Source organism: Lampris incognitus, chromosome 11 (genome assembly GCF_029633865.1).
Source record: "Lampris incognitus isolate fLamInc1 chromosome 11, fLamInc1.hap2, whole genome shotgun sequence".
NCBI classification, from domain to species: Eukaryota; Metazoa; Chordata; class Actinopteri; order Lampriformes; family Lampridae; genus Lampris; species Lampris incognitus.
In genome coordinates, this window is record NC_079221.1 from 37,419,873 (window position 1) to 37,708,230 (window position 288,358).

The window sequence follows — 288,358 nt, forward strand, 5'->3', positions numbered from 1 at the left end:
TCCCAAGTGCAGTTGAAACTTGAAGTGCCTAAAATACGTTTTACATTTGTAGTAGCAATATCTGTTTTATTTCTTTTCAGATTTTTAGAATTGTAACATTCTGTATGCATTTAATTTTCAGACAAATCATTTGTGTCGAGTTCCATTTTAAAGGAAAAGCAAATGCTTATTAAAGCACTTTATGAAGAGGTTTATTTACAAGGGGGAAAAGGTTGAACTAACAGTAATAAAGTGACTCAACTTGCACACTGTGATAGATTCATTTGTGTTCATTATGTTGTACAAAGAATTTTATTCTGGGATCATTAAATCACAGGGAACATGTCAGCTTTGAGTCAGTCTACCATTCATCAGCCCTGATATCTTGTCATATCGTGCTTTAGGAAAGCAAATTCATTCCGCATTGCACCTTCATTAAAGCTTATGAGGTTATATGTATATGTGCTTTTGTCAAGGAATGGGAAAACCATTGGAACTTCTGAATCAAAACAACAGATCAAACATTGATTTGCAATGATTAGTATGTTTCTCTCTTCCTTTTGTCATTTTTTGGTAAGTTTACTTTATGCTGTTTGCTTTTTACATTTACAACCAAGACCTTTTTTAAAAATATAATCTGTGTAGAAAAAATGCCTCTAGTCACATTTGGTACTCTTAGCTAAGAGTCTGAAGTGAGAGCCAATTTCATTAAAACTGACTGAGGTTTTTATTTTCCAAACATCATCCCATGATATTCATTTACAGACCTGGTTAGAAAGAAATCTGGCATCAGTTAATGTCTAGCTAGACAGGTCCAGAAGACAGCATGGTCCTTTAGATCTCTGTGAGCTTTTGCAAGCCACAGATACCCAGAGACCTCTTCTCTGCATCACAACCTAGAGACGTTTACATGTACCAACGCAGAAGCACGTTTGGCCCTTTACTCCAAACCAATGTGTGTGACCTTTAAGTCAAATTGGATGATACTATTGGTATTGTGTGCTGACAGTGCACAAGGTAGTTTGTGAGAACAGATCTGCACAACATACGACTCTCACACTGGCTTTGGAAACAAAGCCAACGTGAGAGTCGAATGGAGAGGCTTGTCGACATGTATGCTGTACATAGATTTGTGTTGTTTTTCTGTTGGAAAATGAGTATTTCATAGGCGCACAATGGTGCTTCTATGTGCCTAGGTCATATTTTCAGGATATGATCTATCTTTAACCACAGGATGTAGCTTTTATAAGGATAAAGGTAATAGCAACTTCGTTTTAAGATATCCTTTAATGCAATTATAGGCACTGAAGTGCAACATCGGTGCCGCTGACTGAAATCTACTAAGTTATGAATGTCGTACCACTGTCACATCTAGAATCAGAGGTATATAGCACATCTTCTCTGGAATATTTGCTTTAAAATGGGCAATCCCCAGTTCTCAAATATGCTTAAAGCCATTAAAAATACTATTACCATGAATGTTATCACTTTGATATGCTATTACCTGATAATAATAAAATATATTGTATACCCAACTCGCATTATAATGTAGAGTTTTGCGCCGACCAAAAATCATCAATCATACCAGTCACCAACTTACATTTTTTACACTTCATTTAGCAGATGTCTTTATCCAAAGGGACTTGCAAGAGTCAGCAAATAGCAGGTGAATCTGTATGTTACCAACAGACACAGAGCACCTAATAGTAATCATATCATATCATATCACAGTCAACAGTGCATGCTATGTCAAGTGCAAATTGCGTAAGTGTGCAAACTGCAGCTCAGGATAGAGGATTTGTTATAGCCAAAGTAAAAGGACTCTACTCGTGACTGAAAAGATTTCATGAACATCAACAATTTTTTTATTTAGGACAATGGTTTGCTGCTGCAGTCAAAAAACCCCCCAAAACAAACCCAAAAGTTTTCGTGGCAATCCCCACGATCTACACTGTCCATTAGATTTGTATCTTTCGCTAGTTGACGAGCTTTAATGTTCCTCTCTGGTTGGTCCACCGAAGAGGAAGTTCCGCCTTATCCTCTCGTATGGGCCAACCACTGCTGACTGAAGTAAACGTGTCAGTTCCTGATTTGGTTGGTTTGCGCAACTCGGGATTTCTTTCTCTTTTTTGTTGTTGTTGCTGGAAGTCTGACCGACGCCATTTTCTAAAAACGCGAACGTCTTCAGAAGCGAAGGCTTTCACGAACTGTGAGTGAGCTGAGTTATCGTTGTTTTACCAAAGCTGGCGAGTCACCAAACGGTCGTTTGTTTATACGAAAAGGTTCGAGAGGACCAGTTTAACTTTCAGCATGTTTAAATCTCAGGCATTTCCTCGCTAAACCGGCTACCCCTAAATTCAATTTAGTGCCAGTAATCACAGTAAATAACAGCCCTTACAGACAGACATATAGACAGACAGTAACACAGAAAGAATCCCAACCATATGAAAAAGTAAACTAAGATCTCCTTTATTCTTTTTTTTGCTTTGTTTCTCATTTTATATAGTTATTTTTGTTTTATTTATTCATTTATTTTTATTCCTACATGAGTCCTTTAAAAGTTTGTCATCATGCGAGGTGCAACTTCAGTGTGGGTTGTACATGCAGGGTGGTGGATTCTGGCGGACCACTGGTAAAGGGGGGACGGGACGGAGAGGGGGAAGGCTCCGGCAAACGGACCGGAGCGCCGACCCGCTCTGCAGTCACTGAATAAACCACCACAGACGCTACCGGGAACGGGGGGGGGGGGGGCACTAGACCTCTTTGAGGACCGCGAAGGGGGGGGGGGTGAAAGGGAAGCAGTTCAGTTCTTGCTATAATAGTTGCCATCCGATCCGTTGTGGGGGACGGTTTTTTTATCGTGACATCATCAGTTGACATCTTTAGTGCAGTCAAAAAAAAAGAGAAAGAGGAAACATACTCTAAAAGCAGGCAGTCTTTAGAAAAACAAGTTCAGACAGCTTGAGAGAGAACGAGAGAGAGAGAGACAGAGAGAATACATCAGGAGAGGAACAACGACTGGTTAGGAGGAAGGGGACATTCATAGTATAGAGTCCTGTTTCTGGTGGGGGTGTCATTAAAGGGAACACTGGGAGTATTGCTTATGTCTTGGATCTACGTCTGTTTCCTGGGGAGGGCTTGGTCCCACTGTCGACAGGGATGTAATTTTAACATCATTATTTTTTCCCCCGTGTATACATAGGCTATCGCCCCCATCCATTCCCAACAGGAGGTGGCCTTTTTCTTACTTTGTGTTCAAGATGACATCCTGGTTTCTGACTTGAGTTTGGGAAAGGCTTAGAGCATATCTATCCTCTGTTCTCTGTTTCTTGGTGTCCGTCTTCAATATCCTATCCAATATTCTAGCCCACAGTTTACTAGTTTGCATCTGGAGACATGGGTCAAATCGATACATAACTGGTAAAACATACCTTACGATGTAATGTATGCCATTTGGTGGATGCCTTTATCCAAAGCATCTTTGTGCACCAACAAGTGCATACTGTGTTAACATGGTTGACCCCCATGGGCAATAGAAACTGTGCGTCTGGCAGTGCTAGTACCATTCTCCCATCACTGACCTATAGATCACCTTTAACAATGACTTGGTGTAATTTAGAGACAGAGAAAACTTCACTATACCAGCATCTCACTGGAGTAACGGGTGGAGGCATAGGATGGGATCGACTGGTTGTACAAGGAACAGAATTTGCCATTTTCTGTGTCATTCGTCATTATATACACAAAATTACCAAACCGTGGCAGTAATGATACTGCATTTGACTATATATACATCTGGCCAAAGTTACAGACGTACTTAAGATGTTTGACAATTCCAATTTCCTCATACTCACTTAAAGACAATTTTGTTCGTTTTTGTTTTACAAATCAAAAAGTACATCAGTCAATGGATATAGAAAACAAATAATTGAAAATTAATGCCAAGAAATCTGTATAGCAAGAAATCTCAACGAGAAAAAAATCTTGTCTTTCTAAAGAAGGTAGTGGTAAGGAAACATACATAGACATCATCTTTGGTGAGGATTGCACAGAGTATGCTTACAGACTCCTCAGCACGCACATCCAGGTGCCTGTGCGTACACACACACACACACACACACACACACACACATACGTGCACACACATGCACACCCACACACACACAAACACCCCGTACAGCTGGTAACAGGAACTCTTTGCAGTTGATTGGCAATCTGTCACGGGCCTTTTAGTGGAATAGGTCAAAGTCCTGAAAACACACAGAAAGTGTTAGCTGAGCCAACATCAGGGTGTGATGAGAAGAGTGACGTTGCCACACAACGGTCCTCAGTTTGACTGGTTGTAGAGAAATAAGAACTGTGGAGGTCAAGTAGACCCCCCAGCAAATACACCGAAGCACACTGGAACACTTTGGATTGAGTCTGTAGTTGGTGTTGGACAAGAAATGGTACCAAACTTGAAATTTTGCTTGTACATTTAGCCGCTGCCTTTCAGTTATACCTTTTTCTAGGGAGGAAGACAGCGGCCTCCAGGAGGGATGCAAACATTAACCAGGAGTAGATAACATTTCAATCCACCGACATAGACTGGCATGATGGTATCTATCTAATGTAACACGTGGCACTATGTAGACTGTTTCATCCATAGTTTTATAGTCAGGTATCAAGGAATCCTATAGAGAAGTGGCACATTAATCAAGCTGTGAATAAATTCTTTTATAGTCACTATTTCAACTGCTCTGTTCACCTGCCCTGAATTGCCCAATTGTAACAAGAAAAAAAACAACTCTCCCTGACACCTTTCCCTAAACAAACAAACAACCAAACAAACAACTGGAGGGAATCTAGAAAATCTAGACAAAGATTCAAAGCTGCCTGTGGAGGAAGATGCTGGCATTCATTCAGAACTCTTCACTCACGGACGCGCCGGGCTCGCCACCACATACTCTGCTCTGCAGGCCTCCTAGTTCAGTTCCCATGCAAAGCCATGGCTTTTATCAAGGGAAACAAATAAACAAACAAAAAGAAAACAGCAACAACAACGTGCAGCACCTCCCAAGACGTGTCCCGCGACCCAGGCGAATGACGGAAAAACTACATCCACCCCATGGCCCTCTGTTCAAGTATGGAACGAGAATGGTATAAAATAACCAACTAAAAAAAAATAATACACGTCCATGAATGAAAACAAACAAATGAAATGAATAAGAATGTCACAAACAGCTCTGATATATATCCTACATGGCCTATATGGTCTACTTTTATCTATTTTTTTGTTAAGAGTGGATAAAATAATTCCAGGGCCACAATATCTTGGAGCATGTTTATCTTTAATACAGCTGCTAGGGAACACGCAGGTTTCTATCGTAGGGAAACACCAAATGATACAAATTAACCATCATAGTGCAACTACATTACGTATACTCTTCAACACTAGATTTACATCCTAAAGACATATGCATCATTAAATTAAAAGTAATTAAATTTCAACCTTAACGATTACCTTGTTACATGAACGGTAAAATTTTCAGCTCCACAATTACTGGTTTTAGTTTGGAAAGGTAAGCTCTGCGAGTGTCAGTATCCGGACTTGATTTCACCTTAAACTAACTGGTTAGCCTGAATTTGAATTTTCAGTTCAAAAGCATTAATCCAAAGCAAAATGCATTTAATTTGCACAAGGGTATAAATTTCAGGATAAGTCAAGAAAATTCGGTTGGTATTATCCGAAACTTTTTTTCCTTCTACTATTTTTCTTAAATGAGTCTCGGGTCAATCATTTTATTTGGGTGCATCCCTTATTTCATTTCTTTGACTGTTGCAGAAACGCACAAACTGTTCAAAAATTAAAACAGCTGACGGGCATAAAATTCTTTACAGATTCCAGTTAAAAATAGAGAATAGAATCGGAGTATCGTCGAAACAGTAAAAACGCAAATTTAAATAAACATGGACAGCATGAGAAAAGAGGATGAGGTACTGTACGGAATGAAAATGAAGTGACAGGGATGGACGGGGGGAGGGGGGGTGTAAAACTTTCCCCACGAAGAACAAGCGCACAAGGTTTGTGCACAGCGTGGGATGGACGTGAAAGTCTGAGCGGCTGGTTCTTAAAGAAGGGGGCTCATTTTCTTTTTGGGCCTGGGTCAGGGGTGAGGATTTGGGGGGTGGTACGGGGGTCGGGTCGGGTGATCCCTCTGCCCCTACCCACCCTCAGGAGTTGAGGGTGAACTGGTCTTGCTCGATGGGCTTCTTGACCCAAGCGCCGAGGCCAGCCTTGTGGAAAGCCTTGATGAGCGTCTGCTTGGCAGAGTGGTACTCCAAGGCTGCCTGCTTGGCTTCATGGTAGGAGCTGGGTTTGGACATCTTGATCCGCAGGGTGGACGCCAGCTGAAGGGGAGAGGAGATAGAGACGGTTAATTTAAAAACACAGTCAAAGAGAGTGAGCCACTCAAAGATGAATTGTGGAGTTTTTGGTCACTAGTGGGGCTACTGAGCAAAGGAGGTCCCTGTGCCATAACAAAAAATATGAATTTCCTCTCCAAGCCGCTGCGCTCATATCCGGAAGTAAACACTGAAGCCTTGTAGTGTACACATTATAGCTGTCTAAACATTGAAAATTAAGATTTTTTGAAAATCTCTGAAGGTAATAGCTTTTGTAGACGTAGTCAGTGGGGTTTCATAACATACTCTACAAAATCCATCCATCCATTTTCCGAACCGCTTATCCTGCTCTCAGGCTTTGCGGGGATGCTAGAGCCTATCCCAGCAGTCATTGAGCGGCAGGCGGGGAGACACCCTGGACAGGCTGCCAGACTATCGCACAGGGCCCACACACACACACACACACACACACACACACACACACACACACACACACACACACATTCATACCTAGGGACAATTTAGTATTGCTGATTCACCTGACCTACATGTCTTTGGACTGTGGGAAGAAACCGGAGCCCTTGGAGGAAACCCACGCAGACACGGGGAGAACATGCAAACTCCACACAGGATGACCCGGGACAACCCCCAAGGTTGGACTACCCCGGGGCTTGAACCCAGGACCTTCTTGCTGTGAGGCGACCGCGCTAACCACTGCGCCAACGTGCCGCCCTACTCTACATAAGCATGAGTGAAATTATGAATGTTAACCTGTGTTTGTTTACGTTGAAAACTCTGCAGTTTAGCTTTAAGATAGCGTGTGTCCATCCAGCTGACCTATGCAGAGGCCAGACAGACAAATAACACGTATACAGAAAAAAAACTGAGTGAGCGAACTGCATCTTATGCCTCCAATGTTATTGAAATCAATGAATAAGCATTAGATGTCTGAATGAGAGAGCCATCATTCAAAGACAAGAGTTAGGATATGTGTTTGCCCCCTCTCCTCCACCAAAATGATGGAGGAGCTCTTAACTTTGACTGTTTTCTTCGTCTCTCTCTTCTTTCCTTATGAATATTTCATGACACGTCTCTCTTGCTTTATGCTGTTACGACCAAACTTTCTGCTAGGCAAAGCTTTATATGCAGAGGCTCAGCATTTGAAGATCGTATTCTATCTTTTTTTTTGTTGAATTCATATAAGATTTGGTGTTGTAGTTTTTCCTGTTTTTTCTTAAAAATTTTTGTTAAGTGCAATTCAGCTGTATGCAGACGATGTTATTATCTATACGACAGTGCCCTCTGTTGCCTGTTCACAACTTGAATTTGATTTCTTTGCTGTACAGCAAAATCCAATTGAAGTTAAAATACCGTTAAACTCGGATAAAACAAAACCTATGCTGTCCTCTAGAAAACCGACTAACCGTTTCACTGAAGTGAATATTACTACTCTTAATGGGACACCAATTGAAAGAGTATCCACTTATAAATACCTTGGTTTCTGGCTTGATGACAAGCTGTGCTTCAAAAAACATATTAATGAACTGACTAAGTCCTTAAAAGAAAAACTGGCATTCTTTTATAGAAATAAGGTATGTATTACCCAGAATTGCTGAAAGCAAATTATTCAGTCAACCTTTTTATCTGTTATGGATTATGGCGATGTAATTTCTATGTACTCTCCTGCCTCCACTCTTAAACCTCTCAATGCAGTGTATCATTTCGCCCTTAGGTGAAATGATATCCGGGACCAGATAGTTTCTGGAGTGGAGGATAAAAAGGTCAGAGGAAGGCTACCGAGGGAAACGGCGCTAATGCTAGAAGGAGCTATTAAGATCTGCCAGGCGAGCGAGCTGTCCCAAATGCATGTGAGGAAGTTCAGCGGGATGGTGGCGGGCACAGTGACTGTGAGGGACTGCGTGGCTGTTGGTGCGGTCTCAAGCCAAGGAAGAAGATGCACACAGACCCGACCTGCATAGCGGGCAGACGACAGGATGTTCAGCTGTAAATGCTGCGGTTCACAGCACAAGCCAAGACAGTGTCCAGCCTCTGGTAAGCAATGCTCTAATTGCCAGGGAAAGAAGTATTTTGATAAACAGTGCTTCTCAAAAAGAAAAGAGGGGAATAAAGGACAATCTGTAAACATTGTGGATGACACTGATCTAAGTGAGACATTTTTTGTTGGCATAAGTGAACTGTGAAAATCAGCCAGAGAAAGAAATTAATGCTGTGAGAGAAGATAAACGGATAGTACATCTGCAAATAAACGGGACTTTAGTCACAATGAAACTGGACACTGGTGCAAAAGCAAACCTGATCAGCATGTCTGACATAAAAGAAATGAAAGATAGGCCCAAAATACAGAGAAAAACACCTAAACTGAAAGACTACAATGGACAGAGAATGGAGCGTTTAGGCACATGCAAGCTGGTAGTAATGGTGAAAAATAAAACACACCACCTACTCTTCTCTGTTGTTGCTAAGGACTTCAGTCACTACTGGGTGATAAAGCCTGTGAAGATTTGGGGCTGGTGAAAAGAGTGTACTGCATCAACACAGCCATGAGCACACCAACTAACTGCTGACGCCATTATACAGAACTTTGCAGATGTTTTCAAGGGTTTTGCCGTATTGCCATTCACATACAAAATCCAGCTGAAAGAAAATGCACAGCCAGTCGTACATGCTGCTTGAAGAGTTCCAACACCACTAAGAGACTGCCTAAAAAAAGAGCTGGACAGGATGACAATGCTTGGTGTGATAAAGAAGTTTGAGGAACCGACAGACTGGGCCAACTCCATGGTGTGCGCAAAGAATGGTGACCTCAGAATATGTATGGACCCAAAAGATCTAAATGAAAACATCCATCGTGAACACTACCAGATACCCAAGCGTGAAATCATCAGTGAGATGGCAGGTGCCAGATTCTTCATAAAGCTCGGCGCGTCACAAGGCTTCTGGCAGTTGAAATTGGATGAAAACAGCACCAAATACTGTACTTTTAATACACCTTTTGGCAGATATTGTTTCCTCAGGCTGCCTTTTGGAATAATTTCAGCATCAGAAATATTTCACAGAGCAATGGAGCACATCATTGAGGGGCTGGAAGGTGTCAGAGTCTATGTGGACGATATCATCGTCTGGGGCTCCACACTTCATGAACACAATGAAAGACTGAAAAAAGTGCTGGAGTGGGTACTAAAATATGGATTGAAACTCGACAAGAGCAAATGCCAGTTTGGAGCACAAGAAATTGTTTTCCTCAGAGACAAGCTCTCTGCACAAGGTGTCCAACCTGATCAAGAAAAAAATCAATACCATACAAGACATGCCAAGGCCAACAGGCAAGACAGGTGTGCTACGCATCATAGGGATAGTTAACTTCATAGATAAATTCATTCCTGACCTCTCTGCAAAAACTTCCTGCATTCGTGAGCTCCTGCACAAAGGCACTGAGTTCAAATGGACAGCCAGACATGAGCATGAGTGGCAGAAGCTCAGAGACACTCACAACTGCACCTGTGCTGACATTCTTTGACCTGACGAAGAGGGTGAAAGTATCGACTGATGCCTCTAAGGACAGAATTGGTGCAGTACTCTTACAGGCTGAAGGTGAGCATTGGAAACCAGTGGCCTATGCATCCAGCACCATGACAGAGACTGAGTGTCAATATGCTCAGATAGAAAAAGAATGCATGGGGTTAGTGTCTGGCCTAGAGAGGTTCCACGGCTACATATATGGCCCGCCCACCTTCACTGTAGAGACAGACCACCGTCCAACTAGTTGCTGTCATCAAAAAGAACCTGAATGAGATGTCACCAAGAATTCAACGGCTCATGATGAAAATGCAGAGATATGACTTTGAGCTGATCTACACACCAGGAAAGCACCTGATACTTGGCGACGTACTCTCACGAGCACCCACAGGGAAAAGTGTGAGTACAACCGAAGAGGATGTTCAAGGTCACGTGAACATGTTGGTGTCTGCTGTGCTTCCTGTATCAGACACAAAGTCCATACAAATAGCTGAGGAAACAGCAAAAGACACAGAGCTGCAGCGTGTCATTGAGAACATAAAAAATGGATGGCCTGCAGCTTCCTGTCCACTGTTCTACAACATCAGAGGTGAATTGAATGTTGTTGATGGACTGTTGCTGAAGCAAAACAGAATCATCATCCCACAAGAATTGAGACAGGACATACTACAAAGACTACATGAAGGTCATCTCGGTGTCGAGAAGTGCGAAAGCAGGGCGAGAGAGACAGTCTTCTGGCCTGGAATTAATAAAGACATTGAGAGACTGATAAGCAGGTGTGAGACATGTCAGAAACACAGAAACAAGCAAACCAAAGGGCCTATGATAGTAGCAGATGTGCCAACAGCACCATGGCACAAAGTAGGAATGGACTTGTTTAATCTCAAAAGGAAATACTTTCTAGGGGTCACTGACTATTATTCAAACTTTCCTGAAATGACATTGCTGTCAAACACATCGTCAACCTGTCATAACACACAGAAAATAAATTTTTGCCAGTCACGGCATACCAAACACAATGGCGAGTGACAACGGACCATGTTTCAGCAGCACAAGAGTGGCAGAAATTTGCAGAATAGTACGACTTCAAGCATGTGACATCTAGTCCTCTATATGCACAGTCAAATGGAAAAGCTGAGAAAGGCATCCACATTCTCAAACCGCTCCTGAAGAAAGCTGCTGACAGTGAGTCAGATCCCTATCTCACTCTACTCAGCTACAGAGCATCACTACTTGAGTGTGGACTGTCACCTGCTGAGTTGCTGATAAATCGAAAGCTGCGCACCACACTGCCGAGCTACTCAAAGCAGAAGAAACATCCAAAACTGGAACAAAAGCTACAGCAACAAAAGATGAAGCAGAAGTCATGTTATGACAAGACAGCCAAGCAGCTTCCACCACTGTCTAGTAATGATACAGTCAGGATTGAGGATCCTGATGGACGGAGTACGAAAGCCACTGTTCTCCAAGAAGTAGCTCCACAGTCACTCACTGTGAGGATGGAGGAAGGACAGATCTTCAGATGCAATCGTCGAAGTCTGCTCAAAACACAAGAGCCAAATCAAAACAATGACACCTCTGAAAACACCTCTAAAGACACAGTGGGACATGCCAGCAATGAACAGGTTTGTTCTGGTTCCCCGAAGCAAACAGATGCTGAAGGTCCTGAGGTCAAAACATCTGCTGAAACACGCAGCAGACTGAGAAGGCCATATCGGGACATTCCCATCTAATGTGTGTTAGGCATCAGTGTCTGAATGCACTTATCTGGATTTGTTAGGCTCTGATTAACGTAATATCACATGTATATTGGCGTTACTAATGCATAAACCATATCTATAGAATACGTGCATCGGCATAATGTTCATTAAATTATATGGGCAGATCAGAATAGGCATCAGTTTTATATCCGTTTTTGCGTAGTAAAGCTCTTATTTGAGCTTGCTTATTTTAATGCCACAATACAAATTTAGCGTCGTCATAAACCTGACTTAAGATTCAGTTCTCAGACTATAATTGTGCACTGAATTTGTCAAAGGACCCTTAACTCTTTACATTTTTTTTGTAAAAAAAAAAAAAACCAAAACAAAACAATATCTCACCATTTTGGTGGATCTCGTTACTAATGGGGAAAAAATGGGACACATTATTACCATACGCCACAATTTTTTTCCAATTACTGTTAGGTTTTTGTTTAGAGCATCATTTGTGTAAAAAAAAATATTAATCTTATTTCTAAGCCATGAAAACTCATGAGCTCCAGGGAATAAATTCTAGCCACTACAAACCATTTTTAGATTCTACTCTGCTGTCATAAACAAAGTCATTTAGACATTACAGCATAGCGAATTTGACTGGCAGTCAATAACAGTGCCTTTTTTGGACCATCATTTTTCATTTCGGTACTTCACCCCTCAGAGAATAGTTGATCTGATGGTTGGGAGGCAGGAAGAATCAGTAATAGCTCATCTGGCAATGAAGAACCCTTATGGCTAAACAACCTCCTCCTATATGTGCTGTTTTTTTTTCTAAAGGAGAGAAGCCTTTGGACTGTGCTACAAAAAGAAGTGTGTTTGTAATAATGCATGATTACTGAAGGAGGAAAACAGTTTGTGGACTTATGTGTATTATCAGTCTGTGTGTAATTCATTTCCCTGTACCTTGGAATGCAGGCGTATCCAGCGGCTGTAGAGGGTGTGCTTGCAGAGGCGTGAGGCGCGGCCCATGTCATCCTTCCCCGTGGTGGCGTTGATCACCTCCAGGGCTTGGTCACCCACTGTCCAGTTCACGCTGAAGTTGGGTGCCTTGCCGGGCTGTCTGGCCTCTGCGTTACTGATACCTGGACATGGAGAGACCATAGTCAGGATTAAAATTAAACACTGATCCCAGGGTGGTGTTTTTCTTTTTTTTTTCTTCATTCTTTTTTTTTTTTTAAATCACCAGTAAGGGTTTAGCACTGTAGCGATGGTCACAAACAAATTACATGACTGTTGGGTGTTTTTAATTCCTAAATATCTGTTTATACACCCAAAACACATACACTATATATATCCTGTGAGTCAAGTAAATTCTTTATGAGACAGTGTATATATATATATATATATATATATATGTGTGTGTGTGTGTGTGTGTGTGTGTGTGTGTGTGTATATATATATGTAGCCTATCAAATATATAGCCTACTGAGGCAGAAACTACTAAGGACACGTCCTCAATATCCTAAGTGGTAGCTACAGCCATGAATATTTCATATATATATATATACACACACACACACACACACACACACACACACACACACACACACACACACACACACACACACACACACACACACACACTTAGCACAAAAAGTAAGGAAATTTGTGTTTGGTAGATTATTTCTTTGTTGTAACAATGCTTCTTGGCAATAAATCTTATACCATTGGAAAGCCTGTTTATTTCCCTTTTAAATGGGGCCACATTTGTAAGGAACATGCATTTGTGGGATGAGCAGCAGAGCTGAGTATGTGGGTTGCGCCCATGAAAAATTTGCCAAATCTTCTCTGCCAATACCAAACAGCTTATTGTGCTGTTGACTCTTGTTTTGAGCTTCTGGTACCCCAGGTGCTGACAATCAGGTGCCTGATATAAGATTTATTGCCAAGAAGCGTTGTTACAACAAAGAAATAATCTACCAAACACAAATTTCCTTACTTTTTGTGCTAAATTTATAAATATATATATAATCCAGTGAATATTTGGCATATTAATCTTAGTTAATTTTCCCCATAAATATACCACAGTAGTAGGCCTATCATTTAACTCCATATAATCCCCTAAATCCTGTGAAATCTGCTAGACCTTCAGGTGGAAGTCTGCTATGGACTTGTGAGTTGTGAATATTTCCAGCTAGCAGTCTCACAGATTAACTCTTAACAAGCGAGGATGATGACAGTAAAGGTAAGGAGGATTCAGAAGTTCACCCCGAAAAAAACCCAAAAACTATCACGTACATAGATTGTGCAATTCAAAATGACCTTAATGGGATTGTCATGTTTTAATATTTGTAATTGACCCTGTAGCACTCTGCTGGAAAAAAAGAAGAAGCTTGATAGCGTGTTTAGCATTTTGAACTGGCACCGAGGGGGTGTTGCTATCTCGGAGCTAAGGAGCTACTGTATAGTTAGCAACAGATATTTGTTTGAAGGAGAACCAATTTCATGTCTTTTTTTTAAAGGTCCCATTTCTTTCCAGTGTTAAGCAATTTTATGCAACTCCAGGAGTATATATCACGTTACTTAAGCTTCCTTATAAAGGAAAATAAATATCTGAATTCGCAGGTAGTAGCCAGACAGGTTTCTAAATTGATCTAAGCCAGAATGGGGGGGGGGGGGTAAAGAAATAGCTGTCCTGCTGAGTGTGAATGTCTGTGTACTGGCATGCATTTCTAACTTTGTGTGTCTTTATGGGGGAGTGTATGTGTGTCTACAGATGTGTGCAGGAGGCAAAACATGCATCTTTGTGTATAAAGAGGTGTAAACGTGTGTGTGTGTGTATAAGTGGGTTGACACATGCATACGTATTTGTGTGTGTGCGTGTGCGTGTCTGTCTCTTAAACTTGGTTTCATCTGGCAGCACGGGTGGCAGATGATGATTTACAGGGATAAAATGGTGGTCGGCTCAACGCCAGAGTCCTTCACCATTATAAACTCTCTAAAGCGGAAAAGGTTAATAACCCCCTACTATTATTTCCTTTACCTGCAGTTTGGGGAGTGACTAGAGAGGAGGAGCAGAGGGTGCCATAATGTCTCCTCTCTCTTCTTCATTGTGAGTGGGGGGTGGGGGGGCAAATAGTTCTGGGTTTAATCCCAGCTCTTCTTTTTGCAGTTTGCATGTTCTTCTTGTCTGTGTGGGTTTTCTCCAGATATAAAAAAGGGACAGTGTGGCTAACGTGTGAATGATGGGTAGGACTGCCCTGCAGGCTGACGCTGTGCTGCGCCCAATCTGGGCAAAGATGGAAAGCAGGAAAATGACATATACCTGCTTTATCAAATGGCCCGATGAACTATAACTGGACACGGCAATTTTATTGTCTTTCTTTTTTTGATTCCTTCATCTATTTGTCTTTTCAACTCGCTCTTCATCCCCTCACCAACTCTACGTGTGACACTTAGCATGGATTCTTCGTCTATGCTAAGTGTCACACACAACTGCCGGGTAAAATTCAGTTGCTGATTTGATGAAGACGAGGATAAATGAGAGGAGCCAAAAGAGGAGGATTCTAACAATGAAGAGAGGAAATGGCTATAAAGAGAAAGGAGGCTATAGGAGGGAAAAGAAAAAGAGAGGATGGGGGAGAAAACACGGGGAAAAAGATGATGGCAAAAAGAGAGCCGCGTTTTTCACTCTGTTTAATAATTCAGAGAAATACACTTTGCCATGTGATACTCTACACAGGGAACCACATCACCCAAAGGGAGGAAAGGAAGGACGATGAGGACCTATGAGGTGACTGAAATGCCCAAATAAAAAAAAATGGTGAGCTCAAAGTGGGACCTAATGGGCTTTCAAAAACATGAATATTCTTGCAAATCAAACCGCAGGGAATTTTTTTCTGACATACTCCATTGTACTTCAGAGTTCTGATCACAGAAGTAGAATATAAACAGTGCTCATTTAATCCATATTGAGGAATAAACAAATGTCCCCATCCCAAATCCATATGACCTTCAACAAAAGGCCATGCAAATCCTGGAAATTTGCACAAAGCAATATGCAAGTTTTATCTACCCAAGCTCCCCAAATTCCACACGCGGTAGGTAAATGCCACCTCAAATCAAACAGAGGAGAGGTGAGATGACTGTGTTCCTGCTGTAGACTGACAAATGACATGATTACCCACGATCCTCTTGGATGTTTGCCTGAGACCTTGCTGCATATTTGCCAAAGGTACACACTGAGTCCACTTCAAAACGTGAAAACATGAAGAGGATAGCGCTGCTGTCATTTCAGGCCATCTATCCAATAGGTTTAACATATAGTATATACAAAACTCTCGTCCAAAATAACGAAGTCTGACAACAATGCTTTTAGTGCCGAGGGTCATATTGCAAGTTAATGTGTTAGTTTCCAGCTGCAGGAAGCAACAGATTGAGACAGCTTACCCAAACTTAGACATTCATGAATACATTTATGTGTCTTTCCACCTCATATCTTATCGGCTAACACCGTCGGCGTGGACACTGACCGCTGAGGAGAGGTCTGTTGAGGGTGAACTGTTGCGGCAGGTCCTCGATGTCTGCGATGCGCTGGTACATGGCCCGGGACAGGTGGTCGGCATGGTACAGACTTCCCAGGATGATGCTGGAGAAGTAGATGGGCTCTGTGAAGTAGCTCATCAGGGAGCCCTGGATGCCCACCACGTTCCACCTGGAGAGGGAAAAGAGGGTAGCACTTTAGTATGGGGAACATAGTCACCATTAATTAGGTGCTTATTAGCATGCAAATTAGCAACATATTGGCTCTTAATTGGTCATTATTACATACTCATTAATGCCTTATTCTGCATGGCCTTATTATACAACCAGTAAGCCATTAACTATGAGTTTCCCCTCTATAACCTCAGAATTATTGCTTATTAGTAGTACCATCTCAATAAGCTTTGCTTAGTATGGACTTTATAAGGTGGTAGTACCACAAGAAGAGTTATTCTCCCTTACTAACACTTAATGAATATGGTCTGTTCTTACATAACAAAACACAAAACTACAAGTGTTAATAGTGTTAAATTACTCTAAATTAAGTTTTTGTTACTTAGAATATGTTCCCCATACTAAAGTGACATCTTGATCATTACTAATTCACTAGTAATTACATTTTTTTACTTAGAATATGTTCCCCATACTAAAGTGTTACCGAAAAGAGAAAACATTATTACATGTGAACAGCAGGGGCTGGGAGTCAGGCGACTCGTCTGATCCACCCCAGTGGAAGAACAAAGTTCCAGCGAAAAACAATTCCAATAAACACAATACGCTTATAGAAAATGTGCTGCGTGCAGCAGACATGCCAAGTTAAACTCAATTTCAAGTGCGGGAAAAGAAAGTATAAAATGCCACGTATGTAGTATATTGTAAGTCGGTTCTCCTCCCAGGTCTCCGTGGTGATGGTGGCCGCCATTTGGATGCTGCCTGCCCTTCCACTCCTCACCTAAGTTTTTCTTATTACATGATGATGCTGGTTGCGTGGCTTGGGTCCTGGACTGCTCCGTTGGCACGTGGACACTGCTTGGCATCCTGTGCATCATGTTCTTCATAAATTTTATGTCCATTATAATTCTGTTATCCTCTTTCAATGTTGTATTATGTAAATTGCGTGAACACAACATCCATTGCACGCTGTCCGTCTTGGGAGAGAGATCCCTCCTCTGTTGCTCTCCCTGAGGTTTCTTCCTATTTTTTCTCCCTGTTAAAGGGTTTTTTAGGGAGTTTTTCCTTATCCGATGAGAGGGTCTAAGGACAGGATGTTGTGTTGCTGTTAAGCCCACTGAGGCAAATTTGTAATTTGTGATATTGGGCTATACAAATAAAATTGAAATTGAAATTAAAGGTCAAAGGTTGGTTAAAGGATGATAGCCCGTCTTTGAATAAAAAGATGCCCTTTGGTGTAAAATAGAGCCAAACCCTCTGGTAGGCAGACGGTGGCCCGGCATTAGCGCTGGGAGAGAACAGGGAATTCATTGAGCGCCAAAGGAGATTTAGGGCACACAGTCGGCATTTTACACATCGTCGAATCAGGAAATTCTTTATTCGCGTATTTCCACGTGAATCATTTTGGTGTGTGCTTTTCATCGGAGGGGATGGGGAGTATCAGTTAGTAGCACACCTAGAAAAAGGCTGGCGGTTCAGGGGCTTGCTAAACAGCACTCCCTGTCAGGGGACCTTCTCTAAAAACCTGGCACAGAAAAGTGACGCACATGAATTCACACACACACACACACACACACACACACACACACACACACACACACACAAGCAAATAATTCCACACAAGTGTGCGCACACATGCAATCATATACATTGCATACACTCTGAGGTATCCAATTTCATTTCCTCCAAACTTGTGTCTATTTCTATGCTGTGTCATTAGCCACCTCTTCTAAGCCATTTTCCCATTGACATGCTCTGTGAAGCATCACCTGCTTGGGGGGTGGGGGTTAGAAAGTCAGCGAGGAGGGGGAGAGGAATGGAGAAAGATGTTAATGAGAGAGAGAGAGAGAGCGAGCATGGGAGAGGGAAAGTTAATCAGAGAGGGATAGTGATGGAGGGAGAGGGAGAAGAGAGAAGGAGCGAGGGAGTGAGTGAGAGAAGGAGGTAAGGTATGAGATGAAGGAAGAGAAACAAGAGAGAAGGAGCGAGGGGGCAAGTGAGAGAGAAGGAGGGAAGGTATGAGATGAAGGGAGAGAAACAGAGGTTTTAGGGACCATTATCAAGTGACAGAAACGAGATACTGACAAAAAGCGCCGGTGAGGGGCTGGCGGGGCACTTCTCGTCTCTGACCTCGGGCGGAGGGAACGTGTGTGAATTTAACAACACCCACCCACCTCCATAGTAAATATGAAGCCCCACAACCTCAAGCTAGCCAGAAAGAAAAAAAAAAGGATCACATCTTGTGTGTGTTAGAAAGTAGTGAGATAAAGAGTGAGAGAGAGATGGTAATATGAATTTCTTGACACCGCAGCCTGGAGCAGCATAGGACACAGTCAGGGGACATAATCAAACAACAGCTTCATCATAATTTCGTGCCGCGCACATGCGACTGAGGCAACTCACACACACAAACACAAACACGCAAAAAACACATCCGTGCATACAAAGTTTTTGCATCTCTCTGTTGCAAACGAAGTAACATGCTCAAAAACCAGGCTCAGAACCAGCTTCTTTCCCCAAGCTGTTGCCCACCTGAACCAGGACCTGAACCCACTGGATGTCTGGATATTTCTAAATATTTTTGTACTCGTTCTCTTTTTTAACTTATTTTTAGCTTTTGGTCTTCATCTGTGTATATTTTATGCTGTGTTTGTACGTGTCTGTCTGGCACTGTTTGGTGAAGCCGCAGCCCTTATCTCATTTTTAACATGTGCCTGCACACTGTTTTTAATGACAATACACTGAATTGAATTGAATACATTAATGTTTGCATGATCTCAGCGTGACAAACAAAAAAAGACGGATTGACTGTAACCCTTAACACACACACACAAGCACACAGACAGCAATATACAATATTACAGTTGTGAACACTTCAGGGTATCTAATTTCCTTTTCACATAATCAACATATTTTTATAGTGTCTTCTCTACATGGCCATTTTCTTATTGACATGCTCTGGTGAACACACACACACACACACACACACACACACACACACACACACACACACACACACACACACACACACACACACATACACGGGTCCAATGCAGGTTGGCGAGGGTCTTTCTCATCAGCTGATTAACAACAACCAAATAAAAGCCATGCAGAGTCAGCTGTTAACAGGAGAGAAGGCGCCGCTCTCTCAGACAGGAAGACTGTGCTTTCAGCCACGGCGGGGCAGGGCGCCTCCTCATGGGAATACGAGGAGAGCGAGCGAGGGCGGTGAGAGAGCGTGGGGAGGTAACATCGAGGGCACGGTCAAACTGTGCCAGCCAGTCAGCAGCGGTACTAAATAACCCCCCCCCCCCATCCCCTTTCCAGGGTGAACAATCTGTCACACAAGGAGAGAGCCGGGGAGACAGCAGATTTCTCACCCGGCAAACAGGCACGTCGTCAGAGGACAAAGTTAAAACTGTGCGTGGCTTGGCTAGGCTGGCTCGGCCCGTGTAGTCTCTTCTCCAGATGAGTGACATCCTCACTCCTATTCATTTATCTGTTTCTTATACTAACGACTGAGCTGGACTGTGATTGGCTTTATAAGGTCATAGTGTTTCAGGAAGTCCCACTGTAAAGACAGAATCTGCCTAGTTTTGGCATGGACGCAGCAGCACTAAATATTATTTATGTTCTGCTAACACACATCTAACAGCATAAATAACCACGTTATTATAGTTCTTGCTATTTTGCCATGGGTTGTGACAAAAATAAAAAAAATATGAACAAGGCAGTCAGAACTGAACTGACCCCGGCGACGACGCATCACTTACGAGCTACAGTGAAACCAGCCAGTCATTTTTGACCTTTTCATTTGCACAAACCCCAACATAAATGACTGGAAATTCATTTTTGTTCAAAGCAAATTTCACCCAATGTGTTTTGCAGATGCCGGATAATGAAATAAAATGGCTGGAGAAAAGAAAAATACAGGACCCTTTAATATTAATGTCAACATAGATTCATCATAAATGTTATATCAAGCCTGAGAAGTTTTGCAGTGCGAGTACCCCACGCGGATAATAAAATATGCAGTGTGCTTCACAGGGAAGCAGGTACAGTCTTTGTCAGAAATGGGGACGCAATGATTCCTGAAGTCCTGGAAAATTTCGTGCCTTCGGCTGCCTCGGATCCTTCGACTAAAATCGACACTGTGGCAGGAGCAAGAACCGCAGCACAATATCCGCAAATACAAGCGTTATTGATAACTGCTGATAATTAACGTCCGGGAGTAAAATTGCAACACACTGCATATCGACGCTTGCAAGGACAACAGCACCTCTCATACAGTGTTAGATATACGGTAGACAGCAGACCATACGTATCACTTGTCAAATATGCTTTCCACATCCTTTCAGCATGTGTGTGGGGCGGCGCATTAGACGCCTGGCAGAGGAGTTGGGGGGGGGGGGGGTGTCACAGGACAAGAGTTATGGAGCGGTTTTATCGTCCATCAGGGTGGAACAGCCGGGTTGCCTTGAAAATGGACAGAGACTAAAGATGTTATGAGCGGCCCATAAAAATGCCTGAGGAACTAAGGACCCGTCAATTCAGCCGTCCCTGAAAACAGCTTGAATAAAATACTGGACTTAAGTTGACTCGTGGGTTTTATAAATCAGTGGTATAATGCAATATATCGGAGTATCGGTGTATAAACATATGCAAAACTATATAAAAAAATTTTTTTTGTCAAGATTGTAAAGAATTTTTTTTTACCTAAAAAAAGCATTTATGTCAAATAACATGAACTTCACAAGAGTGAGACATTACAGAGAAACAAATCAGGGTTCAACAGCCCCCCATAAATTTAGCTATTGAGTGCATCTGACCAAATCCAAAAAGTGGTAGCACGAGTAAACAGCTGCTGAAGAGGGAGGCATATTGGATATTCACACTGAATATAACGGAGCCATACGGCCTCAAGAGATTTTCTTGCTTTCATTGTTTTCTCATGTGTGTGTATGTGTACAGGTGGATGATGACAACAGGGATGGAAGTATGGATAAGAATCCCCTGTCGCTGTTCCAGCTACAGCTTCCAAGTTTTCAAGATGACACATGATTTGCCAACATGAGCATGATGATTTACCTGGCGATCTTGTCGCTACAGGACATGGTGAGTAGCCTCTCTCCCTGTAGCACCCCGTCCCAGGTCTGGATGGTGTTGCTGGACCTCACAGGGATGGTTCCCTCACCGGACTCGATTTTGGTCCGCAGCTGGCCCCGTGCTTTCCGGTTGGGGTGCCTGTCCCCTTGGTCTAAGGGAGCCGACAAGTGAAAATCAGCTGCAATGTAAGCCTTTGATTCAGTCGACATGTGGTTGTGTTTTTTAAGTCCCTACTTCAGGCCACTGACTGTGTGAACTGGCTGGCTTGAGTTGATCAATCCCTCCTACCTCTGGGAGGTCATTTCCCAACGTGATATCGCAACGAGCTAGGTTTTGAGATGGCTGGTACGGCTTGTTGACTGTGCACCTGGTGGCATAATATAAGGCCTTTAAAGCTACACTAAGCAAGTTTGCACAGATGCTTGTTTGCTGCAAGCAGCACTTCCTCTGTGCTTTCAATGTGTTGCAAGGCTGCAGTGGCATAAGGAAGACTCGACACTTAAATTTTTATTTTTTCGTCTACTGCCACAAATTAACCGATACAATACTACTCAAGATGCAATAGCACTTGTTCTTCCTTTGTGTGCAAAAGCCATCTTTGTTACCGACAATAGCACGAGACCAAACATATACGTGATGTACGAGATGACTGTGAGGACGCTGGTCACGCCACCACTCCACGCTCATAGCAGCAAAATTACTGTGTGACTGCATTTGTTTTTGTTTTTCCTCCCCAACTGTATCTGGCCAATTACCCCACTCTTCCGAGCCATCTCAGTTGCTGCTCCACCCCCTCTGCCGAGCCGGGGAGGCTGCAGTCTACCACGTCTCCTCCGATACATGTGGAGCAGCCAGCCGCTTCTTTCCATCTGACAGTGAGGAGTTTTGCCAAGGGGACGTAGCGCGTGGGAGGATCATGTTATTCCCCTCACGCGCTACGTCCCCACCCCCAACAAGTGCCCCGGCCGATCAGAGGAGGCGTTAGTGCAGCGACCAGGACATATACCCACATCTGATTTCCCACCTGCAGACATGACCAATTGTGTCTGTAGGGACGCCCGACCAAGCTGGAGGTAACACGGGGATTCGAACCGGCGATCCCCGTGTTGGTAGCTAACGGAATAGACTGCCACACCACCCGGATGCCCTGCAATTTGTTTTTAATAAACTCTTGAACAGTTCAGTTAAAAAAAAAAAAAAAAAAAAACACACACACACACACACACACATTTCCAGCACTCCTAAGGCAAATGTGTGTGTGTGTATATATATATATACATATATATATATATATATATATATATATGAAGTAAGGTGACCAGAAACCAACCCCCCCCCCCCGCCCACAAGTTTGAGCTCTACATTATTGCTATGTGATGATATATGTTTCTTCAGTCTCATGAGCTAGAAGGCCCATCCATCAGGTTATTAATTGTATGTGGCTGTTCCTCTACTGCGTCTGCCATGTACAATGGAAAACATTGTGGCAGACTAAGAGGGTAGTTAATCAGACAGACAGTGAGGGGAGGGGTGGGCGGCACAAAGACTGATAGCGACAGTCAGGGACAAAAAGCACTAATTACAAAAGTCTTGCTTAAATGTGTTTATAATGCGCGTTTAGACGTCGCAGTAAAATTCTAATTAAATGAAACCAAGCATAAGAGAGAAGCATGCTAAGTTAATTGAATAACATAAACAGGCGTCGATACTGAATTCTCAACAAGCATGAGATTCGATTAAAAATATGTCAGCCGGCCTGGGGAAGGAAGATGGGACGGGAATATTCAAGTATGTCAAGTTCTGCTTTGTTGCAGGTATTATATTCCCTCAACATCTGTCCCCAACACACTGACATCTTAGTGAATAAACTATTTGAACTGTTGAAAAATGATCCTCCATCCAAAGAGCGGGAAATAATAATTAACACATCTAACTTAAAATACAATAAACAAATAACATATGTATGTGTGACTATGCATTTCAAATGTGCATGTACACATGTAAAATGTGTGTCTGTCTGTCTATATATCTAGTATTTGAGTGTGTCTTTGTGAGTGTATGTGTGTGTGTGTGTGTGTGTGGGGGGGGGGGGGGTACCTTCCACTGCAGCCTCGTGTGGAGAGAAGATCCGGGCATCTCCACAGGGGGAGGTGCTGATGTAGAGGTGGAACTGAACATTATCCTTCAACCTGTATCCTCCCTTGTCACATTGGTCAAATATCGACTTCTGATGGTCCTCCTCCTTGTTGCTGCTATGACAACAGAAAAATGAGAGAGATGTCCCACCAAACAGCAGGAATGCTACATTTACATTTAAAAAAAGAAAAAAAAGTTGATGCTTGTGTCCATAGCAACCTATTAGGGGTGAAAGAACGAGATAACATCATTTTCAGCGACTCTTATTATCAACACAGAAATCACGACAGATTTACCAGCAAAAAATCAAAATCATTCTAAGCGTACAATAAAGCCAGTGTTAAGTGCCTGTGCAATCACGCTTCACTACATGGCAATATAAACACATTACTACTGCACATTCTGTGAGGTGATTCATGTATTAAAAAAAAATGTCCGAGGATTATTTGCAATGAGCACCATTTTGTCAAATCCAAAATTGCCATATTATTACCTTTTCAATCCTAGTAAAACACACACACACACACACACACACACACACACACACCACATTGACATTTCCACATTCACTTAATGTAATATCCATATGCACACACACACACACACACACACACACACACACACACGGAGACAGGGGTCATTGTCCACTGACCTGAGGAAGTACTCCAGCTGGGTATAGAGGTACCTGATGAGTGAGCGGCGGGAGATGATCTCTGCGTGACAGTCGTTGAGAGCCAGGCCGCGGTCGCTCATGTACTCCCCGTTGATGCACTTGGTTCCCGTGGAAACGCAAATAACCTGCGCTTCCTTCACGTCTGTGCCTGTGGAGAACGGGGCGTTGCGGGTGGGGGCGTGGGGCGAGACGGCGAGGACATGAGCGTGGTGTGCAAGCAGGCACGCCAACAGAAACACATCCACACACACATTTACATAACCAAACACACGCAACGCACAATGTTGGAATAATAATAATAAGAAAAAGATGTCATTGCCAGTCTTGTTTTTTGTGCGCCTGAACAATCTGCAAAGAACTTTCCATGAACCAAAAGTAAGATGCAAGTCCAATAAAGTAGGAAAAACATCAGCATGACCTGAATATATTCACGTTATCTCATGTGTAATGTATCAATTATGCATTTGTCACAGTACTGTATGCATAGAAATATTATAATACATATCCTATTTCTGATGCCGTCTTCAGTAAGACTTCCAGCTACATGTTTAAAACATCAAATGCATAAAAACATCACAAAACAAACTATAGCAAAGGAGAATATAATACAGATAGACAGTCGACACTGTCAGCACCGATGTTCTCTAACGTCAAGCCGATGACTTCAATTTTAATTAAAGATAACTTTAACTGGGCATCCAGGTAGCGTAGCGATCTGTTCCTTTGCCTACCAACATGGGGATCACTGGTTCGAATCCCCGTGTTAACTCCGGCTTGATCGGGCGTCCCTACAGACACAATTGGCCGTGTCTGTGGGTGGGAAGCCGGATGTGGCTATGTTTCCTTGTCGCTGCAATAGCGCCTCCTGTGGTCGGTCGGGGCGCCTATATGGGGGGGAACTACCATGATCCTCCCATGCGCTACGTACCAGCGGCAAAACTCCTCACTGTCAGGTGGAAAGAAGCGGCTGGCGACTCCACATGTATCAGAGGAGGCATGTGGTAGTCTGCAGCCCTCCCCGGATCGGCAGAGGGGGGTGGAGCAGCGACCGGGACAGCTCGGGAGAGTGGGGTAATTGGCCAAGTACAATTGGGGAGAAAAATGGGGGAAAAGCCAAAAAAAAAAGAAAAGATAACTATCATTATCAATATTATTATTAGTATGCCCATTACCATCAGCTGTTATTTGACAGGGGTGTGACAAGTGGCGGAGGCTGTGGTTGTGTTGTTAGATGGGATATTAATGCCGTCCTAGCTGACGGAGGCTTGACAGGAGGAGAAAGTGAAGCTGTGATAACAACCGTCATGCACACAGATTTTCTCACTGGGCTGAACTGCTGTTGAACAAAAGCTGAATTTTCCTCGGGCGTCACTCATGAACCGCAGCCGTAAACCAGAGTTCATGGGAAGTTTTAGAAGGGCAAAAAAAAAAAAAAAAAAAAAAGCGACTGACAGTATTAACGCAAGCCCCAATGCGGGCTATGAATCTCAGGGAGGTTCTCCTCTTGTCTAACCCCATCGCGCAGACTTGTGAGCCTGAGGTTCATTTTACTGCCTGTGTAAATCTAGCGTGGCATCGTAACTTCAGTTCAGGCAAAGTGTCACCAAACAGGAGCGACAGCCTTCGCTGGTCTCTCCGCACACAACTCGCTCATGACGACAATAACCCTGATGCCAGTAAACTGGTGGCTGCTGTAGTTATTCGTTGGCTGTCTACGAAGTGAATTGTGCATTTCATCCCTTTTCTTTTTTTTTTTTTTGAGACGGCATCGCTAGACTGAGCAGAGCAAAGGAATAAAATGGGAATGTTGTTGGTTGGAGTCCAGGTTTATCAGAAAGCAAAGTTAACTTTGCGCAAACTGGAAATGTGTCACGATGGGATGCTCAACATAAAGTCACAAGGACAAAAACACTTTTTTTTAAAGTAGAAGAAGGACTAAGAACATACCACATCTTCTATAAAGGCAAGTATTGACACATCAGTCATGATCTAAATATTCATGTATCGTCTTTTAAGATGGTTGAATAATGGACCTGGAAATGTGCTCCTTTCCCCAGTGTTGTTTGTGCTGCTGTGTTTGGTACACATACTTTCCTCAGGGTAATAAATGATACAATGGTTTATAGACTGAAACACAACATCTGCATGTGTGTGTGTGTTGGGTGGGGCTTGGAGTCTACCTGTTGTCATGACAACCCCTGCCAGGACTTTCCGCCGTGCATGGGGGGAGGCGAAGTTGTCTGTCAGTTCACAGAACTTACCCACCACCAGGCGGGACACGGAGTCTGCCAGGACCTGGGAACGAACACGAACACATGAACACACACACACACACACACACACACACACACACACACACACACACACACACACACACACACACACACAAGCACTCATACAGACACACAAAGAAGCCAAAATCCCGCACTCATCCACAGAAGCACAGTCACGCGTGTACTCATGCAAAACCACATGCAGCAACACACACACACACACACCACCACCGCCACGCAAAAACAAGCTGGTGTCAGTGCTGTCAGCTTACAACGAGTGTGCGATGTTATCCCCCCCCTAGAGCACCATGTATGCACCTGTCTCAGTGTTCGCACCGCTCCTAACAAGAGACAAGCGCATGAAAAACAGGACGTGTAAAACTAGGCTGACCCTCTGAGGTATATACCTTACGCGTCTTCCAGGCAATGGCTGCTCCAGTCTGACATAACCACAATTATAATTTATGGCCCTGTGTCCCCCTCATCCCTCCTCTGAGGTGAGAGACAGAAATAGTAGCAGAAAGTCTACATGTGAAGTGTGCGGGTCGCTCATCTTCAAACCCTTCACAGATTCCACGAGGTTTAAAAGTCACGCCGAAAGCCGAGAGGGAGAGTGAGCTTCACACGTCTCGTTCTTGGAGAGCTGCCGGCTCGGTCTCTTTTGTCGTTTTATACGGTGCTAATATGGTGGAAAATGACTACAACCAAGAAGGGAGACGGTGGCTGGTTGCCACAAATGAAGGAATGTAGTATAACATCACCTCCCTATTACTTCAGAAGCACCTACATGGAGGCCAGAGCAACTGACCCTGTAATGCAAAGGTTAAACAAATAGATAAAAAGGAACCACCACTTACAGCAGCTCTTTGACGAGCAAAAACGAGTGCCTGTTCAAGCCATTATGGATATGCTGTGTGACTGAATTTATACTATGGAAGTTTAAAGAGGTTTTAAGGGCCCGGGGGTCTCAACATAAATGATCATATAAAGCTTTAATGCCGTTAATGAAAAAAAAAAGGCTGCAGTTATGTCATCTACTCATCAATTTCTTTTTTAACCTGTTTTTTTTGTTGTTGCTAAGGCAGCGTTATATTTCACCATTCCCCCCCCCCCCGTTCACTTCGTTGCCAGATGGAGCGGGGCTGCACATAAATTGAATAAATAACACCCGACAGAGAATTAATAGAGCAATTAGCGGGGATGCTGCTTTCAAAACGGGGTACTTGTGGAATATACCAGATGACATGTGTACAGAGTGAGTAAAGAAATAAATAAAAACAGGATTTCTTTTGACATGAATGTTGACAGTTTTTTTTTTCTGATTGCCTTTGCCAGCTGTGTTATCTCCCCACACGTTGGTGGGCCTCTGACAGTCACCTCCACAGCAGCTTTCAGAGCAACAACTGACCCCGCTCTCTTGGCCCCACCCCCCAGACCTGAATCAGGCTGTAATGAAAGTCTGTCAGAAGAGTGGACCTCAGAAAGGCTGAGTCAGTTTGGACTTATTTGGGTTCCTGAAGGACGCATCCATGACAGCATTTCAGATAGTTGTGTTTCAGCTGGCACGGTTTACTGTTAGCCAAAATGTAAAGGTGATGATCCAGTTTTTTTTTAAACTATTTCAGAAGGGAACAAATACGTTACCAAGATGAGGGGAAAAACAGTGAATATATTTATATCTGGCACTTGCTTCATCGGTGGTTGCTTAAACAGGCCAAAATAGGAGAATTTGAAATTGGCCCCGGCACATGCATTATCTACAATTAACAAATCCAGTGAAGGGATCCATTCTCGTATTAAAGCCGACTATCGTTTTTGCTTTGAAGACCCAATCATCTGTTAAAACCTATCACATCCATTTTGATTATATCTACTGTCATTCTTGGCACTCATCTTAATTTTCAATTAAGTGATTTGAGCAGTATGATATCAAACCCTAGCCATATCGATGTTCCAGTGAGAACTTTTCTGAAGGAATAATTTTGATAATGAATTGTGTATTGAACCCTCTGGATTCCTTCAAAATCAAGATGTGATGTCATTCAGAAAGAGTTCTTCCCAACATTATCCTGGATAAAGAGCAACAGATTTCACTTGCACTGAAGAATCTTTTGTCCTTGAAAATACTTCATTTAGATACTCCTAGTGCAGAAGATATTAAATATTCAAGAGTTTTTGACTTCAGCTACAGGGTTATTTAAATTTGGGTCCGTATGAACAGTGGAAGGGTCCAAAAACTAGATACACTGCATTATAACTACAAATTATTTGAGAAACATTTTGGTTAGTAATCAATTTCTTACACTTTTCCAAATTTGATCTTCCAAAACACAATAGATAATACAAGTCTAGAGTAATTGGTTTGGGTTTCCATGATGTATAACTGAATAAACCCTTATTAGACTGGAAGAACACTCTTTGAAAGTACCATTGGGTTTAAGGCCAGTATCTTGATAGCTACTGTGACCCTCTTAACTTCACTGCAAACATATTTTCCTCTTTACTGATACATTCATTCTCTATACCCATCCATCTATTCATCAATTTATCGATTCACTGTCTATACCCCTAATCGAATTTATGTTTGCTGGGGACTGGAGGCTATCCCAGTAAACACTGGATGGAAGGCGAGGAAACCCCATAGACAGGTTGGCAGTCTACCACAGGGCCATGCTGTTTAGTGAATTTCCGTGTTAAAACTATGTTGTTCTTACAAGTATCAATGTTTAAAATATAAGAGTTGTCTTCTTGTCTTAACAGATTCAACACAGCCTGGCAGGACCCATGAGATAGTTATGTCTACGATTTCACCAACCTTAGAAAAGCTATACAGATGATTCTGAACATTTGTCAAATGCCATCAATGTGCATCAGATGTAACTTCTTATATAAAGTTTTGTAAACTTGGTGCTTTTCCTTTCCAAGAATAATGGACCCTATTCAACATATGAATAAATAAACCTTCCTCTTGTATATAATTTACCTAAACATTACTTGTACCAAGGACACCACTCGACATTTTGTAACGCAGAGCAAGTTGAGCTGGGCCACAAGGTGAACATATTAATGAGAAAAATAAAGCTGATGATTTAAAAAGTCAAAAGTCCTGAGTGCAGGACAATATTTTACAATCTGATCTCATTACTACAACAACAACTACTACTGCTACTACTAACAATCATCATTATGTTTGTATATCATATGTAGAAATTCCAAATACCTGTGGTAGGTGTAGCTGCAGTCCTACTCTGGGTATGGGTTGTCGAGATGGTGTCTGGTCTAGCTGCATGTTGAAGAGAGCCGAGAGGGCGGCCTGCGCTGCACGGGCCTTGGCCAGCTTCTTGTTGCGCCCTGAGCCTTCAAACTTCTGTGTGTCCACGGTCACTGACATCACAAAGTTCTTGGCATGGCTTTCACCACTCTCTGACACAAAATCGTATTTAAGTCCTGGTCGGAGCTCGTTCAGGATCATGACTGGGTTTTTCCCGCTGGAGGGGGAGCTGATTGAGGACGGAGGGGGCAGTGGGGCCTGGACCAGGTTGCTGCCTGGGGGCACGGGCAGTGGGTACTCCCCTAGTGTGTTTAAGGAGCTGCTTCCATTGGGGTCTAGGTAGTAGCTGTCCTCGGAAGCGGCTGGTGTCTCAAAGCCATTGAAGAGCATGTCTGGGAAGTCAGCCTGGTCGGAAGTGAAATCTGTGTTGACTGTTAGGGTACGGCCCATGGCCAGGTGCGCCTCAGATGCATTGGGAAATTGGACAAAAGAGCGTAGCGCTTTTTCAGCTGCATTGAGTTTAGCCTTCTTCTTTGTTGGGCCCATGCCCTCAAACAGCTGGCCATTTACCTCCACTGTCATGACAAAGACCGGTGCATGAACCGGTCCTGTCTGAGACAACAGCTTGTATTGAAGACCTGGTTTGACTTCGTTCAACTGCATCAGGGCGTTCTTGGGCACGACCGGCCCTGGCGTTTTCTTTCGTTTCTTGGCCCGGAACTTGGAGTGTGTGTGGCCATTGTTGCCCTCCTCCAGGGGCCGCTTGCGACTGCCCCCACCACTTCCGTTGGGGAGCTGTTCTGCCACAGGCATCCCCTCTTTGGAGGACACGTTGTCCAGGTTTCGGTTTTCCTTGACTTCGGTGCTGCTCGAACCTGCGGTGCCCAGAAAGAGTAACTTACAACGCCTTCGTTGCAGGATCTTGTAAATGCAAAATTTATAGATTCCATTATCACTCTTTGGAACTGTACCAATGATTTGTGTTCCTTTTGTCACAGACAGATGCTGAACTTTGATTTGGACCAAAGATAAAACGACCGAGTTTGTTTTCTGAAAATGGTGAGCAAGATAGAAGGAACACACCTACTGTTGTAAATGAGATGGGTGTTTCTGAGAAGTGTACCTTACTCTGTTCTTTTGAAACTTTGAAAGGATAATTTTTCAAAGATCTTGCCAAAATAAGGAAAGATAGTTTTGCATAATTTTAGCTGAGAAAAAGTTTAGTTTAGTGATAGAGAACAGAGTTAAGAATCAGACAGTCAATGAATGGTATCAAAAGCTGGAAAAAGACTTCCTCAAATTAATCATTTAATACCTCTGAGATACAAAAGATCTGAGTTGTGAAAAAAAGCTGAATATATCTAAAAAAGCGATCAAAAAGGATGGTTTCACAGGTAAGATAGCAACAGTACATTTCTCATGTTGTATGTTATGCCCTGTTGCATGTAGTCTCTCTCTCACAGAGAGACTACATGCAGAGAGAGAGAGAGAGAGAGAGAGAGAGAGAGAGAGAGAGAGAGAGAGAGAGAGAGAGAGAGAGAGAGAGAGTTCCTCATCCATTTTGTGTTTTCAGATGCATTCTTTACAATCTCGTCGACAGCTTGGAAAGCAATGACCTGGATTCAAGGAGTTCCTACTGCTGTCTCGGAATACTCTAGGGAACACATATCACCAGGTTCAGTTTGCAAAGTGGACGGAATATTGGCAAAAAATTTCCATTTATAACATCCTCCAGCAAAGGCTTGCTAGGTTACTCCTTACGGTACTCGGGACAAAGAGAAGCCGCAGTGTGCATGGGGCGGGGTTGCACGTGGGGGGTTGAGGGAGTGCAAGGGAGGAGTGCAGGGGGATAGGAGGAGCGGAGGACCAGGCAAGGAGGAGAACAACATCAAAGACAAGAGGCAGGAGGAGGCACTCCGCCGAGTGCAGGATCCTAAGGTTTGACTGGTGACTGGGTGCAAGGTTTCAAACGTGCTCTTAAACCCATTTAGATGATGCTTTGACGAGAATGACTGTCTCATTTTTAGAAAAAGAAGAATATCTTAAAGTTAAAATTCGTTTCTATTTCCATGAGGCCCCATGCCTCAGAACCCCAGCCCTCCCTATCCCCACCATTAAACTCATGACATCAAAAAAAACAACAATTTGGTTCATAAAATGCATCAACATGCAGTTTCCATCTAACTCTACAACGGACATGTCCCAGTGCAAAACAGCAGCAACATCAGCAAAAAGGTTCACACATCTCAACAAGATGTAGAATACAAATTTCATAGTTTAGAATTATGAGCATATTTTATTATAGAACATGCAACATCCTCAGGTGTGAGCATGCATTCTTTAAAGTTTTAATAACAATATTTCACAGGTAAGGTAAGAGCAGAGGAAAGACAGAGCAGGGACGTGCACACGATTGGTCAACTGACAAGAACTTAAAAACAGAGATAGGCAGAGCCTTTCCGCATTGGAACTGGGAGAAACTATGGGGTTAAAAAGTGGACACACTCTAGGCAATTGTGCTGTGAGGCTATGGATAGGGACTATTATGAAATTAATTGAATAGATTTGGCTGTAATAGAAAGTAGAGAGTGCTCCATGAGAGTTGGGTGAAATTTTGAAAAAAAGGTCTAAGACTTCATTTTTACAGTACCAATCTGATGTAATTATGTCATTACATTTAGCATGTAACCACCATATTACCGAACTAAGAAATTTACTGTGCCAAGGATGAGATACATGAAGGTGTCAAGATATTTGATAGTCACTATAGAAATGAACACATACTGCACAACAAATTAAGCTATTCATTGGGAAAGTTTAATGCTAATTAATCCCACATCCAAAAGACATCAACAGGCAAATCATTAGCATGCCATGCTCTGAGCAGACAGATAGGAAAACAGACACGATGAAAAGTTTACAACACATAGACCAGACAGACATCAGATACATAGATGATCAATATGAAACGTTTTACTTTAAGCGCTTTGAGTGGTCGGTAGACTAGAAAAGCGCGATATAAAATGCAGCCCATTTACAATTTACTCTAAAACACTCAATATCTGTTTTATGAATCAACCTTTAAATCGTGTTTATTGTGTAAAATTTCTAAAATGCAGCACGTTGCATAAGTTATATAACATGTGCAAATATGAAAATTTTGCCAACCGAGGACTTGGTCAACGATTCCTTAGGAAAGTGTATCTCATTTTTAAAGTTTGCTTTCAATCAAATTCACCACTGTCAGTTTCTTTCCAAAATTATCATTTGAATATGCGACGATCAATGTGTTTTTTTTTTTCTTTCAAACAGACACTTCATACGTATGTGTTAACATGTATGAGGCAGCCTGTGGCAGGACCACTACCCCACCCGTAGGGATCTGTACACCACACTATAACAAAGTGTGCCGCGGCACCCTGCTTTCATTACAGCAGCTCAAGTGCAGTCTGAAACAAGATGACAGAGCAGGCTCGGCTCTGGTCATTACCCCACCAGAGTCGGTGTAATTAGCATCCATTAGCCACAGCGAATAAAAGCGTTCCCATATGCTTCCATCTCTCAAAGCTAAAGCCTCCGGCCCCACCAGCCCCATGCGCTTCACATGAACTGAATAATGCAGTGGGTGGCAGTACAAATGAGAACTTCTTTGTTTGGTTTGGTTTTGATTTGAACCGATTCAATTCATGCTTTGACTTCTCAGCATTTTTAAGTGCAGATGAAATTCCTCTGGGTGTCACAGTAACTTGGGACACGTTTTTACTGTGGTGCCCTGGCATTTCAGAAACATGTCCCTCGGAAATCTGCAGGCGCTTAAACTAGGCTTATGTCAGATATGCTTTTGGACTGAGAGTACAAAATGTAAGAGACACACCGCCTCTGACAAAAAAAAAAGAGACCATTTTGCACAGTCTGAGCTTATGTGACTCAACGGTGCTGGCTCTCCTCGGTGTGAGGATTGTACGCAGGTGACACTACAATGACAAGTGTTGGCTTTTAGTGCAGCTGAGGGTGCTGCTGGGGAAATGGCAGCCATCTTTGAATGTGAGTTCAAAATGGAGAAGGTGGTGGGGGAAGAGACTCAATCATTTTCCCGCCCTGACTTCCACCTGTGAACCCAGCTACCGAATTCTGCCGAACACGTCTAATTCAAGTTCAAGGAGGTAAAGGGAGAACATTCTAGAACAAAAGAATGTGGAAGTGGAATAGGGATCCAAAACCTTCCCGACAGAACGACGAGTTCCCCACCAAAAAGTTTCATCTCCCCCATCTGTATGTGTCAGGTCACGTGAGGACAGGTCATAGTTTACAGCCCCGGTCACTGATGGACGAATAACGCAAAAACTGGATGACAGCAGCCGACAACAGGAAAGACTAAGCTCCTCTTCATTTTCCATCACGCTTTTATACAGAGGTTTAGAAAACGCCTCCAGCCGACGGTGTAACACGATCATCATTAAAAAAAGAAAAAAAAAAGCCCAGATGTTAATTAAGTACAACTGACCCTTCCTATTTTCCCGCTGCTCTAATCCTGAAAACTAGATGGAGAATCAGATTAAAGATTTAACTGTGACACTCGGCTTCTCTGATTTATAACTGACATGCTAGTGAGAAAAATAACCGACATAAAAAAAAAAAAATCACACTCTTGAAAACGGGGTTTGGACTGACACGACTCACTGCCATTTACATGAAATAGGACTGGCAGGAACACAAAGGGCAGTAACACAACATATTCCTTTGTTCACCTTCAAACGACGCACCCGAAATAACATTGTGAGAACTCGAAACCTTGTGACTTAACATCATTCTTCTATGCCTTGTTAACAACAGCCTGGCAAGCAAACAGACCGACTTCATCTCTGCTTGCCAAATCCGCTGAGAGAAGCTCTCAATAGGAAAAGAGAAGCAAACTCCAGCCAGCGCTAACAGATGTTTTATCTAGCAAGGCTTGCACGACTCGGGAGGGATGCTCTGTTAGGTTACTTGCAACCTAACTTTTTGATGAGGGGAAAAAAAAAAGAACAACACTGTCATGGAAGATGTAAATCATGAAAAATGAGATTTTGTCCGTATCGCCCATCTCTGGGTGATACGGTTGAAATAATATATTTCGTAGCATTTGTCAAAGGAAGAAACGTGGGATGACAGATGGTAAGACGGAGAAAACACAGACAAGCACGCAGACAGGAAACAGGCACAGAAATAGACAGGAAGCAGAGAGGCAGACTTACTCATGTTCTCCTCTTCATCCACGTCCATGGTGAGGAGTTTGGTTTGGCCAGGCAGCAGCTGAGCGCCTACTCCACCTGCAGACCAGGAAAAGGACACAGTTCAACATGGACAGTTTTACACAAACACATGCCATGCCACACACACTCATGCACATACAAAACCTCACACAAGATGCCACACGCATGAAAACCAAACCAGATATCTGTCTCACTCAGCAGACGCTTTTACTTGAAGCAGCCTGCTAGTGTCTCTGTGAGGCCTGGCTCAGCCAGAGGCGATGCTGGGGCTCAAACCGTGAACCTCAAGTGTTGGAACAGCCGCGTTTCAGTCCGCTGCAACACTCTGAGTGCCAAATGGACAGACTCAGCAATAACTGCACAAACACCTTAACACAAAAACTCTCACAAACCCTCAAAGTAACAAATGCACTCATACACACGTGACCTGCATATTTCTACATTTATAGATGCACACGCACATACACAGATGTACATGCACTACATGTGTGCACAAACCTATACATGCACAAACACAACGTTTTTTTAAAAAAATTATTTTATTTTCTCCCCTTTTTTCTCCCCAATTGTATCTGGCCAATTACCCCACCCCTCTGAGTCGTCCCGGTCACTGCCCCACCCCCTCTGCCGATCCGGGGAGGGCCGCAGATTACCACATGCCTCCTCGGATACACGTGGAGACGCCAGCTGATTCTTTTCAGCTGACAATGGGAAGTTTCGCCAGGGGGATATAGCACATGGGAGGATCACGCTATTCCCCCCAGTTCCCCCTCCCCCCTGAACAGGCACCCCAACAGACCAGAGGAGGCGCTAGTGCGGTGACCAGGACACATACCCACATCCAGCTTCCCACCCGCAGACACGGCCAATTGCGTCTGTAGGAATGCCCGACCAAGCCGGAGGAAACACAGGGATTCGAACCGGCGATCCCCGTGTTGGTAGGCAACGGAATAGACCCGCTACGCAACCCGGATGCCCACACAGGCACAACGTTAAGTCAAATGTCAATTAAGCACAAAGTTAAATCAAACATTAATTAAGCACAAATGTTAATTTCTAGTTTAATACATTCACATGTGAACACACACACACACACACACACACACACACACACAGTCAGACACGCGTACAGAGACTTCTATCAACATAGATAACAAACAGCACATATAGTACATATACCCAAAAGACCTTGAAAACTTGCACCAAACTTCATTTTGAACTTAACACAGCCCCATGTACGCACACTCCCTCAGGACTGAGAGACGCACACAGAAACCTGTAGTTCACATATTCCGCTGTATTCAAAGGATGGAGGGAACCAAGGTGAGAGGCTGATTGGCCGTAATAGCAGGAGCAGTCTATTGTGACTTTAATCCTGATGATTAGAGCCTATTTCCTAATGCCTGCTAAGAGCTATTACACACTGACACACACACACACAATTGCCTGAACACATGCTAGCACATAAAAAATAAGATATAATTGGAAGAAAGCATGTCCACATGATACTTTATGTGAGCACAGACACACACTTTAAGCACATGTTGTACATCCCATGCAACACTTGGACATGCATTCACACACATGGAAAAACCCCCCAAATGTACTCCCAAGTTACCTATTCTGACAAAGGCTGCACAAACCCAACCCAGGGATTGATTCTTATCTGACAAACACGTTGGAGCGCTTTGAAATCCAGGAAAAGGCCTTTCCATAATCGATACATCAAATCCAAGTCTAAAACCACATCATATGTACAACTTTAATGTGAATAATTAAAGATTTGTGGATGGTGCTCCATCCTTTTCTGTGTAACCTACACGTTTATAAACCCGTGAAAAGTCAAATCTACCTTCCACTCCTTTCAGATCAATGCAGCGAGTCCCTCAATTTGTTCTACTCTCACAATTCCTCAAACAAAAACACAATGAAATAGGTTAAACAAAATCAAATGTCTTGAATGGCAAAGATTATTAAACAAAAAAGGGGAGGTTGTAACAGACATCTTGTTATTTCAACAGTTGAGCTTGCAACAAATTGTTGCGGATGATGGTGTCTGAAAATGGTGCTATCTTCACTCGGACATTCAGTAAGGTCAGGCATGTGGCTGGGAAAGAGGTTTATAACGGATACCTGCAGCCATGTGGTCCACAGCCACTACCGACTTGGTATCAAATACCACGGCCAAGCACTAATGTGTGATAGTGTGGAATTCTTTAAAGATGGAAACTCATAGGGGGCGTCCAGGTGGCGTGGCAATCTATTCCGTTGCCAACCAACATGGGGATCGCCGGTTCAAATCCCCGTGTCACCTCCGGCTTGGTCGGGTGTCCCTACAGACACAATTAGACTGTGGGTGGGAAGCCGGATGCGGGTATGTGTTCTGGCACTAGCACCTCCTCTAGTCGGTCAGGGTGTCTGTTTGTGGGGGGGGGGGGAACTGGGGGGTAATAGCGTGATCCTCCCACGCACTACGTCCCCCTGGCAAAACTCCTCACTGTCAGGTGAAAAGGAGCGGCTGACGACTACCCATGTATCGGAGGAGGCATGTGGTAGTCTGCAGCCCTCCCTGGACCGGCAGAGAGGGTGGAGCACCGACTGGGATGGCTCAGAAGAGTGGGGTAATTGGATGGGTACAATTGGGGAGAAAAAGGGAGGAAAATAATAATACAAAAAAAATATATGAGGATTTCTGAAAACACACAGTAAAGACAGAAACCGACGACTGAGGAAGTAATACAATGGAGAAAAAGAATAAACGAAGATGGAGGAAGAGGTACAGAGAAGAGACAGAGAACGCGGGAGAAAGATGGTGTTACGATACGCAGCAGATTGTGCTGATTCCACTTCTCTCTCCATCCGCTTTTCATGAGTGCACCCATTCCTCAGCCAGACACTTTCTTAAGCGAAACTAAATAGGCTAATTAATCTGGGCTAACGGTGGGTGACAGCAAATATGCTAGCACAATTATCACCCTATTAAAGATTCATATTCGCCCCCTTATTGAAAATGAAAAGGTAGAGGGGTGGTAGTACGGGTGTGGGTGGGGAGGTAAAAAGAAAGATTGTGAAACGAAGGTCATTTTTTTACCCCACCGGTGACAGGGGGCAAACTTCAGCCAGGCACCTCCTGTTCTTTCCTGTCTTCCACCAAACCACATCTTAATGCAAGACTAGTCTGAATCAACTACTGTGCAGGCATTTAATAGTGGTGGCCACTTAGTATCCATGGCAACCAATCAATTCACATCCAGTGAACTACAGGTGTGCTGGCTGAATGCTGCCTCACCTGCAGGCATTCTTCACAAAATAGTCAAGTTGCCTTTTATTACAATGATCAGTTGACTTGGTCACAGTCTATGGCTGCTACAAAACATAAAAAATAATGTTTTTGTATTTTGTGTTTGGGGGTAAATTGTTGTGTTGGAAAGTTATAATCTGATCTTAAACTTTGCCCCCCCCCCAAACTAATCAAATTTGACCTCCTTCATTTAATTTAAAAAGACGCCTTTTCAGGTCAACCAGAAATGGGCCTGATCTGTTCTGAATGATTATAAGACTGGGTTAAACACAGCCCTGCCCGAAATATAACTGAAACCCAATGTGCCTTTACATACACACACATATAGTATATATATATATATATATATATATATACATACACATAAGGTCTTATCTGCCCCAATCGGAGAAACCAACACATGTGGCCGATTCTCACAAACAACACCAAAGTGTCGGTCGGCTGTGATTTTTGCACAAGGCATCCTGGTCGTGAATTTCCAGGTACCCATGAGACCAGGTACAATCAGTGGGGCATGCTGCACAGATAATTCTTAAAAATACGTGTGTGTGTGTGTGTGTGTGTGCGTGAGCCTTAGATATTAAACTATTGGTTCATGCATGTCCTACATTAGTGAGCAAAACAACGTAAAGCCTTGCTATGTGAAATTATATTTTCCTTTTTGGCCAACCCGGAGCATTACACGCACGTGTCTTATCCAGTGAGAACAACGGACTTAAAAATGGTGAACTCCTTTGCGTGTTCACAGAACTGTCCATCAATGCGAAAACAAATTCTTTTCATAATTCTTGAAGATATAATTCTAAAATTAAGCAGCGTTTTTGTCCGACAAAACTTTTAGCGTGTCAGTAAAAAAGGGATCAAAATTACACATCCTTGTAATTAGCGATACTAATTAATTGTGACAGAGTCATAGAACAGTTCATTTTGCTGAACTCTTTACACATATGCAGTCTGTCAACAGCTGACATGTCACAGATTCGATGCGACCTCTCTAAAATTAGCACAGCTCCAGACTGGTGGTCCCTGACTTCGTCACAGATTAACGCTAACCCAAAACATGCTGTAATGTTTAGACATGAAATGGAGCTAAGCTTTTACCTATCGGACCTTGGTTATTACTGTGAGTGTTTGGTCTTTTTCTCAGGATTTGACCCACGTACACGCCCTTGGCAAGACTAATACTATTTGATCTGCATTGCCTGGCTTGTGTGCTTTCAACTGCAGTTTATCTCTACAAGTTTTAATAAGAATCCGCAAGAATCTGCGCTACTAATACTGCAAATCACATGATATCACTCCGATGGACTGTGACGATCGTGCACTTTTTATTCATAAAAAGCAAAAAAAAAAAAGAAAAGCAGAAAGCAAAACAAACAAACAACAGAAAACTGATCTTGACAGTCTTATGGGTAAGCAAGTTTGAGACCTGAAAAATCCTTATGTGTATGAACTTTGAAAAGTATTTTTTTTGTTTTTGTAATGACCCCTTCCAGATGCATGCGGCTGGAGCAGAGCGATTTAAAGTGAGTCTGGAGAATCGGCGCATCGCCACATGCATAAATGACCTGGCGTCATCGGACTGTGAGAGGGTGCTGTCCGAGGTAATTCTGGGTGGATGGATGGGCGAGCGGTAGGAGAGCAAAAGATGAGAAAGAAGATGAAAAAGCTCAAATTCAATCTGGGAGGCAACAGGGACGGCGGGGTGGGGTTGGAAATTAGGTGGTTTTGATTTGTCTCCTATCCTTTCGCACCGCCGCAGAGCAGGGGGGAGGAGTGGCGGTGGCTGATGGACTGGAAGGAGGTAGGTGGGTGGGTGGGAGGGGGGGCAGAAAGAGACAGAAAATGCAATCTTATTCTGAGTAAAAGAGAATCATTATCTCCCCTAAAACAGAAGGCGGCGGACAGGTCTGCCCTTGACAGACAGAGCCGTGCTTGGGTTTGTGTGTATGTGTGCGTGTGTTTGCATGTATGTTTGAGTTCAGAGCCAAAACCTACTGCAAGTCAAAATTTTGGCAATGCTGGTATGTTTCATACTAGCTCAAACCTGTGTTGAATAATTTGTTCAAGTTTACTCTGCAGCAAGCCATGCCAAGCACAGGAGGAAAATCTGTGAATTAAGTTGAAGACTGCCTCACAGTCGATATCGGGGAAGGTCGAGCCAAGTTCTGAGACCTTGAAGACGTTTCACCTCTCATCCAAGAGGCTTCCTCAGTTTGTGCCTTTCTGACTAGACCAAGCTACTCTGACTGGCTGGTGATGAGACTCAGAATTTATTCTCTAGGAGTCGTTGTCAGAGCTATAGTTGTCCATGGCTCTTTGAGTCCCTTCACGGATATATACCAGTCCAGTTGCACTTGATTCAACTCCTTTGGATAACCATGGCCTGGATGAATGAGAACATTCACAGACAAGTTCTGAGACCCTGTTCTCCTTTAGGCTCCTCATAGGCTGAGACCCTCACATTAGTCATCAGTGTCCAAATAGGATCAATTATGATGTTTGGAGGTGAACTTGGGGATGAACGGAAAGTATCACGTACATCATATCTGTTTCACGAATATCGGAGAAAAAAAGGTTTGGGGAAAGTCGAGAAAATTATAGCTAAGCGATAGCTGCAAAGCATTTGTCTATAAACAGATTGTTAATGTAAGAGGCGTATGTGACCGTATGTAACCATATGTTAAAGTTGACATCGGAACAAGAGGGTTTAAATAAGTGGTTAACTTGATGAGGGAGACTATCAGCACTTTCGAAACTCTAAAATAAAGCCGGGAGCAGATCCTTCATGCCCTCCCTGTAAAAGCCGACCTGCCAACTCTACTCATATCTGTTATTCTTGTCCTTTCCTGACTCCTTTTTGGACCAGAATATTACTGCCTTTAGTGAACCTGAAATGTTTACAACCTAAACACCACCTGACTAAAAGGGGAGACTTTTTGGATTCATCTCTGACACCACTTCTGTCTTTTAAAGCCGATGGGAGCCTAGTTTTTATTTCATCCTTGTGACGCTGTTGGATTTTTCTCTCTTGGAAAAGGCCAACCGCCTCCAATCAATTACCAGGTGGAACAAAGACATTATACAATTCTCAAAGTTGGAAAATATTATTGTTAAGGGATCCGTACAGGGTTCCACCAAAGTCCGGAAACCCTTTCTAGATTATTTTGACAGATCATAGACTCCTCTTGCCATCGAGAGTTGAAGTCCTAGCATCTGCCTGCAAAATATTACCCTCAACTACACAACCTACACCGGGAATGATGTAACTTTCTTCAGAGATCACTTTAAACATGTTAACGAGGTCCATCAATGGTTATTTACAACCCACCTGTTTACGACTGCAGTAAAACACAATACATATCACCGATTTTGTGAGGTCTCGCACCTGAAACAGTACATCAGAGCAGCCCAGCTGTCATGAAGACCAAGGAGCTGATGTACCATCAGTTCATGTACTCATGTAACTTTGACATGAAGTTGGTTGAAGGCAAAAAGCTGGAGTTTATAAAAAGAACTGTAAAGCTTTGAACCTTCCTAGGAGCACCATAAAGTCCACTGTAACAAAATGAAAAAAATACGGCATAACCCAAACATTACCGTTTGACTAATCAGGCTGTCTATAAAATGAACAATTTGTGAAAACGTTCATGGAGGGGGTGAATATTTTCTGAAGGCTCTGTATATGGATGAAGCTTGTTTCATTGATTTAGACTTTCCGAGTTCAACATTAAACTTTGATAGCCGATGTTGGAAAGTTAGATGGATGTCAGATTTTACAGCAGTTTGACTTTCAGGTTTTAGAAGTCTTTGACTGCTAAACAGCATGCCTATACTGTCTGAGAGTTAATGGTCAATGTTGACAGCTTGTAGTACTCAGTAAAAATAAATAAAAACATTCACAGCTATACCTTGATACAGTAATTCTATTCTGCAAAGATTCAAATTTTGCATTTGTTTGCAGCGATCGCTATTATTGATTTCCATGGTAAGGGAATGGCAACTACTTTCCACGGCCATACTAACGTGGAGACACCAGATTATTTGTGGGCAATGCATGAAATCACATTCCTGCTATGTGAAAAGTTGTTTGGCAAGTATAACAAATTCTCATTCTGATTCTGATCATTTAGTTTGGATAGTGATTTTGTCACATTGAATTCAGCACAACTAAATGTTGTACAGCAGGTGGTGTAATGCGGTGATGATCTTTTCAAGTGGACACCCAAAGACACACAACCTGCAGATCTCCCATTAGTGAAAATTGTCCTTGAGCAACCCCATCTGAAAATTTTATTGGTGGATACTTTATACATAACTATCTTACAGTCAATACTACAGTAATAAAATAATTAAGCCTTCATCGGCTCAGAACCCCCACAAGGACTTCCTGTGATTCTCAGACCCACTTTGGGAAATTGTAATGCACATTAATGCAGGAGGCAACAGCAGCACAAATAAACCTAAAAGGCAATATATTTCTTAGTTGGTCCCAATGAAATGACAACTGGGCCAAAGAAAAAATTATGGTTTCTAACTGGTCTCCTGACAAGATAATGGCCTCTGATTGACCTGACTGTAAACTCAAGTACAAAAAAAATTGAAAACAGAAACAGCATATCAAACTTAAGTTAGGTGGATTTTAAAGACGGTGACTACCGTGGTGTCATTATTTCAAAGGTTTACTCTCTCAAAATCTGACAGATTCGTCACTTTCAAGGGACTTATCACCAGCATTTAATTTTACTCTGTCAACTTTCAATCAAACTGCTGTATGTCAGGTCAACTGTAACTGCAAAGAAACTCTTCGTCTAGCAGGAGCGACAAGTTCTCATGTGGCATTTTTTTGTAGCCTGTTTTTTAGGACCCTAATAGTTAAGTATTTTTCATGTTGCCAATGTCAGCTAATGGCCCATGGGGTTCGTCTGGCGGCGATCTTGAATTGATATAGACACGAGTGGCGAAAAATGCCGATTTTCATAACTCCTGATCCAGACAATTTACCTTTCCATTTGATTCCTGGTGTCAAAATTGTATGAAAAAGTGGGTTCATTTGTTGTCTGGTTTAGGAGTTATGAAAATCGGCATTTTTCCACCACTTGCGTGGACATCAATTCAAGATGGCCACCAAACGACCCCATGGGCCATTAGTTGACCTTGGCAAAAGAACAATTCTTAAATAGGCAACATTAGGGTCCTTAAAAAACAGGTTAAGAAAAATGCCATGCAAGTACATGGGGACCTATTTCTCCTGCTAGACTATCTGCTGTTTTTGTAAAATGCTATGGAAGCTGCATTCTGATTAAACTATGACTTTGGAATTAAAAAGTTAAACCTGCCTCACATGTAGCGATAATTGGTTTTGTTATGCCACAAAACAAACCCTTCAGCGAGTACTATCCCGAGCCTAATTTAGATATGAAACTACTCTCATGAAACTCAGCTCGCAAAATTTTCACAGAAAGATGCCACCAGCATCTTGTCACTGGAGAGTTGTCTGGATGGCTCCAAACAGTCACTGGAACGAATTCTGCCGACTCTCCCAGTTTCTTACTTGGCGAGTCTTTGCAGAGTGTGTGAATGACACCACCTCACGCCTGGGCCCGGAGGGGGGAATCTCTTCGCCACCCAGACTACATTAACTCCACATTAAAAAAGCACAAAAGCCTCCATGCTTCAAACCTCTAGCAGCCTGATGCGCTGCTGTGGTGACAGCAGCCAGGATGTGCCAGAGTAGCTCTGAAAGCCGAGCCCCCGCTTAGCTCCATCGCCTGTCACCAACAGACAAGAACAAAGAAATGAGTGAAGCATGCATCAGTGCACTAGCACTGCCTTCTGCATACCCCCCCCCCCCCATAGTGTTGTTCCCTCTATACTGATTTTGAAGAATTGTTGTGGTTGTGATGATTTTGACAGAACACCGAGACACATAGAGGGGCATCGACGTGAATGAGCTAAAGCCAAAAACATGGCTTGACTCTGTAACGCTCATGTTCTGAGATGTCTGGAGCTACTGGACACAAATATCTGTAGGTGGGTTGCTGTCTGTCAGGACACACACAGCTTTGCAGTCAACATGTGATGACTTTACTCTTTTTGAAATGTGGATGACATTGTAATACTGCTTTACCTGATTACAAAACAACAACGCAATATGACCACGGCGAGCATCGTTGGAAATCCTGCCTGGCTATGTGTTGTGACCGGTAACCTCCAAGGATTTCTGCAGTATATAACACAGGATCCTGGAGAAGCGCAAGAAAGGCTGACCTTAACAGATTCTGGCTTTTTCTTTTTGCCTTTCTTTCTCACGGGGGAAATGCAGTTTGATGAGCCAGTTATTCCTTTTCATCTCACTTGCACAATCTGTAATTCCAGTCTCGTTTTTGTCACGTTTACATGGGAAATAAATAAACCTAATGAAAGTGCATGCTGAAGAAGCATGTCTCCAATGATGGCAAATATCCTTGCACTCTACTTTCATTTCACGTACCTGTGTTGAAGTGTGGTTTGTATTGTGTGCAATGCTTTATTTTCCTTGAAATATGCCTGATGACACCGTATCGCTTGGGTGCACTATAATAGATGTGTCGACGCCTTTTGTTTAATATAAATTCCCAACCCTGGAAGATCTGACGAATTCATTAACAGTCTTCCACCAGCACTGGCGTTATAAAGAGGCCATTCAAATATCAACATTCTTCTTTTGTGAGATAACACTTACAAAGAAGGCTTAACCCTAACATATATCATGTCAGGATTATTACAGCGTATGCAGCAGGGCTGTGGGGATGCTGGAGCCTATCCCAGCAGTCATTGTCCAGCATCCCGGCGACCCTGAAAGCAGGATAAGCGGTTAGGATAATGGACGGAAGGATGGATGATCGCAAGCATAGCCTTATATTTAAAGATGCCTTCTGCCCAGTATGTAGAAGCGATTAAATACCACATTCAGGCAATTAACATTAGAGCAGAGACACAGATCTATAGGTAAGTGGATCAATAGACTGGTTGGTTAATAGATCGATAAGGAAAAGTTAATTGTTTTCAGAGAAGGAAGTCTTTTCAAGGCAAACAATAAGGACTGGCATGCCTGGCATTGCTAGCCTAAGGACAGCAGACTCACGTTATACAACCCCCCACCACCACCACCACCACCACCAACCTGGTGCACACGCATGCATACACGCACACACTCATTTATAGATGTACATTTCCCTCGTTTATTTTCCTCAAGTCTTCTCTGTAACTGTTTAAATGCTATGCTGTATAGGCTGAGTCTGCATTTCCTGATCTGCGGTATAATTTTGAGCCCCGCCAGTCCTATCATTTACCCCTTGTTCATGTTGGCTGGCATTTCAGATTGTTGATTTTATTACTAATCCATTTCTCTATGTCTGTTTGTGTAACAATATATGCGGAGTTATGTTACTGTTTATCTGCTGGAAAGTCTGGTGTGACTTGCTGTGCTTGCATTAACTTGTATGCAGAAACTGTGGTTATCCCTCGTCCTGGCTTGTCGATGTGATATTGATGTTTTTGAATTTAAATTGCTTATTTTGCTAAAGTTAAAATAACTGAGGTAAAAGTTAAAGTGCATAAGAAAAGTGCCATGCAAAACTTTAGCGAGATAAGGCAATAGCGACTGTGTGGCGCACGAGATAACAACGGACGTGATTGCACTGCAATAGAAAGTGTGTCGGATATTCATGTTCGTGTTGCAAAATTTTGTTCTAACGTTTTTAATGCTGAATAAAGTTTAAATGTCTTCAAATATCTTCAAATCGACTGTTTCATCCCTCTGTAATCATGGTCACCAAAGCCAAAAAAGGTTCGAAGCTGGCTTTTTGTAGTCTTATCATTAACATTTGACCGTAATAAAACCATCAAAGTATATATATATGTTTAAAGCAGTGAAGGGTATTTAGTATTTCTATAAACAATGATCGCACTCGGGATATTTCTCCCATCTCTCCCTGACATGGATCATTCTGTCTTCTCCACAGACGTACCGTACCCAATGAATGTCCCTTTGGATGAGAGCTTCAGCAAAACAACCAGAAATGGTAATGCTGAATGTATTTGACACACACCTCTCGCAGTTTGAATTCTGCTGGCGTGGAAAGAGGTTGACTGGCGTATGGGGGTGGGGGAGTCCAGTGGAGAGAGGAGGGAAAAATCTGCCTTTTATTGTGTTCCAGACTTTTAATATCTGACAGGTGCTCGTTCATCATCTTGGACCGCTGATGGTGAGAAAAAGGGAAAGCAAGGGGAAAGCCGAGGCAGAGTGTATCAATATGAATTTTTTATTTGATGGGTTTTTATGGGAGATTGCATTTCTGAGGGCTGGCAGAGCCAAAGTTGGGACTGAAGGAGGGAGTGAGGCGACGCTATAATGGAAGAACGCCCAGGTAAGAGATATTGGTGTGCCAACACATTATACCTTTGCGTATTCACTCACACACGCACACGCACATGATTTACCGAGATGGAAAAACCCCAACTTTTTCTAATGCAGCAAAGTGCACCGCAGGTCATGTGACAAGAAATAACCAATCAGCTCCACAGGACTTGCTTCACCCTTTCCGTCCAAGGACAAATCTTGCAGTAAAGCTACTGTCAGGGATTTATGGTGCTGGAAATACATTTATCTTTCACAGAAAGTTGAATCAGTTCATCTGGACACAACGTTTATTGAGAGAGACTCATTTCATCACTCATCTCAGTGACCTCTTCAGTCTCAGCTGAATGCAGGTGTCCCCACCCTTATAAACTACACAGTGGCATGACGACCGAAACCAATGATCATATGCAAATTACCGTGACCATTAACTAGAGTTTCAATGGCCATGCATACTATTCACAGAGGACTGGGGAGTGGTTGCAAATCACAGCAAGGTAAGATGACGACAGACTTTTGGTATAGATGGGTTGAAGTGAAGTGTTGAAATCTCCCAAAACGTTTGAGTCATTGAACTGTTCCCTGAAAATGTGTTTTGAACATAGTATTGTGCCCTCGATTTGTTACAAATCAATTATAACTCCTATTCCTGCTTTCAGGGTCGCGGGGATGCTGGAGCCTATCCCAGCAGTCATTGGGCGGCAGGCGGGGGGGGACACCCTGGACAGGTCGCCAGGCCATCACAGGGTCACATCCCCGCGACCCTGAGAGCAGGATAAGCAGTTTGGATAATGGATGGACGGATAACGTCTATTCCAAAATCTCCAAAAGATGAGCCGATGGTGCCATTAAATTATCACTATATGAGAAGAAGATACACATACACACGCGCGCACAAACACACTTCACTGAAAGAGCATTTGTTCACAACATGTAGGGTCCTATGCATGCACTATGCAACACACGAGTCCAAATGACATACACCTTGCTGCTGCTGTTTTTCTTAAAGCCAAACTCACTACAGGTTTTCTGTCAGTTATTCCTTCACCTGAAAACTGATCTTTCCCTTTGTCACTCTTCCTTTCCTCTTAAATTGTTGCTTTTCTACCTTTCTTGACTCACACACACACACACACACACACACACACACACACACACACACACACACACACACACACACACACACACACACACACACACACACACACAGACCCCCTCATCACTCTCTCTCTCTCTCTAACACATTTATAAAAACACAGTTATGGAGTTTCTCTCTTCTTTCTCTCCCTGTATTCTCTCACACACAGGTGCCCACTTGTTCTATTGGCTTTAGGTGTGGTCATAAATCACTGGGTTGATAGGCTATGAATCCCCTCAGCACAAGCCGAGGGTGTGTGTGTGTGGGGGGGCAAAATGGGGACCCTCAAGAGACCCACAGTCCTTCCAGCCAGCAGCCTCTGTACTTCAGAGCTGCTCTGTGTAACACTAGAACGACCAAGGCTGCCGTTTTGACGGTTTTGGCTTGTCAAAGTTTAATAACATGGTGAAAAAGCTACAGACCTGCCGCTCTCTGAACGCTCCTGAAATTGCATTAAAACGAGTTTTACATCAATTGCACACAAAAAAAAAGTTAGGATAAGATTTACCTAAAACCACCATGAGCGGTCAAAAAGACGGCTCGTAATTTGTGCGTGATCGTGCGCATCATGTCACTATTTATGACGTGTTTTGGTCGCATCATTTCCTTCGTGAAGTTCATTTCTCTGTCCTAGAAACACACTAGCGTTCTCCCGTGCAGTGAAATAGTCTAAATTTGATTTTTCATTATTGCCAATATGTCTGGTTACAGACGCCGTTTCAGACGCACCATGACTACGTTGCAGTATTTACAGATGCTGGACAATGGCCATTTTAAATTGTTTGAAAAAAATAGTATTAAAGTTGTTAAAATTTTAATTTTGGTGTCAGTCGTTTCTTAACAGACATACTAACATATGCAATGCATTAATATCTCAATAATATCTCGGTTGGGGTTTTATCTTGACAGAATATAGAGTTTATAAACCGGCCGTCATTTTGACCGCCCATGGTCATTTTAGGTAGGAGTGAAATCCCGGTCGTTCTAGTGTTTAAGACATGAAATATGAGAGCCACCACTCACTCTTCCCTCCTGTCTAGTCTTCCCTGTCGTTTGACGCTCAACTGCCCCAGATATTTGCACAAACCAGCACAAGGGACTAAGCAGCAGTGTCACACCTGCCCTACAGGTAAAAACATCCGCTCCCAAACAAACTGGTGACAAACTGCATCTGTGCATACTTCTTATGGCGTGTTTTTAACCTCCTACAGAACCAGGGGAGTGGGGTTTGACACAAAGTACAATGAAATCATGGCCATAAAATTTGGACTACCACAGGGGGGCGTTTGACAGCTATTTTATGATTCTTCTCAGTGATCACGGCTGAAATGATGCTACCAAAACTGCTGCGACACACTCCTAAGCCCTGCTCACCCGGCACTCCAAACAGGTTAAAACAAACAGACATCTCAACCACGACTGTGCGACAGCGGGTTTCCAGAGCTTAAGGTTACATCCCTCGTTGTGACTCCAGGGATCTGTTTCAAGCTCCAAATTATTCCTCGTGCATCCATCATCAACAGATTGTAAATACAACACACTGCTGTCAATGCAAAAGTTATGTAGATCAACACACCTTCACCTTGTGTTTGATACCACATATGAGACACTGGCGAAGAAACAAATTACACCTACTTATTTTAACAGTGCTCTGTTGGTAGTTACTTCATCGATGTCGGCACCTCGGCTGCTCTTGGTTCAGTACAAATGTAATGGAAAGTAGAGAGAGAGGCATCTCTGATAGATCTTAGCCACACAAATGACATAAACAGTGGAGAAAGATTTACCAATTACTGAACCTCATCAAAGTATTTGCAATTACCAGTCACAATCCAAAATCGGATTCTCTTTCCATCTGCCCAGTTTTCCAGTGACTCGCCCACTGTATCGCGGGTTTAATACGACCCACGATTTGCTTGTTTGGTGAGCCCCGTATGTTAGAAATGTAGATTTGGATGTATATAATGTTAATGAAAGTACTACTAATACTAATGAACTATGTGCATGAGTGTTAGTATGACAGGCTTACAACGGCAATGGCAATTCTATACTAACGTATGTATGAGGTGGTAAGACTAGTGAACAAAAACAGAGCTAGTGTGATAAAATTTATAAATCCAATGACACGTGAGCTAGTCGTCATTACATACTACGGAGTATGAATTGGGATTTAAAAAAAAAATATTTTGATAGACTTTATTAATCCCCGTGGGGAAATTCCTCACTGCATTTAATCCATCCTAGCTGTGTAGCTAGGAGCAGTGGGCAGCCGCCGTGCAGCGCCCGGGGACCAACTCCAGTTGGTCTTGCCATGCCTCGGTCAGGGGCACAGACAAGAGTACTGACCCTAACATGCATGTCTTTTTGATGGTGGGGGAAACTGGAGCACCGGGAGAAAACCCACCATAGACATGGGGAAAACATGCAAACTCCACACAGAGGACGACCTGGGATGACCCCCAAGGTTGGATAGACCCGGGGTTCGAATCCAGCACCTTTTTGCTGTGAGGCGACAGCGCTAACCACTGGGGCCACCGTGCCGCTTAACTCATTTTGCTGAATAACAAGCAAACATATCTAATATATATATGTTTTTTTTCTGTGATACCTGCGATACGTGGACCCTATACTACCAATCAGGGTGCATGCAAATGGTTATTCAGAGCGATGCCTTAGAAGAACCATTTCTGGTTCCAAAAGAAAACAAGGAATAAGGTTTTTTTTGTTGCACTTTTAGAGATCTGCATTGTGGTTTTCTTTATCTGCCCTTTTATATCTGCAGTTACAATTGAACAGTATATACGTTGGACGGTTTGGGTTATTTTTGCATTTATATCATCACTCATCATCAATTAACTAAGAATTAGAATAAAAAATATCTTACATATAATAAAAGGTTGTTTGTGGAACCAGAAATGGTTCCTCTATGGCTTCACCCCATGCGCCGATTCTGAATTAAAGACAATAATTCAACCAAAAACATTAAACTGTAAACACTGAAACATGACTGGAGCATGGACTGTATGCACGTAGCTTTGATAGTGAAGTCTGAATTCAGTTAAAAAGATGTTTCCCTTGTTCATCCATTTGTTCACTGTTTCTGCGAGAAGTTATATTCATATATTTACGCACATTTATTCATTTTTAATGGATTCAGGTGGGCCAGAATGACAGTCAGACTCCTGGGAGATGTGCAGGCCTGTGTGTGTGCCTGAAATAGACATGGCTGGCAATAAAACGTTGCTTAATAAACCACTATGGGAGCGCTAACTGACATGCAGGTTCTCCATCTCCATTTCATTTACGACTACAACCTAACCGCAACACGCGTCATTACGATCCCCCCATCCCCCGGCAGACAAACAGGGAGGAGAATATGTCAGCGGGACGGAGGGGAAACAGGGCCGGCGGTAATGGAGGCAAACGAAACAGAGAGAATCTGAGAAGATGAAAAACAGAATGAACGAGGCCAAGTATCTGAAATTAGAGATGGAGGATGAAGAAGGAGGAAGTATGGGGGGGGTGGACAGGAGAGGGAAGGGAGTGCAGAGGAGAGGGGGAGGCAGAACAAAGACAGATGGCCAGGGGAAATGGCCGGTGTAGGAGAGAAGGTCCATCAGCGGCCCTAATACAGACTGATAGACCCTCCACACAGAGCCACCATTTCTATTTTATTCCTCCCTCCACCTCAAAAACGACGTTTCAAGCCCAATATCCAAGCCTACGGTACCTCACACATCGGTATGGGCAACTGCAGGGTCCAGATGTTGAATACGAATATGAAACTGATGAAACAGAGAGAAATACGGAGGTAGACACAGACAGACAGACAGACAGACAGAAGCAAGAACTGAGCACAGTTTAGACAGGGGTGTCGATGCCTCAGACAGTTATTCATTTTTTCATTCATTTTTTTTAATACATTTTTCTAATTAACAGTGGGTGATATTTTCTTTCAGACTGCCAGCTACTGCAACTGCAGCGCCCCCTTGAGTATGTAAGGCGAACTCAGGTTTTGGATTTAAATCCATCCCAGGACCTTTCCTTATGTCTCTCTCTCTCTCCCACCATTCCTGTCCCCCCTCACTTTCCTCTCTTATAGAATGAAGAAAGCATGCAGACAGAAGGGGAGAGATAAAGGGTGGGGCATGAGGATCAATGCTCTCCCTCCAGGTTGCTGATTGGATAAGTGAGGGTCACTGCCGCCATTCTACTATCCTATTACTTTCCCCAATCAAGCGTTGGCAGTGCAGTGATTACATTCAGGAAGCAAGAGAGGCAGAGGAAGCATTTTAATAGAAACGGGATTTAAAAAAATAAAATAAGTCAGCCCCCCCCCCAACCACCACCACCACACACACACACACACACACACAAACACACACTTCTAGCTGTGCTGGACCCTTCTAGCTGTGCTGGACCCTAGGCAATGGTTCAGGTAATGCAGCCTAATGGAGTACATGCGAGGGCTCGCTGGGGGCCTAATGGAGACGGGTCCTGGCAGCGTGAGGGGGCTGGCTGTCGTTTTGCCTGATTAAAACTGATGGACCACGGTGATTGGGCGCAGTGTATGGTCACCCAACATGGCCTTCCCTGGTTTCATCAAACACACACTCTCTCTCTCTCCCACACACACACACACACAGAAGTCCATTATTCATTTTGGCCCTTCTAATGACCAGTGAATTAAGCTGCCAGAAGCGATTTGCCTTCCGAGGCCAATTGCCCACCCTCCACACTTTCCTCCACTCTCTGTGCTAAAGAGTGGCCCTTTGGACACTGACAGCGAATCATCCTCCCCCTCCATCAGCTCTGCAGTGAAGGTAATCGGAGGAGCGTCATCACTGATGAGATTTCCCATATAGTGAGAATACTAAAAGGGCTACAGACGTCATGTTTATAACTGTCACGTCTCTCTCTTTTTTTAGTTGGAAGAGTGGATAAACATGAAAATAAAAAAAATAAAATAAATATGTGAAAACCGTATTGTACAAACTCACTATATGCAGTCAGTCCTTCACTGTGCCTTAATGACTGGCTGTTAGTCATCATACACTGATTTACAAACTCAATTTAACCACTGACACATTTCCTCCATTAGTACTTTCAAGCCTCAACATCTTTGTTTTGCAGTTAATACGTTAAAATTTTTGCTGTTGTTGTCGTCATTGTTTAGCATTTGTAATTTTGATCTTGTCTACTTAAGAGAGGGAGGCCAAAGCAGAGACACTATGACTACGCCGAACCCCCTTCATGAGATCGGGCCCTTATGTGACTTTGTTGTTTAGTATTTGTTGTGCTCAGAAAGCATCACTCACGATGATTCAGTTTTATTGTTAGTCATATATTGTGGCACAAATCCATTTAACATCTACATCTGAATGACGCACCAAATTTGTTACAACCTGTAAAACTATGCGATTCACAATGAATTCCTAATTAATTTGCACGCAGTAAAAGCTAATGGTTAAGTGATGGAGGCCAAAACTGTCCAGCATTGGAATCACTGCGTACAGCAATAAAATGAGCAGTTAAATGAGCAGAAAACTTTTTTTTTCTGGACCCCCCCTCCTCAATTGCATCCGGGCAATTACCACTCTTCCGAGCCGCCCCGGTCGCTGCTCCACCCCCTCTGCTGAGCTGGGGAGGGCTGCAGACTACCACGTGCCTCCTCTGATACATGCGGAGTCACCAGCCGCTTCTTTTCACCTGACAGTGAGGAGTTTCACCAGGGGGATGTAGCGCGTGGGAGGATCATGCTATTCCCCCCAGGTCTCCCTCACCCCAGAACAGGTGCCCCGACCAACCAGAAGAGGAGCTAGAGCAGCGACCAGGACACATACCCATACCTGCCTTCCCACCCACAGACACGGCCAATTGTGTCGGTAGGGACACCCGAGCAAGCCGGAGGTAACATTGGGATTCGAACCGGCAGTCCCCATGTTGATAGGCAATGGAATAGACTGCTATGCTACCTGGATGCCCAGATATGAGAAAACCTTGAGCATGTCTAACGAGTTACCTCCTGTTTCACAGATTATCAACATGTTATCAGTGTTTGTTTGCTGCTATAGGAAGGGTTCGTTTATTTAATTAGGTGCTCCTCTTTCGTGCTTCTCGGTGTTGTCTGGAGTCTATCAGACACAACAGACCCACCTCATCTCTGCCAGTGATGTAAGTTACATCTAGATAAATTCAAATATCAAAACATAATTTGAAAAACTGTGCAGCGTACGGTATCTAGTGAACATAAATGATCTAAACAAAATGAACCTGAGAACTCTACAGGATGACCCAGATAGGTTGCAGAACGAATAACTGGCACCACTGGGGATAGTGTTGTTTTTTTTAAAACTACTTTATTAATCCCCATGGGGCAATTCTTTCTCTGCATTTAACCCATCCTAGCTGTGTAGCTAGGAGCAGTGGGCAGCTGCTGTGCAGCACCAACTCCAGTTCGTCTTGCCATGCCTCGGTCAGAGGCACAGACAGGAATATTAACCCTAACATGAATGTCTTTTTGATGGTGGGGGAAACCGGAGCACCTGGAGAAAACCCACCACATACACGGGGAGAACATGCAAACACCACACAGAGGACGACCTGGGATGACCCCTAAGGTTGGACAACCCCAGGGTTCGAACCCAGGACCTTCTTGCTGTGAGGCGACAGCGCTAACCACTGGGCCACAATGCCGCCCGTATTTTAGACTACATTTCACCACTACTTTGCCTACTTTCCCTTTTGGCAACATGTGTGATACAGTGTATGCATAAGTAATGAAGTGTGTGACTATATATATATATATATATATATTTTTTTTTTTTTTTGTCTATGCACAAACACATACACTTTAGAAATAAAACATGATGATGTCAAGGTCCTATAGTGGGATTCAAGAGTCGGGCCTTTCCTGTGTTGGTGCAGTATGGAGGAGCCAAAGAGGAGAGAGAGTTACATCCTCTTTCATACATGCCTTGGCCTGAGCAGTGACGAATAGTAACCGCCTTCTTCTATAGATTACTTGGGTGCACATAGCAGATTTAATAATAATAAAACTGCTCTACTTTTGCTTTCTTCCATCTCTTCAAGGTTGTTGGGTGGCTGCCTCTCTCCTTTTCACAAGGAGCTGTAAAATCCATCTGACAGCTCTGATTTATGACACAGTGCAGGGCAGCAAGTGCCTGTGGGGGCTCTGTGTGTGTGTGTGTGTGTGTGTGTGTGTGTGTGTGTGTGTGTGTTTGTGTCCAGTTCACAAAGGGCCGCCACCAGAGGAACAGTATCAATGCTGCAATGTTCAGTCAGTATTTGGAGCACACTGTGAGACATATACACAAACCAATGTGCACACACCAGTGACTGGATATGCTGACACCTGCCTCTTATCTCACTCTCACACACAGACACACACACACACTGAAGTGCATGTAGCTACTGAGCTGAAGGTCCTCTACATTTGATCTGAGCCCCCCTAAATTTCTAAGACCACTTTACAAAATCTGTGAAATGAAGTCCCTCAGTTTTGGTGCTCTCTCGTCTCCTGTAATGCACCGAGGCAGGACTGACAACAGTGGCAGCAACAATCAATAACCTTCTGGTTCTCCTCTCCGCGGTTGTTTTGAGTCTTGTGCTCGCCCACCGCCTTCAGCACGTGCGACTGTGTGCAGCGGCGTGCTGAACAGCAAATTGAACAGCTAGCTTAAACCAACTGACTTAGTAATTGAATAGGCAGCTCAGCAGACACGCTTCTGCACTGATCGCACCTCAAAATGATTTGCCTTTTCTTGCATCTGCCCCGGACCCATACCTTTGTAGGAGCTAGAAACGTGTAGGCCTGAAGGTAAACCAGCTACACCGAACAAAAATATAAACGCAACACTTCTGTTTTTGCTCCAATTTTTCACGAGTTGAAATCAAAGATCTAAAACTTTTTCTATGTACACAAAATGCCTATTTCTCTCACATTTTGTTCACAAATGTGTTTAAATCTGTGTTAGTGAGCGCTTCTCCTTTGCCGAGATAATCCATCCACCTGACAGGTGTGGCATATCAAGATGCTGATTAGACAGCATGAGTACTGCACAGGTGTGCCTTAGGCTGCTCACGATAAAAGGCCACTCTAAAATGTGCCGTTTTACCATACAGCACAACGCCACAGATGTCCCAAGTTTTGAGGGAGTGTGCAAATGGCATGCTGACTGCAGGAATGTCCACCAGAGCTGTTGCCCATGAATTGAATGTTCATTTCTCTACCATAAGCCGTCTCCAAAGTTGTTTCCAAGAATTTGGCAGTACAGCCAACCGGCCACACAACCGCAGACCACGTGTAACCACATCAGCCCAGGACTTCCACATCCGGCATCTTCACCTGCAAGATCGTCTGAGACCAGCCACCTGGACAGCTGATGCAACAATTGGTTTGCATAATCAAAAAATGTTCTGCACAAACTGTCAGAAACCGTCTCAGGGAAGCTCATCTGCATACTCGTCATCCTCACCGCGGTCTTGACCTGACTGCAGTTCGTCGTCGTAACTGACTTGAGTGGGCAAATGCTCACCTTCGATGGCGTCTGGCACTTTGGAGATGTGCTCTCTTCACGGATGAATCCCGGTTTTCACCGTACCGGGCAGATGGCAGACAGCGTGTATGGCGTCATGTGGGTGAGTGGTTCACTGATGTCAATGTTGTGAATAGAGTGGCCCATGGTGGCAGTGGGGTTATGGGTTACACTTTATTTTAGGGGGTCGGAAATTACCTAGTAATAAGGTGGTAATTATCACGTAATTTCTCAGAAATAAGGTTGAAATTACCTTGTAATTTGGGTTAGGGTTAGCTGGAAAATTACCTGTAAAAACTACCATCTTATTACTAGGAAATTACAAGGTAATTTCAACCTAAGAAATGATGTGATAATTACCACCTTTATTACTAGGTAATTTCCGACCCCCTAAAATAAAGTGTTACCAGGATATGGTATGGGCAGGCATATGCTACGGACAATGAACACAGGTGCATTTTATTGATGGCATTTTGAATGCACAGAGATACCGTGACGAGATCCTTCATCCACCACCATCACCTCATGTTGCAGTATGACAACGCACGGCCCCATGTTGCAAGGATCTGTACACAATTCCTGAAAGCTGAAAACATCCCAGTCTTGCATGGCCTAAATACTTACCAGACATGTCGCCCGTTCAGCATGTTTGGGATGCTCTGGATCGGCGTATACGACACAGCGTGTTCCAGTTCCTGCCAATATCCAGCAACTTCGCACAGCCATTGAAGAGGAGTGGCCCAACATTCCACAGGCCACAATCAACAACCTGATCAACTCTATGCGAAGGAGATGTGTTGCACTGCGTGAGGCAAATGGTGGTCATACCAGATACTGACTGGTTTTCTGATACCCCCCCCCCCGCATATCTGTGAAATCCATAGTTCAGTGCCTAATAAATGTCTCTTTTCAAGATAAAACTGCACATTTTAGAGTGGTCTTTTATTGTGAGCAGCCTAAGGCACACCTGTGCAGTAATCCTGCTGTTTAATCAGCATCCTGATATGCCACACCAGTCAGGTGGGTGGATTATCTCGGCAAAGGAGAAGTGCTCACTAACAAAGATTTAAGCAAATTGGTGAACAAAATTTGAGAGAAATAGGCCTTTTGTGTACATGAAGTCTTAGATCTTTGATTTCAGCTCATGAAAAATTGGAGCAAAAACAAGTGTTGCATATATTTTTGCTCAGTATGTATAGTTTTGTTACATTTATAAAAGGATGTTGAAACAAGTTCACCCCAGTCACGATACTCCTTTACATTTGTTATAGGAATGAAACTGGTACACCTAATTCTTCGGTGCAGGCAATTAAAAAAAAAAAAAAAACATGGGCAAGGCTATACTTCATCAAATTTAAGAAATGTAAGAAACGTTATGTGACAGCACGGCTTGCAAACACTAATGACCATCTTTACAGGTGCTCATTATTCTGGCTGTACTGGTCTCGGAGGATCTGAGCAATAACCCAACTATCCAGTCAGCAATCAATCATTTCAGGAGGCGGAGTGAAGTTTATGATGTTTACTTGCCAAAAGGTGAAACTGAAATATACAAACACAATATAACACCGCAGTTACAAAATTGAAGGTGCTACAAAGTACGTACACAAAATGAACACATAAGAAATATCAAAAGTACAAATAAGAGAGCCTCAGTGCATGAAATAAGAGCTGTACAATGTAATGGCTGTACAATGTAATGGCTTACATTTTTACAATGCGGCGCCCCCCCCCCCCAAAAAAAAAGACTAGATCAATACCTAGTATATGGCTGGACTGAGTATGGTCAATGATCAAAATTGTGGCAAATTTGTTACAGGGACAGTCAGTGGTAGTGTCTATAATGTGAATTCGTGGCTATTAAATGTTCATCTGCGATTTTCCAGTAGTCACAGTAATATTTGTTGTTAACTATGTTTGAGTAAACCGCCACTGGGGTGGTTTGCAGCTCAGTGTGAAATGGCTGAGATGAGAGTCAGCATCTCCAAGTCTGAGGCCATGGTTCTCTACCGGAAAATGGTGGATTGCTTCCTCCGGGGTTGGGGATGAGTTGTTCCCTCAAGTGAAGAAGTTCAAGTATCTCGGGGTCTTGTTCATAAGTGAGGGTAGGATGGAAAGAGAGATTGACAGGGGAATTGGTGCAGCATCAGCAATAATGCGGACGTTGTACCGGACTGTTGTGGTGAAGAGGGAGCTGAGCCGGAAGGCAAAGCTCTCAATTTACCAGTCAATCTTCGTTCCAACCGTCACCTATGGTCATGAGCTTTGGGTAGTGACCGAAAGGGTGAGATCGCAGATACAAGCGGCTGAAATGAGTTTCCTCCGTAGGGTGTTTGGGCTCAGCCTTAGCGATATTAGAGCCGCTGCTCCTTCGCGTCGAAAGGAGCCAGCTGATGTGGTTCGGGCATCTGATTAGAATGCCTCCTGAGCACCTTCCTTTGGAGGTTTACCGGGCACAGCCAACTGGGAGGAGACCCCAGGGTAGACCCAGAACCTGCTGGTGGGACTACATGTCCAATCTGGCCTGGGAACGCCTTGGGAATCCCCCAGGAGGAGCTGGAGGGTGTTGCTGGGGAGAGGGACAGCTGGAGTGCTGTACTTAACTTGCTGCCACCGCGACCCAATCCCGGAGAAGCGACTGAAGATGAATGAATGAATGAATAGGTTTGAATAATAAATAAATAAAGGTTATAAATGTAGTTAAATGTAGTTGCAAGAACAATACTTCCCATTCATATTGGATTTGGAAGAGAATTTAATTTAATTGTTAAGTATACCTGTTCTGTTAACTCCCTTTCCTCTTTCATCAGTTTCTACCTGCAGCTCTGTCTCTCGATTTTCTAAGGCCCTGTTTACACCTGGCATTAACAGGTGTCTTGGGTGATCCGATCACAAGTGGACAGCTCTAAGTAGGTCAGTTCACACTTGGCACGAGAATGCGTCTCCATATGCATCTCGAGTGACTGCTTGTGATCAGATCTCACTTCCCTGCTCTATATAAAAATAAGCACATACACCATTTCCATTTGCAAAGACCAAATGCATAGTTTATGTAACCGGAGAGAAGCAGCAATGCACTTCCCGTGCAGTATATTGTTCAATTCAAATCAGACCTTATTAAGGACACAGCTCATGGGGGGTCCATAGCACAGTACAAAGAGGAAGAAGAAAATCAAAGGAAAAAATCCATGAATAAAACAAGGGATTCCACAATGATCAGACATTTGCATACATGTTGGGGCTTCTTCTTGTTGTTTCGTACTTTAATGATCATTTCAGACGGAGAGTGATTGACGTGCCTAATTAATTCCGTGAGAGGCAAGCGGGCAGATATGGAGGCACGGACAATCTGTCAGGCGGAGCGACAAGAAACTGTCATGGCTGTGTTCATCTCAGGCACACGCCCGGCCGCTGCCAGAGTTGAATTGTCTTGAACTTTTTTCTATGTGATGTGCAGTGCCACCCCACAAAATGGGCGAGACTGATCCTTGTTGTGTGATATATATATATATATATATATATATATATACACACACACACACACACACACATATAAATAAAAAATTGTTTTAGAAACAGTTTTATAACTCAACTAATATACTAAACTCACTAGTAAAGAGAACTGATTTGAAAGTTAGTAGTTATGTTATTTAGCGCTAGAGACTCTTTCTTTCAATATCAATCCATCATTATCCAAGCCACTTATCCCAATTGGGGTCGCAGGACGCTGCAGCCGATTCCAGCAATCATTGGGCAGCAAGCGGGGAGACACCCTGGACAGGCCGCAAGGCCATCACAGGGCCAACACACACACACACACACACACACACACACACACACACACACACACACACACACACAAACACACACCAAGGGACAATTTAGCACGGCCTATTCACCTGACCTATATGTCTTTCAGTATTTCGAAAAGATATATCTTAATGTGTTGCTATAACCTCTAAAGAAAATACTGTTGTACCGGAAGCGAAAGAGTAGTGCAAAGAAGCTGTTTCCATGGTTACCACGCATGGCGCGCCTGGCGTTTACTCGCGGAGTGCTTGTCTACCTGTCTATTCACATAAGGAGCGCATGGAGACTCCGCGAATCAACGCGGGGACGAAGGTGGTGTGTCGCTTACCGTCTGAAAAGACCATAATATGATGTCGTTAGTGCGCATACATACTTCCACTTGCAGAGGACGTCGGTTGAGCAGGTGGTCCTTCAGTGTTGCCTGGGACACAGTCGCGTACACCATGCTAAAAGAAGGTGGCCATACGCGACCCAGAACACCTCCTAATGTGGTCTGAGTGATCGGATCCCAATGCATCCTCAGTGCATCTTGGGTGCTTTCACACCAAGTGAGATCTGATCACAAGCAGTCACTCGAGATGCACATGGAGACGCATTCTCGTGCCAAGTGTGAACTGACGTACTCAGAGCTGTCCATTTGTGATCAGATCATCCAAGACACATTTTAATGCCAGGTGTAAACAGGGCCTTATTGACAGGCAAATTCACAAAGAATGGATTGCAGCTGCTGTGCGCACCATGGATTGCGCATCACTTGCACCCGCTATCTGCCCTGTCTCAAGGTAAGATTCACAAAAAGATAATGCATTAATGACATTAAAGTGCAAACACGCCCATAAAGTTTTGCAGCCGAGTGCAATTTGCCCTTGTTTTGCGTCTGAGTGCAATTATCCATGTGGCAAAATATAAATGGTGGCTTTGCAGCAAGAACACAGTTGATGTCATGAGGCAGTATTGCAAGAACCGTTAAACCTGTCAACCTGTATCTGCGAATGAGTTCGTTCCCAGTTAAAACAAAAAGTGGTATTCTCCACTGAAATATCCGCTCACGAGCACGCCTGTCAGGATGATGCCTTCGCTTGGCTACAGGCACTGCTGCCACGATCACTGGAAAGCTTGGCCGTCAGTTACCACCAGCTCTCTGAAAAAGCTAATCACTGCGTGATGGCTATTAGCACAGGTGGCTATTAGCGCTGTTGTTTATGAATTGGACTTTTATTTGCAATGAGACTCATTTGCATTGAAAGCGGCCAACCTTGACCCAAATGTATGCATATTACCAAATACGTGCAAATAGCACCGCAGCACCGAGATGCTATTTGCTTGGCAGCGCAGTTAGATGTGCATTTCACCCTTCACGGATGCTTTGAGAGAAATACACGGTTTCTTTTTGTCTTATTTGTGCAGGTTTAGTGGCCACAAAGCTACACATTCCTTTTGTGAATTTGCCAGTGATTGTTTGGTCAGAGTGATTGTGATGTGATGTGTCTCGGCGCTCTGCTGACCAAACATGTAACTTCAGTGATGTTGCTGGTCACCTGATCCAGCAGCCCAATCGTGGCAAATTGATCACTGATTCAGTTACGCTAATGTGGTCGCTCAGTCAGTCAGTCAGTCAGTCAGTCAGTCAGTCAGTCAGTCAGTCAGTCAGTCAGTCAGTCACGTTTGTAGGGCTGGCCCGGCAGCCGGTCCAGCCAAAATGTATGTTTGTGTGGCATGTATGTTATATCAGGTACAGAATAAGAATCTATTGGTCAATTGGTCAATTTATTGGTCACGTGTGCCTATACACATGAGGAATTTGACTCTGGTATACAGCGGCTTCTAGCTCTTGCAGACATCACACACACACACACAAAAGAGAGAGAGAGAGAGAGAGAGAGAGAGAGAGAGAGAGAGAGAGAGAGAGAGAGAGAGAGAGAGAGAGAGAGAGAGAGAGAGAGAGAAAAGAAAACAAACAAAAAAGAAAAAAAAACAGAAGAAACAAATGGACAACAGGACATTGGAGGCAAGCATGTATACACAACGGGTATGTCGCTACGATACAGAGTTTTGTTATGGTTGAGTAATCAACAACCTATGTCCATATGTTATGCAATATAGCTTATATACTATATTGCCCATTCACCATATGCAGTACCACAATTCTACAACCCACCATGCCCATATACAATGCTATACACTCCCACTATATTACACTATATTATCTTATGTACCATAAGTATACGCCATATATTCACCTACCATCACCTACCATCCACCTCACAACTACATACTATATTATATACCTGTGTTACAACCACAACAATAACAGCAATAATTTGTAACCAGTACAGCAGTTGTATATAATTTACAATTGTGCATTTGTGTTGCAAAAATATTTGTATTGCACATCTGGTTTAAAGACGTAGTGCACATCGTATATATGTAAGTGAGACGTCTTGACGAGAGGGGGCGATTTACAAAGTGTCATGTTTACATAAAAAGTGTCTATCAAAAAGGAATGTATGTGTGTGTGTGTGTGTGTGTGTGTGTGTGTGTGTGTGCGTGTGTGTGTGTGTGTGTGCGTGTGCGTGTGCATCTCGTCTCTCCTATTTCATGTTGAAATGCTCTGGGTTGACCGGACAAAAGCTGTTTTTACAGCGTTAGCATCGTCACTCTATTTTTCTACCCCCCTATCCATAAAACCTCCAACGAGCTCCTCCCCTCCCCTCCTCTCCTTCTCTTCGCGCCTGGATGCACCGGGTGCTCACAGCTAACACCGAAAGTCACATTCAAGGCCAGGTCAGACTCACTGGGACCCTGCTCCTCTGCATGTGTTTGTGTATATGCGTTTGTGTGTGCGTGCAACTTGTATACAAATATACGCCAGAAGTTGAGAACATCTAAAAACTGTAGGATCTGGATTCATCTGTGCATGTGGGGATCCAGATGTGAATACATGTGAATGAGTGCACTGGTGTAGGTTTCTATAGATTCAAATGTGTGTGTGTTGAGGTATGTGTGTGCACAAGTGAGTGTATGCTTCAGTGAGTGTGAGAGTGTGTACACATATGTGTGTCTATGTAAGCATATTCAACTGTGTGTGTGTGAGAGCCAGCACGTGTGTTTGGTTAAGTGTGTGCGTGGGTGGGACAGTGTGTCATCTTGCAGTTGAATTTCACACCCGGTGGCTCTGCCCCTGTCAGGAGCGGTGTAACAGTGACGGACGGCTGGGACTGTACAGGGAGGGAAACGACCACCAGATGAGAAGGGCCTTGACAGGGAGGGAGCGAGTGCTCACGGACTGTAAGAGGACTAATGTAGGGGGTGGGAGAAAACACAAGGGGACAGGGCAAGGCAGCTGGACAGTGAGGTGAGAGGGAGGGATGAAGAGACCGCAAAACAGCCCCCCCCTAAAAAAAACCCAAAACAACTGTTTTTTTTTTCAGAAAGTTGCCATGGTTTTCCTATGGCGTTTTCCCTTATCCGGATCGAGTGTCTAAGGATAAGGGGCTTAATATGAATGTAACAGAACGTAATGTGAATATGAAACCCTCTGGGATCACAACTGAAATTTAAACTCTGTACAAATCGACCTGATTTGACTACAATGGTATGAACTGGGACTGTAGACTTTTTTTTTTTTGCCCTAAAATTTTTTTTTCTTGATAGAACAGTTGAAAGACGGAAAAGTGTAAGGGTTTAAAGAGAGAAAGGGGAAGACATGCAGAATAGCAGTCAGATTTGAACCCGGGGCGCTACAATCAGGCCTTCGCCCTCATTGTACACCCATCTGTTTGAGCCATCAGAATGACCCGAAAAGTATTTTTCAAAAGGTTTGTGTGTATCAGCACAACAATACCATGTTTAGGTGGCTATAAGTCTTTCATTGATGCATCCTATATATGTATTTGTGTTATCCTGTTTTCTCTCTGAACACCTCCAAAATAATACCCACAACAGAAAGGAGATATTCAAATCAAAAAATGCCGCTGGATGTGTTTCATGATAAGGTGGAACTCATAATGTAGTCCCAAGTGCTTACTGAACAAGGCGTAGGTTGCTAACAGAATTCCCTGCACAGCCAACTCAGGGACCCTTAAGCGCCTGTGTGCTAAGTAAAAACACCTTGGTGTCTTGTGCCCCTTAAGTAGAAAGGGTTTTCCTTCCATCAGTCTGTGACAGCCATTAGCTGCATGCTAACCGAGGCTAATTACACTCACAGACTGACACAACGTATTTCTTGTCATGACAGCATGTGTTGTGTTTATCGATGCCGACAACATTATGCCAATGAATAAGGCAGTGGTCTTAATTACTGGATGGTGGCGTTGTCATGGTAACAAATGTGGCAGGACGTTCCGTTTGGTTTGAACCTTTACTGTTGTGGAACGCCGCTCCATCTGTCAGAGCCGGCTTTCCCTGATGCTGCTGATTTGCTCGTTTGTTTGTGGACTTGATGGATCTGAAAGGCAATAGGAATTCTAGAAAAGCTAAGAAAATAAGCGAGCTCACTGCTTTACGAAACGTCACATATAGAGTTTTGTAATCAGCGCTTCAAAACTCAAAGACCTGATTTCAACAGCAATTTCTCAAGCACTTGATTTCCACAAACGGGTGAATGAATGAATATATGAACAAAAGATGAAATGAAAAAAGATGAAGGGGAGAGGATGGAATAGAGGTGGACAGAAGGAATGAAGAAAGTAATGGAGAGAGGACTGACTGGATGAAGTGAAGGAGAAATGGAGGAAAGGTGAGAGGAAGGAAGGAAATGAAAGGAGGAATAAGGTAAAACAATAAGAGAAGTAGAGAAAGCAGACTTTCACTGCAGTCTTGGTCACCTCCTCGGCTTTGGGTTTCAAGCATTAGACAGAGTAGACCCCCACCCCACTCGCCCACCCCGAAGTTACAAAAGCTCATTTTAGAGATTTTTGCTGGCAAGGCAGAAAAGGCTTCTGTTCCTCTTTCTCCATATTTCATACACGGGCCATTGGAAAACCATTGTCTGAGTGTCCTGGCCTGATGCGTGCACCAAAGAGCTTATCCCTGGGAAGACTCAGCTATCTGACAGTCATACTTTACCATTCTGTATGGAAATGTGTTGATGTTGCTGACGTAATATAAAATTAGCTACACTGCTATTTCTTAATAAATAATTACATTATCAGCCATTCACAATTAACTGGTTATAATCAAACGATAGACAGCATAAAAAGTCCGCACGCAGTTTCAGCCTAACATTCACAATATCAAACCTACATTTACACCAAGACACCAAAGTGTGTGTGTGTGTGTGTGTGTGTGTGTGTGTATATATAACTGTTAAAAGAAACACTCAAAAGTCGGAAAAGTGCTCAACAAATAAGGAGACAAATAATCCAGCAATTCAAGTAAATTCTTTATCAGACAGTACAAGCCTGTTTCATGCCATAAACAATCATCAGCTGTCAATAAAGTTACATGGGAAAGAACATAAACAAAAAGAACATTATGTTCTTTCCCATGTAACTTTACTGACAGCTGATGATTGCTTATGGCAAGAAACAGGCTTGTACTGTCTGATAAAGAATAAAGAATTTACTTGACTCACAGGATTATATATATATATATATATATATATATATATATATATATATATATATATATATATAAACCCTGTGTGGACTAAACCAAATACGCTTAAACCTTGAGCACATTTACAATTAGCTTCAGCCGCTAACCCGCTAACATATCGCATCCACTTAATTCATTTCTTAATTAATTTCTAAGTAACTTATCTGTGGGGGCTTCTACTGCAGGGGCATTAGCAATGGGTGAGGATGATAGGACAGCAACATCGCCCTAGTGTCCAGCCTCATCAGTCATCATTTTTCTCTGTGCACGGATATAAATAAAAGTGCCACTCGCATTTCCACGGAGATGATAAGGAAAGGTGAAAAAAAGGCGGGAAACAGAGCTGTGCAATGAAGTCAGCTTTTAAGTTAGTGATGCTGGGTTGAGTAAGGGAGTAAAAATGCAACATCAGCAGTGGTGGATTTACTCGGATGAATGGGCTTGACGATTGGCAGGGTGTGTGTGTGTGTGTGTCTATGTCAAAGCAAGTGGCTGACACATGGCTAATACTGCCAGTGAGACGGAGCCACCTCAGTAATTACTACCGTGGCTGTTAAGTTAATCCCCTGGGTAGCGGTGCTAACCCCCAATGCGAAAAGCTCAGCTTTTCTGTGGGGCCTCTGCCAGTCTGCTTCAACTACACAGAGACACACACCTGTCTCACACACCAACAAAGAGAGAGAGAAAGAGAGAGTTGGGGGTTATGTGCACGGCTGATAGTATTGTGTTTTAATGTGTGGCTTTGTGTGTGTATGACCGACTGAGTCTCGCTATCAGCATCTGGTCTACTAGACGCTGTTCAGTAACAGCTATGTAAATGTGCTCCTTGTAGTTTTCCCTTAACTTACTCAAAAATCTTTAATAATAACGACATACAAAATAACTAGCTCATGTTCACAAAGTGAAGTAATGTTGAAAAAACGAGTTTTTTTTACAGTAATCTGTAAGATCTATCATACATCATACCTTGAGTTAAAGTATATACATGGACTGAAGCTCGTGTTCAGAAAACCTTGATGCTAATAACTACAAGTCCTAAATGAAGTGTGCATTTCTTACCACAGGCTAAAGAGCTCAAAGAATGAGAATTGCATCTGTTTAACACAATACTAACCAATCCAAAACACCTAAAAAAACCAAACCAAAACAAAAAAACTACCAGGCTGTTGCTGACAACAACTCAAATCGGGAAAACGGTTCTGCATGCAAAAGAAGGCTGAACTGAAATAAGCCCAAAGATGAGTATTCACCCCTCCAGAAAATATTTGTTACAAGCTAAAATATTTCAAGTTCCTCGTGATCGGGCTGCCGTTTGACTACAACCAAAGCATTGATAACTCGAAAGCTTATCACTTTTGAAAAGCATAATAAACTATAGCAAAATGAGCTTTTCCCCTGTCAACAAACACCCTTCATTAACCATGTGAGGGGTTAAGTAATCGTGTGTTCTTCCGTACAGAGAACCAACAAAGCTCTCACCATTTTGCAGTGCTGAAACTCCCAATAATTACCATTTATAATGTTCATGACTTAAAATGATAAGTGAAAGCAAGTTTTGCAATGCAGCTGATCTGCGGTATATTCTGATCTCTCCAATGAGAAGTTGTCTCAGTGGGCATACAGGTGAGATGGTTTACCTTTGCGCTCTGAGCGTTTCTTGCGCCTCCTCTTGAACCTGCGTCGGATCAGGCAGTAGTAGGAGCTCAGGCACTGGGCTCCGCTGGCGAACAGGGCCATGGCTCGGTCCGCACTTTCAAACGTCGTGAAATAAACTCAACAGTTCTGCAAGCGGCAGCTCTTGCACAACCTTGAACTGTACAAAAAACTTGAGGGGCAGGGATCTTGCTGTGAAGGCGTGTGCAAGCTTTGCTCACTCGTCCACTGACAACTTTGGTGCAAACAGAAGAAAGACAGCAAAGGGCACAAGTCCGGTGTATACTGTGCAGCCAGTGCAGCAGTGATACCCAGTCTTCAAAACGGCCAACTCCACACACCTTCAGCGCTTCTGTTTCCCCCCTGCCTCCTTCCCTCAAGCCTGGACCCTCCCTCTCACTCTCTCTCTCCCCCCCTCCCCTTCCTCCTCCTCTAAGGTTTCTCTCCGTTGACTCCATCTCTACCCTATCAGGAGTCAGAGAGGGGAGGAGATCGAGTGTGGTGTGAACGTGAAGGAAAAGGGGGGTGACTGGAGGAGGCGAGGAACGACTCCTTCCTTCTCTCAGGGAGTTGTGAATTCTCACAGAGAGCTTTATTCCGGTGACCTGGAACGCTCTCTGCTTCACGTCAATGAGATCTCTCGAAAGCGATGAGGTCTGCACGTTCACTCTGACATTCTTCTTTGCTTTTTGGAAAACACGCACGATTGCTCAATTGCCACCGCTCTCACGTAGCACAGCCATACACGTTCAAACAAAAACAAACACACACGCATACGTACGTCACAAACAGTGATGGTGTGTGGTGAGAAGAAGCAGAGTAAGAGTTGAAGTTATGGTGTAACTTGGAGGTTCGGTTTCACTTCTGTTTATGCTGTCTAAGAAGCACAGCAGAGAATACACTCGAAACGAAGGAATAAGTGACAATAGGGACAAAAGTACTCTGCCTCCCTCTCGTGGCCATCTTTTGTAGTTGCAATGTACCCATATATTAAGAGTCAACAAGCTCTTCGGCACTTAACTGAAAGACAGAGGGCCCCCTAGTGTTTCACAATGCCTTCAACAATTATTTCAGCTATTCCAGCAATCTGATTGAGTGAGTCGCAAATAAAAACAACTTTGTGACTCAAAGAGAGTAAGAAAGAATGAAGGTAAAGATGACAAGAAACACTGACCTAGTCTGGCTTTGTTGCTGGTAAGGGAGACACGGGGGACTCCAGAAACCTAAAGGAGAGGGAGACATCCCTGGGTGAATGAAACGCCTGATGTTTCTGAGACAAAGAATTGGACATGTTCTGTATCTAGAGACATTTAGATATGAAACAGTATAAGTTTTAACATGTGAGTCGACACAACAGGTGCATTAGTACGGGGAAGTGCACATCTAAAAAGTTCACAAAGTAATAACAGATTTTTCTACCTGAAATGAATGAATGTACTCTATTAGCAGTTGGAGACTACTAGTCAGGATCATTCCATGTCATTGATAATCTACCTACGCCTCTAAAGCACATTCCTCATACGAATCAATATGTTTTGATCAAAAACACACAACTACAAAGAACTAAGCCTGGCGGTAAATACAGATCATATAAACAAAAACGATGAGTTATTCCCTCCAAAATAAGATGCTACAATGGTCCTTAGGCATATGGATACTGAATCTGTTGGAAACAGCTGACGCTTTGGTTAGGGCATTCATGACTACTGCATTTTAGTAGTCATCAACTACTCCGAAAAAGTAGTCGAGATTTATCAAATTTTTTTCACCCAATAACAATGGTCAATTCTCATCAAAAAGTCTCAAATAAACCCGTAAAGGTAAGCGGGACCAACCTGGGGGGTAGATGAAATAGCAGAATCCTCGATTGGCTCTGAGAGGGTGTTTACAAATGAGCCGTAATCTGATTGGACTACACCCCCAGCAAGTTAGTCTGAGCTATAGATACTGTTCGACTACAGTAACAACGTGACTGGTTTCTTACAGGTGTTTCGGTTTAACTAGTCACCGTGTTAACTGGTGACTTTCAGCCGAGTGCGTCCATGGTTGTCATGGTGATGGCAGCTGTTGAAAAAACTAAAAGCCTTAAATAATCTTAAATTGAATGTTCAATACAGTTTATATTCATCTGGTTATTTCTTGTCGTACATTATGTAAATTACATAGTGTCACCAACAAGAAAATTAAAACTGATTAAAGTGAAATTAAAGGCTTTTGGGAGGACACTGTGTTCTGTTCATGTTTTTAACAGCTGCCGTCACTAAAGTCACCAGTTAACACGGTCACTCGTTAAACTGAAACACAGGGATAGTGGGAATCTTTCCTTCTCTAAATACCTTAAAATCTGTTTATTTAACATGGCATAAGGTACAAAATGATGGTTCCAACAAATCTATGTTCAACAACAGCCAAAGTTATGTCCACCTACCCACAGCGCCCCCAGCTGCAAATCCGCTGTAGGTACATTGCCATCGCTTTATTAATGCACAGTGCTAAAACCTCAGATGAACGATTAGCCTACAACTATGCACAGTGTCAACTATTCTCTAAAACCCCTAGCTTTGATATACTTCAGTGATTTCAGGACTATACTGATGTTTTTCCTTTCTTTTTCCTCTCTGTCACCTGTGTTTTCAACAAGGATGGGATCTCTGTCCCCCCCCCCCACACACACACACACACAATGTGCACGGTGTCTATCACTATGCCATTTGTCCACATGGATCCACTATAAAAAATGACATCAAACCAAGTTTCTGCACACTTGTTAGTCTAAACTTTGTGAGAATGAGTCGGATTTTTTTCCCCAGAGACTTCTGTGCTTTTTGACAAGCTGAAATGTGAAAACTCACCCAAACCCACCAGACAACGTGTTATGGAATAACAACAGTAAAAGTGTACAAGTGTGAATAATAGCCTTTAGTTGTATTCCCCATAGAAAGAAAAGAAGAAAGGAGGATGTGGCCCAACCTCAGTCAGAACATAAACCTTCAAAGCCACTTTGTGAGATAGCAGGGAGTAGAGAGAGGAGCGGAGCGAGAGGAGGTGGGAGAGGAGTAAGGGAAAAATTGAGAGAAAACCTGGGCTGAAACTATAAAATAAAAAGCAACCCAGGACAAAGACATGGAAATGAGAGCGAGAGTGAAATAAGAAAAAAAAACATATATATATATATAGCAAGAGAAAGAGCGAGAGAGCGAGATCAGAGTTAAAGTTAAAGGAGGTAAAGTTAGAGTGATGGGGAAAAAAAGCTGTTGGTTTTCTTTCCTGCTTGTCTGTCTATCTGTTTCCATGTCTATTCTTCTGTCTTGTGTGTGTCTGCCATGAAAGCTGGTACAGCAGATAAGCGCAGCAGGGTTTTAGCTTTCACAGCTTTTTTGGGGTAAGAGGAGAAAGTTTCAATAACTGGATGACAACGAAACTAAATCCAGAGAGAGAGAGTTGTGGTGAACAGCCCTATATTTCGTTTAGCTGTACAAGAGCAAGTTCGGACCAACTACTTTGATTGGACAAGAGGCATTCCATGAGTGATGATAGCGTGATGATAGCACTAGGACTTTAAACTATGCATCTATCACTCCACTTTACAGGTCTTCTCCAGCCATCCATTATCCAAACCGCTTATCCTGCCGTCAGGGTCGCGGGAATGCTGGAGCCTATCCCAGCAGTCATTGGGCGGCAAGCAGGGAGACACCCTGTTCTAATACTGTTAATTACATTAACAATCGTTACCTATCTTAGATTGTAACAAACTTCGCACTGTAAACATGAACATATTTCCACAAATAACATTTTAGTTAAATTATGAGTGGTCATCAGGAGGGGATGAAGGCGGAGGGAAGAAGCCTGGATACCTCAGTGCTATTCTGCCCTCGCAAATGCGCCACACTGCATAGCTAGACAGATAGCTAACGCAAGACTCAGTAGGCTGTACTTAGTGTTGAGCATGATTTACTGAAGCTTAGGTTGTAAAACTGCAAACACAAACACAGGAATACATGACACGCTACACAGTTAACAGAACGACCAAGGCGGTCATTATGACCGTTTTGGATTTTCAAAGTTTAATAAATGTGAAAAAAAGAGACGGACCTGCCGCTCCCTGAATTCTCCTAAAATTGCATAAAATTAGTTTTAGATCAATTGCACATAAAAAAAAGCCATGATAAGATATACCTAAAACAGTGGTGCCCAACCCTGCTCCTGGAGCGCTACCCTCCTGCCGGTTTTCACTCCAACCCTGATTTAACACATATGATTCAATTAATGAAGGTCTGTTATTAGGAAGGGGCTTATGAAGGGCAATGGTGCCATCCGGTGATTTTCATTATCCTGATACACCTCGTTTTCCATAATTCTGAGAAAGACGTTGTCATCTACAGACAGGGCTGGTTTGTCATCAACAGGAGTTTTTTTGAAACACACTCTCCCCTAGACCATCCAAACTTGTGTTAAGGAAGCTCTCCAGGGTGCGAGATGGGGCTGGAAGATAATGCTGGGCTGGACCATTTAACCTCTCCTTCACGTGGATGCTATTGGTGCATGGCTTAAGAAAGGAGGTGCGTCCATTCTGAAGGACATGGGTCTTGTAGACGTTGACATCATTTGACTTGTGAGCTCCACCCAGGCATATCGCTCCAACTGTGATCCAGCCTAGGTATAGGTGCTGGGCATACGGGGAGTTGTGAGGTCTGCTGCACTGGTCACGTACCTTATGTACACTCAGAATGTTCCAGCCTAGCAGGAGGGGAATAGGAGCACTGGTGTCAAGGGGAGGAATCTTGTTGGCCACGGGCCTGAGGTGTGGGGAAATACTGCGTGACCTCAGAAGTGGGGCTCTGTGATCTGTCGCCAGGCAGGTTGTTATATTCTAACTGAGTGGGAAGTGCTGCCTTAGTTTTTCCATCAAGTGACTCCACTATAATGTTGCTTGCTTTCCTCCCTGCTGTGTCGACTACGCCTGAGCATGGCCTTAGAGTATAGGGAGATTTACTGCCATTGAAGCCAGATCGAAGAATTGTGATTTTGCTAAAGACCGGTTGCCCTGGTCGTCTAGCACCGCATACACTCTGTGTGACATGTTGGGATAGTCAGCCTGGTAAACATTCACCGAGCAGATTTTTTGAAAATCGTAATCTTGAACCTTCCATATCCACTTGAGATGCCATTACCGCATAGAAATATGGAGAGAATATTCAATGCTATGTACTACCAACTTCATTTAATATAATCGATACCTTACAAATAATATGATACTGTCACTTTTACATCTTGATCATTAAATGACAACTCAGACATAATGCGTGGAGAAAGTTGTAAGCAATCTTCAGCATTCTATGTATTCAAGTTTGTATCCATAATCATGCATTCATTGAGTAAAACATCGTTCTCCAATATGTCATTGTAATATGGTTTGGTGGCAATAGAGGTATGATTCAAGCCAAATTGATTTTTATGAAGGCTCTGAGAGAGAGCGAGAGAGAGAGAGAGAGAGAGTGATTCAAGCCTACAAGACCCACAGAACTGAACGCAGTGTGTATAAACAGGGATGGTGAACTCCAGACAACTCATTCATTCCTGCTTGTCTATCCCAGCCAACCATAACTACAGCTGGCCAAGTCTCACCACAATGATGTTGGGATACCGCAAGTCCCCCTCACTATTTTCCTTCCCTGGGACAGTAGGAAAGCTGACAGGATCACAGAGCAGAAAAGTCATGGGAGAGAATATTCTCAACAGATTTTGAGTCGTGTTTGTTGTCATAGGGATTTAACTAAACGTGTCTCTCACAAGTAACACGCTGTAACAGCTAACATCCAGCAGCCTTTGACGTCACGCGGGTACAAAAACAGGAATGCGGTGGTCTTACAATAGCACAAGTGACTTTACAGAAGTGCAAAAGGCATCACAGGGCACAGCATTTGGACAACAGTGTCTGGGTAACACAGCACAGAGACAGGGGGTTAATGCATTTAAGTACTGAATTGCAGTTCGGGGGGTGATCTAGTTCCTATTTCTAGGATGTGAAGATGCTGGTTTTAAGGATGCTAGTCTACACCACTGCACCGTTTACATTACGACTGCCCTGCATTTTCCAGACATACAAGCTCCGCGGAGAAGAGGAAAGGGTTAGGAAACCTGAGGGTTAAACAAGCAGCTTCAAGACATTCCAGATTTGGTTTACAGCCTGAACTTCCAGTGGCCTGTGTCACGGCTTGACAAAAAAAACCCACAGGCATTGACAAGAACAACTCCTTACACAGACTACCGGGCAGCTGGACCACGCTGCTGCAGTCAGCCTGCCTTTTGGCTAGAGCCATTAACTCACATATCGGCTCACAGAGTCAACTGCTACCGAAAAAGCAAAAGTCGGATAAAAGATGAGTCCGCAGGGAATGGTGGTGTTTTCTTTAAGTCCGGCTCTTTTTATGCTTCCAGAAAATAAATTGTGGATTAATCTGTCCGATGATCGCATTTCTCCTTAAGCGGAATCCTTCTTCCAAGGATTCAGCGCCCATATTTATTAAACTGCTTTAGGTGAAATGTTTAAGTTAGAAATTAAAGTAAAAGTCCTTCAGTTTCACTGCGACTCTGAGAAGTAATATTAAAAACATCCTTTTGATATTGAAATAAATTTTCAAGCTAAACAACAGAGCTTGGGCGACATGGTGGCACAGTGGTCAGCGCGGTCGCCTCACAGCAAGAAGGTCCTGCGTTCGAGCCCCGGGTAGTCCAACCTTGGTGGGTCGTCCTCTGTGTGGAGTTTGCATGTTCTCCCCGTGTTTCCTCCGGGGGCTCCACTTTCCTCCCACAGTCCAAAGACATGCAGGTCAGGTGAATTGGCCATGCTAAATTGTCCCTTGGAATGAATGTTGGTGTGTGTATGTGTCTCGGCCCTGTGATGGCCTGGCGGCCTGTCCAGGGTGTCTCCCCGCCTGCTGCCCAGTGACTGCTGGAATAGGCTCCAGCATCCCTGCGGCCCTCAGAACAGGATAAGCGGCTCAGCTAACGGATGGATGGACAACAGAGCTCTCTTAACTGGGTTACGATGGAGCTAGACGGCTGCTGTGCTGAGATGGAGGAGTGTGATGGAGCTGCATGACAACGTATGGCTGCTGTTTCAGTGAAGTTTGCGTAGGCTAAGCAAGAACATACAAGAATCTAATCAAAATTTCCCTTTCATTTAGACAGCGTCTTGGCAAAACTTGTACAATCAAGATTTTTTTTTTTGGATATTATATCACCAAAAATTGTAGGAACGGAACATGGTCGCATTTAAGAAACGGCGACTAAGATCCTTGTAGCCAACTGGCTAGTCCTCTCTGAACTGTTTGTTGGTGGTTACCTTAATTACATGAAAAAAGGATGCGAGAGCTGCTCTTGAGAATTTCTCCTACAATTCACTGTAACTATTTCACTCATTTGACCCCATCATGGTGGAATAAACTCCTGTCTTCCATCAGGGCTGAAGACTCGCTCACTTCATTCAAGGCAGGCCCGAAAAAACCTTTATTTTCCAGGCCCACCTTAATCCACAAATTGTTTCCACGCACGACTGTGATGCTGACCTGTGGCACGTCCGGCTAATTTGTAATCTGACTCCTGTTACTGATATTACTGAACAACCACACTGCATGTCTTTCACAAATATTGGCCCAGAGATATTGGAAAATATACAGACATTGTTGAAAGTCCTTATCGTTCCCTTTAAACGTGTTGAGTATTTAGTTAGGCATGTTGACACTGGCGAAAGCTTATCGCCAGCTGCAATCTAGTACCTCCATAAGTTAGCTCCCGCCGACACTCGCCTGTTGGTGTTAACGGTGACACTGGTCGCTTTTTCTGAAAGTATCTCCAGAAACCCTTCCCCAGTGTCATGGCAAGTCTCCTGAAATTATCTCTATTTCGTCTTTAAGACACAATACCAACAAGTCTGTCCTCCTTTACCATGCTAGGGAAGTCATTTAATGTTGCTGTGGGAACAGGGATGTTGTTTTAAGGCCTTAACATTGCTAAGCAGGTCTCAGGGTGCTGCAGAACCACATGTGAAGGGAGAGGAAAAATCTCCAGACCAGACAGGAACACACACTTTCATTGCCTTGTGAGGGAGTCGCACACTCCGCACGCACGCACACGAACACATATACACACGCACACACACACACACACACACACACACACACACACACATACAAACGCCCTCTTGCCAAACCTTGTGTGTGTGTGTGTGTGTGTGTGTATCTTATCTCCTTCTCCTCAGTCATTTACACACACAAACGCCCTTTTGCCAAACCTTGTGTGTGTGTGAATGACTGAGGAGAGAGAGATGAGTCTGAGAGATTTTGTTACAGACCTAGGAAAGTTTGTGTGTGTGCAGTTTTGTCCATGCATCTGTCTGTTTGCATGAGTATGAGGTTTTTGTATTTATCTTGGTGTGTGTGTTAAAATGTGCCCTGTGTGTTCTGTGTATTTGTGTCTGTGTGTATGAGAGTAAAAAGAGACAGCGAAAGAGCAAGGCAAAGTGTGTGTGTGTGTGTGTGTGTGTGTGTGTGTGTGCGTGCGCGCGTGTGTGTGTTAGCGTGCTGTCTGCCAGAAGAATCATTATCCTCATCAGTTAGCCCAGAGTGCTGATGGGTAGGCCAAGGGGCCTCCGGCTGAGAGCAATCAAAGTGGCAATGACCTCGCTATGCCAGCCTTATCACCAACTGCCTGAGGAGCCAAGGGGTGAAGGAGGTGGCAGAAATATGGGTGAGGAGAGGGGAAGTCATCCTTGGGGGGGGGGGGGGGGGGGGTCACAAATTTCAAAGAGGGTGAAAGAAAGAGATACAGAGAAAGACAGAGGACAGAGAGCGAGAGAGAGAGCGAGAGAGCGAGACTTTCTTTTGTGAACAGTGAAAGTTGAAAACATAAAGAGTAATACTTCAGGAAGTATGAATTAGTGATGAACTAGATAACGGCTTAAAAGCGGGACGGGGGGGGGCGTTCGGGTAGTGTGGCGGAATATTCCATTGCCTACCAACATGGGGATCTCGGTTCCGATCCCCGTGTTGCCTCCGGCTTGGCCGAGCATCCCTATAGACACAATTGGCCATGTCTGTGGGTGGGAAGCCGGATGTGGGTGTGTCCTGGTCGCTGCACTAGCGCCTCCTCTGGTCAGTCGGGGTACCTGTTCGAGGGGGAGGGGGGACTGGGGGGGAATAGTGTGATCCTCCCCACGTGCTACGTCCCCCTGGTGAAGCTCCTCACTGTAAGGTGAAAAGAAGTGGCTGGTGACTCCACATGTATCAGAGGAGGCATGTGGTAGTCTGCAGCCCTCCCCGGATCAGCAGAGGGGGGTGGAGCAGCGACCGGGACGGCTCGGAAGAGTTGGGTAATTGGCTGCATACAATTGGGGAGGAAACGGGGGGGGGGGGGGATCTGCACTAGGTCAGAGAAAGTGAGTGACCAACACACACACACACACACACACACACACACACACACACACACACACACAAAGAAGGGGAGGCATTGCCCCCATGGCCAAAGCACATTAACATGTTTGGAAAGCTTAATGAGTGGCACAGCCTGAGGGGTGGGCACACATGTACACCCCTCATAAGCCCGAACCCAAAGAAATATACAAGCATGTGAGGACTGTCAAAAATATAATAAAATAATAACTACTGGCTCCTGTGAGATCTGACTGGCTTGCTAGCCTGTACTGGCCTTGCTACCCCACAGTTTGCATGCGAGGGGAACCAAAGTTGGCTTGTCAAAATTACTGAGAAAGGGAAATCTGACAATGTGCTCTCTCACACACACACACACACACACACACACACACACATACACACAATCACAGGAATATGGAGAGAGAGAGAGAATATTTACTTTTAAATATTATTATGTCAAAGTAAAAAATGTTGGTCTCACACACACACACACACACACACACACACACACTCAATACACTAGATGTGGTTACATGTTGATTTTATTTTTGGCAAAGGAAGACCTCTCAATAAAATCTAACTGCCACGGGAAATGGAAAGTGTAATTCAATAGAGGGGCCGTTATATTCATCTTGCACCGATCTGTTGTTGGCTGGGATGGTCTGGTTGTTGGCTGGACCGGCCGGCTGAGCGATCAAGTGTTCAGAGCGGCTGACTGACTGAGCTGCTGCACCGAGTGACGAAGGATGCCACCGAAGTTACACGACCGGTCGGCAGACAGATATCACACGCTAACCAACAGAATATACTGCCGCTCACGGGTTCCACCGAAACGCTAACAACAGAACACTTAGCTGAGACGCTATAACAGTCCAGCATGGAGCAGAGGAGGAGAGAAACATTACATTAAAAAACCAGCTCTCCGTGTGCTGAGAGTCATGAGGGAGAGTACACAGTTAAAACACCCCAAATTTTTACACCCCAAACAGTTACCCTGTCAAAACACTCAATACAGAGGGAGTCTTAGAGAAACGACCGACATCCACAGACACAAATGGACGGAAGAGGAGGGGAGTTAACAGATCACAATAGATATACTTACAATTACATTGAGTTTCTTTCAAATCAAACATCCCGAGATATGAGTGGAAAATATTGTTCTTGCAAATACATTGATCACTTTTTTGGCTCTTTTTTTTTTTACTGGCACGTAGCTTAACCATGTCGTGTGATATGCTAGTTCAGTACGCGTTACCAACACATATTACTGGGACCGCTACAGAAAATTGCAAATGAACATTTAACATCCAGGAATTCACATTATAGACAGTAGTGTTGTAGTACTCGAGTCCAGGACTCGGACTCGAGTCCTGATTTTCAGGACTCGTGACTCGACTTGGACATGAGCATTGATGACTTGGACTCAAGCATTAACTGCATTCGGACTCGGACTTGTTAATTGATAAAGACTGTTTTTTTTGTTTTGTTGTTTTTGTTAGTTTTTTTGTAATAGGCCCTAATAATTTGGCATAAGATATTGATAGCTATATTAATACTGTAATATTGATCACCACATTCTAATAGAATGTGGTGATCAATGGCTTTTTTACGGTGCCAGAGTGGAGCACTGGAGCCCATCTTGGAACTCGACTCAGACTCAACCTTGATGACTCGGACTCAGGTAATGAGGACTTGACACGGACTCGACTCTGACTCTTCTTTGGGGACTCGGACTTGGACTCGAACACTGGGGACTCGAGACTCGACTCGGACTCGAGGTTTAGTGACTCGACTACAACACTGACAGACAGTACTACTGACTATCACTGTAACAAATTGGCCACAATTTCAAACACTGACCACACACGGTCCAGCCTTATCATCATTGGCGGTCACCCAGGGTCCAGTATGACCATCCTCCCTCTGGGTCCTTCTGGGTCTTCAGGTGAGAGTAGAGGCTGATCTTGGAGCTGCAAAATGGGAGGACGCCTGCGTGTGACATCTTTTTACATGGAGTGGCTGATGTGCCTGCAGCCACCACACGGTCCTTGGCAGGGGGTGGCCAGAGTCCAACCGCATGGAGAACCAAGACGATTGGGGACCACCCTCGGTCGCAGCTTTCATCCACCTTCACTGCCATTGTGAGCTGGAGACATCTTCCGCCAGTTCCACCGTTGAGGTCTTTGTTGGATCGCGCTTCGTCAGGAACCTCCCCCTTGACCTATCCGCCTTGGGTGACCCTACCAGGAGCCAAGCTTCGGACAGCATAGCTCTTGGGATCATCAGTACACGCAAGCTTCTCCACCATGGCAAGGTGGCGGTCTAGCCATATACTAGGTTTTGACCTGGTCTTGTTTTTTGAGAGTTACTGTCAGACTCAGATTGGTACATTTACACTCTATTTATACGCTACTTTTTCTTGTATTATGTGTCCTCTAATTGGATATAACTATAGCTCATTATATTTGGAAGCTTCGGCAACCTTTTGAGTCAAACATCCATAAATCACTTGAATTGAAATGAAAGAGAGACAGAAAGAGAGGGCCACAGAAAGAGGCAGGGAGCGAGAGAGAGAGGCAAAAAAAAAAAAACAACTACTGAGAGCAGAACAAAAAGCAATAAAGGGGAACATTGGACAGAGCTGATCCAAATTGAGTGAGATGAAGCGTTTATAAGATAGAGAAATGAAAGCGCGAGGGAGGGGGTGAGAAGAGAAGAGAGGAAGAGACAGAGTTACAGTAGAGACCTCACGCAAGGGGTGAAACGTGCGACTCTCTGAGAGATGAACTATACCACGCAATCCTTAGTCCACAATTAGGCCGGTGGCAACCATCAATTCAGTACTACCACACACACACACACACACACAAATGCTAGCTAGTGTCCCAATTAGCCATCCAACCACCCGACCCTTTCTGTGAATGCACACACACACACACACACACACACACACACACACACACACACACACGAGTACACATATCAGTTAATCCATGATTGACTATTGATAGTGATTTGAACATTAGTCCATGCATCTAATATGTGAATTGCAATCCAAGGGTGAAGGCCTGCAAAGGGTAAAGCTCAACCACCACACTCTCCTCTGTAGTGCCATGTGAACATCATGCGGTGTTTTTGCTATTTGGACAACCGTCCAGAGGAGGGCAGCATTGTTGCAATGACGATGACAGAGCTACTCTGTGTGAGTTTGTATTCAAATGTGTGTGTGTCTGTGTGTGTGTGTGTGTGTGTGTGTGTGTGTGTGTGTGTGTGTGTGTGTGTGCGTGTGTGTGCGTTTATGTTTGCGTGCCTGTGTGTGTGCAGTTGAGTGCTGCATCTGTGCAGTTATGCTTGTCAAACCTTGAACCTACCAGGGCTGTTGGTTCAAATCCCCTGATGGCTTAGTGGGGGGTGGGGGTGGGGGTAAAATAGAAAGGGCAAGGAAAGAATGAGTAATACTCTTCTTTTTCCTCACAATCACAGCCGAGGTATCCTTAAGCAAGGCCGTTTAAGGATATGGCTGCCAAAGGCAGTTTCAAGGTGTTAATGTGTACATAGGTGTAATTTTAATATATGATGTTGGGGGGGGGTAGCATCACCACTAAACTCTGCCTATATACATTTTTTTTCTTTCCCCAATTGTACCTGGCCGATTACCCCACTTTTCCGAGCCGTCCCGGTCGCTGCTCCACCCCCTCTACCGATCCAGGGAGGGCTGCAGACTACCACATGCCTCCTCCGATACATGTGGAGTCGCCAGCCGCTTCTTTTCACCTGACAGTGAGGAGTTTCGCCATGTGGGAGGATCACGCTATTCCCCCCAGATCCCCCTCCCCCCCGAACAGGCACCCCGACCAACTAGAGGAGGCGCTAGTGCAGCGACCAGGACACATACCCACATTCGGCTTCCCACCCGCAGACACAGCCAATTGTGTCTGTAGGGACGCCCGACCAAGCCGGAGGTAACGCGGGGATTCGAACCGCCAATCCCCGTGTTGGTAGGCAACTGAATAGACTGCTACGCTACCCGGACACCCACCCTATATACATTAAACATTTGTAAGTGACACAGAGAGATCGGCTGGATCTTAGCAAACAAATGTAACGGTGTTATCTAAGAAAATGCAAGAGCCAAGTGCCAGTCAAAACCTATTGGGTTTAGAGATGAGTGGAGTTTTCAAACCCAGACCGTATCCCTGGGATACATCCAAGTACACAGCAAAACAAGAGCCCATATATTATGACTACGCTGTATTTTCCTCAACACTTCATGTGCAAATGGAATGAAAATAAGTCAAATTGAGCAACCAAAGGCACAATAGAACTCCACAGAGAAGTCTGACAGCTCGTTTAAATGGATGCACACACACGCACACGCACATACTACACTGACTGTTCATTAGGATTTAGAAGGGGGAGCAGTGGTGTTGTGGTATTGCTCCCTGCACTCTCTTGGGAAAGGCTCTACACTATACGCTGTAAGTCTGAGGACTAATGGAGGTTGACACCAATTTCGTACTATTTTCTAATATCTTGTGTGTACAGACAGACTACGCCCCTCGGTGAATCTCCCCAAAATATTCATTAACTCTCATAAGTTGAACTATATACGGTGTTTCCTGGGGAGCGAGGAACTCTAAAAAAAACGTTTTTCAGAAAAAAAGTAACATCCAGGAGGATAGTTAACCCATTTTCTATGATGCGTCCGCTTTTCTCTTAGAAATTCACTAATGGCAAAAACAAGAAGGGACTGTCAATTTGAGTGTTGTACACATTAATAATTAAAGACCTAGAAAAATCCACCATATTTATAGATCATGTTTGTGTGTGTGTGTGTGTGTGTGTGTGTGTGTGTGTGTGTGTGTGTATTCATCGGTAGCGGAGAAGAGGATAAAATTCACCCTCCGGAGGATTTGGAGTGACTATACATTTTTAATCCTGTAGGCACTTTTCAGAGTTTCAAAACTGAATTTGTTCTTCACAGATATCCAGACCATACGGCTTCCTCCTAATTCCAGTGTCCAAAAGCACATGCAGACAGACACGAGTTTCAACCCATCTGCAGCGCAGCCAGGAAGGATTAGCATAGGCCATCTTTGAGCAATGGGCCAGTTAGCGTCAAGCTAGCGCCTGTTGTACACCTGCTGAGAATAGTTACCAATTTGGGGATTGGGCCAGCTTTCACTGTCAATGAGAAGAGGGGTGGGCGGGTCGTTGTCTCTCCAAACATACACGGCGTATTAAAGATGACACAAGCTCCTACACGAGCACCTACACGAGCTCACCCGGTAAAAGAAACAAACAGATACACAGTTCCACCAAAGTGGTGTATATATAGTATATATACCGATGAGACTGCTAAATTCCTCCGATCCTCATTAGCCTCCAAAAATCTATGTCACTTCCTGTTAGCAATCGGAGGGCTGATTTCATCTCCTTTATCCACGGCGTCAGACTGCGGGCTTTCCTGCCTATCGGCTCACCATATTACAGTAGCCTGATTATCCTCCAGATACCAACACCTCAAAATAGGAATGACTTAATGCTTCCTGAGGGGGAGTTCCCTTGGGTTCCCAGGGCCGGCCATCAATTCTGCTGGGCGCGGTCCCCTCTTCCCCCAGCCTTCAGGAGCCCCGCTCTGCTCCACTGCATGTGGCTTCGGGGTGTTGCCTGGTACTTGGCCAGGGACGGTGTGTGTGTGTGTGTGTGTGTGTGTGTGGGCGGATTAGGGGCGGGGGAGGGTGGGGGGAACAATGGTGGGTCTGTGCAAACCCCTCCGGCAAGCCACACAAGTGAAAGAAAAAAAAAAAACTAACAAGAGAAAAGAGTCAGGTTTTACCTTCATTTTCAGCTTTAAATTACATTTATATTTTATCAGGTTTACCTCTATTTTACCTCTGCCTTACATTTTTCATCATTTATTCATTATGTAATTTTCCTTCCCCCCTCTCCACTACTAAGAAGCACAGCAAGTTAGCGTTGCATGGCGGTGGTCGCACTGTGTATTACAGCTGCACATTAGCAATACACTTGAAACTTCAATACGACCGAGAGGCGGTAGCCGCTAGCTAACGCTACAGATTTGGGCCCGTGGAGAGGTCGACACATTTCAGAAAACCTTTTGGGTATTACACAAGGAACTGCCTGTCCTGAAGAGTAAAACAGAACTCAATAGGTGTTGCGGGGTGGGGGGGGGGTGTTTAAGTGGTCTTGCTCACAAGGATAAGGGACCAGTTTGGGGCTGCACCTCCAGGAATTACCGCACCCTGTCTTGGTACTGACAGGAAGTGCTCTAACTGTGTGTCGACTCGGTCACCACTGGACGATGAACTGGCGTCAACAAAGGAAATACCAGTATGTATTCAAAAAAATCCAACTGAACCCATCTGATTCACACACACAGAACCGCCCCCCCCCCTTCTTCATTATGTGCCTACAGCAGCACTTTCTCCCTCGGAGAATGCCTCTCCTTTCTCCGCCAATTCCCCTCCACTCCACTGCCTCTGTTGGCAGTGCTACCTCCCATTTCCTGTGGAGGGAAGAGAGAAGGGACAACTTGAGGTCACATTGAGACGGATGCTGTGGAGATCTGGTGGAAGAGGAGTGGAGGACGGAGGGGACAAGCCATGTCAAGTCAGCCACGGTCAGACCAGAGACGGACAGGCACAATGACTCCCTCAGGGAGTGCCCTATTACAGCCATAGCAGAATAACCAAGACGAGACAGTAATCAACATGTAAGAACTGTATTACCGTAAAAAAAAGAAGAAAAAAGAAAAAAGAAATTTTTACTCATTTTGTATTATTCAATTTCACTGCAGAGACAATAAAGGTTGTCTTATGTTATTTAATGTGACCCTGAAAAACTAACGAGTTTAAGATGAGTCTAATGGCTGCCCCATCAGGGTCAGCCATTAAAAAAATGATGGCAGGGGGCGTCCTGGGTAGCGTGGCGGTCTATTCTGTTGCCTACCAACATGGAGATCACCGGTTCGAATCCCTGTGTTACCTCCGGCTTAGTTGGGCATCCATCCCTAGAGACACAATTGGCCGTGTCTGTGGGTGGGAAGCTGGATGTGGGTGTGTGTGTCCTGGTCGCTGCAGTAGCGCCTCCTGTGGTCGGTCGGGGTGCCTGGGGGGAATAGTGTGATCCTCTCACGTGCTACGTCCCCCTGGCTCAGAAGGTGGGGTAATTGGTCAAGTACAATTGGGGAGAAAAAGAGGGGGAAAAAAGCCCCCCCCCCAAAAAACTGATACAAACCTGTGACACACACACACACACACACACACACACACACACACACATACACACACACGCAAACACACCTGCTTACACAAACATGTCTGAGGAGGACGGGTCAAACAACACGTGTCGGCCGACAGTAACAAAACCGCCTGATGGGTCTTTGTTGTCGGCGCTTGCAGAAGAATAACGAAGACTCCATAGTGGATTCAGCAACCATGACTGTTAGAAACACCAGATCAAGTCAGACATCAGGTACCATCCTCACCTGAACCTTAACCTTTCATATCCACCCGCTACACATGCTCAAACTTTTCTATTCTATGTATGGGTAAACACTTGTCTTATTTTCTTAATTCAGTTTTAACTTGTTCTCAAGTAAACTGCTTTGCATTTCCAGATAGACAGACAGTAGATAAACATATGCATTCATTATCGTTACTCAACGAGTACGCACCACGGTTGTGATTATGGATATCACTTCGACCATGACAGCCACACAGCCGAATTTAGCGCTTCACAACAACTAAAACTATTTCAAGAGACAGTGGTTTGTAAAACTACACGGTACTTGTAGCTGTATGTGAATCCGCAGCGAACGGTAATTTTCCATGCTTTCTCCAAACTTTTCACTGGAATCCATCACTTTTTTTTTCTCGATCTCAACTCTTCCCAGACCTGCATAGAAACCTGCTCCACAAAGTCGGAAAAAACATCTAAAAAGCTGCAGCAGACGCAGCACAGATCCAGGTTGCCCTAAAAATAAACCGCTCCCACCTTTCTCTCTCTCTCCCTCACCTGCTATGGTACAAATGTGAGCACTTTCCTACAAAAATTACACCAAGCACGCAACTTTGTATGTGTATGCATCTCAGTGTGAGTGTGTGCGTGTGCCCCTGTGTCCTCCTCTCCCCTGATACTGTTGTCTATCTGGGTCAGCCATCTGGGGAGCTGCCAAAGCTGGGGTGATGTAAGCAGCTGGCCATCACGGCTGGTGCACACGCACACGCACACACATGCACGCACACATGCATACACAAATTGCCTAGAGCCACCAGGTAACATCTGCAGCGCCACCGCCCAGAGCAGGCACCAGGCACTGCCACCTGAGTCCTTATTAGGCTCCCTAGGAGCAAAGCAGAGGGTGGGGACCTCTGTTGTGAGTGTGTATTTGTGTGTGTGTGTGTGTGTGTGTGTGTGGGGAGGGGTAATGTCTTTCAGAAAAAGTGCCTGTGTGTGTGTCTGTGCAAGCATCAATTAGCAGAGAATGCTTGTGAATTACACTGATTGTATCTACTGGGGAATGTGCGGGCGTGTGTATGGGTATGAGGTTGTGTAGGAATGTGTAGTTCAAGCAAACCAACATCTGCCAAGATGGAGACTGAACTCAGTCTCCTGAACCCCTAAGCCTTGTGAGCCAGACCAGTCAATCCCATAGATCTTCCTTGAGAGCCCCCCCCATCCCCTGACACACACACACACACACACACCTGGACTGAAGGTTAGCCACATAGCTGAGACACAATGCAACAGAACAGACGCAAGAATTGTGGAAACAACAAAGTGGTAATATATACAGCGTGGCGTGGTTTCCATGACAACTGCCTACACGCTCTCACGTGTTGCGCACGGCACCTGGGCCATGTGTGTCCGATCTATGATGCAGCTTCCTTGACATGAGCTCTGCCATTGCACTTCCATAATTGTTGATTACAGATCCGCTGGGTTGCATCTCAACAATGTGACGCTCTCGAGTCAGTCTCCAACTTGTGTAACTGGACCGTCCACTTTTTTGCACAGTCCCGCCAATACTGAAATCACCCTAAACAGCAATGAGGCCTGATTCAATCCCACCAAAGATCGACGTGATGGACTGACTGGCCCGCAAGGCAACTGAGCCGCCACAGTTCCTTTCTTTCAGCCCCATCCTCATACAATGGAGGGGTGGGCTTTCCCACACAGCCTGTATTCACAGATCATGGATTAGATTACAAAAGAAGTACTCGATTCATGGTGTGTGTGTGTATGTGTGTGTGTGTTTGAGAAGGAGGGTACCACAAAAAGAAGTGATAAAGGTATCCAGTGGAGCAAGGCTTACTTACCCCTTGAGAGACGTGAACCAACTTTGGTAAGAGCTCCTGGTTGGTTCTTAAAGTAACAACAACTCCACATACTGCCACAAATTCACAGAGCCTGTGAATGGCCATGAAAACACAAACACACACACACACATGCACAAAAACAGCTACAGACACGTGCAAAAAAAAGCACGAGGTCAGTCACACGCAAGGACCGTAAAGGACACCTATCACAAATGTGCTGTGCACCCTAGTTTGTCTGCGAAATCAATCACTTCAAAACGTGAAGCGCAGAGTTTTCCAGGTGACACTGGAAGAGCAGCATGGAAAGGTTCATTATTTCCATCCAATAAGCAGCTGTGGTGTTCCCAAGAAGAACAGAAGAGCACGTCCAACCAGCTGTAGTCCAGGGGGTGAGTAAAAGAAGACCTGAGGCACTGAATGGAAAATAAATAAATATATATATATATACACACACACACACACACACATATGTATACATCCACATGCTGGGTTCCATTCCACCTCCCAATAGTATTATTGCAGTGTTTTGACCGACATGTAAATTTGCCAGGCAATCGCTGATGAATCGCGTCTGGCAAGATGTGGCGGTAAAGGACCGGGAGCTTGAATCCAGCCAGGGCGGTGTGTATTTTTCCACAGGTGCTGTGTTTTAATCACCGAACGGTAAAAAGGAAATAAAAAAAATAAAAAATAGGGACTGCCTCGCTTATGAACTGTGACTCCGACGCTGCTTAATGGTGATATCTTACACAGGCCTGGGGGAACAGGCCAAAACGATGGCGAATGTGTCGTTGACACAGCGGTGCTGCAACGGCGCTGCAGAGGTGTGTGATGTGTAATGTTTTGGCTTTCCTCAGGGATACAGGCCGGCGCATATTAGCAGGAATAGCTGGATGGTAATGGTTTTTTCCCCCTCCTCCATTCTCCAGATTTCTGAATTTTCAGACACCGGAGCCAAGGCCAGCTGAGTCGTCTCCGTTGGTGTTTGATGCAAATGCATCGACTGACACCTACTCCAAAACAGGCAGATGTGAGCAAACGTGACGTGCATCCACCACCTCTCCATTTCAGTTTGTTTATCGCGCTTACGGGTTGTTTCATCACTGGATAAGAGCCCAGGATCGAACAGGAATAACACCTTTAAGGGTACTTCTTCTACAGTAAGCTGAACACAGTCTTAGAGACATCTGTAGAGATTGCTCTTGTGTGTTTTATGTACTTGAAAATTGTGTTTTTGTATTCTCCATGTAAAATTCCAAACAAACTTAACAAGAAAACACTTTAACTTGACCTTAAATTGGGCTGTGGGGCGTCTGGGTGGTGTGGCGGTCTTATCAACATGGGGATTGCTGGTTCGAATCCCCACGTTACCTCCACCTTGATTGGGCATCCGTACAGAAAAAATCGGCCTTGTCTGTGGGTGGGAAGCCAGATGTGGGTATGTGCCCAGGTCACTGCGCTAGCACCTCCTCTGGTTGGTTGGGGCGCCTATTCGGGGGGGGGCCTTGGGGGAATAGTGTGATCCTCCCACGCGCTACATCCCCTTGGTGAAACTCCTCATTGTCAGGTGAAAAGAAGCGGCTGGCGACTCCACATGTATCGGAGGAGGCATGTGGTAGTCTGCAGCCCTCCCAAGATCGGCAGAGGGGGTGGAGCAGTGACCGGGACAGCTTGGAAGAGTGGGGTAGTTGGCCGGATACAATTGCGGAGAAAAATGGGAGGGGGGAGGATTGATTACGGATATAAACTAAATGGGGAAAGCCCCCAATTGCTGTTCAACTGTTCTCAGTGGTCTGCAACGGTGGACTGGAGATGTTCTTGGTGGTTCCCGGAAGTTGTATGTGTGTGTGTGTGTGTGTGTGTGTGTGTGTGTGTGTGTGTGTGTGTGTGTGTGTGTGTGTGTATGAGTGCGTGCATTGAAATGAATGAAAAACTGGGCACTACTAAAAAACAACTGATCACGCGCCCGGCAAACCTGCCCAGGGTAAATGAAGCTTGAAGATGCAACAGAAAAATCAGCCCCGCTTGGTGAGCAAGTAAAAAAAAACAAACAAACAAACAAAAAACAAACAACACCCCCCCCCTTTAAAAACGATGCCCTCGAGCTGCTGAAGAACCCGCAGTGGGAAAACTCCAGAACGTAGTGTGGCAAATCCAAGACAGCCTCAATAAACAGCTTACACTTTTTTTTTCACCAAGCGGGGGCGATTTTTTTTCTTCTTCTTTTGCTTCCACAGAGACAGGAATCCACGGCCACGCCAGGTCAAGAGAGAGCCGGGTCCGAGGAGCGCAGGGTGTTTTTATTTATTTACTCATCTATCTTGTTTATATATGCTGAGAACGAAGTGACAGGCTCCCCACCGCTGGTGTTGGTGGTGTCAGCGTGTCAGGCCTGAAAGCACAGAGAGGAAGTGAGGCGTGGGCAGATGTGCCTGTGGTGCTCAGGCCTCCCTCCCCCCCCCCCTTTCTCCCTCTCTCTCTCTCTCTCTCTCTCTCTCTCTCCGCCAGACCCCATCCACCCCGCCACCCCCCCCATGCCTTCCGCTCACTCTTCTCTCTCGTTTTCCGAGGCTCCATCTCGCTTCCCTGCACACGCCAACGCAAGCGGGGTCCGTTCCTTTGAATGCCGTATGTGTGCGTCTGCATGTGGTCATTGTCATGCGATGCGAATCCCCCCCCCAACAACCCCCCCCCACCAACCCCCCGATGATATACAGTATATGACTGTGGTTGTACTTAGCAGCTCCCACGTGTAAATGTGTGTAACTGTATGAACACAACGGAGAGCATCACTAAGACACACAGCGAGCGAGAGAGAGAGAGAGAGAGAGAGAGAGAGAGAGAGAGAGAGAGAGAGAGAGAGAGAGAGAGAGAGAGAGAGAGAGAGAGAGAGAGAGAGAGAGAGAGAGAGAGTAGGTTTGCTCAGCAAATCCCTCAGTGGACACAAAGATTAAAAGGTAAAGGTTAAAAGGAAAATAAAAAAAAGGTGACTATTCAGAGGGGCGTGTATCCGGTCCTGTCCAAACACACGAAAGGCTATATGCACTGAGGCGACACTGATGAGACAGGGGGTCGAAACACCGTCCTGGGCCCAACAGCTGGCTGTTGCTGCCCGGGGTCCGATATGGACCAGTGAACTAAGCTGGTCTGACTGGTTGACTGTCTGCTTACAGTGGATGTCTGCTGAAATCTAATTGCTGATTGCGTGACCGACCGTCTGTGGCTACACCCCCCCCCCCAGAAAATACCAAACCCACGATGTTGACAACAAATCCAAAACTCTGCACGCATAGTCTTGTTTTTAGCAATAGAACAACACACTCCATACACACAAAGAATAAAACAAGATACTATATTCGCATATATCCATACACATCTGTCCACAATTCAGATCACAATCACAATACTAATTAGACGACAAACATAACTAGATGCAGGAGGGAGATACGTATAGAGAGCAAGACAGTGAGAGAGAGAAAGACAGTGGCACTGTGGCACTATGGGTAGTATTGTGCCGTTCTACCATTTGCAAAAAAATGTGAGGATGACTGTGCAGTAATAGCATCTACCCCTCTCTTTGACATCTTGCTTTTAAAGAGAAGTGCATGCATGTGTGTGTGTGTGTGTGTGTGTGTGTGTGTGTGTGTGTGTGTGTGTGTGTGTATAAATTATTCAGACAGTGTATGGGCCCATGTACACAAAACATAACTCCACACTAACATCTAGTCCTTCTTTGCCTTCTCCGTCACTTACTTAGTTTCAAATATTTATGAATAAATTGCGCCATTGTGGGCAAAAAAAAAAAAGAAGCCTTTTTTGTCCCCCGTGTTTGTTTTCTATTTGTTTGCGGGTTGTACTTTGGGGGAAGATTAAAAGCCATGGTTATTGCAGCTCTGCAATTTTGCCATCTCCTATTAAAGGGCAGTTTCCCAGGTTACATAAGGTCTCCTATTTCAAGTGCACTAACCGACACGCTACCTCTGTGTGTGTGTGTGTGTGTGTGTGTGTGTGTGTGTGTGTGTGTGTGTGTGTGTGTGTGTGTGTGTGTGTGTATATAAAGTGAACAGGCCTCTTCCAGGGATGTGTTCCTAAAGGCCGGCATGCAGCATGGAAAGATGGAGAAGAGAGAGAGAGATGGAGAGCGCAAGCGCGAGCCTGAGAGATATCAAACTGTGTTGTCATTTCAAGCACTGCTTTTAAAATGTTTTTATAGGCAGGCTTCTACAACGTTGATTTTTCATTCATCAGTTTTGTTTGCTTGTTTTCCTTTCATAACTTCCCTCTCTTTTAAATCTGGTCTTTAATCTTATTGGCATTCATTTACAGGTCTTCTGTGGTCAGCAGAATGCCCTTTGTAAGCCCTCTGTTTTGAAGAAGTCATTAACATTACAATTCTGCTATGAGTCAAACTGCTGTCAACTAAAGTGTGCCCCTAAAAATGTTTTTGCTGACACGCTTGTATGGATTTGATTTTTGATTCAGTTTTCTTTTCCCCAACAACATGACTACATATCTCAAATAGAAAGGAAATGGGAAAAATTGTAAGTTTGCTGCAATTTCTGCATGGTTCAATGATGGCTGAGTGCTGGTGAAGTATTCAGAGGACGTGTGCGACAAACCTTCACACGCTACAACAAAAACACTCAGACAGCCTGGCTTTGGTGTTTTCTTCCTTAAATGTAGAAATCCAAGGATTGGATAGGCATAAACACTTCACTCTGAATCAACCATCACAACACAACAGCTCTCTCTGACTAGCCATTACCAGTCATTTTACGCTTTGGCAATGTAAAGATATCACACAAAACCCCTTTAAATTTTCCTGATTATCATTTCCTTTTCTTTTTTTAAAATTATTTCACTTCTTGGTTTTCAGTCATTACGCCTAATGATTGATTTGTTGCCTTTAAATCCCTTTTGGGACTGATTTGAGACAAATGTATTATTCCTATCTTACCATTAACTATGAGTAAGGTGCAGTTCAGGTGGAGCGCTGGAGGGTCACAGATTTAGCGTGACGCTAACATGCTGACTTAGGACAGTGAATGTCACCTCCCCAGATGGTCATACGAGGTGAACCAGTGAGAAAAGACAAAAAACAAAAAAACAGCAGGAGAACATCCTGAAGCGGTGGACAGAGGCGAAGAGATGAAGAAAGAGAACAGTTATGGCACGAGGAAAGGCTGAGGCTGTATTTAGAAAATTGGCACTGGTTTGCAGGTGAGAGAAAGGTGAGCAGGCCAAAGCATGCACTGATTTAGAAACATAAAAACACACAAACGACTGCATTTTATGCAACCACATACATAAACCACTCAGTCCAACCAGAGCCACCCGCCTACACCACCACTAGATTATACTAGCTGATACGCTGTCTTTCCTGGGGGTAAGTAGGGCAACTGATATACAGAGAGAAAACTGGATCCTTCGTGGACATTAATTGTAATCTCATACACAAAATGCCCACCTTCTCGAGATTCTTCATGTTACTGTGGCTCTCAGTGACCCCGTCTCTCCCATTTGTGCCTGTGGAGTATGAGGCAAGTTTAAACTTCCGGTTCCAGTTCCCAGTTGATGGTTTGCTTGTTGTTCTGCTTGCTCTAACTTTTAAAAACTTTTTCTAAATGTATTTCTGATTTTTCCCTTTTTTCTCCCAATTTAGTGGCCAATCGATCCCTATTTTAGTTCAAACACCCACCCCCGTATTGCATGCGTTCGCCAACTGCATCTCTCCGGCTGGCGGTCTCGAAGGAGACGCCTCACCACTTCCGGGACAAGGCGAATCCAGGCCGAACCACTGCTTTTTCCGACACACCCAGAGACGCGTTCATGTGACGAACACCAGCCGACTCCGCCCCCCTCCCGAAGACAGCGGGGCCAATTATTGCTGCTTCATCGAGTCCGGCCCTAGTCACACCTGACGAGGCCAGGGCGCGAACCCCTGGTCCCCAGTGGACAACTGCATCGACACAAAGCCGATGCTTAGACCGCTACACCACCGCGGACACACTTTTAAGAACTCCATGGGATCATTGGATTATCTTAATTGATTTTACGAATTGCCTCTATTATTCTATGGATTTTATTCGATCATCGACTACTGCATTAACTTGATCGCACTGTAGCCTCTGATTCGGTAGTGCTGGAGCTGTATGTGGTGAGAACTGTGCGGACTCAACCCTCAGAATAAGCACCCCATCGTAAAACAGGGCACTTATTCTTGGTGATTTTAATATTCATGTATGTGGTCCTTCCCATTCTTTCACCTCACAATTTTAGATCTTATAGACTCTTTTAACTTCATTCAATCTGTTGAAGGGGCCACACATTCCAAAGGTCACATCTTAGACCTTGTACTCTCATCTGGTTTCGCTCTTGCGTGTCTTAATCTGGTGGATATGATTGCAACTGACCATAAAAAGAAGACCACTTTACCTTCCTGGTTACCTTCACAGGTACCTCAGGCTAGCAATGGCTAAGTACACAAATCAATTAACAAATATAATATAAAACAAGGTAATTTATGTCTAATATTATTATCTATTTTTTCCTTAGGTTCCTAATCAAAAACATACTTACTGGAAATGCCACAAGAAGAGAACAGAAGACGGATGGCAAAGGACTGCCAACCTCCCCGACACGTGGCTTTCAGCAACAAGATGGCTAAAACTGCCACCCCAACTGGAAGTTGCCAAAATAAAAGCCCTAACTTCAAAGTAAAAGTCCCCCAACTTAGCCTCTTTCTTCCAGAAGAATAGCAAAATAATCATAAATCTAATAATAATTAAATGCAAATTGATGTAGGTTTGGGTTATCAGAATTGAACATGTTCTTCAGATTTGTGTTCTACAAACCAAAATATGTTATTTGAACACCCCTCTCAATTGATTTACAAAAAATACAGAGTATGGCCCACCCTAGCATGTCACCCTCCTGTCTTAAAGTCTGTGCTGACCAGCTGGCGACCATTTTCACACTGATGTTCAACAAATCACGGGAGCTGTGTGAAGTCCCCTCCTGCTTCAAGAGCTCCACTATCATCCTAGTCCCTAAGAAACCCCGTAACACAGGATTAAATGACTACAGGCCCATTGCCCTAACATCTGTGGTCATAAAATCCTTCGAGAGACTGGCGTTGACCCACCTGAGGGAAATCACAAGCACCCCGCTCGACCCCCTGCAGTTTGCCTACTGAGCTAACCGGTCAGTGGATGATGCAGTCAACATGGGATTGCACTACATCTTCCAACACCTCGACTCCCGAGGGACATAGGCAAGGGTCCTGTTTGTGGACTTCAGCTCAGCGTTCAACACCATCGTCCCAGATATCCTTCACTCCAAACTCACTCAGCTCACCAGTGGATTAAAAACTTCCTGACAGACAGGAGGCAGCTGGTGAGGCTGGGGAAAATCACATTCAGCACCTGGACAATCAGCACTGGTGCCAGCATATCTGATATATTCTCTGCACCATTACACTTATCATCTCTTATTTCACCTATAAGTCATCCTTGTGTATATATCTGAATATTGTTGTGTTGTAGTGTTGTTATTCTATGTTAAGTACACTGAGAGAGCCATGAAACCAGAGTCAAAGTCCATGTATGTGCAAACCTATACATGGCCAATAGACATGATTCTGAAACTCTTGTTTTTAAAGTTCCACTACAGATATCTATTCATAGTCTCAATCTTATATCACCCTCTCACATTCTCAACACTGGTTCTGTAATTCTGTGATGATTTTAATTCATTATCCTTTAACTCCATTATATCCCCTATCAATCCAGATGCACTGTTAAATTCATTCGATGATTAGTGTCTATCCATTCTTGATCAAATGCACCATTTAAAAATAGGAAACAAAAATCAAATAACCTCCAATGGCTGAACGATCACACTCGAGCCCTCAAAAGACTGCAGAAAATCAGAACGATAATGAAATGTCAAGAAGTCTCAAATAGCACAAAACTCCCTTAAAAACCAAATGATAATTTACCAGAAAGGAGTTATGGATGTGAGATCAGCTTACTTCTTTGAATTGATGTCTAGAAATAACCACAACCCTAAAGTTCTCTTTGAGGTAATTAAGTCTGTTATTAATAGTTCCTCCACTTCTTTTTCTGAACCTGATGTTGAGCTGTCTGAAAAATTACTCACTCATTTTATAAATAAGGTAGAGAATATCAGGTCCCAAATCCAGCCTGACCTTTGCATTCTCTACATTCCCCTTGTTAATTCTGCCTATTTTTCCCAGTTTCAACCATTTACAATATCAGGGTTAGAGAGTACAATCTCCCATATGAACTCTTCTTCCTGCATCTTAAGACATCATTCCCACTAAGCTGCTCAAGGAGGTATTTTCCACTGTTAGCCCTATTATTCTGCAAATTTCAATAATTCTCTGGCCTCAAGTTCTTTTCCAGACAGTTTTAAGTATACCATTGTTCACCCATTGCTTAAAAAAAAAAAAACCCACAAATTTGGATCCCCTGTCCTTAAGTAAATACAGACTGATCTCCAAATTGTCTTTTTTATCTAAGGTCCTGGGGAAAGTAATTTCATCTCAACTGATATCTTTTACGAATACTAATAGTGTTTTTAACAATTTCTAGTCTGGTTTTAGAGCATTTCATATTACAGAGACAACACTAGTTAAGGTCACTAATGACCTACTGCTGACTGCAGACAGAGGTGACTGCTTGATTTTAGTTCTTTTAGACTTAAGCGCTGCCTTTGACATAGTCAATCATAGCATCCTCTTACGTGGCTTGGAGACTTGGGTAGGCATCAAGGGCTCAGCTCTCGGTTTGTTATGCTCATACCTCTCCAACAAAACCTTTTCTGTTGTTCTGGGTAGCAATACTTTCTCAGTGGCTCAACTGAGTTGTGGTGTCTCTCAAGGCTCAGTTCTTGGCCCCCTTCTGTTTTCTATATAAATGCTGCTTCTTGGCCAGGTTATTCAAAATCACCATGTGTTTTACCTTTTTTATGCTGACAACAATCAGTTATACATGCCACTAAAACCCACAGATCCTAGCAGTCTAGCAAATCTCACAACTTGTCCCTCTGATAAATCCAGGACGTCCCAAAAATGTTCTTAAATTTAATGATGATAAGTCTGAGGTTATTCTGTTCAGTCCCAAAAATTCCACCATCCCTTTTGGTACTAATCTTGGTGGTCTGTCAAATAATATTAAGCAGACTGCTAGGAATCCAGGGGTAATATCTGATGCACACCTCTGTTTTGATAATCAAGTCAAAAATCTTCCTCAGTCATGTTTCTTCCAGCTCAAGATAATCTCTACATTTAGGTCATTTTTAACAATTGCTGGTCTACAAAAAGTTGTACATGCTTTTATCTATTCTTGGCTTTATTATTGAAACTGTGGTGACCCAAATCTATATAACGGGAGACATTCACCTAAGAGGACGGTGTACCTTTAAGGGAAGAGGCGAGGGGGTCAGATAATGCACTTCCGCTTCCGGTTCACAGTTCAGTGTCATTGTCGAATGTATGACATGCTAAGTTGGAGCTAGTAAACTACCTCGGCTACGTCTACTCTCACGTCTCCTGTCTCGTTGTTTTCTAACTCCACATTGGTGACCCCGACGTGATCGAACTACTAATACGAGTATGTCTGACAACGAAGACGCCGGGGATAATGCTGCCGCGGTACCCGCTCCCGATGCCAGTGCTAACAACATGGCTATTGCTAACGCTAGCATTTACGCCGCTACTGTGAAGCTACCCAACTTTTGGCAGCATAATCCACGGCCGTGGTCTCAACATGTGGAAGCCCAGTTCCAGCTGAGAGGGATAACGCAGGATGCAACGCAGTACTTCCATGTAGTGGCGGCGTAAGACGCATCGACAACGGCGCGAGCAATGACACTGTTGGAAGCTCCGCCAGCTGCTGGCAAGTACGATGCTATAAAGACATTCCTCCTGAAACTATTTGAACTGTCGGAGCTGGAGAAGGCAGACCATTTACTGTCCCTGAATGGCCTCGGCGACGGCAAACCGTCTGAGTTAATGGAAAAAATGCTGTCTGTGCTGGGATCGGCTGATGCGGCCTTTCTTTTCACACACATTTTTCTGAGGCAGCTCCCCGCACCTGTACGCACAGCACTGGCCAGTTCTCCTCTCACCGCCTCCAAGGACTACCGTTCTCTGGCTGCTGAAGCAGACAGGGTTTTCCTGGCCAACTGGCAACAGTTTGTGCATGCCCTGCTACCCCACCAGACCGCCCCACCACCACCTGTGTACGACTATATGGACACCGCGGCTGCGGTGACAGCCCGCCGCCAACCTGATGACGGGCTCTGTTATTACCATGCCAGGTTTGGGGCAAAAGCAAAACAGTGTCGCAAACCCTGCAGTTACAAGGTTCAGGGAAACGCCAAGGCCGGCGCTCGTTAACGGCTATGGGCGCCGGCCGTGACTGCAAGCTGTTGTTCATCAGAGACTTCTTGTCGGGCCGGCGGCTGCTGGTCGACTCTGGCGCTCAACGCAGCATACTACCAGCACAAGCTGTGGACACGATGACCGACAATCACGGCCCCCAGATGGACGCCGCCAACGGCACGTCCATTCGGACGTACGGTATCAGACATGTGGACGTGTGTTTTGGCGGCTGACGTTTCGGCTGGGACTTTGTGATGGCTGCTGTATCCACCCCGCTCCTAGGTGCGGATTTCCTCTGTGCTTTCAACCTGCTGGTGGATGTTAAAAACTGTCGCGTGATTGATGCCGTCTCTTTTGCGTTATACCCCTGCACGCTCGGGGGGGCTGGAGCGCCGTGTCTCGCTAACACACTCTCCACCGGGGATCCATACCAACGCCTGCTCGCAAATTTCCCCGAGCTCACCGCACCCACCTTCTCCTCGACGGTGGCCAAGCACGGCGTGGAACATCATATCACCACAGTGGGCCCCCCAGTTTACACCCGGGCCCGACGCCTCGACTCGGCCAAGCTCGCAATAGCCAGGGAGGAGTTTTCGACTATGGAGCGCCTCGGCATTGTCCGCCGTTCTGACAGCCCGTGGGCTTCCCCTCTTCACATGGTTACTAAGGCCGACGGGGGTTGGCGCCCGTGCGGGGACTACCGTCGCCTAAACAATGCCACGACCCCCGACCGGTACCCCATACCGCACATACAAGATTTCTCTACCCACCTGGCGGGCGCTGCCATCTATTCCAAAATCGACTTAGTGCGGGGGTATCACCAAGTGCCGGTCCACCCACTGGATGTCCCAAAAACGGCTGTCATCACACCCTTTGGGCTCTTTGAGTTCTTACGTATGCCTTTCGGCCTTAAAGGGGCGGCGCAGACGTTTCAGCGCCTTATGGATTCTGTGCTCTGCGACATGCCATTTTTGTTTGTGTACTTAGACGACATCCTCGTGGCCAGCGCGTCGGCGGAGGAACACATGACGCACCTCAGACAGCTGTTCGACAGGCTCAGCGAACACGGCCTCATCATCAACCCAGCTAAGTGTCAGTTCGAGGAGTCGTCCATCACCTTCCTCGGGCACCACATCACTCCACAGGGGGCCGTTCCCCTCCCTGCCAGGGTCGAGGCTGTCACCATGTTCCCCCGCCCCCACACTGTACAGTCGCTGCAGGAATTCCTGGGCATGGTGAACTTTTATAACCGTTTCCTGCCCCGTGCCGCCCACATCATGCGTCCCCTGTATGAGGCCCTGCGGGGTAAGAAGTCTAAGGACGAGCTGGACTGGTCTTCGGGGATGGACGAGGCTTTTGTGGCCGCCAAGACCGCGCTGGCCAATGCTGCGCTGCTAGCTCACCCGTCGCCTGCTGCCCCCATAGCCCTTACAACGGATGCCTCCGACTACGCCGTGGGGGCCGTGTGTGAGCAGTGGGTGGGGGGGGGGCTGGCAGCCGTTGGCGTTCTTCAGTAAACAACTCCGTGAGAGCGAGCGCAAATACAGCACCTTTGATAGGGAACTACTGGGTCTCTTCCTCGCAACCAGACACTTTAGGTTCCTATTGGAGGGCCGACAGTTCACCGCTTTCGTGGACCACAAACCGCTGACGTTCTGTATGGCCAAAACCTCAGAACCGTGGTCTGGGCGTCAGCAGCGCCATCTCGCGGCGGTTTCCGAGTTTACCACGGACATACAACACGTGTTGGGCAAGGATAACTTCGTCGCCGACTGCCTTTCACGGGCGGTTGTTAACGCCGTTCACTTGGGACTCGATTATGCCGCTATGGCAGCGGACCAAGCCAAGGACGCGACCGTTCAAGACTACCGGTCGACCCCTACGGCGCTACGGCTGGAGGACGTGACGTTCGACGCGGCCAACACCACCCTCCTCTGTGACATCTCCACCGGTCAACTGCGCCCCCTGGTGCCTACTTCCTGGCGGCGCCGAGTTTTTGACACTGTCCACGGCCTTTCCCACCCGGGAGTGAAGGCCTCGACCAAGCTGGTGAGCGTCAAGTTCGTTTGGCCTGGGCTCCGTAAGGATGTTAAGAGCCTGGGCCGGCTCGTGTGTGGCGTGCCAACGTGCCAAGGTGCACCGCCATACCAAGGCCCCTTTGGCGCCGTTTGTGGTTCCAGAGAGGCGGTTTGACCACGTCAATGTTGACCTGGTGGGTCCCCTGCCCCCCTCCCGTGGTTATACGTTCCTCCTCACTATGGTGGACAGGGCCACCAGGTGGCCAGAGGCTATTCCCTTGTCCTCCACGACGGCAGCAGAGGTAGCACGGGCGTTCATCGGCTGCTGGGTGGCCCGTTTCGGCATGCCTGGTGACATCACGAGCGACCGGGGCTCCCAGTTTACCTCGGAGCTCTGGACGGCGGTCGCTGAGCACCTGGGGGTGAAGATCCACCGCACTACGGCGTACAACCCGCAGAGCAACGGACTTTGTGAGCGGTTCCATCGGGACATGAAAGCCACTCTGCGGGCAAGCCTCACTGGCTGCGACTGGATGGACCGGCTCCCGTGGGTCATGCTCGGCCTGCGTTCGGCCCCGAAGGAAGACCTCCAGACCTCCTCCGCTGAGCTGGTGTATGGCCAGCCCCTGCGGGTTCCGGGGGAGTTTCTTCCGGATTCTACGGCTCCCTGGTCGGCCGCCTCTCACCTCAGTGCGTCCCGGAGCGCTGCCGGTGCCTTCGCTCCCGTTCCGATGTCTCAACACTGCCTCCCCCGGTCCTACGTCCCCAAGGATCTGCCATCGGCGAGGTACGTCTTCATTAGGCACGACAGCCATCGGTCCCCGCTGCAGCCCCCATACGACGGGCCTTTCCGCGTCCTGGAGGCGGGGGATAAGAACTTTGTGGTGGACATGGGGGGCAGGCCGGAGCGGGTCGCTATAGACCGTCTCAAGCCCGCTCACTTGGACATTGGGGAGCCAATGCAATTGGCCCTACCCCCGCGGCGGGGGCGCCCTCCTAGGTCGGCCCCGGCACCTGCCTCTGTTCCTGCTTCGGCCCCGCCTATGGCCTGGGTTTCGGCCCCATCTGTTTCCCCTCCTGTGAACCGCAGCCGTTATGGCCGCAGGGTCCGCCCCCCGACTCGTCACCTGTTTTCCCCGTGACTTTGCACTATGTCATTGACTGTTCTGTTGTAGAGTCTATTTTTATGTTCATGACTTCACTTTTGCTGTTTTGCATTGTTTTGTGTAGGTGAATTCTGGGGGGGCCTATGTGGTGACCCACATCTATATAACGGGAGACATTCACCTAAGAGGACAGTGTACCTTTAAGGGAAGAGGCGAGGGGTCAGATAACGCACTTCCGCTTCCGGTTCACAGTTCAGTGTCGTTGTCGAATGTATGACATGCTAAGTTGGAGCTAGTAAACTACCTCGACTACGTCTACTCTCACGTCTCCTGTCTCGTTGTTTTCTAACTCCACCATACACACTTTACTCAGGTGTTAGCCAGGGTTCCCTCCAATGTCTCTAGTTGGTAAAAAAAAAATGCCGCTGCTCCACTCATTACTGGGGCAAAGAGGCATGATCACATAACCCCTGTGCTTACCTCCTTACAATAGCTACCAGTTAGATTTTGAATTGATTCTAAAATGTTATTGCTCACTTTTAAGGCCTTAAACAGTCGTGCTCCTAAATACATTGCTTATTAATTGACCTGGTATGCGCCTTCTCAACCATTAAGATATGCAAATGGAGCCCTGCTGGTTATTCCCAGGTCACGGTTTGTCACAAAGGGTGATTGGGCCTTTGCTGTCAGAGCCCCCACTATGGAACTTAGACACACTAAGTCCATAGCTTCTTTTAAATCTCTTCTTAAAACTTTTTGTGAAAGCTTTGGGAAATGTTTGATATTTGTTTTTATTTATTTATACTTTTTTATTTCTATTCCTATTTATTTGGTCTTATTCATTTATTGTCTTTACCGCCACTGTGCTCATGTCCTTAGGTCTTATTCTCATTTTTGCCTTGTCTGGTTTTATCTATTTTGCAAAGCACTTTGTAACATTGTTAAGAAAAGTGCTATATAAATAAAGTTTATTATTATTATTATTACTTTTCAAGTCAGTGAAAAACTAGGGTCGGACTGAAATGTTCTGATAAACCTGGCTATGCTCAGTTTCACCTTTAATGGATCCAGGCAGGAGTTTAAATCATTGCATGACACTGTTCTCTACATCACCTACAAAAGCCTATCAAAAACTTACACTAATTAAAGGTAAAAACATTAGTGTTGGTTTTATTTAACTTTTTTTCCTTTAACATATTTTTCTCCTCTCCTAACTATACAGGATGTACTTGTTAAATAAATTTAAGGTAAAAGCATCTTAAGGATATTTGTAGGTTTTGATGTGATATTGCACCGAATTTTGATGAGTGCTCTTGGGTTACGTGGAAGGGAAGACTTTTTTTTCTTTCTTTTTTTTTTGTGCACTGCATTGTTTGACAGTACACTACAACTCATTCCTTTACAAATCTGGTCACATTGACGGAAGATTATCAGAATTAGAATCAGAATACTTTATTCATCCCAGAGGGGAAATTGGGTGATTCTGATTGATTGATAAATGCAGAGAACAAATTCGTTGTAAGAATACAGTTCGTTGTAAGAATACAATAACAAAATAACGTGACTTTCATTAAATCATTGTCAAGAGGAGCACAGTATTGTGTCATCTCACTGTAGACGATGAAAAACAATTCCTCTCTACATTTAATTCCAAAGGTACAGGCATGGCCATTGTCATACACAAGATCATCTCTTTTAAACCCTAATAGTGTTTGTTACTGCAGACACTAATGGTAGATATGTCATTGTTTACGGCCAGCTCCGAAAATGGCTTTCTGTAATATCCTGCTTCTGTGCAACTAACTGCCTTCATTAATTTTATTAACAACTTCTTACCAAACATTGCCAGTCACTGCATAATCAGTGAATACCTTTGTACTTTCATAGCCAAAATTGGACAGTTTCTCACCAAAATGTAGCCTACTGTCCCATCTGTGAAATCTCCCCATTTCTGACCATTTCACCCTCCTTTAATTTGACTTTCTCAGAGCACCTCATTGCACCAGGTTCTGCCTCCTGAATATTCGCTTATTGTCAGATTTAACATTTGTGAAATGTACCACAGCTCAAATTAAGTTTTTATCTTAACAGGTGCTTGATCTGATAATTGTCATTGCAGAGCCCACAGCGGAGATCTACAAAACACGGGTCCAGCTTCAGACTAAATATGACTTAATATTAACTGCTGAAGCTGAGCATCAACACCACCTGCTCCTCCCATGCTCCTTTCAGCTATTTAAAGATTCAATTTCTCCTCTTTCAACTGACAAATGTAGATAAGAAACCGATCATTGGCGCAAACGTAAAAAAAAAAAGTCCACATTTTCTGAGGGTAGAGCATGTCCTAATCTATTTTAAGATTACTGGAGTAACAATATTCATCAGATTATTATTTGGCAAATTTAGGGCACCTCAATGGCAAACACATTAAAATGGATAAAAATGGAACCTCCAAGCCCACTTTGATACCCACTTTGACCATGAAATCAGCAACCATATTGATAACCAACCCTACCACCATTCACCACTTGAGAGTTTACTGTTCTTTAATCCAAATATTATAGCCTCTCTCTCGGGCATATACTGGCGACATTCATCTACAGCCAATAAGCATTTGAACTTTATGAGTACTAGAACAAAGTATTAGAACTTTGTAGGAACAGGACTTTGGTACCTTCTCCTTGAAAATTAGTGGAATGCAACAATACAGCTGACGTATGACTCTTCTTCATGCTGCAGGCATAGCTTTATTCATTTTTAAATAGTCCACCGCATCAATCTTTTCAAAGCTATGCTTGCCAGAACTAACCCAAACATTAATCCTGTCTGTGACAAGAGTAAAATTGTACCAGCTATGTTGATCTGTGTGTTCTGGACCTGGCAAAGCCTGCATACATTTTGGGAAGCCATGTTAAGCCATGCCCTACACGTCTTTAGTGACGTGTAGGGCAAGACTAATAAAAGGTCAACACATAACTGTTTTATTTGGTGTAATCCCAGAAGAGGCTAACAGAGGTCTTGGTGGGAAACAATAAAGGTAATGCTCTTAATCTGCAAACTGTCAATAAACAAAATAAAGGATGTAACACACTGGCCCCAATGTGTTACCTACAGTTTCAGAGGATAAGCCATCATGCTTAAGACTGAAATAAAAATGACAGATTGCGAGATTTTTGTCTTCTGTAAAGAATTGAGATGTTGTAATCATGCCTGAAGGTTAGGAAAAAAAGAAATTATAGTGTGAAAACCTTTCTTTTTTTCCCCTCATAACTTTTGTTATGTACCTGGATATTCTCGCATAGCTGAATGAGAAAAATTGATGTTTACTATTTAACTAAGACAAATTCCTAGCATTGCAAACTTATACACTGATGAACCAAAACATTATGACCACTCACAGGTGAACTGAACAACAGCGATCATCTCCAAACAAGGGCACATGTCAAGGTCTGAGTAGATTAGATGGTAAGCGAACAATCAGTTCTCGTAGTCAACATATTGGATGTAGGAGAAACGGGCAGGAGTAAAGACCTAAGCGACTTTGACAAGGGCTAAATTGTTATGGCCAGACGACTGGGTCAGAGCATCTCTGAAACAGTAAGGCTTGTGGGGTGCTCCTGGTCAGCAATGATGAGTATCTACTGATGGTAGTCTGAGTAGGGAAAAACCACAAACCAGCAAAAGGGTGTTTAGTGCCTAAGGATCATCAATGTGCAAGGGCAATGAAGGCTATCCCGTCTGGCTCGACCCAACAGAAGATCTACTGTGGCACAAATCACAGACATTTCTAATGATAGTTATGAGAGGAATGTGTCACAACACAGCGCATTACTGTGTGTTACCCTACCCCATACACTGCTGTGTATGGGTCTGCGTAGCCGCAGACCAATCAGAGTGCTCATGATGACCCCTGTCGACCGTTGAATGATTAAGTGTTCATCGTGTTGCTCTGGCCTCCATATTCTCCAGATCTCAATGGGATGTGCTGGACCAACAAGTTTGATCCACGGCGGCTCCGCCTCACAACTTACAGGTCATGAAGGATCTGCTGCTAATGTTTTGGTGCTAGATACCACAGGACACCGTCAGGGATCTTGTAGAGTTCATGCCTTGGCGGGTCAGTGCTGTTTTGGAGGCACAGGGAGGACCAACAGCATATTAGGCAAGTGGTCATAATGTTTTGGCTCATCAATGAACTACTACTACTACTACTTTCGGCTGCTCCCGTTAGGGGTCGAACAAACGCTCGAAACACATCGGCTATCATCTGATGACAATTTAGCCTCTGGGGACAGCGGCCAATATTTCAGGGCTTCCACTGTAGCTGCTAGCTGCTCACTTCCATTTCCTATGAAGTCTTCCTCTTCTGTGCACTCGTCATTGTTTACAGTCACATTAGCAACTTGAGACGTAAGAAAGAGTTGAGAGACGATGTCTACAACCAGACTGTTTCACAAGTAGCTGACACGAGTCGAACATTTATCTACGCAATACATATACATTGATACTTTTGTTAGGTGTTTCAGGTCCAGACCACATTTCAGCCAATACGTTCTGCCTCTTTCGCTCCCCACACGGATGGTTTACTTGCATGCAACCAAAGCGCGTTCCTGTAGAAATCGTCGCCTACTTAAATGTGATTGGTTAATAATACTTGGAATACTACGGAAAGCAACGGCAACGGAAACCAGAAAGCTTTCGATACCAAATTCTTGTCCCTTGTCTACAGATTCTAATATGGCAATTAATCAGTGTATAATTTATATAACTGTCAATAGGAAACTTTAACTTAAAATCATCCGGCATAAGGGTGTGTTCATTGTTACCAGAACTAACTACTGTCTAAACATGCCATAATTATTAACATTTTTTCATCAACCAAATTTTAGCACTGGAGGAATAATATGCACTTTTATTTTGTAATAACACAATAACGCTGGTGTTGCTGTAATAGCAAATGCCATTTGGAAAATGTCCAACTTTGACAAGTCTAATCACTACTTATATATCTGCGGATCACTACACAAAAACATTCCCTACCACGTCTCTTTTCACAAAGTGCAAGCTGATTAATAGTTGAATACAAACTAAAGAGGTAGTCATGTGACAACAAACATTTTGAATACCTGAAATATGTGAGAAAAATCCAATTTGCTTCAGTATTGATCACACACGAAAAAAAAAAATTACACCTCACATAGTATTATATAAAAACAATTCCTGTGTTAGAGCCCCTTAAAGTCAATTTAGTTATCCAAACTGTCAATGCTCCAGTTTTTTCCTAAGTGCTTGACCATATAATTTACACTGTGCTAATGACAGTATGCTTCACACACTTGTATAGTTATGTTAACTTAATTGGCATGCAAGGAATATCCACTCGATTGGCAGCGCAATCAATTAGAGTGACTTTCCTCATCATCTCTTTAAGCACATCATCAGTTCACTTAAGAGGCCCTAATCAATTCAAACAGATCGTCTTTTGGCTTTGTGTGTGTGTGTGCGTGTGTGTGTGGTAGTGTAGTAGTAGTATAGAGTGAGAGAGAGTGCTTGTATCTGGTGTCAGGGCATCAGTAGTGCATAACAGCAGCAGATGTGTAGCAGTAATTTGAAGCCCTGAGAGAAACCTTCTGTTGTGTTACAAAGCATTATGGGTATATTTGCTGTCATCAAACATGAGTGGCCTTCAATGACAGAGCTCTGCCCCCCCCCCCCACACACACACAATTATTAGATGAAACATGCCCTATGGGTCATTTAACTGAACTGTAATTATATCAGTCATCATTCTGGCAAAAGGAGTGGCAAGTGTTTTTTCCAACAGTGTGGTTTCTGACTCGTCAACTCGTCCAATTTGAGACAAGTGATACCACCGTGCTTTGCTTTCGATTTCTGTGTTTTAAAGGGGTGGCAAAGTTCTCCTCATCCCTGTACGAAGTTATCTAATCTGACTTAGTCAAAATCTTCCACATCTAATGTCAGACATTTTAAATTTCTAAGGGTCAAGTTTATATAACTGATTTCTTAAGGCTCAGCCGGGCGGGGGTCAGTGAGGCACGCACTCATAATGATGTAATGGTGACATCACCACGGAACTACGACTTCTAAACAATGCAGAGACGGAGACAGAGAACTGAAATTGTTATTAATTGAGATCCTCCACACTATTTTCCAAACAGTATGTCATAGCCTTTAAAAATCTTTTCCAAAATGATAAAATCCACTTCATTGTAGAAGGAAAAAAAGTGCGCCAATGTTAGCAGTAAAATATTTCCGCATGTCATGATGACACCACATAACCACTGAAAAAGCGGCTTGGATAATGGATGGGCGATTCGATTGTTTTGACAAAATACATTGATTCAAGGTTGTCAGATCCATTTAACAACATACTCAACTATATATTTTATTGGATGCCTCTTAATTTCGGTGCTTAAGACCAAAAATGACCTACTACTACCACCACTACTTTTGGCTGCTCCCGTTAGGGGTCGCCACAGTGGATCATCCGTTTCCATCTCTTCCTGTCCTCTGCATCTTCCTCTGTCACACCAACCACCTGCATGTCCTCCTTCACTTCAACCATAAACCTCCTCTTTGGTCTTCCTCTTTTCCTCTTGCCTGACATCAAAGAAAGTTGAATCAGTTCATCTGGACACGTTTATTGGCAGATCCGTTTCATCGCTCATCTAAGTGACCTCTTCAGTCTAAACTCACTGCAGGTATCCCCACCCTTATAAACAATACAGCTGCATAACTGCACTGTTTAGACTGTATCAGTTTAGACTGAAGAGGTCACTTAGATGAGTGATGAAACGGATCTGTCAATAAACGTGTCCAGATGAACTGATTCAACTTTCTTTTATTTCCTTACCTGGATTATTGAGCATGCATAAATACCTCTTGCCTGGCAGCTCCATATTCAGCATCCTTCTCCCAATATACCCAGCATCTCTCCTCCGCACATGTCCAAACCATCTCAATCTTGCCTCTCTTGCTCTGTCTCTAAACCGTGCAACCTGAACTGTCCCTCTAATATACTCGTTCCTAATCCTGTCCTTAGCATCTTCCAACTCTGCCACCTCCAGCTTCACCTCCTGTCTTTTTGTCAGTGCCACCATCTACAAGCCATACAACACAGCTAGTCTCACTACCATCTTGTAAACCTTCCCTTTAACTCTTGCTGGTACCCTTCAGCTGCAACTCACTCCTGACACTCCTCTCTTCTCCACCTACTCCACCCTGCCTGCACTCTCTTCTTCACCTCTATTCTGCACTCCCCGTTACTTTGAACAGTTGACACCAAGTATTCAAACTCATCCACCTTCATCACCTCTACTCCTTGCATCCTCACCATTCCACTGTCCTCTCTCTCATTCACACATATGTATTCCTTCTTGCTCTGACTGACTTTCAATTCTCTTCTCTCCAGCGCATACCTCCACCTCTACAGGCTCTCCTCAACCTGCTCCCTACTCTCCATAAAGATCACGATGTCATCCGCGAACATCATAGTCCACAGACTCCTGCCTGATCTCGTCCATTAACCTGTCCATCACCAGTGCAAACAAGAAAGTGCTCAGAGCCGATCCTTGATGTAATCCCACCTCCACCTTGAACCCATCTGTCTTTCCTACCACACACCTCACCACTGTCACACTTCCCTCATACATATCCTGCATTACTCCTACATAGCTCTCTGCCACTCCCAACTTCCTCATACAATATCACACCTCCTCTCTCGGCATCCTGTCATGTGCTTTCTCTAAATCCACAAAGACACAATGTAACTCCTTCTGGCCTTCTCTATACTTCTCAGTCCACATTCTCAAAGCAAACATCACATCTGCAGTGCTCTTTTGTGGCATGAAACCATACTGCTGCTCGCTAATCGTCACCTCTCCTCTGGACTGAGCATCCACTACTCTTTCCCATATCTTCATGCTGTGGCTGATCACCTTTATACTTCTGTAGTTGCTACAGCTCTGCACATTGCCCTTATTCTTTAAAATCGGTACCGGTATACTTCTTCTCCACTCCTCAGGCATCCTCTCACTTCCCAAAAACAATCTAGTTAAAAAAAGACCAAAAATGACCTATCCAAACTAGCTCTATTGACAGTATGCGTCATCGTGGTCTCTTCAGAAAGGTTTGCAGACTGTTCCTGAAATGTCACATTTAACCTCAGTATTTTTGAAATGGAGTTGCAGAAGCTTGAAACAGAGTTAACCGACTTCCATCTTTGCCTAAAACTCAAAACATTATTTGAGTGGAAATAACTTCCTATGGCTTTGTCTCTTGAGCCAATGACTCAACGGACATATTGCCATGAGTCCTACCAGTGATGATTACCGGTGCATGTGAAAAGGTTTTTTTTTGTTGTTTTTTTGTTGTTAAGTTTTCAAGTTAATTTTCTTTAATTTGAATGTGCATGGGGTGTTGATTTTGCACTCAAGTACTGTCGCACGCAACGTCGATAAAGCCCCTTTGAACGGAAAGTGGATGCAGTGAGCAAATCAGGCTGACCTGACAACACTAGCCTAAACTAACAAGCTAAACAAGCAGGACGTGCTTTCATGGTGAGCAATGGTGGTGTGGTAAGTGATGTAACAAACACATCACCATACTCATATCCAGGTGTAGTTGGTGAATCACAGCAGGCGGCAGACAGACAGAGAGACAAAGCGAGAGAGACAGAGCGAGAGAGAGAGCGAGAGAGACACAGAGAGAGAGAGAGAGAGAGAGAGAGAGAGAGAGAGAGAGAGAGAGAGAGAGAGAGAGAGAGAGAGAGAGAGAGAGAGAGAGAGTATATGGAGGCATGGGGCAATGAGAGTGAGATAGAGAGAGGAAGACAGAGTAGACAGGGTTGAGAGAAAGGAAAAGAAACAAGGAGATAGGAAGAGCGAGAGAGAGAGCGAGCGAGAATGAGTGCACGTGGAGTTTAAACAGAATGACATGATGGGACAAACTAACAAACAGTTGTGGAGGCGGGGGCGGGGGGGAGCAGTGGCAGTATACAGCTTGTTAATGGCAGCCATTTTGAAGAGAACAGACAATGAAGTCATGAGCTGCCAAGGCTTTCTTCCAATTACTCACCGATGCTTTTTTAGACTGGCTGCTAATGGCAGCTAGCGCATTTGCTGGGAGCTTAGCGGTAGCTTGAGTCAGCGTTGTGCAAATAGGCCTCGGCAGTATATATTCTGGGGCAAAGAGGGGCTTAACGTGCTCACAAACAGACATGCACATCTGCTGGACTGTACGCAGACTTTTGCTCATCATAGCTGAGCATACTCGAAGCATACCGAAAGTGTACCAAATTCATTTGTGAGAAGTCTTTTATGGAGAAAAAAAAATGAATGAATGAATGAAATAACCAAATAAATAAATAAGAGGGGTTAGTTTGCCTCCAGGTAATGGGAAAAAGGACAATGAGGAGGTACATGAGACAACTTAATGTAAAGAGAGAGGGGGCGAATTCAACACGTTATCGTCAGACCTCTTGAGTGAGCCTCTGCTCAGAAGTATGTCTTGATTTGGGCGTCCGGGTAGCATAGTGGTCTATTCCATTGCCTGCCAACATGGGGATCTCCAGTTCAAATCCCCGTGTTACCCCCGGCTTGGTCGGGCGTGCCTACATACACAATTGGCTGTGTCTACGGGTGGGAAGCCGGATGTTGGTATGTGTCCTGGTCGCTGCACTAGTGCCCCCTCTTGTCAGCCGGGGCACCTTTTCGGGGGGCTGAGGGGAATAGCGTGATCCTCCCACACGCTACGTCCCCCTGGCAAAACTCTCTCGCTGTCAGGTGAAAAGAAGCAGCTGACAACTCCACATGTATCGGAGGGGGCATGTGGTAGTCTGCAGCCCTCCCTGGATCAGCACAGGGGGTGGAGCAGCGACCGGGACGGCTCGGAAGAGTGGGGTAATTGGCCAAGTACAACTGCGGAGAAAAGGGGGGGGGGGTCCGGGAAAAAAAGTATGTCTTGATTTCTCCGACATGAACTAGTGCTTGGCGTTAAACCGACAAGCTGAGACACATTGTGCGTGAGGCAGGGTAGCTTTGTGGGCAAAACGACAGGTCAGCAAACGGACACAGAAAACAAATCCTGCACAGACTTCCCTCTGCAAACATCTGCTTGGACTTCATTTATGCGCACACATACTCCATGGACGTCCATCCGCTTACAATTTTCACCGACTGTGAGGGCCTCTTTAGTGGTTAGCACATTACTTCATAGCAAGGGTGTCCTGAGTTCAATCCCAGCCCTTCTGTGTGAAGTTTGCATTATCTCCCTGTCTTTATGTGGGTTTCCTTTGAGCACTCCAGTGTCCAAAACTCTAAATTTCCAATAGGTGGAAATGGTTTTGGTTTGAGTGTGTGAGTGTGTGTGTGTGTGTGTAAGTGTGCACTGTAAGTCTCCTGCTGTTCTACCCAATGCCTGCCGGGAGGGGCTCCAGCCCTCTGCGCACCTGCATTTGATTAGATGGATATGAATGAAAATGAACGGTGTCAGCCAAGACAGCCAGTGCGCTACGGTTTAAAGGTGCATTCTGGAAGTCTGCTTGAATCCTGACCTCTTTTGCATAACAATGTGGAGTCCAACAACAAATCAAAGCAAGCAAGACAAACAAATTCAATTAGAAAGGTAGCGAATATTTGGTACGTTTGCCATCATCTACTAATTATAAACACTCAGTAGCTCTTGTTCACTGCGATTGCTGCATAGTTTGCTGAGAACTGCAAATGCAAGACGGGGGTAGTAAACAAAAACCACTCAGCTGGCCCAGCCGCCTGTGTTTTTTGAATGAAGGAAATCTGGAGAGAAGGCAGCGGGGTTGTAGACTGTATTACGATCAGCATCATTGAGCAACCACATCTCAATTCCATCTCATCAATAAACCTGAAGCAAAAGAAGATAAACTGCAGGTTATGTGGTATCACTACTGTCATCAGATACTTTCTCACTGAGGCAAACGGCGCACAGTACTGCATTTGACTTCTTAGAAGAGGACCGTGGCAACATGGCATGGAATCTGTACCATTTTCTGCCTGCAATATTTAAGAACAAGCCATTTGTCATTTTCTCTCATCAATCTTTCATATCCCGACCGAGCTGTCACGAGTGGTCTGTCATTCAGCTGATTCACATCATGCATGCCTATCTTACACTAAGCCAGCCAGTGTAAGATAGGCAGGAGAAAAGTGGATAGGGTTAATCTGCCTCTCTCATAGCCTCTACAGAGCTCTGGCCCAAACGTCTTAGTCTGAAAATGTGGTATTAAGTGAAAGATAAAAATAAAATTCATTCACTTTTACTCTCACTGATAACCCTAAGAATTAAAGCTCTTCTTCTTTGGACTTTAAGATACTGATAAAGGTGGGCTCCAGGGCTCTCTCAACTGGGTTAGAAGTCCCTGGACTGGGGTCGAGATTGTACGGACACTGAGGAGGACCCGCACTTCCCAAGGCTGTGTTGGACTTGTATGATGATGTGCAGTTACTGTATACTGAATAGGCTTAATCAGTAATGAGCACGAATTACAGGTACATTACATTACAGGTAGCAGAGATGAACATGCTGCGTTGGTCCTTGCGAGTGACTATAAAAGACCGGAAGAGAAATGAAGAAGTCAGAGCAATGTTCAAGATCGGAGGAATGGATGAGAAGCTGAGAGAGACAATATTGAGATGGTTTGGGCATGTACAGAGAGGAGGCATAGACTTTATAGGAAAGAAGGTATTGCATATGGAAATACCTGGCAAAAGAAAAAGTGGAAGACCAAGGAAAAGATGGAGAGACCAGATAGAAGAGGACATGAGGAGGGTTAGACTGCGGGAGTGGGATACATCAGACAGAAAGCTATGCTTTTGGAAAAATCCGCTGTGCCGACCCATGAGAAACAGGGAACAAGCCAAAAGAAGAAATAGTAATGAGCACAAATCTCATCAACATAATATTCATCAAACATTATTCCAGAGTCAGTGTGACAGTAAGGGCTCCTGCTCAACATCAGACTACTACAAAAATATTGGGAATTAAACATTCTGACGTTTGAGGGTAAAGTTGGCCTGTAACTTTGTTGGCCATTGCACTTTATCGCCTCGTATTTCGCCTGTATAAGTCAGTCCTTGTGAATATATCTGAAGATTGTTGTGGTGTAGTGTTGTTATTCTATGTTAAGTACACTGAGAGAGCCACGAAACTGGAGTCAAATTCCATGCTTCCGATTCCGTAACGTGGCAAATGTGGGCTGAGTCGTTGCAGCCGACTGGCCATTCCTCTCTTCCGTCTTTGTTCTTGATTGTATCCTACCAATTATTTTGGTAAATTGGTAGCATGAGCTGTTGTGGAAAACACCTGAGAACTACTCCTACACGTCACTGCTTGAGTGCCTTGATAAATACGTCTTACTTTTCACACTTAGCGAGTCATTTTTTTAACTCAGTTGGCTCTTTGAATGGTTCTTAAGTGAAATCCTTAAGAGCTTTGATAAACACAGTGTGATCCCCTGACTTCAGGTCTTTCATGTGTGCGGCATACAGGCCTGGTTTGGGAGTCAGCTGAAGACGGAGAGCCCGGCCTAACTGAGCACTTTTCACTTAGCTGTGAGACTGGCATTCGACGCAGACGTACACAACAAACAAGAACAGATCGGACTGTGACTCCTTTCAATATACTGACATAGAAAGACGCTGACTGAGGTGGCTACGGGTTGTCTATGAACAATTTTGAAATAATAAAAACCACTGTAGGTCACTATCCCAGTCTCTCTATGCATCCTTTACTAGTATAACTGAAAGGAACTTTGCTGCAATGCATAAATCACATCAAACTGTGCAATGGATGTCATCAGAGTTTCAGGCAGATGCTGCAGACAAGGATAAAAATCCCAAACACAGGAAGTATTTGTTGCAAAAATGAATATTATTTGTCTCCTTTTCCATGTGTAATCCCACTGCCTACAGACACAAAGCTGGTGACTCGTCAGCGCTAATTTACCTGGCTAATTTTAGCACTGTATTTAAAAGAAAATTAACTTGAATAAAACTCAGTATTGAAAAGCACTCCGATGTCCTACAGCATCAAGGTCAGAAATAAATATTTTATATATTTTGTTTGTTGTTTTATTTATGTATTTATTGTTATTTTGTTTCATGACTGTTATTGACCGAAAACCCCTCCCAGCAAGGGAGAAGATGTTTTATCTAAAAAATTCTCTTGCTGGAGCGACATGGTGGTGCAGTGGTTAGCACGGTCGCCTCACAGCAAGAAGGTTCCTGGGTTCGAACCCCAGGGTAGTCAAGTCAATTTTATTTGTATAGCCCAATATCACAAATTACAAATTTGCCTCAGTGGGCTTAACAGCAACACAACAGCCTGTCCTTAGACCCTCTCATCGGATAAGGAACAACTCCCTAAAAAAAAAAAAAACCTTTAACAGGGAGAAAAAATAGGAAGAAACATCAGGGACAGCAACAGAGGAGGGATCTCTCTCCCAAGTCCATCCTTGGGAGTCGTCCCGGGTCATCCTCTGTGTGGAGTTCGCATGTTCTCCCTGTGTCTGCATGGGTTTCTTCCGGATGCTCCGGTCTCCTCCCACAGTCCAAAGACATGTAGGTCAGATGAATCAGCCGTACTAAACTGTCCCTAGGTGTGAGTGTGTGTGTGTGTGTGTGTGTGTGTGTGTGTGTCGGCCCTGTGATGGCCTGCTGTCCTGTCCAGGGTGTCTCCCGCCTGCCGCCCAATGACTGCTGGGATAGGCTCCAGCATTCTGTAACCCCGACAGCAGGATAAGCGGTTTGGATAATGGATGGATATTTTGTTTACCTTAGCGTCACTGAGCTCTGTGGATTTCATTTCATGGACTAAAACTTGAACAGCTCTGACGATAACTTCGTTGACCAACACATGGAAAACACACGCACGCACGCACGCACGCACACACGCACGCACGCACGCACGCACACACACACGTATGTATACAGCTCTGTGTTCATGGAACACATGTTAAATTAATGAACTGTTATAATGCCACTGTGAGTACAACCGAGATCATTTTCAATAATACAAATAAACAAATGCACAAACGGACAGAAGGACAATAAAACTACTGACAGATGCAAAATGCTTCCCCTTTCACCCTTCCAAAGCCGTTCATAATTCCAAAGAAAATAGACTTGGTTATTAACAAAGCGGGATATTGGCACTCTTCCTCTCCAAGCAGCATGGCCATTACTGCAGCAGCTGGGGCCTTTGGAAATAGCTGACCTGCGAGTGTGGGCATGTCTGTGTGCGTCTGTGTGCGTCTGTGTGTGTGTGTGTGTATGTGTGTTGGGTTAATGAGTTTATTAAACTGTATGTCTTTAAAAGATAAGTATTGATTTGATTATGATGCGACATGTTATTACCCTCGCATCATCATAGCATGTGTGTGTGTATGTGTGTGCGTGTATGCCTGTGCATACTGCGTCCTGATTTTGCACGACTAGTATTCGCATTATAGCTTTCACAGAGTAAGGATCACTCCAGTAAAAATGCAGGAGCAAACTCATGCAACGACACAGATTTGTTGAAAGTGCCGACAGCTGGGGGGCACAACATAATCGACAGGCACCGCCGATGTCGTCCATTCAATGGAACCATTAAGTGTCACATTCAAACCTGCACAAACACACAGTTGTAATGGACTTCACAGGGGCCGCTGGAACGAAACAGTAACAAAGACGTAGTACCCATACCGAAAACGATTTAGTTGATGGTTTTTGGACATGTTACCCGCGAAATATCTTCTTTCGGTCCCAGCTATCCCAGTTTGACCGATTCACTAAAAGATTTTTAAAGCTTCCATCAGTGCAGCAGACATTTGGTTGTAATTTTTTATGTAGAAAGCATCGGTGATGAGACTGTGCACGTTGAATGATTCGGAAAGCAGTCCCCCCCCCCCTCCACATGACAATTCTCCAGGCATGCAACCAATTCATTTCAATCATTCTATCTGCAATGTATGACACTAAATGCATTGAGGACAAATTCCAATTTATTCATTTTCATTTCCCCTAATGAAACAAGGTTACAACTAGCTCACTCACAGTCGTGTGAAATTAACTTAATTAACTTAAGAATAAAACAAATACAACAGATTTTTTTAAACGATTGCACATTTAACAGAGGAGCAGCTCGGCAGTAAAAACAGGTTCATTATAAAGGCAATCATCAGTCTCTGTGAAGGCTGTGTGTAACAAGGATTAAATACTTCCAATATCCATCCATCCATTATCCAAAACCGCTTATCCTGCTCTCAGGGTCACGGGATGCTGGAGACTTCCAATATAATATACTATACTTCCAATTTCATGTACTAAACTATTATTTCATATTTCCAGGCAGTTGTAAACCTGACATACTCCTCCTATTAACCAAGTAGTAGTCTTAATATTCTTGGAAATGTGTCAAGTACCTCCTACAGTACTTTATATGCACAATACATATACAAGTCAATAACTGGTTCTGCTTTATTGTAATATCAAGAAAAAGACTTAGATATTGTCTCGTAATTTTTTCCCAAACATAGATGTATATTATGTTTACTTTATTATATATATATATATATATATATATATATATATATATATATGTGTGTGTGTGTGTGTGTGTGTGTGTGTGTGTGTGCGCCTGCCGTCCAATGACTGCTGGAATAGGCTCCAGTATCCCCACGACCCTGAGAGCAGGAAAAGCAGCACAGATAATGGATGGATGGATGGATCTATATATACATATATCAATATAGATGGAGGAAAAAAAAACATATCAGAACATATCCGGGCATATCAGGTCTGCAAATAATAAAATACTTTTCTGCCAAGCGCAGGTTACATCTTTTACCGCTAATTGAATATGCATTGCTCTTTATAAGGATTTTCCATGAAACAGAATAACCGATATTCTTGTCTACCAATGACCAAATGTGGCTCTTTGTAAGGAAAATCCTTACAAAGAGCAATGCATATTCAATTAGCAGTAAAAGATGCAACCTGTGCTTGGCAGAAAAGTATTTCATTATTTGCAGACCTGATATGTCCACCTCGAATAGCAGAAACGAAATGGCCACCAGCTGTAGACACCGAAAAAATATCTCCTTTGTAATTACAAGTAAAATGTCTTTATTATTCTCTCCCCCCCCCATTAGATGATACACATGTGACATTTATTAGATGTTGTATATTTTTATATTTTAACTGCCTGCCCTTCCAACTGTGCCCCAACACCACCCCACTATATGATTTACATGAATTACCTTGTTATATTCTAAATGTATGCTATTTCAGCAGTGCCCTGGTCATTTAAATGCTTTTTCAAAACAAGCCCCAGCCCCTTACCCCATTGGTTGTAATGTTTTCTACCCCACCATTGGTTGCTGTCCATCATAACTACCTACCCCATTGGTTGTAATAGTTCAAATGTTTTCTCCTCTGATTGGCTGCTGTCCACCGAAATAAGGGGCGTAACGCGGGGAAATGTATACTGTGTGTTTTCTTTGTTGAATCATATTAGCAGCTGATGACTGCGTGACGCACTAAACACACTTGTACTGCTATGTATTAAAAAAAAAATTCCTACATCAATATTGATATTCCGCTCCTCGTCTGTCGAGCACTTTTATCAACACCATTGACAGTTTCCGGGAAAAAAACCCCCGCTATGTGTGTGTGTGTATATATGTGTGTGTGTATATACATGTATATATATGTGTGTGTATATATATATATATATACACACACACACACACACACACACACATACATATATATGTGTTGTGTGATGCCTTAGGGTCAAAATGAGCAATATAAATATATAAATAAATAAATAATCAATAAATAATAATAAATATAATCAATAAATAAATCTTGTGAAATTACTAGCAAGGGGATTTATTATTCCCTTATCAAATAGGGCAAAATTTCACATATACAATGTGTTATAACGTGTATCGATATTTCCCTTCCATAAGCTCAAATCTGCTTTTGTCAAAAATAATACCACGACTGACTGGTAAAACAAAAACCAAAAAACTCTCCCCGTCTGGCCTGTGGATCGTTTGGCTTTCCTGCTTCCCAAAACTCCTTAATTTAAAAGAAGGAATGCTGGCACAAACTTTTACAAACAACCCCCATCCCCCCCCCCCCAGACCTCCAAATGAGGACTTACCTTCAAACCCACAGGACACTTAATATTCCTGTCAGGGTGGAGGAACCACCGCCTTCAGGGACACTAAATAATGAGTGATAAGAATCGTGTGACGAGCTCATTTCCCCTGCTGATCCCCACAATTGAAGTCAGTGTTGTTTTTTTGGGGGGGGGGGGTGTTATGCGACGTGTACCCACACTTATTAATGCACAACCACTTTCTCTGAAGCCAACAGTATAATGGGAAATAATTGGCTGCCAACCGAAGCTGGGATTTATTTATTTTACTTCATTTTCAGATATACGAGTGAAATGTTTTTCCCCCCTCTCCTTCTTCAGAAAAATAGCCAATAAAAACAGGATTTAGAAGAAAAAAAAATCCGACTTTTAAGAACAAGCCAGGGAACATGCAAGCACGCAGCTCGATGGCTGACATATGCAGGATGGTGGACAGATTTAATCAAAGCCTTAGAACGTACTCCGAGTACATGCAGGCATTCATTTTTACCTTAAATGGCCCCATGGTAACTGTACCTCAGTGGCATCCTCCTCTGCCTCACTTACCCCGCCAAAACACCCCAACTATGCTCAACGATCGATTAGCAAATAGATTTTAGCAAACTGAATATAATTTGAAATTACCCAATTTAAAGATAGGGATTCACATTAAGGTAAAATAATAAGCAGAGTCCAAAATAAGACATTCATATCACAAACCTAATTTGGTTCAGAGTTATGGCTGCATGAGTAAACAATCCATGTGTGTGTGTGTGTGTGTGTGTGTGTGTGTGTGTGGGTGCACGCACCATGCCGGGCCAGGGGATGCGGTAGAGCTGACGGTTGCGAGTGCATAGTAATGTCACCTATGGAGAACAATCTGCCATGGTACCAGGCTTTACTTCAAGCACCAGGTACTCAGCATGAGCGGGGCAGAGCTAACGCTGCCTGCAGCCAAAATTACAGCAGGTTCAGAGCTATCCTTTGAGACGTAAAGGAGACAGAAATCCAGCGTTGACGTGTATGTAACGTCTAGCCTGCAGGACAACCGCTTGGTGCTGGCCGGGATATCTTTGATATATCAAGAACCAAACCAAAACAGACCGGGCAGCATGCTCCTGCTAGGCACTGGCTTAACATTTAGCCCAGAAGTGGCCTGTCACACCTTATGTAGGTTAGCTAAGCCTTGGAATTGGATAGAGACCTGCGCACGTACTTGCCAAGCCTTTTAGATCAGGACTTAATTTTCCAGTCTTGTGTTTTCACTTACAGCATTATTTATTATTATTAGTATTATTATGTCCTTAGTGATGACTGGTCTGAGTGACATAAAATACATTTAGATTTATACAACTGCTACGATTGCATCAGAATTTGTGTTAACTCCCCTTTCCAGATTTTAAAAGCCAGTTAAGGAATTGAAACTGCATTCAGAAGACCGACAAGACACACAACAACATGCATGCAGATGTGCGTTTGTAAAAACATACACACCTACATACGCATGTACATGTGCATGTACATGCACAGACTTGCTCTACTGAATGTGGAATGGTGAGTTGGCTTAAAGGCAGTGAAAACCATCAGGCGCTCTGGAAGAGTAAAACATGAGTGGATCAAACAGATTTGGGATCTGCTTCCAGGACCTTCCCTCCAAAGACATGCCTCATTACCAGCAGCTTCTGAAAACTATTTAACACACATCCCCCATGGGAAACAAAATCCAAACCATCCACACGGCATATTTCGTACACTGGTAACTGTATAATATAAGTCTATATACCTTTAAAGTATAAATCAGACTCGTAAACAACAAACAAATTGCTATAATTAATAACTAATGAAATGAAACCCTCAAACTCTAGTTCAGTGAAGTTTTTCCTTGACAACAACCCACATTACAGAGTTCTTACATCATCATTAGTACTGCTAAGGTGCGTGTGTGTGTGTGTGTGTGTGTGTGTGTGTGTGTGTGTGTGTATATATAATCCAGTGATTCAAGTAAATTCTTTAATAGACAGTACAACCCTGTTTCATGCCATAAGTAATCATCATATGGCATGAAACGGGCTTGTACTATCTATTAAAGAATTTACTTGAACCACTGGATTATTTTGCTTCTTATTTGTTGAGCACTTTCCCTACCATTGAGTGTTTCTTTTAACGAAGTTATATATATAAAAAATCACTACAGATGCAGGAAAACAAGTTTTAATACGTAGCAATACAAGCCTGTTTCATGTGCCGCGCACTCATCAGCTGAGGTATATAAGTATTGCGAAGTTCAATGTGTGTGCCTACCTTATAAGCAGCTGCAAGGACGGAGGTGAATGTGTCTCAGCCGCTCAGGATCTCCCAAGTGCTGCAGAGGGGACAAAGATGGAGAGAAAGATAAAGAAATGAAGAATGAATAAAAAAAAGAGTTGCAGTGCTCTTGGTTAGAGAAATAATTATTTATTACAATTGTTATAAAGCAGCTCTCAGCCAGTCTATCTGACTAATCCGTTGTAAGCTCCCATCACTGCCCAACACAAAGAGAAAAAGCTCCTTTATGCATCTGTCTATTCTTCTGTCCATCAACCCATCCATCCATTCATCCGTCTGAGACGTGGGCAGATGGCTTCAGCACACATTTGACTGGTATAAAAACTGACCGGCATACCTTACATCTGATTTACTATTTTGCTAATGTTAAAAAATATGATTATTACATCAAGTCTTTTTTTTTTTCACAGCTGTTACGCGTTCAAAAGTTCCATTTTATTTTGGCTACTGATAAGACGCCCAGACCACTAAAATGTGGGGAACTAACTGCTTCAAAGAGATGTTGTGACAACTCTATCAAACATGTAAAAATGACTGTCAGTGGTATTAACACAGCCATAACACCCCGCAGTGTTACATCATCGTCATCAACGCACTTCAGCTGGACGGGCAAGACGCAGCCATAAGTCGGTACTCACGTCAGGGTTTGACGTTCAATTTTGACTGGGATCGTAACTGATAAAAGTACATCAGTTATTTTTGCAATCAATTAACCAAACTATCTATTTAGCACATGAAAAAAATGAACATACCAGAAAAATTCTTTACAAGACACTTGACATCTGCGAATAAAACATATAAGCACTTCCATAGTAATGGAATATGCATGTGTGTGTGTGTGTGTGCACACACACAGATAGAGGGTGACATATGAACATGGCCAAGTGCATGGATGTGTGTACTGAATGACACATGGTTGTAGCAGGACATAGCCTTCCATGCTACCCCCCCTCCCCCCCCCCACACACACACACATATCTCGGCTTCATCCATTTCTTTCTCTCTCTCTCTCCATATCCATAGCCCTAATTATAACTTGCCCATTAATCAGCCAGAGCTGTAATTATACCATTTCCATTGTGTAATTTGAAAGTGTGGGGGGAGATCAGATCACAGCTACGTGCTTAGTCCACGGGGGTCTGTTAGTAAAATGGGTTCAGTTTTTAATTTCAGCTAAACAAATAATTGTGCAGTAGAACAACTTGATGTGGCAAAATGAACGGGCAAAGTTTCACGTATGCACAGATGCATGCATGTATGTTAGGGAGTCTTGTCTGGCTATTGCCGGTGGACACCAACATTCAGCTAGCTGTTCTGACTAGTTTACCATCGTTTAGAATTTTCCAATTTGGAGAGTACCTCTGAAGGATGAGTTTTTTGTTTTGTTTTTTCTATCCTGGTGAATTTGTGTTGCATAGAGCTTCTGACAAGAGACAGAAGTGGCCAAGGAGTCAAAAATGAATGTTTATAAGCAGCTGGGCCTACTTTTTTCAGTTTGTATTTTGTATTTGTTCACTGTGAAACCTCCACTGACATCTAAAATGATTTACTCACCTTGACATTGGAGAACACCCAATGATAGGTAGGCAAAAGCCATTGTTTGAAATTCTGTTTATTTTGACTGTTTTCCTGGTGTGTGTTTGTATGTGCACCAATTTCACTTCACGCGAAATGTATACAGACACGCACACACGCACGCACGCACGCACGCAAACACACACACACACACACACACACACACACACACACACACACACGTTAAACCTGAAATGAGGTTTTCAAACAAAATGATCTCCCAATGCCTTCCCCAGTTATAATAGCTCATATTTTCATCTCATTGATATTCCTCTAGGTTGCCTTACTCGTAATAAAATATGAAACATTTGTATGCATCATTTTTGTACACATCACTAACGTGATGTGGGACACGCCGTGTTTACCAATTGGTGGGGATGCAGATATCACACTATATATAACTGCTGATATCACACTGCTGATATCATATGACATGTATATACAGACGGGTGACAAATCAAAGCAAAAAGCCTTAATGTTTGAGCCCTACAGTCAGGGGGTCTGGGGGCTGTGTTATGCTGTGGGGGTATTTTCCTGCCATGGCTTGGGTCCACTTGTCCCCTTAGAGGGAAGAGTCACTGCAAATTAATACAAAGTTATTCTGAGTGTTGACCTTCATTCTATGATGAGACATCTCTATCCTGATGGGAGTGATCTCTTCCGGGATGACAGTGCCCCCATCCACAGGACATGAGGGCTCACTGAATGGTTTGATGAAAATGATGTAAATCATATGCTATGTCCTTCACAGCCACCAGAGCTCAACCCATATGAACCCTTAAGGGAGATTTTGGACCAATGTGGTAGACAGCGCTCTACACCACCACCATCAAATCACCAAATGAGGGAATATCTTTTGGAAGAATGGTGTTCATCCCTCCAGTAGAGTTTGGAGATTTGTAGAATCTATGACAAGGAGCACCGAAGCTGTTCCGGAGGCCCAACACCTTACTAAGACACTTTATGTTGGTTTTTTCCTTTAATTTGTCACGCGTCTGTTTGTGGACACGTAAGCACATTTCTTCAAACCTATATTTCCACTATTTTATGTAACCTCCTCACCAGTGCTAAGCTAACTAATACACACCAATTACTTAAACACAGGTGTTAAGATACCCTTAGTCCTACCAGAGATACACAATATGTACAAAGTATTGGGACACCTGGCCATTACACTTACATGAGCTTTTATGACATCCCATTCTAAATCCATAGGCATTAATATGGAGTTGGTCCCCCCTTTGCAGTTATAACAGCTTCCACTCTTGTGGGAAGGCTTTCCACAAGTGTGTCTGCGGGAATTTTTTCCCATTCACCCAGAAGAACATTTATGAGGTCAGGCACTGAAGTCAGACGAGAAGAGCTGGCTTGCGATCTCCGTTCTAGTTCATCCCAAAGGTGTTCGATGGGGTTGAGGTCAGGGCTTTGTGCGGGCCAGTCAAGTTCTTCCACACCGAACTCACCCAACCATGTTTTAATGGACCTTGCTTTGTGCACTGGGGCACAGTCATGCTGGAACAGAAAAGGGCCCTCCCCAAACTGTTCCTACAAAGTTGGATGCATAGAATTGTCCGAAATGTCTTGGTATACTGAAACATTAAGATTTTCCTTCACTGGAACTAAGGAGCCTAGCCCAACCCCTGAAAAACAACCCCATACCATTATCCCTCCTCCACCAAACTGCACAGTTGGCACAATGCAGTCAGGCAGGTAACGTTCTCCTGGCATCCGCCAAACCCAGACTCGTCCATCAGACTGCCAGACAGAGAAGCGTGATTCATCACTCCACAGAACACGTTTCCGCTGCTCCAGAGTCCAGTGGCAGCGTGCTTTACACCACTCCATCCGACACTTGGCATTGTGCTTGGTGATGTAAGGCTTGCATGCAGCTGCCTGGCCATGGAAACCCATTCCATGAAGCTCCCGGCACACAGTTTTTGTGCTGATGTTAATGCCAGAGGAAGTTTGGAGCTCTGCAGTTATTGAGTCAACAGAGCGTTGGCGACTTTTACACACTATGCGCCTCAGCACTCGTTGACCCCGCTGTGTGACTTTACATGGTCTGCCACTTTGTGGCTGAGTTGCTGTTGTTCCTAAACGCTTCTACTTTTCAATAATACCACTTACAGTTGACCATGGAATATCTAGCAGGGAAGAAATTGACTTACTGCAAAGGTGGCATCCTATGACAGTACCACGCTTGAATTCACTGAGCTCTTCATAACGACCCATCCTTTCACAAACATTTGTAAATGCAGACTGCATGGCTAGCTGCTTGATTTATACACCTGTGGCAATGGGTCTGAATGAAACACCTCAATTCAATGATTAAGAGGTGTGTCCCAATATTTTTGCACATATAGTGTATCTTGGAGGGGGAGATGTAATGTATGGAATCGCCTACCGTGATGGTACCGCGAACGCATCAGTACAGACGTCGCAGGATTTGGTATGTGACGTTAACAGGAAGTCTGTTGTTGTGCTCGTGTTGATAACGTCAAGCAGCTTTATTAAATGCTCCTGAGAGGTCGGACTTTGTGGTGAATTCTTCTTTTTATCAGTTAGATGTCACATAGACATCACAATAACTTTAAAGGGAAAAAAAAACAAACACTCAGTTTTTATTTTATACTCTGTTCGTGGTACTACATGTTGGCGTGCATGTTGGAGCTCATGGGAATCCTCGTCGAATCAAAGAAGCTTTGTCATCACGGCTAACGGAATACAGAACCCGGGAGCGTTCCCAACTGAAGCGGTCACGTCTGACTGACGTCTGAGGCGTCCTTGTACAGATGGGAAGATCCAGGTCCTCTCGTCTTGAACAGCGGTAGCGAATAGTTCGGCTACGAGCAGCCAGCAGCACTTTTATCAGTGCAGAATCCTTCCTTCATGGTGGAATTGGTGCAAACTAAGGCTGGACGTATTCACTAGTCCCGGAACGTTGTATGACACTTTAAAACAAAAAAACAAAACGACGCTAGCGCGGGCTACAATACACTCTCCGTTAGCTGTGCTAACTGCTACACAGCATCCATCCATCAATTATCTGAACCGCTTATCCTGCTCTCAGGGTCGCGGGATGCTGGAGCCTATTCCAGCAGTCATTGGGCGGCAGGCAGGGAGAGACCCTGGACAGGCCGCCAGGCCACCACAGGGCCGACACACACACACACACACACACGCACACACACATATGCACACACACACACACACACACACACACACACACACACACACACACACACACACACACACATTCATACCTAGGGACAATTTAGTATGGCCGATTCACCTGCAGGACTAAGCTAATCCACTCACTCGCAGTGAACACAAACAGTTCACATGTCCACGCACATACGGGCCACTTTTTGCACCCGACAAACTATAACATATAACTTTAATTCAAACTGCAAACCATCCGCTATCCTAAACTCATGCATCAGGTGCAGAACTTTTTTTTCTTCCCGCTCTCCTCTAGTACCAATTCTCGTTTTTTTTCTTCCTTTTTTTGGTTCAGCCCCTCCCCTCACACAAACGAGTGGGCAATTAAAAAAAAAACATAACGTACACAGCTATAGGCTGCTGGCATGAACGTCTGCTCTTCATGAACCTTCTGCATTAACGAACGTGTGTGTCACGTTTCTATCACGTGAGCCATGAAACTGACCAGTAAAAGAACTGCAGCAAACGGTGCGCAGACGTGGAATGACGGTTACTACAACAGCATCTGACAATGGCAATGCATTCATTTTAGGCTGAAAACAGTAATGCATTGGAATGATGTAAAACCTAATAATAATAATAATTAATAATAACATTTTCAAGGGTGCTACATTTATAGGAAATGTACATTCACAAATTCACTTTAGTGTTGGTTAATAATTAGACTAGCTACTCTTGTGCTTCATTATGCAAATTTACTTTGTACTTTCTGTCCTACATGTGATTGGCTTGTTGTGTGAGAGGTAACACTTCATTTGAGGAGCTATCCTCTTGACTAACAATAGGTAGGTTATATTTATCATTACAACCCCTGACAAAGGCACTTTTTAGCACTTCATATGAATATTGGTGGTAAACACAACGAAATCTAGGTCCAAGCTTGAAACATCAGGGTTGCTATTACTCAAGATGTCAACACATACAAACAAACAAGCACAAAATGAACACATACAAAATGTGTCTCAGGACAGCACACTTAAACGGACACACAAACATGAACACACACAGATGGGCATGCATGCCAGCCAGCCACACTCAAACACACACACACACACACACACCACACACAGACACACGCCTGCAGAAGCTACTGTTGGAGCTTGTTCCCACCACATGGGCATGGGGTGGCCTGTCTTGGCCCCAGCTGTTCTTGGAGCAGCTACGCCACTGCAAGACAGCAGGCCTGGGTCTCTGCCACCTTACAGTTTCTCAAAAACCCTGTGTGTGTGTGTGTGTGTGTGTGTGTGTGTGTGTGTGTGTGTGTGTGTGTGTGTGTGTATATGTGTGTGTGTTTGTATGTGGTCGTATGCATGTGGAGTATGTGTGCGCACCCATGACCAAGTTTGGAGCACTTGTGTGGGAGTGAGTGCGCCATAATCCATCGTATAAGCTGACCACTTTGGGGTTTTATTTTTCTGGTACAAGCACATCGCTGGGCCCTCATAACAACACCTCGTTTCATCATTCATCCAATGAGCACGACTCGCCTCAGCCGAAGTGTCTGTTTTACAGTTTAGCCACCTAAACAAACTGCTATCTTGGCGACTCCGAGCATGTTAAATCACTTCTGCAGACACGCCAAGTCTCATCCGCAGCCTAGTCAGTGTACAACAGATGTCAGGGAGACGGAGAGCAGATCCGTCTCAGCTGCGGAGAATATACAGCAGCGATAGCGGAATCTATTTCAGCATCGCCTGAATGACTGCATTGTTTTTGCGGCTGGCCAGAGCTCCCTTAGCCAGGTTCCAAAACACACAGGGGCTTTGATACCGGATCCATCTGTCTCCTGTCTACTACAGTCACAATGACAGATGGAAACTGGTGAGTATGCTTCTGAGTGTGCCTGTGGGTTACGGTGCGTGTGTAAAGTGTAAGACATCCAATGTGAGGAGATATAGGACACGTATGCATGTCGGGCTGGGCGAGACAGATGAAGAATGTTTAATTTCAGTAGATATCGATAATTATTGATAATCCTTTAATGGCCCATTTTTAATAGACCAGGAGAAAAAAAAAGGTTGAATTTAACCAATTAATTTTGAATTTAACCACCTTACTTTGAATTTAGTAACTTTATTTATCAAGCTCTGATATCGGTCAGATGTTAAACAACCGAACAAACAAAAAAACTGCCATACTGGCGAGCTGACCTGCTCTTTTTTTTTTTTAATCAATGGTTTCCTCATCGTCTGCACTCATTTTCTCACTCCACGCTGTTTCTGTTGCCGGGTCACACACACGTCGATGGTGCAACTGAACACACCTGTTACACGATTGGCTGTTTGTGTGTCACTCAGCACACTCCGTTATCGAGGGATATGATGGGCTGTTATGAGCCAGGGAAGGCGCACACGTATTCGTTACATGCTTTGCATTTAACTGAAACTATCAAACATTCTACCGCACAATTTTCTCATCACTATTGATGAAGTGTCTTATCACCGGTACATATCGCTACCATTTTATTGCCCAGGCCTGTGTGTGTGTGAGTGAACACAGTTGTCCCTGGATGGATTCTCCACAAATAATCAGGATGCTGTGTGGTGACCAGATGTGACCGCATAGTCATGCAAAACAAATGCTGCTGGAGCATTTTTTAGCAAGAAGCTAACACACACACACACACACACACACACACGCGCACACACACACGCACGCACGCGCGCACACACACACACTTTACATCTGTCTAATTACGATAAATAAAACGCAGGTCTCCCCTTGTCTGACCGGGACAACAGCTGATAACGGCGAGACAAAAGCTGAAATTATAGGTTGAGTTCAAAAGTCATTTTATATGTCTTCTAGCAACTGGAGAATGGGGATGATGGGGTTGCACCTCTGCTTTCCATTTATAATGGGGGAGCCTTGGAAAAAAAAAATGTGTGGTCATGCCAAGGCTCACCATCTGGCTCGCTGGGCCTATCCCTGCAGGGTCAGACCACTTTTGGACTGGTATGGGATGCAATTTACAAAAAAAGCAAAAAAAAAGAAAAGAAACCATCCTCTGGTAAATATTTGGGGGGGAAAAATGACAGAAATGCAGTGAGTCGCAACTGATACCCGAAACACCCTCTCATTAAGCATATCAGAACCAACCGCTTTTAACATAGGGGTGGTTAAAACAGAGAGATGGCAAGCAAGGATATATATGTAACATGAGGAGCTACTTCAGCACCAACCCCTAAGCATGCACACGCACATGCACACACACACACACACACACACACACACACACACACACACACACCAACTCAAATGTACAGCAGTTAAAACGCCGCATGCTCTCGTGGTTGTCATAGTTATGACTGAATACAGCAGGCTACATTTTTCTACTGCTCCAGCAGTTACCGTGGATAAAAACTGTTCGCTTATAACTAGAGATGAGAGGCGCATCATTAATTTGCAATGTTTGCAAAAAAACAAAAACAATACTAAATAAATAAAATAAAAATACCCCCCCCTTTTCTTACCAATTATACTTGGCCAATTACCCTGCTCTTCCGAGCCATCCCAGTTGCTGCTCCACGCCCTCTGCTGATCCAGGGAGGGCTGCAGACTACCACACGCCTCCTCCGATGCATGTGGAGTCACCAGCCGCTTCTGGTGAAACTCCTCACCTGACAGTGAAGTTTCACCAGGGGGACATAGCGCTTGGGAGGATCACGCTACCACCCCCCCCCCCCCCAGTTCCCCTTCCCCGCCGAACAGGCGCCCCGACCGACCGGAGGAGGCGCTAGTGCAGCGACCAGGACACATACCCACATCCGGCTTCCCACCCGCAGACGCGGCCAATTGTGTCTGTAGGGACGCCCGACCAAGCCGGAGGTAACGGGGATTCAAACAGGCGATCCCCATGTTGGTAGGCAACTGAATAGACCGCTATGCTGCCCGGACGTCCCAAAATAAGAATATATAGTATATATAAAAAAAAATGTTGTGGTTAAAAGCTTGACATTTTGTTGAGAACATCAATGACTTCAAACCTTTTGTGAATAAATCATGTCTCAAGTGGAAAGAACAAGGCAGCTATCACCGCTAATGAACCAATGACATTCTGAATCTTGCTGTGAACCCTCACCGAGAAGATGGAGCGTCTTACTGAAAAGAAAAGGCAAGGGTGTGGGTGTGTGTGTGTGTGCGCATGTGTGTTTCAATGTGTGCGAGTGTCCTTAGAGAAGGGTAAGGTAAAAAGGCAAAGTCAGTACAAGTTTCATGACTCAAACAGCATACGTTCTCTCTTAGAGCATTACACGGCCCTCTCTGCCGCAGCGGCATTACATAGTCCCATGCAATCCCCGGGTCCAAATCCCAGCGTGCACGCCTAAGGTCACCCTCGCCTTAGCTCACATTTCATTGGCTGGCTGCTTATGAGCACAGAGAAGTCTCTGTTCTCGTGTCATCTATGAAATATGGCTGACCTAGTTCCTGCAGGTGTAAAGATTAATTCATCTGAGGCATTTACCTTTGCAGCAAGGAGGGGGGGGGGGGAAGAAAGCTCGTTTTAATAAGGTGTGTTGTCACGGCAAAAGATGACCTTGCGTTTCTCATTTTCCATCAGGCACAGGAGCCCTGGGCTGGGATTGCACCTTGTGTGTCAGCGTGCACTGTTGTGCTCCCTTATCCATCATCCACATAGAGGGAAATGATTTGAAATGAACGGCGTGATAACATGTGCCTCTTCCCATGCTGTGTGCACGTTGCAATGTGTTTGTGGCTCATGCTGGAAAAACAGCGAGCCTTGTAAGAAGTCGCAAACAGAACCAAAGAAAAAAGGTACAATTCAAAGAAATGAAATGCTACCCGCTAGCTAAACATGTCAACACAAACAATCAGCACATAGCCACACTGGGGTTTTGGGGTATATCAAGATTACTCAACTTCCTTGAGGGAGCAGATGTTAATGAAACGTGAAGCATAATGGGTTTTTGCAGCTAGGACTTTGGTCCCTGATGGACGATATGAGGAATCACCAAGGAGGTAGTAAATGTTTGTTTTGTTTTTTTGAACTGAAAACATTTCAGTATGGGTCTAGCATGGTGGGACGGATTGCCCTCGTGATAGTCAACGAAAAGAGATGCATCGCTGCTGCTTTGAGGGGACAAATTGTTTTTTGTTTTTCTTTGAAATACATTTAGTTTTGATTTTTCCCTTTTTCTCCCAATTTAGTGGCCAATCGCTCCCTATTTTAGTTCAAACACCCGCCCCCGTACTGCATGTGTTCGCCAACTGCATCTCTCCGGCCGGCAGTCTCGAAGGAGAGGCCTCGCCTCTTCCGTGACAAGGTGAATCCAGGCCGAACTACTGCTTTTTCCGACACACCCAGAGACGCATTCATGTGACGAACACAAGCCTCCGCCCCCCTCCCGAAGACAGCATCGCCAATTATTGCTGCTTCGTCCAGTCCGGCCATAGTCGGATCTGACGAGACCGGGGCGCGAACCCCGGCCCCCAGTGGGCAACTGCATCGGCACAAAGCCGATGCTTAGACCGCTACACCACTGCGGACCTACAATTTTGTTTGTTCTCACGTTGATGCATCATGTGAGCACTATGCGTGCAAAGGATATGAAAATAATAAAACGGACAGGGCTGCAGCAGTGTGCCCGATGCCTGGCCCGCTGGTACGCGGTAGCGGCACAGGACGCTGTGATTCATCGCGCGTAGCCCTGCTCGGTCAGGGGTGACAAACCTGCCGACGCAGGCACTAAAAGCTCTTACAGAAACAGAAGAGAGGGTAAAGCAGGAAAGCTGAGCACCAAGAGTTTTATTTCTAAAACTCAAGAGGCGTCACCATTGGTGATTTGTAGCTGTGTGGGTATGGAGGCTTTAACTAAAAACCCATTGCCACAGAGAACAGAATTTAGCAGCATACTCCTTTGGATCCATGTGTTTGTGTGGGGGGGGGTATGAGAGAGACGAGAGAGAGAGAGAGAGAGAGAGAGAGAGAGAGAGAGAGAGAGAGAGAGAGAAAGGTTTCGTATATCTATTGACCAGTAAAACTCTAAATACGTGCGCACAAGGTAATGTAAAGGTTGTATTTCTCTACATTCCCTGTGATGTTGGAGTTGTGTGTTGGCGTATATGTTGCGAGTACGTGATAGAGGCGGACACATGCATTAACCCCGGGGCAGAGATTCAGACGGTGTTCCAACACTTCTATCCCAGCATCCCATTCAGCCGGCGAAACCCAAACCGAGAGTCAGCTTGGTGCCATCACCTTAACACCGGCGGGTCTCAGCCCCTCAGCCTGTGGCCGGAATGGATCAGGCTCAACTCAGACAGCCCTAGTCCGCTATGCGACAGTCCCCCCTCCCCACCACCACCACCCCCGCACACCTCCACACCTCGCCTCTGGTGCCCTGCTGGAAAACAGAGGCTATTTAGAAGAAGAGCAAAGAGGTTAGTAAACGTCTCATCTCCTCAGCTGACGCCGCTCTAAGTCCTCCGAGCGGTCTCCTGCGTCCTGCGCCGGCTCGGTCCTCAACCTTTCAATTCAGCCCAGCGTCTTGGCTATACGTTTCTCTCTAAGTCTCTCTCTCTCTTTCCTTTCTCCACTGCTTGTGGTGTTCCTCGAGTACCCAGAGTTCAGATGTTTAAATCCTCAAAAATACTGAGTATAAGCAGAGGGGAAAAAAAGATCATTTTTACTTACATGGTTCCTTGGAGCACCGATTCACCTCAACATAATAGAAAAAAAAAAAAGATTTGTGTTGTATATAGACAACAGTAGTAAAAACAAACGATGAAATTCCCCAAGATGGAAATCGAGCTACCGCTGTCCGCTATGGCTTATGATGAATCATCTCGACTCAACAGAGAGCCAAAGTTTTGGGTTTCAAATGAGCTGGGGGTTGGAGAGCCAAGGACACAGAGGAACAGGGGAAGATATAGGGAGAAAGAAGGATCCCCTGCTACTTGAGCTTTTCTAAAAATAACCCACATGGAACAGAAGGAGGAATGGTAAACCTCTAAGACCTGAAAGAATAAAACAAAATGTTTTCCACGTCCGTGTCCATGGTCTCGGGGCTGCCAGCATGATGTTGTCTGGCTGGAATGACTCTGCAGGAGGCACAACACTGTTCAGGATGCACAGCTTGCATGCATAATGAGCTCGTTTCATAAATGAAATTATTGATGATGATGAAGCACCGAGTTGGACAACTAATCGACACCGGGACAGTTCCAGGCTTTAGGTAATGGGTGTCATACGGTGGATGGACTGAATTCCAATACTGGAATTATTATCAAAGAATTATATCAAAGGATCATTTAGCTCCAAGCTACCTAAAATACAATCTATCACTATTCAGGGGATTGACAAAAAGTTAACTGAGTTTGTGTAATATATGGCTCTATTATTAGGATAAATGGATTCTCTTTTCTCACTACCGAAGGGCCACCACGTTCTGGTGCATTTGAGTTGCTCTCCAAACGGGAGCCTCTCTTTGGAGTGCTGGCCATTTTCTTGATTTCTCAATGGAAATCATTCAGTGTTGCATGCCTAGACAGTACGGGAAGGGCGTCCGGGTGGCGTAGTGGTCTATTCCATAGCCTACCAACATGGGGATCGCCGGTTCAAATCCCCCTGTTACCTCCGGCTTGGTCGGGCGTCCCTACAGACACAATTGGCCGTGTCTGCGGGTGGGAAGCCGGATGTGGGTATGTGTCCTGGTTGCTGCACTAGTGCGTCCTCTGGTCGGCCGGGGCGCCTGTTCCGGGGGGAGAGGGAACGGGGGGGGGGGGGGGGGGTTGGTATGATCCTCCCATACGTTATGTCCTCCTGGCAAAACTCCTCACTGTCAGGTGAAAAGAAGCGGCTGGTGACTCCACATGTATCGAGGAGGCATGTGGTAGTCTGCAGCCCTCCCTGGATTGGCAGAGAGGGTGGAGCAGTAACCAGCATGGCTCGGAGGAGTGGGGTAATTGGCAAAGTACAATCGGGGAGAAAAAGGGGGAACCCCCCCAAAAAAAAGACAGTACGGGGAGGATAGCATGGGTTTAGCCCTCATAGCACCAATGCTATGACATAAAGAGTACTGCAGCTTTTAGTAAAACATCACTGAACTTCAAATGGGTGTATATGAGGGGGCTCACCACAAGGGGAGGAAGGTTCAGATGAAAGAAGGTTTAAAAAAAAAACAAGCTTCCTGGGGCAGATTGAAGGGTTAGAAATTGTAACATAAACACATGCATGGGTCATTAGCTTGCGATATGTGTCAGGCATTCTTGACGCTTTATGAGAAAGTTGTGAGCATTTTCCTATCGCTGTTCTAACGCCACTGCGAGGCTGCCATGTCGTTTGTTGAATGCCGATGACGAATTGAAAATGAGCCGACGTCGCGTCAGAGAATTTATGCAAGCGAGTTGGGAGACTTCCCCGAGAGGTTAGAAAAGTCTCAATGGTGATATTCATGAAAACATTGATGATGAGGGCAATCTGCTTGAAAGGAGATGGATGTCTTAGTGGTATGAGCTCTTCATTTTCAATCATCTGCATGAATCATACCGTAATTTATTTTCCTGACTGTATTTCTACCATGAGTTTACTTTTCCTTCAGTGTTTATAAGACTTCTTCAATGGTAAAGCCCACCCACAGTCTGGGCAGCCACTGGAGAGCTGCGGGCTTTAATCAGCGTGTCTTATCATAACCTCCTTCTTTAGAAAGAGTACACACATGAAAACTAAAAGTGGATGTTATTTTTACAGTTGTTGATGTCTGCACCATTGTCTGCCTGGGACCAACTTGCATAGCTACATTTTTCTTCACACCACAGCTCAACACACTGACTTTGCACTGATTTGTTTTGTATCGCAAACGTTACTGGCTTTAAAAGTAGCTCCACCAAAAAGACCGAGGCATCTGGTGACTGTCTCGCTCACAATGTCAAAACAAGTGGAATGTATGAATAAATAACAACAGTATCTCGGTTATATGAAGTCAAGTGAAATTTTTTGACCTTTATGTTGTTGTGTGTACAATTACAATTGAATTCAACCCCATTGTGTCATCAACACACACGTGCACACTCCCCCCATACCCAGACAGACACTCATCTCTAGCAGAAACCAGAATTTGTACTCAGCGTGGATCAGGGAAAGCTCATCCGAATCCTGACTGTTTTGCAGAAACGTCCACATTTGAAAGAATAATTCACACTTCCAATATCATAAGGCGGGCATTGTAGGTAGCTCCTCATAGGAAAATAACAAGTGCAACTGAATGTTTTGTGTGCAGAACAATCTCTGATGCACAGCAATTATAATTTCAGCAGATGAGATTATAATCTAAATGAGATGAGATAAGACTCCTGATGAACAAGAAAGGTCCGTCTCTGGAGACAGTTGATATATATACTATATAGGCATAGATAACTTGGCATAGCTGTAGAGTCTGAATAATCTGGATTTGAGAATAACATTCCTGATGGATTACAGTGCCTTTGCTAACAAAGGGAATTCTCCTCGATAAGCGCTGCGATCTGAATGTCCTCTGTGAATTTATTAGCACTATGAGAATCACATCCCTTCTCTCTTACCTTCCTTTTCCATTTAACTTTAATTTGAAAATAAGAGAAATCCCTACATTTCTGAAAACACTTCTCTCAAATATGATGATTCCCAAATTACAGGGATTACAGCTCACTGACCTCCTTACTGTTGGTTTCTTGTAATGTTGGTCATCTAAGAATTAAAGTTCATCCAACTGGGTCTGCACATACAGGGACTCACCTCCAGGCAGTCAAGAGAGAGGTTGTCTTTGCTACTTTTGCGGTCACAGAGTCAGCTCCTGCATGGCACACCTACAAAACCAAAGACAACACTATATTGAGCAAGAGTTGACGGTGAAACAAAAATTTGAGTTGCTTGGTCAAAAAATTACAATCCCAAAGATTGTACGCGCAAACGAATTACATTTTTGATCATTTCCATCACATGCATTTTTAAGACAACAGCTATTGTGAGAATATCCAAATCATGAATTATCTAATTTGCCCATGTTAGGGGTTACTGTCTGGTAAAAATAACCAAGGACAAACAATACTACGGAACGCATGTTTTGTCTCACAGCCAAATCTAGAAGGACAAAGATAGCAGGAGGACATAGCAAAGCTGTTGTGGCTATGAAGTGGATGACAAAATGAGCTTGTGAAAGACCTTGACCAACACACACTGCAAATTCATTAGATAAAACCCAGGTTTAACCATGTTATAACCGTATCAGTACCAGAACTCCTTCCATAGATCATATCACTCCTGTTCTAACTTCATTGGCTCCCTGTTAAATATCGTATCAAATTCAAGATTCTGCTTCTCACCTTTAAGACCCTTAATAACCCAGCTCCTTGGTATCTTTCTCAACTGCTTATATCCACACACCTTGCCATACTCTCAAATCCTCTTCTGCCATCCAACTCCCTACAAACACCATCTGCCCGCTTGACTACCAGGTGGTCTGGAGCCTTCAGTCCTTCTGCCACCCACCTCTGGAACTCTCCCCCGCAAGACATTCACATTATTGACTCTCTTTCCACCTTCAAACCCCGTCTCAAAACACACCTTTTAAAACTGGCATATTCACTCTGATCCTGACTTTAATGGTTACAACTGCATTGACTTTTGCACAGATGATGATTTTTTTAAAACTTTTTTTCCCCCCTTTGCTCCCCAATTGTGCCTGTCTAATTACCCCACTCTTCCGAGCCATCCCAGTCACTGCTCCACCCCCTCTGCCAATACAGGGAGGGCTGCAGACTACCATATGCCTCCTCCGATACATACGGAGTCGCCAGCTGCTTCTTTTCACCTGACAGTGAGGAGTTTCACCAGCGGGATGTAGCGCGTGGGAGGATCGCGCTATTCCCCCAGTTCCCCCTTCCCCCAAACAGGTGCCCTGACCGACCAGAGGAGGTGCTAGTGCAGTGACTAGGACACATACCCACATCTGGCTTCCCACCCGCAGACAAGGCCAATTGTGTTGAAGGGACGCCTGACCAAACCGGAGGTAACATGGGGATTCAAACCGACGATCCCTGTGTTGGTAGGCAATGGAATAGACCGCTATGCTACCCAGATGCCCCATAAATTATGATTTTATACCCATCTGCTGTATTAATTTATTATTGTATACCCCTGCTTTGTTTGATTTTATGATGTCTGACAGCGATGCTTGTTTTTAACTGTTTTGTAAGGTGTCCTTGAATGCTTTGAAAGGCGCCCATGAATAAAATGCATTATTATTATTATTATTATTATTATAATTATGTTATAGGTGGTAGAGAAGGTGCTGATACAACAGCAGTGGTGACTGTCTCATTTCTCTGGGATTTAGATCAGTCAGACACAACTGCAACCACCACAGCCACCAGTAACTTCAATGAGGCATTTTCAGGGATTATAAATAAAAATATATTAATTAATTTATAAAAACCTACAAACAATATCACAGATAAGCACAACCTAACACATTTCTCACAATCCTCACAGTGAATGTGAACAGAAAACACACCTGAAAAAAATAAACTAGACAGTGCAAGCAAGACACAGCATGAAATTAGATTTTGTCATTTATCCCGCAGGGACATTTTCCTTTCTCCTCATTTGAAGGTCTTTTACTTAATATCCATAACACATTTTTGTTTGCAAATTAGCAGCATTGTAGTGATTGCGATTTTCCACCCAGAAATTTCCAGTCAACACCTGATTGCAATCTGGGACCATAAGGCCACCTACACAAAAAAAAAAAACAAAAAAAAAAAACAACAACAACAACAACAAAAAAAAACAAAAACAAAAACACAACACATCCATCCATTATCCAAACCGCTTATCCTGCTCTCAGGGTCGCGAGGATGCTGGAGCCTATCCCAGCAGTCATTTGGGTGGCAGGCGAGGAGACCCTGTACAGGCCATCAGGCCATCACAGCCCCCCCCCACACACACACACAAAACAAAAAAACTTTAATGAAATTTCAGCACATTGAATTTTTTTCTGACTGTACCTCAAAAAAAAAAAAAAAACAACACAAGACAACACAACTTGCACAATTTAAGCTGTATAATTTTTTTTTTGATCCAAGTTGACACAGACCCATTCTGCAGAGATGCAGTAGTGCTGAAAATAAACCAGCCACTGAATGCATGCGGTTGCAAGGTCAACACATAAAGCAAAAAGATTCCGTGTGACCCACGCCCTGGCAGTGTGACCCCACCCAAGGCAGTGTGACATCCAACATGACCATCCAAAGCAGGACAACACAGAAGCCTCTCAGGCCAGTGGTCAAACACTTACAGTGGCAGTAAACATCCAGGATGCCGAAGGAGGCGTTGGGATAATGGAATGGAGGACATACTGTTGTCCATTCACATTAGTGAGTGATTCCATTATAGGAGGCTCAAGGAGAAACCAGGATATCTTGGGGAGTGCTTTGAGAAAAAAAAGAAAGAAGAAGAAGCTAGCAAGGGTCCATTACTGCTACAAGGGGGCTGATACTGGCAAAGGTCACTACCACTGCCAGGACTGCCAGCTGTTTCTGGATTCCACCTTTGTGAGATTTGGCTTCTTGAGATTGATAACTGCTGTTTATTGTCTTACTCTCTCTTCTCTATATTCTGCCCTCACCTCTTCATTTGTCCTACTGATTTCGTTATTTTCTGTGCTTAGTTCACTTATTGCTAGAGTCTCTAGTTTTCATTCTTACACGACTCTTGTGTTACTGGGCAGCCTTTCATTCCTAGTTTTATTTACTAGCTTCGAGCTTAGCCTAGCTCAGGAGTTAACTCTATTGCATTTGCAGTCAAAGAAGCCTCATTAAAACGATGGTGTGTGGTCACTGTTGCGCAGTTACAGATAGGTTATCTCTACTAAAGAGATGTGTTTGTGAGTTAGAGCAGCTTATTTCGGCTAGGATTATGTTAGATGTGATGGGCACTCCAGATAACCTTAGCCCCGGGCCTGACAGCAGACCTGCTATTGTTAGCACTAGCTCAGCCTTGTTGGCAGATGCGACACAGTTTGTCTTTTTGCTGGTGTGGGATGGCTCACAGGAGCAAGCCACCGGTCATGTAGTCTGGTCTGCAGTCATGTCTCCCGACTCCAAACCGGTTTTCGCCCCTTACCAGCTCTTTTGGTAGTCCCACTGGCCAGCATGCCTCTCCCACTCCTGTCAACAGAGTAAAGCAACGCACGCGAGTGATAGGAGACTCCATTATCCACAAAATCTGATTAGCTCTGCTGAAATGGCTAGCTATGGACTTTGATTCCACCTCTGTGCTTCTACTCCTGGACCTCAGTGCAGCCTTTAACACCATTGATCACTGTATACTATTAGACAGAATAAATTGTAAATTTAATGGCTCTGGCTTAGCTCTCTCTTGGCTAAATCCTACTTATCTGGAAGAACATATTGTGACCATTATAATAGCACATCAAACTTCTCTGACGTTCAATATGGCATACCTCAGGGCTCGGTTCTTGGCCCTCTACCTTTCTCTCTTTATAGCTCACATCTTGCCAGTCATGGAATAAATTTCCATTGCCATGCGGATGATACTCAGCTGTATGTGCCTATAAGGGCTGACGATCATACTCAAATTACTAATTTAGAGGCCTGCTTGCCTGCCATGAAAAATTGGATGCCCACTCTCAAAATACAGGGCTCCTGTGTGTACCCAAAGTTAAAAAGAAGTCAGCTGGTGACAGGGCCTTTTCCTATCAGGACCAGTTCTTGTGGAATAAACTGCCTGCTGTCGTCACACAATCGGAGTCTGTTGAGTCCTTTAAATCCAAACTTAAAACTCATATTTTTGCCTTAACCTACAATTAGTTGCCTTTTAATTGAGTACCTCGTGACCTGTACTGCATGGCGGGTCGGTTTCTGTCTTAATGAATTTACTAAGCACTCTTCTGCCATTGAGATTAGAGTGTAGAATGACTACTGCAAACTGTTCTCTTCTCTCACGTGTCTTTTCTCTCTCTGAATTATGTCTTCTCCTTTCTCTTCTCCTATGGATGTGAATGGTGTGACATGAGCATCCCTCATGTGCATGTGTAGTCTGTCCTCCTGTGAGGTTTTACATGAGTGATGGTGGTTGCGTCGCTCAGGTCCTGGGCTGTTCTGGTGGTGTCTGGACACTGCTTGGTATCCCCCTCATCATATTCTTCATATATCTTATAATTTCATTATATTTCTGTTATCCTTTTCCAATGTATTCTGTAGATTGTGTACACACAACATCCATTGCATGTCTGTCCATCTTGGGGAGAGAGATCCCTCCTCTGTTGTTCTCCCTGAGGTTTCCTCCTATTTTTTCTCTCGGTTAGAGGTTTTTTTTTTTTTTTTAGGGAGTTGTTCCTTATCAGATGTGAGGGTCTAAGCCCACTGAGGCAAGTTTCTAATTTGTAATAATCTTCTTCTTCCGGCTTGTTCCCGATTTTTCAGGGGTTGCCACAGCAGATTTTATAGTTTCCATCGGTACCATGTGAGGGCACATCACCAATGGCAGCCGTTGTTAACCTGGGCCTCGACCAATCCGGTATAGTCTTGTCAATCCGCATAATGATTTGGCAAAATTTTACATCGAACGCCCTTCCTGACACAACCACTGTCCCTATGGACGGGGCACAGGTAAAACGCTGGATGCCATCCCAGTATTCATGGACTTGCACCCATGCCTGTCGCCATATGAAAATATAAAGAATTAAAAATGTAACATTATAAAACCATAAGATATAAACAATATAAAACATAAAAACATAAAAAATTGGACAACAACGGATTTACTATAAAAATGCCTTCCTGTAAAATAAGTTTTAAGAAGTGATTTAAAAGAAGGCAGTGCGTTTGCTAGCCTGACTTCTACAGGTAGGGAGTTCCACAGCTGTGGGGCTCTTACAGAAAACACCAAGTCACCTTTAGTAACAAGGCTGGCTGAGGAAAGGACCTGCCTGAGGAGCACAGCCCACGGGGTGTGAGTAAATCAGTGATATATGTAGGAGGGAGGCCATGTAGGGCATAGATTTTAGCATAGGTTGGCAGCTTTGAGAAGGCTTAACAGGAGATTTACATGTTTAATGGCTGTGGAAGTCATGTTTGCATGTTGGTTACACAGTAGAGACAGCTGTTTTGTGATGTGTGGCATTAATGAAAGAAAAAAAAAGCTAAATTTCAATTCATAAATCAAACTTTAATAATGCAAGCACATTCTTAAGTCCATCCATCCATCCATTATCCAAACCACTTATCCTGTTCTCAGGGTCACGGGGATGCTGGAGCCTATTCCAGCAGTCATTGGGCAGCAGGCGGGGAGACACCCTGGACAGGCCGCAAGGCCATCACAGGGCCGACACACATTCACACCTAGGGACAATTTGGTATGGCCGATTCACCTGATCTACATGTCTTTGGACTGTGGGAGGAAACTGGAGCATGCGGAGGAAACCCACGCAGACATGGGGAGAACATGCAAACTCCACACAGAGGAAAACCTGGGATGACCCCAAAGGTTGGACTACCCCGGGGCTCGAACCCAGGTCCTTCATACCTGTGAGGCGATATACATACATAACATACATACATACATACAAATACTTAAGTCTATACAGTTAACTATATCTTTAGGGAGCAATTGAGCCAGAGAATTTCATAAGGAGAAAAATGTCAAGCAGTCATCAACATTCATACACATGGGGATGGTATGCATACATGGAAAGAAATTACAACAGCTCTGCTAACTCTTGTACGATGTATGTAGTGCTTCATAATGTCTTACTCCACATTGAACTAATGACAGTAGCATGCAGGTAAAATTGCTAGTTTTGTGGCGCACATAGTATAACATGTAAATGTAACCAAGTTACTGCTTCAACACAGTGTGCATGCCAGTGGTTCCCCATCATGTGCCATTGATGGTCAAGGGCATGGAGGCTTTTAATCAAACCCAACACCATATGATTTCACCAATTAGCCCCCTGTCAGCCAAAGAGGTTGGAATTAGTGAAATCAGATCATGTGGAGTCTAATTCGAATAAAATCCTCCATCCTGTTGTGCATCCATGGCATATGGTTGGAAACCACTTGCGTAAACTGTGTTTTGAATGTTCCTTTCATAATTAAACTGAGTCGGTACTCCCAAAATGATTCAAGTGAGGGACAACAACAGTTATGACCAGTATCATATGCTGGGTGATGTCGTACCAGCGCTGGACAGCACTTAGTCCGTACGTTTAAAATCCACATTAACAAGACAAGATGCGTTTAAAATGCCATGGTTCGTGTAACATAACTTAAGAATAGTTTTGAAAAACAAATACACACACACACACACACACGCACGCACGCACGCACGCACGCACGCAAACACACACACACACACACACACACACAAAAATCTTGAGCTTACCAAGGCAGACCAACTGTATGTGATTAATATATGGAAAACACTTATAGGCGAGAGATACCCGTCTCTGACATGGGTCCTTGCTCTGTTTGCATACAAAGCAGAAAAAGAATGGCATGGCCGGTGACCTTTGGTCCAAATCTGATTCCCGTTGACTGTGTGTGTGTGTGTCTCAGGCCATTGTGATGAATGGACCTAAAACGAGATCCTTTCCATCAAGTAAGCTGCAGGGTGAACTGCTTATCCCTCCATATAGGCAGGCCAAACAATTTACGTAAGAGGTGTTTCAATAGCTGTTCAAACTCATATGACTATGTATCTACTTTCACATGTTCCAGTGAGCTTTGCTCTGGAGCATACTGAATAATAAATACCAAGGTTTGTGATATGTTGAACAAATGTGATTAACTTGGCCTTTCATTTGTAGGCAGTGGGTTTGCTTCTGTCAGCCTAGGTTTATGTCAATTTTAAGTTTGTTGTGCAAACAGCCCTCCTCCAACAATGTGCTACAAAAACCTAAAACCTACTCTAGATAGGTGTCTGCCTCTCGTAAGAGCACATTAGCCCCCGCTGGAGATTCTGACAGGTTCATGTTAGTATGCATAACAACAAGCCCATAGCCTATATTAATTACCACCTGAACAGAATTCAAAAAGTGTTTTCCACTGGCAAATGTTGTATAAAATTCTTCAGAGCAACACTTTGTTCCACTAAACTGAGAATGAGAGTTGTTTTTTTTGAGTCATCAATATGAGTCAGTACTGTACTACTAGCTATGCTATTGTGCCAGAGCTCAGCACACTTATGCCAAATGTTGCTGCAATGATCGAGGTGATGCTCCCTTCCCCCAAAACACAATGTTCCAAGGTTCGAGTAATTTTTTGAGCCAATGTACAAAGCCCATGCTAAAGGCTAAATAAGGCCTAAATGGTAATACAAACTTTGCCCCACTGACTTCCCTCACAGTGGACAAACTTCTTTATAATCTACATATATAAAAAGGAGCTTATTTATTGCACAAAGACCCCTGCGTTCGTTCCAAAATAACCCCAAGGTTCATTCCCACCATTTAAAAACGGAGTAGTGAGCAAATAACAGTTAATATTAGCTTCGGCTTGTGGGCTACTGCTAGAAGAGATGGCTGTCGAGTGAGCATCTTCCAAGTCGTCCTGAGTGCTCAGCCCGACCACCGCTATCCTCATTAAAACTGCATATTTAAAAAGTTCAATGCGTTTGCTCGGGACAACTAACCAGTTAAAGGGTGCAACTCGAACATAAGACGCAATGCAGACCTATTCGGCAGCTGACGCGGTCGAGAAAGACTGCAGTTCACATGCCATGCCCCAGTCAGGGGGCATACATTGCAAGAATTTGGAGTTGCTTACGTTCACCACACAAGCATCATGAAGGAAAACAAGAAGCCAGTTTCCAGTTGAAAAATGCACACTGTCGATGTACACACAAGATAACTAAAGCCAGGGGCGTCCGGGTAGTGTAGCGGTCTATTCCGTTGCCTATGGGGATCGCCGGTTGGAATCCCTGTGTTACCTTTGGCTTGGTCAGGCGTCCCTACAGACACAATTGGCCGTGTCTGCGGGTGGGAAGCCGGATGCGGGTATGTGTACTGGTTGCTGCACTAGCGCTTCCTCTGGTTGGTCGGGGAGCCTGTTCGGCAGGGAGGGGGAACTGGGGGGGAATAGCATGATCCTCCCACGTGCTATGTCCCCCTGACGAAACTCCTCACTGTCAGGTGAAAAGAAGCGGCTGGCGACTCCACATGTATTGGAGGAGACGTGGTAGTCTGCAGCCCTCCCCGGATCGGCAGAGGGGGTGGAGCAGCAACCGGGACGGCTCGGAAGAGTGGGGTAATTGACCAAGTGCAACTGGGGAAAAAAAGTGGGGCGGGGGGGGGAATATCACTAAAGCCAGTGCAGTGGAGATGTAACGACAAGAAGTTTGACCCATGCCAGAGAGCAGAAGAGTGGTTCATCTGCAGCAGGGCCAGCAGCAGCACCATCCAGGGAAAGACGGCGACCTCCGGTGTGATTTCGCGGATTCCGCCCAACCCCCCATCATTTTGAATTAGGCTAACGTTAGCCATGACCTTGACTGGTTTGTTAACCGAGCAACAACATCACCTTCCAAAAAAAAAAAAGGTTCTAAAAACACATTAATCTGAACAGCATTCACTTTGACAAACGATGGTTGATATCGGGCTTTGTACTCACCCGTCAACTCTCACCATATGGCAACGCACAGACAGTGGCAGCTAATGGTGGCGTGGGGGCGAGGCCTCAGATTGGTAGAGATGGAGCAAGGCCTCGGGTCGTCTCAGAGCCAAAATAATGGAGAATGTTAGCTAGCAAAGCTATACAAGCACGCTAGCTAAAAACGACCGGGTTGCCACAGTTAACTCTTTGCCACAATTGGTCTCTAGAATTTGTGACAATGGGCCATACAAGTCAAATTGACCTAACTACTGTATGAATATGAATAGCAGGCTTCTATGTCAAATTCAATCAAATTATTTGCTCTCGAAATGCCCCTCCTCCCCCAAACACATGGCATACACCCTCCTATAATGCAAGGTTAGGTTTATTTTGGGATTCAATAACCCAAAATTCAATACAGATTTAGAAAGAGCCATTCCATACTAAGGCGACTATGTTTACCCAGTCAAAACAGCCTGTGTGCTTGACCATAGTTGCAGGAGTGGTGCAGACCATATGGTATCTGCCTGGACATACGGACAACTTGGCTGGAAATAGATCCTCGCCATCTACTATGTCTCATCACTTCCTCTGTGTGTGTGTGTGAGAGAGAGAGAGAGAGAGTGAGAGAGTGTGTGTGTGTGTGTGTGAGAGAGAGAGAGACAGAGCGAGAGAGAGTGTGTGTGTGTGTGTGTGTGTGTGTGTGTGTGTGTGTGTGTGTGTGTGTGTGTGTGTGTGTGTGTGTGTGTGTGTGTATGTTAATATTTCCATCATCTGTATTCCAGACGTCCACCAAGGTGATCTCCTCTTCTCTCCGCTGCGGTGAAGATTCCTCAGCAGTCACCTTCCTTGACTTAAGCTTCAATTTTCACATTTTTCCAGACTACCTGCTGTTTCTGTCAGTACATGTATGGCTGGCTTTCCTTTTAAATCTGGTCTAAAAATACACCTTTTTTAGCATTAAAAACAATGCTAAAAAAAGGTGTATTTTTCTAGCTTTGACCCAGAATTTGCCATTTAATCACTAACCTGTAAACTGCAACGCAACATGTTAACCTTGATTTGACTCTCAACATCGTTTCCATGACCAATGTTATTAAAGAAACCCAATATACATAGAATGACAGCATTTTATACATATCTATATTACTTTTTCTTAAAATTCACGTTCAGTGTCACAGTCAGCAACACATCAAGTCAAATTCCTGCAAACACTAAAACTCACATGGCAAATTAACAAACAATTAAAGAGTCTTTCCATGTGAATATAACAGGATGGTTGTCCAACCAAAATGTCAGACACATGTTGACAGTGTGTCCCTACTATACACAACAGCGTCAGTATGAATAAGCCTAATGAGATCAACAGATTTTCAGAGGAGAGAGGCTCTACATATTCATATGAATGTGAATGTGCTCTTCCTTGTGCCTTAAGGCCTCCAACTATTTCTGCGCTACACATACTCCCACACAGCTAAACAGCTTATCTCAAGACCCTGATGACGGCCATTGTATTTACAGTAATGTATGTAAGCGGTCTTTTGTTTTGCTGAGGTGCTCAGAAATTGGTGGGCAAGTCCCAACACATTGAAAGAAAATGAAATGAGAGGAAATGAAGAATGGGCAGCCCTGACACAATGCCCTCACATTTTAAAAAGTCGATGCTGCTTAACGCAGCTTTGTAAATTACTTCATCTGCTGACTTTTTTTTTTTTGTGGTGTGTAACGTATGTTTGTGTATGTGTGTTAGGGCATCAACTAGTCCCAAAAAGTAGTCGATTAATCGCAGGAGATACGTATTTTTTTTCACCCAATAACAACAGTCAATTCTCATCAGAAAGTCTCAAATACAACCAGTAAAGGGTTAACTAATGTAGGCGGGACCAACCTGGGGGTAGATGAAATAGCAGAGTCCTCGACTGGCTCTGAGAGGCTGTTTACAAATGAGCGGTAATCTGATTGGACTAAACCCCCAGCAAGTTAGTCTGAGCTATAGATACCGTTTGACTACAGTAACAACACGACTGGTTTCTTGCAGGTGTTTCGATTCAACTAGTTACCGTGTTAACTGGTGACTTTCAGCCGAGTGCGTCCGTGGTTGTCATGGTGACGGCAGCTGTTGAAAAAACTAAAAGCCTTAAATAATCTTAAATTGAATGTTCAATACAGTATATATTCATCTGGTCATTTTTTGTTGTAATTATGTACATTAAATAGTGTCGCCAACAAGAAGCATTCACATTTCTTGAAGGTACTTTTAATGTGGGTGAAAACATAGATTAGCAGAGCAGCTAGCATCTAATGACGGATTTGTCATTATAACGTTGCAGGGTAAATGAATGAATATGGGTCACTTTCCACTGAGGACAACGGTACAAAATACAGCTGCGGTTTGTTTCCCACATCATAAGAATAGTTACGAGAGGTGAATGAGTCTTGCTGAGTACAATTTAACTTGCGTAAATGGTTAGCGTAGCTATTAAACACAGATGAGAGTGTATTTAAAACTGATTAAAGTCAAATTAAAGGCTTTTGGGAGGACACTGTGTTCTGTTCGTGCTTTCAACAGCTGCCGTCACTAAAGTCACCAGTTAACACGGTCACTCGTTAAACTGAAACACAGGGATAGTGGGAATCTTTCCTTCTCTAAATACCTTAAAATCTGTTTATTTAACATGGCATAAGGTACAAAATTATGGTTCCAACAACTCTATGTTCAACAACAGCCAAAGTTATGTCCACCTACCCACAGCGCCCCCGGCTGCATATCTGCTGTAGATGCATTGCTACTGCACGGTGCTAGTCTACAAGATGCAGTGTTGACTAGTGGTTTTGATAGTCGACTAGTGGACCATTCTGTGAAACCCTAGTGTGTATGTGTGTGTGGCTGGCTGTGACCCAAGTGCTCCCAAGCAGGCAGACAGAAGGATGACAAGACGTTGGCACTGAAAGGGCAGCAGCTATCTGAGGAGCTTTAGTTGTTCTGTGTTGTTTATTATGAAGAATGTCAGAAGGACAACTACACAAAGTTACAGGTCAGTAGGGGTGGCGCAGCTCACATATTTGTACTGAACATAGTTTGATAGGGGCCTTGGTACGCACGTCTCTGTGTGTGTGTGTGTGTGTGTGTGTGTGTGTGTGAGCATTTAGGATGTGTGTGCAATGTCGGCTTTATTTATGATTTCAGTTTGTGATGATCTCGATGACCTCTTTGGAAGAACAAGCATTTTGTAAACAATAGCCATTTGAAACTATATACTTTTAATGAAAATAAGCTGTTAATTTGTTCAAAATATGCTCCAACTTACTATTGAGTTTTCATTGAAATGTGTGTCAATAAAAATAAAATAAAAATGAGTGTTCAGTGGAGTGCATGGCGTTCTAAGTGGATTATTTTGCAATAAAATGTATCAAGGGATAATTACAGAGTTTAAGATGGGAATAATCATAAGGCTTCTGACAGTAATGGATCATGTGGTTTAAAACATCAATCAAGTCCTAGGGCCTTGTTTTTGTGCTGGCGGAGGTGCAAATGCGGGATGAAAATGTTCTCGCGTGAAACGCTCACTTTGACCACAGGGTCACACAAAGTCAACAAAGAAAGAAAAGAAAGAAAGAAACCCAAACCGTGATTCAAAAAGTTCATTTTGGTTAGCTTTTAGTTATTTTTGGTGCCTTGCGTGAAGGTTTCCAGCATCAAGAAGACCAGAATATGTGCAGCAAAAATGAGTGATATGACCAGGAGTGTTTCTAGGATTTGAAGACATTCGGGGCTTAGACTGGATCTCTGTAGGGGGGTCCGGGGGGGGGTGCTCCCCTGAAAAAAAATTTGATAAAAAAGATCTATTTTGATGCTTTTTATGCACTCTGGCACCTTATTTACATTCAAACTACATGTCTTGTTCATTAAAAAAAAATTGTATTTCAAAAGCAGTTGCTTACTTTTCAGATTAATTATGAATTGTGAAGTTAAAAATATCAAAGAAGGTTGAATCAGTTCATCTGGATACAACATTTATTGACAGATACGTTTCATCACTCAACTAAGTGACATCTTCAGTCTGATGACTTAGCTGAGTGATGAAATGTATCGGTCAATAGACGTTGTGTCCAGATGAACTGATTCAACCTTCTTTGATTTTCTTACCTGGATTATTGAGCATGCATCAAGATGTTAAAAAATATTAATAGTTGTTGGTAATTGGTATTAGTATTAAGCAGAAGCAGAATACCTCAAAACTGGCATCATTAAACATGTATGCTAATCATGCTACAGTAACAGACTAGTGAAAAACAGTTAAATGTATTTGTGTTAACATTAGTTTATTAGAATATTAAATGTCCTTCACTCTGCCACACACACACACACACACACACACTTTTAGATACAGTTCATGCAGTGTAGTGCTGCACTGTTCACCTCTCCACCTTTAATCTGCTGCTGTCTCTTCTCTCTCCATCATCTGCTGTCTGTGTGTCTCTTCTCTCTCTAAATCATCTGCTTTCGACCTGTCTCTTCTCTCTCTCCATCATCTGCTGTCTGTCTGTCTCTTCTCTCTCCATCATCTGCTGTCTGTCTGTCTCTTCTCTCTCTCCATCTCTCTCTCCATCATCTGCTGTCTGTCTGTCTCTTTGTTACTCTCTGCAAAACCATGAAATCAGCTTAAATGAAACTCATCATGAGATATCCTACCTAATGCAACAGCTGTGAAGACAACGGTTCCCTTTAAAATATACTGCTCAAAAAAATAAAGGGAACACCTAAAAACACAATATAGACCTCGATGAATGAAATATTTCAGCTGAAAATCTTTATTTATTAGACAGAGGAATGTGTTTAGAGCAAAATAACCTAAGCATGATCAATGGAAATCAAAATCATTAGCCCATTAAGGTCTGGATTCAGAATCATACTCAAAATCAAAGTGGAAAATGAGAACATAGGCTGATCCAACTTCTGTGGAAATTCTTCAAGACGATTCAAAATGAGGCTCAGTAGTGTATGTGGCCTCCACGTGCCTGTATGCACTCCCTACAACGTCTGGGCATGCTCCTGATGAGACGACGGATGGTGTCCTGAGGGATCTCCTCCCAGACCTGGATCAGGGCATCGGTCAACTCCTGGACAGTCTGTGGTGCGACATCGCGTTGGCGGATGGTACGAGACATGATGTCCCAGAGGTGCTCGATTGGATTCAGGTCTGGGGAACGTGCAGGCCAGTCCATAGCATCAATGCCCTCGGCATACAGGAACTGCTGACACACTCTGGCCACATGAGGACGAGCATTGTCATGCATGAGCAGGAACCCAGGGCCCACTGCACCAGCATATGGTCTGACAATGGGTCTGAGGATCTCATCCCGGTACCTAATGGCAGTCATGGTACCTCTGGCTAGCACGTAGAGGTCTGTGCGGCCCTCCAAGGATATGCCTCCCCAGACCACACTGACCCACCGCCAAACCGGTCATGCTGGAGGATGTTGCAGGCAGCAGAACGTTCTCCACAGCGTCTCCAGACTCTCTCACGTCTGTCACATGTGTTCAGTGTGAACCTGCTCTCATCTGTGAAGAGCACAGGGTGTCAATGGCGAATCTGCCAACCAAGATGTTCTCTGGCAAAGGTCAATCGGGCTGCACGGTGTTGGGCTATGAGCACAGGCCCCAATTGTGGACGTCGGGCCCTCATACCATCCTCATGCATTCTGTTTCTCACTGTTTGAGCAGAAACCTGCACATTAGTGGCCTGTTGAAGGTCGTTTTGTAGGGCTCCGGCAGTGCTCCTCCTGTTCCTCCTTGCACAAAGGACCAGATAGCGGTCCTGCTGCGGGGTTGTTGTCCCCCTGCGGCCCCCTCCACGTCTCCTGGTGTACTGGCCTGTCTCCTGGTACCTCCTCCATGCTCTGGACACTGTGCTGGGAGACACATCAAATCTTCTTGCCACAGCACGCATTGATGTGCCATCCTGGATGAGCTGCACTACCTGAGCAACTTCTGTAGGTTGCAGATACCGCCTCATGCCACCTCTAGTGGTGAGGGCACTAGCAAAATGAAAAACTAACCAAAGATCGGCCAGAAAAGATGAGGGCAGGCAAATGGTCTGTGGCCACCACCTGCAAATCCATTCCTTTTATAGGGGTTGTCTTGCAAATTGTCTAATTTCGACCTGGTGGAAATTAGACAATTTACCAACAGGTGAAATTGAGTCACAAATCAGTGTTGCTTCCTAACTGGACAGGTTGATATCTCAAAAGTGTGATTGACTTGGAGCTACATTGTATTGCTTATGTGTTCCCTTTATTTTTTTGAGCAGTGTAGTACCAAGTACTGTATTTTGCTGAATGGTTAAGAGTTTAATTTCACTACAATACAGCCAACCCATTATTAACCTTCATTTTTTAATCAATTTTTACTGTTCATTTAGTGTCCATTTACTGTCCATACAATGGTTAAGTTTTGTTTGTTCCTATAGTAAGATGAATGAGTCCTTACCGTTTTAGTTCGTTTTATGCAAATTTGATTTATTTATGAGAAAAACCCTGCTAAAAGACAATAGAAGTATGTTGTGGGATCAGATGAGCATGGCCCGCTAGCTAAACAACAGCACCTACTCTCATGATGAAGAGAATGTCCAATTCTTATCATAAATCAACCGGCAATTTCAAACGTTACTGAAAAGTTACTACATAAGCTACACTCTACCCTTCCTTCTCCTTTGGAAAAATCCAAAAAAGACTTGAGTTTTTTTCTTCTGTATGCTGTGTCATTTCTCCTCTACTGGTCTCTTTCCACTGTAACTTGAGTCACTCAGCGCTGACCCTCCCACACCTCCAACACACACACACACACACACACACACACACACACACACACACACACACACACACACACACACACACACACACACACACACACAGTTAGTTTAGAGACCTGTGTTTATTCTGTGATGTGACGAAGACTATAGCACATTCACACACATTATGTTTTTTTTTTTCGAGCTTCACACAGGCTTCCATTTAAAATCATATCCGGGGCTACACTCAACACGTTTGGCAAAACAACCTGGCGATGCTGACAGACAGGACGAACAAAGGGGCGCCTGAGGCACGATGCGAAAACGTTGCCTCTGCACAGGTCACCGCAAACTGCGAAACGTGTCGTTCCCAGAATGAAGCAGCAATTTCAGATGACTTCCGTCTGTCACAGACAGTAAGGACAAAAGTACAAGCTGCATGCAAGCTGTGATGCTAAAAGCATCCGGCTGTGTGTCTACCCTGATACTTAATGAACAGTCAACCATCACAGCTGAATACTCGGAGGATTCATCTCCACATTCCTTTGCCCCCCAAAAAAAACTTGTCCAAATGATGTGTTTTAAAATAGTTGTAAAAATGACAAAACGTCCATCATCTCCAGGATCATACAACTCATTATCTTGTTGTGTAATCAACAATACTGAAATCTGAGAGAAAAATCCAATCGATCAAGCAAACGTCATTTGGAGCATGACAACACAAAGCGGTGAGCTTCACATAAGGAAACGTCACGGCGAGCAGGGAGGACAGCTGCTCTTGATGCGTTAGGGACCCGTGCCTGATAAAAGACACCGGTGCTGTAATGAAACTCTCTCTTTGAAACACCAGCCGTTACCGTACACCAGGGTTATTTTGCACAAGTGGAAGAGGATAACCTCTGTTTTACCCCAGACGTGAACCCTCCCGATGGCGGATGAGAGCTGGTGTTATGCCGTTAAGCCTTGACAGTCATTTTCACCTCAGTGCTTAGTCTGCTGTGAAAACCACAGCATCTGCAAACGCCATCCGACGCACTCATTGATTCGGTGATTTTTGCACAAACTCGGCATTCTTGCGAACGAAAGTGTCAGTTCTACACTGGCAGGCAAACTCGTCGATTTACTGGCTTAAGATATTTTCGGTTAATGAGTAAGGAAATGCTTGGATCGTAAAGACTGAATTGAATCTTGCACATCTCAAAGCCATTTGATGGTGATTTGGTAAGAACGCGCCAACCCAGTGCCAGGTCTTGTTGATGAATCTTATCAAAAAGGAAATCAATCTCCTTTTTTCTTAGACCTTTGATATAAATTCAGAATACATAGAATAGAATACACTTCATTTGTCATTGTACATACAATGAAATTCATTCTCTGCATTTAACCCATCCTAGCTGTGCAGCTCGGAGCAGTGGGCTGCCGCTGTGCAGCACCCAGGGGACCAACTCTAGTTCTTCTTTCCATTGCCTTGCTCAGGGGCACAGACAGGAGTATTAACCCTAACATGCATGTCTTTTTGATGGTGGGAGGAAACCGGAGCACCCAGAGGAAACCCACGAAGACATGGGGAGAACATGCAAACTCCACACAGAAAGGACTTAGGACGGCCTGCGGTTTGAACCCAGGACCTTCTTGCTGTGAGGCAACAGTGCTAACCACTGGGACAACTGTACCGCCCAAAAATATAGGGGCTGTAATTGTAAGTGAGGGCAGCTATATAAATAAACTTGAAATTTACAAGGTAAGAAAATCAACCCCCATTTTTTTTACAGTCTGACAAAATGTACAATCAGGACGTAGACATCAATTTTCCTGGTGACAAAAAGATAAAGACACCATAATGCTCCATTTCTCCTCCTTGTAGTCACCGCTCAAGGCCAAGACAACAGTATTAATTCATCACTGGGCTCTCATAGACTAATTAAAACACGTTACTGGGGCAGAGGTCTTTCATAGGTTCGCCCATGTCTCCTGTCACCCTTTGGACAGGGGTCAGAGGGCGTTGTAATAGCCTGGCTCTTAGTCTGGAAGACACCAACAAGACATTACAGCCTTAATGAGGTGAGGGCTGCTGTGTCAGCATTTTGGCAGGGTCCTCTTTCAGTTTCTCTTGAAAATAAAAAAAAAAGACAAAAAAACTACATTGATTCCCTAAAACATTTAAATTGCTAACTCACAATAAAGAATACCTGAATGATTATTCAAGAATGAATGAATAAATCAATCAATCAATCAATCAATCAATCAATCAATCCATCCAATCTCCACAGGGTTTGTTTAATCTTTTAATCTCAGTTCTGGGGAGGGGGGGGGGGACTGACCAAATAGAAGTCGTCAACATCTTATCAGTATCACTTCTTTACTGTAATGTGATTACATCACGGTTACATGATGCTTATTATCTCAGTTGTGTGTTTCAACCACCTGGCAGTTTCTATGTTTACAAAGAGCCAACTGAGTCTCTCCCATTCAAAAGTTAAACAAAATCAGAGATGAAAAGTAGTAGTTTCAGAGGATCAGATGGGAGGGAGAAAAATGACAAAATAGAGAAAATTGCAGTCAATAATCCAGACTTGATGCAAACTTGAAACTAATATCATCCTTTCAAACTAACAAATTATAAAATCGCTGATGCACAGAAATAATAAAATGCAAGGAATAATGTTTCATTGCTTTGATCTTGCAATGCTACCCCTCATTTCTATTTCTCTTTTCCTTTTTCTGTTTAATTCCAGCTGTAATATATTGTATTTTCTGTTGCATCTTTTATGCACACTTCTTTTCACTTCTTCCCCTATTCTGTTTTTTTTTTTTAATTTTTTATTGGTTTTGAAAATGTCTTTTCTCAGGTTAGGGATTCTCAGTTTCAGACAAAGCACCTTGTTCATACAGCCATTGTTTCGAAAAGTGTTGTAGAAATGCAGTTATTATTTCATCATTATCAAGCAGGCTTGATGTCTTTCCAGCCAAGTTATTAATGCAACCCAAACTATCTTTAGATTTCAACACGCCAAAACAAAATCACTCTTCACCTTAAAATGTACTTGGCGAATAAACAAGTGGTATATTTCAGGGTCTAAAAGTGACAGTGTGGATGATGGGTTGATGATGATAGATGATCTGTCACAAAAAATTTCATGCATCGGTGGCGTAACACAGCTGGCATGACAGCTGATGGCTAATTGAGCATGTCGACTGCCAAAATGCTTTCGCGCTCAGAATAGCGGGCGGAGGAGAGTGAAATTAGAGTGATAAAACACACTCGCTCCAAAAACCGATCAAGGAAGGAGGATGCAAGGAAAGGAAGAAAGGATACAAGGAAGGAAGGAGGACGCAAGGAAAGGAAGGAGGATGCAAGGAAAGGAGGAAGGAAGAAAGAAAGGATGGAAGGAAGGAGGATGCAAGGAAAGGAAGGAAGGAAAGAAGAAAGAAAGAAAGGATGGAAGGAAGGAGGATGCAAGGAAAGGAAGGAAGGAAAGGAGGGAAGAAAGGAAGAAAGAAAGCAAGGAAGGACAGAAGGAAGAGGATGCAAGGATAGGAAGGAAGGAAGGAAGGAAGGAGGATGCAAGGAAAGGAAAAAATGGTCTCTAAATCCTTTTGTTTTGATCAACAATTTATTTTCTTTTATTTCCTTCAATTAATCCCTCAGCTGTCTATTCTCCTACATCTCCCTTTTGTCTCTTTTACTCTTCCATCTTAATTTGCCCTCATCTCCATTTTATTACACAGAATTAAATCACAAAGACTCTAAAGAGCTTTTACTCCTGATCTTGTCTGTTTGTTTATTTTTATTTCCTCCTCTCCTTTTATCATTTATACTAGTTCGTTATCTATAAGGGGCCTGACTCATACGTGCTATAGTCTTACAGAGACAAGCTTTTTTTTTCTTTTTCTTTTTTTTAATAGTAGTCAGGCACCAGCTCCGTCCCGGAGTTTGTGTGGGTCACACAGGCTTAGCGGGCTGGCTCGGATAACCTTATCGCCTTTCCTCTTTTTCTCTCCAGCCTTCAGAAGGGGCGTCCACAGGCGCTCTCCCTTATTGGGTGTCGTGGGTCACACGTCCCTCAGCGAGAGTCAACCTGGAGTGTGGCTCAGCCCTTCTGTCAGTTTTACAAGACTGCGGACCGGTTTAGGGCTCAACCAGGCCCAGGCTTTTATCTACAAGCTTATTATCCTTCAGGCTGGAGAATACTGTATCCGGGTGTATTATTACACCCGGATACTATACCGTATCTGTCCCCGTTTACCTTAACAGGCGCCTAACTCACCTGAGCTAGGTCTTGGTGGACACGGTATCAAACGTTTCTTACTGTTTCTTATACTGTACTGTGCGCTGAGACACTGTATTTTGCAAACGATGCCGTATATCCCTATATACTGTTAAACAAAATACTGTACCATGCCCCGTCCCTATCTTTTCTAAGATCGACGCTTCACTCTCAACAAATGTTAAACCTCCACGCAGAAGGACCCTTGTCTCCTTAATTTGTTTGTTGAATTTTGGTAAGTTTTTAGAAGCAGCTCTTACCGGCGCAGATAATGGGAATCTCAGCACTCATCTCCTCACAGAGATATTTATAATAAAGCAAAACACTGCTTACCTTTTAGTGGCCACTTTTCTTTGAAGACTTCAGAGCCGGGCCCACCGTGCGTCGAGGCAGCTTGCTTTTTCCAATCCCACTCGTGACGCCAAGTTTTCTCTGTGGTGGACAATGATACAGAGAAATTGCACAACAGTCAATGAGACGAGGATCCTTCAAAATAAGACTTTTATGGACGTATCCAAACGCGTTGAATCAAGTCCAACTGGACTTGGTATATATCCGTGAAGACATTTCGCCTCTCATCCAAGAGGCTTCCTCAGTTCGTGCCTTTCTGACTAGACAAAGCTAGTCTGACTGGCTGGTGATGAGACTCAGAATTTATCCTCTTGGAGTCGTTGTCAGAACTATAGAAGTCCAAGGCTCTTTGTGTTCCGATGTTTACCAATATTTACCGTCCTTTCATCTCTACCCAGGAGACTCAAGAAGCCAAGCCTCCAAGAACAACAGTCGGTCACCAACAGCTCCAACGACTCTCATGACCACTAAATAATGAAGTCGAAACTAACACCCCCAACGACCGTCGCTGCTAAACAAATGCAAATCAATAGCTCCGATAACGACGGGTGCGGCCAAACATCGGTACACAAAAGAGCCACTCATATCTATGGCTCTGTTAGCGACGGGCGTTGGTAAACATCGGGACACAAAGAGCCATGGACATCTATAGCTCTGACAACGACTCCAAGAGGATAAATTCTGAGTCTCATCACCAGCCAGTCAGACTAGCTTGGTCTAGTCAGAAAGGCACGAACTGAGGAAGCCTCTTCGATGAGAGGCGAAACGTCTTCACGGATATACAGTGCTGCTTGAAAGTTTGTGAACCCTCCAGACATGGTCACTGTTTTTGTAAAAAAACATTAAAATAAGCTTATTACACATACATCCAAATCCCAGTTTGTAAAGCACACCTTCCAAATAATGGACACACACACAAAAAGAGATATATTTTCATTATTTAATTCAACAAAGGTGGTTTATTTCACAAAAACTGAAAATTTAACATGTGCAAAAGTATGTGAACCCTTGTATTAGTAGCTTGTGGCTCCTCCTTTTGCAGCTATTACTTCAACCAAACGTCTTCTGTAACCACTAACCAGTCTCTCACATCTGCTTATTGGGATTTTTGCCCAATCCTCCTTGCAGAATTCAGCCAGTTGAGAGAGGTTGGAGGGACATCTGGTATGTACCAACTTCTTCAGGTCTCGCCACAACATTTCAGCTGGATTAAGGTCCGGACTTTGACTGGGCGAATCCAGAGTACGAATCCTCTTTCTCTGAAGCCATGCCTTTGTAGTTTTGCTGGAATGCTTTGGGTCATTGTCTTGTTGCATAATCCATTTTCGTCCCAGCTTCAACTCCCTGACTGATAGCAGGAGATTGTGGTCAAGAATTTGTTGATATGCCAGAGAATTCATGGTTCCTTGGATAATATGGAGTCGTCCAGGTCCAGAAGCAGAAAAGCAGCCCCAGACCTTCACATTTCCACCACCATGCTTCACTGTTGGGAGGAGGTTCTTTTCTTCATATGCAGTGTTGGCTTTTCTCCAAACATGTTGGTTTTGATTGTGACCAAATAATTCTATTTTGGACTCGTCTGTCCAGAGAATGGACTTCCAGAAGGCCTCTGGTTTGTCCAAGTGCTCTCTGGCAAAGTTGAAAGGGGCAGCTTTGTTCTTTTTTGAGACCAGAGGCTTCCTTCTAGCAACCCTCCCATGAATGTCATGGCTATTCAATTTCCGTCTGATTGTAGACGCATGCACGTTTGTCCCAGATGCTATCAGAAAGGTCTGCAACTCTCTAGAGGTGATGTGTGGGTTGGCCTTTACCTGATTTATTATTTTTCTGGTGCTTCTGGGTGATAGTTTTGATGGGCGTCCACTTCTAGGCAGAGTTGCGGTCATGTTGAAGGCCCTACATTTGTAAATTATTTGTCTTACAGTGGATGGATGGAGCTGGAATCTTTTGGAGATGGTCTTATAGCCCTCCCCAGACTGATGGGCTATCACTACACTCTTCTTCATGTCCTCGGATATCACCTTTGCTCTCGGCATTGTTGATTTGTATGGGACCACAGTGGTTTGGTTGGTTTCCTCTGTCTTTTAATTAGTGCAGGCCAAACCCTTTCCCAAGGATGTCTCATTTCATTGGTCTGCTTAAATGATTAATTAAGCACCCAAATGTGTTTCACCTCAGTCTGTTACATGCTTGACTTAACCAATACAGCTGGGGGTTAACTTACTTTTGCACATACACTAATTCCATGTTTCATGTAGTTTTTGGGCTACTTAAACAAGTCCCACTAAACAAGTACATGCAATTGATAAACATATATCTGACATTTCATACATAAAAACTGGTGATGATAAAATAAGAAAATCATGGTAAAACAACAGAAAAATCTAAACTGCTCAAGGGGTTCACATACTTTCAAGCAGCACTGTATACCAAGTCCAGCTGCACTTGATTCAACTCCTTTGGATAACCATGACTTGGATGAATGAGAACATTCACAGACATGTTTTATTGACGTATCAACAAAGTCCGAGTGGGTCTGCAACCGGAGTTCAACGAAAGCCTTTCCCTCTTTATACCATTTACAAATCTAGTGAACAACCTACTTGTGTTAATCTACATCCTGCTTTTAATCAGGGACCTTGTTGATCAGGACATATTGGTGGAGCAGGCGCCTTTCTATCGACGCAAGGATGATGTAAGGATGTCTTCAGTCATTCCCCTTTGACAGTCTAATGGTCGTCTTAATATTCTAACAATAATAATAATAATAATAATGGTTACACTTTTATATAATGGAACCTCACTTATCCTACCTTTGGACATAAACAAGTTTATCGTCTAATAACTTTTTGTCCTTGTTATGTAGCCTTGTGCTTCTTGCCACAATTGCTTGTCACTCTAATCACATGAAATGACAGATACACACATGCGCCCTTATGTAATACCATAGAAAGAAAAAACGAAGGAAAGGAAAGGAAGGAAGGGAAGGAGGATGCAAGGAAAGGAAGGAAGGGGAAGGTCTGTGCAGTGACTACAGGGTTGCCAGTTCAAATCCACCAGAACCAGTGGAGAAACTGGGATGGTGTGGGCCGGGGCAGTAGGGTAGATGAGTAGGGTTGCACCGGGCGATACTATATGAACATGAAAGAGGCCGGCGCTCAGCAGGCAAATTTAAAATCATCACATTTAAAAGATTTTTTTTTATAAACAGCCAGTAAAGAAGCCCTCCTTCCTCTGAAACAGCCTTTTTTTAATCAAAGGTCCCTTATGTTATTAATGCAGCACTGACAGCAGCTGAGAAGTTAAATGAAATTTGATTATTTCTAACCAACTTAAAATTCATAATCAAATATGAGACGTGGGCTGCAAGGCCTTGCGCCATACTAAAGAAAAACACCGGCATCGTGCAGGGATGGGTTTCTCTTACGCATTCATTTCATGGCTGTGAGGACGTACAAGAAAGACCGGGCAAATAAGACTGTTTAACAGCTTCACTGTGCAATGTGGGGTTTGTGTGTGTGTGTGTGTGTGTGTGTGTGTGTGTGTGTGCGTGTGACTAGGAGAGAGAGTGGGAAAGCAGGAATATGTAGCCATGACGAAACCGACAAATTATTTCTTCTTCCTCCTTTTCCTCTCTTCACGCCCCCCCTCCTCCCCCGTTTTGTCGCCTGCTCATAAATAACCTCTTTTGACACCTCCGTTGACAGTCTTGTGCCTTGCTGCTAAAGCTCGCTGCTGCAACAGAAACCTTAGATTCTCACCTTCGCTCCAAGCACAGAGCTCACGCCACTTTGATGAAGGGCTCAAGGGCCGGGAAACACTTACCAAATAACATGGGAGCCCACTTCTAGGCATTTTATAGTTGCAACACAAGAACATGGGAAAGTTTGTTTTAGTCTTTCTTAATCCTGTGTTTGTCCTGGGAGCGGTTGCTGAGGGTCTGCTGTTTTCCAGCATCGCTCTGCGTCATAGTCGCTGTTGTACTTCACGACAGAGATATGGTCAAATTTGCTTTCCTTCCTTCTCTGCTTCGCTTATTGAGAGCTCCACACAGATACTGTTAGCATGTTCACACCTGGGAGCGGTGCGGCAACGGCTTGAGCAGTTGAGTGTTGCATGATTTGCAAAGGGGCACCTTTAGCAATTTCAGATGTGAGAGAGCATTACTCATTCACATCACTCGCCCGGATTTTCCAGATTTGTCCCGGTGCTTAAACCTAGCGAGCCTCTGGCCACAAACCCACTTCTTATACTGCAAGGCTGGTATTACTGCCATGTAGGGTATCGGCCAAGGTAACCAGCCCCTGATGTAAAACAGAACGGGATACGTAGGACAGGACACGAAGGACAAACCAGAACAGAATGGAACAAAATACGGTGGAGGTGGAGGGAAGAGAAATGAAAGCGGAGAAAAGAGAGGAGAAACAAAGCGAAGCAAAACAAACGAAAAAGAGGAGATGAAATGAGACGAAAGAGAGCAAAGAGGTGAAATATTTTGCACACAGTATAGTGCAAAACAACAAACTTTGCATGAATGAGTAAACTGCATTAAATAATAAACACAGGGGCTAAACGAGGAAACCACGCTTGTGACCAGATAGAGTGCAATAAGCTGAACTCGTAGGTGGATCTACTGTATTATCCAGAGATAGTTTGCCTCTGCAGCGTTTTCAGCTCATTCCTCATGTTACCTTGACGTGTATTTAGGGCTCAGCATCAATGGTGGAGGAGATGAGCTTTGACATGCAATACCTGATGAAAGCAGCCTGGATTTTCTGGGGATAAATAACGAGGATGTCGTGATTCACTTTCACAATATCATACCTCCCAGGGCAACACTTGACAAGACAAGGGGGTCAAACAGACAGGAATAAACCCTCCTCCCTCGTCTAGTGATACAGGGAAAGATCAAATAAAAGGGAAACTGCTGAATATAGAGAATTCTGCTCGCACACATACTGGGTTTGTATAGCAGGAGGCCTCAAAATGCAGTCGACCTGCAAAGAGAGCCTTCACTATATGCTGATTTCCAACACGGAAAAAAAAAGTGATCACTTTACATAACAAATACAAGTTTTCCCTTGTATTTATGTATATTTCTATGCATTGTGTTTTCATCTGTTTTTACTGTATTTTTAAAGAGACTTGAGTGTGCTTTGGTCTGTGGTGAATATAGCAGTCGATGATATAACCTGTTCTTTGTAATAAAGGACATCTTAAAAGATGGATTGAAAATGGGTCAAAGGTTACACAAGATGCATCTTTAAAGGTTTCAGGACTAAATGAGAGACTTTCCATACTTGTACGTGCACCATCTTAAACATTTCAAGACCTAGAAATTATTAAATTTATTCATTAGCTTTCCAGACTAGACAGACAGACAAACAGAGATAGATAGATAGACAGATAGACACACAGACAGACAGATAGATAGATAGATAGATAGATAGATAGATAGATAGATAGATAGATAGATAGATAGATAGATAGACACACACAAATACATTGAAACACACTGATTCTAACATACACCCACAAACACAATATTTGAGGGTGTTTCGCCCCCAGGATTTACCCCATACTATAGTTCATGAGACAGAGCCACTCATTAGCAACGCGCTAAAGGGGCAGTGGCATTAGAGGAGGTTTGCTCACATTTGGCCAGCTCTAACATAAACATCGCAATAGACCCCAGGCTTCATTCAAAGCATCAGAAGTGTGTGTGTGTGTGTGTGTGTGTGTGTGTGTATTGGAAAAATGAAAATGGACATGGGATTGGACCGAGTCATAGTCCTGATAACAATCATTACCAAAGACATGGATATTTGCCAACTGAAACGCACACAAAAATAATATATCAAAGATGTAGTTATTTGCGTTTGCATCAACCAACCTTCAGTGACCACACTAACACTTGACATGTGAATGCCAAATGTCAAACATCACCTGGAGGAAAATCCCAATACTTGTGTGCAGAATGAGTGCCCCACACTAGAATATTACTGACCTATAAGCACTGCCTGGGGTCTGTGATAAGTCACCCACCATCCAGAAACAGACCCCACAGAGGCGTCCAGTTTTCTCTCGAGTCACATGACATGGGAAGGTTTGTATGCACACCCAAAAGTGGAACCCAATGCTAAACACAAAAGGCGAGGCAACAGCTGTCTCTGACAGGCTATTTCAATTTTGAACTGACATCTAGCTATACAGACAGGACAAAGTATAGAGAAAATATCACAAGGTGTACCCGATAAACAGTGATGGAAACTGAATTCTTCAGAGTTCTCCAGCAGCCGTTCTGTTTTTGTTTTGTTTTTTTTTTAAATCTTTTTATTGACATAATCCTCCACACATGGGCATTGTTTTATCAATCAAAATCAGTTAATGGAAACACCTTGCAGATATCATATATAGATGTATGTATAGATGTGTATATATGTAGAGAGAGAGAGAGAGAGAGAGAGAGAGAGAGAGAGAGAGAGAGAGAGAGAGAGAGAGAGAGAGAATCATCATTTTTGAATTACAAAGTGACATGCACACTTGGCACTGAGGCACAATAGTATTTAAGTGGACAGCTATACCTATGTTCATGTGTTTTGACAATCATGCTAAGTTAGTCAATATCATTGATACCAGTAGTCTAGCTACACATGCTAGTAGATTAGCTGCCAACTAGACCAGTGTTGAGATGAACCCAGCAGGATTCCACCCCCCTTCATATAAATTTGCATTAAGAATCTCTACCACTGTGTAGGCTGACATCGTTTTCCTCATTTCGATTTATAGTCCCTCATTTCAGTACGCTGTTCACTATTTCAATGAAATTAAACTTTTCAGAAGGACTCGGCTCATTTGGATGCCGCCTTATGCTACACTACAGGACAGTTAATCAAGATACTGTAGGTAAAAACTACTGATGTGGTTGTGTAGGAAAAACAACAACAAAGCATCAGAGTGCTGAAATTATGTTTGACTACTAACCTGACAAACGAACATCTGAATATTTGGATATTCTAGGCCAGCCCTATATTGCATGTCTCACTCTGCATCTATTGACTTAAAATTAAAGTACTGACCTTTTCTCAACTGCCAAAATTACAGATTCTTCAACCTTGCCGCAGCTAGATGCGATGTGGATAAGATGCATTGTTTCCATGACACTACATCTGAATGCAGAGTTTCAGGATGATACTGTCTTGATCAGAGTACGTACATTACGCTTCATAACGTAAAAAAAAAAAGCCCTTTGTAGCATGCTACATGCTAGGTGAAGACCACAGACGGGTTCAGTTAGCCAACTTCCTTTCTGGCCTGCGGACGGGGTGGGTGGTGGTGGTAGGGGGGGGGGGTCTCTCTTCCTGCTCTGGCCCCACATATAAACACACAGCCAGCCAGCCAGGGTCGTGACCCATATCGAATGAAAAACACACCAATCAGATCTGAAGCTGTGTTCAATCTATCCATGTGTCAGAGCTGAAATGACTTCCACCTCACAACTAGCAACGCCAAGGTCACCAAGATGATAATGTATTCAGGGCAAGTCAGTGTGGGAGTGCTTTAAGAAAAACAAATAAATCACCAAGTCTGTCTCGTGTCACTGTACATCTCCATTGCTTACTTGTGTTTTACGGACAAACATCAAACTCAGGATGACTTCAATGCTGGAGCGGGTTTAGTTTGCCAAATTGGTTCTTACAAACGTCCAATGCTGAAACTTCAAGCATCGTCTATTGCCTTATCAGTAGGAATCACATCGACGCTGAAGTGTCTTAACAATAATACTAGATGTGTGAAAATGTCAGTTTAATGAGGGTACCACACTAATTTCCATGTGTGAAGTGAGAGCTAGGAATGTCCCAGACAAAAAAATTATTCCCACATTCAGCAACTGAAATCAATTGAAATTTTGATTTTGGACTGATCGGTTAATTTCTTTCCATTCGTTGGGATCAGATAATCTAATGAAAACCTTCAAGATCTTAAAGAAAGCTGAAAGATGGAAAAAAAATGGAAAAAGAAAAAAGGGGAATATCTCTTTTTCTTTCACCACAGTTATCGGAAACAGTGAGATAAATAGCAAACCTACGAGATGTTCAGGAAAAGAGTGGTGCGCAGCCGGCTGTGAAAAACAAAACACTTGCGTAATGCATTCAAGCCCGTTCACTAATTAGGATCTCTCTCTCTCTCTTTCTCTCTCTCTCTCAACATTATGTACGCTTGAATTTCAGGGCAAATCAAACTGAGCGTGCCTAGTGCCTACTGTATGAATGTATGCGTTAACTTCATTTAGTATGTGCATGAGATTACTGATTTATGAACAGACATTCTTACCCGAGCGTCTGCTTTTGTAAGTAAGAACTCGCCACTCTATAGCAACCTCAGTGTGACACCCCACACACACACACGAGTCAGACAGGAGAGGCATATAATAAGTGGTGATGCACCGTCACCCTTATTCGTCAAAAATCTTCCCACAAATACAGCTTCGAGTGTGTGCGAAATGATGACAACCAGGACTCACACAGACTGGAGGGGAGAATGGTTGACAAACACAATAGTCTGGTACATATTTCAGAAATTAGGAGGCAGTGACATTGTGATTGTGTTTAATTGGTTGGTGGGGTTTTCGTTCGGTGCTGCGGGGCAAAACTGCCAGTGACCATTCTACACATACAGGTTTGTGAACGTGAAACCAAAGAGCAAACTTCTAGTTTTAAAGTAGGTGTATAATCCATCCTGGGTTGAAATCAGCAAGAGCTAGTGACATTTTTGAAACGTGCTGCAAAGTAATCTGCAGTAAACAAGTCATGTGTAGCACAGACATGCGCATGCTGAAAGCTTCTCTAAGCAATTTCTTCACATACTGGCAGAGACTGGTGGAGATGGAACTAAAAAGCAACATGGAAGGCTAGCACTGACAGCTTTCATTCACATTTTCTATCCAATAACAAGCTAGCTGCTAACCTACTGTGGCCAACTAACAACAGCGGGCCAAAACGATATATTCATTGTAATATGATGTTAATGTTACATGACAGTTATGCTAGTTTATCAAAAATATCCCAAGTTACAATTTGTTAAATGTCACAAGTTAGTCATTTAGCCATTATGATGTTGTTAATTCAACATTTAAATAAACCACTGATTTATAAAACCCACCATTAACCTTAAGTTCATCCACAATTCACATTTGTGGCCAAAAGCAAGGGTTGAATATCAAACAGGATGCTGTGGCACCTTTAATGCCAATTCTTTTGTTTTTCTATCTACAAACTATGAATCTTTAAAGAGGCCATTTGAACCTATATAAGCACAATTTTCACCGGTCATGATTACGTTATTACTTACGCTATAAAATCGCTGCTGCACAGGTCGTCAATTTTGTTTACAGCTGTCAAATAAGCAAGTACCAGGAAATATTCAAAAGGTGTGTGGTAATGTGGCAATGTGTAATATTTCAGTTTTTCTGAAGCGTAACATAAGCAGAAAATATCAGCGGTTGTTGAATGACGCTGACTGAAACAATGTAAATGACTCCCCCCCCCCCCCCCCAACTCCACCAATTTCGGCTTTCAAAAAACAGTCTGTAGACTGAGTGGTTTTTGTTGTTTTTTGATGGCCCGTCCCTGAAAGAAAGAAAAAAAATCGACTAACAATCACAAACCTCAGCAAATTATGGAGTAATCGCAGTCAACAATTTCTACAGAGGGCATTCAAAAATGACAGATGTCAGCAAAACAATGTACCATTCTGTTTGAAAGGTCTTCTATTTGCTGGTCTTGCTTGCTTTAAACTGTCATTCATATTCATATTGTTGAACAACAGAGGTAAGGATTCAAGTAGAATTACATAAAGCATGTTTCATTCACTCCCGTCTCAGTTAGTCCATCACAATGGCAGCAGTCAAAATGTACTTCTGGCAATGTCAAAACCTAAACACTGATTAATGTGAAACAACTTGGAGACACACATTGATTCCCCTGCCTATTCTCACTGAGGACTCTGTTCTAGCCAGGTTACAATAGAGAACGCCAGAGAGAATGTGGTTGTTAACTGTAACACAAACATTTTTCCCTCAAAAGTGTCAATTTTCCTGAAAAATATAGGCTGGCTACTACGGAAGTGCGCAATCGTTAAGCACTCAAATGTTGGTCTTGGGGAGCTCGGTAAATTTTCGGCTTTATTACTGACAATAAGTAATCTTTCCATTTTCAAAAATGAGATATAAGGGCATCTAGGTGGCGTGGCGGTCTATTCCGTTGTATACCAACACGGGGATCGCTGGTTCGAAACCTCGTGTTACCTCCGGCTTGGTCAGGCGTCCCTACAGACACAAGTGGCCATGTCTGTGGGGAGCCGGATGTGGGTATGTGTCCTGGTCGCTGCACTAACACCTCCTCTGGTCGGTCAGGGCGCCTGTTCAGGGGGAGGGGGAACTTGGGGGAATAGTGTGATCCTCCCACACGCTACGTCCCCCTGGCGAAACTCCTCACTGTCAGGTAAAAAGAAGTGGCTGGCGACTCCACATGTATCGGAGGAGGCACGTGGTAGTCCGCAGCCCTCCCCCGATTGGCAGAGGGGGTGGAGCGACACCCGGGATGGCTCGGAAAATAGGGTAATTGGCCGGATACAATTGGGGACAAAAAGGGGGGGAAATCCAGAAAAAAATTATTAGCCCTATACACAGGATAGAGTGGACCTGGATGACACTGAATTTTTTATCATACGAGTGGGGGGAAAAAAATTAAATCTGCCTTGCGGTGATGAGCATGGCGCCAGGCAGAACATATTGAAGCCAGTAACAGAGAGTGGGGAGCCGTGAGCTGTGCTGTGGCCTGGCTGTGGCTGCACGCATCTGGGAGACCGACTTATTTTAGAATGGCTTTCATTTTACCCAGCCGGCCCCACCCTTGCCTCTCCTGCCAACCAAACCCTGTCACCAACTTGTGGCACCAGCACTCATAATGTCTGAGTCCTACACCCGTTCAAACAACATCCTCTTTGTCATAAGAAACACCTTGGAAATGATGTCATAGCGGGCTGCAGTCACTCTGTCCCAAAGTCTGCAGCCCAACAGAAATAGAAAACAGAAAGCGAGGGAGATGTTTGACAGTCAGAGGGTATGGGATTATAGCCTGCGCACACTGGCCACCAGCCAGCAATTTACTTGGTCAACAATAAAAAAAAAAGGAAAAAAAATCAAGTGCTGATGAACGATAACGGAAGCCATCTAGAAATGTAAAATAGGCTTTTTTACTCAGGGAGAGGCACAAAAAAATGATGGAAATAAAAAAGGAGAAGGAAGTCAAAGTGATAGTTAATAAAAGATAATTACTATCCTGCAGATTTTCATTTTTGTTTAACTTATACACATCTATAGTGAAAATGAAAATGACAATGTTTGACCACTTCAAATCCCAGAGATTCACTGACTCAAAAGAAAGTCTCCTATGTTGTTGTGTCAGCACCTGCCCCACCACCAAATAAATCAATAAAGGGGGGGGGGTTAATGTTGGGTTTTAGATAATTATGTTATTACAGTTGTTGGTAAAGATCTTCTACAAGCTTGATCTGCCATATTTACTTGATAGCCACAACACTGCTTCTTCTTCAAACTCCTCAACCCTTTTCATCTGCATCTGGCTCCTATATGCCATATCATTTCTGCGCTTTATGGTGAGGGAGCCTGAACCGACCCAACTGGGTAGTGTAGCGGTCTATTCTGTTGCCTACCAAAACGGGTTCAGTTCGAATCCCTGTGTTGCCTCCGGCTTGGTCGGGTGTCCCGACAGACACAATTGGCTGTGCTTGCAGGTGGGAAGCCAGATGTGGGTATGTATCTTGGTCACCGCACTAGCGCCTCCTGTGGTCGGTTGGGGCGCCTGTTCAAGGGGGAGGGGGAACTGGGTGGAATAGCGTGATCCTCCCATGCGCTACGTCCCCCTGGCGAAACTCCTCAATGGCAGGTGAAAAGAAGGCCACTCCACATACATCGGAGTAGGCATGTGGTAGTCTGCAGCCCTCCCTGGATCGACAGAGGGGTGGAGCAGCGACCAATACGGCTTGGAGAGCAGGGTGATTGGACGGGTTCAACTGGGGAGAAAAAAAATCCAACCCCCCCACCCAAAAAAAGGGAGCAACTACAATTAGCATAAGCAGCTCATGGTTCATCTTGTTGGTGGATTGGCTATTGTCTTAAACACGCCAGCCACAGAAAGTATCACAAAGGGCATTTGCTTGCATGTGAACCTTGATGTGTATGTGTGCGTGTGCGACAGTGTGTGTTAACATGTGTTTCCTCTCAGATCTTGAGGGATTCTTTCAGGGATAATTCTTTCAGGTGCAACGCGGTGGACCTTGCTGAGGAGTCAGCTTGTTTTTTTTTCCTTTCCTCTCCTCTCACTAGTCTCTCTCTTTCATGTGTTGTGTGCTCCCTCGTCATCTTCCCCGAGCTGTCAACCTCCAGAAGCAGAGGACACACACACTCTGCTATTACTCAGGGCCATTCATTTGTGTGGCAGTGAACACCTCCCCTGCGCTCAGAGTGCAGTGTGTGTGTATATATATGTGTGTGTACACACACATTAGGGGAGGTTCTCCTTGTGTGTCTGTGTATGTGTTTAGGAGTCGCTACAAGTGTGTTTGTTATTGTCCTTCACAATTTAATTTGCTGTATGATATCATCACCAAAGTGGTTTTGTATGTATCTGTTTGTGTTTGACTGTCCTTCACAATGTAATTCTCCTCATGACAGCGTTTAGATGTTCTACAGACACTGTCTGTTCAGTCCATTGAGGTAGAGAAATGTAGTTCTGTATCTTAGTGGAGGAAGACACAGCAGGATTGTGCTGGCCTGTATTTTCCCCCTGATTGGATGCTCGGTGATGAAGAAATGACTGTAGATGATTCATCTATGAAAGTGGGTCAGAGGTCAAACTAGCCTAAAGGTTAACTCAGCCCGCTCGCGTGTTGAAGGTTGCTGGTTTGAATCCAACTACTGGCAAGGAAAATCCGAACGGGGTTAATGACTGAAAAACGCCCCCACTTGACAACTGGTACCAAGTCGCTTTTGAGCAAAACACTAAACATCAACGGTCGGAGCAAAGATGCTCAGTAGCCAATGGTGGAAATCAGCTGCATCAGGCTGTCTGTCCTCTGATCACATGTGACTGTGCAGAACTTGTTAATGGCAGAGATAGCCATTTTTCATGGTATTCTTGGTATTTCTAAGAAATGCTGTTGGTAAAGAAAAAGAGCTCTACAACCACAATAATCGGGCAATTAAGCTCTCTATATATCCCTGTCAAAAGTCAAACGCATTTACTCCTTTGCCCACGTCATAGTTCGATTCACCCTGTCATTCTTTGACACTCTCCCTTAAAACGCTTAACACTCTTTTTGTAGTCACCATGTTGCAATATGTCCTTTGTGGGGGTTTTTTTGTTTTGTTTTTTTGTGGATATCGAAAATCGTGATATTCCTGTGTAAATTTACTTGGCAATTAATCAATAAAAGCCTCCTCCTTTATATTCATAGGACATATTTGTCAAGACACTGTATCACAGCACAAATTTTGCATATCTTGTACAGCCCTGTAATAAAGAACTAAAATAATTTCAAACAGCCCAATTAGAGTGAAAAGATTAGAAGAAAGTAGCAGGATAATGAACAAAGCCTCGAGCCAGGACCATATGGATGCGAACTACACATGACAGAGTGCTCTGACTACAGGGGGAGATACCAATGAGAGTAGAGAGGGCTGGAAGGAGGGGGGAGGAGGGAAGAGGGGTGAAGTAGGGTGACAACCTGTGAAAAGCCAGGAGAAATTAATGGACAGAGCATGAGCATTGTATGAGCCAAAACTTTATGACCACACACAGGTGAGCCGAATAATGTCGATCATCTCCAAACAAGGGCATATGTCAAGGTCTGGGTAGATTAGATGGTATGTGAACAATCAGTTTTCGTAGTCAACGTGTTGGATGCAGGAGAAATGGGCAGGAGTAAAGACCTCAGCAACTTTGACAAGGGCCAAATTGTTATGGCCAGACAACTAGGTCAGAGCATCTCTGGAACGACAAGGCTTGTGGGGTGCTCCCAGTCAGCAGCGGTGAATATCTAACAACACTGGTCCAAGGAGGTACAAACCACAAACTGGCGACAGGATGTTGGGTGTCCCAAGGCTCATTGATGCATGAGGGCAACGAAGGCTATCCCGTCTAGTCCGAACCGACAGGTCTACTGTGGCACAAGTCACAGAAAATCTTAATGATGGTTACGGGAGGAATGTGTCACAACACAGTGCATCACACCCTGCTGCGTACTGGGCTGTGTAGCTACAGACTGGTCAGAGTGGCTATGATGACACCTGTCCACCATTGAAAGCACCTACAATGGGCAAGCGAGCATCAGAACTGGACCTTGGAACAGTGAAAGAAGGTTGCCTGGTCCAACGAGTCTTGTTTTCTTTTAGATCACGTGGATGCGCCGTTTACCTGGGGATGTGATGGCACCAGGATGCACTGTGGGAAGACAACAAGCCAGTGGAGGCAGTGTGATGCTCTGGGCAATGTTCTGCTGGGAAACCCTGTAGAGCTGTACCGATCAAACGCCTCACTGTTAGGTGAAAAGAAGCGGTTGGCAACTCCACAGATATCGGAGGAGACATGTGGTAGTCTGCAGCCCTCCCTGGCTTGGCAGAGGGGTTGGAGCAATGACCGGAATGGCTCGGAAGAGTGGGGTAATTGGCCAGGTACAATTGGGGAGAAAACGGGGGAGGGGGGGGATTAAAAGATGTAACGATCGATCGGTGACCGGAATCCGCCAATTTTCAGCTCAATCGGCCATGACCAGTGACTGGCCGGTCAGTGTCAAATATAGCCGATTCTGTGCCGGTCACATTTACATGCATGTGCCGCACAATGGGTGACATCGTGCACAAAGTGGCAGAGACAGTAACTTCACAGCCACACACATGTTAAAACATGTCACCAAAAAACGTTGTTTACTTTGGGAAAGTAATGTTAGATAAAATGGGATATACCGCAGTTCATTTTCAGTTGGATTTTATCAAGGCTGTCCCGAATACCTTTTTTTGGGCTGCCAATACTCGGCAGTAAGTAATGGAATGTATACGAAGCTTCGCTATGATGGGGGGGGGGGCAATGACCAAGTTAAATAAATTACAGCCATAGACTATAAAAACTGAATTGCTCATTTGTTTGCTGTTACTAATTAATTATATCCGTATCACATGCTATCATTAGGCTGTTATTGTAATTAATTATGCTACTGAGAGACAAAGGCAAAATAGGACTTCAAGGTATTTCCTTTTTATTAAAATAAACTGGCTACATAAACTGGCTAAAAAAAACGCTTTTGTTTTTTTTATAGCATTTCTGCCTTTATTGGATAGAGGATAGTGAAGCGGCAGACAGGAAACAAGGGGAGAGAGAGATGGGTACGACATGCAACAAAGGTCACTGGCTGCAATCGAACCAGGGAGGCATGCAGTTATGTAGCATGCGGCGTAACAATTTGGCTATCAGGGCGCCCCCAAAAACACTTTCAAAGTGAGATCAGTTGCTCATGAAAAGAAAAAAGAAATCATTCTTTTTTTTGTCAGTGTAGACCTTTACATGAAATCTTAAATAATTAACTACATTAACTTGTTTCCTTAGGCCCCCAAAGGGCAGCCTGTCCAGGGTGTCTCCCTGCAAATGACTGCTGGGATAGGCTCCAGCATCCCCGTGACCCTGAGAGCAGGATAAGTGGTTTGGATAATGGATGGATGGATGGATGGATAATGGATGGATGGATGGATGGATGGATGGACATTTCCTTAGGATTGTGAACAGTATTATGATTATGAACAGAGCTAGCATGCTGCGTTCACATTGACACCGATTTTCACATTTTTCCCATGCTGTATTGCCAACTGCCATTTACAGTCTACTGGGGTAGGAAAAAAAAATCAAATATGGATTTTACTGTCAATTATCATGGCAACAATCGAATACAGCCCTAGATTTTATTTGTACAAAAAAACCCTGTCCAGTAACCCTGGAGCACTGTTTTATTTTGAGATTTGTTTGAGTGAGAGTATAGAGAAGTATAGTACAAAGTATAGATCTTTATAGTGCATCACCTTGGTATATGCCATATTTAATTACCTGTGTGATTGTCTCTAGTGTTGTTTTCTACTGCCACACTGAGTTCTTGATGAAGCTATTAGTGTCCTGTTGTCTTTGTGTAGTACCAAGCTCTCCAGTAACCAGGTGTTGGGCAATGAATCATAGGCTTTCTTATAGTCAATCCAGGGTCTGGTCTAAAGAGTCTTGGGTGACTGCTCTATCAACCAGCAGCTGATGCCCTCTGGTGTTTTTCCCAATTCCTTTCTGAGTTTCGCTCATGTATTGACTCATGTGCCCATGTAGCGAATTCAGGGGGCAGTCGGGAACTGCTACAGTGGGGAACTGCCGCAGCCGGGACGCGGACCCGGGTCTTTCGCACCATGGTCGACTACGTTAACTAGTGGACTAAAGGGTCTGACCCCTTAGCCAAGGGCTAGCGAGTCTATTCATCCATGATCATTATACTACCCCCTTCCTTCAGGAAGCACGTCCCTGCGCTTCAGCATATCAGCTCCCTCACGCCTCTGGGCACACACGCTTCCAATGGCCCCACGATCTCACCATCCCACTTCCGACACCAATGTAGCTAATTTGGGGGGCAGCCGGGGACCGCGTCGCCCGTACCATGGTCGACTGCGCTAACCAGTCGAATAAAGGGTCCGACCCTTTAGTCAATTGGTTAGCGCAGTCGACTAAAGGATCAAACCTGTTTCATGCCATAAGCAATCATCAGCTGTCAATAAAGCTACTGTGAAAGAACATACAATTTACTGCCTTGTCATGCGCATCACGTGCACACTGTCCAATGGGGAAGGGGGAGATGCAACATTCAAAAATTCAAGAACACGTGATCACTAAAGGTCCAATGGGGGGTTGGTATTTGTCTGTTGGCATGATTTATTTATAATTCATTCCTGTTATTCAATGTTTCTGGTTTGCAAATGATAAAATATTTTTCAGTTAGACATAGATTGCACATTCTACTACTGGTTGAACATGCTTTGTTCTTTGAGAGGATTTTCCAGGTGGTTGAATAATTAATGTTTCTGTCTGCCAATGACCAAATATAACGACTTAAAGATGTAACATTCTTTAAACGGTTGTTTCTAAAGCTACACGTGCATTAAACCTCTTTTTGAATGTTCCCTCTGTTAGACCGACGTATGTCTCTATTTTGCCACTGTCATCTCTCGTCACCATAGCTTGGTAGATAACTATTTTCGTCTGGCATTTTCTTTTGAGGGGGCATGAGTCATTCACACGGCAGTTGCAGTTGGGGAGTCCGATTGTGATGAAGGTGTCATTGACTTGTTCATGATTCTTGTGGTGTGGGACGACAGTATTTGTTAAATGTTAGGCATGCAGCTGTAACTAATTTTGATGGTGTTCCTGTTGAATATTTTCCTCAGTTGATGGTCCAGGGTAAAGCACTTATCCAAAAGTTCAAAAAACTGCTTACCGATGTTTGTGGCCACGGAGTCACTGTATGGTGGGTATTACCAGGTGATGTTTTGTTTTCTGCTACGTTTGTTGATTTGCTGGCAGTCAGTGTTTAATGGTGGGTTGTACTTGAATTTAAAATTGTAGCCGCTCTTTTGTAATGCAGCTTGGTATGGAGGTATAGCTTCATTGAAGATGGACTCATTAGATGATAATTTTGAGTCTTCTATTAATGCTTTCTGGGACGTTCTTCAAGATGGATGGTGGGTGGTTGCTTTCTCTATGGACATACTACAGCATGTTGTTGGGCTTAATATACGACTTGTATGTGCCGTTCCTAAGGTCCATTGAGATGTCCAGAAAATCCATTTGCCTTTTGTTTGCTTCAATTGTGATTTTCAGCCCATTGTTTGAGAATATTTTGCATATTGTTTTCTTAATTTGCTCAACCTCTCTTGGTGTTTTGCTACAAACTGCTAGCCCATCATCCCTATAGAGTCCAACATTGATGTCTGGGTCTTGTAGTTGAGATAACAAATATATTTAAATTAGCTCACAAGTTTCCACCCCGTCGAAGCTGCCCATGGTTACATCAAATTTGCTATTATCTTTTTTCTGCCATGGGTTTTCATTGTGGTAAAAAAGTGATTCCTTCGCCTGGTATACAATATCTCTGTCTTGCTTGGATATCACTGTGTGTTTTGCGGCATATTGCGGCAAATATATATATATATATATATATGTAATCCAGTGAGTCAAGTAAATTCTTTATGAGACATTATATATAGATACATAGTATATGTAGTATATATAGATTTATATATAGATGAGACCCTGCTGTAGCATCAGTGTGACTCGGTTGTGATTTCTGCCAGGCAACTGCTATCAGGGCACGCTTCAAAGCGGCAGAGTTGTGACAAGGGGACAGCGACTCAATCTGAATAAAAACTCAACAACGTAGGAAGTGCCTGGAGTGGGAAAAAAACACAGATAATTAAATCAATTAATATCAATTAGCTAAATGCACGCTATACCCTCAGCCTGGAGCCAATAATGTGCGGTATTTAACTTTGCCCCTCAAAGCAATGCATCTGCTCTTTAGCACACAATAAAGACGTACACATCCACCAACAGCTTCTTTAAACTGAAGCAATTTGGTTTTGGCAATCGGAATTCATGAGCCAAGTCTATAGGCTACATGACTACGTGACCTTGTGAGGGAGATTCTTGAAGGACATTTTAGTTAAAGCTGTAGGCTACATCTAACCGTCTGATGGCTATTGCTGAGGTGGTAGAACAAAACTATGCTCATATAGCAATGAGACATCTTTTTCCAAAACACAATGCTAAATTAACTTCTTGGACACATCTTGGGCATTTAATGTGATAGGCTCACAGTGTAATAAAAAGAAAGCTTTTCCACAAATATTTTAAAGAGACAGTAAAAATCCGAGAAACTGAACTATGTCTCCTATGTACACAGATTCAGACAAACTCATGTATATCTTTGTGTGTCTGTCCATGCAGTAGGAAGGTACATTGAATGGTGAGTTTAGCCTAGCTTAGCTCAATTCCTGGATGTCTAACGTGATCATTAGCTGCTCCTTTCAAAAGAAGGGAAATCAGCGGGAAACCTTTAGGGACTTCTAGGACTTCAGAGAAGGCCAAACATATCAGCATTTTAAATGCTATATTTAAGATATTTCATTTAATAATAATCCTCTCTTCTGATTCTAATTTTAGCCCTAGTTTCAACCAAGTTTGCTTCAGTAATGAAAGGGTTAATTTCTGAACCCAGAAAATCGAGTCATCCAATCAGCTTTCGTTGTTGTTGTCTCTTGGCAGAGAAAGGGTTAGTTGGTTGTCTCCCTCATTGGTTAGCATCGCTAGACGTCCTTGTGCTTGTGTGTTTATTTAGAAAGTGACAGGTGAATCAGCCAATCATATTTGGCTGTTGTAGTGGGTGGGACAAAAAAATATCACCCTTGGACTTCTAAAAGTCCAGACCTATCCAGATGAGGGCTCACTTATATAAAAGAATGATGTGCGGTTGCTGAGGAGTCATTACTTGTGATTGACCAACTCTTTCATATTGGCGATCCAAATCTACTGGTTCACTTAAACCAATCGAACTGTACATCACTAACATTAGTCTGTGTATCAGACGAGTGCGATGAAGTTTAGTTTAGTTAGAGAAAGAAGTTAATGATGAAGCATGGCTACAGGGGGAAACGAGAGCAACATTGTAGCTAGCTTGTTAGCGTTACCCTTCTCAAGGCGTGCTTTTGGGGAAAAGCAATAAGTGACTGGAAATGGAAGGCCAACTCCTGCTCTTCTCTCGCCTATGCTTCATCACCTCACCTGTCTGGTGTTGACCATCCCCATATCCACCTCTTCAGTTCAGCGGTCTTTCTCGGCCCTGAAGCGCATCAAGATGCACACCAGAAACACAACGGGACAGAATCGTCTGGGAGCTTTGGCACTGATGTCCATAGAACAAGGCCTTCTGATGGAACTTAAATCCAAGGACAAACTGCATGATGCTGTCATTGCCCACTTCACAAAGAAGGACTTTATATTCAAGTAGCCTAATAATGTCAGCTGCCAAATTTTATTTCACTCCAAATCAAAGCTGGCATATTCATTTTACATATTGTGATAGCACTTCCACCTATCAGGTACAATTTAACTCAATTAAAATCTGAAGATACCAAAGCAAAGTTCAAGATTGAAACGCAGAACCATTTGGAAGCTTTATTGTCAGAGACCCAGGAACAGGCAACTCCTGAAGAGTTGTGGTCTAGCATGAAAGAGGCATGGCATGAAACAGCAAGGAAAACTTTGGAAAGAAGACTATGGAAAGAAAGGAAAACATGGATTAGCAAAGATATCTTAAAACTCATTTAAGAAAAACGTCTGTCATGGCAGAACAATAATAAAGTACTATATCATTCTCTGGCTGCAGAGACACAGTGGAAGCTTAGAGAAGATAAAAACACCTGGCCAAAAGAAGAATGTTTGAAGATAGATGAATTTGATAGAGAAGGAAACGCAAAAGAACTCTTTGAGAGTCAAAGCAGTGAAAACAAAAGCTTTCAAACCCCATCAAGCATGCATTAAGGATAAGGATGGGAAGGTGCTGACTGAACCAATGGAAAGAATATGGAACAAATTTGTGTAAAAAACCTGATGGAGAGACCCCTCTCAAATGTATAAATTTTGATGAATCAGAGCCAGTTCCACTTCTTTCTGAGGTGGAAAAAGCCATCACTAAATTAAAAACTAAGAAGACACCAGGCGTTGATGGAATACCAGTAGAGCTTATGAAAAACAGTGGTCAAGCAGCTATAACAGCACTACACCAGCTGGTTTGCCGAATCTTGAGTTCATGTGAATGGCCGAAAGACTGGAGAACACAAGAATTTGTCACAATTTTCAAATCCGGATGCAACAAAGACTGTGCAAACTATCGCACAATAAGCCTCATTAGTCACACAAGTAAAATCATGCTATCCATCTTGTTGAACAGAATGATAAACAAGATGGAATCAGATATGTCAGATGAGCAAGCAGGTTACAGACAAAGAAGAGGGTGTGCAGAAATGCCGGTAACACTGCAAACAGTAATTGAAAAGGTATCCAACACAGATAATAAGGCAATGCTGATTTTCATTGATTATTCAAAAGCAATTGATTCAGTAAGCCACGCACAGCTCTTTAACATCAAGCTGGAAATGGGTTTCCCTAGACACCTCGGTACACTACTTCAGGGTCTATATATTGGCCAGACAGCAGTGGTGAGACGGAATGGTGAGAATACAGAAGCGTTTCTAATAGAAAAGGGTGTACGTCAAGGTTGCATTGTATCACCATGCTTATTCACACCATACACAGAACAAGTGATGCGTGAAGCAGATATAGATGAATATGGAGTGAGCATAGGTGGTTATAAGATAAGCAATCTTGGTTAGATTTGCAGATGACACTAGCAGCTGATGAACAGCAAGATCCAAACAAAATGTTGTGCTGAGTAAATGAGGCAAGGAAAAAGAGGTTGCTCAGTTTGAATGTGAAAAAGACAAAGTGCATGAAAGTGGGTGAATCAGATATTGCAGTCTCAGTAGATGGAAAAGATGTTGAACACCTAGAGAGCTTCAAATACTTGGGTTCAGTTAAGAAAAAATGATGGTGATTGTACAGATGACATAAAAATCAGAATTACTCTAGCAAAGAAAATATTGATGGAGATGGTACCAATATGAAACAATAGGGGAATAAGAAAAGAAGTGAAAGTCAGTCTACTTAAAGCACTTGTCTGGCCAGTGTTGTCATATGGAGCTGAAAGATGGACACTGAAGAAAGCGATGGTAAACAGGATTGAGGCTGCAGAGATATGACTTTACTGGAGGATGCTTCGAATAAGTTGGACAGAGAAACGAACGAATGCGAGCATCCTTAATGAATAAGGAACAAAAAGAGGACTAATGGCACATATAATGAAAAGAAAGCTATCATTATTTAGGCATACCTGTCGTCCAGGTGGAAGTAAATTAATGAAGACAGTGATTTTGGGAACTACATCAGCAAAGTGCAAGAAAGGCCGACCAAAAAGGCAGTATCATGAGGACATCAAAGAATGACTTAGTCTGAAAATGTTGGAGCCAACAAGATCAGCTCAGGACAGAAAGAACTGGAGGAGACTTGTTTGGCAAGCATATCATCCTGATGGTGCTGGCAACCGTCGCTAATGAGGAAGCCTCGAAGAAGAAGAAGAAGATGGCACTTCATAGCTGGTTAATACCATACTTTCCTCATATAACATGAGGCCTTCTATACTCAATATCATGGCATATGGTTTGGCATAGTTTGCATATGATTGTATTGCGACTTTGCTCATGGCATATTCTGCATGTGAAGGTTGATTTTATCGTTATTTCTATTCTTTGCTCAGGAATTGCTTTGACTTGGTCTGGTCAGTTTGTAAAGAAGAGGTTATATGATGCTGCATGCTTAGCGCTGTCCATGGTGATGTTGTAGGCCAGAAGCGGAGGCCATGTCATGTGCATTTTCATTGTTTTCCAAGTATGGAGAGAGACAAAGGCTATTTGATATCCAATGGATTTGATTTTGGTGGATCTTGAGGCACTGAGTTACTGGCGGTGTGTGTGTGTCGGAGGTTTTCACCTGTGGTGCTGCGACGAGTGCGCTTTGCGCTTTGTGTGTGTGTGTGTGTGTGTATTAGAGCTGTGTTGGAGCTGTTCACATATTAAAAAATATCCCCAAAATTCGGCTGACTGCAATATCATTGTGCCATTGAAGGACCACTGCCAGACCCCACAGTTCGCTACTGAGGGAACTATACCTTGTCCAAAGCCAGTCGTTATCTACTATTTCTCATTGTCATTAACATAACTTATTAACCTAGCGTTAATAATGTATCTTAACAAAGGTTTTCACAAGTCCATCAAAAATTCAAGTTTTGAACAATGTTTCGTAATATGCATATCAGTCTCCTTCTGCCAAAGATATATGTAGCCTATACAGCATATCCGCTTTCTACTGCCATAGAGGACATAAATGCACATTTAAAAAAAACAGCTGTAAATGGTTACAGGTATCAGCATAAAAAAATCAGTTTCGGTGAAGGTTTATTTCCCTTTGTTTGAGAAGAGCTGCTAATGACCCCGGTAGACCTCCAGCCACCCTGCTGAGCTAGGCTAAATTCACCATTCAACGTACTTCAGACTGTACACACAAGACATAAAAAAGGTATCCACAAGTTTATCTGACTGTGTGTTAGTAGGACTCACGCAGCGAAAACCCTGAAAACTTAATCTCTTCAACCACTGACAGCCAACATACCAACCATTTAACACTGCCATTCAGTTGTTAAATAGTAGATAGTATTCATCTGTTGTCTGCAGAGCGCTTGTTTCCATGGTCTGTCGGCTTGAACTCTTTTGGTTCTCCTTGCTTGCTACGTCCTGTTGTTTTTTGTTGCCCATCAGTGATGTGTCAATTCTGCCTTGGTGTTTTGTTTGTGTGAGAGTTTTATATATACTGGCTGCAAACTAATTTCCCTGTAAGGGACAATAAAGATATTTTGACTTTTTTGACTTGACAGATTGATTCATACCAAATAATTAAAGGTAATTGTGCATCAAACACATGTAGTTTTACACACATAAAAAAACTTGAAATTAAGGTTCGCATGAGAGGTTATTTTTTTCCCCTTCAGGAACTAAATAGGAACCTTAATGCAAAAATGAGAGTGTATTTACAGTCATCGCTCTGGCTCTACACAATTCATCATCAGCCTGGCTGACTGAAGATAAGGGAGACTAGGCACTAAGGGTAGGGCCAACCAGACAGAGGGGGCACAGAGGGGCATGCAAAACTGGGATTTCCTTTGGAGAGAAAACGATCTATTAAAATCACCACAGTCACAGCACAATAGAAAAAAAAGAGGGATTTGTTTTTGGTGACAATTGCGCATACATGTAATGATAGCTTAGCTTCACAGTGTAGGCCTACTGCCACATGCACTCAAGGCTTCGGACAGGCATTTAGAGGGACAGGGGCTATGGGCAGCAAAAAAGGGCACAGACAGCACAACAAGAAACCCCATCCAGAACCAAAACTACCATCAACTCCTCCGCAGCCACCAGAGTAACCATTTTAATTTGTGCTCTGCCATTACATGGATTACAACACCTCTTCATCAAAAACACACTTCTCCCCTATCAACTCCCCTATCAACTTCTATAAAACACCCACACCACTCTATCTGGTAGACAGATGACAACAAAACTGTGACAAACACAGCTAACACAGTTAGCCTTTAGAGTTGCTTTAAATATATATATATATATATATATATATATATATATATATATATATATATATTTCTTTTTTACTGTAATCCCTCTGAAAGCACCGATTTCAGAGTGCAGCACATTGTTAGGTTATATCACACAACAGACACTAAAAATAATCAATATTAACCTATCCAAAAATCGAGACAAATAATTATCTTTGATCACATGAAAGTCAAAATCACCATATTTGCATGCTGATTCACTGTTTATCTCTCCCATACAAAATGTCTTTGAGAGATTGCGACACACAGAAATGTTAAATTTGTGTGTGTGTGTGTGTGGGGGGGGGGGATCTTTGAAACTAAATGCTATGTGCATCCTTTGGCAACATGGATAATTTGCTATATAGGGTGCCTGCCACTTTTGGATCTCCTTCAATGTTGCTAAAAGGCAGACTGGCTGTTGTAGTTTCTGAGGGGGGTTAAAAGGTGAGGGGTAAACATCACTGTATGCTATTCATCAGAAAACTGACAAGAAGCAACAAAATCACAGACAAATTCTGCATTCATTTGTAATAGCTTACACATGTATGACATGGCTATGGCCGCTATCGTCTTGGTGGGCCACTCACATGAGACACATTGGATGCTGAACAACATTATAAATCAGAGTATCTAAGGTGAATAAGTTTGGTCATATGTAATAATAATAATGATAATAATAATAATAATTTGGCACGGTGGTGCAGTGGTTAGCATTAGCAAATGTGTAAGTGTAACTAGGCAATATTAATATATGTTTTACTAAAAGCTAGAATGTATTACAAGTGTTATTTTTGGAGGAGGGACTGACTTTAAAAATATGTTGATAAATTTACAGCTGTCACAATTAGTCTCACTGGGCGGCACGGTGGCCCAGCGGTTAGCGCTGTTGCCTCCCAGCAAGAAGGTCCTGGGTCCGAACCCCGGGGTAGTTCAACCTTTGGGGTCACCCCAGGTCATCCTCTGTGTGGAATTTGCATGTTCTCCCCGTATCTGTGTGGGTTTCCTCCGGGGGCTCCGGTTTCCTCCCACAGTCCAAAGACATGTAGGTCAGGTGAATTGGCCGTACTAAATTGTCTCTAGATGTGAATGTGTCAGCCCTGTGATGGACTGACAGCCTGTCCAGTGTGTCTCTCCACTTGCCACCCAATGACTGCTGGGATAGGCTCCAGCATCCCCGTGACCCGGATTCGGATAAGCGGCTTGGATAATGGATAATAATAATAAAACGCATAACATCAACAACAATAGGAACAACTCATTGCGGCAGCCATTTGTGGTGCCAATGTGATACTAATGAAAAAAAAAATGCTTTATAATCCCCTTTATTGACATTCATACTTTTATAAAGTACATTACTAAATTTCAAGAAAACAAAAGGTGATAAAACCTTCTTGTAAAACACCAAAATCATGGCTCTGGTATACCCCCCACCCTGGTCAGCTGTGACATGTCAATGTTAAGTGATGTAATCTCAGGCATCAGCCACCCTTGAGAAGACACGAGATACACTCACTGGCCACTTTATTAGGTACACCTTGCTAGTACCGGGTTGGACCCCCTTTTGCCTTCAGAACTGCCTTAATCCTTCGTGGCATAGATTCAACAAGGTACTGGAAACATTCCTCAGAGAGTTTGGTCCATATTGACATAATAGCATCACGCAGTTGCTGCAGATTTGTCGGCTGCACATCCATGATGCGAATCTCCCGGTCCACCACATCCCAAAGGTGCTCTATTGGATTGAGATTTGGTGACTGTGGAGGCCATTTGAGTACAGTGAACTCATTGTCATGTTCAAGAAACCAGTCTGAGATGTTTCAAGCTTTATGACATGGCGCGTTATCCTGCTGGAAGTAGCCATCAGAAGATGGGAACACTGTGGTCATAAAGGGATGGACATGGTCAGCAACAATACTCAGGTAGGCTGCGGTGTTGACACGATGCTCAATTGGTACTAAGGGGCCCAAAGTGTGCCAAGAAAATATCCCCCACACCATTACACCACCACCACCAGCCTGAACCGTTGATACAAGGCAGGATGGATCCATGCTATCATGTTGTTGACGCCAAATTCTGACCCTACCATCCGAATGTCGCAGCAGAAATCGAGACTCATCAGACCAGGCAACGTTTTTCCAATCTTCTATTGTCCAATTTTGGTGAGCCTGTGCGAATTGTAGCCTCAGTTTCCTGTTCTTAGCTGACAGGAATGGCATCCGGTGTGGTCTTCTGCTGCTGTAGCCCATCTGCCTCAAGGTTCGACGTGTTGTGCGTTCAGAGATGCTCTTCTGCATACCTCGGTTGTAATGAGTGGTTATTTGAGTTACTGTTGCCTTTCTGTCAGCTCGAACCAGTCTGGCCATTCTCCTCTGACCTCTGGCATCAACAAGGCATTTTCGCCCACAGAACTGCCGCTCACTGGATATTTTCTCTTTTTCGGGCCATTCTCTGTAAACCCTAGAGATGGTTGTGCGTGAAAATCCCAGTAGATCAGCAGTTTCTGAAATACTCAGACCAGCCCATCTGGCACCAACAACCATGCCACATTCAAAGTCACTTAAATCACCTTTCTTCCCCATTCTGATGCTCGGTTTGAACTGCAGCAGATCGTCTTGACCATGTCTACATGCCTAAATGCATTGAGTTGCTGCCATGTGATCGGCTGATTAGAAATTTGCGTTAACGAGCAGTTGGACAGGTGTGCCTAATAAAGTGGCCGGTGAGTGTATATAGCCGTGGGCTGGTTATCATCAGATTCTTGTCTTTGTCTGTATTTCTTTGTGTCTGTCACACTACTGACCACAGCAGCATGGGTCTCCCACCATGCTGCTAGCCCTCCACTGAATAGCAGAAGACGAAAAGACCCTTTCACATCCTCTAACATTACACAAGGATTCACTACGAGCATACTGCAGAGAAGGAAGGGCCTGGGGCACATCTCAGGACGGTTTGGGAAGCTAACGCCACACTGAGAGATCAGACTGACAACAGAGACAGCAGTGTTGCATTCCTATCCCTCATCTTGGCGGCGGTGACAATAATGACACATTTTTAAAAAGCGGGATGTTTTTTTGTTTTTGGTTTTGTTTTTTGTTTTTTTTGCAAAGTGGCCTCAAGGACACAGAACTTTTGTCCAATCAAAAGGCTGGAGATATTCAACCTCGCCTCTGGTTCGTCGGCCAGTATAAATATAATCAATCACCGGGGAATAACCAGCTCGCTGATGGCAGGGGACATATAACTGCCACCAAGCCATCAATCACAGACTCTTGTGGTAGAGTTTATGATGGCTGCATTGACAGGGTCACTCTTGGCCACAAGATGGGGAGGGCATACACATACACAAAAGCACCGCTCCTTTTTTATCCTGTCATTCAATTAAATAAATAAAGCTTATTTCTTTCTCCCTCATTCTCTAACAGTCTTTCTATGTCTTGCTCTCATGTGCATACAAAGCTTCTTTCTCTCTGTCTGTCTCTCTGTGTCTCTCGCTGTCTATGTACCTCTCTCTCTCTCTCTCTCTCTCTCTCTCTCTCTCTCTCTCTCTCTCTCTCTCTCTCTCTCTCTCTCTCTCTCTCTCTCTCTCTCTCACACACATACACAAACACACACACACGCACACACGCGCACCACTGTTGGAAATTGTGCCCCTCACTGTGCTCGTCTACTGCCATCTCATTTATCTCTGCCACAGAGAGATCAAACATTGGCCACATAAATCATACAGGTTGTCACGCTTGTCTGTGTCCCCGTTAGCCACCCGCAGACTACAAACGAGCAGAAGGAAAATTAATATTAGAATAGTCATTGAGCCACAAGCCCGTCTTCAGCGTCTGACCTCCACTGACATCACTCAGATAAATATTTCATCGTCTGTGGTGATTTGCGCCCTCAAACACAATTGCACTGAATTCTCGGCTCAGTAACTGAAAAGGAGTTGAGACGATGTAAATGCTCTAAACATATCAGACTCGTGGAGCCTCCATCACCAAATGGTTAGAGCGCATGCCACATGGCCATATGGTTGCAACCGTCGTTGGTTTGGATCCAGCCTGTGACCTTTGTTGCGTGTCTTACCCCCCCCCCCTCTCCCTCCACTTCCCATCTGCCTCCACTATCACTATCTAATAAAGGTATAAGAAATACCCCCAAAAATAATTAAAACATACCAGACTGAACACCAAGCACGCATTTCACACTAGAACGACTGGGATTTCACTCCTACCTAAAACGACCGTGGGCTGTCAAAATGACCGCCGGTTTTTAAACTCTATATTCTGTCAAGATAAATACCCAATTGAGATATTAATGCATTGTATATGTTAGTATGTCTGTTTGGGAACGACTGACAAAAAAATCAACATTTTAACAGCTATAATACTATTTCTAAACAATTTAAACTTCAGAGAGACATGATCAAACTTGAATAGCAAAATTGAAAAAGTGAAAATATTACCAGAAAAACAAAACGGAAAACATATATTGCTAATCTAACAAACATAACAAGGCCTCTAAAACGTGAAATGTAAAAAAAATAAATAAAAAAAAAGGAACTGAAAATAACCACTGAAAGTCCCAAACACCGACTGGAACATAATAACTACTAGAACGACCATGGTCAGTCAAAATGACCAACCATGGTTTTTAGACTCTATATTCTGTCAAGATAAATACCCAATTGAGATATTAATGCATTGCATATGTTAGTATGTCTGTTAAGAAACGACTGGCACCTAAATTAACATTTTAACAACTTTAATACTATTTTTCAAACAATTTAAAATGGCTGCTGTCCAGCATCTGTAAACACTGTAACACCTCGGTGGTAGTCATGATGCGTCTGAAACGCCGTCTGTAACCAAACATGTTGGCAATAATCAAAAATCAAGTGTAGACTATTACTTTGCACTGGAGAACGCTGGTGTGTTTCTAGCACAGAGCAATGAACTTTGCGAAATGACGTGGCCAACACACGTCGTAAATAGCGACATGATGTACACGATCACACGCAAATTACGAGCCGTCTTATTGACCAGTCATGGTCATTTTAGGTAGATCTCATCATAACTTTTTTTTGTACAATTGATCTAAAATTCATTTTAATGCAAATATGCAATTTTAGGAGCATTCACAGAGTGGGAGGTGTGTATATTTTTTTCCTGCAAAGTTATTAATTAAACTTTGAAAATCCAAAACCGTCCAAATGACAGACTTGGTCGTTCAGGTGTTAAGGTTAGTTTCAAAATCCTGTATAAATTTTACAAGGCACCAATAGCTTTTTTTTTAGAATGCGGACATGTAAAACTGTTTGCAGTAAACCTGCCCATTTAATAACCATCATGACATAGCTGGTCTCAAGGTAGAGTCTCTGATTCAACTAACATGCATGTTTCATGCTGTAGGAAGAACTCTATGCAAATGCAGAGGCAACAAGCAAACCTCTGCATGGAAGATCTCAGGCAGAGCCAGGGAACTGTTATAACAAGACTAGGTTAAAACCTAGTCTAAGTATGGCTGGACTGCGACTACATTTATTAAACAGCTGAATTTGCTTGACTACATTTAAAAAAAAAAGGCTGTGTTGATATTGGTTCCATGAAGAGCTGATTATGTAATAGAAAACTGTTCACACTGATTCATTTTGAAAGAGCAACGCCCAATGGGAAAACTCCAACTCGGCCGTTCAACCAATGATGAAACTCCATCGGTCACTCACTCAGTCACGGACTGAGTACTCATGAGCCCTCATGTGTAGGGCTGGCCCCGCTGTTGCGGTCCAGTCAAAAACTGGAAACCACAACCATGAGCACCGCCTAGTCATGTCTATTTAACTTCTGAAATGCTGCAATGAAGTACCATTTGAAGCACCAGGGGTAACACATTTTGAATCGCTGTTGGAGGCCATTTTTGGTTCCGCAGTTGGTTTAGCAGTAAAAAAGAAATTGTTAGAGCAGGGGCCATCACAAGAAGATGTCTGTTACATCACCACCATCATCTCTAATTGGTAATGTTCATTTTAGAGCCTAGCTTATTTCTTGGTTTGTATTTAGCCTTTGAATATGTCATATTTACAGTTCTATGGCAATAATTCAACGCATTCCCTCACTGAAAAATAATACAGCTCATCAAGCTCATATCTATCAAGCTATTCATTTTGGTTTGTCTTGAAAAAAAAAGAAAAAGGAAAACCTTAACAATTTCACAAGTATTTAATGAAATGAAAATTCGATTGCGTCAGGACTGACATTCAAGCAGAATTATTCAACATCCATCCATCCATCCATTATCCAAACCGCTTATCCTGCTCAGGGTCGCGGGGATGCTGGAGCCTAGCCCACATCTGTTATCAAAAAAATCTCTTAACCAAATGATACAGAAGCTTTTGCGCTGCATGCCAAAGTGTAAGTAAACTAATTTTCTGATAGCCACCTTCACTTCACTTTCATAGCGTCATTCACATCACCATGCTGCCATTGCTGTATTGTCTAACGCCAGGAAACATGGTCTATAAGTTAATTAAAAAAAACAAACAAAACTATACCATTTCAGCGCTGTGGAAATGCACAGCTGTGGAAACACCTAGGTAATCTATTACTAACAGAAAAGTTGTAGAACTTATGTCTGGTGTCAAAAAATAGTAAAATTGGATGTGACCTGCTGAATTTGACTGGCAGTTAATGAGAAGAGTGTCTTTTTTGGGCCTATCACTATGACCTTGGGATGGCTGTTTTCATTTTGGTACTACACCACTATGAGAAATCAATCCTCTGCGTTAAACCAGGGCCCCTCAGGGCTCCCCAGTGGCTCACCTGGTAGAGTGCATACCACATAAGGCTGAGTCCTTACCACAGCGGCCTGGGTTCGAATCCGGCCCAGGGCCTTTGCTGCATGTCATCCCCTCTCCTTCCCTATCTCTCTCTTGACTACTGCTATCAAATAAAGGTGGAAAATGCCTTAAAAAAAGTAGAGACCCTCTTTCTGTGAGGTAACAGTGCTAAATACTAAGCTGCCTTCTGATGTTACAAGGTTTGACCTTCACAATCGAGTCAAGCCATCAGCTTGAACTTCGGAGCAGTGACAAATCGTGGATTTGGAAGAAGGACGATGACTCAAATTTCCCAGAGGTATAAACTGGGGCAGAAGGTCATGCCAACGTCATGTCCATGTTAGGACTAGCATGAGCCGTTCTCCATGAACAAAACAAAAAATTTCTCTCCAAATCCTCAGCCAGATGCACTCGAGCCAAAACGGCAAGGCCAAACTGATGACTACTGGATTTCAGCTCAAGTTCAGAGGGACTATCAGTATGACAAAGGCAAATGTCCTTTCTAACTAGCAGTAGGGGCTTTTAAACCTAAAATTTCTCACATTCTCCAAATGAGTCTCATCCTTCCATGACATCTCCTCAACACTGGAGCTTCAAAAGTCAGTTTTTAACCATCCTATTGCTGATGGGACATTAGAAACATATGGCGTTGCTACCACAATGTAAATCTCCCTCTCTCTCCACCACAAGTGTGGTATTTTAATTTTGAGAGACGATGTATGCAAGTGATCAAGTGAGCACCATCTGAACAATCAACCACAGAAACCTGTCGTGCATATAATTACTCATGTATAATATTTTAATGAGAATGATGACGACTTCAGCAGCTGGGTGAATAATTGTGGGCACCGTGGTTGTATAACTCACCGTAGTTGTATAACTCACAACAGTGTGATGAAGTTACATGGAGGTGAAAGTGGAAGCAGCAGCTTGCCAGGGTACAGGGTGTCCTTCTAATGAAACACCAATCGCCCAATGTCAGGTGGTGCAATAGACTGTGTGTGTGTGTGTGTGTGTGTGTGTGTGTGTGTGTGTGTGTGTGTGTGTGTGTGTGTGTGTGTGTGTGTGTGTGTGCAAAAAGTGCTTTCCAGGTTCACCACTGAGAGGATGACAGTGTCTTAATTTTCAAGCTCCCCAACAGTTTTGTGAAATAACCCCAAAAAAAAGAAAACAAAACACCAGACTGGATGAGGCAGAGGGGAGAACTGATGAAGCAAAATCAATGTTGCTCATGTGGCTAATGCAGTGCTAAGCTAATCTGGAAGCCAGGCTGGGAGGGCCCGGAGGGCCAAGTGTGGAGAGATAATTTAAGGATCTACTAAATACTTGAAGATAAAGAGGGTACCGATATGGCTGGTTTTCTGGATACCTTGTTGAAAAGCAGACTCGACTTTCCCAGTGACGGAGAGCTCAGAATTGAGCAAGCACACCAAGCACTGGCACCAAAGCCCAACAGCTTGCAGGCAAAGCCCCAATCTATAATGGTTAAGTTCAGGAGCTACCGGACGAAAGAAGAGGTGCTCCAGAGAGCATGGCAGACAAAAAGAAGTATTGTGCAACAAAGTTCATTTCTACATTGACCATGACTTCATCCCTGAAGTGCTTAAGAAATGCAGCGAATACACTGAATTCAAGAAAGTGTTGAAAGACAAACAAAGTTCCAGATGCTGCATCCTGTAAGGATGTGGGTCTTCTATGAGGACAGCACCCAGTTATTCGAAGATGATCAGGAGGCAATGAGGAACATGGTTTCACAAGGGTTTCCAATTATTGTGGTGAAGTCCTCCGCTGCTCTGGACCAAAATCATAGGCAAACCCACTCCCCTCAGTTGAATCGCTACATACTCACCAGACTGTAAAGTGAGCAAAGAAGATCATTTCTGACCCCTCAAATCCTGCTCATCACCTCTTCCAGCTCCTTCCGTCGGGGAGGCAGTACAGGTCACTCTCTCCACTAAGACTAAATGCTTCACAAACTTTTTTTCCCCCCTAGCTATCAGGACTCTGACTTAATAATAAAATGTATCATTATTATTATCATTATTATTATTATTTGTGCGCGCCTTTCAGAGCAATCAAGAACACCTTACAGAATACAGTAAAAAACAAGCAGCACTGTATCAGACGGCATAAAATCAAAACAAAGCAGGGTAGACAATAAAAAGTTAATACAACATAAGTACCAAATCATCATCTGCACAAAACTCAATAAGCGTGGATCAGACTGAATATGCCAGTTTGAAAAGGTACGTTTTGAGATGGGGTTTGAAAGTTGAAAGAGAGTCAATGTTACGAATGTCTTGTAGGAGAGCGTTCCATAGGCAGGGGGGCAGAATGACTGAAGGCTCTAGTCCCCGTGGTAGTCAAGTGGGCCGATGGTGTAGTGAGTTGGAGAGCAGAAGAGGATCTGAGAGTGCAGGAGGGCATGTGGATATGAAGGAGTTCAGAAAGATTATTAAGGGCCTTAAAAGTGAGGAGCAGGATCTTGAAGTCAATACGGTATTTGACAGGGAGCCAATGGAGTTGCTGAAGAGCAGGAGTAATATGATCTGTGGAAGGAATTCTGGTAATGATGGATAGAATTACAGTAGTCAATACGGGATGTAACCAGGGTGTGAGTGAGTATGGCTGTGCTTTTAGGTGTAAGTGACGAGCGAAGACGATTAATATTGCGTAGGTGGAAGTATGCAGAATTCCTCCCTATAGTATCCTCCTCACACACCACTGGCATGCATACTATCATTCTGCTAATTGCTGTGCATGATATTTGTTTTTGCTATTGTGTACCTGTATTGTTCAAGATATGTGGAGTGTCTGCTGTTGTCCATGTATGTATCATGCTGAAGAGTTTAACTTGTACCGGAAACAAATTCCACCAGCCTTGGTCGCATGGCTAATAAAACAATTTAATCTAATCTCCTGGATATAGTGGAAAAGGAACTGATGAAGTTAAAAGACGTGGTTTGATGCTAACAAACTAACATTGAATTTAAGTAAAACAAAATTTAATTGGTATCCGTAGAATTAACTCAAACAAGAAACTCATGATTAACAATGTAGAAATAGAAAGAGTGACTGAAATTAAATTTCTTGGAGTAATAGTGGACAATAAATTATGATGGAAACCACATATAAATTATACCGAGGCCAAAGTATCCAAATCAATCTCAATACTATTCAAAGTCAAAGATCTTCTAAATCAAGCTTCACTTTACAACTTGTACTGTTCCATCATACTTCCATACATCACCTAGTGTGTGGAAGTGTGGGAGAACACATATAAAACCAACACCAATTCAATCTTCATTATTCAAAAAAGAACCATAAGGATACTAAACAAAGCCAATTGCAGAGAACCAACAAACCAACTCTTTATCAAACTAAAAACACTAAAATTCAAAGATCTGGTGGACTTTAAAACTGCTCAAATCATGTGCAAAGTATTAAATCATAAAGTACCCAACAGTAGCCAGGGGTTGTTCCAGTTGAGGGAACGTAATTATGATCTGAGAGGAATATGTACGTTTTAACAAAACCTAGTAAAGACAAATGCAAAATATTATTGTGTCACAATCAAAGGAGTCAAGATATGGAACAATTGCAGTGATGAAATGAAAACATGTGCAACAATAATCAATTTTAAAAGACTCTTTAAAAATAATATTTTGAACAGATATGGGATGGAGCAGTGACATCTTGTTGGAGTTGTTCTTGAATTGTTTAAATGTTTGCTCTGCACTTGCTTTGATTGCTTTGTTCTTGTCGTGTTGAATGAATTTTCTTTGTTTGATTTACTAGACATCATGGTCACTGGTGGTAGTTGATTGAGTTTTCATTTAAATCACACAGTTCACTGTTGAAATATTAAAATAGTAAAAGGGGGTAGGACTAGAAAAGTTTTTAACTTCTGCCTACTCCTTTCTGAACTGCCGAGATTTGAAACAAATGAGGATATCAATTTGCTTGTTTTGATTTTTTCTTCTGTTTTTTTTTATTATACATTTAAAAAAACTTTTTTTTTATGTTCGAAATAAACCGAATAAACTAAACTAATCTTATGCCCCCGCCCCCCAGAAGTGATTTTGCTTTATATAGGAAAAATACCATCTTGGAAAAATCTGGTTTTTATTGATATCTCCAGGTAAGCAATAATTTTGAACATAATATTAAAAATAAAACAGACTTTAATGAGCCAATACTGAGAATATTTTGCGGTGCCCTCCAAAAAGATTCAAATAAGCGTGCTATTTCTAGATTTTATGAAGGATTTATGGAAGAAAAAAAAATCCTACACTACAAAATACATTAAAGAAAAAATGGGAAGAAGAATGAACTTTTTGATAGCAAATGGGGATTGGCTTGATGTGTGCAAATTCCAGTGGAAATTCACCAATTCTCACATGTGGTGGGAGTCTGGGTGGAACTGTTTTATTCGTTTTTTTATTACACCAAAGCAGAAAGCTTATTTTATTGGAGGGAATGCCAATGCCTGTGACTGACTGTTTGCATCCCACACTTCCGTCCCTGAACCTCAGTTTCTGCAATTGGTGGCACCCCACAGTACTGTTTTGCCTGCTAACTCCCCTCACTGGCCTCATCTGTCATTAAAGACTATTAATTATTAGGCACTGGGAACGCTCATCCACACGACATATTACGATGTGACTGGCATGTGGACCACAGTGTGCTAACTCCGCTAGTTAAATAAGCTGGTTATACGCACACGACTTGTCATAAGTTTTCCCTCTACCATATCCGATCCATCACCAACGAAGCCCTTCTGGTCAATGCGTTTATAAAAGACCACAAATTGGACTATGTCTCACGGAAACCTGGCAGTCACAGAATGACTTTCTACAACTAAATTCAGCAACTCCGCCAGGATTTGTCTACATATGCAAACCTCGGTCTTCGGGCAGAGGAGGCGACCTTACACTGCTCTGTCGTGATAGTATAAAACCAACTCCATTCTCTCCACCTGATCAATCTTCCTTTGAACTGCTGGCTGTTAATCTCTATGGACCAATCATTATGGCTGCTCTGTACAGACCATCTAAGGCATCGAATATTTTTATCATTTAACTCTCAACAGTTTTAACCACCCTTAGTGCAAAGTCTCCGAATATAATCCTAATGGGGGATTTAAATGTTTGTTTTGACAACACTGACAATATGTTCACTAAAGATTTTAAAGCAATGTGAGATTGCTTTGATCTAACACAATATGTCAACTTTACAACCCACACCAAGAGTCATATCCTTGACTTGGTTTGGTTTGCTGTTCCGGCATCACACTATATAACATCACCTCTGCTGAACTACCCAACCCTGACCATAAAGCTGTGTTATTCAACACCAACCTACTGCTCAGTAAATCAAGGGTGCATCATACCATATCAAACTGCAACATTAGATATGTTAATCCAGATGATCTCAGCAGTTTAATTACCTCGAACCCGATTCTTGCTCCCACTTCCTCATTCCCCGATCTTATGGACTACTACAATAATATTTCATCTTCTGTACTTGATGCTTTAGCCTTCCTGAAAACACAGGTTGTCTCACCTGCCCATACTGCTCCCTGGTACGCACTTGAATTATGTCAGCTCAAGGCCGTAGGTCGGCACTTCCAGAGGCTTAAGCTTTGCACCAAGACTGGACTTGCTGTTCACAAACAAATGTATCCAGATCATATACTCCATTACAAAAATGCTCTTTCAACAGCTAAAACACCGTATTATGCAAATATTTATATATAATATAAATAATATAAATACATATATAAAATATAAATATTTTTTGAAGATTTTCCAACTCCAAAATTAGTACCATACACGAGCAGCTAGCCTCTGCTAACATCATGCAGACAGATTTACCATCAGCAACCACCATGAAACTGTCCCCATCCACTGTCCTATGTGACTTTAGTCTTCCAACTGAAAATCACTTTTCTGAACTTATTACTAAGTCTAGCACCTCCACATGTCATCTGGATCTAATTCCCACAACCCTAGTTAAAACATGCCAGCCTTCTATCATCTCCTTGATAACCTCCATCATCAATTCCTCTCTGTCCACTGGTACAGTTCCCCCTTCACTGAGAGTTGCCATACTCAGACCAACTGTGAAAAAAAAAAACTAATTTAGATTCGAATGACCAAAATAACTACTGGCATATTTCCAATTTACCATTCATCTCCAAAATCCTTGAGAGGGTAGTTACATCTCAACTCCAGATCTACCTTAGTAACAATAATCTCTTTGAAGAATTTCAATCTGGCTTTTACCCCAAACATAGCACAGAAACAGCCCTGGTAAGGATCACTAATGACCTCCTTCGTGCAGCTGACTCCAGTCTACTCTCTATCCGCATCCTCCTTGACCTCATAGCAGCCTTTGATACTCTATCCCTTCAGCTCCTCATATATCCTCCGGCTACCATTGGAGTTTGGGGCACTGTGTATCAGTGGTTTGCTTCTTACCTTACAGACAGGACGCATTTTGTAATAATTCAAAATTACCGGTTAGAAAGCTTGACTACTCATGGAGTTCCACAGGGTTCAGTGGTGGGGCCACCTCCTCCCTCTTGGCAACATCTTCCGGCACTATGGTATCCATTTCCACTGCTATGCTGATGATACACAGCTTTGTGTGTCCACTAAGCCCACTTCCACTCTCCCCTCCAGTACCCTCACTGCTTGTCTCCGCGATATACAGATATGGATGACAAACAATTATCTGAAATTCATCAGTAGTAAAACTTGAGCTACTCCTCACTGGCACTAAACCTACACTCTGAAAAAAATATATTTGCTCACTCCCGATTACTAGAACCACCATACCTGTCTCCTCTCAGGCTAAAGAGCCTTGGTGTTATCATATACAGTACCCTTTCCTTTTTCTAGTCACATAAACAAGTCTCCTGTATTGCTTTTTTCCATTTACAAAACATCTGCAAACTATGTCCTGCTTTAACACAACACTCCACGAAAGCCACAACCAGACTCTGCTCAGTTCAGATTGTGATACTCTATCAATCTCCTGGCCCTTACGCACTATTTATTGAAGAATTTGGAGAGTTTATTTCAGGTCTTATTACTCATTCTGATGAGATTCTAATTCTTGGTGATTTCAATATTCATCTGAATAAGGCTGGTGATCCTCTAAGTAAAGCCTTTCTGGTGCTTGTTGAAACTTTTGGGTTTGCTCAGTTGTTCAGGAGTCAACTCATTGCAGTGGTAACACCCTTGATTTGGTTTTTATCCAAAGTGATAGCTGTTTCTGATCTGAATGTCTTGCCAAACACATCTGCTGTGTCAGATCATTTTCTCATTAAATTTGAAACATTATTGGCCTATCCTGTTAATGCTGGCACAGATGTAATTGCCACTCGCCAAATTGGTCCATCCACATTTGGCCAGCAGCTGCCTGAAGTTTTGGCTCCTTTCACTGTAGAGACTGACTCTGTTGAAAATCTCCCTAGTGACTTAAATGTGGCCCATTCTAGTCTTCCCAATTCAGCTGCACTTCTCACTACCAGAACTAGGTGACTAAAGAGGACTAAACCCTGGTTTAATGACAAAACACGTGCTCTTAAACAGGCCTGCAGGGGAATAGAACGTAAATTGCAAAAATCAAAATTGGAAGTTTTTTTTTAACCTATCTTGGCATGAGTATTTATTGAATTACAAGTATGCTTTATCTGCTGCAAAAGCAGCATATCTCTCTTGCTTAATCAATAAATATAATCCCAGATTTATCTTTGACACTGTAGCTAAATTTACTAAAAACTATCCGTTTCTTAGCTGCTCACCATTCTCTGCCCATGAGTTTCTAGACATTTTCTACAATAAGGTTGAGATCATAAACAAAATTAGTTCAACTCCAGCTACTCCTGCAGATCCTGTCTTACCAAATTCTTATCTATACAATGAGCACTGATAGTCCCTGTTGCTACAGCTTTTGAGACTATCTCTCTTGATACTTTGACTGACCTCGTGTTAGCTTCTAAACCAACTACTAGCCTACTTGACCCTTAACCAGCAAAACACTTTAAATGACTTACAATGCTGGATATTTTTAATTTATCACTTATGACTGGCACTGTTCCCAGCTGTGGTCAAACCTCTATTTAAGAAACTGCACCTCGATCCAGGTTCTCTTAATAAGAGAACCCATTCACCGCTTCCAGTGTGGGAAGATGGCGGCACGAATTCACGGTCACAACGGCCTCACCCAATACCAGTGTGGGAAGATGGCGGTACGAATTCACGTTCACAATGGCCTCACCCAATACCAGTGTGGGAAGATGGCGATGCGAACTCACATTTGTAGTGGCCTCACCCAGTAACATCCATTCAGTGTCTTTGTCCACATCTGCGTCGTAATTTTTGTCTTCGTTTGTTGGCTGAGAGAGCTGGCACTGGATCGTCTGAGACAGCTTGGTCTGCTGCATCCTGTGGGCCCAGGGGCCACAGCCTTGCCCGGAGCTGCGCCCGAGGAGCTAACACTGAGGGCGGTCTGACAGAATGCGGAAGTGGGGCAGGCTAAGCTAACTGCTAGCCCATACAGTCCAGCAGTTCCGATAACACCGATGGCGGTCTGGTGGCGCCCTCACCTGGCGTTGACTGTGGTGTTTTTGATGTCGTTGTGTGGAGTGCAGGGAGGTGTGTTGGTCAAGAGTGTCTGGCTGGAAGAGCTGGCGCTGGATCGGCTGGGAGCGCTTGGTCTGCTTCGTCCAGTGGGCCCAGGGACCATGGCCCCTACCTGGAGCTGCGCCCAAGGAGAAAACAACGAGGGCGATCTGACAGGACGTGGAAGTGGCGCAGGCTAAGCTAACTGCTAGCCCATGTAGACCGGCAGGTCTGACAGTCATCCTGGCTGGCATTCGTTCCCTTGGACAGTGATTTTTTTGGTTTAGTTTGGATGTATGTTAGTTTGGATATGTGTGTTCTTGTAGTTCTTGTAGTTTTTGTCTTTGTGTTGCACTGCTGTGGGCTGGGGGAAATGGCATTTCGTTTCATTTCATGTACTTGCATACATGAAATGAAACAACAAATAAAGTGTTCCTGATTCCCGAATAACTATCAATCAGTCTCTAATCTTCCATTCTTTTCTAAAGTAGTAGTGAGAATTGTGTCTCAACAACGTTTGACCTATATTGTGTCTCAGAATATAGGTTTGACCTATATTGTGTCTGAGAATTGTGTCTCAACTACTTTTGACCTATAAAACTATTGATATGAACCTTTTCAATCAGCTTTCAGGGCCTGTCACTCCACCAAAACTGCTCTGACCAGAGTGGTGAACAATCCTCTACTTGCTATGGACTCTGATTCCACCTCTGTGTTTCTACTGCTGGACCTCAGTGCAGCCTTTGACACCATTGATCACTGTATACTATTAGACAGAATATTGCAAGTCCTACTTAACTGGAAGAGCACATTGTGTTTGCTATAATAATATTACATCGAAAAGTTCTGACATTAAATATGGTATACCTCAGGGCTCAGTTCTTGGCCCTCTACTTTTTTCTCTTTATATTTCATCTCTTGGCCAAATTATATGCAGTCATGGAATAACTTTCCATTGCTATGCAGATGACACTCAGCTGTATGTGCCTATAAGGGCTGATGATCATACTCAAATGACTTGAGTATGATCATCAGCCCTTATAGGCACATACATAGAGGCCTGCTTGGCTGCTGTGAAAAAATTGGATGCCACGAAATGTCCTGCTTTTAAATGTGGATAAAACTAATATGCTAGTTGTTGGCCCTGCCAGACAGACACCAATTTGATCAAGTAACAACAACAATTGATAACTCTGATTTCACAAAGTCTGGCAGCCAAAAACCCTGGTGCTACGTTTGATCCCAACCTTTTCTTTGATAAGCACATTAAAGAAATCCCCAAAACTGCCTTTTATTCCCCATTTATGTGACATAGCTAAAAGTCGGTCTTTCCTGTCCATGGCTGACGCAGAGACTCTAATACATGCATTTGTTTCATCCAGACTTGATTACCATAATGTTCTGTTTTCAGGTCTGCCACGTGCTAACTAAAAGCCTTCAGATGGTTCAAAATGCCAGCTAGAATCCTAACTAAAACTAGAAAATTTGACCATAACACCAATTCTTGCCCCCCTTCATTGGCTCCCTATCCATGTTAGATCAGACTTCAAGATGCTTCTGCTGACTTACAAAATCCTAAATGGGCTTGCCCCAATGCCCCATCATACCCATCTGATCTCCTTAAACTGTACATTCCATCTCAAGCTCTCCGCTCTCAAAATACAGGGTTCCTCTGTGTACCCAAAGTTAAAAAGAAGTCAGCTGGTGCCAGGGCTTTTCCCTATTGGCCCCCATTCTTGTTGAATAACCTGCCTGCTGTCGTCAGACAATCAGTCTTTTAAGTAATTTAAATGCAAACTTAAAACACATCTTTTTGCCTTAATTAGTTGCCTTAGTTGCCTTTATATTGAGTACGACCTGTACTGCATGGTGGTCGGTTTCTGTCTCAATGAATTTACCAAGCACTGTTCTGCTGACGAGATTATAGCATATAGATTATTTTTGACTATTGCAAACTGTTCTCTTACATGTGTTTTCCTTTCTCTTCTCCTGTGTATGTGAATGGTGTGATGTGAGTCTACCTTTTGTGCACGTGTAGTCTGTCCTCCTCCCAGGTCTCCACGGTGACGGTGGTCGCCACCTGGACACTGCCTGGCATCCTCCTCATCACATTTTTTATATATCTTACAAATCGACATAATTTAGTTATCCTGTTTCAATGTTATATCCTCCTCTCACCCCGATGTGTGACTAATTTTTTTGTTCTTGCTTCTTCTACCATGTATGTGAATGGTGTGATACGAGTCTCCCCTGTGTGCATGTATAGTCTCTCCTCTTGCCAGGTCTACATGGTGATGGTGGTCATGTGGGTCAGGTCCTAGGCTGTTCCGGTGGCGTCCGGACACTGCTTGGCATCCTTCTCATCACATTCTTCACATATCTTATAATTCCATTATAATTCTGTTATCCTCCTTCAATGTTATATTCTATGAATTGTGTTTTATTCTGTACACACAACACCCATTGTATGTCTGTCTGTCTTGGGAGAGAGACCCCTCCTCTGTTTCTCTGAGATGTCTTCCTGTTTTTTTCTCCCTATTAAAAGAGTTTTTTTTTTAGGAAGTTGTTCCTTATCCAATGCAAGGGTCTAAGGACAGGATGTTGTATTGCTGTAAAGCTCACTGAGGCAAATTTGTAATTTGTGATATTGGGCTATACAAATAAAATTGACTTGACAGCCATGGATCTGTGCACAGGCAAAAGTATGCAGCAAAGCAAGCAACCGTGTCTTCTGGACTGGAATGGACTGGCAAGGTATGGATGTTTCCTTTACAAATGAAAAGAGTTATCACTTACAGAGCCTCCTGTCTGTTCCCACATACACACACACACAGAAGGGCAACCTTGTGGTTGAAAAACCGAGACAAAACAGCAAGGTTTGTTAGGACACTGAAGGATGACATAAGGGACCCTTATTCAAGGTCACTAAAACTGGAAATATTGGTACCATCCAAAGACCAAAGCTGTTCTCTCATACACTTACGATTTATCATTTCTTCCCTTAAACTGCAAAGAATCAAGTATTGTGATGATTCCAACCTGATACTTTAGGTCAATTTCTTTTAAAAACTTTTAACATGTATTTTTAAAACTTTTAAGATGTTATGCATGCCACCCACCCACCCCGTTACCAGTATCAGTTAACCTCTTTTCAATGCATCATTGTTGAAAACTTAAAAAAGGTCAGAAACAAATTCAAAAAGAGTGAATAATTAACATTAAAGCAGCCACATCTTTCACAAAAAAAAAACTGTTTCAACAGCCAGTTGTGAATGAGAAGTTGCCAAGCAGTCTTCATCACAATTCTCTATAGGACCAGCGGATGAGCAGGCTATCATCCCCAGATTAACTCTCCAACCCTCCATTGAGGAGAAAAAGAGCAGAGTGTCAGGATTACCACGGCTCAGCCCTGCTAAACCCAGCCATTCAATCACGTGGGGCACTACAAGGCGACAGAACAGAAACTATGGGAAATATGTCTTAAGATATTGAGGAACAAGGGTCACCTGAGTGGATTTGTTTGGGTCGATTGTGGCACGCTAAATTTTTCAAGGGTGTGAAGTTTCAGTGCATTGTCTTTTTTCTTTTTGAGGTGCCAGGATTTGCTCATGGAAATTAACTTGCAACAATCATATTCTGCATGAACATGCAGCTCCCGTCGACACCAGATCACAGTACCAATTAAAAAAAACAAACACTGAAATTATCAAAAGATTTTTAAACCTCATTTTGAGCTTTCACATAAAACCATTTTATTAATTAAATTGAATTTCAGAGAAAAATAATGGTGATTAATTGATGGGGAGAACGACAAAGCCAGTAGTTGAACAACAGTGGATGGTGTTGAAAATGCTGTGTTTTGTTTTCTCTTATGGCGTAACACCCAAGGAATAAGAACGTTTTCACTTATGGTTAATTGTCCAGGAAACGACTGCATGAAGCCCTCCATAAAATAAGACCCTCCTGCAGTAAGATGCACTCCACTGCTGGGCACAGGCGGACAGTTTCAGCAGCAACATAAGGGGAGAGGGATTTTTTTTTCCTCCAAACTTGCAGCCCAAGGCATCCTCTCAACTCTGTCCTACGAGTGATAGGCGCTCATCAAAGCTGATCTGTGCAGTCAGTGAATGGCAGACAACCCAAACAGCTCAGGGCTACACAAACATGCTGGCAATTCACACACACATTCATGTACACAGTGCACACAAACATGTCTTTTGCACATGCACACCATACGCAGAGAGAAAAGGGGACAACAGAGAGAGAGAGAGAGAGAGAGCAAAAACGAGAGAAAAAGAAAGCAAGAGAGAGCGTTCAAGTGCTTCTCTGCCTGACGCCATTTCAATGGAAGCCAGCCAGCATTGAATTACTTGCAGCTAGAGCTGTAGTTTGCACTTCTCAAAGGCCTAAAGGATGCTGCTGCAGCAGCAACAGCACTTGCCATTTGCTGACAAGCAGCCAACTGCCCTGAATCTTCTCTTGCCTGTGGAGAAACAGCTTTTAAGCAAATCTCATTCCCCGTTTTTCTCCAATTTAGAAAAGTGACTGACTGGCCTTCACTCACCTAGAGGTGAGCTGACCCACAACAGCATCTATTTGAAATCTGAAAGTCATCGAAGACTCTTCACACAATGTTCTCTGTGCTCAGTATGTGACAGTGCTGCTAGCTGGTCTATGTATGCATCCTCTGTTGCATTTAGACACATTATCAGTAATGTTACATGGGGTCGCTGGGTGTTTTGGGTCCACTGAAACAACTGACACCTCCCCCTGTTGTGCCGAAATAGTATGTGCAGTCCCCAGATGGTTTAACTTGATTGGGGATTCCTATGGGTCTCTCTTCCATAAAAGCAACTCAACAAAAATTGGAAGAAAAAAAATGCGGTTCAGGGTTTCTTATGGAGATATCCTAGTTCGGTTGTTTTCAAACTTGTCATTGTGGAACCACAGTACATCATAGTCAGCAGAAGAGATTTCTATATCATTAACATGCAATAAAATCATAAAAGTGACAAATTTCACAAATCATGTGATGCACCACATCCCTGGCCATTCTTGACCAAAAAGTGAATGCAGCCATCAAGGGGGTTATTTGTAAGATTTCAACTTTATCAAAGCGTAACATCCATCCATCCATTATCCAAACCGCTTATCCTGCTCTCAGGGTCGCAGGAGCCTATCCCAGCAGTCATTGGCGGCAGGCAGGAAGACACCCTGGACAGGCCGCCAGGCCATCACAGGGCACAGTGACCGACAGAAGTGGCATGGTGGAGTTCTACTGTCAAGAACACATTCTTTGGCTCCTCATCTTTTAGGATCCTGACATAAAAGTGTAATATGACTAGTAAATATAAGTAGGAGTTGGTAGCAACTGACCTTTTGCAAGTCCCACCCCAGACGTTTTTGTCCAATCCTACCTTAGCAATGGTTTCTATGTGAGGGAGGTCTGTCAAGCTTTCAACAGACAGCAAAATGTCGAAACAGTGTGCCTATTGGACCTGCACATCGGATACTAGGTATAGTTCTTCTTGCATTTTGGGTTTGGGGAAGAGAAAGAAAATTACATCCCGGGATATAATTTTCTTTCCCTTAACGAAACCCAAAATGCAAGAAGAGCTATGTCAGTAATGGATTAAGCAGTGTGACAGACCCCATAGCAAGCTTAATCCATCCAAAATCAATACAAATATCCCCATCTACTCCACAATAAGCTTACTACTAATTTAGTTATTTAGCTATTATCGATAGCTAATATAGCTAACGTATTATTACTATTACTTTTACTGACAGAAATTACCAGAAATACCTATTTAGCGATAGCTAGCCCACTAACATAACTGAAATACTGCTTGAACTAAACTCGATAAAAGCTGAACTGATCATTCATGAAAGCTATCAGCAGGCACTTCTTGAAAACATAGTATTAAGTTTAAGCTGTATTCAGTAGTAGTTGTGTCGTTAATCAGAACTGCAATCCAATTTCGAATTTCTCTTGTGAAAAATTAAACTTGGGTATGTGGTAGTGGGGTGTGGCTTAGCCTCGGCTGCAAGCAGAGAAAGAAGGTGCGTGGGTCACGGGAGAGCAGATACAATAGCGAGGTTGATCAGTGATCAGCTTCCATTGTGACAAACTGCCATATATATATATAACATACATTTTATTCTTTCCCCCCTTTTTCTCCCCAATTGTACTTGGCCAATTACCCCACTCTTTCGAGCTGTCCCGGTCGCTGCTCCACCCACTCTGCTGATCCGGGGAGGGCTGCAGACTACCACATGCCTCCCCGATACATGTGGAGCTGCCAGCCACTTCTTTTCAGCTGACAGTGAGAAGTTTCGCCAGGGGGACGTAATACATGGGAGGATCACGCTATTCCCCCCCAGTTCACCCTCCCCCCCAAGCAGGTATCCCGACTGACCAGAGGAGGCGCTAGTGCAGCGACCAGGACACATACCCCCAACCGGCTTCCCACCCACAGACACGGCCTACTGTGTCTGGTGGGAAGCCCGACCAAGCCGGAGGTAACACAGAGATTCAAACCGGCGATTCCCATGCTGGTAGGCAGCCCTTTATATTCTCCAGTGAGCGCGAGTCCTGGACTGACTCTGACTGACAACCACAAAGGCAAACACAGCGAAACGAGAGACAGAAGGGAGCGATGATAGCTCTCCATTCTGAAAGAGCAAGGCGGCTGCAGCACCAGAGAGCACTGACCCGTGCAGGAAAAGAGAGACAGAAACTGGGATGCTTGAGTTCAACAACCTTACCTGTGTCCATCCCTCCATCTCAAAACCCTCCCGTGGCATGAGTCTTGCCACAGGGTCAAACTTTTGAAGTTTCCACTGTGAATTGTGCCTGTTCAACTTCATTGTTATTCATTCAGTCATTCATTGTACAGCATTATTGGCAAGTTTAGCACTGCAGATTTTCATATGCTGATGCCAACAATGGATTATGAAAAAGATTCCAATAATGGCTGAAATATTTAACTTACCCTGCAGTTCAAGAGCACGACTGGTCCACAGTTTTATTTTGGGTGTGTTGGGTTTCTCGCTCTTTGATCATGACCAACAAGCTTTACCCCCAATTACAGTTGTGTCATCTTCAGTATTAATCTTAATATTCTGAATATTAAAATTAGGCAGAGTATGTCCACCGGATACTGTAACCCCTTCTGCTTTGCATGGGATGAAATTAAGGATGAAAATACATAGCTTATTTTCTCTGCGAGTGCACTGATTTCTTCCTTCTTTATGTTTTGGGTTTTTTTCGGCTACTTCCTGGAGGTTCTGAAAAGCTTGCCAGGCATAGTAACAGTAACTAAGGGGGGCAGGACTTTGTAAAAGGTCAACTGAAACAGTGTATCCCCATTCCACCGATTGAGTTTCCCAATCCATTTAGGCAAATTACAGGAACCAGGCCGGCTGAGTGTTTCTATTGTTGTTTGACTCTGACTCCCAATAGACTTGGTTTGCACTTACAATCCTCAGCAAATTACAGTGATCACAGCAAACTGAGGTCTACTGAAAGCATTTGAAAATGGCAAATGTTGACTAGCATGCTGGGTACCTGCTACCTTTATATTTTGATTTTCTTGTCTTGTGTGGAGGGTTCGTGCCATGCTTTTGATTATTTTGTTTTCCACATTGACTGTAAGATAAGAGGAAGGCAGAAGTTTAATGCCACTGAGCAAGGCTGGTGAGCTATTATTGGCAAAAGCCCCACAAAGAGTCCTCCTTTTTTGCAATAATTCGTTTTTTCAGTATTTAGCCTTTACAACTCATCTTTTCTCATTGGTGACCTAAAAAAATTGCATAAAAACAGCTTGGCAGAAACCCAGCTACAGTCGTCGATCTATTTGTCTGCAATACGTCTTTTTTTCCACTTTTCACTTCTTTTGGCTTGTTGGCCTTTGCCACCCCCAACCTCAAAACACATGGGCAACATTACATAATGCACTGGGGTCTTACTGTGAGGGCCCAGGGCCAGGCACTCAGCAGTAAATGCATCAAACGACCCTGGGAAAAAATGGGGTGGGGTGGGTGAGGGGCTTCACAATAACAAGGTCCTGCTAGAGGACAAGGAGACAGAATGGCAAAGGAAGGGGTGGTGCTGTCATTGAAAGAGAAGCACTGTGAGGGCAGTGCGGGGGGACAGTGGGATGGAGAGTGACTAAATGACAGGGCGAGCGCTGGAGAGGGCAAATGAATCAACAAAACTGTGTTGTCAGCATCCCCCCGGAGGGATGGGATGGGGTTTGAGCCAGTTGAGATTGGCCACTGGGTCTTTCTTTCTCCCTTCCCTTGCCCCCTCCTATCCTCTCCTATTCCATATCCCCCTTACTTCTTTCTCTGTTGTCCATGTGGCAGATTTACTCACCCCAAAGAAGACACACAAATTCAGACATACACACTCACACATATTCAGCTGTACACGCTTTTTAACATAGTCCCCCTTCCCTGTCTCTCCCAGATGTTGCTCGTATAATTAGGGACAAGCCTGTTTCATCCACCAGAGTCACAATAACATTTGTGCTGAGCGCAGAGACAGCAGAAAGCCCGCAGTTGCGTCAACACATCAGGGCTCTCAGAGGAGCAGAGGAAGGATGTAGTTAGACATGCACATGTGACCCCAAGCAAAGACATTTATTTCAACGCACAGAAGCATTTTGGGGAGTATGATATTATGATATGCGCAAGTAAAAAAAAATTGAATTTGACATTAGATGGAGGCTGAATAAAGGTTGAAAATCCCTGTGCAATGCGGTGGTTCTGAGAGCAGTGGGACTCAGTGATGTCTCACTTCTGCAGTGCAAGCATACACACACACACACACACACACACACACACACACACACACGTGAACACACACAAAGCGCAGGGTAATAAAACGGTGCCCTGATGATTGAACAGAGCCCATGGGAGGAACAACACAGCACCTTCCTACTCTGTAGGTGAGTAATAGGACTGCTACATCTTTCTTCCTCTGCCACAAGCACGGCCAGCTTTACTGCCTGTCTATCCTACTATTTGTCTGCCTCGCTGTCTGTCTCCCTTAATGCCTTACAACCTGTCTGTCTGCCTGCCTGCCTGCTTACCAATCTACGCTAGCAGAGTCCTCAACAGATCTGTGCACTGCCCTGGGTCTGGAGTCTGCAGGAGATAGCAGCCACAGAGCCAAGCTTTAAATACACCTCCTTCACATGGGCCTATAAACAAAGCAGCCAGACTAAATATGACACTCTTGTAATGATCATCAGTGGGGTTAACAAAGCCCCAAAGTACCAATGCTAGAGGAGCACGGCCATTAAAAAGCGGGAGAAGGGAACAGTAAAATCAACATCTTGACGTTGATTTATTTATGAAGTTAAGCTTCCTTCCCTGACTGTGGGACCTGTGTGATCCTTTCGATGAACAGTAAAGGCAACCCTCCCTGCTTTCACCTTCTCTGCTCTGTCCTGCGCCCCCATCACCATCAGCGTTAATCTCTGGGAAGGGCACATATTTCTAACTCAATTAAGTTTTACTCCAAGGAACCCTTTCTGCCATGACAGCGTCAAGCAAAAGAGGGACTACAAAGAAAGAGAGGAAGGGATTTGCAGGGGGGGAAAAAGATCACACGCCTGACCAGAGCACACCATGTTAGTTAGTTTTTGTTATTACCCTTTCGGGAATTCTCTTTGTGTCTGTGGCAACTGTCAGACAAATACAACCACAACAGGAAAGACATTAGAATTAAAGACAGACGTTTAACAACAAAGTGTTACACAACAACATTGCCAACAATCAAGAATTAGCTACAACAAAATACAATTGACACACTCATCACATCATCAAGATTTGTTTAACAGAGCTATACTGGAAGGTATAAGGGATCTCTGGGGACAGGAAGTCCGGAGTGGGGGTACCCTGTATACCTCCGTACTGATGGTAAAGACTCGTAATCACCATAGAGAGGGTGTGATACATCACTGGAGGATTGACTGCCCTTTCCCCGCCACTTGGGACTCAAAAAGCAGTTTCATACCGTGTTGTTGTTGACCTACAATCTTGCTAGACATATTAACAATCTTATTGAGTTTGTTCTTGTTAACTACAGACAGTGAGAAATACCAAGCAATAAAGCAGGTTAGAATACTCTCCACAAATGCAGATAAAAAAGAACCAGATGTTGATGTTGTCTGCCCACTCCAAACTGCCTAAGCTTCTGCAGGAAGTATAATCGTTGTAATCACCTCCCGTAAATGACACCTGTGTTTAAATCCCATGAAAGTTTTTCATCAGTTACTATCCCTGGATATTTATATAAATTTACAACTTCAATACAGTCACCATTAATATCCATCCTCCATGCAGCCTGATGATGACATTTAAGTTTCAGACATTTAGCAGATGCTTCTATCTAGGGCAACTTATGAAATGAATAAGGAGGTTGGGCGCAGTTGGTGCTCTATTTATCTATCAATCTATCTATAAAATCTCCCTCTCACCCTTTTTTTGGGTGGTGTTTGTCTTCCTAAAGCTCGGGTCCTCTAACCAGAGGCCAGGGAGTTTAAGGGTTCTATATCTTATCTTTGAGGGTTCCATAGCTTAGCTGTTCCTAGGACTGCACTCTTCTGGACAGAGACCTCAGATTTTGTTCCTGGAATCTACTGGAGCCACTCTCCCAGTCTGGAGGTCACAGCCCCTAGTGCTCCTATTACCACTGGGACTACTGTGGATTTCACCTTCCACATCCGATCTAGCTCTTCCTTCAGCCCTTGGTATTTCTCTAGCTTCTCGTGCTCTTTCTTCCTGATGTTACCGTTGCTTGGGATTGCTACATCGATCACTACTGCTGTCTTCTGTTCCTTGTCAACCACCACAATGTCTGGTTGGTTAGCCAGCTTGCCAGCCTGGAACTTGAAGTCCTACAGGATCTTAGCTCTGTCCTTCTCAACTACCTTTGGTGGTGTCTCCCATTTGGACTCGAATGTGGACTTCAATCAATCAATCAAGTTGCATTTTATATAGCGCTTTTCTAGCTGCAACAGTCACTCAAAGCGCTTTACATTTCTCATCAAAGTCAAAACTATCATGAAAAAAAAATTGACTCATTTCTCTGTTCCTTGGTGCTGTCCCACAACTGAAGACTACTGACTTGAAGACTTCCAGTCTGTATTCAGTACAGATATATTTTAAAAAAGTTTTTTCCTACATCTATATTGATATTCCACTCATTTGTTGTGTGTGTGTCTATGTATATATATGTATGTATGTATGTATGTATATATATATATATATATATATACTTAAAGACAGAGAGCAAGAGCAAGAGAGAGAAAGAAAGTTGATTTTCCCTTATAAATTACAATTGACAGACTTACTTATCCAGCTGCTCTGACATCATTTTTAGTTGACATACACTGCATTAATTTAAGCAAGTTTACCAAGAATTTCAATCAACGTTGATAAAACATGTCATTTATGTGAAGGCAATTTGTTGTTTAAGGGGATAATGACAAATTCAAGAACTCTATTCTGAGACATTGGAGTAATTCTCCCAAATAGAGTGGGTGTCAATTGAATGATCAGCCAATTACCAAGCTCTTGGATGATCCCAATGACCTGGAACCTCTCACACCTAACCATCTTCTCTGTAAACTAGCTCTGCCACCTGGAGTGTTTGAGCCACATGACCAGTATGTGAGAAGACGGAGACAGGTACAGTACCTCTCAGATCTTTTCTGGAAGAGAAGGATACGGGAGTACCTGCACTTGCTCCGAGAGAGGCAAAAGTGTAACCAGAAGAAAAGGAGTTTGGTTGCTGGAGCTATTGTTGTAATCATGGATTCTTCAGCTTCTTGTGGTTCTTGGCTACTTGGCAAGGTTCTGGAGGTTTTTCCGGACAAACAGGGGCTTGTGCATTCTGTGAGATTACAGACTAGAGCCAACATCATTGAAAGGCCAGTGACAAAACTGTTTGCTACATGGACTGTAGATTTTTTTTGTCTGTACTGGACTTGGCCGTAACTTGGTGTATTGTAACATTTTGGCTCCTTTTGTTGTATTTTGTTTGAATTGTGATGTCTGCCTGCCATTAACAATCAGGGGCCGCTGTGTAGGAGCCAAATATGCTGTTGGAATAACAAGACTTTAATTGCTATTTACTGTGTGTACATTGGGTGTTACTTTGCTGGTACCTAAGGCTCAGGTAAGAAAATCACTGCTGTCGTGAGGTCTTTGACACCGGAAGGGCAAAGGGTTTTTGACCGCTGTGGTCAGAGTTGGTCAAAGTTTGTTCGTCATGCTGTAAGATTTATGTTTGATTTATCAAAGGAAACTGAAAATTTGATTTTATTCACATTTATGCACGGTGGAAACAATAAAAAGGATTGTTTTTTTGTTTTTGTTTTCTCCCCAATTGTACTTGGCCAATTACCCCATTCTTCCAAGCTGTCCCGGTCGCTGTTCCACCCCTTCTGCTGATCCGGGCGCATGGGAGGATCATGATTTCCCCCCAGTTCCCCCTCCCCCCCGAACAGGCACCCCGACCGACCAGAGGAGGCGCTAGTGCAGCGACCAGGACACATACCCACAACCGGCTCCCCACCTGCAGACACAGCCAGGTGTGTCTGTAGGGATGCCCAACCAAGCCAGAAGTAACACAGGGATTCAAATCGGCGATCCCCATGTTGGTAGGCAACGGAATAGCCCGGCACGCGAAGGATTGTAATTCTGTAACTGAAGAACAGCCTGCAGATTCTGTACTGAACACAACGCACAAAAAATGGTAGCATATGGTACCACAAATCAAAGTGAAGCGAGTCAGCCTGGTCACTCCTGGGTTAGACATCTCAGTAGCTTAAAGTAACAGAACGAGCTCCTACAACAGTATCTTACATTGTTACTGCTAATCGACAATGGTGTAAAAAAGTTCATGTCATCCTCCAGCCGCGTGACTCTGTTCTCTGGCATCAAATACCAATGTGGATGTAATGTGGGTCTATAAGTCCCACAGTGACAGAGGTGTTTCCAAAATTTGATTGCCATTTTTCAATGTGATGACCAAAGCTTTGCAATCCACAATTAAATGACCAACAAAGCAGAGTAATACCAGTTATCAGCAGTAAGGAGGATATCAACGCAAATATCAAGATGCCACCACCGTGAGGCTATCCCCACTCCAATTCCCTTATTTAGCATTCCCTATCATTCATGATCACCGCACAGACAAAGAATTATTTATTACAGCTGTAGTCCGGATGCTGTGACTTTGGCTGTTGTATTCCTAATTAACAAGTTAATTCAGTGTCATCTTTTAAAAATCCTCTTTAAAAAAACTCATTAGTATCGTAACTGTGCGAGGAAAGCCATGCAAACACAAGAAGAACATGCAAACGCCACACAGAAAGGATGGGATCAAAGCCAGGACCCTCTTGCTGTGAGGCAACACTGCTAACCACTAAGCCACCATGCAGCTCATTATCATTATTAGCTTACTGAACTGTGGTACTCACTGTTAAAATGTCTTTGGATGACAGGATCGGTTCACAGAGGAAAATGTTTGAGTGTACGAGCAGCGAGGAGAAACCATCTGCCTGACCGATTCCCAAACAAACCAGGGAGTGTTACCGAAACTCGGCCTGCAGACACTCAAATCCCAGTCCAGTCAGTATTACGCTGCCTTTTAAAGTCACAGCTCTCTGCCGTTACGTGTGTGTGTGTGTGTGTGTGTGTGTGTGTGTGTGTGTGTGTGTGTGTGAGAGAGAGAGAGATAGAGAGAGCGAGCGAGCGAGAGAGAGAGAGAGAGAGAGAGAGAGAGAGAGAGAGAGAGAGAGAGAGAGAGAGCGAGAGAGAGAAAGAAAACACAGTTCTGTCTGGATGGATTCTCCACAAATAAATAAATACATGCTAATCATGATGCTATGCTAGGCTCCGTTAACAAGGGGTATGATAGGCTGTTTATGAGCCAGGGAGGGAGCACACATATTCGTTATGCGCTTTCATGGCGGTTCGCATTTAACTGAAACTATCAAACATTCTATCGAACAATGTTCTTATTGCTACTGATTAAGTGTCTCTCACCGGTACATATTGCTATCGTTTTATCACCCAGGCCTATATGTATGTATGTATGTATGTATGTATGTATGTATGTGTGTTTGTGTGTATACACGAGCATATGTTTCGGTGCACACTCACGTTAAATGTCTCTATGTATGTGTATGGCAGGATGTTTGATCATTAATTCATTTTAAGGTACTAGTCACTAAAATTTAAACACTAGTACTTATTTCTAAAACACAAGAATGGCTTTTCTGACTACCACCAGTCACTACTGTAAAGTCACCAGTTACTTAAACTAAGATGTCCGTTCTACTAGAATAAGCACTGGTTATAGTCACTTCTCTATTTTACTTGTAATAATTCAATAAACAAAACATCATACACACGCATGCAGACAGACACAGACACAGTTTCTGTATTTCTATGTGTGTGTATCTGTCTTTCTGTGTGTGTTTGCAGAGACTGTCTGACACGACCCCCCCCCCGCTTCAGTCTGTGTTCGATCCTGTCTATCTAGGCCATTGTGTTGGAATAGGGCTCAATCATCTCAGCCAATTAAATGATAATCACCTTGGTAAGTGCATTTTTTTTTTGGTCTGCAGGCTGTACTGTTTTATGGTCCGAGGACGGGAAAACACGCACACCCCACCATTTAGCCCTAATCTGAGCTGGGAGATGCAGAGAACATAGTATTAACACAAATATGAAAGGATTGTTTTTCTCCACTAACTTTACCCCCACTCCCCACCCCCACATCAAACAGAGCCGGGTCAGACAAGCAGATAGGGTGACTTTGGAACAATCTAACTTACAGGATCTAAAACAAAACACTTGACCATATAAATCCATTTAGACCTAAAACATGAGAAACCAACACAGTTTTATTAGCATTACTTCAATTTTATGAAACCTTTTGTCCTTATTCAGCACCTGGCAAAATAAAACCACTTCTGAACCGCTCTGAACAATTTATGCAAACTGTAGAATATCATTATTTGTGAATATTTCTCAATGTTTTATAAAAATTACGTGTTTATATTCAGGTTTTAAGAACTCCATTTTCATCCATGAAATTATCTCATCTGTAGCAGTAGAGATGCTGAACCAGAACATCTTGGGATTTTTTTTCTCCCCAATTGTACTTGGCCAATTATCCCACTGTCCCGAGCTGTCCCGGTCGCTGCTCCACCCCCTCTGCCGATACAGGGAAGGCTGCAGACTACCATGTCTCCTCCAATATATGTGGTGTCACCAGTTGCTTCTTTTCACCTGACAGTGAGGAGTTTCACCAGGGGGGTGTAGTGCCTGGGAGGATCACGCTATTCCCCCCAGTTCCCCCTACCCCCTGAACATGCGCCCTGACTGGCCAGAGGAGGTGCTAGTGCAGCGACCAGGACACATACCCACATCCGACTTCCCACCCGTAGACACGGCCAATTGTCTGTAGGGACGCCCGACCAAGCCGAAGGTACCAAGGAACAGAACATCTAGTTGAGGTGCCACAAAGTCTTTCCTCAATAATGTAATAAAAGAGAAACACCTGATAGTGATTGATGACCCCTTTAGATGTATCCTTCACCACACAAAGGTCATAACACAGGGTCAAGTGGCTATGCCAGTAGCATTAGCCACTCATCACAATATTATAATTGACAGTTTCTGCTGATCAAGAGACTTTTCTGCAAAAAAACAACAACAACAACAACAACAAAGCAGACTTCAGCATGCCATTGAGGGATGCACTTGCAAGATGTAAGAATACATGAATGAATCACTAACAATGGCTAAACTTAGAAAAATCAAGGCTTAGTCATTCCACTCACAATGAAAAAGTCCAATCCTTTTTCAATTGAGGCTGAAAATGATGGCATCACCACTCTTGCTCTTGCACGACTGCCAAGTAATTTTAACAATTACCTAGCTCTAGTTCAGCACTGAAAAGTTGGTTTCTGTCTGAGAGTCGAAGCCTATTCCATGCCTGGTGCTGGACAGTCCTGCAACAGGGCAAGATTAGTTCCAGCACAACACACAGGGTAAGCTATATGGTGCGGTGCTTGTTAAAACAATTCTTGCCAAAATGAGTCAAATTCTTCACTTATCTACAACTCCCGAGTGCCAACAAGTCCCATAAGACATGGCTGTAATAGTAATTACCTGTCCGATCACCAGTTTTTGCAAATTCGTTTTGGTTTTGGGAAATGGATAAGAAAAAGAAAAACAACACCTAACACTCGGTTCTGATACTGGGTATCACTCTAACATGTCCCCCAGGCGCATCTTTTAATCATCTAGGATCTGCTGTGTCCTCACTGACAATTATGGGTCAACCACACGGTGCTGAGGAAAGCTGACTGAGGTAATGGTGGCTGGCACCTGTTGCTCAGCTGTGATTGGCACATCAGTAAACAAGGGGTGGCTCGTTCACACAAAAGCCAATCCCTTAATGTGAAAAAAAAAGTTCTTGCTATAATGCCATGTGTCCCAGATGACATGTTGAGAAAGTGTTAGATTTGTAAGTGAAGCTAACACCTTCCAGCAGTGCAGCAGCACATCTTCATTCAGGCCCGGCTTTCATCACCACGTGGCCTGGGTGAACATGTGCTGCTCGGAGAGCGCAGTCCTTGGCCCTGATGAAACAGTCAGTGTGTGCTTATCTGTGTGTGTGTGTTAAAATAGATGTGGTGTTGAGGAGAAAGCTGTCATGAAACAGTTGGTGATGGAGAAAGGGAGCCAAAGTGACATGAGCCCCCAACATAAATGTAGGAGTGATAACAGAGCAGCTTCCCTGAATTTAATTCCAGCACTCATTAGGTTAGCTCTGACAGTCACCATCTTGGTTAACAGAGTTTGAATGCATGCAGATATGAAGGGGGTTGGCGGGCAGACTCAAAATTTGAACTCCCAAATACCTTTCTTCAAGCTTTGGATATTTGGCACATTTCTAAATGAATATTTGCATATTCATTGCAAATTGATTAAAATAAAAACAAATCAAGGCCTAAAACAGGTAATGGATAAAGAATACAACCACATTGCTCATTTGTTCCCTTTACACTTCTATGATGCTTATGGATCAAATGACTGTTGACAGGAAAGGTACACACAGTCGTTGTTTTTGAGCAATCAAATTACAAGCAAAGCAACAAACACACATACACACACACTTGACACTGAGGCACATCGTATTTGTATAGAGGGGTGCTTTATATTTCTTCATATATTTCGACAATAATGCTAAGTTAATCAATGTTATTAATGCCAGTAGCCTAGCTACATATGTAGTGAATTAGTAAAACTCGACCGGTGTCGCGCTGACATATTACTCCCCGCCATAATTCCACTCCCCTTGAACAATGACTCCCCTATGGGAAGAGGGAATAACCATCCCTGAACCGAAGGGGGGAGCTAAGAGCACATCTGTCGCCATCTTACAATGCTGTGATTGCAACTATTGCCCAATCCTCTGTGAATAGTACACGTGGCCATTGTAACTGTAGTTAATGGTCGTGGTAATTTGCACACGAAACCGATCGTTGGTTTCCGCCTTTATGCCACCGTATTGTTTATAAGGGTGGGGACACCTGCAGTCAGTTGAGACTGAAGAGGTCACTTAGATGAGTGATGAAATGTTTCTCTCAATAAATGTGTCCAGAGACGAACTGGTTCAACTTTGTGTGAACGTGCATTAAGAAATCTGGATCTGCAGTATGGAGGAAGAGTAAAACCCTTCACCCTCTAGTGGTTGCATTCCTTCCAGAAAACAATCTACATTGACCAATTTAAAAAAAAAAAAGATTACAAATCCATACCAGTGTTGTCATTGGAATCACAGAGTTTATGGGATATATACAACAAAGAACTACAATATATCAAAACAAAAATCTATCAACTTCCATTTACTTTGTCTGTAACTGCAGAAAGACAATCCGAATCAATAAAGTTTGACTCAAATCATATCTACAATGGCATTGCTGCCTTTATATTGTAATGTAGCCTAAATTATATATATATATATATATATATATATGTTTTGTTTTTTTCCCCAATAAAACTCCCTTTGGAGAATTCAAGTCATTTTACGCTATGGCAGAAGCGCTACTACCAGAGGGCGACACTATCACCTTCCCTGCTCATCCGAACACTAAAATTGTGCTCAAATACCAACCTGCCGAACAAGTGTCCGAATATTTGGATATTTAGGGCCAACCATGTAAATTACGATACATACTTGGTTTAAAGTGAAAATCTCATCAGATAAATAATTAAAGGAACCTTTCTCCTGCCCCTTCCATTCTCACATAAAATACAATTATTCATTTTATAATTTTTTTGTAATTATTTTTCCAATAATTTTCAGTACTACCTCTAGAGCACTTATTAACTACTCAACTTACAGAGATGCGCTGGATTTTTTTCTAAAGCACTTTTTTCCACCTTATTGGATTTTAAATGCAACTCCGCCAATTGTGGGAGCAGCTGTAACATAGTTTGGTTAGCTTCCTGTTATCCGTTTACCACCATACGGTTGCAAGAAAAACAGAATTAACGTGAATGTAAAAACTGTTTAATAATGAGAATGTTGTTATGGCTCAAGAACTGTAAGTGAGAAGCATTAAACCCTGCTGACTCTTCAGACTTAAACGGTGTTGCTGGGTTGCAGCGTAGAATGCAGAGAGCTGAACACTTAGCAAACCATTCAATGAAAAATAAATAAACACATCCATTAGGTTGTGTTGCTACGTGCCGGTAAAGAAGCTCGACAGCATACTAAACAAAGGGTCTGGGATAATCAGCCAGGGCAGGAAACATAACAATAGCCATTACAGAACAGGAAATATGGGATAAAATTCACATAGCCCAGGACAACAGAGCTCGCTCTTTAACACAGCAGCAAACATACCACGTGGTTGTACAGAAGAAAACTGAGTAAGACAAGAAGAGCTGAAAGGAGACTGAGTGCACGGTGAATAACCTGCTAAGCACAAAAAAGTCAGAAGTCAATCGATCAGGATGGCGTGCAGTCAGTGCTTCAAATAGCTCAACAGCCTGAAAACCAACAAGAGAGGAGATCTGGTGAAAAGCATGATCCAGCTATCTGTCTTTATGGCATCCTTCTTTTTTTCTTCCTCCAGCCACAGTTGACTTTACCCATCTCATTAACGCAGGTAAAGCCAAAGATCAGATCTTTTCACTTGAGCTAGATGATTAGAATAAACCATAAGGACGGGGAGGTTTTCAAAGGACCTGCAACTGTCACATTCCCACGAAACACATCCACGACTTGCAAAATTATTATAAACCACTTCCTGCATTGGCAACACTCTACAGATGAAATTGGGTGGAAAATTGATGCATGGCACTAAGGAGTACAAGTTATACCGGGCTGGTGGGTTTCCTTTGCAGGGCCACAGACCTGCAACTTCAGGCGTGTGAAGACAGAAAACACAGACAGCATTCCATTGTGACGCAAGTGTTTTTCCACCACATGAAAAAAAAACAAAAAAAAAACAGGAGTGACGTGAGCCGTTACCCTCGCTGGCTACAGGGTTAAAAAAAAAAAGAGCCAACGTTTGAACCAATTATGTTAATTTTGCTCTGGATAACCGTGTGAATGCAGAACATTAGAGCGTTATCATGGCCAGCTGAGCAGGATTCCACTTCTCTGACACAATCTTAACACAGTCATCTGTTCAACATCAAGCGCCGTGTATTACAAGATTAGTTTTCCCTGCTCCAGTATTGACCGATACCATCAAGTGAATGTGTTAAGTGATAACTTACCGTTCATCACACTTACAGAGAGCGCCTTCCCGGGATACTCCGCAGAGACCGGACATCCCTGGATCTCCTGACAAGTCCTCTCCAAAACACATGGAGCCCAAGCTAAGCTGCACAACTGCTAGCGAGCGTTAACAAAGACTGCCACAGGGCAGAACAAATCCTGACCTGTTTTACAGAAACAAAGGGATCAAATTAAAATGTTCCCAGTGAGTGAGCAGAGGACACACACATACTCTCATACACACACGCGCACGCACACCCTCGTAGACCATCGTGCACCTGCTATACTCGCCCGCCAGCAGATTTTCCCCTCATCAGTGAGTTTAGCTCTATTGTAGCTTCTCTTTATCGATTCTGCAAACAACTGACCAGAGCAGGGAAATTAATTTCTCATCTAGCCAACACACAGGTTAGTGCACTCCAAAACCAAGCTGTCATTCCAGATTGACAAGAGACGGACTCATTTAGATGTCAAAATCTGAGAAGAAGTATGGTAGAAATGACAAACGCACCAGCTACAAAGTTAAATAAATAGTGTGGAAACAGTGTTTGCACTGTACAGCCTTTTTTTTTTTTAATGCAAAAAGTAGTGTTATTTTATTGTCTTATATGGGAAGACTTATTTCCATATCCACTCTTTTAGTCCAGAACTCATGTTACAACCATTTTCCCTTGGTAGTCATTAATATCCTGAGGATAAATCAACCAGGTTAAAAAAACAAAAAAAAACAATCAATAAATCAATAAACATTCTTCTGTCCGCCTTTACTCATTTCAAGGTCATACTGTATTGACAGTCAAGGAAGTCTGTGTATGCAGGGAATTTTTCTTTATGAAATTCTCGACATAAATGTAAAGACATAAACTTGACATTTTAAAGTAGAAAAAGACGACAGCTTTCTGATGATAAGAGTGCAAAAAGCAAGAATTGACAATTCACAAATAGGTAACAGACGGTAACAGAATATCGCCAAATTCAATCTTCCCTTAATGTCAGAACTGCTTAAAGACAAGAACGGAACAAGCCCAGTGCTGCAGAGGCCACACATTCATGGAAGCCATTTCGCCACGGGGACTGCAGTGAACCAAGGAAGTCCATTTCAACTTGCTTAAAGCCCTGACCTCTTCACTCCGATGGGACTCCCCCAGTGGCCACACCAACAATATCCAGGCAAAATCAGAGCACCATTAACCCTTTCATACAGGGGCATTAGTGCAAGTGATCCAGGAAGCAACGCTAAAGAGGCGGTCTTTTCTCTTTGTCTATCTCCTCTGTGTTCCTTCTATACAAAGCTGTATCACCAAGGGCCCAGTACAGAGGTCTACATAAGTTGTAGACCTCGGCACCAAGGGAGTGGGAGGAGAGGGAGGCGTAGGAGGAATAATGAAGGGAAAGCTAAGTGCTTCCTCGTGTGGGACCCAGGGGACAATGTGACAATGAGACGAATTAATTTGATGAGAATGGGTGTCCTTTTGAGGCGTGACGCCCACGGGTGCATGCAGAGGGTCAAAGATGTACAGACTCAGGAGGTGACCTGGATAAAAACTGATGCTCTATGCACCGAGGGTCATCCTGACACCTAACAAGATGAACCATCAAGGTACAGCACTGGTTGCATGTCCTCCCTTTTCTCCCCATCCTGTATTCCCTAGCCGTCTTCTCGGTCCTGCCTAATAAAGGCTTAAATTGCCACAAATACACAGGAAGTGAAGATGCTCCATCTTGCAGCATCCAGCCAGCCAGAGATCACTATGCCATGGAGGTCCCTATCCTTTAAAACTGGGATGCCTGTGTCTAGCAATACAGGGGCTATGACAGGATCTCAATATGTTCACTTTGCTTGTACTTAACCGTAATTCACTCCAAAAAGAAAGCGGCTATCCTAATATTTTCAGTGATGTAAAAACGTGTCACACGTGCTGCCGATGAAAAGTGACAATAAACAGGATTAAATGCAAGGTTCAGAATTTAAAAGAGGGGCATCCTGGTAGCGTAGCGGTCTATTCCGTTGTCTACCAACACGGGGATCACCAGTTCGAATCCCCGTGTAAGCTCCAGCTCAGTTGTGCGTCCCTACAGACACAATTGGCCATGTCTGCAGGTGGGAAGCTGGAGGTGTGTATGTGTCCAGGTCGCTGCACTAGCGTCTCCTCTGGTCGGTCGGGGCGCCTGTTCGGGGGGGGACTAGCACGATTTTCCCACGCGCTACGTCCCCCTGGCGAAACTCCTCACTGTCAGGTGAAAAGAAGCGGCTGGCAGCTCCATATGTATTGGAGGAGGCATGTGGTAGTCTGCAGCCCTCCCTGGATCTGCAGCGGGGGTGGAGCAGCGACTGGGACGGCTCAGAAGAATGAGGTAATTAGACAGGTACAATTGCGGAGAAAATGGAGGGGAAAATCCAAAAAAAAAAAGGGATTTAAGAGACCTAACCCGTTCATTTATCAACAATTATCCCACTTCTATCAAAGCTTAAAAGCTGTGCGCTGTAATTCAAAGAACATGGACCAAGGCTTTTGCCACCTTACAATAAAAACAGGAGAGGCACAGGGACCGGGGAGCAGAGTGAAGCTTATAAAACATGAAAAACCCCTTTTCACAGCTCCTCTATGGGACCTGCATTATTGATGGGGATAGCCTAACCCATGGCATATACATGCACCTCCGCAACACGACACAAAGCATGTTATCAAGGGTGATACGCACACATGATGGTGAACCACTGTGACATGAAACACCGCATGTGTAACTCTGTGTGTGTGTGTGTGTGTGTGTGTGTGTGTGTGTGTGTGTGTGTGTGTGTGTGTGTGTGTGTGTGTGTGTGTGTGTTTTTCCTCTGCACATGTTCATGAGAATCACTTGAAACAGCACGGAGGAAAAAGCACACAGCAGGTACGTTGACAGGCACAGCGGCCCACTACAGCCATAACCCCACTGGGGGCAATGTGGCTTTTTCGCAGAGCCTGCTGGAGATCCGCTTAGAGCCCAATGACAGTAGTGACAGGTACACTCCCCTCTCAAGTACAACCTCGCTTCAGCGAGAGAGCAGAAGAGCACTAAAGAGAAAGAGGGAAGGAGGACAAGCGGCACCGGTGTGCATGGTGGCGGGGGAGTTGGGACTGTGTTTTACATGCATGCCTTCCAAACATTTTATTTGGATTCTGGGGCGTATGCTACGCTTAAGTGCAAAACAACATTTCTTTATGAAGGAGGAGATATGGTGGCTGGGTACATTTTGGGTGATGTGAATGGAGAAATGAGCTGTCCAATTTTTACATTTGTAAATGTTTGTAAATCTTTTGGATTTTTAAATGACTCTTTTTAAAATCAGCCTTATTGACTGACATCCATTTTTTTACTTTTCAAAAATATAGCATCTTTGATTTTTATCTACATTCAAAGATGCAATAAGTTCTACTAGTATCGGTGTCCGGGTGGCGTGGCGGTCTATTCCGTTGCCTACCAGGGATCGCCAGTTCGAATCCCCGTGTTACCTCCGGCTTGGTTACACATCCCTACAGACACAATTGGCCGCGTCTGTGGGTGGGAAGCCGGGTGTGGGTATGTGTCCTGGCTGCTGTACTAGCGCCTCCTCTGGTCGGTTGGGGCACCTGTTCGGGGGGGAGGGGGAACTGCGGGGAATAACTTGATCCTACCACGCGCTATGTCCCCCTGGTGAAACTCCTCACTGTCAGGGGAAAAGAATCGGCTGGCGACACCACATGTATCGGAGGAAGCATGTGGTAGTCTGCAGCCCTCCCCGGCAGAGGGGGTGGAGCAGCGGCCAGGACGGCTCGGAAGAGTGGGGTAATTGGCCGGATACAATTGAGGAGAAAAAGGGGGAAACAAAGTTATACTAGTATCCATCAGTGTATCAAGCTTTCCAGAGACCTCCATTCCTATAAAGATAACATCTTTCAATATTTTCAGGGGGGGGGGGGTTGCAGTTCATTTTATTCTCATTTACCTTAGCATTCATCTTCATCCTTACTCTTGAATTCAACTGTATGCACTGATATTCTGAGCAAGCTTTATGAATTCAACATGGCCCAAAGGAAGGAGACTGAAATAGGGGAGTGAGAGGATGAAGAATTAATGGGGGAAATGAGGCCACAATAATTATTGTTTATGGTTAAGGCTTTTTGTGTCCTTGATGACCTCAACTAACAACTCAACCTCCGTCACGAAGTTTGAGTTCACGTCAGTGCTGGTCCATAGCCAGCCCTCTTATGTAAACCATATTCACCATGTAAGGCTCTGTTTCCACTTGGCACCTCTCTTGAAGTTTGCTGGTCCAAACTGTTGCTTGTTGGAAGCACTGAATACAGCTTCTCTTGTTCCCAAGTGACTGCTGAAAACACAATTGATGCATAGCAATCTATCAGAAGATGTTTTTTTTTTCACGTCCAACATAAAAGCACACTACGCTTTTCAGGGCAGACAGAAACGCACAACGGCACTCTTTCCAATGAATACACGGAGAAAGGGGTGCACTGTGGAGAGACATTGGCGGGGGGGGGGCACAAGCCTAAGTGTCTACAGGTCCTTTCTCAGGGAGAATATTCAGATTAACTGCAGGGTTTAATAGAGATGATCTTAAAACCCATTCCTCGCATGAGAAAAGCAGGTAGATTCTAGTGTCACCAGCATCAAGTCAACTGGCTGATGAAAAGAAATGGTTTAGGGCAAAATAAATAAATAAATAAAGGAGAAAAGTGCCTTCGAGACAGTGAAACCTATAACAAAGCTAGTTTTGTGCTTCTTGTTGCTGTCAGACATCATTAGTGGAGCCTGAGCTTTGGAGAAACATATACTGACGTTGAAAAACGTTTTCCTCCCCTCAGTAGAAACTACAACAGAAAACCCTGTAATGCTTTTAACCCTCAACTGCTGCAGTAGAGCTTCACCTGCAGTAAGCGACACATTCATGCAGACCAGCTGTCTATGCATGAATGTGAAGCAGGACACTGCAGGAAAGGATGTTGCACGTTCAACCCACTTTCAGTAAAATATCCTCAATATTAGTTTAAAAAAAAAATCGCTCAGGTCAGTCTAGAATCTCAAATTTTTGCCTTGTAGCACATAACACACACAGAACAGTAAATATGTTTAAACACTCATGACACTGCATGTCATCAGAGGCATCTTGGTGGCTCAGCCAAATAAACTTGTTCCATGTGGGCTTGGCTCTAATTCCACATCCTAGGTTCAAATTTGGCCTGGGACCTTTGCTGTACATCTAACTCCATCTCTCCTCTCTCCCTCTCACAAGCTTGTATTTCCTCTCCATCTTCTCTTTCCTGTCTGTTGAGGGCTGAAAACTGGCAAAAAATAAAAAAATAAATCTCACTAAAGGCAATTTAACCATATTTTATGCAAATAATTTCAAACAAAACTCAAGTTTTTCATCACGCCCTACAAGGTGCAGGAGGAGACTTGGAAAAAAAAAAACATAGGTCTTTCCATGCTGCATCACCACAGCATTGAGTGCCAGGATCCAAAATGACAAATGGATAACATAACACCGCCAAACGAGTCACACACGAATCTCAGCCCAGCACGAACAATGCCCACTAATCTGAGTAATTGAAGCATTCACTCACTTCAATAGAAAAATGTGAGTCTACAAAAGCATGCTGTATGCTGAAACTGCAGTGTGGCGTTTGCTTCGAGTTTTTAATCACCATGCAAAAATTTAGCAAAATTTCAGATCACATAAAACATGCAGTGAAATATTACAAGCCCAAAGAATGCTAAATTATTAGATTAGATAAGATTAAATCCCAAAATAATCTCTAATGTGATTTGCAAAGGATGCGGGAAGGAAGATGTTCTTGGCCACTGGTAGTTGAAGCTGACTTCTGGTTCTGGTGGTGACGTGGAGGCCCTAACCTCCATGGTGTTAACCCATGTGTGTGTGTATGTGTGTGTACCACTGACCGTAATGTCATGTTGGGGGTTTTGATGCTAACCTGGCCTGGCGTGCGCGCCGGCCCTTTTCTTCTATTTTCACTGAGGATTCATCTCTGCGGTATGCTAAGAGATTACAAAACTGCCTTTAAAGAAAAAAAACCACAAAACGTGTCCACTGCCCTCACTACCACTCACTACCACTCATGTCCACCCGCACACGCTCACATCGCTCAGTCCGACACACACACAAAAGCTCACCATTAATATCTCTGGAGGGGGTTTTCTCTTGCCCCAAATAAAAGGAATGCATTATGCAACTGTGAGCGGATCACCCTTCTGAAGTATACTGCAAGAATAACAGTCAAAACCTGCGGGTTCCCGATCACCGCAATTTGGTGACAGGGGTGACGGGGCGGTACTGACATACCCCCCCCAACCCACCCCCAGGCAAAGCAGCGTGTCTCGGTCACACAAGCCACAGTCCTGCAGCCCTATTCTTCAAAATCACCACCTTCAACAGTAACAGCTCTCCTTGACAAGGTAAAAAAACAACGGGTGCCGGGGAAATAAGAGGCACTGCATGGCACACAAAGCTCTCCACTATTTTTCACTGTAGCCACCAAGAGGCTGATGCTTCTACTATACCAAGAGCAAGCGCTCCTTGATGGGGTAAAAAAAACCCATGGGTGCCGGGGAAATAAGAGGCATTGAATGCCACACAAAGCTCTCCACTATTAACTTATACCCCTTTCACACTGGCCAAAAAACCCACTAATGTCCGCCTTTGGTCAATGTAAAAAGGCGGATGTTAGCGGAGGTTTTTTGGCCAGTGTGAAAACGCCATAAGAGACTGATACTTCTACTGTACCAAGAGCCCCTCTTTGAGGCTTTTATTCCTTTAGCTTTCTTTGAAAACTTGAATAAGCCTTCCACAGAAGGGTGGCGCAATGCTGTTGCTGTTCTGTGTAGCTCAGTAGTTAAAGCAGTGATTCTCAACCGTGTGTGCAGGTTTATATTCCAACCTACACCAGCTGATTTCACTGGTTTATCCTCCCTGTTCGGTTAAAGGTGTGCTAACTTTGTTCAGCTGGTGTAATTCTGGGTTGGAATGAAAACCTACATACACATGGCGCGCCATGGCACCTGGCTGAGTATGACTGGGCTAAAGGATGCCGATAAAAAAACCAAGGTAAGGGTTTCGACTCTCACTGCTACAACACATGACATTTTCAATTTGGTCTGAAGCAGCAGTCGCAGTATTAAGGCTGCGCCTTTCCGAATGTGGTACGCTTCCGACCTCATGTGACGGTCTGGCCCAAGTGTTCCGTTGTTAAGAATTTCCTGCCACGACCGCTGCGGGAGATTTGACAAAACAACACCTGGAGCATTTGTATCCCGCCAGAGCTGCCAACCCCCAAACAAATAAAACCCATCCTCGCCACAGGAGGCAACATAATTACAGTTTCTAAGGCCCCAGCTCCCCCGCGCTGGGTATTGATAAAAAAGGAAACATTTGCCTTCTCATCCATTTTAGGTCCTCTTCGCTCTCTCTACGGAGATCGGTATAAATTCCAAGCAGAGAGGCGGTGCGGGAGGCTCAACCCACGCTGCTGCTCCCCGGGAAACAGCCACAAACACAAACAGGGAAGCTAGCGGAGTTAACACAGGGGAGGGGAGGAGATTAACATCGCTTTCTCACCATCAAACTTCAGATGACAGCTTGATGATTTTTTAATTTTCTCCTCTACTTCTAGATGATTTTTCATGAAGGTGTACCCTGGCTCATCCTTTGGTTTATCCTCATTGAAGAAGGCTGCTGGTCATCAGTGAGGGGGAGTTTGTCAGGGTATGCAGGTTTCTAGGACATGAATGCTACAGAAACATTAGAAAGCAACCACAGCCTTGGAGAGAGCGCAAAGTGAAAGAGAAGGGGACATAACATGGATCTTTTAAATCAACATGTTTAATCAAAACACTATACAGTGACTCTATAGGTTGAGTTTTTACTGCTGCACTTTAACATTAATAACGGCAGTTTGAACTGCAAAAGAAAATGGATTCGAAGCTGCGTGTCCTTTAGGCGTATCTGACTTTTACACACTGATATGTAGATAAATGACAGAACTACCTTGATGCAGACAATGTATAAGCGCTCTCATTTGCTGTATTCTTTCTACAGATGGATTAGTCAGTAAATTCAGACAGCTGTTTAAAATTCAAAATACTCAAAAATCAATTCCAATCCCAATTTGAACATGGTGGGGAGTAGTTTTGTGAGGGAGGATTTTTTTTGTCACTTTCAGATGAGCGTTGGGAGGTCATTTGAAGCCTCATTATCTTGTATCAGAGAGGCGTTTCTGACATTCCCGTCCCTTGACACTGCACATAAAACTAATAAAACAACAACAAATTAAGAGTGATCACTGATCACTGAATCAAAACCAACTCCACACGTTACATCCTCACTGTGCAGCGAGAAACTGGAACGGGGTCAAAACCCCAGCCCTGAACTCAATGCAACAGCCAATAGTCAATGTTTAGGTTAGATGCACCCTTAAGGCATAACTGCACTGCAGATATTCCCCAGCAACCCCCCCCCCATTCCCCCACACCCTCCACCCACATCCCCAGATGATGACTAGAACCTCTCCACTCTTATTAAATGCTGGCTTTGCCATGCCAGCCACAGGGAGCCAGCAGCAACTTTTAGTCTCTGAACTAATCAGAGACTATGAATGACCTGCTCCCTCTGTGTCCTGATGGATCATTACAGTCATAGGTTGTGAGAGTCAACATCAATGTAGTTGTGTCAGTGAACAAATAATCATTGAGCCACTGTGGTTCATATTTATATCTGAGGGTGTGCTACACTCAAAATGCTGGAATAGATGGTGAAAAAATAACTTTCTGGCCTGTCAATGCGAGATAGATTTATAAAGGACCAATAGAACAGTGGAGAAACTGACAGAGGTGTCAGAAGAAAGGACTGCATTTGGTTGATGCAAGACTATGTAACACTTGAGTCTAGCTATCCTGTCGCCGATATGACTGAAAGAGAGTTAATGAGAATACCAACATTTTTGAGTAAGCATGCAAAAGACACTGGAAAAAAGTAGTTTCAACTTTAAAAGAGAAAGCAGGGTTCTCCCAGAACTCTGAGTAATCAGAGTAATCGATCAAATGAAATACCAAAGGACACATTACAACCAAAGAAGTGTGAGGAGAAGCTCCTCCCTGATAAGATTCATTTATTTTTAAATAGTTCAAAAATAATTGTGATAAAGACAGTTTTTTAAGCCTATAACAGACAAACAAAACATCCCAATATTTCTCCGCGAACCTGAAGACAAGAATCCAGAAAACTTTGGTTTTAATATAGAAGACAGCTTGCATTTGATGAGGAAAAAATTAGAAAGTAGTTGGTTCTGCACAAATAAGCAGCATGACTGTCTTGAAATGACAGTGTGAGATGGGACTTATAATGGAAAATGTTCCAACAAGTTCAAATCTACTGCCTTTATACCTTTTACAACAAACGTCTGATTAATTGAAGATTTACCAGCTGTACTCTGATCATGTTTGGGAAGGCAGAAATATATTGGTGGTTTTGCATTATTGTGCTCTGGAAAATGAACATATTTAGGAAGACAGACAGAATGATTTAATTTCATCCATCCAAGTCCTTCAAATATTTTTCTTGCAAACAAATAACCCACAGGAGAGAAGGTACACCACTGGCCAAAGGGAACATTTACCCACAAGTATGGACTGGAAGCAAATTTTAGGCCAAACACCATGAAATCTCTGACAACTTCTGTCTACATCAGAAAAAAAAACAGCAGCTTATGTACAAATGGAGAATAGTACCAACTAGGGCTGTGCAATATGAAAACATATATTATGTGACGATAAAAAATATCAATCACTTCATATTATGCTCTATCGCGTATTTCTTGTGCCGCAAATCACGTGCTTTACATAGATATTTTTTTGTCAATTGGACGACACTTTGCGTTCTTTTGCATGGCAGGGATGAAGGCGGGAAATTTGTGTGAAGGCAATACAACAAACATGGAAGAGAGTGAACATGACACAGAACGGAGTAATTTCAAACAGGAGAAGGACTCCGACTAGCCAAGACAAAACGAGCAGCTCGTACTGAAAAGAGAGGCTACTTCTGTCTCATGGACGTGGTTTAGATTTGGTTCTTTTCCATGTACTCATTTAAAAAAGGCTATTTATTCTTGAATTTTCAAAAATGTGCTATATCGTGATATGTATGGTTATCTGGATATGAAATGACCTATTTAACAGGATATGAGATTTTGGTCAAATTGCAAAGCCCTAGTACTAACATGTGTTACCAGTAACAGGAAACAAAGAGACCAATAAGAGGTATTTGATATTAGGGGCCAGGTGATCATCACCCATTTAACAGATCCCAATGCTTGACAATTAAGCAAAATTGGATTTTCAATAAAGATACTTCTTAAACAGAAAAAAGGACTTGATCCAGAATGAGCCAGCAGTAGCCATCTAGCCAGCGTACAGTATACTTGGGGAACCCTTAGCGGATGGATAGACATGCAAGACAGACAAACATTGAGTCCTTTCAAAATACAAGCCCTTAGCTAAACCTAGGAGTGTATCAACCCAGAGGAAAAACAACCATCCTTTTACGGTTAAAAAGAGCAGAGCCTTGTCACCTTAAACTAGCAATGACAGAATCACTGCTCAAATGATAAAACTGTCCTCAGGGGTTAGGGGACATATGGATCGAGGACAGGAAGTGCTAATGTCCACATCAGGGTGTGTGAATATGATGAGTGATGCCTGTTCTCATTCAGGCTGTGTGGGGTTAACAGAGGGTAGTGCTCTCCTCCTGTTAGCCAGCAGCAATTTATTAGTCTCGGCAGCAGCAGCACTCTGTCTTCTGCTGTTCAGTGGTACCAATACACAACTTTCACAGGAGCCCTGCTAAATGCAGGGGTCCAGAGGACAGCAGCATAAGGTTGCAGAGCCCTCACAGGATCATACATGCTAACGTGGGCACAAACATGTATAACAGGGTATCCTTACCACTGTGTCTACACTGCTTTCTCCAATCTTAACCTCTCAGCTCACCAAGTGGAGCAGTTCTACAGCACTGTTATGAAATAAAAGACATAAAGAAGGGTCTGGTGCACTTGACTGTCCACTTTAATAAGCACAAGTTGCTTCAGAATTGATGCTGCAATATACATATGCGCAAAAATACACAGCAAAAGGATGCAATGTAAGGCAAACTGGCCCCTTAAGTCATGTTCAGCAAAACTCACTGCTTGATGGAAAATGAATTCGAGCAGGGCTTTTTTACAACTACTCTTGAATAAATATTCTGGCACATGGTCTGACAAATAATTTAGTCTGATTTAGTAACATAATGGACAGTTGCCTTATTTCCCCCTCAAAAGTCATCTCATTCAAAGCATGTATCTGGTGAAATTATGTAGCTAATATTCAATATTTAATATTGCAATACACATTGCAAAGCAAAAATATCACAAATGTTGTTTGTTTTTTTTCCTTCCTAATATTGTCCAGCCCAAGCACAAGTGATCGAGCATGTCATATGGAACTGGTCTGCATCAGCCTCAGTTGTGAATTATGAACAGCAGGCTTACAAAAACTGGCTTTTGTCCATGACCAGAGAATTCTCTATTTGACTAGAGCCACGGGAATCTGCGAAAGACCTCCTTTAACTTGCAAATCTGCGAAATCGTCTTTTCTAGATTTCTGCTCAACAAATTCACTCCCAATCGCTTAAGACATGTATTGGAAGCGCAGAGTGAGAGTTTGTAGCTCCGTGATTTGGGGATCCCATGATGGGGGAAACATGTTTTCAACCCGTGAATCTCGTTGAAACCATTGCAAGTTTGAGTCTTTTTGGTGTTCAGCCTGGGGGGGGGGGGGCTCTTTCACCTCGCATCGCTGTTCATGTACAAAACACAACTTAATAGACTGATGAATTAAGCCTATGCAAACCCGCTTACTTAATGTGAGTAAAGGAGTGAATGGTCAGCTTAATTGTTTCTGCAGCGGATATCCTAAAAAAAAAAATGAATTGGTCTGTTAAACATAAACTGAGAATAAAACAATCTTTTTGCACCGAGGCGCTTCGCCTGACACCAGAGAGATCCTCGTGCAATATTCAGCGTGCTGAAGTGTGATGTTATTGACAGTTTATTTCCTCCGCTGAGCTCGGATATCATGTGCCACTCAGCACGGCAAGCGTTGTCCCCCGCACGCACGCACGCGCGCACACGCGTGCACAACACTACAGCCCGTCCACAGCGCAACCAGTCGCCGTGTTACCTCGCTATCACCTTAGCGTTAGCGGAGAGCGTCGCTGTTAACGTTGAAACCTCACCGAATAACGCACGAGTGACGCTCCGTCCACAATGCGGTCCCCGGCGACACCTCGGCATCACATCAGGGAAGATGGCAGCAACACATTTCACAATATTGCGCTGCCTACGGTGGCAGACAATCTGGGCATTGTCGGCAGGCCGAAGTAAATGTTTAGGATACCCGAGACGGGTTTCCGACCGGCTTATCGTCAAACCTGCACGGTTCTGGGGGGGGGGGGATTACTATTACATAAACACACCCGGAACCCAGGCAAATAAGCTTATTCCGCGTCTTGCAACGCCTGCCGCACTAAGGAGACGTTAACAGGCTACTCACAGCGTTTTGGGTTGGAGGAGAAAGCCGGGCTTGCGAAATCCCCCTTTTCACGTTCTTCTCTGGGATTTCATATCAAAACCCTGGTTGCCTGCGGTCACCCGTCGGATCGCCGGAGCTGGAGGGTAATAACTAGCGGGGCTGATGAGACGCATGTACTACTGCAGTGCCCTGCTCTACGGTACGGGCCGGAACACTCCCGCCCTGCCGCTCGTCACAAGCGCGAAACGTGCAAAGAGACGTCGCGTCTTGATTGGAGGAGGAGCGTGTCAACCACGCACAAGCCCCGCCTCTTCCACCAACGGTGCTGCGCAGCGGCGTTGGTTGTTTTTACAACCCATGGCTGTGGCTGAATAAATAGAAGGTAACGCGATAGATTAGATTAGATTAGATTAGATTAGATTAGATTAGATTAGATTAGATAGATAGATAGATTTATGATACTCTAATAATATTACGGTACCAAAACTAACTAAATAAGATACAATTACTATATGACCAATATTCTAGTGATGATATGATATACTGATATACTTTACACTATGTTATCATACATTAAATTATACTAAATTATGAATGTGATACAGAATACAGATACACGTACATATATCTATTACATAAACTATTAAGATGCAGTAAACAGTTTGTGTTGTTTATTCTCGTCATTTAGCAACCTTACACATGTTGGCACAAATATCCAAAGGAGTTGAATCAAGCGCAACTGGACTTGGTATAAAGCCCAGTTGCGCTTGATTCAACTCCTCTGGATAAACATGACCTGGATGAATGAGAACATTCACAGACATGTTGGCACAAAGGTGTTTTGGGATCTCACTTGCAAGGGGTAACGATCTCACCCCGATGGAAGAGGGTCAAAAGTGAGGAATTCAGGGCGGATTTGGAAGATTCGTCATGCATTCTCCTGGATTGTGTGTGCCTTAGAAGCATCTTTGCTGTTTTTCAATGATGTTACTCCTCCACAATATCACCTGGGTCAGCTGTTTAACGTCAGGTTTGGCAAAGAGTTTCAGAGACGGCATCGGCCATGCCATGGTGGCCCAAACCCAGCTCTTCAAATTGAAAGTGGCAGAGGGACGTTCATTAAACTCACTTGGCTTAAATCATCCAAATTCCTGCAAACTTTGCAGTCACTGCAGAATAATGTGTTTACTTAAGATGCTCAAAACACTTGCAAAATTGTGTGACCTCGCTATTTTCACAACAATGCATTTCAAGTTATGTATTGTTGAAGCGACAGACCTTGACCTGTTCTGCATCATATCTGCCTCATATACTGGCAAAGCACTTACACTAATTAGCCTGCATGTGGACATCTTTCACGGACACTTAGTAGTGGCCTAATTTATCATGGCTTCTTGTGTTGTAGTTTCTTTATTTCAGACATTAGATAAGCATATTTTCATTGTTTTTTATTGGGACCATTAATTTAATCCCATTACAGGTAAAGCTAAACACAGAGCTAGATTATTTGCTATGAGTGTCGCCTGTTTGAGGTGATGTTTCTGCTGCTCAGTGGGTTTATTACAATAAATAAAGGTATGCTAGTACAGTGCCTTGGTCAAGAGCACTTCAACAGTGTCAAAACAAAGAGCACTCATTCATGAGGCAGCCATTTAGACTTTCACTTAAACTGTCAGTGTGCTCCACATTTACTCCACACTGCTCATCCGCTTAGCTGTGTGAGGGCATTTTTAAAGAGAAGGATCAGGAATCGGGAACACTTTACTTGTCATTTCATCTCGTGTACTTGCCCACATGAAACGAACTGAAATGCCGTTTCATTTCGTGTGTGCCACTTAAATGAAATACAAAGTAAATGTTTGCAAATTATGCATTTCAACAAGTCTTAACAAACCACACTTCCACTTACACAAAGCAGACCTGCACAAGGAAATGGACGGAGTGGGAACGGTTTATTTACTCATCAGTGGCTAAAATGATCTACATGTGGCAGCAATATAGTAGAGCCGGAGGGACACTTTACATTACTTAGTTTTCAAAGCAAACGGCAAATTAAATGTCACCGAGGCATGTAAGGTCACGTTAATGGAGGGCAGAATGAAGACGAAGTAAATAAACTAGACTCTAAAACATCAGCAGGTCCTACAACAATAAAACAACATATGTAAAAGGTCAGTGTGCGGCTCAGGGATGACATAGTGCCGCGTGATAGTATTCAGGTTTTCATTGATCCTAGATCAATGCTGCATTCCATTCAACTCTGGAAGTTGGGATTTTCTATTTGACAGCTCTGACCTCTGGATTAAAACATGGCCATGCAACAACCTGGAGACACCAAGCAGGAAAATTGACCCTCGCAACACAAGGACCTTACACTGACTATTTTATCTAAACTGAGAGCAACTATACACATCAGGTTTCAATGATTATTACGAATGACCACCAAGATTTTCTAACAAATAAACTAGCATGCAGTGCAAGAAACAGAACTTAGTTGTGTGATGATGGGAAATGGAGCTGTTAAAAGTTCACACTGTATGTGTGTCTGTTCTGTGATTTTAGACAACTGTACCCTAGAAAACACGGGGTACAGAAATCTTACCGAGCTCCAAAGGTTGAATTCTGACATCAAAAGGTGGTTCAGCAGCATTATTCCTAGTCGGAGGTCAGAAAGTTGAGCAGAACACAACACATATTTAACAGCTTACTACTGTTTAGTAGTCGGGCTAAGTAAACCAACAGCTTGGAAAAAGATCAGATGTAAGAACTGAAATATTTGAAATATTGAATCTGAAAGAATATGAATTTGGAAGGCACACAGAGGTGAAAGGTCAGTTGAGTTTACACATTTTTCACACTGAAAGATGTAAATTCAGGTCCAGAAATTGGTGACTTCAGTTTGGCCCTGCTTGGACATGGCTTCTTGTATTCAGATATAGCCAGATTGTGTCTGAGATGGATTCAGTTGACACCCGGTATCATCATGTGTTTCCAATGATCACTTTTGACTTGAGTTTGCTTTCCCACTCAGTGTGCAAATAACCACATACATCACTTCAGCCGTGTTTCTTTTGGAGTTTCCTCATACATACGCCAGTTTAATTAGGAATCCTCATGTTTTTTTGAACAGACTCCGCACACCAGAGAGAAAGTAAAAACCTGGTAACGCTGTTGCTCCATCCACGGGTCATAGCTTTAATGACGGCAAGATTGTATTTCCACTCATGCAGATGACAAGTGTAGTCCTAAGTGGTTAGGAAACACATACGTTCACAGTACACTACCACTGTGGTCACATGCATCCTTGACTACCTCTGAATGTGGTTTAGGTGACCAACCATGTGACTGTCTGACCAATAGAAACACATCTAGTTGTAAATGTGTCAGTTGATTGGCTACATTTCCTTGGTACACACACACAATTGGTTGACTCTCAGTAATTCCTGTCCACACTGGTTTGGGCTCTTTGAGCAAAGTTCAGATCTTTCCTCCTTTAGACTGCTACCAGAAATCCCAGCATGCAAAGCTGCGAAGATCAAATTTGAATCTCTGCAAGGGGTGTGTTGAAACTCTGCAAGGGGTGTGTTGAAACGCTGCAAGGTGTGTTCAGACTCTTGTGTAAAGGTGTTGTAACGCTGCAAAACATTACAGTGCAACGTTAAGAGTATTACGCAGTTATTACACTCTTCTTACAAATCTTAGCAAATCTCCCTCATAAACTGTCAGATCTTAGTTTTAACAATTCAAATCTTAGTTTTAAACTTGAACTGCAATTGAAACATTCATATTTTCAAACATGACTAATTACTTTTTCGTGCATTTTCTTTCAACTGAAAAAAACATGCAAGTATAAATGGTTTTCATGGAATTTAGTGTTTCTATTTCTCTCTTTTCAAAGCGCTCCCCTTGCTCTCTCAGACATGACGTCATCAGACACGTTCATTTACACACAGCCTATCAGATAAAATCAAATTAGGAAAGCCCGCCCACCCTTCCCACAAATCTTGCTTGCACTTGTTGGTGAAAGGATAAACTATGAATATTAATGAGGACCATAACACCCCCTTACAGTTAGAGCCCATAACAGTGATAAAGGTAAAAGAAAGAAAATGTTAGTCATTAAAGCCAGCATAAAAATAAATGAATTTCCGGGATATTCAAGCCCTTGCCAGAGGTGTTCACACAGTGATGAGTAAGCCTATCGCCGCCAGGCAAACCTCTGTATTTCGCAGTATACCGGTGGTGTCTGGGGTGACATTCCCGCACGGATGCACTGGAGGTGATGCACAGTGATGCGTTTTATGTCAACCAGCAACGAACTTCCGTGTGACCAAAGCATTCGTGTGTGTGAGAGAGAGTGTGTGTGTGTGTGTGTGTGTGTGTGTGTGTGTGTGTGTCTCTTCTCCTGGATCGCCACCTTGCTGTAGTGGAGAAGCTTGCGTGTACCAATGATCCCAAGAGCTATGCCGTCCGGAGCCTGGCTCCTGGTAGGGTGACCCAAGGCGGATTGGTCAAGAGGGAGGTTCCAGATGAAGCTTGATCCAACAAAGACCTCAACAGCGGAACTGGTGGAAGATGTCTCCAGGTCACAACATACAGTGAAGGTGGATGAAGGCTGCAACACAGGGTGGTCCCCAGTCGTCTTTGTTCTCCGTGCCATTGGACTCTGGCCACCCCCTGCCAAGGACCATGTGGTGGCTGCAGGCGCATCAGCCTGTTACACACAGGCGTCCTCCCGTTATGCGGCTCCAGTATCAGCCTCTACACCCACCTGAGGACCCAGAGGGAGGACAGTCATACTTGACCCTGAGTGACCACTGATGGTGTGTGTGTGTATTGTGTGTGTGTGTGTGTGTGTGTGTGTGTGTGTGTTGTATATCAGATTAGACAGTGTTGGCAGAATGCCCTTTAAAGATTTTATCCTCTCTATCTAAATTATTAATTGACAAGGCAATAGTATCCAACACTATCAGTTGTAGTTGGAACAAATGTTATCAAAAAAGTACCCATAAAATATCTTACCTTGAAAGCACTTTACAAAAAAAATCTCGAAAAGGGAAGCACAAGTTATCTGTTGTCTTGTTTCACCCCGTTGGTGACTTTCAGTGTTAGAAAAGTGCCATATAAGATTTATTTATTATTATTATTATTATTATTATTATTATTATTATTTCTTTCACGTTTCCTGTTTTACATCCTGTAGAGCCGGGTCCAAAATATGGACCTGAGGCACTATAAGGTAGATATCACTTGATTGACAGTACTCGTCGTAATATGTGGGCTGTTCCGAGTAGGGCGATCTTCTGGACTGCATGGATTTTGATGTTTCCTGAGATACGGTTGGTGAACTTTTCCATTCCCTTCTTCATGAGTCCTAGCGCTCCGATGACCACTGGTGTTGTTTCGGTCTTCATTCCCCACATCCTGTTGATTTCAATCTCCGGGTCTTTGTCCTTCGTCAGCTTCTCTGTGACTTTCAATGAGGTGTTTTTTCCGGATGGTGTTGCCATGTCGATAAGCATGCGCCTCTTTTCCTTCCTGTCCTTGATAACGATGTCGGGCTTGTTGGCTTTTATCTCTCTGTCAGTGTGGATGGGCATGTCCCAGAGGATGGTGACATCATTGTTCTCAGTGACTGTTTCTGGCTGATGTTCGTACCACTTCTCAGTCGTCTTGATCTTGTAACTCCTGCAGATCTTCCAGTACAGGTATACCGTTGCCTTGTTGTGCCTGTATATGTACTCAGTCTTCGCCAGTTCCGGGCAGCCTGAGACAATGTGGTCGATGGTTTCTTTGTACATTCCACAGATTCTGCATTTTGGGTCTGTTCCATCTTTGATGATTTGATGGTGATAGGATCGGGTTGCCAGGCTCTGGTCTTGTGTAGTGATTATCAGGCCCTCTGTCTCTGCTTTCAGTCCTGTGCTCTTCAGCCACTGGTGTGTCTTTTGTTGGTCCACGTCTGTGTTTCTCATTCTTTTTGGGTACTTCCTGTGCATTGCTTTGTCCTCCCAGGTTTTTTGCAGTTGCTGCTGACCATGGTGTTTTGCCTTCTGCTTCACTCGTTTGGTGTAGATGGTAGTTGCCTCATTTTCTGTTGGTGGGGTTTCTGGGACATCAAGCTCTTTCTTGAATTGTGCAGCTCCTTTATTGATGGAGTAGATCTGATGTTTTACTATTCGGAGGAGTGGGTCATCTGTTTTTGTCAGGTATGCATCCAGCCCGATAGTGGTAGTCTTGAAGGTCAATTCGAGTTGGACTAGGCCTCGTCCTCCTAAAGCTCTTGGTAGGTACAGCCTGTCGACATCTGCTTTCGGGTGGTGCATCTTCTCCATGGTCAGCATCTTTCTTGTCTCGGTGTCTAGGCTCTTGATGTCGTTCAGTTTCCAATTGATGATGTTGAAGCTGTACGTCACTAGGATACTTCTTCTTCAAAAAGAATACTTCTTCGTATTTAACCTGCCAAATACACACCTGTCTGTTCCTTGGAGGTCTGATGCGGATAAGAGTTTAGCTGACTGATGTTGATGTTGCCTGGGTTATGGCTGGTGAACTTTTCCATTCCCTTCGTCATGAGTCCTAGAGCTCCGACCACTGGTGTTGTTTCGGTCTTCATACCCCACACCCTGTGGATTTCAATCTCCGGGTCTTTGTACTTGGTCAGCTTCTCTGTGACGTTCACTGAGGTGTTTTTTCCGGATGGTGTTGCCATGTCGATGAGCATGCGCCTCTTTTCCTTCCTGTCCTTGATAACGATGTCGGGCTTGTTGGCTTTTATCTCTCTTTCAGTGTGGATGGGCATGTCCCAGAGGATGGTGACATCATTGTTTCCAGTGACTGTTTCTGGCTGATGTTCGTACCACTTCTCAGTCGTCTTGATCTTGTAACTCCTGCAGATCTTCCAGTGCAGGTATACCGTTGCCGTGTTGTCCTGTACATGTACTCACGTCTTTGCCAGTTCCAGGGAGCCTGAGACAATGTGGTCGATGGTTTCTTCGTACATGCCACAGATTCTGCATTTTGGGTCTGTTCCATCTTTGATGATGTGATGGTGATAGGATCTGGTTGCCAGGCTCTGGTCTTGTGCAGCGATTATCAGGCCCTCCGTCTCTGCTTTCAGCCCGGTGCTCCTCAGCCACTGGTGTGTCTTTTGTTGGTCCACGTCGGCGTCTTTCATTCTTTTTGGGCACTTCCCGTACCCAAAAAGAATACTTTTTCGTATTAAACCTGCCAAATACATACCTGTCTGTTCCGGGGAGGTATGATGCGGATAAGAGTTTAGCTGATTGTTGAACTCAGTATAGGCTCATTGGGAGGACATTGAGGGAGAACAGTACAATGAATAATAAGAACAAATTATTATTCACTGTACTGACTACTCCTTTTATAATAATAATAATGATAATAATAAAAGTAATAATACTTGTGTAACCGGTTATTTTCTTGCCCGGTGCGGGATTCAATACGGGGTGTACCGCACCACAAGGCGACTTCACTAACCGCTCGGCTAAAGGGTCAGACCCGTTAGCTAGGGGCTAACGTGTCTTATTAGTAGTTTACAGTCGTCACCCTCCCCGGAAGCGCGCCCTCGCGCTTTGTCATTCCGCGCTCCGAAGAGACTTCTGAGGATCTGCACACTCCCGGATCCCACCGCTGCCACCAATGTCACCGGTTATTTTCTTGCCCGGTGCGGGATTCGATACGGGGTGTACTGCACCACAAGGCGACATCACTAACCGCTCGGCTAAAGGGTCAGACCCGTTAGCTAGGGACTAACGTGTCTTATTAGTAGTTTACACTTGTATTATTATTATTATTAAGTGTAATAAATGTGACAGAGTTGAAAATGACCTCACTCAGATAAAGTGAATTCTCCCAAAATGTGTATTTTAACATGTTATTGTAATCCAATGCTTTTGATGGTTTGTGTAAACCCCAGATGTTGTACCGCATTCGCTAAGGTTAAATATGAGGCTGCGCGACTGTTTGTCTATTTAGTCTCGCTTTGACACATTTTGGGCATTTGCGCTATCCGTACCTTAGAGCTAGACCATCTCCGCTGGAGGTAAGCAGGCTTTGGGAGCGCTCCGTGAATAATTTGATATTTTCATAAATGAACATGTTTTTCTTTGCAAACTATGGGTTGGATATAAATGTATATAAGTTGTACTAACTAATGCTCTCGAAAAGTAACGATAGAAAGTGATTTGTAAGTGTTTTAACCGAGTTAAAGTATAATTTTGGCGGCAACCCCGCTGCGCTGTGCGTTATGGAGAGCATTGTTCTTATTGTGGTTTTTATGCTATTTTAGACTTGTATGCAGTCGCGTTGCAGCAGAAATCTCATGGATTGTTGTTTTATTTGTGAATGCAGGTACGTGGTTTATGTATAATGTAAATGTGCAAGAACTTGGTTATGAATATTGCAAGAATCAAGAATTTCTATGTTAAAACTATACGATCACTCAGTGCGCTATGCCAGTGCTGTCTGTCCTTTTGGTTGGTTTGTTTTGTACTTTTGTTTGCACGAAGATTAATGAGTTGTGCATTTTGATTTCCATGTAAGTGTAGTAAGCTATGCAACGCATGAGGTTAGCCAGGGGAAACATCGTTTGCTAGCTCATGCACGAGAGAGCTAGACCATCTCCGCTGGAGACTTGCATGCAGTCGCGTCGCAGCAGAAATCTCATGGATTGTTGTTTTATTTGTGAATGCAGGCAATAAAAGCCACTGTTAGGAACCCCTGGTCTGAATCTCTATCACGGACACCTGCACAAGTGAGGGTCGTTACATAAACACTCAAGAATAAAAAATGTGGAGTCATCAACATATTCTTCTGGCAAGGAGAGAAGTTAAAAATCTTTTAAAAAATTTGGCCAACTCTCATAAAACAGGGTGATTGGCTAGAAGAAGGAAAAGAGAGAAATTATTTCCCAGAGGCAGTGAAAGTACTTGACCAATTCCACATACAAACACGCTGACAAAGCAAAAAAAAAAAAAAAAGAAGCCAACAGTGAATAAACAGAAAGAGGTACTCATGTCGACTGAAACTTAATTTTGTTTATTTCAGATTGCAGGCCTCTTCTCATCATAACACAATAAAATGTCAACCTGGAGGAAAACAAATAAAACTGAATGCTTCTGAGATTGTTGAGCAAGTTAACTAAACAAGCACAAGACAACTTCTGTTTTAATCCACTAAACTTTGAATGAAGTGTAAATTAAGTCAGGCATAGGCCGTGAGAACGTCAAACCCTTCAGCAACAACTGGGCTGTACACCAGAGGGCGAAATATGGCCTCATGTACAGTATACAGTATGCCATACTACATCAGAGTAGGAGCAGAGAGGTCAAAAAAAAAGAAAGAAGAGAAAAGCAGATGAATACAAACGCCAAAAAGGATTTACTATGAGAGACTAAATCAAATAGGAATTGGGGTTTGAAAATGGTTAACACTACCAACGATGAATTGTGTTCATATTATACTTCATTTTCTTTTAGCATGAACAAACCCAGAATTTTGTTCCGAATTTTTGTCAATATGAACCCATATAAGAGAGGACTCATGACTGGGGGGGGGGGGGGGTTAAGAGAAATTCTATTGCAATAAAGTGTTGAAGCATTTGGTGTAAATCGTATTTGTATTACATCGAAAAGTAGAGTGAGTAAAACATTAACTAAAAAAAATATGGCAAATATGGTTGAGTAAACTTTCCTCGATTGATGTCACACATGTTCTGATCAGATACATGTAAGACCAGGTTATAACCAAACCATGTGACATAGAATCTTCTTCTACTACTACTACTACTACTACTACTACTGCTGCTGCTGTTGCTGCTGTTGTTGCTGCTGCTCCCGCTAGGGGTCGCCAAAGCGGATCATCCGTTTCCATCTCTTCTTGTCTTCTACATCTTCCTCTGTCACACCAGCCACCTGCATGTCTTCCCTCACCACATCCATAGACCTCCTCTTTGGCCTTCCTCTTTTCCTCTTCCCTGGCAGCTCCATATTCAGCATCCTTCTCCCAATATACCCAGTATCTCTCCTCCACACATGTCCAAACCACCTCAATCTTGCCTTTCTTGCTTGGTCTCCAAACTGTCCAACCCGAGCAGTCCCTCTAATATGCTCGTTCCTAATCCTGTCCTTCTTCGTCACCCCCAATTAAAATCTTAGCATCTTCAACTCTGCCACCTCCAGCTCCGCCTCCTGTCTTTTCATCAGTGCCACTGTCTCCAAACCATATAACATAGCTGGTCTCACAACCATCTTGTAAACCTTCCCTTTAACTCTTGCTGGTACCCTTCTGTCACACATCACTCCTGACACTCTTCTCCACCCACTCCACCCTGCCTGCACTCTCTTCTTCACCTCTCTTCCGCACTCCCCATTACTTTGGACAGTTGACCCCAAGTCAGTTTTGTTTTTTGTTTTATCTCATCTCATCTCATCTTCTGCCACTTTTCCAGGGTCGGGTCGCGGTGGCAGCAAGTTTTTTGTTTTATTTCATTTTTTATTTTTTAGCAGTCAACGTATTTGTGGTTGTGTAGTAATAGTAATAGCAATAAATGCACAAGATCATGGAGATTCCGTTTTCTTGCATATAAGAAAATCACACAATAATATATCAAAGACAAGCAATACAAGCAAAGGATAAGACTGGGTCTTCTTTCTCTTTTCATCTCATTCAATGAGTGAACACCAATTAAATAGACACTATTCACTTTGTTTTAAAAAATAATCCTGATAATCCTGTCTGTTCTTCAAAACACAATTTAATTGTTGAAATATGAGTAAAATGCTTGTTACTATGGCCATATTTCTGTTGCTGATCATCTTTATGCCACTTTGTCATATTCTTAAAATTATTTAGATCGTGTTGTGCAGTTCGGTTTGCCACCATTCATCATAACTGTTTTATTTTCCGTTGGTAAAATGTTTATTCTCAAAAGCTCTGTGTTATGCTAAAGCTTAAACTACACAAATTATTAGCTCCCCTCTCTTTTGAGGTTTTATTACTGTAGTGCATGTGAAAAGAAGGAAAATCATAATGTTTACCTGCCACCGGAGTCATTTTTATTGCTCATAGCAGTGTGTTATCTTTTGCAGTGTGCAGCTAACAGTAAAAACAAGAGATGTTGAGAAAGAGAAAGAGGCACATTTTATCTATCCCTTTAGATGAGCGACCATAACACAACACATATAATAAATTAAAATGCGGTACATACTGCTGTCAACTGAGACATACATGCCTAAAATAATAATGAGTTTGGGCCTAAATGAAGGACAGTGTCAACATGGTGGGTGAGAGCATGTCCATATCTATTAAAACATGTGCATCCACATCCAAAGGCTTTTGTTTCATTACATTTCAAGCCTTCAAAGAGTTTTACTAAGTCAAGTCCTGTTGGTAAACTTGCAGTCCACATAATCACACAGGACTCTGCTTTGCACTGCAGACAAATCACAGTAAATATATACATGTATGCGTGTAATACATATATATATTAGTAATTGGAGGAATGAGGGAAAAAATGCAATCATTATTTGAGGCATATGCAATAAATCTTGAGATAAATAGCATTATATTAGAGTACAGTCAGAAGAAAAGTGAGATTAAGGTGATTAAATGTGGAACACATAAACCTCCCTGTTTCTGCAACTCTCATACATTTTGTGACCAGATAGATGGCTAGATGGATGGACAGAGAGAGAGAGAGAGAGAGAGAGAGAGAGAGAGAGAGAGAGAGGGTGAATACAAGTTATAGACAAATGTTGAGACATAAATCTACATAGGAAATGACATTGTCCACACTTCTTTCACTGGTGAAAAAAGCAAGTAATTCTCCAGTTCACACAAACGAGTTGTTCAGTGTTTGACCTGCAAAACATTAATCTAGCATGAACGTGCAACAGACGCTGAATTGACGCAGTCTCTTTTGGCATACGTAGCTTATCGTGTATTTTGTGCTGTACGTAGCAACAGCCGTTATATTAAATACGTACGCCTGATATCCTGTTAACGATAATGGCAGTAAGGTAATGAATCTCCACTCTCCTTAGCTGGTAAAATTGAAACTTATCCCCCACTTTTCTCCCCAAGCTTCTTGTTAAACGTCTAAGTTGTGCCCCCTCCACATGCACCTTCACAGTGAACAGCAGAGGTTTAGGAAGAAATCGCAAATTAATATTACAGTTATAACAAGTTCATCCAAAAACTATCTTCAATGACAGGAGGAAGGATATATCATTATCACATCATTATTTGTATTGTAACGAATTCGGGGGGGTAACCACAGGAACTGCCGCAGCCGGGGCGCGAACCCGTATCTCCCACACGTTACACTACCGCCCTCCTTCGGGAAGCGCGTCCCCGCGCTTAAGCATATCAGCTCCTTCACGCCTCTGGACGCATTCGCTTCCGATGGCCTTACGGCCTCACCACCCCACTTCTGACACCAATGTACCGAATTCGGGGGGGGGGGGAGACTCGGGAGCACCGCCACAGACGGGACGCGAACCCGTGTTTCCCACACCACAAGCGACAACGTTAACCAGTCGACTAAAGGGTCCGACCCGTTATAGCGTGTCTACTTATCCATGCACGTTACAGTATGTTCTTCTTTTTTTTTATTTCACTCTCTTACATTTATACGACTCCCACAGCCTGCGTGGATCTCAAGTTAGTAAAATTACCACACAAAAAAAACACAAAAAAACAAAAACAAAAACGGCTCCTTAACAAGTGGAGGAGCAAATGTATATATACGACAATCGCACAGATGCAAAGAACACACACACACACACACACACACACACACACACACACACACACACACACACACGCACGCGCACACACAGTCGAGCTACACGCAGCGCGGCTCTCGGAGGAGACGTCTACCTCGGCACACCGTCGCTACGCTGTCGACTTGTGCTTGTGAAACGAGCGAATCTGAGAATGTGGTTCCGGACCTTGGTCAGTACGAATCCGTAGATGAGCGGGTTGACGATCGGCGGGATCAGGAGGAACTCCATGGAGATGAAGTTCGCCAGGCCGACCGACAGGTCGCGTGACCCGAACCTCATGTGGAGCAAGTCCAAAAGCACGGTGAAACAGTACACGACCAGGGAGATCAGGTGCGGCACGCACGTCTGCACAAACTTCCCCCTGCTCTCCTTGGAAATCAAGGAATTTCGGATCAGGTGCATGTAAGACAAGAATATAAAGACGCCGTGGCCAAAGTACAGCAATATGTTAAAATACGCGATGATGTTGTTGGCCGCGGCCGCTGAGCAGGTAAGTCTTGTCACCATCCAGTTCACACAGTACAGTTTGTTGATGTGTGAGGAGCATATCTGCAGTCCCACTATCGACACGGTGTTCATGAGCATGCAGCACAGGGGAACGGCCCAGGAGAGAAAAACGAGGACGCGCACCCTCTGTTTTGTCATTATCGAGTTGTACACAAGGGGGCGACATATAGCCACGTATCTGTCATAGGCCATCAGCGCCAGCATGGAGAGGTCGCCACAGTTGGAGGAGTGTATCACATAACCCTGCAGCAGGCAGCCAGCGTAAGAGATCACATGGGGGGACAGCAGATCCAGGAGGAATTTGGGGTAAAAGCCAGCGGTTCCGTAAAGGCCATTGACGCAGAGGTTGCACACGTAAATATACATGGGCTCGTGAAGGTTTTTATCCCCAATAATAACGACAATGAGAGCAGTATTAGCTAGCAGAATCATCGAGTACCACAGTACAGTAAGAGAGAAGAGAGTGACCCTGTGCTCCAAGCTGTAGTTTAACCCTGAAAGAGTGAAGACGGTCACCACTGAAGCATTGTCCATCATATGTGAACTGTTACCATTTTCTTCTATTATAAAGTAGATTTAATGACACCGGCCCACGCTACGCCACCTGAGGAAACCACAGCCGACAACGTTTAGCAGGCTGTTGGAGGTGTTGTCAAAGAGCTTCTGCTGAACCTGTCCACCTCTACCAAACGAGCCACAAGCCACTGTTTAAATTCTCTCTGGCTGCCACGCCACAAGCCCAGATTTCAGGCTGTCCAATCGGATGGCTAGTCGAGCATGACTATGACACACTTGACAACCAAATAGAGAAGCAAAGCACACACACACACACACACACACACACACACACACACACACACACACACACACACACACACACACACAGAAAGGAACCATCTCAGAAGTAAATCTGTGCATGTTTTAATTGCGCTCTAATTTCAACCCTCTGAACAAAAAGCTAGCCATTAGTTTGTAATTCCTTATCAACCTGCAATTTGGATATTTTGATATTCTTTTGCACATCGACATTCATTTGTAGACGATGTTAGATGATCTTAAAAGGCATTTATGTCTTTATGTTGAGCATCCCACCAAGACAATGTTCTGGTATGTGTAGACTTACTTCGCTGTCTGTAAAAATTGCCAAGGTGACGGGGTTTGAATCCATGCTGTCAACACACATAATTCTCTGGAAACTAATAGCAAAACCATTGAGGCTCAAACCAAATAAAAATTAGGATAATCTAGAAACCATTTCAACACATTAAGTACTCCTCAGTAACTGAGTAAACTAAATTACTACTTTAGCACAATATTGATACAGTGGGAATGACGTTTTGAAAATGTTTCGAGATGCTTAGAGGTGTTTTTGTGCATTTACTGATTCAATTTACACACATCGCAATCATCATTATTTTATGGTCCTGTCAAAAGACAAAACTTATATAGGGTTGCGTGGTGAAAGAATCAGATGGTTTAAGACTCTTCTTTGCCAATTCTCCACGACATCTGCGGGTAGGAGTGAGGTTGAAACCAGTAAATTTAAGTCCTGATTGGGGGACCAGTGATTCATTCTGAGAATGAACTTGGACTTCTGGGGTTATGTATCTTGACATATCAGCATGTTGTGATATGTCAGCAACGCTTGCTGTAATCATTGCAAAAGCCATCCATCCATCCATCCATTATCCGAACCGCTTATCCTGCTCTCAGGGTCGCGGGGATGCTGGAGCCTATCCCAGCAGACACCGGGCGGCAGGTGGGGAGACACCCTGGACAGGCCACCAGGCCATCACACAGCCCCCCCCACACACACACACACACCTACAGGCAATTTAGTATGGCCGATTCACCTGACCTACATGTCTTTGGACTGTGGGAGGAAACCGGAGCACCCAGAGGAAACCCACGCAGACATGGGGAGAACATGCAAACTCCACACAGAGGATGACCCGGGATGACCCCCAAGGTTGGACTACCCCTGGGCTCGAACCCAAGACCTTCTTGCTGTGAGGCGACTGTGCCACCGTGTCGCCTCATTGTAATATATTAAGCAAAATTACCAATATTGGACATTTAAAACTACTTTGAAGAAAATTGGACATATTGCCTCGGACTAGTTTGATAAAAGTAATTTGGCAAAATCTTGAAATTGAAGACAAACTTGGTAGATAGACTTTTACCTTACCTCTGTTCACTGAATTGATGCTGAAAAGAATTCTGTCTCTCAAAAAAGGGAACTTAACACATTCACCAAGTCTTGTGAAAATTGGTCATTCCCAAGCCTTAAATGCTACCCGAATACAGACTGTACTGACTGGTTGATGGACAGATGTCACTTCCTGTTTGCAAGTCCCATATGGGCAACACTCCGAGAAGTCAAATGCCAGATTTTACCTTGATTGGGGAAACGATCCTCCCATGCGCTGCATCCCCCTGGCGTAACTCCTCACTGTCAGGTGAAAAGAAGCGGCTGGTGACTCCAAATGTATCGCAGGAGGCATGTGGTAGTCTGCAGCCCTCCCCGAATCAGCAAAGGGGGTGAAGCAGTGACTGGGACGGCTCGGAGGAGTGGGGTGATTGGCTGGATACAATTGGGGAGAAAAGGGGGGGGGATAAAAAAACAAAAACGGTGCAGTATTTTCCTGTTATCTAAGGGCGCATTATTAAGATAGTAATATGCACCTACATAGGCTGTTGCACAACACAACTACTACTTGGCAAATCCGCCATTAACCACCCGCCAAGGTGCAAGCATGCCTGGCTTTTAAAATGAATGGGAAATGACACTGGAAATAAAATTGGTTTAGTTCATGGCATGCCCAAAATATGCCTGTGGTTAATTAAGAGACTAAGTACAACCCTTTTGAACTATGCGGCTTACATTGCAACCAGATTATGTGCCGTTTAAGTAGCAAAGGTGGATTTGGACACGCCCTACATGCACGTTAAACCATCACTTTAAACCATGCGCTATATTGATGTTGCTATTGATTTTATTTTGACCATGTTATAATAACAAAATAAAATATATAGGCAGGAATACAAGAACAAATGGAAATAACAGTGAACAGATTTTGCAAACTCTCTGTAACAACACAAGTAATAACAAGTCCATGTTCGAAAAGGGCGTAGGATAAAGTAAAGAACTTTTCCCGTTTCTTATACATTATCAATCAAACCAAACTAAATCAAAACTTTTTTTTAAAAAAAGTGAAAAAAGAAAAGAAATGCCAATGCATAGAAATCAAAATTAACAAAACAGCACAAGTCAAATAAGGCACCTTACACGTCATGAATCATGTCATGTTATTCCAGTCCACCTCCTTGTTCATCCATCCAATATCTATTCAGTATGTTGTTTTTAAAGAGTTGATTAAAGTCACTTATTGATGTACACATCTTCATTTCTTTCTTACAGTTGTTCCATAGATGACTCCTTTGATGGATATACAATGAAGTTTTGCGTTTGTCCTCACTAGTTGTTTTTTGAATGGACATATTCCTCTGAGATCGTGTTTACTTTCCCTCCTTTTGGACACTGTTTGGTAACTGCTGATTTTTTACTCTGTACATGATTTGAATTGTTTTGAAGTCAACCAAATCCTTAAATTTTAGTGCTTTCAGTTTTAAAAGAGTGGGTTTGTAGGCTCTCTGTAAGTGGTTTTGTTTATTCTTATGGCTCTTTTTTGAAGGATGAAGACTGGATCTGTGTTTGTTTTGTATGTGTTCCCCCACACTTCCACACAGTAGGTGATGTATGGAGGTATGAAGGAGCAGTGCAAGGTGTATAGTGCTGGTTGATGCAGGAGATCTTTGACTTTATATAGTATTGCAATTGACTTTGATATATTTGCTTTAATATACTTTATATGTGGCTCCCAACATAACTTATTGTCTATTAGCACTCCAAGAAATTAGATTTCTGACACTTTTTCGATTTCTACATCATTTATCATGAGCTTCTTGTTTGAGTTTGTTAACCAATTCCCAAATATTATACATTTTGTTTTGCTTAGATTTAGTGTTAGTTTATAGGAATCGAATTGAAGAAACCAAAGAGTTGGTTTGATTCAAAAACAATTCGAAATAACTAACTGTTTAGTTTCTTCAATTCATTTCCTACTGTATCCAAAAGTTGTTCCAAGTTGTCCGACTGCAAAGTAGGTTTGTGTCATCTGCAAATCAAATTGTTTTTAGTGTTTTGGAAACCTCACATATATTATTAATGTACACAATATACAATAATGGCCTCAACACTGAGCCTTCACGAACCTCACACTTAATCTTCATAAACTGTGATTTATAATTATCACTTTGCACATATTGGTTCCTATTCTTTAGGTAACCGGAAGCCAAGAAAGAGCTACTCCTCTGATTCCATATTTTTGTAGTTTTATTAATAATAAGTCGTGGTCAACCATATTGTTACAGCCCTAGTGCTGCGTGTCTGTAATTTTCCCTAGCCAGGCAATGCCCCCCCCCCCCCCCCCCCGGAACTGCTGATTGAGCCCAGGTGACCCCAATTCCTCATCAGCTGGGTATAAGCCTTGGAGGGAGACACCCCACAGTGCCAGTGGGCCATTGTCAGCAGCCAGAGAGCGAGCTCTTGTGTCGATACCCAAAACTCCTTGAGACGGAGCGTGAGACTTGTTATTGTTCTTGTCTGTTTCTTTTTTGGTTGAATCGGAGTTTGTTTGTTATCCAAGCCTGCAGTTAAGAGCCAGCATTTTCAGTTGCCTTTTTGTGTATGAATTGACTTAGGGTTAGGTTTTGTTACTAAATCTGTTTGTTTTTACACCTGGTTCCGCCTCCCACCTTTCTTATCCCCCCCCCCCCCCGGACACTTTTTATTTTCTTTGTTACTTCCCCTCATCCCCTGGACCTTTTAACGGGGAACGTAACACAACGCTTTTTTTTTAGATCTAAGAACACTACTACAGCATATTCTTTCTTTCTTTTCTATAGCGGTTATCTCTTCCACAAAATTAATGAATGCAAATGATGTCTTATTAGTTCTAAATGCATATTGTTGTTCACACATTACATTGTGCTTTGTGATAAAGTCATCCAACCTTGAGTAGAATATTTCTTCCAGTATTTTAGAGAATTGTGAAAGCAAAGAAACAGGTCTGTAATTTGAGAGTGTGTGTCTATCTCCAGCCTTATATATGGGTATGACTTCAGCTGTTTTCATTTTACATGGAAAAACACCAGTTTTCAGAGATTGATTGCATATATTGTAAGAGATTTCACCACACACTCAATAATATCTTTAACTAGTGACATTTCAATACCATTGCAGTCTGCTGACTTCTTACTCTTAAATCTTTTGACAATGTCAGTAATTTCTTTTTCATCTGTTCCCTTTAAAAACAAAGATTCTTTTAGCTGTACATCTTTACTTGCCACATCATTACTACAGACAGTGCTTGCGATCTCCCCTGCCAAACCAGGACCAACACCACAAAATAAATAAATAAATTTAAAAAAAAATCATTGTGAATTCATTAACAATTAAGGCCACATCGTTGATAGTTTTATTATTTTTGGTTAGGAAGTAATTTGGGTATCCAGTTTCCCCTTTTTATTTTTAGTGATATCATTCAATATCATCCATGTATTTTTTATGTTGTTTTTATTGTCCTCTAGTAATTTGCTGCAGTAATCCCTTTTGTTGCTTCTCGTAATATTTGTCAGCTTATTTTTACATGTGTTATGTTTGTGCTCCGATTCTTTTGTTCTCCTCTTTAAAAAGTCTGTATATAATACATTTTTCTTCTTACATGAGTTTAATAATCCCTTAGTTAACCACGGCTTTTCAGTAATTTTCAGTTTTACTACTTTCTCAGTACCAGGCAGTGCATGCTATTATGACACACACACACACCATTAAGTGTGTGTGTGTGTGTGTGTGTGTGTGTGTGTGTGTGTGTGTGTGTGTGTATATATATATGTATAGTACCAACAATGTGTTGTATTTTATATTTTATTCGAATGAGTTAGTTAGGCTATTGGGAAAGTAGCGAGATCAAAGAGAAAGCTATCAGAACCATGGATAGTGTTCTGACACACTGTAACGTAAACAGACGGTCAATCAAATCAACCAGTCAACTAATCAACCAACTGTAGCTGGAATGTAACTCTTCTTCCGTCTTGAATGTAACTATATAAACTTGGCACAAAAAGTAAGGAAATTTGTGTTTGGTAGATTATTTCTTTGGTGTAACAATGCTTCTTGGCAATAAATCTTATACCAGGCACCTGATTGTCAGCACCTGGGGTACCAGAAGCTCAAAACAAGAGTCAATAGCAACAGCAAAATAAGCTGTTTGGCATTGGCAGAGAAGATTTGGCAAATTTTTCATGGGCGCAACCGACATACTCAGCTCTGCTGCTCATCCCACAAATGCATGTTCCTTACAAATGTGGCTCCATTTAAAAGGGAAGTAAACAGGCTTTCCAATGGTATAAGATTTATTGCCAAGAAGCATTGTTACAACAAAGAAATCATCTACCAAACACACATTTCCTTACTTTTTGTGCTAAATATATATATACACACACATATACACACACACACATGTATATATATGTATATGTATATACACACACACACACACACTATATATATGTAGTATATAGTTATATATGCCCTGTGATGGCCTGGCGGCCTATTCAGGGTGTCTTCCCGCCTGCTGCCCAATGACTGCTAGAATAGGCTCCAGCATCCCCACGACCCTGAGAGCAGGATAAGCGGTAGAGATAATGGATGGATTGATGGGTTATATATAGTTATATATAAGTATATAACATAACTATAACTGTTATTGGGACGGTATGTGGGTAAAGCAACACATCAGCAGGCAAGTTGTTAGATAACTAGCCTATAAACTACTGTAAATTTGTACAGCTGGCTGCAGCTATTGTTAGGTTTCTTTTTGACACGGATAAACTGTTTCTGCAGTCAGTTTAACCAGTGCTTGTTGCTGTCGGCTTCACACAACAGAAATGCGTTCATCAGCCGATCTCCGTGATTTAAATGTCTGAAGAAATTGTTGTTGCTGGCGATGTAAACTTTCAAAGAGGTAACAATCAAAACATGCACTGATGTGTCATTACTGCAATTCAAAATCCTCTATTGCACACGTGTCATCATTTGCACAGTATTTCGAGTACAGTAATGATGTTACATCTAGCTTGCTTGTTTTCTGGCATGGTTGTTGACACACCACTGACGGCAGCGATGCTGATGCAGCCGAACTGCTGCATTGCTACTCGGCGGCGGGGGGGGGGTCGTCCGTGGGCTGGCGGCTGTTTATAAAAAAGCCAAGGGAATCTGATTTAGGGAGCTTTGCTACCTTCTCCTGCTGTTCTTATCTCTTCTTACCGCTGCTTTTATGTTTTAAAGGCACGACTGCCCACTCAGGTTGCAGATGTGCTCAGCTTCTCAGTGTTGACGTTCAGATTTTGCACCTAAACTAGCTATGTCGTATCGTCATATGATCCAATAGAGACTTGACACTGGACAACAAACATACATAATACCCAGCAATCACCACTGTATATCTGTATATGACAAAAATATCAAAGAAATAAGAAATAATTTATCTAATTTAATAATGTGATAGTTTATTTATAGTTTGTATAGTTTATGCAGAATAAGCATATAATTTTCTTATAAACAGATTTTTTACCAAAAAAAGAAAAAAGAAAAACAAAAGAACAAGAAAATCATGATGGGTTTGCCTTTTCGAGTGCATATAGCAAATGTCATCGTTTTTTAATATAACTTGAGTTCTTCTTTGAACATAGGCGTATTTCCAGGGTGGCAATCTGAATCACTCACAAGGGCCTGTTCTCCACCCAACACGTTAATTAATGGAGGGCCCACTCTCCCTACGCCCCCCCCCCACGCCCACGGGCCCCATTGCAGCCGCACTGCCTGCACTGTCTATATTAACACCACTCCACTTACACCAGTGACCTTAGATTACCGACATTTCAAAACATCAAAACATGCATGTCAAAAATACATACATGTTAGGGTTAATACTCCTGTCTGTGTCCCTGACTGAGGCAATGGAAAGAAGAACTGGAGTTGGTCCCCGGGTGCTGCACGGCGGCTGCCCACTGCTCCTAGTTACACAGCTCGGATGGGTTGAACGCAGAGAGCAAATTTCCCCATGGGGATTAATATAGTATGCCAAAATAAAATAAAAGCAATAAATAACTAAATAAATAAAATCTAATTTGCAAAGAAGGAAGGAATTAGGGGGTAATATGTGTCTTTTCAATTCATTACGAATAACAGAAACAAATAGGCCATATCTATATATAGCAATTCTTTTTTTGTACAGTATTCACATATAACTTTGACCTAATTGTAAACGCAATACAACAGGGCATGTTCACATGTGCTAAAACCAGGATATACAGTATAATGTTAGATGAGAGCATCTGACTTCCCCTCACAGTCCTCATGATGCATCATGTCCATACTCTACTATATCAGTTTCGTTTAGCAGTGACAAAACTCAGAATCCTGTTTCGAATTTTAGTTAGTTTGTACCCATATATAAGGGGATTCATGACTGGGGGGATTAGGAGAAATTCGATTGAAATCACATTTTGAAGCATTTGAGGTAAATATTTTGAGCCAAATTTCGTGCAAATGACATCGAAAAGTATGCACACAAGAAATATGAATAACGAGATTAAATGTGGCAAACATGTCTGCATGAACTTTCCACTTTCCTCGACTGACCTCACACATGTCCTGATCAGATACATGTAGGACCAGGTTATAACCAAACCATGAGACACATAGAATGATATTGTTAAATATGTAACAATATTGTATATATTGGTGTTGATGGAGGGGCATGCAAGTTTTACAATTACCCTGTTTATACAAAATAGTCTCTCAATATTTGAACTGCATAACCTTAAACTAGATGTTAAAAAAAGATTGGTACCTACAATGCAAAATGGTAAAATCCAAGACCAACACACTAATTGGGAGAGTCTCTGCTTGGTCATGACAGCGTGGTACTCCAGTGGCCGACATATGGCCAGATATCTGTCATAGGCCATAACTGCAAGGATGGAAAGATCACTGCAAGCAAACGAGTGCATCACAAAAGCCTGTAACAGGCAGCCAGCATAAGAGATGACATGAAGTGGCGACAGCAGATCCCAGAGGAACTTTGGGTAGAAGCCTGTGGCTCCATAAAGTCCATTGATACAAAAGCTACACAACAAAATGTACATGGGTTCATGCAGGTTTTCATCCATAATGATAGTTACGATGAGACAGACATTTACCATTAAAATCACACAGTAACACAACAGAGAGAGAAAGAAGAGAGTGAGTCGCAGGTCCATTATCTCATTCAACCCTGAGAGAGTAAACACTGTTATGAAGGACACATTATGCATCATAGCAGGAAAAACATTCCTTAATCGGCATAATTCTAATAGTGTCCTTTTCAGGTTTCATAAAATTTTAAATACCCAGCCTTGATGCTGTCACTGGAAAAAAAACAAAACAAAACAGATTTTTCAAGTTTCTATGATTCAGGTTTGGGAAGATAGTGCACATCCTCATCTGTGTATCTCCCTAACCAAGAGTCCTTCCTGCCGCTCCATAGTGGGTATATGACTGCTACAACCACGTAAACTGGGAATTCAAACCATCCAATGAGCGCTTTGGAGGAGCTTAAGGAGGACTAACTGATCTCGGCCATAATACTGAACATTTGAAAACTGTACATCAGAGTCTAGTATATATCCAAATACTATATTACATATCTGTGATTGTTAGTTCTTTCAATTTTTGCAATCTGTACAAAAAAGACTTGTTTCACATCTGTATTTCTTTACTGAGATTTATCTTTTGCTTGGAAGACGAAGTGTGTTAGAAATTAAATTAGATTCTTTCTAAATGTGCTAGAAAGAAATTACCTTTTTGACCTCCTTTTGATTTTTTTAAGGTGTGCATATATTTCAACTTTCAGAGGTTAGATATTAGAGAAATCCTTATTACTGCTGTTGTCCAACTTTGAAACGCTGCTAATATCCAATTTATTCTCATGATCACTGATGCTGAGACCCTTATTCATCCATCCATCCATTATCCAAACCGCTTGTCCTGCTCTCAGGGTCACACACACACACACACACACACACACACACACACACACACACACACACACACACACACACACACACACACACACACAAACCTAGGGACAATGTAGTACGGCCGATTCACCTGACCTACATGTCTTTGGACTGTGGGAGGAAACCGGAGCACCCGGAGGAAACCCATGCAGACACGGGGAGAACATGTCAACTCCACACAGAGGACGACCCGGGACGACCCCCCAGGTTGGACTACCCCGGGGCTCGAACAGAGGACCTTCTTGCTATGAGGTGACCACGCTATCCACTGCGCCACCGTGCTGACCCCTTATTTATTCGTTTGCTTAATCCATACTGGATTATTGTAATGTACTTGGGCCCGATGTGTATGAACATCAAGAAATCTGGATCATATAGACTGCTAGAGTCTTGACAAATGAGAAAATCTGACCATGTTATTGTACCCATCTTGGTCTCCCTTTATTGGCTCTCTGTGTGACTGATAATATATAAAATCCTATATTGGCTTGCTCCGTCTTTTCTATCCGCCTTACAAAGCCTTATCTACAATCCCAAGACTTCTGCTCCCAGGAAAAAAGGCTGTTCACCTCATCTTTCTTTCTTTCTTTTTTTTTTAAAATAAATTTATTTCTAGTTTTTCCCCTTATCCCACCAAATTAACCCAATGGCATATGGCGGGAACTTTTGTCGAATAACTCCCCTGGCTCACGTTTCCACAGGAAGGAGATAGTCGTAACACCAGCTTCCTTCAAACTCGTGTGGGCTGCTCTCGCTATTTCACACACTGAAGCCTCGCATGGATTGCGTTACCTTCAGGCCGCGAAGGAGACGTAGGGAGAATGCTTTCAGTTGCTTGGCTGCAGGCGCCCGGATGGGCCACAGGGGTCGCTGGTGAACGACGAGTCCCCGAACACTACACCGATCTACACCCGCTATCCCTCCTGTAAGGGTGGTTTAATGAATGCCTTACCCCGTGACCGTCCCCTCATCTTTCTATCCTTTTCTCCAGGCCTGTGGGCAGTGGCACACAATTCACTTTTACCACAAGCAAGGAACAGAAAATTGCAACAGCATTTACATAGTTGCTGAGGAGGTAGAGCAGGTCGTCTGGTAACTGGAGGGTTGCCAGTTCGATCCTCGGCTCCTCTTGACAAAAAATGTCGAGGCGTCCTTGAGCAAGACACCTAACCCTGCTAACTGTTCTCGATGAGCTGGTTGTTACCTTGCATGGTTGACACCGCCGTCGGTGTGTGTGTGTGTGTGTGTGTGTGTTTGGATGAATGTGAGGCATTAATTGTAAGTGGCTGTTGCAGCCAGAAAAGCGCTATTTTAAATGCAGTCCATTTAATGTGAAGGTTTTCTTCAATGTGGTGCTTTTCAAGCTGGTCCTCACGGACCCTCTGTGCTGCTGCTTTTCTATTCTGCTAAGTAGTTAATCACATTTGCCCGTTTTGATTCAAGCAGGGATGGGCAGCATGATCCAGAAAGGGCCGGTGTGGGTACAGGTCTTTATTCCAACCAAACAGTTACACACCTGATTCTATTAGTCAACAAATAGTCTTTGCTGAGAACCTTGATTTGTAGACTCAGGTGTGTAACTGCTTGGTTGGAACAAAGACCTGCACCCACAACGGGTGAATATGCCGCTGTCCTGTCTTACAACAAGCTAAGGACACTGAGATAAATTAGGGGATAATATCAGTAAACTGCTGAATCTCCAATCTCCTTTGTTTGAAACATTAAATCCCATTATCCCTTTAATTCAAGCCTTACGTTGAAAGTCTAAAATGTGACATAACCTTATGTAATGCTCACAATATCTTCGACCAGGAAGATTGTGTGACGCAGCATAACAGAGTTTTGGGAAGAAATTAAGAGAATTATTCAAAATGACTTCAGTTTATACTTCTCTTGAAAGTTATTCAATAATAATCAAGAAACAAGTAGTTAATTATTACTTTTATCTATTTCATTTCAGAGGCTAGCCATGTTAAGATTGAACAGTTTGTCACACAGATACAAATGACAGACGTTATGCAGCTGCAGGACTTTGAGGTGTCTGTGTCCATCTGATATCATGGGCTTCATAATCAGAAATGTTTGCAAATATACTTGACATCTGGGTACGTCATGTGTTAAAAAGATCAGCGTACTGCACAGTGTAAATGCACTACACACTCATTTTCAACACAAATAGGATAAGTCTTCTTCTTTTGGCTTGTTTCCCTGTTTCTCAGGGGTCGCCACAGCGAATTTTACAGTTTCCATCGTTACCATGTGAGGGCACAGCACCAATGGCGGTTGTTGTTAACCCTGGCCTCGACCGATCTGGTATGGAGCCTCCACCGATCCGGTATGGTCTTGTCCATCCGCACACTGATTTGGCAAAATTTTATGTCGGATGCCTTTCCTGACACAACCACTAAATCTATGGATGGGGGCACAGGTAAAGCGCTGGACGCCACCCCAGTATTCATGGACTTGTGCCCATGCCTGCTGCCATCACAAATAGAATAGATAATATGGGTAGCATGTGGTTTTGAACACAGCTGTGAGGTTTCATTATACATCTGAGCCCTGTCTGTTTTAAAATGAGGGTATAGTTTTGCCAAACTGCTGGCTGACTGGTTCCACCTCACGTTGGCCATTTCACCAGTGGCCTATTATAATTTGCATTTTGAGGATAGGCTACTAAGGATACCAATCACATTTCGATGGCTACTCCTGGCCATTTAAGTACCATCGAGTATGTCATGAAAAAGTCTCAGTAAAATCAATTGAAGTCACGGAGTACTAAAGACAATGACACCTTATTGGACTATGACAGGGATATTATACTGATTTTTCAACTGTGATGAGAAAATATGGCAGTACCTTTCAAAAAAATAAACATTATATATGCCTGTAGACTATGAACAAAATTGTGTCTTTTTTTATTATTTTTTTGGGATTCCCCCCCCCCTTCCCCCCAACTGTATTCAGCCAATTACCTCACTCTTGTGAGCTGTCTCGGTTGCTGCTCCACCCCCTCTGCCGACCAGGGGAGGGCTGCAGACTACCACATGCCTCCTCCGATACATGTGGAGTCGCCAGCCATTTCTTCTCACCTAGCAGTTTCGCCAGGGGGATAGCGTGTGGGAAGGTCACGCTATTCTCCCCAGTTCCCCTTCCCCCCCGAACAGGCGCCCCAACTGACCAGAGGAGGCGCTAGTGCAGTGACCAGGACACATACCCACATCTGGGTTCCCACCCAGACAATTGTCTGTAGGAATGCCCAACCAAGCTGGAGATAACACGGGGATTCAAACTGTCGATCCCCGTGTTAGTAGGCAACGGGATAGACCGCCACGCCACCCAGACGCCAATTGGACGAAACTATATCTTAAGAATATTTCATTTGATAGACTAGAATCAACTAGCAAAGCATATGTGAACAATTAATGTCTGGTTTTTCATGGCCAATAATGTGAAAAGGGTATTGCCTAATATCAAGATCATTTGTTTCCTATGTCGCATGATTTTCATCACCGTTATGTAGAGTGGACTGGAAGTCACTGACGCTGACATACAATCGCAAAAAAAATCATCTTCCAAAGGTCTGTCTCAGCTTTCTTCCTGACTCCAGTAGATTGGCTGCATATTTCTTATATATCTGATGGTTAAAGCTAATTTTCTATGGTCTTGCTTCATTCACTGACCATTTTGGAAATGTTTTGAACACTCCAGAAATGTTTTTCTAAATCAGCATAAATAATTCAGCCCTCCAGCCATCGGCTTGTTGTTTCAATATTCTTTTTTCTCCTTCAATAGTCTTTTTATTGAGTTTCAGCATTTAAACACATACAGATATGAACACCACCCCCCAGGTGACAGACATGCAAAACGAAAAATAAAAAAAGACAAAAATAAATAAAAACAAAATAAATAAATTTTCCGTGTCAAAATTATTTTTCAGACGAGAAGAGTTTATTCATGCCTTGTGTCTCAAAATGCATGGGACTGCAAACATGTCCACTTGTGAAGGCTCTGACGCATCAGTCACAGTGGTAAACAGTTCATCTCCATAAAACCTTCTTTCACATTTTTTTTTTAATTCAAATTTTTTATTTTGATATGCTATATTAATCCCCGTGGGGAAAATCCTCACTGCATTTAACCCATCCTAGCTGTGTAGCTAGGAGCAGTGGACAGCCGCTGTGCAGCACCTGGGGACCAACTCCAGTTCTTCTTGCCATACCTTGGTCAAAGGCACAGACGGGAGTACTAACCTTTACATGCATGGCTTTTTGATGGTGGGGGAAACCAGAGCACCTGGAGAAAACCGACGCAGACACAGGGAGAACATGCAAACTCCACACAGAGGACGACCTGGGATGACCCCCAAGGTTGGACAACCCTGGGGTTCGAACCCAGGACCTTCTTACTGTGAGGCAACAGCACTAACCACTGGGCCACCGTGCCGCCCAGTGAGACTAATTGTGACAGCTGTAAATTTATCAACATATTTTTGAAGTCAGTCACTCCTCCAAAAATAACACTTGTAATACATTCTAGCTTTTAGTAAAACATATATTAGTATTGCCTAGTTACACTTACACAGTTGCACATGCGCATACATGTTTGCATGTGTTGTATATACATGAAAAATAAAAACTTAGTTTCAATACTCTTGATATTATATTCTTTATATTTTACCTTTCACTTATATTTATGTAAGTGAAAGGTAAAATAACTCCTTGCATGTTCTTATCATTTGCACATATCTGTGTATGCAAAGGTGGTTGCACTCACTGCGGTCATCTTCAGACGTGAACCTCCATCCACTGGTCCTTGCTGTGGTCAGGAGGATAATGGGTGTAGTTAGAGATTCTGAATTTGTGGGGGGGGGGGGACAGGTTGTGTGTTACTTACCATAATTAAATTCATTTAAATGTTAACAATAGATGTGGCACCAAAAAAAAGTTGCATCAAAAATACATCTAAATGATAATAATTTGGCATTCATCTCACCATCTAACACTATCATCTTATGATTCAATAACCTTGGTCATGTATCATTCAATTGTAAATTTTGGGCACATCTCTGGACTCACTGCAATTTTCACAATTACATTTGTCTTTGAGTGACAGTCAATCTAAAGTGGGACTTCTTTTTTTTGCAAGACAGTAAATTAGGGAAAGTCTGTCACTTTGTTGAATCAGTGGATTTCATAGTGCCTATGATTATAAGTCGAATAAGAATTTCATCAGTTTGAAAGAGTACTCTGTAATGGGCATTCTCATATTCACTGACAGCAGTCCTTTTATTGCCTGAGATTCCTGCATTTAAAGCTTTAGAGACAAAAACATGTCTGGGTTATTATTCAAACCATGTCAACAATGAAAAATTACGCTGAAATGGACAGAGGGATTAAAAAAAAAATCTTCTAACTGAAAATGTTTTTCAGTTCATATTCAGTGCATGTTTTTAATTTATTTTATTATAACACCAAAACAAAACAAAAATCTTATGGTTAGTCACAAGGGAAGCTTCATTTAGCAAGATTAATTGTAAGCAACTTCTGTAATGCATAACAAAATTTATTTCTATCAAAGCTACACTTAAGGAGTTTCATAGTGACCATTCTTAGGAGTTGTCAGGGAAATAGCTTGCGCAGTCCTCTTGAGGATAAGGATAACATTTTACAGTGTTTGATATGCCAGGGGATGGCCAGGTTAATATTCAGGTAAAAAAAAAAACTCAACATAGATTTTAAGAAAGCAAGCCCTGTATCAATTAAAAATATTTCTTCTGATCTTTATTTTAAAGCTAAATGTTGTACATCTTTTTGTATGAAACGTTTTACAATATGGATTTTAGAGAGTTAATACAATTCAACCTCTCCTTGTGTACCTGCCTTGTTGTGGCAGAGAGGCTTGCGTGTCCTTACGATCCCGGGAGCTATGCCAGCGGGGGACTAGTGCCCCTGGCAGGTGCAACCAAGCTGGACAGGTCGCTGGGGGAGAGGCCAGACTAAAGGGTACACACACCAAGTTCTGGTAAGCAGGGAACGGATGATGTCAGAAGGCGGCAAAAGCGGTTTTGGTAATGGCTTTTGTCATCACAGCTGTGGGCAGAAGATTCCAATGGAACAATGGCCAGGGCCTCCGCACAGTATGTGCACTGCCACTCCAGAAAGCAATGGCAACTACTGGTTTTATTCTTTGCCCAAAACTTGTGTATGTCATGGTCAAAAATAAGAAAAACAAAATATATATTCTGAGTTGATTGAGACCCCCAGGGTCAACCAGGATTTTTTCAGCTGGGGAGGGGATGTCCCAGAGAGGAGCAAATACAAGTAATGACGAAGTAGAGCTAAACCCAGCAGGGAGCTCTATGTCTGATCCCTGTAAGAACTCATGTCAAGAGAGAGGTCCCTCGCGTAGGAAAGGCAAAATAAACGTAGGAACATGGAATGTTAGGACTTTATTGGACTCTGGAAAATTGTACCTGCTCTTAAAGGAATTAGAACACTTGAAAATGAACATTATAGGACTGACTATCAGAGATCAGATGGAGTGGCAGCGGCCATTTTGAATCAAATGAACACTGCATCATATACAGTGGAAATAACAAGGGTAATGGAGTGGCAATCATTTTAGATCCTAAGACTAAGAAAAGCCTAATAAGCTATGATCCAATACCTGATCGTATCCTTATGGTAAAGCTTGACACAAGACCAACAAAAACAACACTTATCCAAGTCTACGCACCAACTTCTCAGAGCACAGGAGAAGAAGTAGAGGATTTTTATGACCAGCTACAAACAGTGAAAGACTCCCTGAAGGACAAAGACCCACTCATAATAATGAGAGATTTCAATGCAAAAGTTGGAGAAGGTTAACTGAGGAACAGCGGTCTCGGACCGTATGGCCTAGGACAACACAATGACAGAGGAGAGAGACTTTTGACTTTCTGTCAAGCAAACAAAATGACATCACAAATACAATGTTTAAACATCACCCAAGAAGACATTACACATGGATTTCACCTGATCAACAATCAAGAAACAAGATTGACTACATTTTGGTAAATAGAGGTTGGATGACATATTTTCTCAACTGCAAAACTCGTCCAGGAGCAGATTGTGACACCGACCACATCTTGGTTTGCGCAAAAGTCAGAATCAAAACATTCAAACCACAAGCAACAGCACCCACGCTAAGACATGATGTAGAAAAACTCAAAGATGAAATCATAAAGATGAATTTCCAAATTAAGACAGAAAATAAGTTTGAAACTCTCCTCACAACCATCTCAAAAGAGACACCACCTGAGGGAATATGGCAAAGCATCAAATCTAAATATTTGCCCGCCACAGACACAACATTAGGGAAAAAGAAACAAAGGAAGACAAAGCCATGGATAAGCGATGAAACTGTAAAAACTGCAGAACAAAAGAGAAAGGCTAGAATAAGCAACAATTTAAAGGAATATAAGAATCTCAAAAGAAAAGTACAGCGACAGATTCGGCGAGATAATCGTACTTGGCTGGAACAGGAATGCCAGAAGATTACAGAATTCGACAAAGAATTCTTTGATCAAATCAAGTCTGTGAAATGAAAACCCCTTTCACCTAACCAACTATGTGTAAAGGACAAAGACAAGAACACTATAAATAAAAATGAAAAAGTCATTAACAGATGGAAAGAATATGGAGAAGAGCTTTTTTGCCTCCCAAAAAATGAAGTCAGCCCAATCATAGCAGAAGTAAAAATAGAACTTGAACCTCCGCTACTTAGTATATTGTTGACATTTGGTAAACTCAACTGCCCCATTTAAAAGTATGCCATATGTCAAAATATAAGGAAATGACCGCTAAATTTTGACATTTTGGCATACCTTTTGAATGGAGTAGTCAATGTTCCCGTTTGGACAGCCCACCGTGTCAAAAAGTTTCCCATTTGTCACTGTGACCCTGAGAGGAGTGTCACACTTCCCACACAGCAATGCTATGTGCTAGAGGGTCTGGACTAAGATGGAATTGTCTCATTTGGGTGTGACAATTACATAATAAAGAACCAGACCTCTGACAAGTTTAGAAAAAAAATGTCACAAATCTGCCCAACTTTGACAGGGGCTGTACAACTAGTCAGTCCTCACACCAGCCTCACCTGTTTATTCCAAGTTAACCTATTTTTTTCTATATGCCATGGGGGGGTTAGTCACGTGGGTTTGTTGTAGGCCCTGCCATCACTGTGTGTGCAAAATCTGGGGTCTCTGGGACCTTTCTATGAGAAAATATGCACATTTGAAAAAAATTAAATACGTCAATAAAAACATTAGGAAACCTTTTGACCTTTTTGGGAGTATCAGCATGCACCTAGGACCACCAGATTTACGTCAGCGCTTCACTTCAACACCAACTTTCAGTTGGAAACGTTTGCAACTTTCTAGCTGTAGTATCAAGGGTCAAAATCCAGTGAAATTACCTTAACAACACCTTTTAACCTTTCAGTTTGCTTATCTCTTGAGTTTATTTTGGAACATTTTTGACATTTGCAATTGGGAACCTTGACCACTCCATTCAAAAGTGTGACTAATGTCAAAATTTAAGGAATTGACCCTTATATTTCAACATCTGGCATACATTGGAATGTGGGGGGGGCGTGTCAAGGCTCCCTAATATCAAAGACAAAATAATGACTTGATGTTGACTTATCAATGTGAAATTGAAATATGTTCCATAATATCAGCTCCTCTTGAATCCTTATCTGGTTCCAGCATGCCACATGTATGCAGAACTGGTCCAGCCTATTCAAATGCAGCTATTTTGTGTTGACATTTGTCAGAGTGACAAACAGGAACACTTTTGATTGACGAAAGGAACAATTTTTGACACAGGAGTCAACAAACGGGAACATTTTAGCCATTTCGGATGAATGGCGGGGGGAGTGTTCCTGAATGTAAAAAGAAAAAAAAAATCTGTCTTTCAGACATTTCAGGTAATAACTTTGAAGTTGCGTTTTCATTTTCACTTTCAAATATGTGATTTAGATAATTGGGTTAAACTGGACTTGTTAAAATTAGTCTTGAAGCTCGTGTTTAGTTGCCCTGTAAAAAACCCATGTAAAGCTGTGTCCAGCAGCGGTCTTGTATCCAAAATTTGGGCAATGAAGCTGGTGAGTAAAATCATGAGCCATGGCAAACATTACAAAATTAAGATAAAGGTTCTGAATAAAAAATGGAATTTTAACATCTTGGGATTCCACAGAAGTGTAGTGGTTAGTACTGTTGCCTCGGAGAATGAGTCTTACGTTCAAAACCCATCCCTTTCGTGTGGCGTTTGCATATGATGCTTTTCTTTGTGGTGTTCCTTTCCACATTCAAAAGATATGATTGTTAGGTGAATAGGTATACATGGTGGAATATCAGATGGTGGTTGATGCTGCATGTAGTCAGCAAAATAACAGTTGTAGACAAATTTTGAAAACTTTCATAACAACACGACATCCACAGGAGGCTGTAAATGATGTAAGCTTATTACTAGGAAGTTTCTCTAATCATCCCCAGTGACCACTCCTGACACAACCTCCTTGGTGAGGCTCCTTTACTGTAGTGAACCAGTGCTGGAAGAGCTAATCATCTCCCAGTGGTCACTAAATATTAGCCCCATGAGAAGTTCTGACAAACTAATAACTTTTAACTCTTTAAAATTACCAAGATAAAAAAAAAGAAATTAAATGCAAAATCAGAAAATTAGAAATGATGAGTCAAGTTCCAGTGCACTGTCTTGACGGTGTCTTTGACAGTTTGCACCCAAAAAGGTTAAAAACTGTCCATTTCCTAGTCTAAACATTTAATACGTGCCCCTGAGATGTGGTACTGGTCTTAGTTCAAGAGGTTGTACATACACAGAGTAATGGTGCTCTTAAGTGGTCAACAGGTCATTATCTCTGTTACCTCAAGAGTGCAATTAAACCTAGATGAAACACAACACCCCATCCCACAAGAATAGATCTAGGGGAAAAAAAAGAAGATGCTCCTCAGATGAGCAAAAACATTTGTGCATTTAACACTTGGAAATTATTGCATAATCCACTGACCCCAAACACCTGTTTGTTTGTACTATCCTCACACTCCACTTTTTATTTTCTGACAGAGAGGAGCCCCATTGCAGTGAAATGTTGTGGCCTCTGCTTTCATAGGTCAGTTGAGAGGGGGTTACTGTCACAATGAGCCTAATAGTTATAGCTGTCATCCAAGGTTGAATTGGGTTGGCAAACTGGACTTTTACCACGTGCAGCAATAGAGTAATGACTTGTTACATTGTAGTTAAAGTTAAAAAAAATTCTGGATGGCGCTCGACTGCGATGCACACGTAGCTCAGTAGCTCGTCCTCAACAACCCCTAAACTCCTTTTTTCAGTTACTCTTTTGACCAACATTGATAACATATTGCAGCATAATGTCTCATGGAAAGCCCGGGGGCAAACGGGCAGGCGAGAGTATAGGAGGGTTTCCGTGCAACGTCATCACATCGATCCGTGTGCAACTAATGGGCAGAAAGCAGCTACAGTGCAGAGATTTTAACCAAGATAGAGCTCAGATACAGCAGAGATGATGCACAGTTGTTGTGCAATAAACTGCACAAACCACCAAAAGGATGGGTGGAAAATGTTCAACATTCCAAAGGGGTCACATGCCTTTGCAAGGAATCAAAGGAAATTATGGATTCAGGCTATTAAAAGGGTGGATTGAGGTCCCGATGGTCCGAAAGGCAATGAGAGTCTGTGCAGCGCCCACTTTGTGTCTGGTAAGTTTCTGTATGCTAACATTAGCTAGCTAGGTAATGAGTAAGTTAGCTTTATGTGTGATTCATACAAAATGATAGCTAAACTAGATTATATTGGTTTGGTTCAGTAGGTTCTGGTTGGTTCAGTAGGTTATAGCCTAACTAGCTAACTGGCCAACTAAATTGTCTGTCTGTTGGTTGCCATAAGTTTAGCTATGTTATGACGTGTCTTCAAAACAGCTAATGCTAACCAGAGCGGTTGAAAAACAGAGTGGCGACACTCCCATAGACTACCATTGTAAAAAATGGCAGAGACTTTTCCGGCCAGCTACCGGGTTATGGGGACCATGAATAGTTCCAAACTTTGATATTCACAGCATTGCTTTCCATTGCATATCAAGCCATTTCAGCGGTAAGTTGATAAGTTAGGAGGTAAGATTTTTGATAATCACTCCATTTACTGCATTACCTGTCATTAGTATTGTTGTAACTTGTCTTTAGTTAGAATGATTGCACATTTTTGGGATGCAGCATTACTGTTTATTATTAACTTATTAGTTCACATGTCGAAGCTACCATTAACGTGACATCTCTCGTGTGCCAGGTCTTCACAGGAGAGAGATAAGAGAACCAATAACCCACTGTAATAACCAATAACCCACTGTCAATGATGCCTTGCTGCCAGACAAGCTAAATCATTTCTATACCCGCTTCGACAAGGACAATACTGACCCAGCCACAAAAATCCCCAGCCATCCAGAAAACCAGGTGTTCACTCTATCGATCGCAGAGGTCAGAGAATCACTGTGCAGGGTGAACACACGGAAGGCTGCCGGACCGGACGGCGTACCGGGTCGGGTCCTCCAAGAATGTGCCGAACAGCTGGCTGAGGTCTTCACAACTATATTTAACCTCTCACTGTCCCAATCCATAGTCCCGGCATGCTTTAAGACCACCTCTATCATTCCTGTCTCCAAGAAACCAACATCCACATGTCTGAATGACTACCGACCCATAGCACTCACCCCCATTGCCATGAAGTGCTTTGAGAGACTGGTTCTGGCTCACATCAAAAACATTATCCCCCTCACATTCGAGCCCACATCAGTTCGCCTGCCATCCCAAAAGGTCTACTGAGGATGGCATTGCCACTGCCCTGCACTTTGCTCTGACCCACCTTGAACTTAACAACACATACATCCGGATGCTGTTTATAGATTATAGCTCTGCCTTCAACACTATCATCCCCGCCAAACTAACCACCAAACTCCTCTCCCTTGGCCTCAACCCTTCCCTCTGTAACTGGACCCTGGACTTCCTGACCAACAGACCTCAGTCTGTTAGATTAGGTGACCACACCTCTTCCACCCTGACCCTCAGCACAGGTGCCCCTCAAGGCTGTGTTCTGAGCCCCCTCCTTTTCTCCCTCTTTACCCACGACTGCCTGCCAACTCACCCTTCAAATGTTATAGTTAAGTTTGCAGATGACACCGCAGTCATTGGCCGTATCACCAACAATGACGAGACGGCCTACAGGGACGAGATTCAGCACCTCACATCATGTACCACCAACAATCTTGTCCTCAATGTGCAGAAGACGAAGGAGCTGATTGTGGACTTCAGCAGGTCTAGAAGCTGCAGCCACTCCCCCATACACATCAATGGGGTGGAAGTGGAGCGTGTTTCCAGCTTTAAATTCCTTGGAGTCCACATCAGAGAGGAACTTTCCTGGACGTTAAACACCCAGGCCCTTGTGGAAAAAGACCCAGCAACGCCTGCATTTCCTGAGGAGGCTGAGGAGCGCCTGTCTATCCCCCAAAATTCTCACCAACTTCTACCACTGCACCATAGAGAGCATCCTGACCAGCTGCATCTCAGTGTGGTACGGCAACTGCACCTCAGTAGACAAGGAAGCTCTGCAGTGGGTCGTCAAGGCGGCCCAGCATATCACCGGTACCCAGCTCCCAGCCATAAAAGACATGCATCACAAACGCTGCCTTCAAAGGGGTCTCAGCATCAGCAGAGATCCCACCCACCCCAACAATGGACTGTTCTCCCCCCTGCGCTCTGGGAAGCACTACAGGAGCCTCAGAGCCCACACTACCAAGCTCAAGAACAGCTTCTTTCCACAAGCTGTTGCCCACCTGAACCCGGCCACCCACTGAATGTCTAGATATTTTTAAATATTTTGTACTCTTGCCCTTTTTTTAACTTATTTTTAGCTTTTGGTCTTCATGTGTGTATATCTTATACTGTGTTTGTCTGTGTCTGTCTTGCACTGTTTGGTGAAGCCACAGCCCTCATTTCATTTGTAACATGCGCCTGCACATTGTTTTTAATGACAATAAATTGAATTGAATTGAATAACAGGTAAGTATATAGCTCATTACTTAGGGTAATACGCCCGCCTGTGGTGTGGGGGTGGTACTACAGGTAAGTATTTCAGGATATCACCCCCCCCCCCCGAAGCTTAACCTAACCAGATGACCTTTGACATCCCATTTTAACCTTCAATTCTTCAAGAATACTGCAATGGCACAACTTCCATTCCTTTTAACTCTATTAGGCACTTAACTGTCACAAAAACAAAATTCAAACATTCCACAATATTATATTTCAACATTAACCTTCACATCTTTCTTTTTTTTTGTTTACATTCACATGTCTTTTTTTTTAACTAGGGAGGTGGGTAGACTGCCAGCCCTCCAGTGAGATCAGAGTGCATTCTTGCTCTGTTTTTATCTCACTACTAACTCACAAAGTCTTTCAGATGAACAGGAGCCTTCCTTGCCCTCCCAGAGCGGCATAGTTCAGATGGAGGCTCTGCTCTCACGTCTAGCAGTATGTCAGCAGGAGATTGTTAAGGAACTCCTTCAGGAGCGGTCATTCTCTCACTGACTGGAGTGGTGGCAACAGAGTCCTCAGGCAAGGCCTCAGATGCATGTCCTGGATCTTGTAAGTTGGTTGGCTCTGTAGTCCACTCAAACGCGGTTGTGTCGTTGATCGTCATTGCGTGACGCTTCCTGATTTGGTTGACGTGTTGTCTCATTGCGTGTCCATTTCCTGTCTGTACTGTATATGAGATGGGTCCCGTGCTTCCCTCAATGACTGCGGGTATCCACTTTGGTCCGTGGCTGTAGTTTCGGACATACACGTCATCCCCAGGAGAAAAACTCCACCACTTGCTGTGTGCGTCATGTAATTCTTTCTGCTTGAATTGCTTCTGACGGATCTTGGTCTTCACATCTGGCAGCAGCAAATCCAGTGTGGAATGTAATCTCTTGGCCATGAGCATTTCAGCTGGTGACAAGCCCGTTGTTGTTTGTGGTGTGATTCTGTAGTTAAACAGGAATCTGGCTAGTCGTGACTACACGGTGTCTCCTTTCGTCTTTGTCATTCCTTCTTTGAATGTTTGCACTGCTCTTTCTGCCAGGCCGTTCGATGCTGAGTGGAATGGGACGGATGTTACATGCTGTATGCCATTTTGTTGCAGGAACGCCTCAATCTCCGCACTTTTGAAGCATGCTCAATTATAGGCTACGAGCATCTGGGGCAAGCCATGTGTGCTGAAGCACTGTCTGAGCTTTTCAATTGTTACTTGACTCATTGCTGTGCTGGTAGGATACACATTTATCCATTTAGAGTGTGAGTCTACGATGACAAGGAACATCTGCCTTAGGAAGGGGCCTGCATAATCGATGTGAAGTCGGTTCCACAGTGTGTCAGGCCACTCCCATGGGTGTAGTGGCGCTGGCGACTTCCTGTTTTCTTGACATGACTGACAGGACTACACTTCCTGTTCAATCTCTATATCCATACCCGGCCACCGTATGTATGAGCGTGCTAGGCCCTTCATTCTTGATATGCCTGGGTGCATGTGGTGTAGCTGTTTCAGTATGGACTTCCTTCCTCTAGTGGGGATGACCACTCTCACGCCCCACAGCACACATCCATCCTTCACACTCAATTCCAGTCTTCTCTGACTGTATGGTCTGTATGACGGGTCCGCCTCTCTTGGCCATCTTTTCAGGCACCATTCAAGTACTTGGGAGAGTGTTTCATCCTTGGCCGTCCACTGCTTCACCTGTGCTCTTGTGATTGGTGGTTCGTCCATCACCTCTAACATGAGCACGTGGTCTGTGTCATCCTCCTCCTCTGTCTGGGGCAGCAGCAGCCTGCCCAGTGCGTCTACGTTTGTGTAATCTTTACCTGGCTTATAAACCATCTTGTACTCGTATGCTCTCAGCAGGACTGCCCACCTCTGTACTCTGGCTGACCCCATCTGTGGCACTGGTTTCTTCTCATGAAATAGCGAGATCAATGGATTGTGGTCAGTGCATATTTTTAATGTCCGTCCATAGATGTACTTATGAAACCACTTAATCTCAAACATTATCGCCAACCCTTCTTTGTCGAGCTGCGAGTAACGTTTCTCTGCAGGTGTCAGCGTGCATGACATGAACCCCAATGGCTTCTCACTTCCGTCTTCCATCACGTGTGACAGCACGGCTCCAACTCCATATGGTGAGGCATTACATGACAGCAGTAATTCTTTGTCAGCTGAGTAATGACCTAGAACTTTGGCTGATTGGAGCAACAGCTTTGACCTCTGAAATGCTTCTTCTTGTTCTCTGTTCCAGGCCCATGGCACATCTTTTCTCAGCAGCTGGTGTAATGAGGCTAGGCATGTGGCAAGGTTATGTAGGGATTTGTTGTAATAATGTAACAACCCCAAATAAGCTTTCAGCTCAGTCACTGTGTTTGGGGATGGAGCTTCCACTATGGCTCTCACCTTGCTCTCCACCGGATGTAAGCCTTCAGCATCTACCTCGTGACCTAGGTACTCAACTTCATCCTGTAGGAACACACACTTCCGCTGGAGTCGCAGGCCAGCTTCTTGCAGTCATCGGAGTACTTCATCCAGCATTCAAGTGTGACAGTATATAATAAATACTGGTTTTTTTTATATGTGCTCAACATTAGCTGTTCAATCTTTTAACGTAATTATTGTTAACGTAATAACCGAACTAGATCAGTTACCGGGCTAGCATGTTTGACGAATTTCTGTCAGATCAGTTTTTAATACATCAAGGAATGAAGGGTAACATTAAGTAAGAATGTAGGTTTACGATTACAGGTTGTTAATGATTACAGGTTGTTAATACACCTGAATGAAATTATTGTATGAATAAAATATATGGACAAGTAGGACTTTGGCTATCTGATACTTGCTAGTTAGCTCGCTAGTTTTAGACAAACTATGAGGAAAATCCTACACTATAGATAACATATTTAATTCAGTTATTTCCATTGGGGAACATTATATATTACGGTGTTCTGGTTATAAACGGGTCTGTGATGGCAGTTTGCTGCACTGCTGCCATATATCGTTACACTTGGACAAAATTAATGTTACTATATTTGGCTAACCTGTTATTAATTTGTTAGCTCGCTAGCATAGTTTTAAGTTGCCTTGAAATGGAACTCGTGAGCTCGTGATCAGGACATGCTCAGTCGTGTACAGAACTCGTGAACTCTGCGCTCTCAGTAAATTTCCACTTTCGAGGTTTTTAATATCGGTAGGGCGCTCTACTGGTGAAGAAGGTATAACACACCATATGACAACAGCAGGAAAAGGTAGGGGTAAACCGAGAATGTGTTCTTACTGGAATACATTTCATTACCATCTTTTTCCTAATTAATTTGTGGTGAACATTGCATATGTTGAGAGGTTGCCATGGTCATTGTGTATTATTCAGGTGGACATTTTTTGTGAGTGTGCAGAGTTATTTACGCTGATATTTATTGTATGGATTATTGTATGGATAACTAAAAAGGACAGATTGCCCATGTTACGACCGAGTTGTAAATGCCACTGCTCAGTTCACACTCTACAATATACAAAAAAATCAGACCCTTACCATACTCACACTCAGTTTTGCCTTGTCATCATGTTTACATTGCCATACCATTAAATAAATTCTTCTATTTATTGGAAACCTATGTTTGTGTCAGCCTCCCCTTTATGTTGCAGGCTCACCAGCCAGGCTGTAACATATTACGATTGTTTTCTTGAATGCAGTTTGTTGCCTTGTATTTTTTGCACTGCTAATCAAACTTGCTTATTTACAGTGAGCAGTTATTGGTATTCATTGATTTTTATTTGTCATTATGCATGCTTACATTGTATGTGAAAGTCAGGGATCATATCAGGATGATATCAGGGATGAGTGGTGGAGCTAGGGTTTCCACCTTTGTCTCATCAGAAAACTGGAAACCAACACACTGAATGCCCACTCGCTAACACGTTCCAACATCAAATGTTTGATAGATCTTTGACAATGCAGGTAAGTGATTTACAGTGCAAGTAGATCAAACCCATAACATAGCTGATGGGCAGTGTATGTCTAAAACCGTTGATATTATAAACAGGAATGTAAAGGGAGGTTGATTGATGATTAAAATAAAGCCGACCGCTACAGGAAACTTGGTTATGTAAAGTGTGCTAACATAGTGTATGCTAATATGAACGAACGAGCGAACGCTTTCCCTCCAAAAAATAAATCTGATATAAGTAACTTATGAAGTTGTCACTCTGCTACTCCACATACTAAATTAACATGAAAGTATATACAATAAATGTAAAAGCAGTTAAAAGAACAAAGAAATTGTTTCATGTTTCATATTTTAGTATTCACCGTTTCTGTCCCATAGGAGAACTTGACAGTGCAGGGATTGTTTGGAACTACTGACGTGTACATGAACCACATGATCGCGTGGCGGCGAGATCAGTCAGTGTCGTAACTCTCGTAACTCTCAACGGTTCTGATGCTAACGTAACGTCACAGTATTCCGTACACCAGTGTTCCGTACACTTCAACTTTTATCTCCGGGTAGCTAAAACGATTAAGCTATATAGACCCATTTACAGCCTACGTCATCAAAAGTATGCGCGCATTTAGGCAACGGAAGTGAAATGCTAGCCTCAAGTCTCCCATTCATTCACGGATTCAGACGAGGAAGAGGAGATTACAAAGTTTATTCAGAAGTATAACCAGCATCAAAATGTGCGGTTGTTGTGTGTTTGGGTGTACGAATCGCTATTCTACCAACAGCGGACTGAAGTTTTACCGAATTCCGACGGGATCACGGCCATTTCAGAGCCACCAGAGGCGCCTGTGGTTGCAAGCCATCAAACGTATTGATGAAAACTGGACTAAGGACACGATCCAAAATGCTGGCGTTGCAGTGCCCAATTTATATCAGGTAAGTTATCTATCTACTCTGGTTTCACTGGAATGCCTGGTTTAGATGTAGACTAACATCTAAAGTAACCGATAAGCAGCGTTAGCTGGTATTATTTGGCTAATGTGGTGTGTCTGGCTATTTACAGGTGAGGCGTCACTGGACTCAGAATCCTGATTTTGTGCCCTCTGTGTTTAAGTACACAGAACAAAGTCAGAACCCCGAGGCAAAGGTGGAAAGGTAAGAATAATTAGGCCAAACACTTCCTAATCCTTTTAGAATTACTTTTTCCCCTCTTTCATTGCATGCTATTCAGTGCACTTTGCAGCTTGCAGCTGCTGGCTTTGAGAAAATGGGGCTGTATTACAAATATTTACCATCTTAAGTTTAAAGTGAAGATAGGGATGTCTAAGATAGGATTTTTCTCCAGTTGGTATTAAGCAAATCATAACCTAATATCTAATCGTAACCAAACAGTTAAGATAGGATCTGCAAGTTAGGAATTTCCTGTAATATGGCCTCTGATCAGTATTTCTGTTCATTAATTTAGCTTTTTTATGTTAAGGTACCATGGAAAAGGAGACGAGATGAAAGGGTTTACACTCCACCAAACCAGCCTGCTCCTTCTGAAACTCCAGGACAAGTCAGCAGCATGGATCACTGTCCTGGTAAGTGTAGTGATATAATGCTATGTATATCCACTGGAACGACACTAGGTGTTATGTACTACCCGGACTGTTATTATGGTTACACCACTACCATGTATGGTTATTACGTCTGCCTACTGAGCCACGATTAAACCTGAGTTCTATAACCCGGTGTGGTCATTGATCCTCTACCAATACTACCCCAAGTATTACTTCATGGTGGCAGCGGTAAAGTACTCTCTAAGAAGAATGAAGATAGACTGATAAAATTGTCCGTGGATAATTTCTGTCATCATTCAAGCAAGAGTGCGCCGGAGCTGAGCTAGCCGCAAAGCTAACTAGCTAGCTAGCAACAGGAGACGTCATGGCATCGCATCTACCGATGATGAATTGGTCAGACCCGGACCTAGGTGAGGCAATTTCACTGTATAAACAGAAAATGACTCTGTATTTAGAAGATGAAGAAATAAATGGCACAGCTAAACAAGCTAGGAAAATATGTCGTGGAATCAGAGATGAAGGATTAAAAAGACTGAACGCCAGTGGTCTCACCGATGATGAAAAGAAAAAGCCTGCCAAACTATGGGACTTCTTTGAAAAACAGCTAAAGTTGAACGTACATTTCAGAATCCATAGACTGCAACTGACGCAACACAGACAGAAACCAGATGAGAATATTGATGATTTTGTGACCAGAGCCAGAACACTAGCACAGAAATGTCAGTTTTCAGACGAAGAGCTTAACGAGCATATGATTTAGCTTATTATTGCGAGCACTCCCCATGATGCCCTGAGGAATGATCTATACAGCAAACCAAAAGGATATTCCTTAGCAGAGATTCTGGCCGAGGGACGAAAATATGAAGCCCTGACAGCAGGCAATGAACAGTTAGACAAACTTAGCCTGTCACACAATGAGAGAATCCACGCTGTGGACAGGGACCGCATATGTCGTAACTGTGGGAGAAGCCACAAACCACGTCGATGTCCTGCATATGATGATGAATGCAACGCGTGTGTTGCAAAAAGTCACTCGGAGCGGTGCTGCAGGAAGGCCAAACGAGAGTGCCAGGAACACTCCAGCCAGAGCAGGAGTGGGGGAAGTAAGTCCCGCACACCACAAGACAAACAGCACAAGCGCAAAACCTATAAAGACAAAAAGCAACAGAGCAGGACTCGCATACATGCTGTAGAGAGTAGCAGTGAAACGGACAGTGAGAACGAAAGTACCTACCAGCAACAGTTCCACTCCATAACTATAAGTGAAAAATGCATGCATAGCATAGACAGCAAGCCGGCCAGAGAGGAGGCGTACACAGTCCTGAAGGTGACACCACCTGACCTACCTGGTCGTGGATACACACTACGTCTGAAGATAGACACAGGTGCGTCAGGCAACACACTCCCATTACATATCTTCAAGCAGATGTACGGTGAAAATGCATGCACCCAGAAACGACTGAAAAAAACCAACAGGAGGCTATCTGCATACAGTGGTCACGCCATCCCCTGCCTAGGCACCATTGACATTCCATGCCAGTACAAAGAATCCAAATAGATCAATGCAAAGTTCTACGTTGTAGACGTACCAGGGCCAGCCATAGTTGGGCTGCCAACATGTGAACTGTTAAACCTAGTGACTGTCAATGTAGATGCAGTGACCGAGAAAGGAAATGCAAACCAGGAAAAAGTCAACACAAGACAGACAAAACCCAAAACGACCATATCTAACAGTGCAGACCTAAAGAGAGCATACCCAGACCAGTTTGACAAAATTGGCAACGTCGGTGGAAAGGCCAAGCTCTTCCTGAAAAAGGATGCTGAACCATTCATAGACCCACCACGTAAGTGCAGCATTCACATCAAAGACAAACTGAAAGATGAACTGAATAACCTAGTCGAACAAGATGTGTTAAGAAAAGTAGAACAGCACACAGACTGGTGCTCGAGTCTGGCATACAGCACAAAGAAAGACGGTTCCCTTCGTATATGCTTAGACCCCCAAAAGCTTAATGCCAGCCTTAGAAGATGCCCACACAAGATTCCTACTGTGGAGGAACTGAACCCGAAGTTTGCAAATGCAAAAATATTCAGCAAACTTGACGCAAAAGCTGGATATTGGTCAATACACCTAGAGGAAGAGTCACAACTGCTAACCACATTCCGAACTCCATTTGGTAAATACTGCTGGAAACGTTTGCCATTTGGTCTCAGTGTCTCTCAAGATCTCTTCCAGGCAAAGATGGACCAAATCCTGGAGGGGCTCGACGGTGTCGTCAGCATAGCCAATGATATCGCAGTCTACGGAGCGAGCGAAGAGGAGCATGACAGGAACCTGACCAACCTGATGGAGAGAGCAGCCAAGACAGGTATTGTGTTCAACAGTGACAAGTGCACAATCAAACAGACAAGCATCTCATTCTTTGGCAACCTGTACACAGACAAAGGTATCAAACCTGACCCAGCCAAAATTAGGGACATCCAGAAAATGCCGACACCCCAGAACAAAGATGAACTGAGCAGATTCTTGGGGATGCTGACCTACCTGTCGCCCTACATCCCAAAGTTCGCAGACAAAGCACACACACTGAGGGTGCTGCTGAAAAGTGACGTGCCTTGGACATGGGACACTGACCACCAAAAGAGCTTTGAGGACCTGAAATCAGTTATCACCGAACATGACTGCCTGAAGTACTATGATCCAAGCACACCTCTGACACTTGAGGTCGATGCATCACAGAAAGGAATGGGCATGGCATTAGTGCAGAACAACAGACCCATAGCTTTTGGCTCAAGACACTGGATGACTGCCAATCCAGGTACAGCAACATAGAGCGAGAAATGCTGGCCATAGTCTATGGAATGCAGCGATACAATACCTACCTGTATGGGAAGTCATTCATTGTAGTTACAGACCACAAACCCCTCGTTACCATATGCACAAAGCCACTGCATGCCGCCCCGCCACGGCTTCAGCAAATGCTGATAAAAACACAAGGATACAACTACGAGGTCACGTATCGACCAGGAAACCAGATGGTCCTGGCAGACACACTCAGCCGACTACCCAACCCCGAGAACAACAGCAACATCGAGCCGGACGAGCGCATTGACGGAATAGAGGCAGAAGTCGAGGATCCAGAGATGCTCACTGTTGCAATGATAAACTTCTCTCCCGAGAAACAGGACGCACTCCGCACGGAAACCACCAGCGACCCCAGACTCAATGCACTGAAAGAGCTGATCCACCAGGGATGGCCAGACAACATCAAAGCTCTACCAAGACAACTACATGAGTACTGGTCATTCAGAGATGAGCTCGTAGTTGAAGCAGGAGTCATATTCAAAGGCAGACAGGTGCTCATCCCAGACTCCATGACTGATTCTATACTCGGAACAGCTGCATGTAGGACACCAGGGCATTGAAAAGACACGGCGACTGGTGAGAGAAAGTGTCTACTGGATCAGAATGAACGATGACATCGAAAGAGTCTGCAGGTCATGTAGCATATGCGTGAAACAACAGGATGCAAATCCAAAGCAATCTCTCAACCCACACAACACACCGTCAAAACCATGGCAATCCCTAGCTTCTGATCTATTTGAGATCGATGGACATCAATATTTACTGATTGTGAACAGATATTCTAAGTTCCCTCTAGTGGATGAAATGCCCATGCCTGTGTCCAGCTGGGCAGTTGCACAAAAAATGGAAATGTACATGTCTCTTTTCGGAAGGCCTGGCGAGATACTTACAGATAATGGACCCCAGTACATAGGGCACGCGTTCCAGAAATTCACGGCTGACTGGGGAATCAGACACGTGACAAGCTCACCCCACTATCCAAAAAGCAGTGGATTCATTGAGAGGCATGTGCGACACATCAAATCCATTGTGAAGAAAACCATGAGACAAGGAGGTAACATACAAGTGGCCTTACTACAGGTCAGAGCAACACCCATCGACAGTAAACTACCATCACCAGCAGAACTGATCTTCGGAAGGCCAGTCACCACCCTGCTGCTGAGTTGAGGGGACCCAGGCAAGGAGGAAAACCGACTCCACCTGGAGCAGAGAACAGCAGACATGAAGGAACATCATGACTGCAGCAGCGGCAGAGAACTACCTCCACTCAGTCCCGGACAGTACGTATCTGTCCTAAACAAGGAAAAAGGGACTTGGTATCCAGCCACCGTCGTACAAAAGTGCAATGAGCCAAGGAGCTACATTGTGCAAACATCAAATGGGAAGAAACTCAGACGTGGCAGGAGGCACCTGCGGGAAATTCACCCCCCCCATGCACTGAGGAGCGCAAGAACCCGCTTCACAGAACCTCAACAGGACACTCATGCAGCTGGAACTTCTTCCAGCCAAACCTGTGAAACACACAAGACAGTACGCACAAGATATGGAAGAGTTGTTTCCAAACCAGCTCACTACAAGGACTATGAGTAGAGACAATCACACACAAAAGGAGGGCTCTGAATATGTTTATTATTTTGTGAGATGGACAATTATGTGTGTTGTCTAAAAAAAAAAAAGAGAGAAGGCAACCTCTGTGTAATGACTGTACAATGCTGATCAATGATTGTACCACATTGGAATTGTGTGATATGTTGGTTTATATAACCGAATGTTCTAGAGTATTTTGATACTGAAAAAAATTGAAAACTAAACAGGGGGGATGTAGTGATATAATGCTATTTACATCCACTGGAACTACACTAGGTGTTATGTACTACCCGGACTGTTATTATGGTTACACCACTACCATGTATGGTTATTACGTCTGCCTACTGAGCCACGATTAAACCTGAGTTCTATAACCCGGTGTGGTCATTGATCCTCTACCAATACTACCCCAAGTATTACTTCAGTAAGGATATATTTATGTTGTGCAATCAACCAATTAGTTGTGAGCTTGTGCCGGCATATCCTAACTGTTGGCTTTGCTGTTAAAGCTGAAGAGGACATCCCAGACAGAATATTATGATCTGAACCTGAGGTACACCCAGCCTCAGAATGACTATGTCAACCTGCAGCAGGAGTGTGAAAAACTACGGGCTGAAAATGAGAAGCTTAAAGAGGAGCTGCAAAACTCTACGTTTTCCTGTGCCACTATTAAGTTCAACATGGGACAACTGATTTTTTTCACAGGACTTACCTCCATTATCTTTGACTGGCTGTGTGCAAAAATAACAGACAGTGCAAAGAATTAGCCAAAACCTCTCTCTACAGGATCATCTATTGGTTGTGCTATTGAAATTAAGGCTGGGCCTAACTAATACTGATTTAGTCTATAGATTTAAGGTATCAAAAACCACCTTATCAAATATTTGTCGGAGCTGGATACCTGCTATGGCCATAGTCCTCAAGCCACTCATTAAATGGCCAAGAGAGCTATACTATAGAACATGCCTAAAATCTTCAAGTGAAACTTAAAAAAATGCCGGTGCATAATAGATTGCACAGAGGTTAGCAATAAAAATGATGACAGGGCAACAAGAAGACAGTTATTATGCTGAATAATTTTTTTTTCAAGATTTTGATTGAATTTTTACTAAAGTCATAAAGCAGAGCATTAAAACAGAAACAGTACACAATAGAAACTAGACAATCTGCTTTCCAGAATAAATAATCTAAAGGTAAAGGTAAAACAAATACATTGAAATGACTCAGTGTCTATATGTCTTTATGATTTTCCTCTCTGTATTATAAAAAAGCTCAGTTTTCAGGGTAGTTTATGGTGTTACAAGATGGAGGAGAACTTTTGAAAATGAATTAAATGCACAATGACAAAAGGAAACTTATCTAGCCTCTGTCAACTATTACATGCCTCCTGGTTTGACACTGTTACTCCTAGAAGTTTTGGAAGCTGCTGGGAGCTGCCTGCCTAGCCTCTTTGGTTTATGGAAGCTGATTTCCCCAAGTGGAGCTGGCTTGACATCTTTCCTGCTTAGGTCTTTCCGCACTCATGCTTCAGCTGTAACTGCTGCTTTCTCTGTCCTCCCCATCCTAACACAGAGCTCAACTTTAAATAAAATTGCTGCTGCATGGCTGCAGCATGACCCAAGTCTGAAATGTGAAAAAGACAATAAAACATATTGACTTATCCAATATGTTTTAATTTGATGACCAGGGCTTGCAATTAACACTTAATCTCAGTCAAAATTAGGCTGTGGCTGAGAAGACTGTAAATTCTACTTTATAATTTCGCATTTTTCCACTGCAAATTAATAACATCCACAGCTGGAACTCTGAATCTACAAGACACTGTGTGTAGTTCATGATAATGTGAATTTCATGCCCTGTTTATCATGACTGAGTTACAGGGAAAGGCAGATTTTGATGCGATGAGGGGAGAAAATGACAGCAAAATAGAAGCAGATTTCATGTTTGCACAACAACTAAGCCGATATCATTAACCCTGAGCAAACTAGAAAAGCAACAGGACAAGGACTACTCACCCTGCCATGCAGGTACGCTTGGCTGTGAGGACGTAGTTCTCGGGTTTGTTTATGATGACCCATGCCTCGTACATAGCCGTCTTGTGTCCTTATCTTTGACTTGGCAAGACTTCGGATTTCAGGACACAAAACTCAGAGTCTATGTCATGGTATTTTACATTTTGTACGTGACCACAGACAACATAGTTGTAAGCATCCAGTGACTTGTATGCCCGCAACTTCTCTCTTTTGCATACGCTCGGTTTCTCCACCAAATATGTACTATATATATATATATCTGGCCACTGGATATTAGGCCACTTATTAACGTCTTCCACCCACTCGGTAATACCACTCGGATCTGGAAGTCGGTTGCCGTTCGCCAAAGTTAATTTATTCAGGTAACTTTCGCGATCTTTTGTCGTTAATCCCCTGGCATAGTTTGACAAACTAGCCAACTCCGCCATACTTCCGTTGCCTAAATGCGCGCGCATCCACACCTACATCATCACTGTTTGCAAACTGTACTGTTAAGATGTTAAATATGCCAGAATATATAGTATATATTCTGGCATATTTAACATCTTAACTAAGACTCTTGGCGTAACTTGAAGTTGTTTAGTTATGCTCAGTGTTATACTAAATTTTCGAGCAGAAATTACGTTTTGTAGCTCTGAATGAACATTAATGCATGTTTTTCTGCATTTGTTGCTCATTTGTAGCTCATTATGATGGTGGTTAAACAACTAGCCGAGCTCATTTTTATCTTTCTCTTATCAGGAGAACCATCCATGGATTATAATAGCCCAGATTTTGTTCCATCCATTTTTTCCCATTGCACCGGAGGCAGTACAGGAAAGGTGGCAAGATATGTGTCATGCCATGTATACTCGATGTGCAGTATATGGCCATTTAGTCGTCATTTGTGGTATTCTAATCTGCTTTATGTGAGCAAATAAGCTTATTTGTTTGGCCTTGTTATGTTATTGCATTTTTATGTTGATAATTATTTAGTGCATTAACTTGATTGTACTGCACAGTTTGTCCTAGATATGAAAGAAAGAGAAGGCGGGATGAAGCTAAAGCCGCTGTTGCCAGCCCCACAGGAGAAGCCGAGGCAGATCCTCTTGGATCCTTTGGAGGTATGTTTAGTGTGTGTGTTTGTGATGGTTGGTTGGGTGAGGGGAGTGACAGAAAAACAGACAGGTATTCTGTGTGTGTGTTATGTACATGTCTGTGAATGTTTGGTGCTGGCTGGTTTTTGTAATGTGTCGCATATGGAGAGGCAAGTAATTCTTTTTTTGTGTGTTGTAGATGAAGGCGAGTTTGTAGCCAAAAAAAGGAGATGGATCAAATCAACCTGCAGTACAACCAGCTCCGTGGTGACTACGAAGCTGTGAAAAGAGAACTGGAGGCCACACAGGAAGAGAATGGAAAACTGAAGGAGCAGCTTAAGCAGTCCAATTTTGGGTTTGATTCCATAAAGGACACAAACTCATATTTATTTATTTATTTTACCGGTTTACAGTCATTGCAGGTTTTCGTGTGGCTGTTGAACATTGTAAAAAGAAGCACACTTGTGCTTAAGGGTGGGTTAAGTTGGGAGAACCACTTCCTTTTGGTTCTAATGAAAGTCCGACTTGACTCACCAACAGAGACGTTGCCTACAGATTTGGGCTTCCATTCTCAACTGCATCAAAAAATCGTGGATTCCCATGTTATCCTCAATATTGAACCCCTTTGATAATGTGGCCGAGTAAGGATGCAGTGAGAGCAAACATGCCAAAGTGTTTCAAACCCAAATTTAAATACGCTCGCTGTATTTTAGACTGTACTGAGATTTTTATAGAGAGAATATACAATCTAAGAGCAAGAGCTGAAACCTGGTCAAATTTTAAGTACCAAAACACAATCAAGTATCTAATTGGAATAACACCAGCAGAGCTATATCTTTTTTGTCTAACGGATGGGAAGGTCATGCCTCTGACAAGTTAATAACTTTAGATTCTGGCTTTTTGAGAAAACTTGAGTAACAAATTAATGAAATTATTACAGGTTATAGGTTGCTACAATGCTACATTGCAGGTTGCTACAGTATAAGTTACTACAATGTATGAAACAGAATGTAAGCAAAAGATGGATTATTAATTCACAGGTAAAACTCTCACTGCATGGTACCATTAGTGCGTCTCAGACTAAGTATTGTTTGGAGTGAACTTGTTTATCTGCCGAATTAAAAACTGGGCTCAAAGGGATTAGTGTGGAATTGGGATAGAGTACCCGGCTCCTAATAAATGGGTTAAATTACAAACTACTCTTAAGTAGTGTTATGGCTGATGAGCAATTATCAATATTTCTTTTTTGTGCTCCAAGTCTGAGAAAGTTCTGACTGCCAATGCACGCATCACTGTGTGCTCAAATAACTGTAGCTTATTTCAATTCATTAATTTTTCTGCTTCTCATTGACAATCAAGTGTCTGCACACAACTAGCTCGTACATCAGGAATCAACGCGTTACACATCACTTGTGCAGCCAGTTCGCTCTTACCTACCTGGTATATTTTGGGGTGTTGGTGCATGATGGACCCTCAGTAAGTCGGTGAGTTGTCTTTTTGGCCGGCTGAAGTTGATCTTCCTCAACGAGGAAGGTTGAGTGAAGCCGAGCAACCCGGGTCATTCGGGCGCAGGTGGATTAACGCACCAATCAGGGGATGGGAGAGCCATGATCACAGACCATGACAATTAGCAGAGGTTGCTCTTTTTGGAAAATGAATTACTCTTTGCTAAAACATGCTGTTGTTAAAATGAAATTGGAATGAATTATTACCTTTTATTGGAATAAAGCACAAGCTGAGGAATTGTTTGGTTGTAATTGGGAGCTCCTAAAATATGAAAGTGGTAAATATTTAAGGCAGTATGGAAGTGATTATGCCAAAGGCCGACACGCCATGGAGGAGAAGGTGGTTTCTGAAATTGCTTCCCTCACTAATTTGCCACTAGAGGAAGTGAATGATAAACACGTTGTTAGGCTTGCAGAGTTGCAGGTAACTTGTATAGAAGAGGGCCGAGGGGGCCTTTGTAAGATCCAGTTTGAAATGGCTGGAACATGGAGAGCAAATGTCAGCTTTTTATTTCAATTAGAAAAACAAAGAGCAAAATATATTTTGTCACAGCTGTATATTAATGGGTCTTAGTATATACTGATAATGCAGATGATAGATCTAAATTTTGTTATCATTACTACTCTAATCTATACAGATCAAAGTTCAATGAAAGTAACTTTACTTTGTTTAGCTCCAATATCAGAAGGTGAAATTAAGGAGGGCGTCTTTTCACTCAAAAACAATAAATTGCCTGGTAATGATGGTATCACTGCTGAATTTTACAAATTATTCTCTGATTTACTCACACAATTTCTTTATAAGGTCTACGCAGAAAGTAACCAGCATTCCTCTCTACCTGCTACAATGACACAAGGAGTAATATGTTTAATTCCCAAACCAAAGAAAGATCTGCTTCTGCTGGACAATTGGAGACCAATAACTTTATTGAATAATGATTATCAAGTGTTTGCCATTATTTTAGCTAAAAGATTCAAGCAGGTCTCAAACTAAATAATTGATGAGAATCTAGATTTATGAGCGGTAGACATTAACAATAATATCAGATTGGTCTTAAGACCATTCTGATCTAATTCTAGACAAAAGTTTCATATTTTTTCCAGGACTTCTGCAAAGCTTTTGACTCCATAAAACTTTTTTTTTAATTGTCTAGAACGCTTTGGTTTTGGGACATATTTTTGTAATGCTATGAAAATGTTCTGTGTTAATAGCTCGGTTAAACTAAAACATGGGGCAACTCAAAAGATTTTCTTTACAGAGAGGGCTGAGACAAGGTTGCCCTGTTTCTGTTTACTCTTTCCTCCTGGTGGCTCAGGTGTTTTGCCATTATATTAAATCCAGTAGGTTAGAGGGTATCTCTGTTGCTGATCATATTGTTCTTATAAGTCAGTTGGCAGATGATACAACATTATTTCTTAAAAATGCCTCTCAGGTAGAATCACCTATAAAGGTTATTGATTTATTCTCTAGAGCTTCAGGTTTAGGAATGATTATATTAGAGGGAACGCTCAGGTTGGACGGTTTGGAGACAAAGCAAGAGAGGCAAGATTGAGATGGTTTGGACATGTGTGGAGGAGAGATGCTGGGTATATTGGGAGAAGGATGCTGAACATGGAGCTGCCAGCGAAGAGGAAAAGAGGAAGGCCAAAGAGGAGGTTTATGGATGTGGTGAGACAGGACATGCAGGTGGCTGGTGTGACAGAGGAAGATGCAGAGGACAGGAAGAAATAACGGATGATCCGCTGTGGCAACCCCTAACGGGAGCAGCTGAAAGTACTAGTAGTAGTGTGAGATATTTGCACCGAAAAACTGTAACGAGGTGTCAATTTGCAACATTCCTGTAAAAGAAAAAAGTAACTTATTTAGGGATTGTTGTAACTAAAAACCCCAAGGACAGAATTGCCTTTAATTACAACCCAATGATTGATAAATTAAAACATAAATGTAATATGTGGTTACAAAGAGATTTGTCAGTAAAAGGGCGTACTATTATATCCAAGACTGAGGCTTATATATATTGTTTTATCTGTATTTTAGGATGGCAAAACTGCTAATGCCACTGATAAAATATTGATTAATTTTCTATGGAAAAATCGAGTCCACTATATCAGGAAATCTGTAGTTTTCAACTCTATTAAGAATGGTGGTTTAGATTTTCTGTATTTTTCTTCTATGAATTATACTCTGAAGATTAACTGGTTAAAGTACTTCTTGTCAAACAGCTCATCCATGTGGAACATTATCTCTAGAACTGTCTTCAATAAGTCTGTGAATGTTCTCATTCATCCAGGTCATGGTTATTCAAAGGAATTGAATCAAGTGCAACTGGACTTGGTATATATCCGTGAAGACGTTTCGCCTCTCATCCAAGAGGCTTCAACAGTTCGTGCCTTTCTGACTAGACCAAGCTAGTCTGACTGGCTGGTGATGAAACTCAGATATTTATCCTCTTTGGAGTCGTTATCAGAGCTATTGAGGTCCATGGCTCTTTGTGTTCCGATGTTTAGCCACGCCCGTCGTTATCAGAGCTACTGATGTGCATGGCTCTTTGTGATCCGATGTTAAGCAGCGACGATTGTTGGGGGTGTTAGTTTCAACTTCGTTAGTGCTCCATTCAGTGGTCATGAGTCGTTGGAGCCATTAGTGACCGACTGTTGTTCTTGGAGGCTAAGCTTCTTGAGTCTCCTGGGTAGAGATGAAAGGACGGCATTGTAAGTGGGAGACAGGTGGTGTCGCAGACCTCCTCCTCTGCTGAGGGATGGTTTTTCCAGTTTCGCATAGATGGCTTCCTTCACCCCTCTTTCAAACCATCTATCTTCCCTGTCCAAAATGTGTACGTTGCTGTCCTCGAAGGAGTGTGTCTTCTCCTTTAGGTGTAGATAAACGGCTGAGTCTTGTCCTGAGGAGTTTGGCCTTCTGTGTTGGGCCATCCGTTTGTGTAGTGGTTGTTTGGTTTCTCCTATGTATAGGTCAGTGCAATCCTCATTGCATTGTACAGCATACACCAGATTGCTTTTTTGGGTGTGTGGTACACGGTCTTCGGGATGAACCAGTCTTTGTCGGGAGTGTGTTGCTGGGTTTGAAATATACCGGGATGCGGTATTTGTTAAAAATTCTCCTGAGTTTCTCGGCGACCCCAGAAACATACGGGATGACTATGTTATTCCTTCTGTTCCTTTTCTTCTCATCGCTCCCCTGGTTGGTCTTTTTGGAACGTGATGCAGTTTTCACAAAGGTCCACCTGGGTTAAAGGTTCTATCTCTAGAACTGTCTTCAATAAGTTTGGAGGTCTTCCCTTCTTGGTAATGTGTAATTATCAAATTGACAAACTCCCTCTTAAACTATCAGCAAGCAAGCCTTACTGGCATGGAAAATTATTTACAAGCACAACTTTTCTCCGCACAGTTTTCATATATGGAATAACTGCAATATTTTACACAAGCACAAGAGTATTTTCTTTAGTAAATACTTTGATAGGAATATTTTATTGGTAGGATGGCTGCTGAACTCTCAAGGTTATCTCATGACATATGACGAGTTTATTGTACATTTTACTTTTCCTCTAACACCCAAAGAATATGCTATAGTGATAGCAGCTTTCCCCAGTGGTTCAATGTCCTTATTGCAAGGTACTCAATATCCTTTCGTCATTCCTTTAGTACATCCAAATGAAATAATGTGTGGAAGGGTTTGCTTCCCCGAAGCCATAAAAAACAGTAAGGCTGTCCGTACTCTTCTTGATAGGGAGTTGACTTCTCCATATGTCGTAGCTTACTAGTCCCAGGTTGATCAGAATATTCCATGGGAAGAAAGATGGACATTATCTCATAGATATCGTCTCACAAACAAAGAAAGGAGATTTCCTTTGAAACAATTCACAGGTGGATCATTTTAAAGGTTTTTTTTCTCATTTAAAATGATTCACACATGCAGTTAAGCAATTTATTTCTAAATATGTGAGAGATTGCTTTTGTGATCAGATGATTCTGAGCATTTGGGGGGAGGGAGTTGGAGTGGGGGGGGGTGAACCACTTTTCTCGGTATTTCAGATGATTCTGAGCATTTGGGGGGAAGGAGTTGGAGTGGGGGGGGGGGGTTTAGGGGCAGGGGGAAGGCGGTTAGCTGGCAGGATGAAGAGGAGGGAGATTTAGACGGGTGGATAACCAAACCGCTACATTGTAGCGGGGTTCTTCTAGTTTATTTATATTCTCTGGAGCTCTTTTTAGTTTCCAGTATAAACCTACAGTTTAAACTTGGATTAATGAACCTAGTTCGATAAATGAAGCTAAAACGCCATCTGCTGGTCATGTACACGTGCGTGTGCACGTGCTCGCGCACGCGCAGTAGCGCTCACAATGTCGCGCACAGTAGATTTTTCGGCCTGAGTACAATCTACAGTCCATGCCTTAAACTCTGTCGGCGTGACCCACTTTTACGATATATTTACACCACCTAGTTGTCATTATTTGGTCGTTTTTGAGCTTTTATGCGTCCTCGAGTATAAAAACTTAAATACTGAAAAAAGAATTGCGCCACGAAGACAATTAACAACTCTATTTCACCCCGCTGCAAGGAAATGTCTACCATGATTATGCGGAAATGAAAATTTCCATCGCGAAACGAAAGACACTCGCACGCCGGCAAAGATCCAACCAGCAACCAAAAGCAAAGACATTGAGAGAGAAGGTGGAGAAAGCCATCTTCGAAGCAAAAAAAATTTAAGTTTCAAACCATTATAGAATCTATGTGTATTGTAACATGCATGGCGTTGGTCCTAGACTAACGTGTCGGACCCTTTAATCGACTGGTTAACGTTGTCGCTTGCGGAGTGGGAGACACGGGTTCGCGTCCCGGCTGTGGCGGTTCCCGGACTGCCCCTCGAATTCGCTACAATACAAATAATTCAATCTCTTTACCAGGAGGTTCATCACCCCGAGTTACAATCAAATGCGGCGTTAAAATAAGGTTGTCCAAGTTCTCTTTATAATTGCTACAGAAATGCTTTCTCTTTATTAAAAAAAAAGAAGACAGTCACTCCATTAGATGTAATTGGGAAACCACTAATCACTGGAAGACTTTCAATATTGAAGTGAACATTTGAATTCATTCATTCATCTTCAGCCGCTTCTCCTGCTGGGTCGGGTCGCAGCACCCTCCGGCTACTCCTGGGGGATCCCAAGGCATTCCCAGGTCAGATTGGACATGTCACAGTCAAATGTTCACACATTTGAACATTGAAGTCAAACGTGACGACCCCCCCAGTGGATTGTTTCTGGATTGCTCTGTTCACCTCTATTGTGTTTCAGGTTTAGAGATGGCTCATCAAACCTGAGAGGATACACCTGGGCCCGGGCATGTCCTTCAGCATAAAGCTGCAGCCAGCTTTCAGTGTTGGCACTCTCACTGCCACACTGTTCTACTTCTGTTTGTTGCTATGGTTTTACACTTGACAACACGCACATCAGCAAATACACCCACACATGCGCCACTGATTTACAGACACTTATTGTATTGAGGTTATTCTTTATTTTGTCATAAATAATTTCGGTTTATTGAATGGTTGTGATGTTTGTGTGGTTAAGAGGAGAGGTGACGTTTAGCGAGCAGCAGTATGGTTTCATGCCATGAAAGAGCACCACAGATGCGATGTTTGCTTTGAGAATGTTGATTGAGAAGTATAAACAAGGCCAGAAGGAGTTGCATTGTGTCTTTGTGGATTTAGAGAAAGCATACGACAGGGTGCCGAGAGAGGAGGTGTGGTATTGTATGAGGAAGTCAGGAGTTACAGAGAACTATGTAGGAGTGGTGCAGGATATGTATGAGGGAAGTGTGACAGTGGTGAGGTGTGCGGTTGGAATGACAGATGGGTTCAAGGTGGAGGTGGGATTACATAAAGGATCGGCTCTGAGACCTTTCTTGTTTGCACTGGTGATGGACAGGTTGACGGCGAGATCAGGCAGGAGTCTCCATGGACTATGTGGACTCTGTGGACTAGGAATAGACTCCCCCAACAAATAAGAGAAGCTACGTCCATAGATAGTTTTAAGAATCAGCTCTGGACCCATTTTTATGCTCTTGCTTTTCATTAATTCCACTTTATATTTATTTTACTCTTATTTTTTATCTTGTACTGTGGTTTTATTTCTTGCATTGTTTTATGTTTTTTGCCTAGGTCTGTGTTTTATTACTTTTAATTTATTTTATCTGTATTGTTGTTGAGTTTTTGTTTCCCTTGTTTTTAATGTAAAGCACTTTGAGCTGCATTTTATGTATGAAAGCTGCTATACAAATAAAGTTTATTATTATTATTATTATGTTTACGGCGGACATCTGTAGCGAGAGTAGGGTGCAGGTTGAGGAGAGCCTGGAGAGGTGGAGGTATGCACTGGAGAGCAGAGGAATGAAAGTCAGTAGGAGCAAGACGGAATACCAATGCATGAATGAGAGGTAGGAGAAGGGAATGGTCAGGATGCAAGGAGTAGAGGTGATGAAGGCATAGGAGTTTAAATACTTGGGGTCAACTGTCCAAAGTAACGGGGAATGCAGAAGAGAGGTGAAGAAGAGAGTGCAGGCAGGGTGGAGTGGGTGGAGAAGAGTGTCAGGAGCGATGTATGACAGAAGGGTACCAGCAAGAGTTAAAGGGAAGGTTTACAAGATGGTTGTGAGACCAGCTATGTTATATGGTTTGGAGACAGTGGCACTCACGAAAAGACAGGAGGCGGAGCTGAAGGTGGCAGAGTTGAAGATGCTAAGATTTTCATGGGACAAAGAAGGGCAGGATTAGGAACCAGTGGCGCCAGCAGTCGTAATCCTGTATGCACGGTGCGTACGGAAGTCAGTACGCACCGTGCGCTTTTAGCCAGTGACATTAACACCAATCATCGGCCTTCAAATGTATTTGTGTCAAACGGCCTGAGTGGCAAATAAATAAATAAAAATGTATGCACGGTGCGTACAGGATTACGGCTGCCGGCGTCACTGTTAGGAATGATTATATTAGAGGGGACAGCTCAGGTTGGACAGTTTGGAGACAAAGCAAGAGAGGCATGATTGAGATGGCTTGGACATGTGTGGAGGAGAGATGCTGGGTATATTGGGAGAAGGATGCTGAATATGGCACTGCCAGGGAAGAGGAAAAGAGGAAGGCCAAAGAGGAGGTTTATGGATGTGGTGAGGGAAGACATGCAGGTGGCTGGTGTGACAGAGGAAAATGCAGAGGACTGGAAGAAATGCAAACGGATGATCCGCTGTGGCGACCCCTAACGGGAACAGCCAAAAGTAGTAACAGTAGAATGGTTTTGATGTGTCCCCCCTTTATTTGCACTCTGTAGAGCCAGGGGTCTTAACATGGGGGCTTGTCCTTTACATTAATTAATTAATTGGTAATTATTTTCTTGAATTCGGGCAAGCATATGTTGTATTTTGATAATTTGTTGTTTAATTTATAGCGCTGTTTGGTCACTTTCACCCTCCTGAGTTTGTTTGGAAGGAGGGGCTGATAAGTGAATGAGTATTTCTTTGGTTTGGCTGTGTACTCATTTTGGTTAATTACGCTATTTTTGGGAGAAACTGATTTTTGTTAAAATTTGTAGGTCCTGAGCTGCGACGCGAACCCGTGTCTCCCACTCCGCAAGCGACAATGTTAACCAGTCGACTAAAGGGCCAGACCCGTTAACCAAGGGCCAACATGTCTACTTATCCATGCATGTTACAATAGATATATATAACTAGTAGTGTTGTGTGGATGCAGTTTTGCACACATTTTCCCCATTTTTGTCTGTCCTTGTGTCAATTTGCATAGTTTCGTCCAGCATTGATGATATTGATGAGTTTGTTTGTATCCCTTGGAGTGGATAGAGCAGTGCATTAATAAGGACCAATTGCTTAAAATATCAGATTATTATTCTTTGGATATTGGTGATAGAAGGCAAAGTAGAGACGCTGTTAGGGCCACAGTGAAGTCCCAGTTGGATTGGAAGGTCTTGTTAAGTAAGGCAGAGAAGAGGCCTGGCTTCTCCAATAGGGCTGTCACTTTAAGAAAAAAACATATTCGATATTCGTGGCAAAATTGTACCCATATTCGAATTTGGATTCGAATTTCCACATAAAAAACGGTCTTTAAAATGGCAAGACTAAAAATAACCCGTAATTTATTGACCAGTAATTATTTTGATCATGCGTTTTACCATTTGTATCCACAAGAGGGGACAAGCAGACAGACAACATATTTCGGTCGAAATAATTAGTGAAGTTTAATGCAAATTATGAAGTCAAATGTTGCCATATTTTCAAAAACAATTACCACAGAGTATGCTTCTCAAAAAAGTAATAATAATGTCAATAATCCTCACGGCAATTGGGCTGCATTCAGCACTGCCATGGCAATGTAACGTAGGCTACTAACAGAACGTGGCCTATAAGTAGCCTAGGCAAGCCCACCAAACTAAATAACTAAAATAAATAATAATAGTAATAATGAAATAAAAAATAGTGGGTTATGTGGCCTTTGTAAATACGATTATACATAGCCTACACATAGGCCTAACTGGACTGGGAGGCTACAAATTATTCGCCAGGAATATCAACTGGTTAACGTGTTCAGTGTCAAGAGCGGAGCGCTTTTTGTTAACAATATTCCCAGCTGTGGAAAAGACTCGCTCAGAACGCACTGATGTCCCGGGAACACTCAGCTAGAGCGGAGCGCTTCTTGTTAACAATATTCCCAGCTATGGAAAAGACTCGCTCAGAACGCACTGATGTCCCGGGAACACTCAGCTACTTTCTTGCAAGCTGCGCCAGGTGGGGATATTTTGCGCTACCCAGCGTCTTCCACCATAGAAGAGGATTGCTGTCTGCTGGCATCGTTGTCTCTCTTCGGCAGGACCACATCTCTTGGTGCAGTACATTTTCTTGGTCGTCTCTCGTCTCGCCCCTTCCCTTGTATGTTTCTCCAAACAGATCGCCCAATGCCGTCAGGGCCGTTTTTCGTGCGTGAGTAACGAATGCTCATCTGTCCCACTTTCAAATCTCACGGCCATTTCTTCTTTAATGTTTGCGTGCACTTGGTCCTTCTGTTCCTCTGATAAATGCATTAAACTATGAAAGCGGGGATCCATGTATGCTGCTTTATTCAATAACATGAATGTTGCTTCGTTATTTTTGTCATAATGCTTCCTCAAATCTGTGTCGATCTTTGCGGTCATTTCCCTCAAGCTGGGCATTGCATTAGGAATGGGTGAGCCAAGTTGACACAGTAGTAGTAATGCTGTAAAGGCAATACAGCAGAAGCTGTGGGATATTTGTTAGTTGACAAAGCCTCAGTCGCAATCTTGAACGGTCTAAGTATTTCACGCATCTGTTCGACCATGGACCATTCAGTTGTGGTTAGTTCGAGATTTGACAATTTTTTCTCAAATATTACAGCTGCAACAGCTGCCTGTTGTTCCGATGCCCTGCAGATCATTTCATATGTACTATTCCATCGCGTGATGCAATCGTTAATTAATTTATCAGTTTTCAAGCCCAGCAAACGCTGTTTATCCTCCAATAGGTAGCTGTCGGTAGGTGACCTGCCGAAATGTGCGGCTGCTTTCTTTAGCCTGCTAAGTGTCGTGTCTATGGCTCTGACGTCTAGCCCTTTACGTACAGCTAGATTGATTGTATGTGCCATGCAAGGTATGTTAACGGTATCAAGGTACCTCTCCACAGCTGCATGCACATAGTTATGTGCATTGTCTGTTGTGACTGCGATCACCGATTCACGGGGAATGTGAAAATCCCTCAGTGTGCCAGAAATGCACTCCGCGACGTTTTCTGCAGTGTGGCTACTTCTCAAGTCTTTCGTTTGTAGGACAAAATCGTTCAGTTCCCATGCCTCCGACATTACGTGTGCTGTAACTGTAACATAAGAGTCTGTGGCTATAGACGTCCACCCATCTGTAGTGAGTGCAATTTCCTCATCGCTTAGTATCTGGCGTACATTTTCACGAGTAGTATCGTAGAGTTTCACAATGTTTTTAGTTATTGTGGTTCTGCTCGGGATAGTGTAACGTGGCTCAATTTCACGGAGAAAATCTTTAAAGCCTCCACCTTCCGCGATGCTTATTGGCCGCATGTCTTTACATATGAATTTGGTGAGTTGTGAAGTGATCGCCTCTTTTCGTGTAGAGGACAGAGCGGCTGAAGGTGAGAAAAACGTTGTCAGCCTGGGTTGTTTAGCAGCAGCAGACGCACCAGCAGGGTCCTGCAGTTCTTTGTATTCGGCCGAATGATGGAACTGCATGTAGGTTGGTCGTGGAACTATGGTATGCTAGTTCACGCTCACATAGTTCGCATATTACCTTGTCCTTGTTTTCAGTCTTTCCATTTACAGTCCAAAAACCAAAGTGTTTCCAAATCGCACTCCTAAGATTCTCTGGAGTGACGATCTTTCTGGTATGCTGATCATCGGGCTCGTTGTCGGCAGCACCAAATTCCTCCATTTTCTCGTTTCTGGCTGCAGCCTAGGCCTACGTTTCCACTCCATGGACTTATGGGTAATGGACTTATGGGTAATTAGAGCTGGAATTCTTGCCGTAGCATACTTTCGGCATTTTTGACATTGATTAATTAATAATTTTAAAGTACAATCACTGTATTTATTATTTATTTATTTATTCAATTCGAATTTCCCCATTTACGTTCGAA

General features: G+C 43.2%; 3 protein-coding genes across 9 annotated transcripts; all 3 read right to left on the reverse strand.

Annotated features, from left to right (window-relative positions):
- Positions 1 to 5,282: 5,282 nt before the first annotated feature.
- Positions 5,283 to 226,643, reverse strand: LOC130120586 (double-stranded RNA-specific editase 1-like). 7 transcript variants are annotated; one of them, XM_056289206.1, is made up of 14 exons: positions 226,477 to 226,643; positions 154,095 to 154,193; positions 133,827 to 133,897; positions 119,273 to 119,333; positions 68,655 to 68,703; positions 35,004 to 35,078; positions 29,719 to 30,644; positions 26,406 to 26,520; positions 24,205 to 24,373; positions 23,514 to 23,668; positions 21,399 to 21,567; positions 16,130 to 16,311; positions 12,561 to 12,739; positions 5,283 to 6,369 (listed from the first exon to the last, which is right to left on the reverse strand). In XM_056289206.1, the coding sequence occupies exons 6-14, from the start codon at positions 35,029 to 35,031 to the stop codon at positions 6,193 to 6,195; spliced, it is 2,100 nt and encodes a 699-aa protein (XP_056145181.1). In that variant the 5' UTR covers positions 35,032 to 35,078; positions 68,655 to 68,703; positions 119,273 to 119,333; positions 133,827 to 133,897; positions 154,095 to 154,193; positions 226,477 to 226,643; the 3' UTR covers positions 5,283 to 6,192. The 7 variants fall into 7 exon arrangements, with proteins under 7 accessions (XP_056145181.1, XP_056145184.1, XP_056145186.1 ...); XM_056289209.1 differs by having other exon boundaries at positions 133,745 to 133,897; XM_056289211.1 differs by lacking the exon at positions 68,655 to 68,703 and having other exon boundaries at positions 23,514 to 23,665.
- A 12,711-nt stretch (positions 226,644 to 239,354) lies between these two features.
- On the reverse strand, positions 239,355 to 240,308 carry LOC130120373 (olfactory receptor 5F1-like). The gene has a single exon (XM_056288919.1). It carries the CDS (start codon positions 240,306 to 240,308, stop codon positions 239,355 to 239,357), a length of 954 nt encoding a protein of 317 aa, XP_056144894.1.
- Positions 240,309 to 248,282: 7,974 nt separating this feature from the next.
- On the reverse strand, positions 248,283 to 249,215 carry LOC130120374 (olfactory receptor 51E1-like). Its single transcript, XM_056288921.1, has one exon. It carries the CDS (start codon positions 249,213 to 249,215, stop codon positions 248,283 to 248,285), a length of 933 nt encoding a protein of 310 aa, XP_056144896.1.
- Positions 249,216 to 288,358: the final 39,143 nt, after the last annotated feature.

What these genes read in the sequence shown, in the direction of transcription:
- LOC130120586 (XM_056289205.1), bottom strand. Translation starts at nt 35,031, where the DNA reads ATGGACGTGGATGAAGAGGAGAACATGA. An exon ending in CAGCTGGAGTACTTCCTCAG is followed by an intron (nt 23,669 to 24,204) that starts GTCAGTGGACAA and finishes CTGTTGTCATAG; the next exon opens with CAGCAACAAGGAGGAGGACC. An exon ending in CAACAGACCTCTCCTCAGCG is followed by an intron (nt 12,740 to 16,129) that starts GTCAGTGTCCAC and finishes CTCCATGTCCAG; the next exon opens with GTATCAGTAACGCAGAGGCC.
- LOC130120374 (XM_056288921.1), bottom strand. Translation starts at nt 249,215, where the DNA reads ATGATGCATAATGTGTCCTTCATAACAGTGTTTACTCTCTCAGGGTTG.
- LOC130120373 (XM_056288919.1), bottom strand. Translation starts at nt 240,308, where the DNA reads ATGATGGACAATGCTTCAGTGGTGACCGTCTTCACTCTTTCAGGGTTA.